The sequence below is a fragment of the Podarcis vaucheri genome (assembly GCF_965113315.1).
Source record: "Podarcis vaucheri genome assembly, chromosome: 6".
Taxonomy (NCBI): Eukaryota; Metazoa; Chordata; class Lepidosauria; order Squamata; family Lacertidae; genus Podarcis; species Podarcis vaucheri.
In genome coordinates this window covers 98,217,676-98,505,395 of record NC_138764.1, presented here as the reverse complement: position 1 = coordinate 98,505,395, position 287,720 = coordinate 98,217,676, and the positions used below count along the sequence as shown (strand labels likewise).

At 43.8% G+C, this 287,720-nt stretch overlaps 7 protein-coding genes and 2 long non-coding RNA genes across 17 annotated transcripts; 3 read left to right on the top strand and 6 right to left on the bottom strand.

Annotated features, from left to right (window-relative positions):
• Positions 1-38,172: 38,172 nt before the first annotated feature.
• Positions 38,173-77,635, bottom strand: SLC17A9 (solute carrier family 17 member 9). Its single transcript, XM_082226244.1, has 13 exons — positions 77,500-77,635; positions 63,505-63,702; positions 62,449-62,588; positions 60,640-60,739; positions 59,457-59,587; positions 58,728-58,824; positions 55,853-55,949; positions 52,292-52,379; positions 51,286-51,320; positions 48,549-48,664; positions 45,896-45,951; positions 42,668-42,697; positions 38,173-41,022 (listed from the first exon to the last, which is right to left on the bottom strand). The coding sequence occupies exons 1-13, from the start codon at positions 77,631-77,633 to the stop codon at positions 40,859-40,861; spliced, it is 1,386 nt and encodes a 461-aa protein (XP_082082370.1). The 5' UTR covers positions 77,634-77,635; the 3' UTR covers positions 38,173-40,858.
• A 420-nt stretch (positions 77,636-78,055) lies between these two features.
• Positions 78,056-81,701, top strand: LOC309534382. Of its 2 annotated transcripts, XR_014220662.1 has the most exons (4): positions 78,061-78,194; positions 78,383-79,121; positions 79,232-79,304; positions 81,552-81,701. It is a non-coding gene; the product is annotated as an uncharacterized lncRNA (long non-coding RNA). The 2 variants fall into 2 exon arrangements; XR_014220661.1 differs by lacking the exon at positions 78,383-79,121 and having other exon boundaries at positions 78,056-78,194.
• A 1,638-nt stretch (positions 81,702-83,339) lies between these two features.
• On the bottom strand, positions 83,340-92,076 carry GID8 (GID complex subunit 8 homolog). The gene is made up of 5 exons (XM_082226515.1): positions 91,957-92,076; positions 88,641-88,770; positions 87,996-88,192; positions 87,173-87,370; positions 83,340-86,215 (listed from the first exon to the last, which is right to left on the bottom strand). The coding sequence occupies exons 2-5, from the start codon at positions 88,756-88,758 to the stop codon at positions 86,042-86,044; spliced, it is 687 nt and encodes a 228-aa protein (XP_082082641.1). The 5' UTR covers positions 88,759-88,770; positions 91,957-92,076; the 3' UTR covers positions 83,340-86,041.
• A 2,640-nt stretch (positions 92,077-94,716) lies between these two features.
• DIDO1 (death inducer-obliterator 1) lies at positions 94,717-163,944 on the top strand. 6 transcript variants are annotated; one of them, XM_082225746.1, is made up of 18 exons: positions 94,751-94,856; positions 109,369-109,550; positions 110,740-110,938; positions 112,988-113,086; positions 115,633-116,506; positions 118,137-118,455; positions 121,168-121,374; positions 122,867-123,065; positions 141,129-141,609; positions 142,189-142,348; positions 142,881-142,997; positions 143,144-143,251; positions 144,212-144,347; positions 144,637-145,183; positions 146,381-146,534; positions 149,013-149,102; positions 150,215-150,410; positions 158,816-163,944. In XM_082225746.1, exons 2-18 carry the CDS (start codon positions 109,383-109,385, stop codon positions 162,109-162,111), a joined length of 7,350 nt encoding a protein of 2,449 aa, XP_082081872.1. In that variant the 5' UTR covers positions 94,751-94,856; positions 109,369-109,382; the 3' UTR covers positions 162,112-163,944. The 6 variants fall into 6 exon arrangements, with proteins under 6 accessions (XP_082081874.1, XP_082081875.1, XP_082081872.1 ...); XM_082225745.1 differs by having other exon boundaries at positions 122,840-123,065; XM_082225750.1 differs by lacking the exon at positions 158,816-163,944 and adding an exon at positions 151,919-152,306 and having other exon boundaries at positions 122,840-123,065.
• Positions 113,800-167,186, bottom strand: LOC309534359. The gene is made up of 15 exons (XR_014220615.1): positions 166,397-167,186; positions 158,792-158,896; positions 152,730-152,847; positions 150,962-151,034; positions 147,051-147,280; positions 144,630-144,765; positions 142,857-142,968; positions 137,321-141,083; positions 128,469-128,712; positions 128,023-128,334; positions 125,206-126,859; positions 122,771-122,879; positions 120,712-120,840; positions 117,414-117,566; positions 113,800-114,603 (listed from the first exon to the last, which is right to left on the bottom strand). It is a non-coding gene; the product is annotated as an uncharacterized lncRNA (long non-coding RNA).
• Positions 167,187-168,786: 1,600 nt separating this feature from the next.
• TCFL5 (transcription factor like 5) lies at positions 168,787-180,785 on the top strand. The gene is made up of 6 exons (XM_082226156.1): positions 168,787-170,674; positions 173,171-173,363; positions 174,964-175,120; positions 177,289-177,526; positions 178,958-179,099; positions 179,705-180,785. The coding sequence occupies exons 1-6, from the start codon at positions 169,944-169,946 to the stop codon at positions 179,825-179,827; spliced, it is 1,584 nt and encodes a 527-aa protein (XP_082082282.1). The 5' UTR covers positions 168,787-169,943; the 3' UTR covers positions 179,828-180,785.
• COL9A3 (collagen type IX alpha 3 chain) lies at positions 179,970-248,463 on the bottom strand. 2 transcript variants are annotated; one of them, XM_082226033.1, is made up of 33 exons: positions 248,064-248,463; positions 247,119-247,365; positions 244,762-244,830; positions 235,797-235,832; positions 233,051-233,122; positions 232,690-232,743; positions 228,125-228,160; positions 225,662-225,685; positions 224,680-224,733; positions 221,454-221,507; positions 218,711-218,752; positions 216,017-216,073; positions 212,340-212,393; positions 209,919-209,972; positions 209,292-209,345; positions 206,347-206,400; positions 203,021-203,074; positions 202,161-202,214; positions 199,453-199,506; positions 197,816-197,869; positions 197,555-197,599; positions 197,226-197,279; positions 196,153-196,206; positions 192,814-192,867; positions 190,977-191,048; positions 190,427-190,462; positions 187,952-187,996; positions 186,827-186,859; positions 186,388-186,534; positions 185,680-185,734; positions 183,531-183,713; positions 182,598-182,675; positions 179,970-182,077 (listed from the first exon to the last, which is right to left on the bottom strand). In XM_082226033.1, exons 2-33 carry the CDS (start codon positions 247,182-247,184, stop codon positions 181,902-181,904), a joined length of 2,028 nt encoding a protein of 675 aa, XP_082082159.1. In that variant the 5' UTR covers positions 247,185-247,365; positions 248,064-248,463; the 3' UTR covers positions 179,970-181,901. The 2 variants fall into 2 exon arrangements, with proteins under 2 accessions (XP_082082159.1, XP_082082160.1); XM_082226034.1 differs by having other exon boundaries at positions 248,240-248,463.
• A 2,299-nt stretch (positions 248,464-250,762) lies between these two features.
• On the bottom strand, positions 250,763-269,597 carry OGFR (opioid growth factor receptor). 2 transcript variants are annotated; one of them, XM_082225976.1, is made up of 8 exons: positions 269,158-269,590; positions 263,502-263,549; positions 260,985-261,047; positions 260,487-260,568; positions 258,855-258,933; positions 255,493-255,559; positions 254,299-254,447; positions 250,763-252,826 (listed from the first exon to the last, which is right to left on the bottom strand). In XM_082225976.1, the coding sequence occupies exons 1-8, from the start codon at positions 269,455-269,457 to the stop codon at positions 251,212-251,214; spliced, it is 2,403 nt and encodes an 800-aa protein (XP_082082102.1). In that variant the 5' UTR covers positions 269,458-269,590; the 3' UTR covers positions 250,763-251,211. The 2 variants fall into 2 exon arrangements, with proteins under 2 accessions (XP_082082102.1, XP_082082101.1); XM_082225975.1 differs by lacking the exon at positions 263,502-263,549 and having other exon boundaries at positions 269,158-269,597.
• Positions 269,598-274,442: 4,845 nt separating this feature from the next.
• MRGBP (MRG domain binding protein) lies at positions 274,443-283,025 on the bottom strand. The gene is made up of 5 exons (XM_082226596.1): positions 282,539-283,025; positions 281,445-281,566; positions 279,331-279,412; positions 277,404-277,478; positions 274,443-276,075 (listed from the first exon to the last, which is right to left on the bottom strand). The coding sequence occupies exons 1-5, from the start codon at positions 282,831-282,833 to the stop codon at positions 275,885-275,887; spliced, it is 765 nt and encodes a 254-aa protein (XP_082082722.1). The 5' UTR covers positions 282,834-283,025; the 3' UTR covers positions 274,443-275,884.
• Between the last annotated feature and the right edge of the window lie 4,695 nt (positions 283,026-287,720).

The following is a 287,720-nucleotide window of genomic DNA, read 5'->3' as shown; positions in this document are numbered from 1 at the left end:
GACCAGCAACCCTCTGATTGCATTTCATGGGCCTGAGCTATGAACTTAACATATTAAATCTGCATTCCAGATGGATGTAAACATCTGTTCTCATTATGGTTATTGGTGTTAATCTCAAATGCTGACCTGCTTCTCCTAACATTATGCATATTAAATTTGATACAAAGCGGGAAGAAATCAAGAGTCGTGTCAATACATCAGGACATGAGGTAGTTAACATACCTTTGCAGCAGCGTCTCCTGACATGGAACACAGAAGTGGAGAAGTCTTAGGAAGCAGACTCGGACTTCCATGGAACAATGTGCTTACTGCTCATCTGCTGCAACCGCCTTGGCTTTGCAGGATAACGGAGAGCTTGAAAAATTGCACGGGAGCCAATTCTTTTTCGATTGGCTAATAAAGATCGAGGGTCATATTACAATTTGGAGCAGCGCTGTGGAACTTATCTGTGTGCTGTGATTAGCTGTAATTATTAATCCCAAGGAAAGCAAGATGAATCGATTCTGTGCCTTTTGAGAGGGAGGGTAATCAGTGTTCAAGCTTTGCAACATCCCAGGCTCAACTTCAAGGCAACCCATTTTATTTCAGCACTGGCTGAGTGTCTAAACTGGGGCATGGCCCCGCTTGCCCCCCTCCCATCGGCCAATACAATTACTTGCACCCATTTTACAGATCCACGGTTATGAAGCATCCATTTTGTCCCAAATAACTTGGTTACGCCCAGTGCGTGAACCCAGTTTACCAGATCCAATGCTTCTTAAGCCGAATATCGACAGTGTTTCAGGAGGAGGCGCAGTCATTAGTAAACCCGTCATTAGTAATTAAGACAACTTCATTGAGAGGAGAGCCACCACCCATAATATGCAGCGCTGCTAATGATCACGGATTGTTTTTGCTTTTGGAAAAAGTTCTCATCCAGATTGGCTCAACATGCCACCGCGCAGCCAGATTTGGCAGCGCATCAGATGGAGCAGTGTGACTGAGCTGCTTGTTGCCTCGAAAACGGGTGCTGAAGACAGTCGCTGCTATCAACGCTTCCGCTTCAAAGGAGATGAGAGAATGGGGAAAGGAGGAGGGAAGGGAGGTGCAGCGAAGTCTGCCCATGAGGGCAATGCCGGATCATTCGTCTTACAAACTGGTCTGGCCGCTTGACTTGTTAAAGAGATTTTTTGCACCGCAGTCTTAGTCTGCTCAGAAGTTAAGCCCCATTGAGTTCAACGGGGTTACTCCCAGGTAAGTGGGGACAGAATTGCAGCTTTAATCAGGCAGGCATTGGCTTGTTTGCTACGTTTATCTGTCACCTCGCCTTAAAACGCTCAAGGTGTAATCTTGTCATTTGCTATATCGTGCGGCGCTTTTCTTATCGCTTGCTTCTACGTGGCTTTCCATAAAGGCCCCCAAGGAAGCTCGTAAAGGTTAAAATGCATAATTTTGAACTATGCAATCAAATGTGACTTGCCGCAAATTAATTTGAAACGGTGACGTGGATCTGATACCTGTTGGTTTTTTTCCCTAAGGGAGAGATGCCGCATGAAAGTCCTCTACAATCCACTTAGCTATCGTAAGAAGCTCAGTGAAAAAGAATGATCTGTACCATGTCAGAAGCAGGAAGAAGCCTCATGTGCCTTCTGGGAGAGGGGGAGAGGAGTTGCAAAACCAAGGTGCCACCGCAGAAAAGTCCCAGTCTTGTATTCCCACCAGCCTATCCTAAAACAATGGCAGGAACTACAAAATGATGCCCCTGGCAAATATCTCAATTGGCTGACAGTCTCATATGGGGCAAGCTTATACTGAGTCACGCCATTGGCCATCTTTTTCCTACAAAGCATGTGGTCTCCTGCTGAGCCACAGTCCTTCAGTTCACAGCCCAGGCTTTTGGTGAAGTGAGATAAGGTGGTGTTTTTCTTTAGTTCCATCCCTTGCCACTGGACCATATTCTTATACTACTGCTTATATATAATTTGTACTGTGGGTTTATATTTTTAATATCTTTGCACTGACCCTAAGACTGGAGTGAAGGGCAGAAAATGCATTTTCAAAAACGACTGAATTCAGATACGTGGAGGCTCCCAGCAATGTAGGGCTTGAACAAGACAAACCAGAAACCAATGTCTCTCCAGTAGCAGAGGAGTGATCCGTTTTAAAAACTTAATCTTATCAAGCTGGAAGTACTTTCTAAAAGTTTTTACTGTCTGGTAAAGGTAGAAGCTGATGGGTCTTTATGGATGAGGATTCCTAGTTTTTTGGACTTGTAGTTCAAATATCTCTACACATTAATACGCAGAGCAGTGCATCATCCCAGATCTTAAAGCCCAGGAAGGAATGTTGCAGGTTTCATACAGTGGTCCTTGGCTCATAACATTTCAGACTGCAGAAAAGGGGTTACATGATTGAGTGCAAAAACTCCCTTCCTTAGGAAACTCAGCACATCAGGGACACAATCTGTATAGCCTAGACTTCTCCCTGACATTCTGTTGCTATATTTCTTTGGGCAGGAACATTTTTATATATGTATGTGTGAATGCACAAACACACACACACACACACACTCATGGGCTGCATCCAACCTTTATACTCTTAAAAAAAAATAGACCCCTATCCCATCTCCCACATATCACACGGTTGGGGTGTTATGCTGCATTTATACAGATGCTGCTGTTGATCCAGTTTGGCTCTGAATCTTGGGGTGGATCGGGGGGGCGGAGAACACCGTAAGTAAGTCAGAAATTAAACTGTTATAACAAAAGAAAAAAACGTTATGTAAAAATGGCATAGAAGTTTTGTTTTCTCTATGGCACCATCTGGTGATGCATGTCTATAAAGAATTCAGAACGTCGTCTTTTGACTAATGTAGCTGAGTCCTTGGTTTCTCTAGACCAAGTGCAAAACAGCATCCCCTACACTACTCTGGCACTCGTTAATCAACTAAAGCAGTGGTCGATTAACCCACCCGTTGAAGTTTGCAGCCTTCCTGCTTCTTCTCTCACGTCTGCCTTCCACAAGCCCCGTCTTGCTCTATATACCTTCGTCTCATCTGTTTTATGTAGATCGCTTCCTCACCAAACGAGAGCACATCACTTCTCTATTCTGTTCCGTGCTAAGTAAATGTTAAAGACCCAGTTGCAGCGGTGATGAAGTACACTCTGTCTGTGCGCTGTCACCTGGCATCCACCACATGCACACACCAATGGTGTTGTGCGTTCAGCAATATATGCAAATGAGATGCGGATGTCGAGGTCATTGCCGGCTTCCAAGGTGGCTGCAGGCCAGAACAAATTGCCCAGCCCTCCTTGACAGCATATGGGGAAGGAAAACCAGTTGAGAGACGACGACGGAATAAACCAACAAACAAGCCTTGGAAAGAGTCGCTGGCCACTTCCCAGAACCGGTTGCCTGGGAGATCCCAGCTGACAGAGCCTTTCTGTGTGTGGGAAAAGGTTCTTGCTGCACCTTCAAGGGCAGCTAGTGAAACTGTCTTCCTCCGTTAGATGACAAAGAGGAGGTTGCAATTAAGTGTTAGTCCAAAGGAGCCTTTGTAGCTGCCGGCAAAATGGATTGGAAAAGACTTTAATTGGTTGTTAACGACTATTGTGGCTCCGGAGCTAGGAAAGCCGAAGCTGTCAGGCGTAAATCAAATGTATCAGCCCAATAAATCTCCCCTCTAAGTGACAGTTCGGGAGCCAGCACTAAATTAGGACGGCCACTGCGTGCAACTTCGCTCGGCGGCTGTTGGTGGCAAAGCAGAGAGGGCGGCCGTTGCTCCAACCAAAACACTTGCCATTCTGCTAATGCCTATCATTATTGTGATGGATAGAGCCTTCCGTATCATGTTTTGCAGTTGCCGACACTCGCCGAGCTTCACTAAATTACCTTGCCTTCCAAATGTCATCTGCAATCAGAGGAATGAAATTATCAAGAGTCACCGGCAGGGGCAACACAAACTTTTGACATTGATAAAAATGCTCAGTAGCCGTACAATGTGGGCTACGGAGGCCAGTGGCCCAGAGGTGGCTGCTGGTGCTGGTTTCTGGGCGATGGAGATGGTTTGAGAGAGCCCATGCTGCCTGTCATGGCTTGTCAGGTGTGATTTCCTGTGGCCACCAGCTCTGCTATTTGAAGCAGGGGGGTCCCATGTTATTCAAACTGAGATGCAAAGACCCCAAACCAAGAATCCTCTGGACCTGGGAGCGAGATGCCCCCAAAGACCCTGTGAGCCTGTCCACTCTGTAACTTCTGCATCAGAGGACTAGATCCAGGTGCCACTGCCTTCTGAGTTAAGACAGATAGGGTCTTTTTGGTGGTGGCACCCCAGTTGCAAAATAGAACTCTCACAAAGACATTTGGGCCAGCTCCTGTTTTTCTAGCATCTTTGGCTCCAGGCAAAGAAAATTTTGTGTTCCAGCAGGCATCTTAACAATTCTGATTTTATAGAATCATAGAAACATAGAATCACAAGAGTTGGAAGGGACCCTAAGAATCATCTCCACTCCAATGCCCTGCAATGCAGGAATATGCAGCTGTCCCGTTCAAGGATCGAACCTGCAACCTTGGCATTATGAGCACCACACTCTAACCATCTGAGCTATCCGGGCTTACATTATAGTTTTAACTACAGCTGTGTGCTTAAGCTATAGTTTTAAATATATCGTTGTTGTTGTTGTTGTTGTTGTTGTTGAGTTACTGTACACAGCTTAGAGGCAAATGTAGTTAAGTGGGGTATAAATAAAATAAATAATAAATACCCAAGCTTTGAATGGTTAGTTTTCTTCCTGCTTTTTCTCTGTTTTTATTGCTGCTGTACTCACTGTTTTTTTGCTATCGTTGTTTTTAAAAATTGCTGAAGCCCACATGGGATGGGCATGCCCAGTTGGTGAACACATTGTGGACTAAAGTTTTCCATGAAACTGATCCTCACACCACCACTTCCTGCTTTGACCAGCACAAGCCTGATAGGGCTTAGGAAGTGTTGGTAGGGCTGCCATCTGTTCTCTTTCCCTTGCATCCATCTCTGAACGTTAACACTTGTTAATCTAAGAACATACGAAGAACGTCCAGGATCAGCCCAATGACCCATCTAGTCCAGCCTTCTTTTCTCACAGTGGCCAACAAGTTGCCTGTGGGAAACCAACAAACAGGACCCAAGCAGAAGAGAACTCTCCCTTTCTCTGGCTTCCAGTAATTGGCATAGTCCCCATTGCTTGTAGTCACTGATAGCACTTTTGTTGTTGTCATTTAGTCATTTAGTCATGTCCGACTCTTCATGACCCCATGGACCAGAGCATGCCAGGCACTCCTGTCTTCCACTGCCTCCCGCACTTTGGTCAAACTCATGTTGGTAGCTTCAAGAACACTGTCCAACCATCTCGTCCTCTGTCGTCCCCTTCTCCTTGTGCCCTCCATCTTTCCCAACATCAGGGTCTTTTCCAGGGAGTCTTCTCTTCTCATGAGGTGGCCAAAGTCTTGGAGCTTCAGCTTCAAGATCTGTCCTTCCAGTGAGCACTCAGGGCTGATTTCCTTCAGAATGGATAGGTTTGATCTTCTTGCAGTCTCAAGAGTCTCCTCCAGCACCATAATTCAAAAGCATCAATTCTTCGGCGGTCAGCCTTCTTTATGGTCCAGCTCTCACTCCATACATCACTACTGGGGAAACCATAGCTTTAACAATACGGACCTTTGTCGGCAAGGTGATGTCTTTGCTTTTTAAGATGCTGTCTAGGTTTGTCATCGCTTTTCTCCCAAGAAGCAGGCATCTTTTAATTTCGTGACTGCTGTCACCAATTGATAGCACTACCCTCCATCAATTTGTCCAATCGTTTTGTAAAGTCATCCAGTGACTGTTGACGGATCTGTTTCTCTGGAACAGCATGTCCACACTACAAATGTGAACATGCATTGTATGTTCAGAGTTCCTTTGCTTCGTTAGGCCCCAGACAATGCCTCTGGTTCATAAACACATTTTTTAGGCTCTCGGGGATAGCTGGGGGGGACTTGCATTTTGCAATTCCCCTTGACCTGCCTTTAGCGCTGGCTATGGTAAGAGGCCCTTTTACACATTGCTCCTCTGTACACCTGTCTTTGCAGTGGCAGCAGGAGTGTGAATACATATACAGATATATTGATTCTATAAATCCCCTGTTATTATCTTTTATCGGCAGTAATAAATGTCCATATTAATTAACTTAATGGTTTTAACTGCAGTAATGACTTTGTATTAAACTAGTGCTCATTTCATGTTCCCTATAAAAGCTGTAATAATAAAAAAATTGTCTGCAGTATCTTTTTTTTTTTTAAGTTTCCATTGTGCTGAAACAAAGCAAATCACCTGTTCAGATATTCCAAACTCTTAGATCAGGAGATTAATTGGGCTGGAATGAGATCTCCTTTCATTCTGAAATAAAAAGCGGGGTTTGGTTTCAGAAAGTTTTCGAGCACCTTGCTAAAGGGCAGTTCTGCCATCATCACCACCAATAATTTTCTTTAAAAAAAACAAAACCCAGAGGCTGATCCTGTCTCATTAAAATCGAGGGGAATGGGCTGTTTTATGTTCAAATGAGTTAGTTTGAAATCCAAGGAGAGGAAACACAAGATCTTTAGGCAGATAAGTTTTTTTTGTTGTGGTTGGTTGCTGACATCACAGGTTTTAATGTAGATTTACAGCAGGGATTGAGGAATCTGTGGCCCCACAGCTGTTGTTGGACTACAATTCCCATCATCCCTCACCTCGGACCATGCTGGCTAGGGCTGATGGGAGCTGTAATCCAACAAGATCTAGAGGTCCCCTGGCTCTCCATCACTTATTGAAATAAGATTAAATCACCCCATGTTTTATTTACAGTTTGGTGTGGTGCAGTGAAGATCCCCTGCTGGGTGACTTGCAGCCTGTGCAGTAAACTCTTTGCAGGGAACAGCAGATTTTTGTGCAAATAGCAGCTGAGAGAGGGGTTATTTCCAGTATGAAAGCAGGGTAGGGTTCCCAATCCAGGCTGGAGGCATATTCCATTTTCACGCCCTGTGCCTGATTTTGCATCGACGTAAAAGTGGATAATTTAATCCCACTTGTTTAAAAATAAAAACCATGTTTAGCACAAGATGTGATTTGGCCCTTTGATACCTTTAAAAAAATAGTTTTATTTGGATCGCCGCAAGCCAGGTACTTACTCTGGCAGTTTTATGTAAATATTTTTTTTAAGTGCTGCATCTGCCAGAATGAGAGCTATGCACTCCTGGGTTGCTAATTGTAGGTTTTAATTTGGCTGTAATGATCGGTTTGTGCAAATTAAGTAGTTGCTGTTACGCAAGCCCTAAAGAGTTGGATGGAAACTAGCACCGTTTGGGGGCTGATGTGGGCGGGGATGGGACGGAGACGCTGTTGAATTCAAAACTGGAGAGTGCCATGACCAGATGATTATTTTCACTTGAAAATTGATTTATTTAATCCACCTAGAGGGTTTTTTGGTGAGTAGGGTAGGGGGCACTGGGGAGGAGTTGTTTATTATTATTACAGTGGTACCTCAGGTTAAGAACTTAATTCATTCTGGAGGTTCGTTCTTAACCTGAAATTGATCTTAACCTGAGGTACCACTTTAGCTAATGGGGCCTCCTGCTGCCGCTGCGCTGCTGGAGCACGATTTCTGTTCTCATCCTGAAGCAAAGTTCTTAACCCAAGGTACTATTTCTGGGTTAGCGGAGTCTGTAACCTGAAACATAGAATCATAGAATCATAGAGTTGGAAGAGACCACAAGGGCCATCGAGTCCAACCCCCTGCCAAGCAGGAAACATCTGTAACCCAAGGTACCACTGCATTATTATTATTATTATTATTATTATTATTATTATTATTATTATTTGAATTTATATACCACCCTATACCAGGAGGTCTCAGGGCGGTTCACAGAAAAGATCACAATATATAAAATCAAAATAAGAACAATAACCCAATACCACCATTCCCAAAAGACCCACATTTAAAAGGGTATAGGATGTCCATCAGGTCAACCAAAGACCTGATTAAAAAGAAATGTTTTTGCCTGGCACCTAAAGGTGTATAGTGGTACCTCGGGTTAAGTACTTAATTCGTTCTGGAGGTCCGTTCTTAACCTGAAACTGTTCTTAACCTGAAGCACCACTTTAGCTAATGGGGTCTCCTGCTGCTGCTGCCACACGATTTCTGTTCTCATCCTGAAGCAAAGTTCTTAACCTGAGGTACTATATCTGGGTTAGCGGAGTCTGTAACATGAAGCGTCTATAACCTGAAGGGTATGTAACCCGAGCTACCACTGTATAATGAAGGAGCCAGGCAAACTTCCCTCAGGAGAGCATTCTGTAGATGGGGAGCCACTACAGAGAAGGCCCCATTCTTGTGTTGCTACCCTCTGGACCTCTCAAGGAGGAGGCATACAAAAGAGGGCCTCAGCCCAAGAAGGCACTGGTCCGACAAGGTTTGGGAACCCCTGCAATAAACAGACCCTCCAAGTCTGTAATATAAATACTGAATGCTCCTTCCGAGAGGATTCTCTTTTAAGGCACAAAGCACAGATTTCCCAGCTGAAGCTATTATATTCCACTGCCGGTGCCCACCGCAAAAGAAGCGACCACGGTTCAAAATATTTATCGACACTTTGTAGAATCGGGAGAATGCTCAGTGACAGATGGACATCCTCTTTAAAAACCTCGGCGTATGCAAATCTCCATACAAAAGAGCCCAGGACGTTTTTATTTTATTTTTTATGAATATTTTTTATTACATTTTCTATGAAAACTTCCATCTTTCCATTTTCCACATCACATATTTTAGTTTGTTGAACCTCCCTCCACTCCTCTGACAGTCATCCAAGATAATTCTCCTATTTACACATTTCTTAATAATAATATCACCTTTAAATAAAAAATTTTATATCCTTATTTGCATTTTTGCGATATTCCTCAATTTTCACAAAGCCTCTTTGAAACACACTAGCGTTGTAGAGCCCAGGACGTTTTTAATTTCCCTATTTTCCAGGGACAGTCCCAGATTACAGAAGCTGTCCGGGTTTCTGATTTGATCCCAGAATGTCTCACTTTTCCTTAGGTAAAGGTAAAGGGACCGCTGATCATTAGGTCCAGTCGTGACCGACTCTGGGGTTGCGGCACTCATCTCACTATATTGGCCGAGGGAGCCGGCGTACAGCTTCCGGGTCATGTGCCCAGCATGACTAAGCCGCTTCTGGCGAACCAGAGCAACGCACAGAAATGCCATTTACCTTCCCGCCAGAGCAGTACCTATTTATCTACTTGCACTTTGATGTGCTTTCGAACTGCTAGGTTGGCAGGAGCAGGGACCAAGCAACGGGAGCTCACCCCGTCTTGGGGATTCAAACCACCGACCTTCTGATCAGCAAGTCCTAGGCTCTGTGGTTTAACCCACAGCGCCACCCGCGTCCCTATTTTCATCAGAGAAATATTGGACTGCATGGTAGGACTGAATTTTCATTGGAGAAATGTTGGAGGTTATGGGAGGATGTCAATGAGATAAAAAAGAATGTCAGCTTATATTATGGTTGTATTGCTGGTCACAGCCTTTGGCTAGAACAATAAACCTATGAATTCGGACTAATAATAATTCATGTACTAGTTGTTATCTTAGATGGCCTAGTCCTTCTCTTCCCGACCCCCTCCCCAAAAAGCATGAGTATTCACTTTTCACTGACAGGCCCTTCCTAACCAATCTTCCCAAGAACCAGGTTGTGGGTCCCCTAATTGTAACGCTCCTGTCACCCTCATAAATACTGAATGCTCCTTCCGAGAGGCTTCTCTTTTAAGGCACAAAGCACAGATTTCCCAGCTGAAGCTATTATATTCCACTGCCGGTGCCCACCGCAAAAGAAGCGACCACGGTTCAAAATATTTATCGACACTTTGTAGAATCGGGAGAATGCTCAGTGACAGATGGACATCCTCTTTAAAAACCTCGGCGTATGCAAATCTCCATACAAAAGAGCCCAGGACGTTTTTAATTTCACACTCTTTGCCTCGGGACATGTTTTGAAAATCCCCACTTACCCAGGTCCTTTGCCTTTTTATCAGTCAAACGCCTTAAGCGCTGTGTCAGTGTGGACATCTGGCCGCGTGCTGGGGGAGGGGGGTTTTGGAAACAGTGGTGGCGGAAGGAGAAAATCTTTATTTGCTAAAATATTTAGAAATGTGACAGGGGTTTTCTCTGGGGACGGCGGGTGCCCAAGGCATATGCTCCAGCCCAAACAATGGCGAGATCAATATCTGAGCGTGGTCTGGAGTTTACGAACAGAAGTATCACAAGATCCCTAATCTGTCAAGGATAACACTGGGCAACAATTTTTTACTTTTTGAATGTTGTCTAGATTTCTGCGATTGATTTAGGGTATTTTTGCACTGCTGAATCAGGAAATGGCATCCATTTCTCTCCATCAGGTCAGGTTTTTGTGCTATGTTGATTTGAAAAAAATCAGATCTTGTGACAAAATCGATTACATTTTTGTGGCATTATCAGCTGATTTTTGTCAACACATATCATCCTAAATATGTTTTTAAGAGGAAAAAATGTTTTTTCAACAACATATATTGATTACCTGATAGAAACATTGATTACTGTAAGCTGAATGGTGGGCATTGATAAAGGTAAGTACATGTAAATTGCATGTTGCTTCACCATTTTTCAAACTTCAGGGCTTGAACTTCCGTTTCTTGGAACTCCTGGAATGCTCAGAGGCAGGGAGGTCTCTCTTCAGAGTCCAACAGTAGTCAGCCATCATGACTTCGTTCACTGAGTTTCCGAACTCTGGATCTCTGGTGAGCTGACGGATCTGAGGACCGTCAAAGATACCAGCTTTCAACTTCTCCATAGTCAATCCTGGAAAAGCCTGGCACAAGTAAGTGAAGCAGTCACCATCCTTGTCCAGAGCCTTGGTGAACGCTTGATTAAGCCGAGCTTGATGTGCAGCGGTGGGAAGAGTATTCTGTCTCTGTCCACCAGAGGGTCGTTGATGACGTTCCTTTCTTTGCAAGGCACCAATTCCTCCCACACAGGCCAGTCCTTCTTCATGTAATGCTGAGCACGGTCCCTACTATCCCACATGCACAGAAAACATGGGTACTTGGTGAAGCCAGACTGCTGTCCCAACAAAAAGTTCACCATCTTCAGGTCAACACAAATAAACCACTTATGCTGATATAACCAATTTTCTACAGCACATACTTCACCTCTTCATAGTTCCCCTTCAGTGTAGTCGAGTGAGCCAGGGGTATAGAGGCAAACTGGTTGCCGTTGTGTAGCAGAACACATTTCAGTGATCGCTTGCTGCTGTCAATGAACAGTCTCCAAACTTCGGGTTCGGACTGTGGCACTCCAAGCTTGAGCAGATGCTGCGCAATATCTGCACAGTACACCAAGTCCTTCTCTTCCGAGAAAAAACGGAGGTACTCTTGATGCCTGTTGCGGAAGAAGCTGATGAGAGCACTGTCAGAGAGGGGTTTTTTCCCCTTCAATCTGGATGCCAAATCATTCAACTCCTTTTGGGAAAATGGATGTGGAGCATCATCTTCAAGAACCACTTCTTCTTCTTCGTGTCCTTCAACACTGGAGGCATCTTCGTCACTAATGTCAGGAAGTTCTCCGAGGATAGGCACTGGAATTTCATAGAATCATAGAGTTGGAAGAGACCACAAGTGCCATCGAGTCCAACCCCCTGCCAAGCAGGAAACACCATCAGAGGTGTTTAAGAACAGTCTCACAATAGCCTTTCAAAAGTTTCAACGTAAGATGTCTCAAAGCCTCAAAAGGACGGTGCCTCCGGAATGATATTACTGTTTCGCAATAGTCTTCATCAGCTGGAAATAAGATACAAGGCATACAACCGATGAATGATAACAAAACTAAGCCACCTGCATACACATTGTAAAATAAAGCAGAATATACAAAACAGAATATATATAAAAAATGTACATGCCCGATATTTTTCAACAGAATATATAAGTAAGATTTCAGGCCAAAGATAGAAGCTTCTCTTTTTAAAAAAAAAAAGATATTTGTTGAAGTTTTACAAATTATATCAAACAAAACAATACACACAAACAAGAAAAAAAACAAGTATAATTTCAGAGCCTTATTTTCTTAAAACTTAGTTCACCGACCTCCTCATACCTCCCCTTTCTGCATTCCCATTTTAAATATTTAATTCAGCAAATCCTCACCCTTAATTTTATCTAATTGTCAACCTTTCTTTTCTTTTAACTTAATCTTTACAGCTGTACTCAATTTAATTTCTAAAGCCGCATCATTCTAGCACACATTAGATAGATAGAAGCTTCTCTCAGGGAAACAACAACAACAGCAAACAGAGGGAGAGGTGGGTTTATATATTAGCATGCACATGGGTTAAATTTCCACTTTTTTTGGGGGGGGGGGAATCGCTTGGATCTCTTTTCTGTGGCCATCCGTAATGTCACAAAACAGTGATCAAGCTTTTGAGTCCTCCAGAACTCTTCATCAGGCAGGGAGGGGGGAGGGAGAGACAGAAGAAATACAGCTTTGTACTGAAGCTATAATGGCCACAAGAAGAATGGCAAGCCAAGTTGATGGACTATGCTGAAACGGCAAAATTAACTGGGAAGCTTAGAAATCAAGAAGACAAAAACTTTAATAAGGAATGGAAAAAGTTTATCATTTATTTATGAGCCCACAGTAAGCAGGTGGAAACATTGGCAGGATTTTAACCATAGTTGTAAAGTAATGGAAAGTATGCATAATTTAGAAGGATTTTAAAAAATGGATAAGTATTGATATGCAGTTGTAAATAATACCGTTAGGACCCATGGAAGGGATAAGGGGAAGTCAGGAGATTCAGAGTAATCTTGATATTTGGATTCGGAACTGTTTTTTGTTGCATGTTTACGCTTTTAAAAATCAAATAAAAGAAGGAGAAGAAGCTATAACAGTCACATACGCACCTGTCAGGGGTTCAGGAGCAGAGGCGAGGGAAAGGGAGGAAACAGAGAGCGAGGGGGAGGAGGCAGAAGAAAGGATGAGTGATGACGACGACCCGAGATCTCCGAGTCTGTCCAGTGAATCAGAAGATTCACAAAAAGGAGCACCAGTGGCCAGGGCAAGGGGGGAGACTAAGGGGACACCCCAGGAAGATAGAGCCAGAGGGGACTCAGAGGGGAGCAGTTGGAAATCGGGACCAGCGTCACCACCAGAGAGCAGGGAAGAGGAAGGGCGCCAGGGATCAAGCGCTGGCAGCTCACAACAGGAGGGAGGGCACGAGTCAGGAGTGGCCACACCTCCATCGGGGAGCGAAGAGACGGTTAGACGGAAGGTGGAAGGTTGGGCGCGCGCGCCAAGTTCAAATGCACAGGAAGGTGGCGCAGTAGGCAGCCCGGAAAGGGAGCCAGGTCCTAAAGCCCGGCGCAAGGAGACAGGAGGGTCCGGGGGGTCAGCGTCAGAAGAATCCCGGAAGGAAGAGACCCCGGGGGGCAGAGGGACCCAGAGGAGAACTGTCAGGCGGAAAAGGTGGAGCAGGGCTAGGATATTAAGTTGGTGCGCAAGGGGCGGAGACTCAGACGGAGTTTCGCCGATCTAAGCATAAGACGTAGAGTTGCGCGCAGCAGCTTGAGAATGGAGACTGTAACTCAATAAAGACTTTTAGTTAATGATAGCTGGCTAGCGTGATCCTCTGTGAGCTAGGATCTGGAAGCAACCCTGACAGCACCATACATTCAAAGCATGTTTAAAACACACGGCACCTCCGTGAATTCTGGGAACTGTAGTTTGTTATGGGTGCTGCGAATTGCAGCTCAGTTGTGGTTAAACTACAGTTCCCGGGATTGGGTTCCCACGTGCTTCAAATGCAATGTGTCAATATGGCCATGTCTGCATTGGTCAAAAGTTTATTTTGTTGTATGGTCTTAGAAATGCTTCACGAATGGTCATTTCAACCTGTGAACTGTGGACTGGTGGGCTTTAGAAACCCACGAAAAACTTACCTGCTCTGCGGTTAGATCAGAGCTTGTGCATTTTGAACGTGTATCTTTTAACCCAGCCATACTTTAGGAGGGAAAACCAACTAAAACACAAGGTTGGGTCGTTGGAGCAGCTGGAGGGAAACCCCCCCCCCAAAAAAAACCCCAACCCATTGGAGATGATAAAGTTACGTTAGTGAAGCATCAAATCTTCTCCCAAGCAGCAGCATGAAGAATTGGGATTGAAGGTTCCCAATGGAATACTCAATTTTCAGTTCTTGCTTCCTCAGTGCCTTTATGCAAAATGAGTTAAGTCACACAAACCAGTGTTTCCAGGGTTATAGCATTGGGAGGGGGAGGTTCTGGGGTTCTGCTCCCCCTTAAAGAATATTCAGACTGTAGCCCTGAAATATACTCGGAGTCGTACATAACAAGCCCTTTTAACTTACAAAGGGGGGGGGAGATAAAGTTTGCAGAAAGTTTCTGCTCAGTTGGGGAACATTTCTGAGAAGTCCCCACCACCACCACCCAAAAATGTTTTTCTTATAATTTGCAAACTTCTATACTTCTGCCTGTGGAATCTCCAGTGTGGTTTCCTGTTTTGCTTCCAAACAGATTAATCACTAAACCGCTGGCTTGCTATTAGAGGGAATGATACGCAACAGAGCTTTCCAAACTTTTCATGTTGGTGACACGCTTTTGAGACATGCATCATCTTGTGACACAGTAATTCAGTTTTCAATAGCAAACCAGAGGTTAAGCTAACCCCTTTCCAGCCCCGGAAGGAGCACGGGGAGCGTTTGTAACCACACCTACACACTGCAGTTGACACACTAATGTGTTGTGACGCACAGTTTGGAAAGATATACAGATAATAGCTACAGTGGCAATGGAAGTTTAGTAAAATGGGCACAGCAGGTCACTGAAGCTGCAATTTGAAGATTCTGATTTTGTAATAGGAATGCGTTAAGTGAACAGGTCCCTGATCGAGTTTCGATATCTTTTTTCAAAATCAACTTCGGTATGAAAACCATCCACACAGAGAGCTGCACCTCAGTTTATTTATTATTTCCACTTACGGTACTTCATTTATTTCCCACCTTTTTCTCCAAAGAGCTCAAGGTGGTTATTGTTAAGTTGTGGGTGAACATATCAGACGACACAGCGATTCTTCAAACAGCTCTTCTTTATTCAGATGCCAGAACAGAACTGAACTGAAGGGCTCAGTCAGCCTGCTTATATAGAGCTCCAGTACAACGTAACTGTTGCAACTTTCTAAAACTATCCAATCACTGAACGTCACTTTCGATCCTTCATTTGCATACAAACTATCCAATCACTGAACATCACTTTCGATCCTCACTTTCGGTCCTTCATTTGCATAACTATCTACAGTATCCCCCTGCTGGCCCAGGGTGAGAACTTCAGTACATAACAGTTATCCTCTTCCTCAATTAATCCCCACAGTGGCCCCAAACAGGTAGGTTCGGCTGAGGGGCAGTGACTGGCCCAAAATCTTCCAGTAAGCTGCATGACCAAGTGGGGATTTGAACCCGAGTCTCCCAGGTCCTAGCCTGACATGCTAATGACTACAAAGGGTGAGGCCATTGTGAGTATTGTGCCACCCATGGGGTTCTGCTTGCATAGTTCCTGCAACAATGAGGGCTAGAAACACTAAAAGTCAAGTTTCCCAAAAGTTGTCATGTGCAAACTGGAAGATTCCACGCCAGTTCCCAAATTCTGTGTGTGCAGAAGCATGGAAAGCCACTAAGTGTTGAGAGGTATCCCAAACAGCCAAACTTACTTACTTTTCCTTTAATCAAAATGTGTTTCTTTTTGTCGTTCACCCGCTACTTTTTATGTCGTATTTATCTCTGCTTTGTTTCTCCAGGACAGCTGGTCACTCTATTTTTATAAAGTATTAATATGCTACCAGTGATATTTGTGTACCCAGATCTTCTTCTTTTTTCGGTTTTACCTTTAGATGTTCAACAGCATGAATACTCTTATTTTTTATTTAAAACTAATTTGGAGTTCTTACTCTCCAAGGGGCTTCTAATCACCAAAAAGAGCCGGAGGCTAAAAATGATTGACAGGAAAACGTAGCAGCTTCTGAAAAGTAAATTGGCTATTTGACAGAGCGGTATACAAAGGAAAATGCTAAATGATTATTATTTATGAGCTATTATGGGAAATGCTATTAGCATCTGTTTCCCACATGGGCAAAAACACCTGTCAGACATCAGGAAACTATAAAATGACGCACAGTTAAATAGTTACTTTGTTTTAAAAAGCCATTAAAATTGAATGTCAGCGAAAACTTAGGCAAACATTTGTCTTCAAACAACTTTTAATCTTGAGCTTCAAAACAAAGCAACCTACCACATTTTAATTTCAGGAGGCGCAGAGGAGAAAAGATGTTTGATGGCACACTCCAATACACAACAAATACCCGATGAAAGGGAAACAGTGGCATCCCGCCCCAGAATTTCATAAACAGAAGGAAAGAGCAAGGTCAGACCTTGGCAGGATGTTTCTGTATAGACCAGCCAGGAAGTGAACATGTCAAACGATAAATGACCCTTCAGATAACTCACCTAATCTCAGCAGCCAGAAACATCATGGATAAACATTGGAGAGACCTGTCAGGAGTAAGCATGGACCAATGGTACCAAACAGTATGGGAAACAGCCTTATTAGAAAAATTAACCAATAAACTGAGACTGACACGGGGACAAATGGAAGAAGACGCCTTTACCCCGGTATGGTTCCCCTTTATCACATACACAGCCCAACAAGACAACGACAAGAATCCACCAACAGCATACAAATCAATCTGGCTAACCTGATTCAAAAATGCCCACCCACCCTACTCACACATGAAAACAAAGTCCACCACAGTCAATCACAAATGAACAACCACACCCTAGGCCAACCCCAACCTCTCTCACCACCAAAGGAACACAAGCGAATAGCAACGAGAACCTATACAAGCGACACAAAACTCCACACATACATTAAGCAAAATAGAAACATTGCCACCCGACCCCACCCCTACTCAAGATGGCCCCCTAACCTCTTTCCCCAAAGTGGTGTAATGGTTAAGAGCGGTGGACTCGTAATCTGGTGAACTGGGTTTGCTTCCCCGCTCCTCCATATGCAGCTGCTGGGTGACCTTGGGCCAGTCACACTTCTTTTGAAGTCTCTCAGCCTCACTCACCTCACAGAGTGTTTGATGTGGGGGAGGAAGGGAAAGGAGAATGTTAGCCGCTTTGAGACTCCTTTGGGTAGTGATAAAGCGGGATATCAAATCCAAAAAACCCCTCTTTTCTTCCTAATGTAACACTAATGTCTCAACAGGTAAAACTGATTTGTAGAAAATGTAACTTGGAAAAGAGACATTGCACATACTTTTGTAAATCAATAAATCTTTATTTTTAAAAAACAGTTTTTAAAAATGACCCTTCAGATCTCTGTGGTTCCCCTTCGACTTTCTGGCGCACCTCAGTCAACTGAACACAGGAAGATACTTTCTCCTGAGCCAGACCATGGGTCCATCTAGCTCAGGAGGTCTACACTGACTGGCCTTGGTGCCTCCAAGGTTTTCAAGGAGGGGACAGTCCCAGTCGTACCTGGAGATGCCAGGGATTAAACCCAAGACCTTCTCCATGAAAGGAGAGGTGCTCTACTGCTGAGCGAAGACCCTTCCCAAATACAGAAGGAGGGTGTTGACTTCTGCATTGTTGAGGCATCAGGCATAAGCCTGCATTTTATTAATGTTTGATCAGGACTTGTATATTAAAGAGAGAGCTTAGATTTTCAAAAGTTTCAAGCCAGCAGTTTACAACCTTGGTAATGTTTATTCTCCTAGACAAGGGCCCCTTTGATTGATAGCAGAAAACAATTCTCAAAGTCGTAAAAGCTGGAATTACAGACTGAGTGAGGACACTGACCCTATATGTTACAGAAGATAAAAAAGGCAGAAATAAATAATTAGGAATGAGTAAATAGTAAAATAATGCCAATGTGCCTCCCAGTAAAATGAGCCAGATCTTCTTTCCAAGGTTAAAGACCAAATGGAGAAGCATCTGGCTGGCAGAAAGAAAGCATTTTTTGGGAAGTCTTTTAAAGCTGTTTCTTTCTTAAACTGAAGAGAGTTAAAGGGCAATAAATGTTGGGAAGAGCTAATGGGAAAAGCAGCTGGCTGGAGAAGGGGGGGGTAATGTAAACTGGAGAGGCTTCTTTTAAAGCGGTTTTTTACTGTGTTCCTTTTTACTAAGTTCCTTTTCTACTTTACAAAGGCCTTATTCCTTTTAAAAGGCTACCTATGTTATGTATTAAATATATTGTCTTAAATGTAATTATGCAAAGGATTTAAGAAATGCTAGATTTCATATAGTTGTAAGAGTTAAATTAAGTCAGCCACCAGCCTAGCCCTGCCAGACAAGAAGACGCCATCCGAGCAGTCCTGATATATTAGTTGTCAGACATTTGTTTATGTGAAACTCAAGATCCTTGACATATGTTTAAGATAAAAATTTAAGATTAACCATTTGTTTTAGAAGGCAATAGGGCAAGGAGGGCAAGAGGTGAGCTGGTAATTAAGATGCCTTGTTGAGACACATGTAAGATATATTACTACTTATTTGTCATTTATAGATGTAACAATATATAGCTCTTTGTGTTCCATATAAGGACAGGAGGATATGGGTGTATCTTCTAGGATTGGTTCTAGCAATCAGCCAATAGGAAATTCAACCAGGCTGATTGGACAGAGGTAGCCACAGGAGGAGCAAAGGGGGCTGGATTAAGGGAATATAAGTGCTGGCCATAATGGCAGGAGGCCAGGCCAGAGCTTGGTAACCATATACCACTGTGCCTCTCATTTATTTGTCTGACAAATAAATAATTATTTTAATTTCTCTATTGCTGCGTTGAATATTTCATTCCAGCTAAGCGTTAACCACAAGCAGGGTGCTACATTGTCTCCTCCAACTGCAGGATTGAAGATGGTGATAATACCTGGGAGCTTCCATGTGCAAATCAGGGGATGTTCTACTTAAGAGCTGAGTCGAAATTTCCTGAAAGATATTTTCATACACTCCAATGCCTCATGGCAATATCTGGGACACGACCTTCCTGGATTCCATCTTCTTGTGTGTGTTTTTTTTCTCTTGAGAGAACCGCAGTCGTTTTGGGCACACTGATCTTGCACAATTGCACACTGTGATTCCACCCTGAAAAAGCATGGGGGGGGGAATCACAGCATGAAATTGTGAAGATCACGGCATCCAAAATGGCCACCGTTCTCACATGAGGAAAAAACAGGATGCCCCAGGTTTTCTGGGATACTTGCATAATATGTGCTTTGGGGGAAGGGGCCCCTCAGATTTCTCTTTTTCTCATCCTCTAGAAAAAGAAGAGCAAGTTGCAAAGGTTGTGTGATACTAGATCTGGTGGTTTGTGTTTAGAATCACTGTTCTGTAGAGTTGGAAGGGATCCCAAGGATCATTTAGTCCAACCCCTGGCGATGTAGGATCCACAGCTAGGGGGCAAAATCCACATCTAGGGTGCAGCAGCAACGAAACAAACTTTGGAGTAGGGGGAATAAAGAAGCTTTTCTATTGCCGCTGGTAAAATATAGCCTCACCCCAATAAACTATCTGAGAATTTCTTCTCCCTCTAGAAAGATTCTGGTGACAGGCTCCCCTCATTTTCTTGGGCTCCAAATAAAGTGATGGATTTTGAGAGGCCATCTGCCCCTGCTGCAGAATCCCTCAGCTATGGCACTCTCCCAAACAGCTTGTGGTACTATCCATGCACAGAGCCCACCAGCAGGAAATGTCTGGTGGGTTAAGAGACACCATGCAAGACAGACACTGCCAACGTGGTGCCCTACAGGTGTGGTGAACCACAACTCACAGGTCCACGGCACCTCAGCTTTCACCGCCATATCCAGAGCAATGTCCATTGGAATCCCGAGGACTTAAATACTATTATCTTGTGCTCTATCCGATTCTTCGCTCCCAACCACCCGACATTATCCTTCGTGTTAAATGCCGCCGGCAGCATCGGAAATGGCCTTTTTTACACAAGGAGAAACCCATTGCAACACCAGTAAAAATGCCAAGGAATTACAACATAAAATATTGCCTGTCGACTAAAATTATTTAGTGTTATTAACATTGATTGCCATTGATGGATACTGTGAGTGATTCATGCCTGTGTGTGTGTGCTCCTCCCCCCACAACTTCTGCAGCAAAGTTTAAGCTTTAAATGAAGTGCTCTTTCCTTTTTTCCCCTTACCTTGTTGTCTTAAAGGGACAGTAACAGACAACATTGACTGGTAGCTGTTGTCACCAGCAAGTAAGCCCATGGGATGGGGAGGAACCTTGACGGGTGTGTGTGTGTGTGTGTTTTAACCCACAGCTGGCCCTGCACACTTGCTTTGCAAATTTAAGAGACATTGATCGTTCTGCCCAGACACTGAGGTCCAGCGCCGAGGGCCTTCTGGCAGTTCCCTCACTGTGAGAAGCGAAGTTACAGGGAACCAGGCAGAGGGCCTTCTCGGTAGTGGCACCCGCCCTGTGGAACGCCCTCCCACCAGATGTCAAAGAGAAAAACAATTACCAGACTTTTAGAAGACATCTGAAGACAGCCCTGTTTAGGGAAGCTTTTAATGTTTAATAGATTATTGCATTTTAATATTCTGTTGAAAGCAGCCCAGAGTGGCTGAGGAAACCCAGCCAGATGGGCGGGATATAAATAATAAATTATTATTATTATTATTATTATTATTATTATTATTATTATTATTATTATTATCATCATTATTATTGATGGACCACAGCATTGCTTGTGGGGAGGGGAGTTTTAAAATGTGGCAGTAAATGACTGAAGCCAACCCACTTCTGGGTTGTACACACTGAGCTAACATCTGCACGTTGCCAGGCATCTTCAGCTCTATTAAGTTGTGGGTGAACATATCAGACGACACAGCGATTCTTCAACAGCTCTTGTTTATTCACAGGCCAGAACTGAACTGAACTGAAGGGTTCAGCCAGCCTGCTTATATAGAGCTCCACTAGAACGCAACAGTAACAATTTTCTGTAACTATCCAATCACTGAACGTCACTTCCGATCCCTTATTTGCATATGTGGACCTGAGTGAAAACTATCTACAGTATCCCCTTGCTGGCCCAGGGTGAGAACTTCGGTACAAGCTCTCTACGTCGTTTTACAAAAACAAAGAGCACAAGCAAGAATGCAACCAATATTCTGCTCTGCCTGTGCGTCACTGGTGAAGATTGGAGGTGCTGGGCAAACTATCTTCTGTGAAATGTCTATTGTACAGTGGTACCTCGGGTTAAGAAGAAGAAGAAGAGTTTGGATTTGATATCCCACCTTTCACTCCCTTTAAGGAGTCTCAAAGCGGCTAACATTCTCCTTTCCCTTCCTCCCCCACAACAAACACTCTGTGAGGTGAGTGAGGCTGAGAGACTTCAGAGAAGTGTGACCGGCCCAAGGTCACCCAGCAGCTGCATGTGGAGGAACGAAGGCGCGAACCCAGTTCACCAGATTACAAGACTACCACTCTTAACCACTATACCACACTGGCTCTCCAGTGAACTTAATTCGCTCCGGAGGTCCGTTCTTAACCTGAAACTGTTCTTAACCTGAAGCACCACTTTAGCTAATGGGGCTTCCCGCTGCGCCACTGAAGCACAATTTCTGTTCTCATCCTGAAGCAAAGTTCTTAACCCGAGGTAATATTTCTGGGTTAGCGGAGTCTGTAACCTGAAGCGTATGTGTCAGGGGTTCAGGAGCAGAGACGAGGGCAAGGGAGGAAACAGAGAGCGAGGGGGAGGAGGCAGAAGAAAAGATGAGTGATGACGACGACCCGAGATCTCCTAGTCTTTCCAGTGAATCAGAAGATTCACAGGAAGGAGCGCCAGTGGCAAGGGCAAGGGGGGAGCTTAGGGGGGCACCCCAGGAAGAAGGGTCCAGAGGGGGCTCAGAGAGCAGCAGTTGGAAATCGGGGCCAGCATCACCAGCAGAACGCAGTGGGGAGGAAGGGCGCCAGGTACCGAGTTCTGGCAGCTCGCAGCAGGAGGGAGGACATGAGTCAGGAGTGGCCACACCTCCATCGGGGAGCGAAGAAACGGTCAGGAGGAAAGTGGAAGGTTGGGCGCGCGCGCCAAGTTCAAATACACAGGAAGGTGGCGCAGTAAGCAGCCCGGAAAGGGAGCCAGGTCCTAAAGCCCGGCGCAAGGAGACAGAAGGGTCCGGGGGGGTCAGCGTCAGAAGCATCCCGAAAGGAAGAGACCACAGGGGGCAGAGGGACCCAGAGAAGAACGGTCAGGCGGAAAAGGTGGAGTAAGGCTAGGGTACTTAGCTGGTGTACAGGGGGCGGAGACTCAGACGGAGCTTCGCCGGTCTAACCCTTAAGACGTAGAGCTGCACGCAGCCACTTGAGAATGGAAACTGTAACTCAATAAAGACTTTTACAAAGTGACCGCTGGCTAGCGTGATCCTCTGTGAGCTAGGATCTTGAAGCAGCCCTGACAGTATGTAACCCAAGGTACCACTGTATCTGCTTTGCATGCAAAAAGTCCCTATTTCAATCCCTGACATTTCCAGTTAAAAGGGTTAGGTAGCAGGTGAGATGAAGGATTCTTGACATGAGATGCTGCATACCCGCTGCCAGTCAGAGTGGACGATACAAGGCCAGATGGACAAATAGTCCGGTCTGGTATAAGGCAGTTCTCTGATTTGCATCCCCTGCCACAGATAGCAGCAGCTGCTGCCTCCACCTTGTCCAGCTCCCGCTGCTCCAAAGTCAGAAGTCCCCTGGGCAAAGGGCTTGGTTTGCCGCACTTGTCTCTCACTTGATCTGCTGTTTTCCCTTTCAGATGAAGCACTTCATTCATTTAGTCCAACTCCCATTTGGAACGCGGCTTCCTTTTCATGCCCTCCCATCAAGGACGCCAGGGGAGTAAGGCTTAAAATCAAAACAGAAAGAGGGCATGGTGAGACTGAAGCAGCTCGTTTGTTTTAACAAACAAATAAGATCCTTTAAAGAGGGAGGGAGAGAGAAATAGAGTGCAATTTAAATACAATTAGATGGTTTTTCGATCGCTTGCATTATTATTTTTTGCTCCCATTTAGGGTTTTGCACATCAGCCTGAAGAAAGATCTTTGTCTCTATACTCTTTTGAGCTTCTGTTTTGTTTTAAATATATATGTGGTCAATATGCATGTGAGATATAACACAGGGAATTGTTTGAATATCGCTACCTAGAAATTTGGCACTAACTCCCTCTAATAGCAAACTCAGGTGGTGATGTTACAGATAGGTAGCCATGTTGGTCTGCCATAGTCAAAATAATTTTTTTCCCCTTCCAGTAGCACCTTAAAGACCAACTAAGTTAGTTCTTGGTATGAGCTTTCGTGTGCATGCACACTTCTTCAGATACACGGGTGGTGATGTGCTGATGCTTTTTGGGGAGGGACATAAAATTGCACACCTCTCTCTCCCCTTCCCAGTCTCTAAATAGAAATAACATGGAGAAAGTGGGGGGGGGAATTATCCCTCTCGCATAACACTAGAACGCAGGGGCACCTAATGAATGTTGGGAGATTCTTTTTTTAAATATATATATATATATATATAAAGAATTTAAACAAAACCTATTATCTTAATACATATCATCCTTAATCCCCCCATTTCCCCCCTCCCTCCCCATAAAGTAACCCACTCTCCCCTCCCCCCCGACTTCCCTCAGCTCCAATATCTGGTTTCTCTACAAATGCTATTCTCTGCATGTTACAAAACTGTATAAATCCTTAATTTATCTGACTGGTTATTGTCAATAAAAAGTTTGTGAGTGTTTATTCAAAACCTGCCAAGGAGTCCAGTTCACTTTGTTGTTTCTTTAAGTACTTTGTAAAAGGTTCCCATTCATCTTTAAAGTCACAGTTATCCTTGTCCCGTAGTTTGTGTGTCAATTTTGCCAATTCTGCATAATCTATCAGTTTCTCTTGCCATAGTTCTTTAGTCGGGGTTTCCTCGTTCTTCCATTCTTGTGCTATTAAGACTCTTGCCGCCGTTGTCGCATACATGAAGATATTTTTTCAGCTTCCTTGGCAGGTCTTTTCCTACAATCCCTAACAATAATGCTTCAGGTTTCTTAACAAATGCTAGATGGAACATTTTCTTCAATTCATTGTATGTCATTTCCCAAAACTTTTTAATTTCATTACAATTCCACCACATATGATAAAATGTCCCCTCCTTTTCCTTACACTTCCAACACATATTTGAACTGGTTTTATACATTTTTCCTAACTGCACTGGAGTCATATACCATCTATACATCATCTTCATATAATTTTCTTTCAGCAAAGAACAATCTATAAATTTTAATTCAATTTTCCATAACCTTTCCCAATCTTCCAGCATAATGTTATGACCTATATCTTGTGCCCAGAATGTTGGAAGATTCAAGACGGCTGAAAGAAAGTACTTCTTTGTACCACCAATACTGAAACTATGGCTTTCACTCCTACAACAGTCAGTGAATGCTACCAGATAAGATAAGTTCATGAAGGGTAAAACTGTCATAGAATCATAGAGTTGGAAGGGACCTCGAGGGTCATCTAGTCCAACACCTTGCAATGCAGGGATCTCAACTAAAGCATCCATGGCAGATGGCCATCCAACATCTGCTTAAAAACCACCTAGGAATGAGAGTCCACAACCTTCCGAGAAAGACCATTCCACTGTTGAACAGCTCTTACTGTCAGAAAGTTCTTCCTGATGTTCAGCCGGAATCTTCTTTCTTGTAACTCGAAACCACTGGTTCGAGTCCTCTCCTCCAGAGCAGGAGAAAACAAGCTTGTTCCCTCTTCCATCTGACAACCCTTGAGATGTTTGAAGATGGCTATCATGTCTCCTCTCAGTCTCTTCTTTTCCAGGCTAAAGATACCCAGCTCCTTCAACCGTTCCTCATAAGGCTTAGTTTGCAGACCCTTGATCATCTTGGTCACCCTCCTCTGCACACGTTCCAGCTTGTCAACATCCTTCCTAAATTGTGGTGCCCACAATCGGACACAGTATTCCAGGTGGGGTCTGACCGAGGCAGAATGTTGTTGTTGTTGTTCAGTCATTTGGTCGTGTCCGATTCCTCGTGACTCCATGGATCAGAGCACGCCAGGCACTCCTGTCTTCCACTGCCTCCCGCAGTTTGGTCAAACTCATGCTGGTAGCCTCGAGAACACCGTCCAACCATCTCGTCCTCTGTTGTCCCCTTCTTCTTGTGCCCTCCATCTTTCCCAGCATCAGGGTCTTTTCCAGGGAGTCTTCTCTTCTCATGAGGTGGCCAAAGTATTGGAGCCTCAGCTTCACAATCTTTCCTTCCAGTGAGCACTCAGGGCTGATTTCCTTCAGAATGGAGAGGTTTGATCTTCTTGCAGTCCATGGGACTCTCAAGAGTCTCCTCCAGCACCAGAATTCAAAAGCATCCGTTCAAGGCAGAATAGAGCAGGACTATTAATTCCCTTGATCTGGACACTGTCAATGGCTTAGGCTTGTTGGCTTAGGCAACAGTATCGCAGAGGCAGATTTAGAGCAGCACAACCAGTTTTCTTGCACTAGGCTCTTTACATTTTTATCAGTTGCAGCTTCTGGACCAATCCCAAGGGCAGCCCCACATAAAGCGCATTGCAGTAGTCTAGCCATGAGGTTACCAATGCATGGACAACTGTGGCCAAGCTATCTCTCTCCAGGAACGGCTGTAGTAGCTGTCTTACCAACCGAAGAGTTGAGATTGTTTTTTGGCTTTGCACGGGATGAGAAGCGGAATGATGGGTTGTGACGAACGCTTTCCAAATCGCTGCCTCCTCACCGAGCGGCGGTAGATCATCCCAGCGATCAGGGCTGACGGAGTCTCACTTTGAAACCTCCCTCCCTCCCTGGCTCTCTCTCTCTTTATAGACCCTAACCTTTCCTCCTCCTCGTCTTCCTTTTGCTTCTCGAAAGTTGGAAACATCTTTTGTATTCCGAAAGGCCAAAGGGCCGAAGTTTGCCTTTTAATTAAAATGCATATTCCGTAATTAAAGGCCCCATAACACATGAAGGGCATTCATTGAAATACGATGGGTGACATAGTCATTACCCCGCTGTTAATTACTAATTAATGAAGCTATTTCAATTAATAGCTTCCCCACTGTCACTCTCGCTTTGACAGGGCTCCGTGCTGCGAAGCAGTGGCAGAATCACAGACAATCATAACTCCTGGAACATCACCAAAAGGCCTCTGTTGAATATTCATGTCAGAGGACTTTAACAGTTTTCAATTAAACATAATAAAGTAAAATCTCCGTCAAAAGTGTATATCAAACATGTGTCAGCTCCCCGCCCCTCCTGCAACACCACTCTGACTTCTCTTTCGACGGCTTTCCCCCGGCTTTTCAAAAATAACTAGCAGGAAAGAAGGGGGGGGGGACTGTTTCTTCACCTCCTTTGGCACCTCAGGCAGAGTGGTAAACACACTGAGCTGCCACACAGCGATTCAGTTTGGTTTGTATGGAGATGCATTTTAAAAAAGCAAAACAAAAAACACCCGAGTTGCCTTGTTTTTCTTTTGCCTTATGCCAGGCTTCATCAGAAAAGCTTGTTGAGCCAAGCCCATGTAGACCAGCACTCTGTACTCAACAGTGGCCAACCAGATGCCCGTGGGAAACTCACAAGCACGATTTGAGCACAATCCTGCCCTCTCCCCTCAGCGGCTTCCAGAAACTGTTTTTCAGAAGTACTACTGCCTTCCAGCTGTGCAGGCAGAGCATAGTCACCATGGCTAGTAGCCTTGTATAGACTTGTCCTCCGTGATTTTTTCTCAAGCTTGGGTCTTCAGCTGTTGTTGGACTACAACTCCCATCGTCCCTAGCTAGCAGGACCAGTGGTTAGGGATGATGGTAGTTGTAGTCCAGCAACAGCTGGAGACCCAAGTTTGAGAAACACTGGTTTATTCTGTTGTGGTTTTACCTTTCTGTATGATTTAAGTTACGGTTGTAAATATTTTAGCGATAAATTTAGCTTCTTCTTTTTTTTGTAAACCACTCTAAGGTTCTGTTTTATTATTGCAATTAAGCAGTATACAGTCGTACCTTGGTTTTCGAACAGAATGCATTCCGGAAGTCCGTTTGACTTCCAAAATGTTCAGAAACCAATTGGCTTCTGATTGCACAGGTGCACTGGAAACACTAGTGGAAGCCACATCGTGCGTTTGGCTTCTAAAAAAACTGTTCGAAAACCAGAACACTCACTTCTGGATTTCGATCGATTGGGAGCCGAAATGTACAAGTACCAAGGCGTTCGACAACGAAGGTACGACTGTATATTTTTATGAAATAAATAAATATGTGTCTTTGACTGCTCAGCTGAATGTCCCATGGCCAACTCACATGCAAAGTTACCATACCAGTGGCTCAGACACACACACTCAGGAGCAATGGGGTCTTCTAGTTTCCTCTCTGTCCCTGGCCTAGGAGACTTAAAGTAGCATCTGTGTTTCTGCCGTGGCTTATCCAGTCTCAGAGAAACCCTTCTCAAATGTGGCCAAGTCTAAGTGAAGATTAAGCTAATTCTTTTCCTCTTCCCCTGCCCTGTTGGTCTCCGAGGTCTCAATTAGGTGGGACTTTGGCTTAATCTCTCCTGGGATATATTTTGCCTGTTCCGATCAATTATAGGGGGCAATTTTATCATGCGGAAGGGGAAAGCTCAGGGGAAGCAGATTTAGTTACACCTTGCCGTTAACCTCAGATGCTTCTTTCAGAGCCACAAAGGGGCTCAAAGGTTTCCCACATTGCTCTTGTGATGCAATGAGCCCTTGTAGCGCCGTGATCGATCAGGAGGCCGTGGGCCAGGCAATTTATCTTTCCAGTTCCTGGTTTTTATTTTAAGCCAGACCCCCTCCCCAATCCTTGGGTTTATTACAATCCAGGAAAAAAATGCGGGGCACATTTTCTCCTCTCCAAAATGAACCCATTCCACGATGCAAACTCCCCAGGTTTCCCTTGTTGATGTGGATGAATTCCCTCCTTAACTCTATACCAGCTGCACGTCACTGAACATCCTAACTCCAGTGGAGAAGCTCATATAAGGAATTCTGAGCCTGAGTTGAGCAGTTCTTATAGTTCCCAGTTCTCCAGAAGATAGAACACTATCTGAGGCTGTTTCATTGTTGTTGTTGTTGTTGTTTAGTCGTTTAGTTGTGTCCGATTCCACGTGACTCCATGGACCAGAGCACGCCAGGCACTCCTGTCTTCCACAGCTGGTCAAACTCCTGTTGGTAGCTTCGAGAACACTGTCCAACCATCTCGTCCTCTGTCCTCCCCTTCTCCTTGTGTCCTCCATCTTTCCCAACATCAGGGTCTTTTCCAGGGAGTCTTCTCTTCTCATGAGGTGGCCTCAGCTTCATGATCTTTCCTTCCAGTGAGCACTCAGGGCTGCTTTCCTTCAGAATGGAGAGGTTTGATCTTCTTGCAGTCCATGGGACTCTCAAGAGTCTCCTCCAGCACCAGAATTCAAAAGCATCAATTCTTTGGCAATCAGCCTTCTTTAGAATCATAGAATCATAGAGTTGGAAGAGACCACAAGGGCCATTGAGTCCAACCCCCTGCCAAGCAGGAAACACCATCAGAGCACTCCTGATAAATGGTTGTCAAGCCTCTGCTTAAAGACTTCCAAAGGAGGAGACTCCACCACACTCCTTGGCAGCAAATTCCACTGTCGAACAGCTCTTACTGTCAGGAAGTTCTTCCTAATGTTTAGGTGGAATCTTCTTTCTTGTAGTTTGGATCCATTGCTCCGTGTCTGCTTCTCTGGAGCAGCAGAAAACAACCTTTCTCCCTCTTCTATGTGACATCCTTTTATATATTTGAACATGGCTATCATATCACCCCTTAACCTCCTCTTCTCCAGGCTAAACATGCCCAGCTCCCTTAGCCGTTCCTCATAAGGTATCGTTTCCAGGCCTTTGACCATTTTGGTTGCCCTCCTCTGGACACATTGCAGTTTGTCAGTGTCCTTCTTGAACTGTGGTGCCCAGAACTGGACACAGTACTCCAGGTGAGGTCTCACCAGAGCAGAATACAGTGGCACTATTACTTCCCTTGATCTAGATGCTATACTCCTATTGATGCAGCCCAGAATTGCATTGGCTTTTTTAGCTGCCACGTTACACTGTTGGCTCATGTCAAGTTTGTGGTCAACCAAGACTCCTAGATCCTTTTCACATGTACTGCTCTCAAGCCAGGTGTCACCCATCTTGTATTTGTGCCTCTCATTTTTTTTGCCCAAGTGCAATACTTTACATTTCTCCCTGTTAAAATTCATCTTGTTTGTTTTGGCCCAGTTCTCTAATCTGTCAAGGTCGTTTTGAAGTGTGATCCTGTCCTCTGGGGTGTTAGCCACCCCTCCCAGTTTGGTGTCATCTGCAAATTTGATCAGGATTTGATCAGGATGGTCCAGCTCTCACTTCCATACATCACTACTGGGAAAACCATAGCTTTAACTATACAGACCTTGGTTGGCAAGGTGATGTTTCATTATGGTCACTTAATTTGGGTATGACACCACTCAAGGAAGGGTGACTATATCCATTTCCATTTCTCTCAGTGTCTCATAAGTTCAGTTCTCCAAATTTCCAAGTCAACTTGTGGGTGTGGGTGCATGTTTTTAAAGTTCTCCTGAAAATTCATCAGGATTTAAGTACAACTTTCTCCTAATACTGTATGCCATTTTGCCTAATACACATATCCCCCCCACACACACACACCTAGTGAATTTTTGTATGTTATCTTCCACTAATATATGCATTTTTAGGCACATTTTATTGTAGTACATGCAATTTTGTACTCATTACCTGACTGGAGAACAGCACTGCAGCATTTTGGCTATTGTTTGGTTCATGTGTTGTTTTTGGAAGTGCAGATTAGATCTGTTATCTTGAAGGGAAGATGGGATACAAAGGTCAAAATATTTTTTTTACAAAAAGTGGGGGGAGACAGAAAGAATAGTCAATTCCCCTTATTATTATTATATTATTATTAGTATTAGTATTAGTATTAGTATTATTAGTATTAGTATTATTATATTTCTATACCACCTTTCATCCAAGGAACAGAGGGTGGTTCGCAATACAGTGGCACCTTGGTTTAAGAACAGCTTAGTTTATGAACAACTTGGATTAAGAACGCTGAAAACCCAGAAGTAGGTGTTTTGGTTTGCGAACTTTGCCTTGGAATAAGAACATGTTTCGCTTTCTGTTGAGTGTGTTCCATTTGTAATTTGAGTCCCCCGCTGCTATGGGAAAGCACGCCTTCGTTTAAGAATGCTTTGGTTTAAGAATGGATTAAGTCCGTAAACCAAGGTAAAGGTACCCCTGAGTGTTAGGTCCAGTCGCGGACGACTCTGGGGTTGCAGCACTCATCTCGCTCTATAGGCTGAGGGAGCCAGCATTTGTCCACAGACAGCTTCCGGGTCATGTGGCCAGCATGACTAAGCCACTTCTGGCAAACCAGAGCAGTGCATGGAAACGTCGTTTACCTTCCCTCCGGAGTGGTACCTAGTTATCTACTTGCACTTTGACGTGCTTTCGAACTGCTAGGTGGGCAGGAGCAGGGACCGAGCAACGGGAGCTCACCCCATTGTGGGGATTTGAACCGCCGACCTTCCAGTCAGCAAGCCCCAGGCTCAGTGGTTTAGACCACAGCGCCACCCGCATTCCAAACCAAGGTACCACTGTATACAAACACAAAAATATACAACATAGTAACAAACAAAAATAATAACACACACACACAGTTTAAAAGGCCATGGATTGTTGAATTAGCCTGGGAGAAGAGGATTGTATTTGCTTGGAACCAAAAGATATGTCACGAAGGCGCCAGGCGAGACTTCCTGGGTTGCTTATACAAACGTTTGATCCGAAGACATCAGTAAGCCTGATAAACAAAAGATAAATCTGCAAGACAGTCATCCCTTTTAAAACCAAACTTGCACCTTAATCAAAAAATACAAAAATGCATATCGAGAGTGCAGAAAAGCAATCAATCCACTGCCTGCAAGACTTACAGTGTAAGTAGCTAATGTCCGTCTTGGTTTCCCATAGCCTTATCATCTCTTCTGATCCTTAAATGTATTTTCACTGCCTTGAGTTGTCTGTGCCTGGGTATTATTGAGAGGGGGCAGGAGAGGGCTGGCTTGGTAAATCTGGTATTAAAGGTAGCTTTCAATTGGAACATTTCACTGTTATTAAATGGGCTATGAAGAGAAGCAATTGTGCCATGCAAAATGATTTGCAGTTAATCTAATGTGTCTGACTGGTTGGTTGTTGTTGTTTTTATAAAAAAAAAAACCTTAATCTTATGCGTGGAAACAATCTAATTTCTTTGTTGGTGTGGGTCATTGTTTGGTGCAATATTTATAACGGATTCTGCTGCAAATGCCCTTCTGTGCCACAGGATACAGCGTGCACAGTAATCTAAAGGCCAAACCAGACATTTGAAACCGGACTTCGATCTACGAGAGAGTAGAAGTGACAGGCGAGGCGGTCCTCATCCCTGCTCATGTTAGTGTCTGCTCCAGGTGCACCTCCAGGTAATACTGTTTGAAATACTGCCTTCTGTTTGAAACCTGGAAAGCTACTGCCAGCCAGTGTCAACAAGCCTGGGCTAGATGGACCAATGGGCCATCTCCGTGAAAGGCAGCTTTCCATGGCAAGAGGTAGAGAACATCCACTCTGGAGAGCCACTGCCACTCAGTGTAAAAAACTTTTTTTAAAAAAAATATTTATGCTTTTCAAATTTATACATTTCACTAATTTTGCAGTCATTTTAACCTTTCAAAACTTGGCTTCCTTTCCCCCCTTTTTGCGGTTCCTTAAATTTTTTAATATCTTCTGCATATCCAAATTCATTTAATTTGCTCATTTATTTATCTTCTTTAAATATATGCTCTTATGAAACTGCAGGTAATTACAATAATCCTGCCAATGTCCTTATCTGTTTGAAATTTATCTGTAATTATTCAATAAACCATTTCCATTCTTTTATAAAAAGACTGTTATCTTGATTTCTTTTTCTTCCGGTAAGTTTTGCCATTTCTGCATATTCCGTAAGTTTTTGTATCCATTCTTACTTTGCTGGGACTTCTGCTTCTTTCCATTTTGGGGGCGAGTAGCATTCTTGCTGCTGTAGTAGCATACATGAATAAATTTTTATACAGTTTTGGTAGTTCTGTCCCTATAATTCCCAAAAGAAAAGTTTCTGTGGGTTTTTTAACAAACACTGTTTTAACCACCCTTTTCAATTGCTCAGTATAAATGATGTTGAGTGAGATGAGTCTGACTCTGTGAAAAACGATTTCCAACATCCCGCACTTTCTTCAGAAAATTTGCTCGGGCAGCAGCTTACAAGAGCTTCAACCTCAATCCAGTTAACAATGGATCCATTTAGCAATAGAAGACACAGCGGGTCACTGACATTGCAGGCTTCAGGCGTCTACAGTAATAATAATAATAATAATAATAATAATAATAATAATAATAATAATAATAATAATAATTTATTTATACACCGCCCATCTGATTGGGTTTCCCCAGCCACTCTGGGCGGCTTCCAACCGAATATTAAAAACAATACAGCATCAGACATTAAAAACTTCCCTAAACAGGGCCGCCTTCAGTTGTTTTTTAAAAGTAAAATAGTTGTTTATTGCCTTGACATCTGCTGGGAGAGCGTTCCACAGGGCAGGCGCCACTACCGAGAAGGCCCTCTGCCTGGTTCCCTGTAACTTGGCTTCTCGCAGTGAGGGAACTGCCGGAAGGCCCTTGGTGCTGGACCTCAGTGTCCGGGCAGAACGATGGGGGTGGAGACGCTCCTCTAGGTATACTGGACCGAGGGCTTTGAAGGTCAGCACCAACACTATAGACTACATAACCCATCATCCCTGGCTCTTGGCCATGCTGGCTAGGGAGGATGGCAGGTGGAGCCCAACATCCTTTCAAGGGCACTGTGTTGGCCACCCCTGCCATAGCATCTGTTGTATGCCAGCCATTCATGGGCAGAGCCAAGTTTCCGGTGCCTGAAGTGTCTGCGCTGGGAAGTTCTCGAGAAAAACCGTGCCACTCCTTTGTTTGCTTGGAAGGCCGCCCCAAGAGGAGGGTCACAACTGAGACTTCAAAAAGACCTGAAGATCCTTTCATTGACGGCGCTTCCCCCTCCCTCTGATCACAGCCATGGACTGGAAAGGTGATAAATTAACGTTTTTATAGAAGTGATGGGGAGGTTGGGGGGGGGGGTGCAGGGAAACAACATGAAAGGAAGTGAACAGCTGCAATGAGCCTGAAAGGCAACAATGGAAAGTCCCCTGTCAATGGCTGCCTCTTTTCCATTAATGAGGATTCAGGACAGGTTCCTGGTAGCTTTATAATTCTTTGTATGGAAAGTCATAACACAGATAATTGCTACACATGTACCTTGCCGACGTCTCCTGTGATTTTAATTCTCTCCTCTCCCCCCCCCCGCCCCTTTTCCATCAGACCCGGAATTAACAGCAATTTGTTGGAGAACAGTTTAATGACAACGCGGTAATGTGCTACTCAAGATCTTGAGTTGACTGTGCAAGTCCTGGTAAATTTCTGCTGTGATCACCGTTCCTAAGCTCCGCATGACTTCTGAGTGTGCAAAATGCTTTAGAGCTCCTTGGTTTTATTGACTCAGGAGATGCGTCCTTGCGGCAAAATGCCCTTGACAGTCTTGAAGGTGCCATAAGACTTGTGTCTTCTCTACAATCAAACCCACGGTCAGAGGCAGAGATGCTTCTGAATACCAGTTGCTGGAAGCCACAGGAGGGGAGAGGGCTCGTGTTCGAATCCTGCTGGGGGTGGGGGCATGTTGCCACAGGCACCTGGTTGGCCACTGTGAGAACAGGATGTTGGGACTAGATGGGCCACTAGCCGGATGCAACAGGCATATGTCCTTATGACACTAGAAGGCATAGGAAGCCACTGCAGATGTGCTCAACCCTACTACAATATGTACGCAGTAAGTTGCAAAGCTTTAGCATTTAGCTTGAATTATAATGCGCTGTTTGTCCAATTATTGGACCATTAGGAGATCGGCACACCACCCCCGATCTCCTAATGGTGCAAGACTAAACGACAACTCTAAGCCCATAGAAAATGAGGCTGTTATTACTCCACAGGGGGGTGTTAGGAGAAGAAAAAAAACTGCTCCTTTTCCCTTATGGGGTACCCAAGAGCCCATATAGAGTCCTTTTGCAGGTTCTCTATCGGTAGGAGAAAATAACCGAGACCAACCAGAGAATATTGAGAAGCAAAGCAGCAAGTAAGCCTGATCTTTATTAAAGCTGTTGCAACAGGGTGCTCCCCCCCAAAAAAAAACACACAGGAGGGGGGAAGGGACCCAGAACAAAGGTGTGCCCTCCCTTAGACAGACTTTGAATTTGCCCACCCTCAAACTCCAGACCACCCCCAGAAACATCATACATACATCATAGAAGGGGTGTAGCCCAGGACCACTTCCCCCAATACAGTGGTACCTCGGGTTAAGAACTTAATTCGTTCTGAAGGTCCGTTCTTAAACTGAAACTGCTGTTCTCATCCTGAAGCAAAGTTCTTAACCCGAGGTACTATTTCTGGGTTAGCGGAGTCTGTAACCTGAAGTGTCTGTAACCTGAGGAACCACTGTACAGCATGCATACATCATAGGGGGCGGTCTAAAACAGAATCCTGAGTGTGTTGTTTATCTCCTGTCTGCCATTTACCTGATTGCATTCTCTGGGTTTTGGCCACTCTTTTGTTATTATAACTACTTGATTCCTGAATCCAGATCACGGGTTCACCCTATTCATACCTTAAATGTGCTCCTTAAGGCACAGAGACAACGGGGAGATTTCCCATTTCCTTCGACCTTGCAGAGAAATATTTGAGGTCATTTTGGGAGAGAGAAACTGGTTTCAGGACTTTTCCGTGGGTTTCAGATATGTGGTTTACATATTTAATAATAATAATAACAACAACAACAAATTTTATTTATACCCCGCTCTCCCCGGGCTCAGGGCGGCTAACACCAATAAAATCACAGTAAAAAATAAAAGGGGGGACAAATCAATTTAAAATACAGATTAAAATGTAATTTAAAATGCAGCCTCTTTTTAAAAGTAGCCGATAGATCAAGACCATAAGGGGAAGGAAACATAAGGGTCAGATTGAGTCCACACCAAAGGCTAGGCGGAACAGCTCTGTCTTGCAGTCCCTGCGGAAAGATGTCAAGTCCCGCAGGGCCCTAGTCTCTTGTGACAGCACGTTCCACCAAGTCAGGGCCAGCACTGAAAAGGCCCTGGCCCTAGTTGAGACCAAACTAACCACCTTGCGACCTGGGACCTCCAAAATGTTGTACTTTGTTGACCTTAAGGTCCTCTGCGGGGCATACCAGGAGAGGCGGTCCTGTAGGTACTGTAGGTAAAGCATAGGGCTTTAAAGGTCAAAACCAGCACCTTAAACTTGACCCTGTACTCCATCGGGAGCCAGTGCAGTTGGTAAAGCACTGGATGAATGTGATCCTGTGGCAAGGACCCTGTAAGGAGCCTCACTGTGGCATTATGAACATCTATTTTATATATAAGGTAAAGGTACCCCTGACAATCAGGTCCAGTCATGGACAACTCTGGGGTTGCAGTGCTCATCTCACTTTACTTGCCGAGGGAGCCAGCGTACAGCTTCCGGGTCATGTGGCCAGCATGACTAAGCCGCTTCTGGCAAACCAGAGCAGCACACGGAAATACCATTTACCTTCCCGCCGGAGCAGTACCTATTTATCTACTTGCACTTTGACGTGCTTTCGAACTGCTAGGTTGGCAGGACCTTATAAGACCTTAAAATTCTTACAACAGGGGTAAACAGGAGCAAAGAAGGAACTATGAGGTGTTTGGTCACAGTGTCCTATGCCAATCTGGTCCCCTCCAGAAGTTTTCAACTACAACTCCCATCAGCCCCAGGCAGGTTGGGCTTGCTGGGAATTATAGTTGCAAACATATGGAAGTAATCCAGCTAGCAAAGGCTGCTCTAAGCAATTATCAGCTCAAGTCATGTAAATTTAATGGAGATCATCTGCAATGCAGACTTGGCCTTAAGCAGCCAGTTTGACTCTGAACTCTGTGATGTTACAGCCTTTCAGAAGGGAATTCAACAGGAGTCTTGAAATCTACACTTGGGTTGACCCAGATCCCAGTTCTTGCAGCTCCCTCTGTTGGACTCTGCATGTAGCTGTTTCTCTGAAATGCATGGAAAAGTAACCCCCCTGCAAAGTAATGTGTGCATCATATAGATGTCTGTGTTGTTACAGTAGAGATGAAGAAAAGAATGGCATTCAAAGCCCCAAAAATTAGAAGAGGAAAAACAGGCTTCATATCCCACACAGAGAGATTGAAGCCAAAATACAGTAGCAGACACAGAGCCAACTAGGAAATGCTAGCCTGCGTCTAAAGAGGCAGAACTCCCATTTAATTGCAGTGAGATTTGTACAAAAGATTTTCATTGTGAGGCACATTTGCATATCCACACACTTAAAACTGCTTTAATAATTCCATTTCCACAGGGAACCCTGGGCATTGCAACTTTCTCGGGAGAGAGGTCTCTAAACGAAAACGATCAGCACCACGAAGCTTTGGGAGGGAAGCAATGGCTGTTTAAAACCAATGAAGGTTTGCATTGCAGCTATTCCGGCAGTTTCCCAATCCTTCAATCCCAGTCCTTCTGCTGCTGTTTGCACGCAGGTAAATTTACTCACGAGGAGGCACCGCGGCACACCGCTTGAGAAAGGTGTGTTTCTGTGTCTACTTTTATTCAAAAGTACAGATGAGGGTTGGGGAACCTTAAAGCCTCCAGATACCGATCTCATCAGACGCAGGCAGCATGACCAATGTCGAAAGATGGGATTTGTAGTCCATTGTCCTCAGAACAGCCACCTCATCCCCGGGATAGATGCGGTGCCATGCCAGTTCAACTTACAACACAGTTGTCCTTGTTCTTAAGAACATTCCCCCAAAGTACGCGTAGCGGCAATCAGTCCTGAAGGGTATAATTTGTCTGGTCTCTCACCCCTTGGCATTCCGGTTTACCGTGTGATGGGCAGAGCTCTGACAGTGACTCTTCCTTCCTGAATAAAAAAATTCCTTCCAGTAGCACCTTAAAGACCAACTAAGTTAGTTCTTGGTATGAGCCTTCGTGTGCATGCACACTTCTTCAGATACACTGAAACAGAAGTTGCCAGATCCTTCTATATAGTGAGAAGGTGGGGAGGGGTATTACTCAGAAGGGTGGTGGGAATGGGAGATTGGCAGATAGCTGAGATGAGCCTGTTGACAACTCTTAATGACTGTAATAGGTCTTACAGGAAAAGGCAAGGGGTGAGAAGGTGAGAAATGGCTTAGTCATGTATAATGAGATAAGAATCCAATGTCTTTGTTCAGACCAGGTCTCTCCATGGTTTTAAGTTTGGTAATGAGTTGCAATTCAGCAGCTTCTCTTTCCAGTCTATTTCTGAAATTCCTTTGTAGTAAAACAGCTACTTTGAGATCTTGTATAGTCCTTCTGAGTAATACCCCTCCCCACCTTCTCACTATATAGAAGGATCTGGCAACTTCTGTTTCAGTGTATCTGAAGAAGTGTGCATGCACACGAAAGCTCATACCAAGAACTAACTTAGTTGGTCTTTAAGGTGCTACTGGAAGGAATTTTTTTTATTTTGACTATGGCAGACCAACACGGCTACCTATCTGTAACTCTTCCTTCCTGAGTGGAGGACAGAGGTGTGCAAGTCTGGAAAGAATCCAGCCAAGGTGAAATGTGCATTCACTGCTACTCCTACTTTTGCTTCTGGTCCCGCCCATCACTGCCAAGTGGCCCCTGGGAGGCTGCTTAGCAGGGTTATGCGGCCCTGAAAAAGATCCTGCACTCCTGAGGCACAGTTATAATGAAGTATCAAAGAAACAAAAGCGGCTCATGACGGGCGTCCAGATTTCGCACGCGATTCAAATTCCGCTTAATTGAATTCCTGCTTTATTATTGGCAGAGCGGCACAGACCTTGCTCATTTAAAGAAGACGACGGATGGCCTGGTTTTGTCTCCTTTATTTTGGGCTGATGAGATTCAGCCCAAAGAAACAACAACAACCCAAGCCTGACGGTGGTTCTCTTTCAAAAACCACCAATGGACCAGGGGCCAAAGGATCGCTGTCTCGAAAGGTGCAGACCGTATGAAACACCTGCATAGATCGCATCCATGTAAATAAATGCTACATTTACAAAAGGAAAACAAATGAGGTCATTTGAACACAACTGGGAGCTGCCATTGAGTGTAACTGGAAGGGGACCCTTCCAAGTATAGCAACGTGAAAATACACAGGACATTGCAAGGAACAAACAGCTGCTTCTCACCCTCTCTGTCTATAGTACAACCTAGCCGCAAGTCCTGGTGCACGGACATGTTGAATTTGCCCACATCGTCGTCTGCTAGTGGTGGGGAATAGGAGAAGACATGGGACATCAGGGTTTCAGGACACAGTAACATGTACTAGATGTTGCTGAACTACAACTCCCGACACCTCTGGGGATGATGGGACTTGTAGTTAATCAACATCTCAGAGACCAAAGGCTCCTCACAGCTGCACCAGATGTTACTAAGAAGTGGGCGGCACTAAGACACACAGCTGTGCATTAACCATAACATTAACTTAGGCGTTTAACAGAACCACAGAGGTCTCTGAGAAATTCAAACTTTGCTTGTCTGCTAGTTCCTGGAACATTCAAAGAGTCGTCTTGGGATCAGACTTACAAGGTAGTATTCCACCAAGTTTTACTCAAAGAAGGCCTAATAAAATTAATGGGCCTAGCTTAGTCATGTTTAGTTATTTCAGTGGGTTCACTCTGAGCAAATGCCACCCATGCTGCAGAAGGGCACCGCCATATTAAGTTTTTCAGACGGAGCGCTGTCTGCAGAATTCTTCCCACTGCTGGTGTCAGAAACATGGGCCAAAACCATCCCTGAGCCTGACTTCCAAGACGCCCAGATTTTTGCTCCTTCCAACAACTGCAGACTTAAGGCACAAGAGGGTGAGTTAAGGACTAACATTCAGTTCTTTCAACATTCTCAGTTCACGTAAACACCGATAAAATATATAAACAGGCAATCTTGTAGAGAGAAAAGGTAGAGAACTCAGGATTTTACAGAAGGTGCTTTTTCCTTGACTTACACCAACACATTTCCCATCTGATCCTTGATCTGGGCTGGGGAAGAAGTGTCAAACGGCTCTCTCCCAGGAAGCCCAGGACACTATTTTATGCTGAAGGCTCAGAGCTTTCCTGCTCCTCTGCTTCTTAAAGGGACTCTCATAAGACACACTATGGATCCACATTCCTCTTTAAAATTCCTGAGGCTACTGCCTCACAGACCTTGGAAGAAAGTGAGAGCTAGCAGGAAATCTATATGGCCTCACTGCATTATCTATAAAACAATCTTGCGACTACATTTTCTCTTTTGCACGAACCTCTAGCAAGCTCTCCACTAGGGGCTATGTCCTCATTTCTTTGCTTATGTAACACAGCACACAACCTACAATGAACCAAAATCCCTACATCCTATTAAAATACAAATGCACACACACACAAAACAAACAATAAACAAAACTGGAATAAAAGGGGAAAATTGTTGCCTATCTCTAGTGACGTTACAGGTACTAGCCAATTCCACCAGAGCACTTCAACCTAGACCAGGGTTTCCCAAACTTGGGTCTCTAGCAGTTTCTGGACTACAGTTCCCATCATCCTTGACCACGGGTCCTGCTAGCTAGGGTTGATGGGAACTGTAGTCCAAAGACCCAAGTTTGGGAAACCCTGACCTAGACAAAAATACATTAACAGGACCAATGGGAGGAGCCAGAACCCACATGGAATCTGGCAGGTTTATGGGCAGAGTCTGGCAGAATCCAGAGTTTACTGACTTTTCAGAGCCTAGTCCTGGTTTTCTGAGAGGACATGGTTTTACCAGTCAAACCAGTTAAAATGCCGACTTGAGTGGCAAGCCTAAGTTCACATTTTCCTTAGAGATTAAAAAATAAATACTGGTGTGTGCAGGAAATATATCCTTGCCTCCCAACAACAGGAACTCTTCCCTGGAGAAAACTGTCAGGATTTAAGAACTGAGAAGAAAGAAAAACAACTAACCCATTATTGCTCACATACACGCTCTCACACAAAGCCATTATCTGGAAGTCTCGTAGTTAATGGCTGAGAAAACTCAAATTGTGTTGGGTCATTTTTGATAGGAGACCCGCCAACGAGGGTCTCTGGAACACAGAATCAAAATAGTACAGAAAAACTGCAGGTTTCACACACACTTCAGCTGTGACCTGGAGGACCAATGTTAAGGCTGCAGAAAACAATTTCTCTTTTTAACGGGCAGATCAGGCCTTGACTCTGCTCTTCTTGGGACTACATTAAGTAGCCACAACTCTGTTGCAGTGGGTGGTTGTTTGCAATTTGAACTACGTTTCCAGTAGAAAGAGAACCCGTTTGCAATAGCAACAGAAGCTTGTCAGTATCGCCATCATTCCGGACAGCTTCAAAAGGGGCAAATGCACATCGATGGAACTGAAAATATCGGTAAGCCACTGGATATCCATTTGTCAATTTCTTCATTCATTCTTCACCCATTTCTTCATTCATAAAAACTATCTCGATGCCCAGTTTAAATTCTGTGTTCTCCCATTCCAGACTTTGTGTCCTGTCTAAATCTTGGCCCCTACAGTTCAACAAAAGCAGAGTCTGTGTCCACTCTGTGGGCTTTCCCAAAGATGAGGAAAGTGCAAAGTCCAAAGGCGTTTACTGCTGCCACGAGATTGAAAACAGATACCCATGAACCAGTGATTTCGATCAGATGTCCAGCTAGGTACACACAAACAACACCTACATGCAGAAAGAAAGGGAACAGATTGGCAATTAAAAAAAAAAAATCCATACAATTAGCCTAAAGGTAGAGGGACCCCTGACCATTAGGTCCAGTCGTGGCCGACTCTGGGGTTGCGCCACTCATCTGGCTTTATTGGCCAAGGGAGCCGGCGTATAGCTTCCAGGTCATGTGGCCAGCATGACTAAGCCACTTCTGGCGAACCAGAGCAGCGCACGGAAACGGCGTTTACCTTCCCACCGGAGCAGTACCTATTAATCTACTTGCACTTTGACGTGCTTTCGAACTGCTAGGTTGGCAGGAGCTGGGACCGAGCAACGGGAGCTCACCCCATCGCAGGGATTCGAACCGCTGACCTTCTGATCGGCAAGTTCTAGGCTCTGTGGTTTAACCCACAGCGCCACCCGCGTGCCACAATTAGCCTATTGGGGTTTTTTTTTGCTCACTGGGTAAAAAACCAAACCAAAACCAAAACACCTATTGATTGGATTACACCAGCTTACCTGAAAGATCTCCTGAACCCACTCTACTGCTTTGACCTACAGAACAGTCACTTCTACAAACCTTGCCATTTTTTACGTGTAACGTTATTACGTAGATTTGTTTGAAAACCGCTGATGTGATTTATATTTACATTTTAATCTGTTTTTAATGTTGATTTTTATCGGCGTTTTTAAAATTAATATACCATTTCATGCAAACTGCTTAGAAGGTTTTTGTAAATCGAGTGGTATGTAAATCTCGATAAATAAAAATACAGTAATATAATGCACTGCAAACACATTGACTATCTTTACACTTAGGTTGGCGGTCCCTCCCATCCCACACAAAGGTTTTAAGAATTGTTCAGTCCTTGACTTATTTATTTTTTACAAGGGGAGCACAGGTAGACAGGGCCCTTAATAAATTCCACAAGCTCCAAATCCAGCTCCACTGATATTTTGGCTAGGTAATGACCAAAACCCCTTACTCCACTCCTCCAGTAGCTAAGGAGCTAACTAAGAAGTCTGGGGCTCCCTTTAATTCAATTACAGTTCTACCTTGGTTCTCAAATGCCTTGGTACTCAAACAACTTGGAACTCAAACACTGAAAACCCAGAAGTGTGTGTTCCGGTTTGTGAACTTTTTCCGGAAGCCAAACGTGCACCATTTTGAGTGCCACACTTCCGTTTTGAGTGTTACACTGAGGTCTGTCTGTTTTTGCTACTAATTTTGCATTTTTTGTAACTGCATGGAACCCAGTTCAGTTGCTGATTGATTGATTGTGTGTGTGACTGCAGTACATTGTTTATTGCTTTCATTTTATGGATCAATGGTCTCGTTAGACAGTAAAATTCATGTTAAATTGCTGTTTTAGGGGTTGTTTTTAAAAGTCTGAACGGATTAATCCATTTTGCATTACTTTCTACGGGAAACCGTGCCTTGGTTTTGGAATGCTTTGGTTTTGGAACGGACTTCCGGAACGGATTAAGTTTGAGAACCAAGGTATCACTGTACATAAATTATTTGCCAGGGCTCCCTGGCCATCAGAGGGCCAAACGCCCCAGGGTTCTTTGTGCGAAGGGATAGCTTAACAAACCAGTCCTTGGTGTGGATAGACTCAATGGAAGACTTAATGGAGCAAATTCCTGAACAATCACTTACCTAATAAGGCCCCACCGGTATTTGCCACACCTGTGGAGAAAAAGGAAACCGAGGGATGGCTTTGGAAAAAAAATGCACAATGCATTTAATCCAGGGTTGGAGAACCCTGCAACTTTCTAAATGTTGTGTAGACTCTCAAACTCCAACCATCCCCAGCCAGCATGGCCAATGATCAGGGATGATGGGAGTTGTAGTCCAATTACCAGGAAAGCACCAGGTTGGGAAAGGATGTGCTGTTCCTTTCTCTAACCCCTTTGTCTGGTTTGCCATTTCACTTAAAAACAAGGGATGTCCTTTTACTTGCAAGCGTATCAGTCTGTACTGCTGGGCGTGGGAAAACGTCACAAATCCCATTAATTTTTGAATGGTTTTTTTTACACAAAATCTGAATTGAGAAATATTATTAGGGGGAACCATGGAGGGAGGGGAAGTTGCAGATGGAGCGATTGACTGCTAAACTTGAAATGTTGCTGAATTGCTTATTTGTTATAATAATAATAATATTAAAAGCTTCCCTGAACAGGGCTGCCTTCAGATGTCTTCTCCAAGTCAGATAGTTGTTTATTTCTTTGACATCTGATGGGAGGGTGTTCCACAGGGAGGGTGCCACTACCGAGAAGGCCCTGTGCCTGGTTCCCTGTAACTTCGCTTCTCGCAGGGAGGGAACTGCCAGAAGGCCCTCGGAGCTGGACCTCAGTGTCCAGGCTGAACGATAGGGGTGGAGACGCTCCTTCAGGTATACTGGGCCGAGGCTGTTTAGGGCTTTAAAGGTCAGCTCCAACACTTTGAATTGTGCTCGGAAACGTACTGGGAGCCAATGTAGGTCTTTCAGGACCGCTGTAATGTGCCCACTCCCAGTCACCAGTCTAGCTGCTGCATTCTGGATCAGTTGTAGTTTCTGCAGCCCTGGGACACCCCAGTTCTCAGGAAGTCACTTAAGAAATGAAGACCTGAGGTTTATTAATGGATGGTCCTTTCTTATAAATTACTGGAATACTAACAGTAGGTAAGGCTGAACCTTTTAACTTTTCTTAACTGGGGGGGGGGGCACAGGTGTCCCCTCCCCCCAACTGTGGTTGAATCCTGTGCCCCACTGACCCATTTCCACTGGTTCATGCAGCTCATATGCTGACACTGAACTGGCTTTCCCTCTTGATCTCTCAGGCTACATCTCATAGAATCATAGAATCATAGAATCATAGAGTTGGAAGAGACCACAAGGGCCATCGAGTCCAACCCCCTGCCAAGCAGGAAACACCATCAGAGCACTCCTGACATATGGTTGTCAAGCCTCTGCTTAAAGACCTCCAAAGTAGGAGACTCCACCACACTCCTTGGCAGCAAATTCCACTGTCGAACAGCTCTTACTGTCAGGAAGTTCTTCCTAATGTTTAGGTGGAATCTTCTTTCTTGTAGTTTGGATCTATTGCTCCGTGTCCGCTTCTCCGGAGCAGCAGAAAACAACCTTTCTCCCTCCTCTATGTGACATCCTTTTATATATTTGAACATGGCTATCATATCACCCCTTAACCTCCTCTTCTCCAGGCTAAACATGCCCAGCTCCCTTAGCCGTTCCTCATAAGGCATCGTTTCCAGGCCTTTGACCATTTTGGTTGCCCTCCTCTGGACACGTTCCAGTTTGTCAGTGTCCTTCTTGAATTGTGGTGCCCAGAACTGGACACAGTACTCCAGGTGAGGTCTGACCAGAGCAGAATACAGTGGCACTATTACTTCCCTTGATCTAGATGCTATACTCCTATTGATGCAGCCCAGAATTGCATTGGCTTTTTTAGCTGCCGCGTCACACTGTTGGCTCATGTCAAGTTTGTGGTCAACCAAGACTCCTAGATCCTTTTCACATGTACTGCTCTCAAGCCAGGTGTCACCCATCTTGTATTTGTGCCTCTCATTTTTTTTGCCCAAGTGCAATACTTTACATTTCTCCCTGTTAAAATTCATCTTGTTTATTTTTGCCCAGTTCTCTAATCTGTCAAGGTCGTTTTGAAGTGTGATCCTGTCCTCTGGGGTGTTAGCCACCCCTCCCAGTTTGGTGTCATCTGCAAATTTGATCAGGATGCCCTTGAGTCCATCATCCAAGTCGTTGATAAAGATGTTGAATAAGACCGGGCCCAAGACAGAACCCTGTGGCACCCCACTAGTCACTCTTCTCCAGGATGAAGAGGAGAAGTCACTTTTCACACAGCTCTTCTGTTATGTACTGGGTTGAATAGGATCCAAAATGCAGCATTCTGATTGGTCCTAAAACAATAGGATTCAGAATGCAGCAGTCTGATTGGTCCTAGAACAATAGGATTCAGAATGCAGCAGTCTGATTGGTCCTAGAACAATAGGATTCAGAATGCAGCAGTCTGATGGGTCCTAGAACAATAGGATTCAGAAGGCAGCAGTCTGATTGGTCCTAGAACAATAGGATTCAGAATGCAGCAGTCTGATGGGTCCACAGGAGCCACCCAATCCAGCTCCAGGTGGAAGTGAATCCGCAACCTGATTGGCCTACAGGAGAATCCCAGAATTAGCCAATCACGTGGGGCCCATTGTGTAAATAATGTATATAAAGCAGGCCTTCTGGGGGAACTTCCATTCCTCCTCACCACTGTGAGCTGAATAAAGACTCCAAGTATATTTCATCTTCTCTAACAAAGCTTTCCCTAACTTACTTTGGCTCCCCTCTGCTAGAACCTCCACGGCAGCTCCATGATCCACAAAGCTGGTGATGCTTACAATTTGGCATCTAAATGCATGAGTGCAAAAAAATAGGGCTGCCATATGTCCTCTTTTTCCAGGACGTCCTCTCTTTCGGACCAGGTTGCCATATGTCCTCTTTTCCCCGGACATGTCCTCTTTCTCAGGATTAAAATTTCTGTTGGGGCGGTTTTTAAAAATTTGGCCAAACGTCTGGGTTGTTTTTTGTTTTGTTTCGTTTATGGCAACCCAAGAAAATCTTAAAATAAAAACAATTTTAAAAGCCCCGCGTGTCACGCCCCTTGCCGTTTTTCATGAATGGAACAGGAGCACTCTGCAGCTGACCAATTTTCTGTCTGGTGCAGAAATGTGAAGACACCAAAATTCCTATTCATCCCTATCTAATACAGGAATGCTAGTAAATACCACAGAAACTGGTTCACTTTTCCCGGCCTCTGATATTGAAATGTGATATTTTGTTTTCCTTGTCGAATATAAAATTTATAATATATAATTTATCCTCACCAAACAGCAAGCCAGCACACGAAGGAGCCAGGTCTTGTATATTGACTGAGATGCCACTGTTCAGGGGAAGGAAAGAAGAGGAAAGAATATGAACTGAGACCAAGGCTGGGTGAAGGAAGCTGTGAATGAGACGTCTGCAATATTTGAGAAGAAGCTACCACATTTATAGCACTTTTGGTTGCAAACCTTCACTTCCTGTTTCAGAGAGTGGCATGACTGAGAAAGCAAGCGACTATTTATTACAGCGGTGGGGAACCTTTTTGGGATGGACAGGCCAGATCTTTATTTTACCCATCCCTGCAGGCCAGCACCGGCAGGGGGGCAAAACTACTTACTGTATTTTTCACTCCATAAGATGCACTTTTTTCTTCCTAAAAAGTAAGGGGAAATGTCTGTGCCTCTTATGGAGGAAATACGTGGTCCCTGGAGCTGAATTGCCCAGGGGCAAAAAGCAGATCATGCTTTTTCTTTTTGAAAGAGGGAAGTGGGTGTTGAAACAAAGCCGCTGATTGGCAAGTGATCGAGAGGGAGATAAGGCTGCTGGTAAAGGAGACTGCCTGGGAGGGGGGAGGTAAAGACAGCAAACTTGCAAGGAGAGGAGACAGGAATACTAAAGCAATGAGGAGAGAAATTAGAAGAAAAGGAGGAGCAAAAAACTGCTCTAGCTAAGGAAAAGACACTAAGGCAAACAAGAGGGAAGGGGGTGTTGAAAGGAAACAGCTGATCGGCAAGCGATTGGGAGGGAGATAAGGGAGGCTAGTGATAAAGGAGGCTGCCTGGGAGGGGGGAGGTAAAAGCCCATGGATCCTCAGGATTTTTGCACTGGGTCTCCCACATTCACCACCAGATCACATAGCATGTCCATGGCTGCAGCCTGCACCAAAAAACCACATGCATCCACTGTTTCGTGGGGCCGCAATGGCGCAAAAACGTGGTTACAAAGCACGGATCCACATGAATTCTCAGGATTTTTGCATTGGGCTACCCCAAACTCACTGTCAAATCACATGTCTGTGGCCACAGCATGAACCACAAAAATCATACATCTACTGTTTCGTTCAGAATATGTTTTTTTTCTTGTTTTCCTCCTCTAAAAACTAGGTGCGTCTTATGGAGCGAAAAATACAGCACTTTCTTTCGCATCATAATGGTGCCAGGTGATTGACAAGCAGACTGAACAACCCACTTGTCAAAGTTGGCCCATGTGGGGTGGGGAGATGTTGGAATATTCTGGAAGAAACTTGAAAAATGGTCTTGAAGAAGTTGCTAGGCAACGGAAAATTTCCCCATCAACAGGTGTCCTTATTAGGACATGTGATCAACTAAGTTTGGGTCAGTGTAAGTGAGCAGGTGAATGAGTCAGCATTAGGTCTCTGGCTGGATGGCTAAAAGAGAGAAAAGATTATGTTTCTTTCTTTATTTTTCTTTATTCATGACAAGTGTAAAGCTTTTGTAAATAATAAAGACTCTGAGAAACAGAATCTAATATTGTTTATTCCGGTTACGGGAATTTTACTAAGAGCATGGGTAGGCAAACTAAGGCCAGGGGGCTGGATCCAGCTCAATCTCCTTCTAAATCCAGCCCGCGGACGGTCCAGGAATCAGCGTGTTTTTACATCAGTAGAATGTGTGCTTTTATTTAAAATGCATCTCTGGGTTATTTGCGGGGCATAGGAATTTGTTCCTTTTTTATTTTATTTTTTCAAAATATAGTGCGGCCCCCCACAAGGTCTGAGGGACAGTGGACCGGCCCCCTGCTGAAAAAGTTTGCTGACCCCTGATTAAGAGAGAGCTGGAATGCTGCTGCTGCTGCTGCTGCAAAAAAGTAAAAGATGCAGGAAACATTTTCTGGAAAAGGAACCCTGAAGAAAGAAATGAAAACCCAGGAGTAGACGCTCACGTACCAGCAGGAGATACTGTCCAAGCAGGACTGAACTCCCCACACAGTTCAATCCTGCTTTCTGCAAGCTTTGGGCAGGCGAGACCGTTCCCAGCAAGGATTGACTAGGGCAGTTGAAGCAAGCATGACCGAACTCTCCTGCTCTGGAGGGTAGGACTCGAACCCATGGCTTCAAGTGGCAGGAAAGGAAATTCCGACTAAACGTCAGGAATAACTTTCTGGCAGTAAGAGCTGGACTTCCATGAGAGGTTGTGGACTCTCCTTCCTTGGGAAGTTTTTAAGCAGAGGTTGGATGGCCGTCTGCCATGGATGTTTGGCAGAGATTCCTGCATTTCAGGGGGTTGGACTAGATGACCCTTGGGGTCCCAACTCTACGATTCTATGATCAGCTGATGCCTGGGGAGCTCAGTCCTGCCTTCTGCAGCATTGCCTCTACCTGCCCCATACCTGACGTCGCAGGTGAGGACTTGGGGACAACAGCCTCGCAGAACTAATTGGGGAGGCCTGGTGGGCTGAAATTGGCTCGCAAAACGAAGGTTCCCCACTCCGACTCATCACATCTTTCTTCCAAGAAATGAGCGCAGCAGAACCTCACAACTGCCTTGCGAGGCAGACCAGGCTGAGGTCCAGCCAGCACGTTCCATGGCTGGCCGGGGATCTGAACTCAGGTCTCTGCAACCCAATCCCACCACAATGGCTAGCATCTGGGGTCCCCAAGAGCGGTTCTGGACTGAGAAGGTGTTCCTCTATTACCTGTGGTTGAAGGCCTGTAGTCCCACGCAGGCCGACGCAAACACAACTGCACGGCAGAAACTGTTGGTGTGACCTATGCACAGGGCAAACATGCTGGAAACCCCTGAGCCGACGACCTTAAAGGAGAAGAAAGTCAAAATACCAAATTTAGCTGGCACGGAATTTAGCACATGGGGTGACAGCAGCTTCAGCTATCGTTACCTGACCACTGTTTCCCAGCCACCATTGGGACCAACAAGCCACTATCTGTATCAAATTCTGAACAATGGGGGAAGCCAGCTAGCTACTCCTGCGAAGGTTAATCAGAACAATGTGCCACGGGGTTCAATGGGACATAGCAAGTTTGTCAACCTAGGCCAATATTGCCTACTCGGACTGGCAGCAGCTCTTCCCCACATTTAACTTAAAGGTAAAGTTAAAGGTACCCCTAAGGACGCGGGTGGCACTGTGGGTTAAACCACAGAGCCTAGGACTTGCCGATCAGAAGGTTAGCGGTTCGAATCCCGCGAAGTGGAAGCTGTACGCCGGCTCCCTCAGCCAATAAAGCGAGATGAGTGCCGCAACCCCAGAGTCGGTCACGACTGGACCTAATGGTCAGGGGTCCCCTTTACCTTTTTAAGGTACCCCTGATCGTTAGGTCCAGTCGTGGATGACTCTGGGGTTGCACGCCCATCTGGCTCTATAGGCTGAGGGAGCCAGCGTTTGTCCACAGATAGCTTCTGGGTCATGTGGCCAGCATGACTAAGCTGCTTCTGGCAAACCAGAGCAGCGCACGGAAACGCCGTTTACCCTCCCGCCAGAGCGGTACCTATCTATCTACTTGTACTTTGACGTGCTTTCAAACTGCTAGGTGAGCAGGAGGAGGGACTGAACAACGGGAGCTCACGGGAATTCGAACCGCCGACCTTCTGATCGGCAAGCCCTAGGCTTTGTGGTTTAACCCACAGCACCACCCGCGTCCCCCACGTTTAACTTACTACCCAGTAAAGGCCCAATTGCATATGAAGCTCACTGTATTGCTTCCAACCATGCTGTGTGTTTTGTAATTTAATTACAACGGGAATTGTGATTTTAACTACGAAAGCAGTATATGGGGCAGGGATGTATAATCTCCCCCCAACCCATTGCAGCAAAATCCCCCTTCCCATCCTGCAGTTATGGGTTGGTGGGAGCAACTATCACGAGTGCCAAAATCAACTCCCCTCTGCATGCCTGTAATTACTTCTTTAAAAATCACAATTGGAAGGGGCGTCCTTAGACCTCATGTGTCCTGAGAAAGGCAAGCAAGAAGGTCAGAGCACCATAAGTTATTCTCTCCTACCTCCTTGCTTTTAACAGCACAAGAAATACCCTCTAAGGAAGGCCAGACAAAGACATAAATGATTAGCCCCAGGTAATACAGTAAGTTACATGGCTGGGCAGGGATTTCTACCCAATGAAGTCACTGAGCAAGCCTATCTTCCACTTGGCCATCGGAACCTTATCTCTTCCTTCTCTGCACATCCACACCAAGGGATAGCTCAGTTGGTAGAGCACAAGACTCTTAATCTGAGGGTTGTGGGTTCAAGCCCCATACTGGGCAAACGATTCCTGCTTTGTAGGGGGTTGGACTAGATGGCCGCTGGGGTTCCCCTTCCAACTCTACAATTTCTACACCCAAAAAAATCTGCTCTGGGGGGTTCCGCCAAGCATTTGCGGAGGGTGCGAGGAGCACTCGGCAGAGGCAGGAAAGGAAGGGGAAGTTTCATTCCACAAGCAGAAGTTGTGAGGCTACCTTTGAAGGTGACCCAGAAACTACAACTAATTCAGAATGCAGCAGCTGGACTGGTGACTGGGAGCAGCCGCCGAGACCACATAACACCGGATTTGAAAGACCTAGATTGGCTCCCAGTACGTTTCAGAGCACAATTCAAAGTGTTGGTGCTGAGCTTTAAAGCCCTAAATGGCCTCGGTCCAGTATTTCTGACGGAGCGTCTCCATCCCCATTTTTCCGCCTGGACACTGAGATCCAGTGCTTAGGTCCTTCTGGCGGTTCCCTCACTGCCAAGTTACAGGGAACCAGGCAGAGGGCCTTCTCGGTGGTGGCACCTGCCCTGTGGAACGTCCTCCCATCAGATGTCAAAGAAATAAACAACTATCTGACTTGGAGAAGACATCTGAAGGCAGCCTTGTTTAGGGAAGCTTTTAATGTTTGATGCATTACTGTATTTTAATATTTTGTTGAAAGCCGCCCAGAGTGGCTGGGGAAGCCCAGCCAGATGGGCGGGGTATTAATAAATTATTATTATTATTATTATTATTATTATTATTATTATTATTATTATTATTATTATTATTATTAACAGTTTTGTGGGCTTCAATCCTGTGTCTCCCTGGTCCTCACTTGGCATCCTAAGCCAGAGTCAACTAACTAGTTCCTGCTAGCAGAAGCCCACACAATGACTTCCACCAGGACAAGGGCCTTCTGTTTCCTCCTGTGCCCCCTCAATTGGCTCTTGGGGAGGCAGGGGTCAGGAGAGAACCCCCCAGAAGAGCCAGCCTACAGGGGGAGGAGAGAGGAGATCATCTCGCCCGGCAAGCAGGAACATTTGTACTAGTGCAGTGCTGAATTCCTCCCTCCGTCTTCTGTACCACCTTGACTGTAACGCAAAGAACAGACCTTGCAGATCTCCTTGCACAAGGAAACGTGTTCCTGTCATGCCAACCTGTTTGCACATTCATGGTCTTTTTCTCTCACCTGCATGAACTTACGGACAGTGATTGCTTTATATCCTGGAAGGGGAAAGAAAGAGTGTCAGAAAGTCTGGAGCAGTTTAAAGAGCCGAGCGCAGCAGCTGTCCTTAAATATCCAAAGGGCTGTTACACAGAGGTTTCTGCAGTACAAGGGCCACATTGCACAGTTCAGCCTGGACGCTGAGGTCCAGGCAAAGGGCCTTCTCAGTAGTGGTGCCCACCCTGTGGAATGCCCTCCCATCAGATGTCAAGGAAATAAACAACTACCGGACTTTTAGAAGACATCTGAAGGCAGCCCTGTTTAGGGAAACTTTTAATGTTTGAAGTTTTATTCTGTTTTTAGTGTTCTGTTGGCAGACACCCAGAGTGGGCAGGGTATAAACAATAAAATACTACTTCTTCTTCTTCTTATCAACTTTTTGGGGGGCAGGACCGGAGGCAAAAGTGGGTGGAGATTGGATTAGAAGTTTCAAGGCGTGCCTTCGCTTATTATAAAACTAAAACACCCTAAAAGAGCAATACAGTGGACGCTCGAGTTGCGAACATGATCCGTGAGGGATGCACATTCGCAACCCGCAGCTGCGCACGTGCGGGTTGCAATTTGGAGCTTCTGCGCATGTGCAAAGCGCGATTTAGCGCTTCTGCGCAACCACCGAAACCTGGAAGTAACCTGTTCCGGTACTTCCAGGTTTCGGCATCCCGTAACCTGAAAAAGCACAACCTGAAGCGCCTGTAACCTGAGGTATGACTGTACAATTGTGGCAGACGATGAAAAATTGATGATAGGTTTCTACCTGCCTCTCCTACGAGACCCCATCTCTGGCGATGGGTTATACTCTTCCTGGCAAGAGTCCTGTGCTTTTTAAGAGGCACGCAAGCCCACAACAAGCAGAAGTTCTGCAGGTGACGCTTTGGAATAAAAGCTACACCTGTTGGATTTCCATCCATGCCCCTGCCCAACCACCAGCATGGAGAGATGAAAGAGGGAAAACATCCCAAGGGATTGTTACCTTGCTTGATAAACTGGTCGGAAAGGAATCCGCTGAACAAGCTTGTCGGGATCGCCACCAGCCAAGGCACAACATTAAATACCCATCCCTGAAAGGAGAGAAAAGGAAAACATGAACACACACACAAAGTGCCAGTCCACTGACAGAGGCCTTGAGAGTGCAAGAGAATATGGATCAAGATCTGGCCCTGAATCAGGCATCTTCGAATGTTTACAAGAACATGGCCTGATCCTGCCTGGCCCCTGTGTCAGAAGCCTCTTGGGGTCGTGTGGTGCTGGCATAACAAGCAAACAGCCTCAGACCAAGTCAATTTCTTTGGCTATTTGGTTCAGCGCTGTCTCATGGCCTTAGGTTCCCATATGATGGTGGACTACAACTCCCATCATTCCCTAGCCAGCTTAGCCATTGCTCAGGGGTGGTGGGAGTTGAAGTCCAACAATATCAGGGGACCCTCGGTTGAAGAATGTCCCATCTTTTAAAAATTTAATAAATTCTATACCGCTTAATATATTTTTAAAAATATGTTTGTACAGAAAAGCAGAAGCAACAACAAATAGCATAAACGAAAGTATTATAGGAATATGCAGTTACATATAAATATGTTGTATTACTACGAAGTGAGCAATATATAAAAATCAGGGTCAGTTCACTTTCCTTTCTGACACACCCTCCCTCTCAGCCTCTGGGTTCTCAGCCAGGGTCCAAACAAACTCTCAGCTCCACCGCCAAAGAGTTCCTGGATCTTTACCTCAGTTCAGCAAAATGTCTTCAGCTAACCCTGTTTTTAAAAATCATTGCTGATTGAACACCTGTTTATCAGAAGAATTCATTTGCTGTGTGCACATTTGAACAGAAGGTGGTGCAGTTTTACCACACTGAGTCTTCCGACAGAGGATTAAAATTCACAGCCCCTGTATTAATACAATAGGGTTGCTATATTTCAAAAAGTGAAAATGAGGACAAAAAGAAAAATCGCCAAAATCTTGACATATGTCCCGGTTTTCATGGACGTTTAAGCAATGCTGTTTCTGACTGCCATATTCCGGCTGTGTCCGGGTAATTCCGGACACATGGCAGCCCTAATTATACAATTATTAAGTAACAGCAGAGTGCAGACAACAGGACATTTGCAACAAATGCTTACCAGAGTGTTTTGTGAGCATGAGCCTAGTGTGATGTACACTTGTCCAATTCTGGGTGCTTCTTTGAAAGCACCATGTGTGCACTAGCGCAACTGTAAAAACTAGGGCAACCAAAATGGTCAAAGGCCTGGAAACGATGCCTTATGAGGAACGGTGAAGGGAGCTGGGCATGTTTAGCCTGGAGAAGAGGAGGTTAAGGGGTGATATGATAGCCATGTTCAAATATATAAAAGGATGTCACATAGAGGAGGGAGAAAGGTTGTTTTCTGCTGCTCCAGAGAAGCGGACATGGAGCAATGGATCCAAACTACAAGAAAGAAGATTCCACCTAAACATTAGGAAGAACTTTCTGACAGTAAGAGCTGTTCGACAGTGGAATTTGCTGCCAAGGAGTGTGGTGGAGTCTCCTACTTTGGAGGTCTTTAAGCAGAGGCTTGACAACCATATGTCAGGAGTGCTCTGATGGTGTTTCCTGCTTGGCAGGGGGTTGGACTCGATGGCCCTTGTGGTCTCTTCCAACTCTATGATTCTATGATTCTATGTGGTTTGCATTTATTTTAAAAGATGCAAACCTCCTCTTCTTGCAGCGCAGCTTTAGAGACCACCTGAACCCTTAAATCCCAGCTTGATCACAGAGAGATCATCTGCCAGAGCATCACTGGTTGTACCCCCGAGTTGGTAAGGCTCATACAACAGAGCTTTCCGTGTCCAACCCTCTGGAATGCTCTTCCATGAGATTCAGCAGGGAATGTCTCTACACGAACCTTGAGGCAGTCGCTGAAAACTTTTCTATGCCACCAAAGTATACGCAGACAATTCTGGATAAACACATCCTGTAATATTTGATCTGTTTTACTTTTTTGGCATCATTTTTTAATCAAAGCTTTTTAAAAAATGAAACAACAAGATAGCAAACCTAATCTATATAAAAACAAAAGCATAAAAAGAGAGCAAGAAAGGGGGGGAAGCAGTTTCTACTGTTATAAATGGCTCTGATTTTTTTTCCATGAAACTGTGGGTATACAGGTGTTTTTTAAATATAAATGGATAAATAAGTAAGACGCATAAGCAAAAAGAACACCACCTTAGAGATGTTGCAGAAAATAGGAATTATTATTAATTTAGAGTATCGGTTGCTTCCCATGTAAAGTGTCTCGAAGCGACTTACTGTTAGCGTAGGGGAAACTCTTTCAATTGCTACTAAGGACAAATCTCTTGGCCCCAAAGGTCATGCGTGTCCCTCGAAATTTGCTTTTATGTTTGGACCACCTGTTCCACTACCTGGGGCCCAGGGTCTTGGCAGCGACTGGGACAAGCGAGGGCAAAGATCTACCTCTGCGAGTCCCACCCCTGCCCAGCACACTCTGGATGGTATCATGTGACATGTCACATGGCCAGGCCCCCTCAGTGTGGGAGGGGGGGCAAGTCGCCACCCCTGCCAATCATCAACATTTCTCTGATGTAATTACTAAATGAAAAATCAAGGCCTTGAGACAAAGTGTGATGGCCTGGGATTCGGACTCGGATGCTGAACTTGAGGGATCCCAGCCTGCTGCACAGGAGTCCCCGCCTCCAGAACCAGCTGAGCCGGGGCTGGGGCATGAGCCTGAAGGGTCCTCACCTGTGCTGGGTCCTCAGGTGCAGGCACCAGCTGAGTCTGCTCTGGCTCCCGAGGTGATGGAGGATCTATTGCCTGCAGGTGCTCCACTCTCAGCCCCGTCAGGGGAAGCTGGGGTTGCCTCTGGGTCCGGTAACCCTCCAGCCTCTCCTGAGCTGCAGAGGCTCAGGGCAGAGAGGCGGAGGGAACTAAGTTCCTGCAGGAGGAGTGCTCACCTCCAGGCCAGGAGAGGCAAGTCACCTGTGGACCGGGGCCGCCCTATGCCTCGGGGCAGATAAAAGCCAGCCAGCCCCAGTCCCAAGTTGCGGGAGCAACATTGTTGGTTGCTGTCCTGCTTTCCCGCCTGAGCTCCTGACCCACCCTGGCTCCCTGCTTGCAAGTCTGTTCCTGACTTCACCCGACTCCCTGCCCTGCACCCAGCTTCAGCTACTACAGACTGCCTGCCCGTTGCACCTTTGACCACGGACCGGACTTGGACCCCGCCTCTCGGGTAACCCACGGGGCCAGCACAGAAAGGTTGCCTTAATGCAACAGTGATGGGGAACCTATGCTCTTCCAGATGTTTCTGGACTACAACTCCCATCATCCCCGACCTCTGGGCATCAGCTGGGGCTGGTGGGAGTTGCGTTCAACCATATCTGGAGGGCCACAGGTTCTTCCAATCCTGCTTTTAAAGGGGCAGGCAGGAGTTGCCACTTGGGAATCCTACTGACAGCTGGAAGCTCTGTTTATGCTTCTGGGAGCCATTCACAACCCCTCGACTGCCCTTCTCTTTCCTTCTTATCCACAATGCCAGCTTACTTTGGAATCAGGAAAAGTCTCCTTGAAGAAAGTCGGAAGCCAGGAGAGGAGGGTGAAAAAGGAGCCAGCCGCACACAGCTGAGCTGTGATCACTGCCCTGGGGGGGAGATATACAGGAGAAGCCACAGTGAGATGTGGTGGATCATTAGGGTATGCACAAAACTAATAATAACAATAACAATAGTTTTTTATTTATACCCCGCCCTCCCCGGCCAGAGCCGGGCTCAGGGCAGCTAACACCAGTAAAATTACAATAAAAACATAATAGGGGAGGGGAAAAACAACAATTTAAAATACAGGTTAAAAATACAATTTAAAATGCAGCCTCGTTTTAATAATAGCCCATAGATCAAAACCGTAAGGGGAGGGAAACATAAGGGTCAGACTGAGTCCAAACCAAAGGCCAGGCGGAACAGCTCTGTCTTGCAGGCCCTGCGGAAAAATGTCAAGTCCCGCAGGGCCTTAGTCTCTTGTGACAGAACGTTCCACCAAGTCGGGGCCAGTATTGAAAAGGCCCTGGCCCTAGTTGAGACCAATCTAACCACCTTGCGACCTCCAAAGTGTTGTCATTTGTGGACCTTAAGGTCCTCTGCGGGGCATACCGGGAGAGGTGGTCCCATAGGTACATGGGTCCTAGGCCGCATAGGGTTTTAAAGGTCAAAACCAGCACCTTAAACCTGACCCTGTACTCCACCGGGAGCCAGTGCAGTTGATAAAGAACTGGATGAATGTGATCCCGCAGCAAGGACCCTGTAAGGAGCCTCGCTGCGGCATTCTGCACCAGCTGGAGTTTCTGGATCAGCTTCAAGGGCACACACATACACGTTGTCAAGGAAACTGAGCAAGTACTATAACTGGCAGCTCAGGCACAGAGCATGTGCAGAACAGGGATGGGGAAACTTTGGCCCTCTGGCTGTTGCTGGACAACTACTCCCATCACCCCTGACCACTGGCCACATGGGGCTGAGGCTCCTGGGAGATGGAGTCCAACAATACCTGGAAGGTCCAAGGCTCTCCAGCCCTGATTTAGAAGGTCTCAGGTTTGGTCCCTAGTATCTCCACTTGAAGAAGACTCAGGTACAGAGGAAGAACCTCTCCCTGAGACCCTGGAGATTTACTGCCAGACAAAATAGATGACATGGGACTTGCTAGAAGGACAAATAGCGAGATGGGATATAAACAGGGATGTTGGAGGATTCTGATGGAATAAGATGTCCGCTTGCTTGTTCTATGTCCAGAAAGGAAATCAATCTGGCAAACATGATTGATATTCACTGTTGTTGGTGCCTTCGGTCCACAAACAATATGCAATTGATTATTCCAACCCCCACCCCCCCAACCGTTTGAATTATGTTTCATTTGCACTGGAATGAATGGGGTGGAGTAACATAACGACAATGTAATGTGAGTACAGTGGTACCTTGGGTTACATAAGCTTCAGGTTACAGACTCCGCTAACCCAGAAATAGTACCTCGGGTTAAGAACTTTGCTTCAAGTTGAGAACAGAAATCGCGCGGCGGCGCGGCAAGCCCCATTAGCTAAAGTGGTGCTTCAGGTTAAGAACAGTTTCAGGTTAAGAACGGACCTCCAGAACAAATTAAGTATGTAACCAGAGGTACCACTGTACAGGGGAATGTTGGTTCTTAAACTTAATCCGTTCTGGAAGTCCGTTTTGACTCCCAAAATGTTTGAAAACCAAGGCGCGGCTTCTGATTGGCACCGGCGCCCCAGAAATAATAGCTGATAGCCGCATTGGATGTTTGGCTTCCGAAAAACGTTCGAAAACTGGAACACTCACTTCCGGGTTTTCAGTGTTTGGGAGCCAATTTGATTGTCAACTAAGCCGTTCAAGAACCAAGGTTCCACTGCAATTAATTATGTAATTTTTATTTATTTTTTTAAATTTTATTGAAGTTTCACAAATTATATAATAACAAGACAAAACATTAATACAGACAAACAAAACAAGGAAAAAAAACAAGTATAATTTCAATCCCCTATTTTCTTGTAACTTACTTCCCTGACTTCCTCGTACCTCCCCTTTCTGTATTCCAATTCCCAAATTTTAATTCAGCAAATCCTCTCCTTATTATCCATTTAAATTTTTAAGCCTTTCTTTTCTTTTTACATAATCATTACAGCTAGAAACCACATAATTTCTAAACCAACATCATTCTAACATTCATAATTATGTAATTTCATCATAGTGGAAAGTGAGACAAATAATGGTCTTTGACAGAAGATGAACTGAAGTGGAAGGGAAACAGTGCTGCATGCGACAAATGGAGGATGGAAAGGGTAACAGCATCTTTTTACCCCCTCGGTATAAGGCAGCTGCTGATGTATTGTGAACTGTGGGGTGGATGTGGGGTTTACTGGGGAAAGTAGAGAATCGGACAAACAGCAAGCTACCATGAGGGCTAGAAACTTACCTTTAAAGAAATTGAAAGCAGACGCAGCTGAGCACCAGTCACGGCCAGAATGGAAAAAGAAGTAAAAATGATCTGTAGGTGGAAGCAGTGCAAACGTAGCCCTGTTCACATATCTGAAAGCATAGAGGCACCAGTTGACTCTACTCCAGGCATCCCCAACCTGCGTCCCTCCAGATGTTTTGGGCCACAACTCCCATGATCCCTAGCTAACAGTACCAGTGGTCAGAGATGATGGGAACTGTGGTCCAAAACATCTGGAGGGCCGAAGGTTGGGGATCCCTGCTCTACTCTGCTTGACTTCTGCTTCTTTGCTAGCCTATCTGGAGAACTCTTCGCGTGGTCAGGAACCCCACTTGCATGAAGGGCCCCTGCACATATAGCCGTATTAGCAAAGGTTGGCCTTTATGAGAACTGGACGGATGAATACATGCCAATGACTTACCATACAGGGGCCTTTTTGAATATCTGTTTCCAAGGCACTTTGGTCTGTTTGGATAAGGAGAGGCCCTTTGCTAAGTCTTCCAAAGGGATGATGAGTTCTGCGTAAAGCAAAGAAGACATATCTAAACCCAGGGCTTAATAATATCCAGAATCAATGCATACAGGGGCTGAAACGGACGTATATTAACATCTAAACATTCTCCCTATCTATTTGCATTAACAGAGAGCTATCTTTTAACAAGAACCTAATTCATACCTGCCTTGTCATAGTGCTGGCTTCTTTCGATTCATTTTCTAGCAATTGCAAAGCTTATTTTGCTCATCCTTCCCACAATCCCTTATTCACACCCTGTGCCAAATGCCACTTTAGTCCACAAATGCCACTTTTCTGCTGCTCCAGAGAAGCGGACACGGAGCAATGGATCCAAACTACAAGAAAGAAGATTCCACCTAAACATTAGGAAGAACTTCCTGACAGTAAGAGCTGTTCGACAGTGGAATTTGCTGCCAAGGAGTGTGGTGGAGTCTCCTTCTTTGGAGGTCTTTAAGCAGAGGCTTGACAACCATATGTCAGGAGTGCTCTGATGGTGTTTCCTGCTTGGCAGGGGGTTGGACTCGATGGCCCTTGTGGTCTCTTCCAACTCTATGATTCTATGAGGTCCACAAAAGCACACTTCAGGTTTCTGATGATCAGCTGGGAGGGAGACCTTGCACTGAAAGTGTCATTTACCCTTTCCATTCACGAGGTATTTGCGCATGCAGTAAACCCACAGCAACGTCAGTGCCCCAGAGAAGTAGAAGACGCTCTTCCAGCCATACCAGTCGAGCAGCAGGGACCCGGCAGCCCCCATCACCAGCGTCCTGGAAGGGGGAGGGAGAATTAGGACAACAGGAGGGAAAATGGGATTTTCTGCTAACCAGGCAAGGACTTTTCCCACCTGCCTGACCCCACCCTCCGTCCTTCAAAAGGGGGCTGTTTGCTCTGCGAGAGTCATGGGGGTGGGTAGAGTGAATTTTGCGAATTCAGCAGTGCTGTTTGTTTTGGGCTGTTTGTTCGTTAACGCTGTTAATACTGTTTTGTGGATCATGAGTGCTGTAATGCTTTGCCAGTTTTATTGTGTTTTTAATATTCTGTTGGGAGCCACCCAGAGTGGTTGGGGAAACCCAGGCAGATGAGCGGGGTATAAATAACAAATAATAATAATAATAATAATAATAATAATAATAACAATTTTTGATGGATTTTTCGGAGCTAGCCGACCTGACCGGAAGAGTCCGTGATCAGAAGGAGGAGGAGCACCAGGAAGAATGGAAGAATTTCAAAGACTATTTACTTAAATATGCTAAGATAAATTGAATAGAAATACTTGCAAAAAAGTAGATAGGCTAAGGATTTAAATATGTGAAGTTACAGAATAATATGTTTAAAGTAAAGATGAAAAGAAACAAAGATGTTAAGAGGATTAAGTAAATTTTATGAGATTTTGTTTTGGAAAACTGTTACAATGATATATAATGAAATTCAGTCAAGGGAATTTGAGGAAGTCACTTAACAATGTCATTAAGATTGGAATAAGTACAGTTATGATGCATGTTTGTTTGTTAGTTTAAATTTTTGGAAGATTAATAAAAAAATTGGGAAAAATATTTTTTTATTATAATATGACTTTTATTGCGGTTGCGCTGTTTAGCCTCTTTTTTTATTTTCCCGTCAGGCTGCAAAAAAACAGATTTGGAGAGGCGGGAAAAGGAGCATGAGTAGCTCAGTCAGTAGAGTACGAGACTCTCAGTCTCAGGTTTGAGACCCAAATTGGGCAAAAGATTCCTGCACTGCAGGGGGTTGGACTAGATGACCCTAAGGGGCCCCCTTCCCATTCTACGACTCTACTAGTAGAATTTATCTTGTAACTTACCCAAACTGAGATCCTGTCCCAACCGTGCTGTATGTGAATGCCCTTTCGTTCTCCCGCACTTTCCGGGAAAACAGGCTTGCCAAGGCAGGAAAGTAAACCCCTAATAAAACGTCGAGAGGGAGGAAATTCCATTATAATCAGCAACAGGTTTGATGCAGGTCCTGTGAACGCTACACAGCTCCTCTTTGCCACTGATTGCCTAAGAAATTTGTCTCTCTTTTTTAATTCCACACCCAACAGAGTACAGTGGACGCTCGGGTTGCGAATGTGATCTGTGCAGGATGCATGCGCGGGTTGCGATTCGGGACTTCTGCGCATGTGCAAAGCGCGATTTAGCACTTCTGCGCATGCGCGACTGTCGAAACCCGGAAGTAACCCATTTCGGTACTTCCGGGTTTCAGCAGTCCGCAACCTGAAAAAACGCAACCTGAAGCGGACACAACCTGAGGTATGACTGTAATGGCGCTGTTTGTCAACATTCTGTTGCTGGCACCTTTCCCTCCCAAACCCTGAATATTGTGAGCACTGCCTATCCAAACGTTTGCCAGGAGGGGCAAGCAGGGCTTTTTTCTCCACATGCATCTTTGGATAAAGGTTGACACATGCTGTGTGGGATGTGATACATAAGTAGCAGTCAAGTACAACATTCCTTGTTTTCCTAGAGTGGACATGCAGGGGAATGTTCAGTCCAGCCAGCTGAAAACTTCCTGTTTCCTCCTGGCTGGGACGTACTTCCTTTGCATGTGACTAGAGGTGGGCGTGACCTTACCAGTCCAGATAACAAAAGGACAAGGCACGCAGCACTCTCTTTCTTTTTGACTTCCCCCATCGTTGGAGCAGCTTTTAGCTAGATATGCTCTGTTGACTTTCAGCCAACAGAGGACCCTGGGATTATCCCCATATTGGAGAGCTCCACATGTAACTAAGTCTGCCTTCTGGGATCCAACTGTGAACAGAATGTGAATAAACTACTTTTATATGTTTTACACAAGATTGTGGCGTGTTTATTCTTTTAAGACGGATATAAGGGAACTTACCAGGAACCTAATAGTGAGAGGCGTACACAAGCCTGCAACCAGCTACCCACTGCATGTTTATAAGGGGAATGGGAAACTTAAAAAAAAAAAAAATCAGTTAATATATTTGCCCTCCTCCAAGAAAATAGCTGTTTACTTGGCCGTCTTCCAATAATAATAATAATAATAATAATAATAATAATAATAATAATAATAATTCATTATTTATACCCCACCCATCTGGCTGGGTTTCCCCAGCCACTCTGGGCAGCTTCCATCAGAATATTAAAATACAATATGTCCCATGTCATGAAGGCTGAAATTTCAATTCAATGGAGCAGGGTCAAGATATTAACTGATATGCATGAAATTTCAGATATAGCTATATAATTCCTAGTGTAGTAAAATAAGTCCTTTGGAGCAGGCATTTCTTTTTTAAAAAAAGGTTTTTATGAACTGCCCTACTGCTAAGTAAAGGAACTTGCTAGCACAAGTTAGAAAGCATATTAATAAACAATATATCCTCTCCTGTCTCCCTGAACATCCCCACATGCTGCAATGTGCATGCTGCCTGCAAGCCCTTTTTGGCAAACGGTCATGGCGTGATACGAGCGGTCCAGGTGAATGAAAGAACTGGTGAAACATTTTAGTTAGGCTGCACTTTTTTTTGTGGGTGCACCTAAGTAAATTCATTCATTCATTCCCTTCCTTCCTTTTGGATCATTGATTGGCTGAGCTCCCACAGTCCGTTTCTTGGGAATTTTGGGACAGTCTTGGAAGCAGATTGTCTCACCTTGCAGCAAGCCCATAAGGAACCGGGAGAAAGCGATGAGAACCAGGTGAGCAGAGCCGACATAGGTGAGCAGAGGGGTGATGGCCGTGATGGAGCCCCAGACGGATGCAGAGAGAAGGATAACTTTCACTCCTCCTATCCTAGAAGGCAGAGAAGAGTCAGGGTACCGGCCCCAAGGGTGCTTTCTGCACTCCAGGTCCCAAGTTCCCAACCTTACGCCTATGCAAAGTCTGCAAGTAGGACCTAAGTGCCACAACTGATATTCAGAAGCATGCTGCCTCTAAATGAAGGATATAGCCTTCAGGCAGGGTGGATAAAAATCAATGATTTTTTTAAAAATTAAAAATCGGATTTTTAAAATTTAAATCAGTTTTTTAAAAATTTAAATCGGATTTATAAATAAAATGCTTTTGGAGGAAAAAGTTTTCTAAAGATAGTTTTCTATTTAAGTTACATTATAGTCCAAAGGAAATAAGGATTTGATTTAAGTTTTTCATGTGTGCTAAAACTCAGTCTCAGTTTGTTTGTTTTTAAAAAGTTGTTCAACCACATCAGTTAACAAACATGGATATATATGAAATAATGCTATTGTTTTAGTTAAATAAGTTGTTTAAATTGTTATTAAGGAAATGATTATTTTTCTCCTTCCAATAAAGTGCAGCAAAAAGTTGTCCAGATATAAACAGTTATTTAACCTCACAATAATTTCATAATTATCTGTCTATGTATTTCTAATAGTATAACCAAATCAGTAATTTTTGATATAACTGTAAAAACTATTATTCCAAAAATGAAACCTGATTGTATATATTAAGATGATACCAGCAAGAATGAGTTTTTCTGTGAAAAAAATGATTTAAATCAAGTCTTACGGACTAGTGATTTAAACTGATTTGATTTAAATCAAATCCACCCCGCCTTCAGGGTTAGTAGCCACAGACAGCTGCCACTCAGAATCCAAGTGGCGAAATAAAAAGTTCTAAATCTAGCGGATTTCAAATAAGCGTGGCTCTTCCCTTTGGCTCTAGAAGGGGCACAGTGCGAGACAAGTCATACCGATCGCTCAGGTGGCCTCCGACGATTTGGGTCAGACAGTAGCCCCAGAAGAAGCTGCTCAGCACGATGCCCGACTGCCTCTTGTCCCAGTCGAAGTGAGCGCTCATGGCGGCAACAGAGATGGGGAGGGCGACCCTCGTGCAGTAGAGTAAGCAGGTCCCAAGTAGCAACGCTACGGTCCATATTCGAGATTCAGGCCTGCAAACATCAAGAGAAAGGAACACTCCTTTTAAAAAATGTCTGTTGTTGTTATTTATTATTATTTTATTTTATTAAAGTAATATTTATTGAAGTTTTACAAACATTAGAAAGTTTCAAAGTTTAAACTTAAAAATTAAGGACAAAGAATAACCCTAATATAATTAAACAAAAAGAATTACAAAAATAGAAAAACAAAACACATGAAAAATACAAAATAGAAAACAGTTAACACAAAAAAGGAAAAGAAAAAGGATCAATAATTTCATATCATATACTTCATTTACTAGTTTCCTGACCTCCTCACACCTCCCTTTTTGTATTCCAGTTCAGATATTTAATTCAGCAAGTCCTTACCCTCTATCATTTATCCTTATTATTATTATTTTTTATACCCTGCCCATCGGGCTGGGTTTCCCCAGCCCCTCTGGGTGGCTTCCAACAGGATATTAAAAACACGATAAAACATCAAACATTCAAAACTTCCCTAAACAGGGCTGCCTTCAGATGTCTTCTAAAAGTCAGATAGATAGTTGTTTATTTCCTTGATATCTGATGGAAGGGCATTCCACAGGGTGGGCGCCACTACCGAGAAGGCCCTGTGCCTGGTTCCCTGTAACTTTGCTTCTCACAGTGAGGGAACTGGCAGAAGGCCCTCAGAGCTGGACCTGTGTCCGGGCAAAACGATGAGGGTGGAGACGCACCCTTAAGGTATACTGGAGGTATACAATTCAACACTTTGAACTGTGCCTGGAAACGCACTGGGAGCCAATGTAGGTGTCTTCCCAAAAACTCATCCCAAACCTAAACTCCCCAAAAGTGTCATGGCGATCAGCAAATGGTAACGGGGGAAGGACTGTGAAAACTGGAAGCCCGTAGTCATGAACCGGCACATGGGTGGTGGATACAGATTCAGTTGTTCCAACTTAAGGAATGAGGCAGTTGAGCGGCTCGGCAGCTGTATCCATGGCTGAGCAGCACAATCTTACTCAGCTACCAGTGATCGCCAAAAAGAAGACGACTTGGCAATGCTTTTTGTAGCAGGAACCCCCCCCACCCCAATCATTCTGTTTGTACAAACTTCACACACACTCACACTCACACACTACATACGCCACATTTCTGTTATAAATTCATAGAAAATCAACCATACATCGGATTTGCACTGTTCCATTTTTATTTTACTCCATATGACAAGGACTATCAAAGGGGGGGTGGCTTGGTTATGGTCAGCCATAATCTCTTCACCATCCCAGCACATCCACAGGAGCCCTGCCCAGTTGCTATGTCAACCCTGATGATCCCAGACAGAAGACAATCAGGAACACAAAGAACTTGCATATGGTAGTGGATTCAGCATGGACTGAAACAAAGGACAATGATCAGATCTTCCCTCTGGGGGCAGGAAACTGCAAACTCCCCTTTGTCTCCTGGAAGTGACTCATGGGCAGGGGGAAAGCCAGGTGACAGGACACTCAGGTTACCACCACAACTCCTCCCTCAATCCCTCCTTTCTGTAATGTATGCATGATGTCAACCCCTTCTGTAATGTATGCATGATGTTTCTGGGGGTGGGCTTGACCTGGAGGAGGGGAATTTCAAAAGGTTTTATAAGGTCTTGCACACCATCTTTCTGGGTCTTTCCTCTCTCTCGCAAGTGAGGGGAACACCCTGTTGCAACAGTTCAATAAAGGCCAAGCCTACAGGCTGCTGTTTTGCTCCAAGTTATCCTGGTTGGTGTCTTTGTTTTGTCCAAGGGAGCCCTCGGATTTTTCCGGTAACATTTTAAACGCCTCTGCTGTTACTTCTGTGCTGTTTGCAACTGTCTTTACTGCATTTCGAGCCTTGCCATGAGACATGTGCGTGAAAGGCGACTTAATAATTTCCCTGCACTGGGAAGAGGGACGGACTCAGTAACCTCTGAGGTCCTTCCTGACTCTTACGACTTTGCAGAGGAACAGCCGAGGACGAGAGAGGTTGGCTTTCCAGAGGCAAGATTTGAAGCAGGGGCTTCCTGACTTGCAGGCCGGCTGTCACTTCCCCATCACCCTTCGTGCCTGTTACACTCAATCTGATTCAGATCACATAGCGCAGGCAAGGCAGGTTCCCTTCAGGGCCTCGGCAAGTCCAACTGGTCTCCCTTCCCGCAGCAGCTCCTCACATTGTCACAGGCCTTCAAAAGGCCTGCCACTCACCTGTCATCCTGAACTGAGCTGGCACGGTGGCCCCAGCAGTGGATTAGCAATCCTGACGGTAACTTGGCATGCCGCCCAAATCCTTTCCGGGAGGGCAAAATGAGAAAGCGCTCGCTCCTGCCTCCCGCGAACACAGTTCTTGGCAAGGGATGCCTTCTCCGACTCCACAGCCGTTTTGAGCGAACAAAATTTATTTATAATACATTAGCAAACCTGCTAGCCAGTTAGTTGCAAATGGAATACAGGTCCGTATCTGTTTATTCTTAAGCACTGTAGATTTCCCTTAATAGCCTGTGTTTCCCACTGAGGTAGAAAGGCAGAATTTAAGAGCTGGACACCTGCCTTTTTGCTTTGCTCTGCTGAATAAGACCCATCTAAATGGGGACTGCAACTAACCCAGGTCATTTGTCCCAGTTCTCATGAAAATATTTAACTCTCATCATCATCATCATCAAGAATTGCTGAATGCCTATAGCATACATTGCGGGCAAAATACCATGTGCAATTGACAATGATGATCACCATTAAGCCATGTAAAAATGGTGCGTATTTTTAAAAAATTTCTATGTAATGTACATTTTTAAATGCTGGTTTTATTTATATTTTGATTTTTTACCCCAAGGACTTCCTGCTTTTAGGCTCCTGGCTTTGCATTGATCGTTTTAACGTATGTTAACTGCTTAGAGCTTGGAATGTTTTTCAGTTAAGCAGTATCCACACATTCTGTTAAATAAAAATGAAAGCAAGCAGCGAAGCCGATTTATAATGTTTAACAACCAACAGGACAAATATTTTTCCAGCAAGAAAAGAAGGGTCAATTCCACTCTCAGCATAAACAACTCTCCCCCCCCCTTATTTTTTAGGGTCCATACAAGCACGTGGGGAGTTTGCTATCGGATTACCACGTCCATTATGGTGGCTTGACCCAAAATGTCTCAGAATGGGAGTCCGGGTTTTGACAAAAGAACTTTAACTTTCCTGTTCTGGCTCTAGATGTTCCCTGAATAAGCGCGTCCACCTGCAAGGAGGCGGTCCAAAGGGGTTGCTTGGCAGACTGTGCAAGAGAAGCAACACAGTTCTGAATTTTGAGAAAGAGGGACAGAGGAAGACCTGTGCGCTGGCTGAAACACGGAGAGATCACAGTGAAAGCGGGCAATTACGACATAATTCTCCGTTCGAATTGCAAACACCAGGTTGACCCCTTGCACACATTTTACAGGAGGGAAAGGGGGAAATGCAAAAGGCATTATAGATTACTATCTCGTTTTCCAAATACAGTGGTGCCTCGCAAGACGAAAAGAATCCGTTCTGTGATTCTCTTTGTCTAGCGGTTTTTTCGTCTTGCGAAGCAAGCCCATTGACGGATTAGCGGATTAGCGCTATTAGCGGCTTATTGGATCAGCTGATAAGTGGCTTAGAAAAGGGGGGGGGGAAACCCCGCAGGAACTCGCAAGACATTCTCGTCTTGCGAAGCAAGCCCATAGGAGATTCGTTTTGTGAAGCACCTCCAAAACGGAAAACTCTTTCGTCTAGAAAGTTTTCCGTCTTACGAGACATTCGTCTTGCGCGGCACCACTGTACTCTGCTTGGGTAATAGGATCTTGGCCTTCCTTAGGAAACCAAGGCATCTTGGGTCTGTTGACAGTCTGTGGACATTGTGGCTTTAATATCATCCCTACTCCTTAGCCTTATACCCCTCTCTCCCTGCCCTTTTGCTTAACATCCAGTGCGATGAAGGGCTCTGCAGAACTCGTATGTTTGCTCACAAAAGAACTCCGGCGTTTTGGTTGGTCCTCCTGTCATACATTTGCACCCTGCCTTTCCTCTGAGCATCTCAGAACTTTCGAACATGGCCTTTCGCCAATCCGCCATTTTATCCTCCTAACAACCAGCCCTCCAAGGTAGGCAGAGAGGTAGCGCCTGGCTAAAAGATCACTCAGCACACTTCATGGTTCCAGTTACAGATAGGTAGCCGTGTTGGTCTGCCATAGTCAAAATAAAAAAGTTCCTTCCAGTAGCACCTTAAAGACCAACTAAGTTAGTTCTAGGTATGAGCTTTCGTGTGCATGCACACTTCTTCAGATACACTGAAACAGAAGTTGCCAGATCCTTCTATATAGTGAGAAGGTGGGGAGGGGTATTACTCAGAAGGGTGGTGGGAATGGGAGATAGGCAGATAGCTGAGATGAGCCTCTTGACGACTCTTAACGACTGCAATAGGTCCTACAGGAAAAGGCAAGGGGTTTACCAAACTTAAAACCATGGAGAGACCTGGTCTGAACAAAGACATTGGATTCCTATCTCATTATACATGACTAAGCCATTTTTCACCTTCTCACCCCTTGCCTTTTCCTGTAAGACCTATTGCAGTCGTTAAGAGTCGTCAACAGGCTCATCTCAGCTATCTGCCAATCTCCCATTCCATTCCCACCACCCTTCTGAGTAATACCCCTCCCCACCTTCTCACTATATAGAAGGGTCTGGCAACTTCTGTTTCAGTGTATCTGAAGAAGTGTGCATGCACACGAAAGCTCATACCAAGAACTAACTTAGTTGGTCTTTAAGGTGCTACTGGAAGGAACTTTTTTATTTTCACACTTCATGGGTAAAAGTACGGCTCTACCGTCCATTTTAGATTCCGCCTCCCCATGGACCAATACAGTTGTGTATTAAGAAAGAAAGTCATTTTGCGAGAAACCAAGTTACAGGGAACCAGGCAGAGGGTCTTCTCGGTAGTGGCACCCGCCGCGTGGAATGCCCTCCCAACGTTTTTCTCTCCCAAAGAGAAAAACAACGACCAAACTTTTAGAAGACATCTGAAGGCAGCCCTGTTTAGAGCAGCTTTTAATGTTTAATAGACTATTGTATTTTAATATTCTGTTGGATGGCTGGGGAAACCCAGCCAGATGGGCAGGGTATTTGTTTATGTATGTATGTATGTATGTATGTATGTACCGTATTTTTCGCACCATAGGACGCACTTTTTCCCCTCCAAAAATGAAGGGGAAATGTGTGTGCGTCCTATGGTGCGAAGCTCTCCAGGCTTCAGGAAGCTATCCCAAGTCTTGCAAGCCCGGCGGGATGTCCCGCAGGCTCGCAAGGCTTGCGGGCAGCAGCCTGCACCCAAAAGCTGGGGACAGCGGGGAGGCGCAGAGCCGCCATCCCGCTATTCCCCGACCTGATCTGGAGGCTGGGGGAGGGAGAAGCAAGCCTGCTTCCCCCCCCCAGCCCCACAACCTCCAGATCAGGTCGGGGAATAGCGGGATGGCGGCGCTCCGCCATCCCGCTATTCCCCGACCTGATCTGGAGGCTGGGGGAGGGAGAAGCAAGCCTGCTTCTCCCCCCCACCATCCCCACAACCTCCAGATCAAGTCGGGGAATAGCGGGATGGCGGCGCTCCGCCATCCCGCTATTCCCCGACCTGATCTGGAGGCTGGGGGAGGGAGAAGCAAGCCTGCTTTCCCCCCCCCAGCCCCACAACCTCCAGATCAGGTCGGGGAATAGCGGGATGGCGGCGCTCCGCCATCCCGCTATTCCCCGACCTGATCTGGAGGCTGGGGGAGGGAGAAGCAAGCCTGCTTCCCCCCCCCCCAGCCCCACAACCTCCAGATCAGGTCGGGGAATAGCGGGATGGCGGCGCTCCGCCATCCCGCTATTCCCCGACCTGATCTGGAGGCTGGGGGAGGGAGAAGCAAGCCTGCTTCTCCCCCCCCCACCATCCCCACAACCTCCAGATCAGGTCGGGGAATAGCGGGATGGTGGCGCTCCACCATCCCGCTATTCCCCGACCTGATCTGGAGGCTGGGGGAGGGAGAAGCAAGCCTGCTTCTCCCCCCCACCAGCCCCACAACCTCCAGGCTTCAGGAGAGCCCCACCGCCAGCCCCACAAGCTCGGGGGACAGCGGGAGAGGCGCAGCGCGCCCTTGCCGCTGTCCCCCGACTTGTCTAGAAGGCTGGCGGGGGGAGAAGCCTGCTCCTCCCCGTCGCCAGCCCCGCAAGCTCGGGGGACAGCGGGAGAGGCGCAGCGCGCCTTTGCCGCTGTCCCCCGACTTGTCTAGAAGGCTGGCGGGGGGAGAAGCCTGCTCCTCCCCGTCGCCAGCCCCGCAAACTCGGGAGACAGCGGCAGGGGGCAGCGCGCCATTCCCGCTGTTCCCCGACTTGGTTAGAAGGCTGGCCCAGCCCTGCAAACTCGGGGGACAGCGGGAGAGGCGCAGCGCGCCATCCCGCTGTCTCCCAACATGGTTTGGAGGCTGGCGGAAGGCTTCCTCCTCCCCCAGCCCCGCAAGTTCCCAGAGCGATGCCAAAGCTGCGCGCAGCTTCGGCATGGCTCTGGGTCCCGTTCTGGGGGAGGGGGAAGCTTGGGCTTCCCCGCCCCAGCCCCGCGCCTGGCGGGGGGGGGGGATAAATTTTTTTTGCCTTTATTTCCCCCCCCAAATCTAGGTGCGTCCTATGGACCAGTCCGTCCAATAGTCCGAAAAATACGGTATGTATAAATAATAAAAGCTCATTGCTCCCAAATTCCAGGCTACAAGACACTTGGGTTCAGCGTTCAAAATTCGCCAGGTGCATTTTCCACCTTGCTACTGGCCACTTGTGACCAAGTGAAGATACCCAGGAGCCAGGATGATGCATCCAGAGGTGCCTTCCTAGGCATAGCTGTCAACTTTTCCCTTTTCTTGCGAGGAATCCTATTCGGAATAAGGGAATTTCCCTTAAAAAAGGAGAAACGTTGACAGCTATGTTCCTAGGGACACTTGGATCTTGACTGTTTTCACACGCTAACAACCCATCCTGTAGAATTCTATCCGTTATATTTTTATCTGCACAATCGGAATGAATTTCGGGAACCAAAATGTCACATTGAAGAATACGACTTCCAAGCCGCCTGGCCCCCAATTGGCAACCAGACATTCCGTTCTGGTGACTGTAACCCTGGTTTAAGGAGCCATTTGGTGATATAGATATTGAGTTTCTAACACTGCTGGGGTTGAATGAAGGATTCCGCTGGTGCAAGAGGACTTCCTTTTACTCTTCTACCCCCCACGACCCCTTTCCAAATCTGCTCTGGGGGGTCTCCCAAACGCCCAGAAAATATTTTGAGAGGCAGGGACTGGGAGGGACAGGAGAGGAAATTCAAGTCAGCTGCGTGCAGAGAACTCTGGAGCTGTAAGCCTTTGACAAACAGCCTCCTTCCCTGTTTGTCATAACTTCTTCCCACCTTTACGCAACAATTAACTAACCAGCCTACGTATATTTATCATGTTGTGGAGAATGATTAACCAAGCCTTGACCATGCATTCAAAAACAGCTTAGAACCGCATTAGCCTTACTGGTTTCAGTCAGGCTCAGTCCACGTCTACAACAGAGGCAAAGGAGCCAACTAAATCGCTGTATGAGTGGGAATGAGTTTTGCAAGGTCAATGGCGCCTATGCCTACACTGCTCCCAAATTTGGGGCAACCAACTATCAGAGCACATTTGTGGGGAGCCTGGGGAAGGACTGGGAGTGGGACGTTGTTCTGCTTACTCAATTATTTAGTGTTATAAGCAGTGCTTTTTTTCTAAAAATGTTTGGGGGTACTGTACTCTCATTTTGACTCAAGAAAATCACCATTTTGTAGTTCAAATCAGGAAAAATAAATAGAGTAAACGGGAAAAAAGTACAAAGATTCACAAAATGTTTTGGGGTATGTGTACCCCTGCGTCCCCCGAGGAAAAAAGCACTGGTTATAAGAATTTCAAGGTCTCTGTATAGAATATTAATATATGCACACATATCTAAATATATGAACCATGTGTCTGACTAAGTTTGTTATTGGTATGAGCTTTCGTGTGCATGCACACTTCTTCAGAAGTGTGTTGGTCTCTAAGGTGCTACTGGAAGGAATTTTTTTATTTTGTTTCGACTACGGCAGACCAACACAACTACCTACCTGTATCTAATAGTATGGGAAAGCTATCCTGAAGCCATTTTGACTCTCAAATATTCCTCTGCAGTAAGGGAGGCAAATGGGGAAAGCCTTCCCATTGGGCCTTTTGCTTGCAAATCGTGTCCTAGGGGCATATTTGTGTATGAATAGGGTGAGCCTGTGTCATGGATTCAGGAACTAACCATCACAAAAGAATGGCCAGACTGCCCAGGTAACGCAATCAATGACCACTATCAGGTATCCTAGAAGACAGGATTTCTGCTGTAGATTGTCTCCTTCTGTGATGTCTGTATGATGTTTCGTGGGGGAGTGGTCTTGGGTTACAGGGTGGGCAATTTCAAAAGTCTATATAAGGGCCTGCACACCATTGTTCAGGGTTCTCCTCCCTCCAGCGTGGTGTGCGGGGACCCTGTTGCAACCGTTCCTTGAATAAAGATCAGTCTTACTGGCTGATTTGCTTCTCAATATACTCTGGTTTGCCTCTGTTATTTTCTCCTACTGAAAGGACACCCACTTAAGGTAAGGACTCTATACGGGCTCCGGAATACCCCTTAAGGGAAAGGGAGCAGTTTTTCTTATAACATTAGTTAGCATCAACCAAAGAATCTGAGTTCTAGACCAAAGCTTGGGGTGGGTGGATAAGTGTGGAAATTATGAATTATGTGGAAATTATGAATTACCCCTTTCCACCGACTGGCTACATTTTGGAAATCTGATGCAAGCCTTGGTCGTGTTTAGTGTTACAAGAGAGAAAGCAGGCAAGGAGGTCTTGACAAAAATTTCAACCTGTTCGAGGGAAAGGTACCCAATTTGGAAGTGGGTAGGAGTTATAGAAGGGACGCAGGTGGCTCTGTGGGTGAAACCACAGAGCCTAGGACTTGCTGATCAGAAGGTCGGCGGTTCGAATCCCCACGACGGGGTGAGTTCCCGTTGCTCGGTCCCTGCTCCTGCCAACCTAGCAGTTCGAAAGCACGTCAAAGTGCAAGTAGATAAATAGGTACCGCTCCGGCGGGAAGGTAAACGGCGTTTCCGTGCGCTGCTCTGGTTCGCCAGAAGCGGCTTAGTCATGCTGGCAACATGACCCGGAAGCTGTACGCTGGCTCCCTTAGCCAGTAAACGAGATGAGCGCCGAAACCCCAGAGTCGGTCACGACTGGACCTAATGGTCAGGGGTCCCTTTACCTATAGTAGTTGTAGCCAGACACAAAGCATTGCTTAAGACAACTGGTTTGTTGCTTTTGAAAAGGGGAGCTTTGCTAAGTCTGTCGCAGGAAAAGCAACGCAGTAGTCTTGTGACATCTCAAAGACTTAAGCCACATTCCCACCAAATGTTTAAAGCACTATTGATACCACTTTAAACAGCCCGGGCTTCTCTCACCAAAGAACTCTGGGAGCTGTAGTTCATTATGGGTGCTGAGAGTTGCTAGGAGACCCCCCCTTCAGAACTACAATTCCCAGAGTGGTTTAACAAATGAATCTCTCTCCTTTTTGGGAACTGTAGGCTTGTGAACGGAATGTGTTAACGTATAAGGTTTTATGCATGCAGAGGAAAAGGGAAAGAAAGGACTAATTTCGGTGTGCTGTCCATTAAATATTGGGGCAGGAAGCAATAATGACAGCATCTTACTTGCAGAACAGACTTTAACTTTGTGATCCAAGATACACCATTTCATTTGTTCTACGGGGTTAAATCCAGTGCTTTCCCCCCTAAAAACTCAAGAAAATCACCAGTTTATAGTTCAAATCAGGAAAAATATATACAGTACAGTGATGTAAACAAAATCTACTCCTTTTCCCTTATGGGGTATCCAAGAGCCCCTATAGAGTCCTTAAGTGGGTTTTCTATTGGTAGGAGATTGGTTTACCTGGGCAGCCTGGCCATTCTTTTGTGATGGTAAATACTTTAATTCCTGAATCCAGGTCACAGGCTCACCCTATTCATACACAAATACCCTAAAGACAGGTAAACAAAAGACAATGGAGAGGCTTTCCCCTTTCCTTCCTCCTTGCAGAGAAACATTTGAGGTCAATATGGGAGAGTCAAAATGGTTTCAGGATTGTTCTCCTGTACTATTTCAGACACATGGTTTACATACTTACGTATGTGTTTGCCTTGTAAATTTAGGGACATTTAATCTATGTATTTGAGACCTAAAATTCTTACAACAACCGTAAATGGACAAAACTACAAAGATTCACAAAATGTTTAGGGGTATGCGTACCCCTAAGTCCGCCTCCCAAAGAAGGCTGATCGCCGTAGAATTGATGCTTTTGAATAATGGTGCTGGAGGAGACTCTTGAGAGTTCCACGGACTGCAAGAACAAACCTATCCATTCTGAAGGAAATCAGCCCTGAGTGCTCACTGGAAGGACAGATCCTGAAACTGAGGCTCCAATACTTTGGCCACCTCATGAGAAGAGAAGACTCCCTGGAAAAGACCCTGATATTGGGAAAGATGGAGGGCACAAGGAGAAGGGGATGACAGAGGATGAGATGGTTGGACAGTGTTCTCGAAGCTACCAGCATGAGTTTGACCAAACTGCGGGAGGCAGTGGAAGACAGGAGTGCCTGGCGTGCTCTGATCCATGGGGTCACGAAGAGTCGGACACGACTAAACGACTAAACAACAATAACAAGTCCCCCCAGAAAAAAAGCACTGGGTAAGCCTAAAGGGACGCGGGTGGCGCGGTGGGTAAAAGCCTCAGCGCCTAGGACTTGCCGATTGAAAGGTCGGCGGTTCGAATCCCCGCGGCGGGGTGCACTCCCGTTGTTCGGTCCCAGCGCCTGCCAACCTAGCAGTTCGAAAGCACCCTCGGGTGCAAGTAGATAAATAGGGACCGCTTACTAGCGGGAAGGAAAACGGCGTTTCCGTGTGCGGCTCTGGCTCGCCAGAGCAGCGATGTCGCGCTGGCCATGCGACCCGGAAGTGTCTCCGGACAGCGCTGGCCCCCGGCCTCTTGAGTGAGATGGGCGCACAACCCCAGAGTCTGTCAAGACTGGCCCGTACGGGCAGGGGTACCTTTACCTTTACCTTTAAGCCTAAAGTGTAGCTTCCTAGAACTGTTTAAGTGTTTCTCTGTTCCTTGGGCACACTTCGTTGGCATGAGGATGGGCACTCTGCACATGCCCCAACAGAATAGGGATCTCCGAATAACCACTGGCACCCTTAACGATCTAGAGCTCTCAGGATTGTATTAAAGATAGCTTAAAAAACAAAATTAAAAGGTCTCACGTTGGCTAACCAGGAGACCTTTTTAATTGATCTGTGAAGTGCCGTAAGCCCTGCAGCTCCAATTTCCATTGTCTAATTTTCCATTGTCTTGGAAGCTGTTTCCTAAGCTCACTAGAAGGCATTCCGATGACTTGAAGGAGTGGCTCATAGCCTACTTAATGAACCCTTTCTCTCTATACACAGGTCACAAACCAGAACAACAACACTTTAGCTTGTTATGCTTGAGTCGGAGGCCTACATTTGCCAGACTAGTAAAGCCTTGCCAAAACAAACCCAGGGTTTGTGGAAATGCCCCAAACAAATTAGATGTGAATAAAATGGTTTGAAAGCGCTGTACTTTTCACAGGTACAAGCTAAGCTTTTTACAGCCCAAGTTAGAGAGGCAAGTAGCTCTTAGCACATTCAAGAGGGCCAAATCATAATTCTTTTTAATTCTAGCCTTAAAAAATAAAAATAAAGACTAACATTTGCATTTCTCTGAAGCAAATGCAACTTTGATGCGTAAGAAACAGAAAATAATGAACTAAAAGTGAATAATGCATGTTTACAAAATAAATGCATGGAAGCAATGCGATTCATTGGGGGAGGGATAGCCTAATAATAATAATAATGATTTATTTATACCCCACCCATCTGGCTGGGTTTCCCAGCCACTCTGGACGGCTTCCAACAAAGTATTAAAAATACAATAAAATAGGTTTAGAATCATAGAACTGTAGATTTGGAAAGGATCCCAAAGGTCATGTCGCCCAACCCTTTGCAATGCAGGGATAACAGCTGAAGAATTCCTGACCGCCAGCCACCCAGCTCCAATGAAGAGGCTGCATTGTGCTTATCTACATAACGTCTTCAAGAGCCCCAATATTTTTTGGGAATCGAACCCGCTGTTTTGCACGGCACTTGCAAATAATATACAATGACTCCACATGACAATTGCAAAGAAAGGGAATTGAGGGTGGAATAATAAGCTGTGGGCAAATCCGAACGAAATAGCTTTGAATCACATCCGGCAATAAAGAAAAGGGAATATGCGGCCAGCTTCAGAATCAAAGCATTGCATAATTTATGTGCAAGTTATTTATGTACTTCTGCACAGTACAAATTAGCACCAGAGCTTAATGTTCTGTCATGGGACAGGGAATAACTAACCACACACCACAGGGAGCAAAATAGGAGTTTGGGGAATACAGTGCTCATAAATCCACAAACAGGAACTGTAACAGAAAGGAGAGAAGAGGACTGCCACACAACTGTTTATTATGGGGACTCAGTGTTGGCTCAGGAATGCAAGTTTTTTGCTGCACCCACAGGTTCCCACCATCGTCAAAAGCACCCTGGTTTTTCCCCCCTCCAATCAGCCTCGGCCCAGTATACCTGAAGGAGCGTCTCCACCCCCATCATTCAGCCGGGACACTGAGGTCCAGCTCCAAGGGCCTTCTGGCGGTTCCCTCCCTGCGAGAAGTGAGGTTAACAGGGAAGCAGGCAGAGGGCCTTCTCGGTAGTGGCACCCGCGCTGTGGAACGTCCTTCTATCAAATGTCAAAGAAATAAACAACTATCTGACTTTCAGAAGACATCTGAAGGCAGCCCTGTATGGGGAAGCTTTTTAATGTTTGATGTTTTATTGCATTAATAATAATACAGTGGTACCTCAGGTTACATACGCTTCAGGTTACAGACTCTGCTAACCCAGAAATAGTGCTTCAAGTTAAGAACTTTGCTTCAGGATGAGAACAGAAATCGTGCTCTGGTGGAGCGGCGGCAGCAGGAGGCCCCATTAGCTAAAGTGGTGCTTCAGGTTAAGAACAGTTTCAGGTTAAGAATGGACCTCCGGAACGAATTAAGTACTTAACCCGAGGTACAGTACCACTGTAATAATATTCAGATGGGAGCCGCCCAGAGTGGCTGGGGAAACTCAGCCAGATGGGCGGGGTATAAATAAATTATTATTATTCAGATTTAGCCTTTTCATGGGGTCCCCCCCCCACATCACATCCCATTTATCGTATTTTCTGCAGAAATGGTTAAATCCAGATTAAGTAGGAAATGGGATGGCATTTTGGGGCAGATAGTCCTTGCACGAACCATGCGTGTATTAACAGTGCTACCGGTATATAGCTGTGTACTCACCTTACGTTTATTTAAAGCACATTCCCGCCCCGCCCCCGAATCCTGGGAAATGCAGTTTGTTAAGGGTGCTGGAAGTTGTAGCATAAATTACAGTTCCCAATATTCTTTTTTTTTTTTTGGGGGGGGTGCTTTAAATGTATAGTATGTGCACAAGCCTAAATGCACAGTAAACAGCCATGTGGAAGTATCCCAAGAGAGAGAGAAAGAGATGCAGCTGGAAACCACCATTTTTGAAAGTTTTCCTTCTGCAGTTTGCTTCCTCCAGGTCTGGCACAGGGTGGCATCCCCAAAGTTAATGATGCCGAAACTTACCTGGACCAATAAGAATCAGCGCCATCCTTTTTCATGCCCTCCTCCGTGGTCTTCAGCTGCTGCTTGAGATGATGGAGAGAGTGCAGATCAGCCCCGCACACCTGCGCTCCATTTTCACTGACACTCAAAGCCATTCAACTTTTTATTTTTTAAAAATAATAATCAGTACAAGGCAAAAGTCCTCTTGTACAACGGCTTGCCGCCGCTGCCGAAATCTACGAAGCAACTGGATGCCAGCGAACAGATGGTGACACCCGCCCCCGGGGAATAGGGGGGGGGGTCCAAAAAAAAGGGCGATGTTTTTGCTATTATTTTTTATGATTCAATGACTCGTTTATTGGGCATGCTGATTGAATTTAAAAGCGGGAGGGGAAACCCAACCACCGGCCCCTCGGCCAAGTGAATCCATTCGCCCTGACAGTTTGCTGGCAGAGGAAGCGAAAAGCGTTTGGGCTGGCGAGAGGAGTTTTAATTTCGCCCTTCTGCAATAAGCACCACAAGTCCACGTGTCACTTTTTTCAGCGTCTCCTCTTCCTGTGTGGGGATTTCTGCAGGAAGTCTCGCCGCAGAAGGTCGAGGCTGCTCGGGGGCGATGCTTGCAAAAGGAGGAGCCCGGGAGAGACGCGTTTGCAGACAGATGCAGAAGTCGGAAAAGGCCAAGGTCTCGCCGGAGGCGGAGATATTTCAAGAAGCAGGTCAGGATGATGCTATGCAAGATCCGAAACAAGATGCGTTGTTGTGCTGGGCGATTTGGAGATCGCGCGCGCGCGGTTTTGCTCTTTCGTTCTTTTGCAAAATCTATTGCCGAGCGCGCGAAGCAGCGTCTCCTTTCCCGTCCCTAGAACTTTGCGCTCTGAGATTGACGTCTCCCTTCTCTCTCCAGCAGCGCCTTTTGATCCTGTTCGTCATGTTTGCAAACAGGATCCGGTGGAGGGATCGACGGATGGTGGAAATTGCCAAGGGCTTCGGCACCCGCAAACAGAAAACTGAAAGCAGATGCGTAAGAGAGGTTGTGCCCGCGCGCGTCTCTGCTGTTGCTGGTTCTCTGTGAAGCCAGACTGTGCAAACTTAGTGCATCGAGTCAGTGCTGCCCTCTTTGAAGAAATGAAATGAAAGGAAATACAGTACGCACTTCCCAGAATGGGTGCAAGACACACAGCCAATCAAAAAAAAAAAAAAAAAAAAAAAAAGGCAGCATGTTTCAACTTGTTTACCAAATCTGCCACTTTAGAAAAAGGAACTGCTGGGTAGGGTAAAAAGGTAAAGGGGACCCCTGACCATTAGGTCCAGTCGTGGCCGACTCTGGGGTTGCAGCGCTCATCTTGCTTTATTGGCTGAGGGAGCCGGCGTACAGCTTCTAGGTCATGTGGCCAGCATGACTAAGCCGCTTCTGGTGGACCAGAGCAGTGCACGGAAACGCCGTTTACCTTACTGCCAGAGCGGTACCTATTTATCTACTTGCACTTTTTTGGTGTGCTTTCGAACTGCTAGGTTGGCAGGAGCAGGGACCGAGCTATGGGAGCTCACCCCGTCGTGGGGATTCGAACCACCGACCTTCTGATCGGCAAGTCCTAGGCTCTGTGGTTTCACCCACAGCACCAACCACATCCCTGCTTGGCAGGGTAGGGTAGTGAACTACAATTGTCTTGCATATATATTTATTCCTCAAATCAGTAAAGGTGCTTCAAAGTGGTTTACAACACTATCGTGTTTTTTTCTTTTTCTTTTGTAGGAAATCTCTGGAGCATTTGCTGTGGTGCATCGTAACAAGTTCAAGAAGAAAATAAAATCGTGTAATAATTTAGGTAAGAGGTTGTTTTTCCGGCTTTCCAATCCGATACAGAGGTCTCCCCACTTATGCACGCTCGATTCACTCCAAACCCAGGTGAGGGTGGCCAGGAAATAATTAAAGAAATCAGTCTAAACTGCAGAAAGGTGTGACGAGGGCAAAAATGACCCAAAAAGTTGGAAAACTGCAGAAGTGTTGTGAAAGGGGCAGGAAAACAGCAATCCCAGGAGATTTTGCATCCGTCTTTGAGGCCTGTGGAGAGTTGGAGCTTGAGAAAGGTTTGGAGGGAGCGATTGTGGCGGAGTTTGGCTTTTTAGATGGGTCTTCCACGCTGTACGCAATTTTACATATTCATGCGGTAACCAGGAACGTAAACCCTGAGCAAGTGGAGAGACACCTGTATTTATTGTAAGCAGGTGAAAACATGGTTACTGGACACTGCCCTAATTCCCTCCATTTTCTACTCGTTTTGCCCGTTGAATTGAATTGGATTGGCTATAAATTTGCCACATTTAACCCATGACAGCTCTTGGGCCAGTTGAGTGAACATCAGTTGGAGGCTTATAGGCCAAGTCCACCATCCAGAAAATGTGCATTGGCCGAGTCTGCCCACATATCTAAATATAAGAACCAGGTGTCTAAAATAGTATGGGAGAGCAATCCAGTCAGACTTTCTCTAGTGTAAATGTACACTGTTGCAAGGATCCCAAATCCTCAGTGTTTAGGAAATGAAGGCTTAGGCAGTAATAGTCATTTTGGACACATGAACTTAAGCAGCTCTTATGGCGGAGCCTGAACCATGCGCAAGTGGTTTACTCAGAAGTATAGCTTTGCTTTCTTTGCATTATATGTGGCCCGTACGTTCTTAATATATGTAGAAAAAAACAAATAAGGCACTCTCACCAATTAGGTTATCTTCATATTTAAGACTGCTAATTTGATCCATGTGACAAAATTATAATTGACAACCACTTTTGAGCACGTAGCTCTTAAGATTTTAGGAATGTCATTGTGGGATAGAATAAATCAAATGTACATACTGCTTACAAAAATGTAGGTTTTACCTTTTTTACATTCTCTTACACATTTGGAAATGTGTATTAGTCCCAGCGCAGGGATGTTGCTTAAATTGACTCAATTAGTTATCCTAAAGGACAAAGTTCTTTTGCATACTGAAGAATGCAGTCACATTAAATTCTTTGCTTAGTCTACAAGCTAAGGATCATGTTGCACCCTTGTTGAAAAAGTGTTTTACATAATACAGTGTTCTGTATGCACACTCTTCCATTGTCATAATAACCTCTCATCCTCTTTGAAGAGAGTTCTAATCTGCTTGAGAAATAATGAGGGGAGAACCAGGATATTGTAGCTCTCGCAGGTTTAATGAATGCAGCATGCATAGCTGTCATGTTCTATAAAATCTGTACCTTCTTTAAAACAAGCACTTATTCCCAGAGAATCCCACCCACCCAATCACATTTTGAAACAGAGATCCTGTTTAGTCTCAGCTGATCTCAGAAATACAGCTTCTGGACTGTGGCACTTGTGACTTCTGGGCTCCAGTTCAGCATGCTTTGGGTGTTAATTCTTCCTCTTTCTCACAATAGCTTGGCTTTTAGGAAGCTCTAGCATTCCGTACAGATTGCCTTCATATCTTTTCTACTGCTCTAGTCCATACTTTTATTATATATTATTTTAAATGGCTCTATCACACGTTGAAGGGCCCCTTAAGGGAATTTTTAAACTTTAAATCAAAGAGCGCAATAACTAGAGAGAAGGAAAATAGGAACTGTGTGCCTTTGGAAATGCTGATTTTTTAAAAAAATAATGTGACTTTCATTAAAAGGAAAGAACATTGGTGACTTACCTGTAGCCTCAGCTCAAAGCTAGGTATGGGTTTATTCTTTTTCTGTCTTCTAAAATATTCCATGAATGTGGTCTTCACTGAGCCAAGAAATCTATGCTAGGAATGTTGGTTTATATGGAAATTTAAGGGGATTGTCAGTTTAGCGCAATATATGGGGTAGTATGGCCCCCTCTAGTCCCCACCCTGCACTCAACTCTCACTTGTGGCTCCTAGAAGCTGTCAGCATGTGACAGCAGCCACCGGGAGCAGCTTTGACTGGCCAGCTAAACCAGGTGAGGGTAGCCAATGGGTCTCAAATCCTAGGTGAGTTTGGGACTCTCCTGCATGTGAAGATTGAGCGGATGAGACCAATAGTGGGTCCAGTGGTCAAGAAGACTGTTTCTGCCCCTGCTGTAGAGGGAAGTGAGGGGCAGATGGGGCTCATCAACCTGGGAAGGAAGAAGGAAAACTGATCCTAAACCTCTGCTTCCTTTGGGAGAAGAAAGGGCTAAGGAGTAACCTCTACACAAATCCGGAGTGGAGTCCCTAAGATGGTTGGATTGCGTCTTGTACTGCAGCCAGGCTGGTGCAAACGTATTACTCTGCTTTCCTTTGGAACACATCTGTCAGGGCTGCTTCCAGATCCCAGCTCACAGAGGATCACGCTAGCCAGCGTTCACTTTATAAAAGTCTTTATTGAGTTACAGTTTCCAATTCCAAGCTGCAGCGTGCAGCCCTACGTCTTATAAGCTAGACCGGCGAAGCTCCGTCTGAGTCCCCGCCTCCTGTACACCAACTTAATACCCTAGCCTTACTCCACCTTTTCCGCCTGACCGTTCTTCTCTGGGTCCCTCTGCCCCCCGTGGTCTCTTCCTTCCGGGACTCTTCTGACGCTGACCCCCCGGACCCTTCTGTCTCCTTGCGGTGGGCTTTAGGACCTGGCTCCCTTTCCGGGCTGCTTACTGTGCCGCCTTCCTGTGCATTTGAACTTGGCGCGCGCGCCCAACCTTCCACTTTCCGCTTGACCGTTGCTTCGCTCTCCGATGGAGGTGTGGCCACTCCTGACTCATGCCCTCCCCCCTGCGGCGAGCCGCCGGATCCCGATGCCTGGCGCCCTTCCTCCCCACTGCGCTCTGTTGGGGACGTTGGCCCCGATTTCCAATTGCTGCTCTCTGAACCCCCTTTTGTCCCTTCTTCCTGGGGTGTCCCCCTAAGCTCCCCCCTTGCTCTGGTCACTGGCGCTCCTTTCTGTGAATCTTCCGATTCACTGGAAAGACTCTGAGATCTCGGGTCGTCGTCATCGCTCATCTTTCCTTCGGACTCCTCCCCCTCGCTCTCTGTTTCCTCCCTTGCCCTCGCCTCTGCTCCTGAACCCCTGACAACATCAGAGAGGCTGAGAAGGCTGCCTTGTTGTCTGGGCAGCCCAGAACCCCCATATATACTGTTCAGGCTTAAACACCATGGAAGGTCATTTTGGTGTTGCTAACGCAGGGGTTTGACTTCACTCCCAGAAGTGCACTCTGTGGTCTCTCGAAACAGATGGAAGCCAGCAACACTACTTCCTTAACTATGGAACATATTCCTCATAAACGCCACAGGTTGCACCCAACGCTGCGTTGCAAGCTGAATGTATTTTTGTTTGTGCAGCAGAACGCCACCTCTTCCTCCTTCCCCCTGCAGCATGCTGCACTGCCTTCAAGTTCTGTTCCAGAGCAATGGGAAAAAGTGGGTCTATAATCCAATTAAATTTGTCTTAAGACTATAAAACTCATACAATTAAATCAATTAAATTTTCATATAAGAAAAAAAAAGTTGTCATCGCCAGCCATGCACACGTGTTTGCCTTTTAAGATAGTGCTCATCATACATTTTAGTATTTGCTTTTTAAAAAAATTAAATTTACTCTAATTATCACTTTTTAGGTCATAAAAATATCACTTGATTAAACTAAACATTGCCACACACAAAATCATTATGCAAATCACCACAATTTGATATATAAAGGTCTTAGAAACGAAAATTTTCTTGATATGAAATTCGAACCTTGTTGAGGAATATTAATATTATTTCAAGGGTACACACAACCCTGCCTCCTCTACAGTGACTGTTAGCAGTTACTAAGTGTGAAGGAGTGGGAGGCATTTAAACTTATTTTCCACACATACTTTTTATGACAGCATTTCAAAAACACAAATGTAAAACGTATTGTTGAAAGTGGTATTTAATGCTAAGCAGTTAAGAGTGGCGATCTAACATTATGGAGCTAACAAAATTGCAACCATTCATCCATAGCCACCAGGATAAGACATTTCTCATGCATATGACAAATCCATTTACGTAGTGAGGGCTGATTCCTGTGTACAATATTTCATAAGTTATGGTTCACAGCCTCCCCCATTTGAGAATAATTCAAACTGATTATATTATATTTTGTATATGCAAACTATTTTATATACACATGAATATAAAGATCCCTAAAAGTACCATTGGGATGACACCCTTGAACTTTCTGTAAAATGCATAGCTTTTTTTCATACCATTTTAAATATTTTCTCTCAAGTTACCCAAAAAACTTTACAGATTAAAGCTGCTTCAGTGTGTGATATTTTAAAAAAACCCAAAGGAAATAAATCTCAACTGTCATATTTAAACCTCTTGGGGAAATCTCACATATTTGGCTCTGAAATTAAATGAATTAAGTAAGCTAATGGAAGTTCCAGTTATCTTTGCACTCTTGGAAGAAACCTTGTGCTCTAAACACACAGGAATCTTCTTGAGCAGGGTTGCAGTGCAGTATTTCTGGTGCAGTGACCTGTTCAACTTTGTGCTGAAAGCTGAAACTCCAAACATTTTCCAAACCTGCACTTTTGCATCCAACAGCCAAGAACAGGAAGAAAAGCTAGTTATAGTTGAGGAAAGGTTTAGAGCCATTTCACTTTCACTGTTTCACATTGTCCTTAAAACAAAAGATCTTTATCCACACAAATTGCAACTCTCTGTTCTTGGTTAAATGCGGCTACAGGTCATTTAACGGGAAACATCTGTCAGGAGCAAAAAGCTAGCCCATGACACTAAAAGTCAGGTGGTCTGTTTCGCAACAGCTTAAAACTGTGTGGCATCAGAGCTTCAGCTGGTGAAGACAGACTATATTCAACTAGACTTGTGAAACTAGTATATCTCAAAAGCTTGCACAAGAGCGCCTTCTCTAGAGCCAAGCTTCATACAAATGCCAACAAGTTTTCACAGTAATCATCAGCAACTATGGGTGCACATTTCCCCAGGAACCTCTCCCAAACAATTTCCATATATTTCTATGAGGTTTGCATGGAAGAGATTCCAAGTATGAAATTTATTGTACTAGCGAGTCCCAGTGACTAGCTAAGCATGCTAGAAGCCAAATCGTTTTAGGTTTATCATCTACCCACTAAGCTTAGGTTCTGAATGAATCATCTAAAACGTTACTGAATTGATTGTGCAAACCGGGAGGAAGCTGCTTTCATGTAAGATTTGCATGGGAGGCTTGTGCATGTGTCGGAATTAAAACTACAGTGGCCAGATAGCCACAGGACTATAAGCAGCATTATTAACAGCTTTTCTACTGAATTCTGCCGTTTCCTCAACAGCCCTGCTGGCAACTTAACTGAATGGGTGTTTTGTATCGCCATCTTTGAAATAGCAAGGGTTAGTGCTTAATACTAAACAGCGGAACAAGTGAACATTCCTTTAAGACAGTCATACATGCGATGCAGCACCCCACACCTTAGCAAAAACTACAAGGCAGCAACAAAATAAGAGGGACTTCGTGGAATTACAGGGCCTTTAGCTGGTGTAGAAATAAGCTCTATCGCCGTGATTCAAAATACCAGATGGGAATTCCAAGATGGAAAATTTGTAAAATCACAGTTCTCTTTACCCAAGGCAGGAAACTTGATAAAACCTCCACCATCATTATTATAAATTACAGCCCAAGAACTTCCATGCTATTTCAGTGTATCGGCATTACATCAGACGTTTCTTCTAACTGGAAATGGCCCCAGCCATAACAACAAAGCTGAGTATTTTATACCCACCCCCCAAGACACACTGTTGGCATTAAGGATGTAGCTACCACCCACACCAATACTACAGCTGGTATTATTATTATTTTTTTAAAAAAATAAACAAAACCCCAATGAAAGAAAATATAATTACCAAGTGATTTCATGTCTTGTTTCAGAGGCATATTTTTGTCATTCTTGAAAACTATAAAATAAAAAGCCTTTATTGTCAGCAATACTTCGAAGAGAACTAGGCCCATCATGAATATAACATTCAGCCCCATATAAATAAGTCACCAAGGTGTGAAAAGCAAGGGAATTATTTCCAATTACAGCGTACAAGCTTCCTATGCTATACTCTATGCAGAAAAACAACATTGCCATGAGGTTTACAAAATGATCACTTCAACCAGTTGCTAGTTTATAAATAGGGAATGCATATTTGGCTATAAATTAACACAGAAAATAGTCAATATTCAAGTGAGAGACAGGTTAACTGGAGAGTTGCCAGGAGCTTCAACATTAATTCACTGGCCACCGAAATGTGTTTCAGTAGCCAGACATTACAAACCTTCAGCACAGTGTATATATATATATATATAAGAAAGACTTGGTTTTTTGCTTAAAATGTATGACAGTGCATAGCCTAAGTCAGATGGTCAAAGTGATAACAATGCTTCTCAATGCTGATCTGCTGCATTTTAAAAAGGGACCCATCTCCCTTTAAGTATGCTTGCCAAGAAAAACAAAAAAACCCACACACAACCAAATTGCAAAGTCCTGAACTGTAGTAAAAATATTTCAGTCACAGACTGATTAAAAATGTATATAACTGTGCAGTTCCGAGTGTTAAATGTCCACCTGCACATTTTACTTGGGTTCCTCAATTGTCCCCTTGCTGAGGTCTGTCATTTTGGGATATTTTACTTTCTTCTGGTCCAGCTCGTTCTGAGCCCACAGTAGTAATTTCAGTAATTTAGCCAGCTTGGGTGTCGACTCACGATTTTCATAGTCTAGAACAGCTTGGTTAACTTCGCTCCAAACCTAGAGAGAGATGAGCAACTCAGTTTAGCACAATATATGCATATGTCACAGAGAGTCAACGTGATCCACCAACAGTTTTTGACCTGAAGGACTAAACTCCTCCGCAGGTATCATGACCTTGTGCAAGCGACTAAATATCAGTCTCAAGCCCCCCCCCCGTAAAATACGAACTATAGAGCTGCAGGATATTGCAGAGCACTTTGCAAAATAGAAATATTATAGAACGTAATCGTCTTTTTCAATTTCCAAAGAAAGAGGTCATGCCAAGAGGCTCTCGGTGGCTATTTCCCAGCTCTGTAACTTCCTTTCAACAAAGCTCAGACGTTAGTATCAAATTCCACAAAAACATCAGCATTTAATTGAAGTGTTCCTCTGATAAAAATAAAGCTCCTTATCAAAACCTCAGTATGGGTCTTTTTGAGATAAAGGGAGTGGTAACTTAGAAAGCCTACTGGAGTGGTAAAGGTCATCTATATTTTCCTTTTTCATCCTCTTAGAATAAAACAGAACAAAATTAGCTTGTTGTTCTAATGTTCACCAAGTAAAAGTTGCTCCCAGCAACTGACCAGCTAAAGCTGCAATTCTAACCCCCCTTACCTGGGACCCATTTAATTTAATAGGACTTCCTTCTGCATAGACACATTGTGCTGTAAAATGTCAGTTGATCAATCCAAAGATTAAACTGGTTCAAGCTTGCTTTTTCACAGAACATTTTAAAAATGCTACTCATCCTCAAACTTTGGGGCATAAGATGAACTAAAAATCTAAATAAGCTAACTGAAAGCCACCCGCAAACTTTCAGAAAAAAGCCACGTGATTTATTACAAAAGATGATGAAAAGTGAAAAACTGTACAGTCAGCTTTTCTTTATAATGTAATAAAGAGCAAATCTTAAAATTGCCCTTTTAAGAGGCATGCAACATCTAATTTTAGTTACAAAGGATTAAGCGCAATTACTTTCTGTCTCTGCATCATGTTGAGCAAGTCTCCAAAAGGTGATTCTTCTGGGTTATCGAAAGCAAGCAGGGCAAGAGTGCGCTCCATCTCAGTCAGGCATTCCCGGCTCTCCTCGCCTTGTTCCGCTAGCTGCGTCTGAGCAAACTCCAGCGCAGCTTCTGTTTCACGCTGCCGAATCAACTCAATTAAATGCTGTTGCTGCACCAGCCAACCAAATAAAGGAAAGAAAAAAGAAATAGGGAGACCGCACAGAAAAATTAAATGCAGTTCATTCAGTTTCTTTCACTTGATCAATGTTCTTCTAAAAATATGTCAGCTGAGCATTCAAGTGAAGCCTTTAAATTAGAAGTTGGGAACTAGCTACTGAAAGGAGTGTTAAAAGCAGCAATGTCAGAGAAAGCAGGTTACATTTGCTAGCATGACTTTTCCCTTGCTTCCCTATTTTAACTATGGTTTAATAGTATGCCTGAACCAGCACTAACAGTGGTTAATGGTAACTAGTTTCCCTCTTAAAACAGGCGCTACAATTTTCTTCAGTTCCTGAAGTATCAAATTCAGGATACTTCAAGTTGACTAAGACAACAGTTAATAACATTGCAGATACAATGCTAAACAATGGTTAAAGCCCCCAGGAGAAGGAAGTGGGCATACAATTCTGCTGCCTACTCCTATCTACACCAGGCCAAAGTGTGTTAAGAATGCACACCATACATACAGGATACCGAAACAGAAGAAGAAAAGGCTTTCTGAATATAGCAACCTTCCTTCACCACTGTCAATTAGTTTTAAATGTAATCAATGCCAGTTTCAATGTGAATCTTACCTGTAAGTGGAAGTAAAGGTACCGGTTCGTATCTAACAATTCTGGGTGAAGGCTGTTGATCAGTGCAATGGCTTCCTGAATCTGGCCTTTGAGGATCATCTCTCGAATTTTTATTCTTTCATCCAGGGTCTCTAAATCAACACTGGGCTCAATTCCAGATTCCATCCGAAACTTTTCTGCTGCCTCTTTGAAGCCTTCTGAAATGCAAAAAGAAACTGCTTGCAGAAAATGGAAATCAATTCAATCAATCATATTTGTATGTCACCTTTCCAAAATTAAGGCAGCTTACAACATTAAAAATCACATAAAGAAACATAGCAAAAGTAGTCATAAACAATAAACAAAACATCAAAAAGTGCAAAACCAATCGAACAATATCTGCATAAATGGCTTAACTGGAACAGTACTACACTCGATATTTCTATAAATCCAGTTTCTTAAAACAGGATTCATCTAATGAATTGACAAAGGCTTCTGCTTGGTCCCAACTGGTCAGGTGTGCTGTCAGGAGAACCGCTAGAACAGTGTGCAGGGGGAAAGGTTAGTAAATTCTTGCAATACACAAATACTCCCAGGATGTCTCAAATGAATACCCGTACATGGTTATTGTGGTAACTTTATTTTCTAAACCAGCTGAGTGATTACCTGTAACAAGGTAGTTCATGATCAAGCGGTTCATGTCAGCTCTCTGGATGTGCAAATTATTAAGTTTTTCCATCCACTCGTCTTTTGTGATTTCATCGGGTTTTTCGGCATAACTCATTCTTGTCCCTCACTAGGAAGGGTGAGGAAAAAAACAGAGGCAAGATAAATTACTGTGAGTGAGCAGATACAAGAGAACAAGCAAATACCTCATTACTTTTCCGAGATGGCTTTTACTGTTCACTGCAAAAACAGCAACCAGAGACAGTAAACTTATGCACGTCCTGATTTCACAGCTTGTACTCCATCAGGACAGCAGCTCAGTTTAGAGCACAAATGTTCTGTATGCAGAACATGCCAGGTTCTGTCCCCCTGCCAGTTAAAACATTCTCAGATAAACAAGGGTTCCGGCTGGGACACAGAACAGCCACTATCAATCAGAAGAGACAATTCTGGTCAAGATGGTCCAGTAATCAGTCTTGGCATAAGCAAACTTTCTATGCATAGATCAGCTGGCAGGGGTGTGCGTTTGAAGACTAGAAAGAACTAGGAAGCACAAATCATGAAGTCAGGATATAGGTGAGTTGTCCCAGATATTAAAGAGGGAGTAGGGGAAAATCAAACCCACTTGTTATATGCAGGGGTCACATATTTAATGAGCAGTTCTACCCTAAAACGTGGCGTAACTATAGAATGGTTAGTAAAGGTAAAGGTACCCCTGCCCGAACGGGCCAGTCTTGACAGACTCGGGGGTTTGTGCGCCCATCTCACATTTATTGGCCGGGGGCCAGCGCTGTCCGGAGACACTTCCGGGTCACGTGGCCAGCGTGACAACGCTGCTCTGGCGAGCCAGAGCCGCACACGGAACGCCGTTTACCTTCCCGCTGGTAAGCGGTACCTATTTATCTACTTGCCCCCGGGGGTGCTTTCGAACTGCTAGGTTGGCAGGCGCTGGGACCGAGCAGCGGGAGCGCACCCCGCCGCGGGGATTCGAACTGCCGACCTTTCGATCGGCAAGCCCTAGGCGCTGAGGCTTTAGCCCACAGCGCCACCCGCGTCCCTAGAATGGTTAGTACATCTTATCAAATGCTCATCACAGTACCTGCACTGTTAATTACAATAAAAACAGCACTACATCTTATTATTTGTATGTTGTAAACATTTTTATACGTACACAGTTGTAATTCTATCAGTGTTTATTGTTTGTTTATATACTTTGAGATTGTTTTTATCTGTAAGCTGCCTTGAGTCCCATACGGGAAAAAGGCAGGGTATAAATAAATAAATATATAATAATAATAGTGCTATCGTGACCTGTAGTGGCAAGCACCTAATCATTATTGGCATTTATACATGTAGTGCTTTTTGAGTGCACAAAGGAGTTTTATATATATCCTCACAGTAATTCTCACAACAATCCTACAAAGTAGACAAGTGTCTTTACACCCCCGTGTCACAGAACAAAGGCTGAGGAAATGTTGGCTTGAATATTGACACACATTGACGGAGCTGAGATTTGATTTTCTGGTTCACAGCTCATCTTCTGATGACACATTACTAATTAGAACAAATGGCCATGGCACATATATGAAGGCATCTCAGATCTGCTTTCGCACCTAGCTGTTCTCTCTTAACTTTGCCATGATCCGAAAGCACTTTTCAAACTATCAACACTGCAGAGGTGGGGAGAACTGGGATCAGGCACAATAAGTTTCAGTGAGGCTTTGCAGCAACTAAAGATACATATGCTATTAGTCTCACTGTTAATAATGGGTCCTGAGCAATCACTCCCTCTAAGCTTCCTGTTTGTAAAATAAAAGAACTAAGTCCCATGTTTATTTGTTGGAAGGACAGGTAAATAATATTGGAATTGCTATTAAGCTGTATGGTTTAATCCCACCCTTTTTGGGTGCATGAAGGCTGAACACCAGACTGAAAACTGGTGTCTTGCTGCCATGAAATGTATCTTACTCAGTCTAGATGATTCCTTGACAAAATTTTAGGTTTAGTCTCTTTAATTATCACTCACTAGCAACACTACCACCTCTGTACAGTCTCATTAGGTCTTCAAGGATAGCATAGGCTGAACTGAAAAAACTGCTGAGGACTGTGTTGCAAAATATACACCTCGTAGGAGTCTCCAGTGATGAGCTAACCGGAAGCCCTTTAAAGATAAAGCTCAAGCAATGTGTCACAATAAACACCTAAACGGAATCTATTAGGATAGATGCATCCCTTTGATACAGCTCCATCCAGAACTGAAACCGCTTTCCTCTTTCCAAAGCTCTGTTAAAAACCAACACGTCCCTAATTAAGACACGTAACATCCGAGGATGGTTACGAAGTTCACGGGTAGAGAAAAGATCGGTCTTTCTTTTTTCTTTCATTATATATACCGTATTTTTCGCTCTATAACACGCACGTAGTTTTTAGAGGAGGAAAATCCGTAGGCATGCCACCCGTAGGCATTTCCTCCATAACACGCACAGGCATTTCCCCTTACTTTCTAGGAGGAAAAAAGTGAGTGTTATGGTGCAAAAAAATACGGTAAGTTTCCATGTGTACCGAGTGCTGAACGCTCCCGTTTCCATAAACAAAAGTCACGCCTAAGATGAACCACGTGTGTTGTTTCTGGGTAAAACCGAAACATGAACGTAAAAAGGGAGAAAAGCCTTTCCCCTCCTCCCCCCACCCAAAAAAAAAAAAAAGAAAGGCTCAGAACGAGAAGCGCCTTTTTAAAGCTTGAGAAGGAGAGGCGCTCCAATCCGTTTCGCACCACGCAGGAATCGGATCCAGTTTCTCCCTTATATATATATATATATTTTATTTTATTTCCCCCTTTTTTATTAAAAAAAGTGCTCCATGAAAGCTTGCATTTCCTTGAAATAAAAAGGAGCGTGTCGGGGGAGCAGCGTATAAATAATAAAGAGAAGCGAAATCCCGAAGCTTGGCCCGTGCGGCGGGGAGGCCGCGTCGTGTCAAATGGGGGGGGGGGAGGAGAAAAAGAAGGGGAAAACCCCCAGTAAGGAAGAAGAGGCGGCGGCAGAGTCTCCCGCGACATGAGCTGCCCGCCCACCGCTCCTCCCGGCCGCGTCTCGGGGCTTCCTTCCTCTCGCCCGCCGAGAGCAGGCCCAGGCGGGGGCGGACCCCTCGGCGCCACCAGGCAGGCCTCACGCCGCCCCAAAATGGCTGCTTCCCCCTCAGCCGCCGCATCCCGCCACGGAGAAGGCGGCCTCCATGCCCCTCACGGGGTGCCGCCGCCTTTCCTTCCCCCACCCACAGGTGACCCTCTCCCCACCGGCGCCGCCATTTTACTCACCGACCGAGCTCGCCGCCTCCTCCTCCTCCTCCGCCGGGCCTTCAACGCCAGGCCCCGTCACCTGCTCCGCCCCCCTCCTCCCTGCGCCGCTCTCGCTCTCGCTCCCGCTCCCCCCCCCACACCCCCGCCGCCGGCCTCTCGCAGGCCGCGCCTCTCGCGAGAGCTCCGCCAAAGCCGCCCTCAGCCAATCGCCTCCGAAAGGTCGCGTGAATCATAGAGACGAGGGAGAGGGGGGATCGGCACTGAGGGGGAAAGAGGGAGAGACGGTCGATAAAGAATGGGCGTCCTAGAACGGCCTAAAAATCGTAGCGTTTGAAGGCGCTGCAAGGGAATCTTTGGCCCGGCGTGGGATTCGAACCCACGACCCCGTGATTGAGAGCCTCATGAGCTACCGGCTGAAGCTGTTAAGTTCTAATTAAAAATAATAATAATAATTCTCAAGCGACATACAAAAAGGAAACGATAAAGCTGTTTAGTAAAAACAGTAAAGCAGCATTATAGAACCTGATGACTACAGGTCCAGGTAATTCATTCTGATGGAAGTGGTAAAGCCTGGGTGAAAAGACGTCCTTCTTGTGGGAAGAACATAGCTCAGCGTTAGAACTAGTGACTTGCATGCAGAAGGTTGGAGATTCATTTCCAGGTGTGTCTAGTTCGGGCTGGCAAGGTTCCCTGCAAACTGAGTAGATGTTATTGGGATGCACATTGAGGAAGTGCAGGTCCCTAAGAAGAATCCCAAAATGCTTAGAAGAGCTATCCAGCAGAAGCCTATTTGCAATTCTGGCAACAAAAATGTTTCTATCTGTGGTTGTGTCTCCACCCTGTGCACCAAACCAGTTTCACAGGTTCTTCCACGACTGATTGGCTAAGGTGATTTATTTACGGTAAGTCATACAAATAATTACACTGATATTCATCAGTATCAAACTTTATTTCAGTCACAGACCAGCATAAGATAAAACACATGGATAAACGGAACACATAAGACTTTAAGCAGGTAAAGAATAAAAAGTAGTAATTAAGAGGTAAAGGTAAAGGGACCCCCTGACCGTTTAGTCCAGTCATGGACGACTCTGGGGTTGCGGCGCTCATCTTGCTTTATTGGCCGAGGGAGCCAGTGTACAGCTTCCAGGTCATGTGGCCAGCATGACTAAGCCGCTTCTGGCGAACCAGAGCAGCACACAGAAACAGCGTTTCCCTTCCCACCAGAGCAGTACCTATTTATCTGCTTGCACTGCGTGCTTTCAAACTGCTAGGTTGGCAAGAGCAGGGACTGAGCAACGGGAGGATTTGAACCCATCACGGGGATTTGAACTGCTGACCTTCTAATCGGCAAGCCCTAGGCTCTGTGGTTTAACCCACAGCGCCACCCAGGCCCCAATCAAGAGGTGATTATATCAGTAAAATATCAGAGCCATTTACTACTATTACACAAAAAACATTTTTTTAAAGTTACAATCAGAAATCAGTTATTATGGAGAGAGGTATTCTTCTTTGCCTTATTTTTTATTTATAAAAATAGTTATACGTGTACCATTGAGCAAATGATCTGCTACTCAGATAGCCCGCTCATCAGCATCCATTGTTAATGGTCAAGCTACACTAAAAGCTTATGGGAGGATTTAGCTAATCATGTGTTCCATTTTTGTCCCTATAATAATTTTGCTATTTTAAACTGGTGCAACACTTTAAAGATAAAATAGTAAATATGTAGTTTGCTTCCTTTTGTCAAGTTACTTTTTGTGCAAGCATATGAAAGGTAACTTTTCAGTTGCGTTATCTACATACACTTTAGTTTCCAGGTATAGGTCTGGTAGAAGTAAAAGGTTAAGAAGGTTAATTGTAAAAGGATTTCAACTGTTTCCCATGTAGCTGCTTTTGACATATATAAAAACAACACATCTACAAACCTCCCTATACAGGGCTGCCTTCAGATGTCTTCTAAAGGTTGTAGAGTTTATCACAGGCATAGGCAAACTCGGCCCTCTGCATGTTTTTTTGGGACTACAACTCCCATCATCCCTAGCTAACAGGACTAGTGGTCAGGGATGATGGGAGTTGTAGTCCCAAAACATCTGGAGGGCCAAGTTTGCCTATGCCTGTCCTAAGCGAAAGTGGGACATTCTGGCATGCAAATCAGAAACCTGGAGGGCATCTGTAAATCCAGCACTGTCCCTGGAAAATAAAGGACACTTGTAAGGGCTGAACCTATAACCATAGCTGTCAACTTTTCCCTTTTCTTGCAAGGAATCCTTTTCGGAATAAGGGAATTTCACTTAAAAAAAGGGAAAACGTTGACAGCTATGCCTATAACCCACCCGTAATGGAAATCCAGAACGCTTCTCAATACTGTAGAGTGGTACCTTGGTTTAAGAACAGCTTAGTTCATGAACAACTTGGATTAAGAACGTTGCGCCACTTCCTCCTCCTGCCCAGAGGAGGCGCTCGATCCCTTGCCGCTCTGCACTGCTCTCCCAACCAGAGAGAAAGACCCTCTAAGTTTCCGCTCTCTCTGTGGTTCTTTCCCCGCCCGGATTACCTCTGGGCGCCTTCCCAACTGCCACTGCGTGCGACGGAGCAGAGCGTCCTCCGCTCCCCCCCCCCCGCAGCCCAACGCGCACCGCCTCGCGCGCAGCCACCTCGGGCGGCCATTTTGGCGACGGGTTCCTCTCAGCCTCGGCGCGGGCGGAGCAACAAGTCTGAAGGGAGCCGTGAGGGAAGGAGAGGAGGCGGCGGAGGGAATGGAAATGGCGGACGCCACCGCCGCTCGTCTCGGCTGAGGCCCAGGGAGGGAGAGAGGCGCCGGCACCGAGTCGGGAACGCGCTCGCTTTCTCCCCCACCCCGAGTCTCTTTGCCCCCCCCCTATTTTTCTTCGAGCCCCCTTTTTCCCTCCTCTACGGTGAGTGAGGGGCAGCCGCTTCGGGCCTGGCTGGAAAATGGAGGAGGAGGAAGGCGGCGGGCAGCGCGGGCGGTGGGTGGGGGGGGCGGCGGGAGGAGCGACCTCGCCCCTATCTCGCCCTTTCCCCCCCCCCGGGGGGGTTAGGTCGGGATCAGGGCCTTCAAAACCGTCGCTCGTGCAAACCCCGCGGTGTGAGACCACAATCGGGTGACGTCGGAGGGCTTCGTGACGCCCCCGGTAAAAGGCACCCCCCCCGACACTTGAACGTGGGAGGCTGTGGGGGCTGTTGTCGTTTTGGGGGGGTGGAGGCGAGGGAGGGGCGCCCGAGAAATAGCTCCTCGCCTGATGTGTGATAACGTGGTCACCAGAGAGAGGGAGAGAAAAACGGAGGAAGGGCCAGTTTGCGGTGTCCCCCCCCCTTTAATTACAGGCCTTCCGGGTAATTGTTTCAGGATCCGCTTGGCGTGTTAGCAGTGCTGTAGTAAGTAGACTCCGGCCCCCGCCGCTCTAATCCCTGCAATTCGTGGTTTGTGGGAGGGGGCATCATCTCTCCCTCCTCTTTATTGTCTAACAGGAAGAGTGACAATTAAAAAAATTCCTTCCAGTAGCACCTTAAAGACCAACTAAGTTAGTTCTTGGTATGAGCTTTCGTGTGCATGCACACTTCTTCAGATACACTGAAAGATATTCAGAAGATATCTGAAGAAGTGTGCATGCACACGAAAGCTCATACCAAGAACTAACTTAGTTGGTCTTTAAGGTGCTACTGGAAGGAATTTTTTTAATTTTGACTATGGCAGACCAACACGGCTACCTATCTACAACAGGAAGAGTGACCTTATTTGAGCTTGCCGGCCTGTTTTCCGGTGGCGAGCCTGACCACACCTTCCTTTGGTTTTGGATTAAGAATCTGATTCTCCCTCTGGCTGCTTTTGCAGCGATCTTTACCTTCACTTTATTTCGCCAGCGGTAGCCGCCTTTCCCTTCGCTCGCATGTGTGAAGCTTCAGTTTGTGGTTTTAGTTAAGGTGATCACGTTCCAGGGTTGTGTGTGTGTGTATTATTTATTTTCACACACACATATGGTGATCACGTTGCAGGTATATATACATACACCTGGAATGTGATCACCATATGTATGTGTGTGTGTGTATGTCAACGTAAACGTAAGCCCTGTTGACTTAAGCAGAACTTAATACATAGGTAAGCATATAGAGGATTGTAGCCTAGGGCTAGAATCCTGTACACACTTACTTGGGAGTTAGTCTCATTGAATTCAATGGGGTTTACTACTGAATAGGCATAGAATTGCACAGTGAATAGTTCAAAGTGGAGGTTACGACCTCTTGCCTGTTCGGTAAGTTCAATTTTATTTTTGTCTGGAAGGCAGTTCCTGCCCACCAATGAAGCTGCCTCCTTTAAGTGTAGTCAGTCTCCCCTGCCCATTATAAATGGTTTCAATGCCTTACTGTTTTGTGTGCTTAGAATTTGGCAAAGGGTAAAATTCTAAATTTTGCTCCAAATACACTGAATAATATAAAAAATGAGGTGTTTCAATAATAGCATGGTTAGGGCAAGTTGTATGCATAACATTTTTGAAAGGGAGAACTGGACATTATTTTTGTTACATTAAGATACTTTTTAATACACGTGTGTAGCTAGATTCCAGTTAAGTCTGTTGTGGCAGGCCTTCATAAGCTTCTTCACAAAAATAACAACTGTATGGTTAATAGTACCTAACAATAGGATTGAAGCAGTACTTTTTTCTGGGGGTATGCATACCCTTAAACATTTTGTGAATCTAAGTTTGGCCTCATTGAGGGGCAATATTTCAATATGAGTAGGAAAATGAGAGTATCGCTAAACATTTTTTTAGGAAAAAAGCACTGGATTGAAGAGTCTAATCTTCTGTTCCATGCAATCTTATAAGTTCCATTGAACTATTGTATCATAGTCATGTATAGGATTGTGCTATAAAAGGGCAACTGTTTGCATGCAGTGTTTGAAATTAGCCAGGCGCGTTTTGCGACTAGTGTGGGTCCAATTGTGACCACGCAGAGATCTCTGGATGCCAGGTTATTCCTGGGGGAAAGCAAAATGTCACTGTGAGAAGGATCAGAAATATTTTCCTTGAAACCTGATTTGTTTTATTCTGGATTGTTTTATTTGATGTTTTAATGGGTTGTAAACCACTTTGAGATTTGTTTTTTTTAAATAGAAAGTGTTATAGAAATGAGATGAATAATAACAACCACCACCCCCATTGGGTGCAGGGGGTGGCGCCTAAACAATCCATTGTGGTGACTACAACCTTGGTTTAAGGTGCAATTTGACAATTAGCTTATATATCTGAGTTTCTAACATTGTGTGCTTACTCAGGAGTAAGCCTCATTGTGTTCAGTGTCTTCCTTTCCCCAATAATATGTATTTTGGATTGCAGTCTAGTGCTTACAATAAAGTGTGTGAGAACTGGAAGAACTGGCAGTTTTCCAGCAGTAGATAGGTAGATAACTTAGTTGTAGGATACAGTTTTTACTACTGCATGCTTACTCAAGTGACTTTAGAATCTTTATATGTTACCTTTTTAACTTCTGAAGCTGATTTTACTATACTTCGTAATACTAAACTGTGTGTAGTCTGCTGTGGTAATGAAATGGAAAAGTTTTAATTTAATTTTTCTTTCCCTATTTTGGTGCTCACTGGTTTTTAAGGACAGTAAAAGTCTAAATTTTACTTTCTTTAAACTTCCCAATAAGATGACCCACCTTGAATTTGGAAATGTGTGGAATTCAGTTTAGGTCATTAATTCATATTGACAGAACTCCTATTCTGAGAAGTTCAATTTTGCTTGTGTGTAATTTCCTTTGTACTTTACTGTTCCTTCTGGAGCAGAAGGTACATTTCCATCTTGCTGTCCTTGGCATCATATGATAACCCTACCATGGTGACATAATAGGTCATTATGAATTTCATAACAATGGAGGTTTCACTCCTTTTAGTATTGTTTCTGTGGTAAAGTAAATGGTAAATGCCTTTGAAGGGGTTTATTTTGCTCAGTGCCCAGCAGTAGGGCATTGATAACATAAGATACCAACTTTTGTTCATGTATAGTTTGACAGTTTACCATTCTGTCTGCTAGTGCTTCATTGTTGTTTCTCCTTAGATATATCCTATACTGTACTGTAGTAATTTCTCTCCCTTCTTGCAATTTATGGGTAGCAAATACAATCATTTTATCTTCTGTACTACTATTAGTACACTTCTGATGTTGCATAAATGTATAATAGTATTACTTAACTTTGTATATTGATATGATTACTCAAGATGGCTTTGGGTCCTGGTCTCAGATTGTGCTCAGGGTTGTAATTCAGCAGAAGTGAAGAGAAAAACGTTCTATGTAGAGGTTGTTAGGCTACATCTGTTTTCTCAGACGTTCTCAGGCGGTTAATTCTTAGTACAACCTCTGGATATCTTTTTGTATATTTTAGCTGTATTGTTTTATTGTACAGTGGTACCTCGGGTTACAGATGCTTCAGGTTACAGACTCTGCTAACCCAGAAATAGTACCTCGGGTTAAGAACTTTCCTTCAGGATAAGAACAGAAATCATGCAGTGGTGGCGCAGCAGGCCCCATTAGCTAAAGTAGTGCTTCAGGTTAAGAACAGTTTCAAGTTAAGAATGGATCTCCGAACTGAATTAAGTTCTTAACCCAAGGTACCACTGTATTGCCCTTATTTTTGTAAACTGCCTCATAATCATTCTGGTGAAAGGCAGTATATAAGTTACTTTATATAAAAGTATTCATATTTTTTGAACTAGCTTACTAGTATATGTTTTCAGGTGGAATTAATCCTGGGTGTATTACATATATTTCTAGGGGCATAGGAATAAACATACTCCTTTGACTGCTTTGGTTAGAAGAGTTCTGTAGTGATGTATAGGGATTTAAAATATTTTCCAGCCTAGGCCAATAGTTGTGGCATGAAAAATTTAAGCATTGGGCGTGCTAATCTGTAAGTTGTTGGTTGTTGGTTCAGCTCTCAGAACTGAACCACCACACAAAAAGCATTGGCAGCTGAAGCTTCTAAATCAGGGCTAGGGAACATGTGGTCTACCAGATTGCTGAATTACATGTCCCATCATTCCAGACTATTGGCCATTCTGCCTGAAGTCCAATAACACATGAAGGGCCTGCATTAAAGAAATTAACAGGACCTCTGGTTAACTCTTCTTGCCCTGCAGTTGGCTGTATGCCCCCCAAAATCTGCTTTGCAGGGTTTATTAACCCTCCTCAGCAGATTTGTGAGACTGTAGGAAGAAAGATATGAAGGAGTGTGAGAGAGCAGGAAAAAGTAGCTCTGAGAGCTAGAAGGTGAGATGGAATTGATTTTTGCAGCTGGTTTGAAAATAGGATCTCTGACAGAGTCATCAATCTCACATGCATTGGATAACCAAATAATCCAGCCAGCAGATGCCATGGAGCCACACCCTAAAATTTTTAAATGATAGAACCTGGGGAATTTAAATAAAAACAATCCGAACTATCCAATTCCAGTGTACCATTCTTTCGTTTATTGTCTTCTCTCCCCTCCAGTCTCCAAATTGCCAGCTCTCCCATGGTTGTCTTGAATTATCCCTGCAGTGCCAAACTTGACTACCGTATTTTTCGGCCCATAGGACGCACCTAGTTTTTTTTGGGGGGGGGAATAAAGGGGGAAAATTATTTTTCCCCCAGGTGCGCTGCGCTAAGCCCGAAGCTTGGGGCGTGCGGAGCTCAGCGCTCCCCAAGCTTCTGGGTGCCGGCAAGGTCTCCGCTAGCCCTGGGAGAGCTGAGTCTCCCACGGCTAGTGGATAGCTTCCTGAAGCCTGGAGAGCGAGAGGGGTCGGTGCGCACCAACCCCCCTCGCTCTCCAGGCTTCAGCGAAAGGGACGCACACACATTTCCCCTTTATTTGTGGAGGGGAAAAAGTGCGTCCTATAGGGCGAAAAATACGGTACATTAGTCAACTTCTCATTGCTTGCTCTCCAGAAAACTTTCCTCGGCCAAAAGAATTGTCCTCTGCCCCGATTTTGGTAGAGCAGACATCACTATCATTTAGTTGACCTTCTCACAGTTCACCACATATCATTCTGCGCCATCCCTCTTTGTTGTAAATACAGGAAAATTATAAATTATGTGTTCTTTTCTCTCCTGTTCACAGTATTATACTCCACATTTCTTGGCACATGGCGCTACTAATTAAAGGGACTAGTGGTGGAAGAAGCAGATGCTATAACAAGAAAGATCGCAATTGCTGGGTTAACTCCATTGCTCTTCTAAGAAACTTAGATTTTTTGATCTGAAAATGGTTTAGTAATTTGTTTAGCTTGTGGTAGCGTTGTTGCAGGCCACACTCAGACCCCAAGGGGTTCACTCTGGAAAGGCCCATGTTGGACAGATTTATGGCACTCAAAATTCATGTCTTGTTTGAATTTATGCTGTTTTGCCTATTGTTATCTCTGGATGTCTGCATGGTTCTCCATGATCAGTGTGTTTGCTTGTAAATACAGAGGTATTACAAAGATACCATATGTCTCCAGTGTTCACTCTTATTGTTAGGAAGCAAACCTTGAACTTTCTACCACTTGAGAATAGTACTAGTTCAAGGAATTTTGCTTCCTGAAGCAGAGGCCAAGTAGCGCCCTCCTGCAACCTGTTTGGGCCAGCACTTTGAAAAAAAAAACCACCACTCAGGAATTGGTACTGTGTGAAGCAGGCTGCTTCATTCTGTTGTGTCTTGCTTGACAAAGTGGAGCAAGCAAGCTCCCCTTGTTATAATGGTACGATTGACTAGAGAATGACCTGGGATAAACTGAAATATAGTGAAAATATTTTGTAACTTAGAAGCAGAAAATAATTTGAGGTATTTTATATGAGATATCTAGTGTATTGTTCTTTTGGTGAGGCTGCACAGCATGCATGATAGAGGCATATACAGTAAGTCATATCTCAAATAAGTCTGGTGCAGAATGGTGCCTTGGCAGTAGTCTTTTTTTCTGGGAAGTCAAAGTTCAGTGACATTTTAGGAAGGAAATAAGTATTATTCAGTTTTGTAACAGAATGTAAAGGGCTTATCAGGTGATTACAGAAAGAAACACCATCACCTTAATCATTGAAACCAGAGAGACTTTATGGGCTTTGTGCTTTTCTCAGCACAACTAAACTAGAACCCCAGACATGAGAGAGTTTACTTTAAGTAAATTTGATTCAGTAACCCTTGCCTACAAGTAGTCAGCTTAGTTTTAGTGTTTAAGCACTCACTAAGAAATTTAAGTTGGGGCTGGAGCAATTGGAGGTGGAATTATGTTGGAGGAAAGTAATAAAATCACAGGAGAGTTGAAGGTTTGAATTAATAGTACAACCATACTATCAAGTCTAAAACAGCTTGGGAGACAGAGGATAAGATGAGGGAGGTATCACTGAAAACCTCCTTCCTCCCTGTTCTGCTGAGAGATTTTTTTGGTCAGTGGATGGTTTCCGTTGAATACAACCCAAAGTGCTAGATTTGTTTAGGCTTCTGTTAACTTATTGGGCCCCGTGCTGGTAGAACCCATCCTGCAACCTTAGGGTGAAGGGTGGGTAATTAATAACAACACTTGTGGGATGAAGCAAATAATTATTTCTCAAAATCCACATCACATTTCTGCATACACCACAAAAGCAATAGAGATGGAAGAACAAAAGGAGGAATAAGATACGTGTAAAGAATGCACACTGTTCTCATCAATAGGCTAAGCATTTCCACAAATTATAGTTAGATGGGAAAGCCTGGAAAAAAACGGGGAAAATTGGAAAAAACAGGTCCCCCCCCCCCAAAGTGTCCCCCCCCCCAGAAAAAAGGGTCTGGAATATTCAGACTATATCAAACTCTCCCCCCCCAAAAAAAAAATCCCCTGATTTTCCCCAGGCCTTTCCATCTGTATTCCTTCCCCATCAAATAAATTTCAGAGATTAAAGAATCTTAAAACACTATTTTTTAATTTAGTGTTTAAACTTGCTATACTGTTTATATGAGTGAAGTCTGAATATAACTCTTTATTATTGGAAATCAAGGAAGTGTCACAATTCACTGGCAAAGGCCTACTCTACTTCGCCAAACCTGTGCTAAGGCATTACAAATATAGGCCATCATAAAACATCCATATATAAAATTTTAAAATATATACAAATAAACAGCCATGTAAAAATATGTAATAATGGGGATTTTCGTTGGCGTTTCTTCCTTCTAAATAGTGCCATTCATCGCTGTAAGAAATAATTTTTATAAAAACTCAGTCACCCTTGCTGGTTACTTCCAGGTTAATGTCAGACAGATAGAATTTGATATTTTCATTGTGCTGAAACGGGGATAGCACTCATTTGCGTAGCTGGTTGTACATACATGAGTATGTTCACGTCAGAGTGCTTGGTGAAAGGGACCTTCCAGGTGGATTGTGCTAAGTGTGGACAATGTTTTCTCTGATCTTGGAACATTCACAAAAATGTCTTCATTTTGGAAGAAAAGCTCATTTTGCCTATTAAGCTGATTATTTCTTTAGCTTATTGAAAGGATATTTGTGTTGACTTTGAAGAATTACATGTATGCAAAACAACCAACCAAAACACTTCAAATGAAATGGACTAGAATAAAATAGCAACTGCAATATGATATGTAAGGTGTGTTCCTTTGCATTTCCACTAGCATGTTAGCTGGTGTAAAAATGGTACATGAGGATATAGGGGAAAATCCGTTCATTTAAATCAATAGGGTGCTATAAGTTTATCTCAAAATGCTTGCTAGCATGCTTGTTGTGATTAAAAGTACTTAACATAGTTTAGCAGCAATGTCCCAGGGAGGTGACACCTTGAACAAAATATGCACTGAAAGCTTTGCAAACAACAACAACCCAATAAAAGCAGTATACTAGGTGCACACTTCATATATTGAACTAAAGTGTATGGAAGTGTATAAAAAAAATTGAACTGGCTTTTTAACAGAGGATATTGGAGGATCAGCTGTAAAATTTGTAGAAATTGCATAAGCTGCAGGATTCATGCACAAATGAACTGTAGTAAGGGACAGTAACTACTTGCTTTGTGCTATTTTTTTCAACCTGTTTCCCTTTGTAATGTGTACACATTCTGTGTACAGGTCTCTGGTCTTTATATACTGTATTGCTGTGATGTAGATGGCATTAGTGTGAGAATGGTACTGCATCATAGTGCGAAATTGTATACATGAGCAGTTGTTTTTTTTTTTTTTTGTATCTTCCACTTATTTGATTGTACAAATCCTAGATATAATCCCTGCCAGCCTTCAGTTAAAGAATGTTCATGTTAGAGTTAGTCCCTGTCTAAAATGCTGGAGACAAAAGTTTATTGTGGTTTTCTGCCAGTTAGATGTAGCAGAACTGAGTTGGCTTACTGATGTCACTGTATGAGTTGGATATTGATAGTTCCATGTTTCACAAGGGTTATTGGGAAATTAAAATCTAGGCCAAATTTTCTTTCTGGAATTGTTGAATGTCACTGTGAACTAAGGAAGTTTTCAGCAGTTGACTCTATCCACAGCCTGCAGCTTTGGTCAAAAAACTTCTGCCGCAGCTTTGCACAGTTTTGGCTCTTAGCCGCCTTTGGCAGCAGTCTACAGCATTCCATCATACCCGGTTGTAAATATCTCTATTGTTTTGGCAACATCTGTTTTCTCTGGAGTACTCCACTAGAGTAACAAGGAGTTAAGGAAGCGTGTGAGGGAGCGAGGGTGATGTTGGAGGCCAGGACTATAGATTGTGGTGCTGGAACCCTCTTGGCTGGGAGCTTTGAGCATTACAAATGACATAGCAAGTGTCAGAGTTTGTAGTTGCTTTATTTTGCTCACTGCCTCCCTTCTTCTGAAGAGTTAGTATAGACAGAAAAAGGGTTCTGTAATATATCCATTAACAGGCTAATGTGTGAACCTACCGTTGTACCGGGACGCGGGTGGCGCTGTGGGTTAAAGCCTCAGCGCCTAGGGCTTGCCGATCGAAAGGTCGGCAGTTCGAATCCCCGCGGCGGGATGCGCTCCCGCTGCTCAGTCCCAGCGCCTGCCAACCTAGCAGTTCGAAAGCACCCCCGGGTGCAAGTAGATAAATAGGTACCGCTCACCAGCGGGAAGGTAAACGGCGTTCCGTGTGCTGCGCTGGCTCGCCAGATGCAGCTTTGTCACGCTGGCCACGTGACCCGGAAGTGTCTCCGGACAGCGCTGGCCCCCGGCCTATAGATGTGAGATGGGCGCACAAACCCCAGAGTCTGTCAAGACTGGCCCGCTCGGGCAGGGGTACCTTTACCTTTACCTTTACCGTTGTACCAAGCACTATTTGTGGAAAGTTTTGGTTTTTGCTTTTAGCTCCGCTTTCCCCCGTTAGATTTTTGAGTACATTGTACTGTAATCATGAGAGTTCTTCTTGCAAGGGTTTCACTAGCGTTATTCTACTAGCATGTTACAGGAAGCAGAATGTCATTGTAAACGCCACTAAAGTCTGTATAGGTTGTTGATAGGAGGGATAAAAAGAAATAACCTTATATGTTGAATTTGTGGACTGACTACTCACCATTCATGCACATTTCAGTGTGCAAAAAATAACAATCCTTCTTCAGAGCAGCATCTGACCAGTGCAGAGCCAAGCTGAGAGATATACCCCAGCTGTGCATGGCCAAATTGGCAAGCCCTCAACATACTTTCTTACAGAAGCGCATATTCTCTTTCCCCCTTCAGCTTCTAAGATGGAAGCATGGCAGGTTGGCTGAGTAGTATCCCCCTGCCTCCCACATCCATCTTTGATGTGGACAGAGTGGAGGGAGTGGTGGTATGTAGACTTGCTTCTCCCCCTCATCTAGCTTTGAGCTGGAGTGGGAAGGAAGAGGCATGTTGACTTGGCTCTGTGCAAGCTGCATGCTCCGCTGTGTGTATAGATCCTGCTGAGCACCGATACATATTTTTATATGGCTTGTGTGTGTATAGTTGTATTAATTGTATTAATAGAGTTTTATGCACTAGGGAAATTCATTATTCAGGAGACAAAAACATTACAGGCATTTTTGATGCATTTTTGTGACATCCTTAGAGAAAGAAACTCCTCAAAGTGTGGTGGATCTTTGGTGACGTCTGTCCTATTGCAATGTCTAGGATAGGATGTTAGAATAGCTTACATAATGCAATATTTGATTAAAATGCTTTCATTGCTCATTTCTGCCCCCTCTTAAATTAGGCTTTTTTTGTTGAATAGCATAGCTCTTGATGATCAGTGGTTTTTCCTATGTACTCTATGAAAAGATTTTAAGCAGTGATGAACAACCTCTTTGCAGTTATACCTACCATTGTATTTTCTCTTCCACCAGTCTTGCTAGAATGCATTTTTACTTTGTTTACATAGGGTCTACCTTTTACTTTCCATCTCCATGCATTATATTTACTTAAATTCTCCTAAGCATTTCTAGCTATTTCCTAACAACGAAAATTTTGAAATGTTTGCTGATCTTTGGGTTACACTGTTGGTGAAATGGGGAGAGAGATATAATGCAAAAGATCAGATCGGCTGTGGACACATTCAGCTAACTGTGAAAAGGTTGACAACTTAAGAGTCTATCTTCAGAGATCCACTGCTCAGTTTTGCTGGTGAAAATAATATACAGCAACAAAGGGATGAAGACTTTGCGTAGCTCGGCTGCTTATTTTCATGTTTTTTCTTTTAACTGCTGTTCCAAGATCTTGGCTAGAATGAAAAGATTGATGTATTTCAAAAAAGCTGATAACTGGGTTGGCAAAGTCTGGTTGTGTTATGATAATAGCGAAAATGAAGAAATAATACTTTTGCGTGGCTACGGAAAAAAGAAGTCAAATACTTAAAACTAATGCTCTTTTGACTAATGCTGGATGAGTTTCAATAGAAATATAACTAGAAAAAAACTAGACACTTGTCACTTAAATCATTCCAGTACTTGGTATACCATGTGTTTTTGGTTGCAAAATAGACATCTATGCACAAATGCTGTGTTGGTAATTCCCACAAGTCATACTAAGAGAAAACTAACATCTTATTGCTTAATATAGTTTTATAGTTGTGATTGCTCTTGTAGCATGTTAAAATACTTGGCTTGCTTCTGTGAGTGTTTTTTTGTTGCAAACCCAGAAAAGCAATAAGGTTGTGAAGATGTTAAGGGTGTTTGTTGCTTTATGTTGTGAAGCAGGGCTAGAGCAGAATCCTATCTGGTAGGTTTCTAATTATGTACTGTAAAAGAGTCATTTTATTTTGTTATAAATACTGTGCATGATTATAATTATACAGTACTGTAACATGAGATGTTTTGATGGTGGCAGCATCTGCTTTGTAGACACTATTAGATTGATAGTGTTTGATAGGATTCTCCTTTCTTCCTTTCTACATAGATTGATTTAATGGTCATGATGCACAGTTTAGTGTTTCTGTCACATTGCTTTCAAGTTAACAATCTGATGATAACAGGTCATATTCCTAATAATTGCAGCACTGTTGAAACTGAGGGATGCTTCAGAGGCAGATTGGGCGATAGGAGATGGGTTCTTCTAACTGATAAAATTCTGTTAGGCATGTGCAGTCTTTTAAGTATATACCAGTAACTCTTTGAGATCCCAGCCATGAATTTTAGCTATTTCTTAAAAATACACATTTCTTAAATAAGCTTAAAACAAAATCAACATATAATACAAATATTCTAAACCATACAGTGTATTTTCAATTCTATTCCATTGCCATTTGTAAAAGGGGGGTGGGGGTTGCCTGTTTTTTGATCCAAAAAAGAGCTTTGGCAGAGTAAGCAGATGTTACAACTGATATTTATTATAATTCCTACTGGCATGGATTGTGAGTCGTCATATGTGCTAGAATCCAGGGAGTTTCGTCCTGTACTCAGATGGGTGACTGCTAAGCCATACTGTGTGATCTTGTACTCTATATTATCTCACTAACTGAGCTCACAGCAGTGTCATGTTTCCCAAATTTATGTTAAGAAAACACGTTTGGTCCAACTAACTTCAACTCTAGCTTTTGAAAAGTTCTGAACAATTAAGTTTTCCAGTAAGTGATCCTAAAGTAGTTGCATATGTATTCACATATTTTGCCATCCCTAGTCTCTATGCATATATTTCAGTTATTGAATTTATATCCCATCCTTCCTCTCACATAAAAAAAAAAACTATTCCAGTACAAATGTAGATATATTTCTGTAGTCAAAAGATTGTGATCAAAGGTTCTGAAATATATTGCAACCCGACACAGTGTTATAAGAACCTTTGAATCTATCAGAATACTGATAGCATAGAAAGGAAGGAAATTGTATTTATGTTTTAGGAAAAGTGGCTGTTTTAAATGGAAAGCCACGAGAATCAGTAATGTCACATTGGTATTCCTTGGAATGATTTAGATCAGTCATTTTATATCACCCTTGCTTGTCAGCTGCTGTGGAGGGGCTGAGCTGGGAAGGGCACAATGGAAATGTGGGTTGGCCAAGGCTGCTACTCCATTTCTGGTGTTTCTGCTGCAACGTGCTCTTAGTGACCCCTTCACATTATGGACCTACTGATTAATAACACTTGTCTGTGTTTTGCATCTAGTATTGCAGACACTGCAATCTCCAGTGCTGCTTTTAAAACTTAATCACATCCCCATATGATGTAATTGGTTAATAGTTATTTGAAGCTTGCAAATCCTAACACCATAGACAATGTATATGCAGGTCGGTATCCAACATGCCAGATGGGGAAATTACTCATTTGTTTGAGCAAGAGTTCAGGGTCTCTATAGACTGTAGCTCCCTTTTGACTGTGGCTCCACCAGAACTTGAGGGATTTTCAGAAGCTGCATTCAGAAAAGGCAAATGGCCGTATGAGCACGGATTGCACACAAATATGCACAAAACTTAGGTTGCTAACTTGATAATGTTAGAAGAAAGAAATAGAAAATATTTTCAAGTTAGTGAACGCTTTCTACCAGTTGTTAGAAGCAGACTGGAGATGTGACTAAAACATTAACAATTGATTATATGTAGGTTTCCTTGAGCTTGCAGTGTAGCTTTAGGAGCCTGGAATAGGATCTTCCTGATTTGGCATTTATGTAAAAGGGAACATCTGTAGGCAAGCCTAGCAGTGCTGGAATTGAAGTCTGTCTTTTGTTAAGAGTTCTGCTGTGCATAAATACTGTAACACCGATCCCAATTTCCAAGTGGTGAGAGGCTTCAAGGGTTATTCTTCAAGTGATTATCCTGGGTTTGATTTCCTTAGAATAAAAGTCACTGGAGTCTGCAGTGTCTCCATGTTGTGTGATTTTATTTACACACATATACAAACAGCAATAAGTTTGAAGGGCTTAGAGTCCCAACATATCTTGTTCTTCTATTGGATTTCTAGGGAGGGTCCTGAAAGCCATAGCTTTGGTTTAATCGCAAAGAGCAGGTCAGGCCTCTGTGTCTTCCTGGTTCCAGAGGACACGAGGCAAAAGCTAGACCCTGACTTCTTATTCTTCTGCTGCTAGGGTGCCTTGGTCTCTAGCCTGGTGAGGGATGGAAGACCTACCCCCTCCTTCTGGAAACAACACTAGCTAGTTGTTTCTATGACACGCATCTGTACATTATCAGTTCTTTAGACATAAAAATGGATGACTTGGTCCAGGCTTCCTCAGTCTCGGCCCTCCAGATGTTTTTGGCCTGCAACTCCCATGATCCGTAGCTAGCAGGACCAGTGGTCAGGGATGCTGGGAACTGTGGTCTCAAAACATCTGGAGGGCCGAGGTTGAAGAAGCCTGACTTGGTCAGTCCCATTCACTTGACTATCCAATGCAATCACCATTCATGTGACAGCACTTATATTCACTTTAATGACACCTTTGTGCCTGCGTCCACCCAATTCAAACCCAAGATCCCCCTCCCCTCATTGTGTATATATATGCTTGCAAAATCGGTAAACCTTTTGAAAGCTGTTTACCTTACCTTTTGAAAGCTGCTTATAAATAGGCCTGTTCCCTGCAGAATTTTTTGCATGCTGCCCTTGCTCTTGGTTTGGGGGAGTTTGAGTCATCCACATGTGGTAGCTGACCCTGCTCAGCCAGCTTATTGTGTTTAACACACAATATTATCCCCTTGCTCCAGGGTAGAGTAAAATTGCAATGTATTCTCCAATGCAGTGGAGGATTTCCAGCAGAAGGAAGTGAGAAAATTGTATGCCAACTGCTCTTTATGCTAAAGTAATGTCTAATTACTTTCCCCCCAAATTAAACACATTAGGGGTTTAGTGTATAATATGCGTTCTTTGCATAATGGCCAATTATTCTGTCATCTAACTGATGGGATATGACTTTTAGTATTATTAAAGTATAAGCTGATGATTAGGCTTTTAGTTTTGCTTTAGAATTAAAGAGATACTTTTATATAAAAAAAATTTGAACAAGAAATGATTAGCCAACTTTTCCCCTCTTCCTTCTGGCAGATCTTTAAAATTGCATGATGTGTGATGAGTTGGAGCTTCTTAACAGGGAGATTGGGAGGTTATTACAAAGCAGCAACGTGGAAGGAAGCTCCTTAAACTCAGAATCTCTTCATCCGTCAAGCTCTGATTCCTGGAATGTAGCCACTGCTTCAAGCAGTAAAACACAAGGCAGTTTAGTAAAGGTATCAAATACCTTATTGTTGTTACACGGCTCCCATGATAACTTGTCCTATCATAGTAGACTTTATTTGCATAGTATTTAGAAAGCCATCTAGGATATATGTTGGCACACATTATCTGTAAGTGGTGTTGAATTATAATGTTGCTTAAAGGTTGATACAATTCAAGGAGGAATACTTATGCCCTGTTTATTTGAGAAAGAAACATTTCAAAAGTCTATGGTAACATAGACTTGGCGTGCCTGGCGTGCTCTGGTCCATGGGGTCACGAAGAGTCGGAAACAACTAAACAAAACAAAAAAATGCTAACATAATTTCCCCTGAGGTAACCAAATAATAAGCCCTATCTTAAAATGCAGTTTTAGGGAAGAATTATCCTTTTGCGTATGGCATAATATCTGAGAACATAAATAAATTGAAAGAATAAAATTGCATTTGATTTTTCTGTAGCATTTTTTGTGGTTGTTAGAGCCTAGCTTTGTCTGAAGATGGCACTTAAACAGTTTTGGCCATATTTAATTTAACCCCCCCCCCCAATCTCTTTTTTTTGGTTTTCTGCACTGAACAAATGTTATTGACACAGTATTTAAAGTGCTGTCCCTTTAAATGAGATGGGGTAGAATCTTCAAGCTTTTGATTTCTGGTGGTTGGGATTTGTCAGTTGGGCAAATCCCTGTGTGGGTTAGAGATGGAGAGAGCGAGATCTGGCAGCAAAAGCTCTAGAAAGAAAAACTCAAAAGTAAGCAATTGAAACAAGGGGGTGTTTTAATACTGAAGATTGTTCAAAAACCTTAACAGGTAACTTGTTCTTCAAATCATCCCTTAAACAGGAATACCCATATTTTATAGTAGGATGAAGAATATTCTTTTGCAAGTATTCATTCTATGACTTCACAATAATTTGAAGCTATAAATTACCTTAGTACTCTTTGATTTATAAAAATACCTGTGCCCAATTCCATTCCTGTAAAACACTGATAGAGGCAAAACTTTGAAAGTTGTGGTCGAGTGTAGCATTCACAAATGGTTAATGCTTAATAGGTTTCATCCTGTATGTAATGTAATGAAATTATCCCCTTTAAAAATACGTTGGTGCTACTAATTTAGTTAGTGTGAGCAGGATCTCTTATTTCAAATGGGTAAGAAGTGGTAACGCAAGTGAACAACGATCTAAATACATTTTTTGTAACAGGCAGCCAAACCAAGTGCAGCATTCCTGGTTTCGGAGTCAACAGGATGGCATCAAGATGAACTTTGTGCTTCTGACTTCCCCAGAACAGCCTGCACTGTAGGGCTTATGCTGAGTGACTTGCTTCTGCCCTCCAGTTATTCTTCCTTTGGTTTAAGTCAAGAGGGAGAAAAAATACTGGCATCCTCTAATGCTATGTCAGGTAAAAGCATTTAGAGGATATTGGAGCCTATTCTATTTAATTTGCTTTTTCTGGAAATTGGGATCCACCTTCTTATTTCATAACCTTTCTTTACTATCCAAAGTAAACATATATTAAGATCTAAATTATATACTGTGTTCTGTTGTATTGCAGTCTCTTCAGAATTCTATTGTACTTTATTTTTCTGTGTATAAGACAATGTTGTTTGCTAAAAAAAAAAGTCAAAAATTAAGGGGGGTCTTATACATGGATGGTGAATGCACAGGAATTAAATTGTCCCTCCCAGGTGCCTGGCTTGGGCAATCTCCCAAAAAAGCTCAACTTTGGGCAATCTTGGGTGTTGGTGGGGCACGCCTCGCTGCTGCCCACACGCCCCCCCCGGTGCCCCAGGCACCAGTGGGGGTTGCTACGCTGCTGCCAGTGCTTTGAATGTTTAATAAAATGTCGAAGTTGTTCCGTTTGATGTTTAAAATGTTGATTTCTTAATTTTGGGTTCAAAAAAATAGGAGTCATCTTATACACGGGGGCATCTTATACACGAGAAAATACAATAATTATGAAAGCAAGTCCTAGCTGTGTCCACATTGCTGTGTGACATTGTGTCATATAACATGTTTGTGGAGCTTTGCGGCTCAAAGCTGGGGACTTTGTTGATAATTAGGCAGGGGACAGTTGTCTGAAGAAATTCAGTTCTGAAAAGATGGAAGTCCAACTTGAGTAGGCTTGCTGTAAGCAGAATAAATTATGGAAATAGTGTTATGGCACACCCAGTACGAAGATTGTGTAGGGCTGTTACTTATTTCCCTGCTATTCCATAGGACAAAAGGCATGGACCCCAATCCAGAAGATTTTTCCAATATATTGTGAACGAGTCTTGCCTGGATTCAGTATCTCAGGAAGTCCTTTAATGGAATGTGCTGTCTCTCTAATACTGTATGGGGTGACTGGTGAAAATTGTCAGGGTCCCAGTGGGCATGGAAAATGTAGGAAGGCAGACTTACAGACCAGTTTGTGATGTACAGAACATGCTTCCTATTCAGGCACCATTCTTGGATTATGAGCAGTCACTGGAGTGGGAGCCCATAGTGCCGCTGATTGTGTATGGTAACAGTTTCTCTATTCAGAGTAGCATAACTGAGGTTATAGGTAAAAGGGAGACCGGAAAGCTATATGGTTGGTGTCTGTGTCCAGGAAATGTGCACTAAGTCAGAATCTCTGGCGTGGGCAGGGGAGCAACTGGAAGTACCTTGTATTATGCTGCAGCACACCCAGAGTACTGCTCGGTTTGTTTCTGGCAGACAGCGATTGTGGAGTTGGGAAGAAGGCAAGTGTGGGAACATGTTTGAGCAAGTGCATGCTTTAATTGTCTAACCTGTTCCCTTCAAGCTATATTTAATGTAACAGACAACATAACTTTGGATTCCACACATGCTAAAATAAACACAATGGTGCATTCATAGGGTAGGAAGCTGCCTTATACAGTCTCAGGCTGTTGGCCCATCTAGCTTGGCATTGTCGATAGTGACTGGTAGGAGCTGTCCACGGTTTCAGACAGAAGCATTTCCCAGCTCTACCTTGAAGATTGACCCTTTAGACAATATGTGTGCTGTGCTCAAAATACGCTGTATCTGTAGGACCATTACAAAGTTCTGCTTTTTTAAGAGTCATCAGCTGTCTAAATCCCTTCAGGACTCTTTCCAGGCCTCACCCCTCATTGGCCCTGCTTCACACCCAGGGTGTTTCTGTCTAGTTACGATGTGTCCTTGAATGCTGATGAAGTCTCTAGCTGCTTGCCTGGATGGATAATAGAGGATGTGTGTATGTGTCTATAGAAAGTAGTCTACTCCAAAAACAAACCTACATTAGTTGCTGTACCCATTTTTGTCTCTGTCCCCACCTGTGATCCTCAGAAGGGAATGTCGCTTCAGGCTGAAAAAGGTGCCCCATCCCATTCTAAATATTTTAATGAAATAGCTAATTTGCTTTTCCATGTTTATCAGGCTGAAAGTAAATCAGTGTTAAAAACCTTTTGTGTTTGTTCTTTTTCAGGGGTGACATATGGGAATAGCGTTATCACTGGTGTGAAAGAAGAGAATCTGGAATCTCTGGCACTGGATTCTGAATCTAATATGGAAACCCGTTCTCTTGGTAAATTATTTTGTTTAGGAAAGTGTCTAACCTGAATAAAGCTTCTAATTGTAATTACTTCCATTTCTGATAATTAGGCTGTGAGTACTATTGCTTATATAGCCAAAACTGTACCACCCATTCACAAGAGATATATATTGGAAGGTTTGGTGGTGACCTCAAGGTTTGCAGAAGTACAAAAGTATTTTTTAAAACAAAATAAGTAGCAGGAAACAGCCCAGTGAGGCTTGAGCATGTGCACTGGTCACAGAATGCTGATTGGTGGGGAAAGGCAAATGAAGTAGCTGGAACCTCAAACACCTGACACTGAAACCTTTTGTTAAAGGTTCCAGTTGCCTATACAGTGGTACCTTGGTCCTAAAGTTTAATCCGTTCTGGGAGTCGGTTTGACTCCCAAAACCGTTCAAAAACCAAAGTGCAGCTTCTGATTGGTCACAGGAGCTTCCTGCACTCAAGCGGAAGCCGTGTTGGATGTTAGGCTTCCGAAAAATGGGTTTGCAGTGTTTGAAAGCCAATTTGTTTGGGAGGCAAGCCATTCGAGTACCAAGGTACCACTGTAATAATACTGATCATAGTCTGCATTGATTTGCAATGGAAGTTAATAGTTTTAATAATTATTGGTCTCTGACTCAACTCTTAAGAATAAGAATAATTTATTTATACCCCGCCCATCCGGCTTCCAACAGAGTATTAAAATACAATAGTCTATTAAACATTAAAAGCTTCCCTAAACAGGGCTGCCTTCAGATGTCTTCTAAAAGTCTGGTAGTTGTTTTTCTCTTTGACATCTGGTGAGAGGGCGTTCCACAGAGTGGGTGCCACTACTGAGAAGGCCCTCTGCCTGGTTCCCTGTAACTTGGCTTCTCACAGCGAGGGAACCACCAGAAGGCCCTTGGTGCTGGTCCTCAGGGTCCAAGCAGAATGATGGGGGTGGAGATGCTCCTTCAGGTATACTGGACCGAGGCCGTTTAGGGCTTTAAAGGTCAGTACCAACATTTTGAATTGTGCTCGGAAATGTACTGGGAGCCAGTGTAGGTCTTTCAAGACCGGTGTTATGTGGTCTCAGCGGCCGCTCCCAGTCACCAGTGTAGCTGCTGCATTCTGGATTAGTTGTAGTTTTCGGGTCGCCTTCAAAGGTAGCCCCACATAGAGCGCATTGCAGTAGTTCAAGCGAGAGATAACTAGAGCATGCACCACTTTGGCGAGACAGTCCGCGGGCAGGTAGGGTCTCAGCTTGAGTACCAGATGGAGCTGATAAACATCTGCCCTGAACACAGAATTGACCTGTTCCTCCATGGACAGTTGTGAGTCCAGAATGACTCCCAGGCTGCGCACCTGGTCTTTCCCCATTCAGTTACCCCATTAAGGACCAGGGAGTCCTCCACACCTGCCCACCTCCTGTCCCCCCAAAAACAGTACTTCTCTCTTGTCAGGATTCAACCTCAATCTGTTAGCCACCATCCATCTTCCAGCCGCCTCCAGACACTCACACAGGACCTTCACCGTCTTCACTGGTTCTGATTTGAAAGAGAGGTAGAGCTGGGTATCATCTGCATAATGATGAACACCCAACCCAAACCCCCTGATGATCTCTCCCAGTGGCTGCATGTAGATGTTGAAAAGCAAGGGGGAGAGGACAGAACCCTGAGGCACCCCACATGAGAGCCCAGGGGTCTGAACCTCATCCCCCCGACTTTCTGAACATGGCCTGGGAGGAAGGAGCGGAACCACTGTATAACAGTGCCCCCAGCTCCCAGCCCACTAGACGGTCCAGAAGGATGTTATGGTCGATGGTGTCAAGAGCTGCTGAGAGATCCAGCAGAACTAGGAAACATATATATAAATAGATGTAAACTGCTTTGATATTTTTATGATAATAGCGGTATATAGATATTTTTAAAAATAAATAAGTAAAACTTTTCAGTTACTTGACTCTCATATACTGCTACAGAACATAAATAATTGTATCTCTTGTATTCGGGGAATGTCCTATTCGTTATAGGTCAGCATTCCCCAACCTGATGTATTCCAATGTGTTGGGCTACAATTTTCATCATACTATCCAGGGTTGATGGGAGTTATAACCTAAAGCATTTGTAGATTACCAGGTTGGGGAAGATGGATCCAAGCCAATAGACAAATGGCTAGTTGTACTTGTGAATTCATAACCCTGAGCAGACTTTTATATAATAGGCTGAGTAATATGTTGTCCGTTCATCTTGATCATAGTCTCCACCTACCCATTGCCAGGATAGGTAGCTGCCATATTGGTGAGCTGACAGTCATTTGTTGATTAAGCCTAAAAGGGAAGAGGCGCGGAAAAACAAGGTGTAATGGACAGAGAAACTTTCACTATGCCCTGTTTCTACTATAACCTTGCACTCTGTTTAGTTGGAATTTCACGAGGAAGTATGTTTTTGCTCAAAAGTTCAAAAATGAAACATACACAAGAAGAAGTCTAAAACATGTTACTGTTTATGGGAAGGCAATTTTAAAATCCATGTTTAAAATATGCAATTCTTTGTATCATTTCTCTTCAACATCAGCTTTGGATGACAAAAGTGAGCAAAGCAATGACGATGAACAAAAAACAATTAAACCCACAAGTAAGGAGTTCAAGAAAACTTGGGGGTTTCGGAGAACTACAATTGCAAAGCGTGAAGGTTTAGGGGATGCTGAAATGGACATCACCGAACAGTCATCTCCACAGCAGCAAAGTCTGGCTCTTAGGCGTAGTGGGCGACAGCCCAAACGCACTGAACGGGTAGAAGAATTTCTTACAACTGTAAGGCGCAGAGGAAGAAAGAATCTTCCCACAGCTCTTGAGGACTTGAGCGAGCCAGCATCCTGCCATGTTACTGACATTGAAACTGCTTCTGAAGGCAGTGTAGAAAGCATATCAGATGTAAAAGCCATGTCTCAGAAGTGTCACTCCAAGGACATTAAGGGCCAGCCAGCTGGGAAAGGGAGAGCCACTAAAGAACATGACTATGAGGAAAGGGAGGATGATTCATCTGACAGTGATAGTGATGGGTTAACACTGAAAGAGCTACAGAACCGTCTAAGAAAGAAATGTGTCGAGCAGAAACCTACAGAACTAACTCTGAAAGAGTTACAGAACCGCCTCAGGAAAAAACATCAAGAACAAAATCCTACAGAGACAGTTGATGTTCAAGCAGGCAACCAAATTAAGACCGAAATAGCTGTAAAGCAAGAACCAGAAAGTATAGGCAATACCGAGGCTGGAGATCAAGGAACAGTTCCCAAAGAAATGAGTGAAGCAGTTCAGGTTAAGAAAGAAGGAAGATCTCCTGCGCATACTGGGGATGAACCTGAAGAATCCAAAAAGAGGAAATCAGAGTCTGAAGTTTATGATCCTAGTACTCTGTACTGTATCTGTCAGCAGCCTCACAACAACAGGTATTACCTACTTATTTATTTCATAAAATTTATACACCGCTTGATTGTAAAAAAACAACCCCTCAAAGTGGTTTAAAAAAGATAAATGAGGAAAATCAAGAAAAATTCACGCCCATACTTTATGGGCGTTAAAATAGTTTTTCACAAACTCCCCTGCACCCCGCCACCAAATAGTTTCTAAAATAGCTACAGTGGTACCTCTAGTTATGAACTTATTCATTCTGTAGGTCCATTCTTAACCGGAAACCGTTCTTAACCTGAGGTACCACTTTAGCTAATGGGGCCTGCCGTGCCGCCGGCACGTGATTTCTGTTCTCATCCTGAGGTAAAGTTCTTAACCTGAGGTACCACTTCTGGGTTAGCAGAGTTTGTAACCTGAAGTGTTTGTAACCCGAGGTACCACTGTATAGTAGTTGGATAAAATCTTTAAACATGAAATAGACAGTTTTGAAATTTCTGCTCTTAAGAGACAGTCTATTATGTACAATAACTTTTTATAGAGGTTTGAAAGTTTTGAGTGATAGAGGGATAGTTGTTGAATGCAGTTGAGAGAGCATGTATATGGAACTTTCAGACAACAATTTAATTTTGTGTTGCTATGAATGCACAATTTAAAATACATCTGCTGTGCTACCACATGGCCCTTCACATACATCTACCACTATTGTTCAGTCCCAGTAGTCTGAGGTACAGAAGTTCTAATTTAGGGTGGAAGCGTTCATATGGTCTAATCAGTCAAGACGGAAGTAGTACTCTGAATTTTCAGGAAGGGGAAATGCAGTTTTGGGAAGGCTTGTTATAGGATCATGGAATCGTAGAGTTGGAAGGGACCCGGAGAGTCATGTGCTCCAACCCCCTTCAATGCAGGAATCTCAGATAAAGCATCCATGACAGGTGGCCATCCAACTTCTGCTTAAAAACCTCCAAGGAAGGAGAGTCCACAACCTCCCGAGGGAGTCTGTTCCATCGTTGAACAGCTCTTAACATCAGAAAGCTTTTCCATAAGTTTAGTCAGAATCTCCTTTCTTGTAACTTGAAGCCACTGTTGTTCCTGAGTAGTCTGTAGGAATGCAAAGGTGACAAAGAAAGACAATTGTATATGGGTTTAGCAAAGCAGTGGGAGTCATGTAGGGGTGAAGGCAGTGTTAAATTGCAGCATTTACTGAGACATTTGGGCGTTTAATTATGTAAAGAAAAGAGTTAAATGGGATAACGAATAAGTTTTTGTCTGATTTCATATAGATGTGGGATCTTTTTTATTTACTGTTGTGGTGGTGATATAACAGATTTTATTGGCAGTATTTGATTGTATAGAATCATAGAATCATAGAGTTAGAAGAGACCACAAGGGCCATTGAGTCCAACCCCCTGCCAAGCAGGAAACACAAAAGAGGATTAGAATCAAAGAGTTGTGGAGTTGGAAGGGATCTTGAGGATCATCTAGTCCAACCCCCTTCATTGCAGGAATATGCAGCTGTCCCTTATGGGGATCGAACCTGCAACCTTGGCATTATTGGCACCATGCTCTAACCAACTGAGCTATCCAGGCTCTCTTGTAATCAGACAGATTTTGTAAAACTGAAGTATTTCACATTAATGATATATTTTTGCCAACCCTTTCCTTTTTTAGGTTTATGATTTGTTGTGATAGATGTGAGGAATGGTTTCATGGAAACTGCGTAGGGATTTCAGAGGCTCGTGGGCGACTCTTGGAAAGGAATGGGGAGGACTATATCTGCCCCAATTGCACCATTCTGCAGGTGCATGATGAGACAGTTATGGATGCAGACCAACAACAAACCATGTTGGGACAGGTAACAGGGGATGGCACAGAGCTTACAAGCATAGGAACTGTTGAGCAAAAGTCCATTGAAGACCAAGGAATCAAGGGACGGATTGAAAAGGCTGCAAATCCCAGTGGAAAGAAAAAGCTCAAAATATTTCAACCAGTGAGTATTTAATTTGTAGTGACATGAGGCTAAGTGTGTTTCTAGTGCAACTGTTCTGGTTCAGAACTGAAGTGAAAGAAAAAGTCACCCTAGGTATAATTAAATTTTGTATTTTTTGTATGTTATAGTATTAAGCAAATACACTACTTAAGGTAAAGGTAAAGGTACCCCTGCCCGAACGGGCCAGTCTTGACAGACTCTGGGGTTTGTGCGCCCATCTCACATCTATAGGCCAGGGGCCAGCGCTGTCCGGAGACACTTCCGGGTCACGTGGCCAGCGCGACAACGCTGCATCTGGCGAGCCAGCGCAGCACACGGAACGCCGTTTACCTTCCCGCTGGTAAGCGGTACCTATTTATCTACTTGCACCCGGGGGTGCTTTCGAACTGCTAGGTTGGCAGGCGCTGGGACCGAGCAGCGGGAGCGCACCCCGCCGCGGGGATTCAAACCGCCAACCTTTCGATCGGCAAGCCCTAGGCGCTGAGGCTTTTACCCACAGCGCCACCCGCGTCCCTTACTTAAGGTAAAGGTAAAGGTACCCCTGCCCGAACGGGCCAGTCTTGACAGACTCTGGGGTTTGTGCGCCCATCTCACACATTAGATATAGGTATAATTACCTATATAGGTATATAGATTAGATACAGGTAATTCATAATACTTAGTGAATCAGAATACTAATATATTTTAGAAGAGGAAATGGGGAAGTATTGCTCATTCTTAGCTACTTTGGTTGCATCTGCATGCTTTTCTGTCTTTCTGTCTTAGTTCTCCCTTGCTATAGGGCTATAATTGGATGTTTGTTTGTTTAAATGTTACAAAGTTTCTTAGACATTACATTAACAAAATGCTTTCTCTTTTCTCTCTATTTCCTACCCCCTAAGTATCTCCTTCTACAATTGTCCTATTTATCCTGTATACAAAGAAGGAAAAGGTGGGGTGAGGGAACAACATATTCGTATGGAATAGTTATAGCACACACACCCTGCTGCATGAATATCAATTTAAGATATGGAAGAGCTATCCATAACCATAATTTCTTTTTGTCTTGTGCTTCAGTTATTTTAAAAATAGGGAACAGATTATTATGAAAGCCTCTGCTCATTTCTGAATCTCAGAAGTTGCTAATTGCTTCCTAGGTTTCTGTATATCAGGAATAGGAAGTCTTTGACCCTGCAAATGTTAGTCTGCAATTCCCATCATCCCTAACTATTGGCTATTTTGGCTAGGTTTGATGGAAGTTGGAGTCCAAGAATATTTGGAGGATCAAGCTCCATTCCTATCAAGGCTATACAGTGGACCCTCCGGATATGAACTTAATTCATCCAGGGGCTCCGTACTCACCCCGAAAAGTCCATATCCGGTGGCGCCGCTTATGCGCATGCACACTTATGCGCATGCACACCGCTTCTGTGCGGCGAAACCTGGAAGTATACACTTCCGGGTTTGCCACGTTTGTAACTCGAAATTACATCACCCGACGGTAATATAACCTAAGGTACCACTGTACATGATTTCAATTTCTGTTGTTAATTTTGTTGTAGAGTTGATTAGATGTTACTAGAGAGTTCTGGCATTTTTATTGCAATGTGCCATAATCTAAATCCTTTTTCTATTAGTCTTGCCTGAAAAGGCCCAAATCTACTTTCACTTTATAAAATAAGTAAGATTTATAAAAATAATCCGCATAACTGTTGGGAGATGAATTATTAAAGCAGATCCTTCCTCCACACATTTGATGATAAACCAGATGACAGCACCAGGTTCTGGAGGCAAATTATTATAGTAGACAAATTATGCAAATTTCACTTAATCTTATACTATACGTGATCTAACTCCATGAGTATAACTTACCATGAACTAATATGGAATTTGCTAATCCCTAGTTTCTAGTAAAAACATAATTCAAGGCATACCTATTCTGGAATAGATTATCAAAATGTGGAACATACCAGAAATTGGGGTGGAGGAAACAGAACAGAGTTGAGAGATGGGAGACCAACCAAAGAGTATTTAGAAAGTGAGGAATGGAGTACACGGGGATGCAAAGGGAAGGAGAAATGTCCCAAATCAAATGAGATGTCTGCATTTCAGATTATCTCTTTACTTTCCCTACACTCATTCCGATGAGGTTCAGGCGAGGGCCCCAGTCTTCCAGGGAGCCTTGGTGGGGGGAGAGAAAGGGTGGAAAGCATTCTTTCTGTGAACTCCTTTCATTCACTTATGAATTCACACTGATTAGTCTAGATAACAGCTCACCTTTACTTGGGAGGAATCCTCCCAGAAGGCAAAAAGTAGATTCCACATCCCCACTGGCCTTGCTTGTAGAGGTTGTCACTGTATCAGAACTTAACATTACCCTACTTAGTCAAGTAGACTTGACTACTTCTAAAAAAACAAAAACCCAAGTTCTATAAATCTTTTTAGAATGTACATCCAAACATACATGCAGAAACTTTGAGTAAGAAAAACACCTATAGATTGCAAAATGCAGACAGTCTTTAGCACATGAACACATATCAAAAAGATAGAAACAGATGAAAAATAGAAGAGCAAACCACCATTAAGAAAAGCAATTCTTTAAAATATATCTGAACCTTGTCAAAGTGCATGTAAGACAGCTCTGTTTTTAGCATTGTTGTGCCAAAATCTTGCCAGTGATAAAGAGGTTAAACATTTTTCTTTTCTTTTTAAATTTCTTGTGCTGTTCCTCAGGTAGTTGAAGAGCCTGAAGCAGCCAGTTGCATTGGCCCAGGGTGTTCTAATGTTGCTCAGTCAGGTTCTGTGTACTGTGGTCATGAATGCATTCTCAAACATGCTGCAGCCACCATGAAGTTTCTAAGTGAAGGCAAAGAGCAAAAGCCAAAAGAGAAGACCAAACCAAAAGTTGAACGAGCTGTTGCCGTAAAACCTCAGCCTATGGTAAGTCTGAATTGTTTTTGAAGTAAATAGCCCTTCCCACACCACACACAGAGGGAGATCTTGGAGGAACAGACATTTTGTAAAATAGAAAAAAAATCATTTGCATGGTAAAAGATCCAGATTTTTCATCAAGTTATTTTGAGTGCTCCCTTCATGAGATCTCATCATGCTATCTAACTAAGAACATAATATCTTTGCTGGATCAGAACAAATGCCTATCTAGTCCACCATCCTGTTCCCTCTGTGGCTTATGAGAAATGCGCAAGCAGGGCATTTCCACTGTTGTTTACCTTAGTATGGTAATTAATTTTCTTCCTGTAGTATATAACCATTGATAGCCTTATACTCAAGAAATTTAACTAATTCCCATTTAAAGCAGTCCATGTTGGTTATTATCATACTTCGATGATTTTATACTGTGTGAAGAAGTATTTCCTTTTGTTTGTCCTGAATCTTCTATCCATTTAGCTAATTTGAATGATCACAATTTCTGGTGTTGTAAGGGGGGGGGGATCACATTTTCCATCCTAAATCCCACCACCACCGTTCCTGTGAGAGCAGCATTATCATATATATGTCTGCTTTCCTTTACAGAATCATTAAAAGAACTGCTGTCTCCCCTAAGAATATGCTGTTTTATAGCACTAGTTACAAAGCAATCTACAACTTAGATTGTTAGCCACATTAAGACCAGAGGGTATCTAAAAAAGCAAAACTCTAACACTCCTTGAAAAAGACATTTGATATGTCGCTGGCACACACAGGTTCAGAATTGCAGATTAGTGCCCCATTTGATCTCATTAAGCTGATGCAGTTCTCATAATGGCCTCATACAGAGGTTCTTGCTTATAAAAGCATACATGAGAACAGGGATCAACACACTAAGCTGTGCCTCACTGTTGCTCACCAACTCATGGAGAGCAAAGATCTACGTTTTTATTGGTCCTAGCAATAGCATAACAATTTATTGCAGAATAGAGAATGATTTTGAAAACATTTGCCCTGTGCAGTCACTTGATCATGAGTGCACTAAACTCAATCTCTTCCCTGTCCCCTGCTGTCACCCACCAGTTCAGGGAAGGGAAACCGCTGAAGTGGGGAACTTCTTGTACTCATGGAGGCTCCCCAAACAAATTAGAACCACGGTTAGGCGCAGGTTGTTCTTTGCTTCAGATCCTTTGCACCCATGTTAATCCATGGGTTGGTGGAACATCAGCTACAAACAGGTGCTCAACCACCCATTGTGATCTGCATTCACTTTGCTATAGTTGTGTATTGTGCATACTATTGATTCCAAGCCAGGGTTATAGTTTCTGGAGGTGACATGCAGAGAAATATAATATGGAATTTTGTTGTATGAGATGTTTGCAAGTTCTCTAATACATAACGAACTGACCTCTACTCCTGTGTTATGATGACTGTATTATTGCAATACTTAGTGATTAAGGTTCTGCTGGTTACACAGGCCGGTATCAAACCTCTCTCCGCACAGAAGAGACCAGCTCCTGAAAAAAGAGAGATTATCATGAAGAAAACCGTGGCAGCACCCGTAAAGACCGAAGCAAATACTCAGACAGTTGCTAAAGAGCCAGCTTCAGAAAGCAGCACACCATCCTGGGCAAGCGATCATAATTATAATGCAGTAAAGCCAGAAAAGACTCCTGCCATTTCATCATCACTGTTGTTCAAATGTATGTATTTCATAGGGATATACCTCTGCAATCATTACACTTTCCTTGAGTACCTTTCAACTTTTGACCCTGTTAAATTAGAAAGGGGTTTTAATTACGGTCTCTTCCCATCTTCAAAGATTTGCACACATACCTCTTAGGGAGAGTTTCAAGGCTCATATATAGAAACGACAACTTGGGGTTTTCTCTCAGGTTGTCTAAAATGGCACTTAAGCGTATACTTGCAGGTTAACAAACCCATTATTTTTCATAGATGATAGGTATGTTCTAATAGAAGGTAGGTAATGATAAACATTTATTTGTTTCCTAAGTTTATATAATGTACAGAGTAACTGTTTCGTTCACTTTCATTTAAGTCCCTATCTGCCTTTGCATTATGACTTAGGAATGTTAGGTCTACAAGGTTTCTGAATGATTCAAATGGATAATTTACATGCACACACAACCACACAACTTTTAGGTATTAATTTTGGGGAGTTTTGGGAGAGGCTGATCCTCCTTCGAAGAATGTGACTTACACGAAATCATGTCAAGGCCCATCTTAAACCATAGGGATTTTTATCTATGAAAGGTATGTGTCAGAGGCATTCATCAAGGTAGAACAATAGGAAGAGAGTTCTCACCTTGAATGTCACAACTTTAAAGTATTTGAAGAACATTTTTGGCAACGTTTAGCTTATAAAGGTAAGTAAGTTAGCGCTTTGCAATGTAAAAATGATTGTTCTCTTAGGCCTGTTTTACTTCCTTCATTTAAACAGTGTTGCAGGGGTTTTTTATTGCATGGCAAAAGGTAAAGGACTTAATGCTCAAATGTGTCAGACATATTTGTAATCCCCGATATAAGGCTCTGCATCAGTAACAGTAGAAAAAGACAAAACTCTTAGGTCTGCTACTAAAATAACAGTCTCTAAATGTTTGCTTGATTTCCACTGGAAGATGGCTTTGGTGAAACCCTGAAAGAATGGAGTTCCAGGGCTTGAGGAGAAGCCACCTTTCATTTCGGCCTGCTTTCATTTTGGGGGGTTTGACCAACAAAGTAATGCCTTTTGCTTGTCAGTGGCAGCCAAGAGCAGGAGGACTTGGTATCTAAGGCATGTAGGATTCAGACACCTTTATTTAAAACCTCCCGTGGGTTTGTTTCTCCTTGTCACTTTCATTAACCCAGCCCAGCCTTTCAGTGAAATCTACGAAGCTTGCTAGTCCACCTGCCTGCACATAGCCCTATGGGTCACTTCTGGCACAACAGTCTGAAAGAGCCAGTTATCTTCCAGCTTACTAAAGCTTCCTTACCTAGTCACTTCAAGGCTACTTTGCCAGGCAAGTGGCTATTGAGAAGCCTAATCTCAGCAATGTCTATATCAATTGTACATTAACTGGTACATTATCAAAATGTGAGCATTTTTGTGAAATCCCATAACTAGCGGGGAAATTTAGAGTTGGAACTATCTTTTTGTCGTTGCTGTTATGCTTGAAAATGGACATATTCATTTAGTTTGCATTTAGTGAAGAGCTTTCATCATCTCTAGAAGCTGCTCCCACTTCAAGGTAAGTTCTATGAATGTCTTCAAGTTATTTGTATCACTGCTAAACTACCAAATATAAATTCATTCATTGAAACGACTCCTTTCTCCTTCAGTGGTGGAGGTTATCCAGGAGTGGTTACTCCTCCCCCTTTCTTGGGAGGCAGTGTTATACAAGATTTGTATCTGTAGTCTGATTAGTCCTGGCACTATGTGGGGTTGGGCATGTACAGAAGTCTTATTGATCATCACCTGATGGAGTAGATCTGGATCTCACATACATTACATGAAACTTCATTCATTTCCTTTCTGATCTCTGAAAAACACACTATTATGGTAGACAGCAATAAGCTCTACAGCATTAGAGACATGGCACCCTACTATGCTCCATCTACTCTTGCATGTCTTTGCACTCCTCAGAAATATCTAAAGTACTTATGACCGACCCCATGCTGATTGGATGCTCACTGCACTGTAGTGCCTGGTCGTGAGTGTTCATTTTCCCGAAAAATGACCTTAAAAACATCACCACACTCTTAAATTAGATGTTAGTAAAGGGAACTTCTTAGATAACTGCACTAGTTTCCTTTCATAATAGCTATAAGTTACTATAGAGTTACTTTAGAGCAGAGGTTCCCAAACTGGTCTGCAGGCTTCATTGAAGTGGTCCATGACATGTCTCCAACAATACAGTCTAGCACAGTGCATCACAGTCACTACAACAGAGAAATCATTAAGTAGTCCTCCAAGACCCTCAGTAATTTTCAGGTGGTTTGTGTCTGTGTGTGTGGGATTTGGGGAAATGCTGCTCTAGAGTAATTTTGTACAGTAAGGTCCTTTTCAGAGTTCTGCTCAATACTTCACCCAGCACCTAGTGGGATCCTACTACACATTAAGCGAACACATGATACTGCTGTTCTGAGGAACTTCAGATGCAAAGAATAAAGGAGACACCATGCATATTGCTCTGGGCAAAACAATAACACTGTAGGGAGGAAAAGGATTCCCTGTTGCTCTAGTATACCTTGTAGGCTGATAGTGTACTATGGGGAGGGGAAGAAGTAGCTTCAGCATTATATATCCTATTACTGTGACAGGTATCTTACTATAACATCAAATGTCCCTTATCCATGATTACATTAAAAAAAAATTAAAAAATATGCTCGTAGGGAGAGGGTTGGGAATTAGCAGATCAAGTTCTCAATTTGGACTTCTAGTCCTTGGCTATTGAGTCACTATCAGTGATTCAATGAAACTGTTCAAGTACCGAGGAAGGGAAGCCGTGTTCTGTACCCGAACATTCCTGTCACACCTTTGTCACTGTTTACAGGTACTCAGCCACTGGAGGCAAAATTTCTGTTACTCAGAAAAAGAGTGGGGTTTTCTTTCAGTCTTATTAGAGCGATTTATTGTGGGTTATCCCATTTTACCCTGACAACAGCTTTGTAAGGCAAGTCAGGCTGAGAGATAGTGACTTCCCGGTGAATGTTCTAATTGAACAAGGTTTTGAACCTGAGTTCCCCACATTAAAGTCAAAAAGTTCAGCTATTTGACTATGCTTGAATTTATTTGTTTCTTAACAGCAAACAATATACAATCATACCCTGCTTTATGAGAGTAGGATGGCAAGGAGAATTTCAGATTACTTAAACATGCTGTTCAGTACACAACTTCAACATTAAAAACACAGCTATAAAACCAAACCTGTATTGCCACAATTATGTATATGTGTCTATTGCGATAGCATTTTTGATGCAGCATTTTAATGCAGATCAGTAGGGAATTCACTTACTCTGTCATTCTGAAAGTATGATGGTGTCATACATTGTCATGCAGTCTTGAGTTGGCTGCAGGACAAATGTAGTCACAAACAAAGAATGTGGAATTAAAATCCAAATAATGGGACAGAGTATTTCAAGTGCTGGTAAGAAACTTATTACAAAACCAATCCAGAAATCCGATGGATGAACCTTCTGCCACCTACTGGGCAGGAAAAAGATAAAGTTTCTTAATTTTTGTTGTTCTTAGTTGATTCTGACTGTCTAGAATCAGAACACTGATGATAGGATTTAAAACTAACATCTCATTTCAACACACCATCTGCTTTTCCTTTGCAGTTGACTAAAACAAAATTGATAGATTTACTGGCCACAATGAAAGCTTTAATGTACTTCTGACTTCAAAACACAATTTCATTGTAGCTTTTATTTCTCTCTGTAAAAACTAGAATATTAATGAGTCACTGGGAGTTGAAAATGTTTTGACAGTGGAAAGCTGTGAAAGAAAAAGCAATAATGAAATTAGGGGAAGTATATATGACAAGCCCTTATAAAAATAACATCTTACTAACACACCACCTATCTGATTGGGTTGCACCTGCCACTCTGGGTGGCTGGGTCCATAAGCAAAAAGAAATTCTAGCAATGAAATGGTTAAATCAGTATATAATTGGTCCTGCTTTAAGCTGCTTTTTCTAATAAGTCAGGACTAGTCTTAAATACTCCCCTCAGCCCTTCCTTTTCATTAAAGTTGGTTTTAAAGTGCTAGAATGCTTTAACATCACATTGATCTGCACTGAGGTCAAGCGTAGTGTCAGAGTGCTGTTGTAAACTCCATTTCTCAGGTAGTAGTAATCCATTAAAACCACTTAAATTGAAGGAAGTAATTAGTCTGGTGAGAAGAGAAAGGGGCTGGCAACATCTCAAGGTGCAGCCAGGATATTCTAAACAGTAGAGGAAGCATATCACTAATTTTTCTTCAAAATCAGAACACCTTGAAGTTGAATGTTTTCTCATTGTAGAGCTTTTTCAGATGAGAATTGCTGAAAACCAGAGAGAAGTATTTATGGGACTAGGAAGAGTATGAGTACTCTATTAATCCAGCCTTGTTAGTTAGTGACTGAACTGCAAAAAAAATTTACTCATGTGAGGGTTTCCTTTTATGAGTAAAAAGGCTAGTAAAAATGTAGGAGGCTGACAGAGGAGATGTTTGTTGACAGCCTTCCAACACTGACAGCCCAGTTGATTTATATGCTAGGTTTCCAGAAAGGACTGTGCCTCCTGTGCAACCAATATAAAAGTCTACTCTCTAGGCATTCTGCTGCACTTCTGTGCTGGCAAAGGAGGAAGGGGCTTTCCTTTTCCCACAGCCAGGGTAGAAGCTAGTAAAATTGCAACAAATTGGTCTGGAGGGAATTTTGTGCCCTTGCCTACGTGGTATTCCTTATCACCAGGGGCAGCCAGACAAGTGCTTAAATATAAGAGTGTTCTAATCACTTGAGCATTTGTTCTGATCAGAGCAAGTCATATTTTGTGCCCTAGAGCATTTGCAAGATGTTCCATGCTGGGTAGGTGTAGGAAACTAAATACTAGCCTGGAATTAAAAAGATGATTATACAGAAGTAAGGGTAGTGTGCAGAATCAGGGGCAAGTTCTTACCTGAAGAAAATCTCTTGTGTGAGAGCAGTGACCCAGCTCAGGAAGCAGGTGTAATTCAGTCATTTGGGGCTGTCATGTTGTCTACCTTGTCAACTCTTTCCTCGCTAATCAAATATAAAGGGAATGTAAGGTTCCTTCCTACTATATATGTTTTGAGTTTTTTATCATCATTACCTTAAACTGGCTGAGTGACTAATTGGAACTCTTCCTCCTCCCCTCCAAATAAAAGGGGTTCTCCGTGCTGATGTCTTATACTTCCAGTATTACAGACAAAGGAGCAGATCTGGACTGCTGTGTGGCTTCTGACTGTGCCTGAAAGCAGTGAATGGGAGCTGAAGATGCCCTCCGTGGAGCTACATCTTCAAGATCTGTGCAAGAAGACTTAAGCGGTGGGCTGCACCACATATTGCAGGGGAGGTGTATAAGCTGCAGAAACATCCACTTACCTGGGTTGGGTTTGGGAGAGTGTGAAGATTTTTCTTGTCCCACAGGCCAACTGATGAGATTCTAGATGTCCAAGGAAGGCATGCTAGACCTTGCCAGGATAAGTTTCCATAGAGCTTGAGCACCAGGGCTTGCCAATTCAATGTCCCATTTGCAATTGGTGCCATCTTGGATGATTCAGAGGAAGAAAACCGTCCTGAAAAGCGGCTATCCTTCCCTGCCTATAGTAGACCACTCCTGATAAGGCTGGTTAAAGTTCATCACACAGCATGTCACAATTACCCAGCCAAGTTGAAAACAGGTTCATCACTAATCATTTCTAAAAGGCTATATCAAACACACATGAAGCAATGCCTTATATTTATTTTCTGTACAGCACTGCGTATAGACAGCATTAATTTTCCTTCAGTTCCCCTTTTGTAAGGCTGGAGAAAACTAATTCACCCATATCTAGAATATGATAATGGTTAAAATGCAGAGAAGCTGCCTTAATCAAGTTATACGAGTTCGAAACCTGATTGTAGGCAGCAGCAAACAGTTGCAGTTTACATTTGTTCCAAGTGGGAAGTAGTACAACTGAAAATAGTTTGAACCAACAAGCAGTCCTGGGTGACTTGAATTGGGCAAATGCTCATAGACTTGCCTCACTATTACGAAGAAATCCTGACACAGATGAACAGCCTGTCCTAACACTTGCGAGTCCAGAATCTGGGTTTAAAGCAAGCCTTGCTTTCAAGCCTGATTTGATGACTCTCGAGAGGGGTGGGCAATGCAGCGTGTTTTGAGATGGGGGGGGGGGTTAGATGCACTTTAGAAGATGCTTAGTGGGTCCAGAAGGGGAACCAGGAACAAAAAATAATTGATACATAATACAGATTTAAAAGTATAACAGGAACTATCTTCCTCCAACTGCAGACAGGAGGATTTGAGGCAGATTTTGGTGACACATCTAGGAACCAAAGATTCAGGGCTACATTAGGGTGCTTGAGTGTCTTTCAAGCATGGCTCTACATGCTGCTGATGCTCTGAAGTGTTGCATTCATCTCCCAGCAGTGAACATGCGGAGGCAACACTTGAGTTACAGTTTGTGGTAAGTAATAATGTGGAATGGCTGCAGCACCTGCTGATCTTTGCCATTTATACTATTCAACATTATGGAAGTGCTTGGAATGGGTTTTGCTTTTTGAGGGTTTAAAATACCCCTCCTACAAGCCTCCACACCCATCTTTTGCACTGTGAATGGGGGCTTGGGTACTTTTTTATTTACCTGGAGATTGTTCATTCCTACAAGAACATTCCACTTCCATTTTCTTAAATGGACTGGATGTTCTCTGTTAAAGAGAACATTACACACTCCATAGCACAATTCTGTAATAGTGCTGCATATAAATATTGTCAGTGCATAATAAAAAGTTAGGAAAATCCAATGAATACTAGAACTGATTAGGCATATGTGATTAGCAGCATATGAAAATTACCTCAAGTTTGGCCCGCTGATAAGACAGTTTGTCTATGCAGTTACTAAGATCTTCCACACACTACTGGTGAATTACTAGCTTAGCCTTCTATTTCAGTTTCCCTGTTCAGCAAAGGGAAAACATAGTAAATTCAGTAAAAAGCCACCTTGGCTTTTAGGGGAGTTGGAATGAGGGCAAACTTCTCCCCATTCTGACCATCTGGTTTCTTGAGACCAATAAGGCCTGCAGAGGTTCCCATCTACTTTTAGCCTTGCACAAATCGGCAACCTGAGAACAGCACACACGATTCTCTTAAGCCACTCGCTGGGAAACGTTAGATTATTGCAAATTGTGCCACACGGAGACTTGGCAGAAACTGCTTTCTCAGAAATCTGCAATGAAATGCATTTGGGATTTTTGTACATTTTAGCTACAGCAAACAAAACTAGCACAATCCATGTACTAAATTTTCAGATCAACCTAAGCAGAGCTCGCATTGACAATCCTCACGATGCTTACCAACTATCTTACTCATGATACAAAATCTTGCTTCTTGCCAGAAGATGCCACCTGGGCCCTGTTACTGCAGTTTACATTTCATGTGATACTAAGAGAATACAACTGGATCATGGGGTTGATTTGCCCTATTTCAACCAGTTACCGAGGCAGCAGTGTAATAACAGGCTACCGGTGCAGTGGTTACCAAAGCATTTTGGCCCTAGCTTTATTACTGAAATTTTGCATTGTTGCATGGTATCCAAATAATATGGGCAGCAATGTCTGAAAAGCAGTCATGTGCAGGTGTTGTGATGCATAATCATCTCAACAGATCTACTAACCGCCTGTGTTTTGCTGAAATGGTTTCAAATTGGTATTTCAGGTAGGGCATTCTTAGCGCACATAAGCTCCCACAATTTGGCAAGAACAGTGGTGCCCCGCAAGACGAATGCCTCGCAAGACGAAAAACCCGCTAGACGAAAGGGTTTTCTGTTTTTCATGCGCTTTGCAAGACAAATTTCCCTATGGGCTTGCTTCGCAAAACGAAAAAGTCTTGCGAGTCTTGAGATTTTTTCCCCTTTCCACCCCCCTTTCTCTAAGCCGCTAATAGCCGCTAAGCCTTTAATAGCCACTAAACCGCTAATAGCGCTAATCCGCTAAGGTGCTAATAGGGTTGCTTCGCAAGACGAAAAAACCGCTAGACGAAGAGACTCGCGGAACGGATTAATTTCGTCTTGCGAGGCACCACTGAACATGATTGCCATTTCATAAGGAGAAAATTAGATTCATGCCTTTGTTTTAGATGAGGTTTTTTGTTTTGTTTTTTAATAAAGTGCTCCTGGTTTCATCTGATGCAGATTATTAAGTTAGCCATTTCAAAGATTTGGTTTTTTTTTTTTTTTGTAAGCAAAGTCAAATTTCTAAGTCAAATGTAGGCGCTCTTTGAACTGAATCTGCAACAGTGGTAGTTCACTCAAAACTACTTCAGAAAGGTTAGCTTTTCTGAAATCATTAGAGAATCGTGCAGTAGAAGACAAGATGGGGAGTCATGTGTGGACTGGTAGGTGAGCTCTGAGGTGATCTATGCGAAGCAGCTCCATATACATACCACAACAGACAGACACTTCTTTTCATGAGGACTAGAAACTTGATTAAGCTGAAATTTCTAGAAATCTGAAAAATACGCTGGGTGTGATTTTGTGATTTTCATCCTTGCCATGAATTAGTGTCACTGGGTAAACCTGGAAACCACATTTAATCTGATTGTTACTGTCATATCTAAAGTGAATACTTTTTGAAGAAGCCATATATGATGAATAGGTATGCAAAGTTCTAGACATGAGGAAGATTTAAATTATATAACCTTTCTGCACCCGCCCGCCCCGGTCAGCCTTCCATATAATGTTTTAAAATCTCTGTTTACTGGCTCATATTTTTGTGGTATTCACTTACGAAAGATACATATGCTTTGTGATGATGGTATACGGAACCTGACTATATATGGGCTTGCAAACAAAGGCTTAAACATGTGTACCACATTATGTGCCTACACAGATGATGTGCTTGGCCACCCTCAACATAGTCATGTGTGCTATTCAGCAATTAAGGAAAGGTGGTGTGTTCTTTTTCCCTTATGGAAGTTGCCAGTCTACCAATGAAACTGCTAGGGATGTTTTGATATTTTAGGTAATTGGAGGGTAATTGCTGACCAGCCAACTGGCATTTCCAATATTGGAGCATGCAATGTTGCATTCATTAATGGAACACACTGTTCAGTTGCTAACCATAGGACTTTAGATTCATTTGTGACTAGTTCCATCACTCCTTCTAAAGTGAAAGAAGATCCCCTCTGGGGACTATTGAATCACTTCCCAATGTCTCGGTATCGTCAACATGAGCTTAGTGTAGAATTGTTAGCTTGTGGGAGAAAAGGACTTGATTACAACTACTTTCTCCTCTGCCACCTAAATCCAAATTACATGAATATCCTAATATGGGCCCTGAACAAACAAGATTCCAAGGAAGGATGGCAGAGAGCCTACTGGCAGCTTACTCCTTTCAACAGAATGACCAACGTAGAATAATTTTATGGCTGGACTTTCCTACATCTTACGGTGTCATCAAATGAGAACTGCAAACAACTAATAGGGGTACCAGAACTGCAGTACCAATTATGGCAAGGTGGGGAGTTTGCTAAACCTGTATGCATATGCCCCCATCTAGGGTCTGCCTGCACACTGTAAGGAATTGGCAGTCATTTTCTATTGAACTCCTCTTGCAATTGATGGAAGCAAGTTGGAACCTATATTGCACACATCAAATTCTAATGCTAACCCAAATTTCATTGGGAAGGAGCCGATTTCCCTACCCAAATGCAACTTGATGAGCAAGTCTAAACTTCATATCCCATCAGTAAATCTACAATGAATGGGCTGAACAGGTTTCTCTTAGCCTTCTTTGCCTGCCTTCTTGTTGCCTTACCTAATTTACAGGACATCTAAACGTAACTCGGGTGTCCCATTTTTCCAGTGAGCATGTGCCTATCAACAAATTGCAGTGTGGGCAAATCTGGTCATGCTGCTTTAGTATATATGCAGCTGTTTTTCTTTTGAAAAGTACTGGCAGGCAGACAAACCCCATGCCTGGGGGGGGGGGTGTAAAATAAACCAGTGTTGTGTAATTGGCACTTAAAGGAGTGTGGTCTAAACTGACTTAAATAAGATAATGGTACTGGAAAGAAGGTTAGTAGGATGTAACTGACACACATACAGAACCGGGGGGGGGGGGGACCTGTTGCCTTCTAAACGCTGCATTACAGCTCCCATCCCTGACCATTTGTGATCCTGGCTGGGGCTGATGGGAGTTTGGAAATGCCATATTTGAATGATCACAAGTTCCGCAGCACAGTATAGAAAGGGACCAAACTTAGTACTAAGGAGTCAACAACATACAGGGATTTTTTCAAAAAGCAAAACAAGAATGACAAAGCTGATTTAAAAATATTAAATGGCATATTTAAATTGGTGTTTTTTTAAAATCTAATGTGCTATTGATTTCTGCATTTTAATGTTTGTTGAATTGAAATAGTGATAATTAATCCTGTGCATAGGCATTCCTGTAAGCTTCAACCCTATAAATACCCTATGCTCTAGCAAGTAGGCAGACCTCTCTTACCTATGTCTTTTATGTATATAACAGGTGCTACTACTTTTAAGAGATTGTTTTTACTGCATAATCAAGCCATATATTTAGATAAGCTGTATAAAACTTATGCGACTTTTAAGATTCCCATCCAGCTGCAATCTTCAGTATTAAGCCAAAAGCTAGCTACTGCCTACAGAACTGATGGTGGTGAGTGCATGCCTTGTGCAATAGCTATGAGTAGAATGCAATCACTTCCCTTTCCTATCTGACTCTAGAAATTCTATGCATTTCCTACCACCACCACATTCCTGAACAACGTACATGCATGAGCTGTTTATGGTTTTCTGGCTGTAATACTATACATTTCCTTTCTTTGGGAAAAGTTGAACAAAACAGAAAAACCAAAACAGGAAAGTACTTCCTGCCTTTCTAGGCGGGGGGGGGGGGAGTTTCAGCTCAGATGTTCTAGACTAGGTGTGAGGAATGTTTGACCCTCCAGATGTTGCTGAACTACACATCTGATAAATTGCAGCAAGCACAGCCAATGGCCAAAGATGATGGGAGTTGTAGTTCAGCAACATCTGGAGAGTCAAAGGTTCTGACACCTGGTCTAGACAGCTGTTTTTATGAGGGATTCTGCTATGTCGGAATGCCATCACACAGATCTGAACAAATGCAGGCCACTAAATAGCACTGCAAATGAATGCTGTGTCCAAGACGGCTTAAACTATCCCCTTTGATTTTATGCAGGTTGTCTTTGCTTGAGAACCCCATTTACAGCCACAATTGGATGGCTTTCAATTTTAGGTGAAATAGAATTATGTCTTTTATATGAGCTAATTAAAGTTTCTGGTCACTTCCCCCTAAGCTATACCTTCAGCTGCATCAGTGCTTTTTTCAACAAATGACATGTATAAAGATAAGTCTACTCAATATGAGCCTAGTTTTTGACTATATTCATGCAATCATGGCCATGTGTAGGTTGCTGAGGCTAGACCCATGAAAAGTTGGCAAGAATTCCCTGACTCCCAAGTCGTACCGTTTGTCCATTAACTCCACTTCCCCTCAGATGGATGTTTAACAGATGCACAAACAGTTTTGATTTCCTATATGAGGGTGGTCCAACATGCAGCCCGGGGGTTGCATGCAGCCCTCAAGGCCATTTTCGACAGCCTTTGGCAGTGTTCAGGACTTCTTAAAGTGACTCAAGTAGCTGGCTTTTTTTTTCTTATTGCTGTGAGGCACACAAGAAAACAAACGGCAAAGGCGCTTGTCTCTCTCATCCCCTTCAAGGCCAAAGGGGCCAGCCCTCCCCTGCTGTATCCTCTAACCTTGCCCAGGATTGCTCTGGACAACAAAATAATGTATTAATGTGAGAGAGGTATTTTCCACACACAGATAATGAACAACTGGATACCTCCACATATATAAGGCTCAGTGAACTTAACAGCATTTGCTTAAGTCTTGCACTGCATTTTGACCACACATGGAGTTATAATCCTATTTTGCGGATCACAGCCTAGCACACTGATTCAGCGCATACTAACTCAGGAGCATAGCTGTCGACCATCCCTTATTTGGCGGGAAAGTCCCTTATCCCAGCACCGTGTCCCGCTGCTGTCCCTTATTGATGATGTCCCTTAAATTTCCCGGATTTCAAAGGAAGCAGCTCCTCTCCCTGCCAGCCAAGGAGGCTCCAACTGTGTTGCTTGGCTGCGTTGCTCACCCAATAAGGAGTCTAAGAATGACTGGGGGGTGGAGCTTGCATGCCTTGTGCTGCTCAATTCGGCCATGTTGCCTGGAGACTCACCTTTGCTCAGCGCTTCCCAGCAGAAAGGGGATGGTGGTTTTCCTTGTTGCATCCCTTTGCCAGGTTCCTGCGCTGTGGGAACCACTGCTTGAGGCTTCGTTTGGCTGCTGGCTGGGCTTTCTGCCTTTGGCTCGGAGGGAGAAGGTGAACATACCTGTGCTGGGAAAATCCCTTATTTTGGCTGCTGATCCCTTATTTTCAAGGCTGCTGGCCCCTTATTTTCAAATCTGTAAGTTGACAGCTATGCTCAGGAGTAGGTCCCATTATGCTTATACTTAAATATACTAATGGTGTATATTAAATAATATTAGCTATACTGCAAATACTTAAGTAACAATATAAAAATTTGGTTCACTCTCGAGCCTCTGGTTTCTGTGTCAAAGTACTCTTGCCGCACACTTTGAGAGGTTGGACCACTCTGTCCCATATTATGGACTAGAGTAATCCGTGCAGACTTGTGGAGTGGAATGTGAATTGTACAGTTAATATAAGTAATTGTCTAGATTTGTGTTAGTCTGGTGTAATATCCTTCTGTATTAAGATTTGCTACAATTTCAATCTAAGAAAATTTTATTTGGGTTGGTGGCTATGGAAAAGGTCAGTCCTGCATTTCTTCCTACTGCTCAGTTCCGTAAACTCCACAGCAGACCCCTGCTTGGTATAATGTGCACCTGAATGATATTTTTTCATACTTTGGACTTAATTTGTGGCATACTTGCCCAAAAGAATGGTCACCACTTAGTATTCAACTTACGAAGACCACTAAAACCATGTGTCAGTAGAAGTGATTTTATAAAAGCAGCTGCAAGTAACAGTTATTGGAATTTGTGAATATAATTCCCTTAATTCTGCATACGGTGATCACCAGCCTTTGAGCATTTGCAGGCAAACACTGTAAAGTACTTTGCCCCAAAATGTCTGGATGGAGCTGTTTAGTTGGTATGAAGATGTTGACACTGGCTAGGATAGGATGGAGTCCCCCTTACAGTAGCAGCTAGCCGTGTCTCCAGGTAGCTGCTTAGTCGGGCACTTGGGGAGCTACCAATACGATTGTCATGCAGCTACTGTGCTATCGCTGTTGATCTTCCCTCTTCACCTTCAAGGCCTCAAAGCTTCCTGCCCACAAACAACAGATTAGGGCTGACATCTGTTGCAGCCGTTCTCTCTGCGCACTTGCCCTGGACTGCAGCTCTGCAATTATACTTGTTTTCAAAGCCCCCAGCCCTCATTTCACGAATGGGAACACAACGAGCCTGCAGGCAATTTGAGACCCCATCTGTTCTGGAGTGTTTTTCTCTTGTGTCGTGCCTGAGGATACAGCTTGTTTGTTTTTCCTCTGTCCCGCTCTTATCCTCCAAGACACAAAATATGTACGTTGCTGTGGCAATGCACAAGTATGGGCAGTAACAGGAGAAAAGAAGGCAGAAAAATCAGGCCAAGTACACATGTTGGGATTTTATGTTTGGCTATCTATAGTCTGCTCTCGAATCAGGTATCCTTTCTCAGTATTTGCTCATCTGTTGCTCTTGGGTTCTTAGGCGATTTTATCTCCCTAAAGCTGGATCCCTGCCTCCGGTAGTGTTTTTCTTGCCCTTTCCTTATATGGGCCTTTCAGTGGTCTCCTAGTCAAGAGACTAAAAAGGTCTGCATCATCTTTACTTAATGAATTCTGCACCAGGCGATTCCAGACCACACACTTCAGCCCTCATTCTTAAAATGTAGCATTTGAGTTACTTTCATGGGAAGGGTTTGATACTACATAAAAACACAGTAAAACTAGTACGGGCCCTTGTATTCATAGATTGCAGGAATTTCTCAACACATCTTGACAGGCTGGGTGGGTGGTTTTTTATGATGAAATACATGTGCTTCAGAATTGTTAATGCCAAATAACCCCCGGGACCTTATGAAGAAGGGCAGGCAAGAAATTGAATTAATACCTTACTTTGTATGCATAAGCAGGGAAGCCCATAGTGTGTTGTCACTCCGTGGCTGCTGTAAATTGCTCACAACTCTTCCACCCATCACAGCTGGCATGGTCAGGTACCTGGAGGTTAAAATGAAAGAGTGAGAAGCCCATGATGAAAAACTAGGTTCTTAGTTACTTCAACTCCCAATTGCTTTGGTAGATTTGTTTATGCTACAGCTGAAGAAAACAGAAAGCTTGCTACTGTGTGGCAAATGCCTCCTGTTGTGTCTAATCATTTGCATAGCGGCTTTTGCAGATATGCCAGTATTTTTCAGGCTGTCAGTGTTCAACTGCTAAAATGTAAAAAATAAGAAGAGGTTAGATCCTGTTAACTTTTCAAATGTAAAACCAACAATTTAGACTAAATGCAAGTTTCAGTAGGAAAAAATTAAAGTCTTAATCCTGCATTTCCTGAGAGAACTTACTGCAGCCCTTGGGAGACTCTGTGTCTCTTCTATAGAAAACATTCGTTACACAAAAAGAGCATCTCAGGATATTTGTTTATAAGAAGGCAAGCTCAAAAGCAATTCCTGAAGGTGATCTATTTTTCCTATACTGTATATGGTATATCTAACATTTTCTGTATATGTTTTATAACTTGGAATCACAGAGCTGCAGAGTTGGAAGGGACCTCAAGGGTCATCTAGTCCAACCCCCTGTAGTGCAGGAATCCTGATCATAGCTGTACCTTGGTTGGCTCAAACCACCAACCTTCTGGTTAACAGTCAGACACACTGAGCCATTGTGCCATTCTTCAAACCAGTTTGTGCGTAAGAGCAGAGATATGTTTCAATGAGACCCTATGCCAAACACCCACTTCTCCCACACTAGACATCAGAGGTGTCTAGTTTATATGCCACTTTCCCACGGTAAACTGTACAAAGTGGCTGCCAGTATTACTCAATTATAAAAAGGCAAAACATTTTTTGCCAAGGGTGCGTTGTCTACATGATTTAAGGTATATCAACAATAAGGTACAAAAACTTGATTTAAAAATAAGAGCTGGGCTTTTCAGAATGCTGCAGTTTATATTCTGAGCTTATCCAGAATTTGCAAGTATATAAAGTCCTGTGCTTGCTCTATGCTATTACCAGATTCTAATTTATTGCAAAAACGAGTGATGATAAAAAGCAGAGTGATCGGATTCCTCAAAGGAATCCTCGTGGAGGAGCATCCCTGGGGATAAGGTGAACACTTAGTGATTTGTGTAGATTAGGAAAAGAGACTACTAGGAGTTCCAACGGGGCAGCTACAATTGGCTTTGAAGCATGGAGGGGACAGGGATTTGGGAAGAGCAAATTATGTACAAGTACCAAAAGGAAAACTTGAGTAAGAGTAACTGGGATGAACACATCAGATGCTGCATCTCCAATCTTAAGAAGCCTAATTGCAGTGAGTGAACAAGTTATCTGTTTCTGAATCTATTGGTGTGCTAAATCAAAAATATTGGGCGAAACTAAAGTTTAATAGGTGTAAAAAGTCACCATTATAGTCTAATGAAGTACATATTTTTATTGTCTCCATATGAAACGTAACTTGCAAGTTTTGAAACTCTAAATTAAAATTATTTAAATGCCAAAGATTTGACTTTTAACTTGGAACCATAGGCATTAGAATTTGTCTTTCTAGCAACCTGGTTTTATTGGACCACTGTTCTGCCATGTGGTTATTTAGTATGGGATGCCATGGTCAGAGTGCTAACTCAGTGTCAAAGGTTTGTTGCTGTGCTGCTGCCACAAGCCGACCTTGGAACAAACATAGTTGTGTGTGTAACTCTATGGGTTGTGTCCAATTGGTGTCCTTACAAAAAAGCTTTTACTGCTAAAGAAAGGCAAGGTAACAATCTTAGATTACAAAACATTTCTGTGGTTAAATATTCCTTTCTGAAAAGCGAGTTCTGTATAATTTTTCAGAAGTATAAACATTATAGTATAAACATCAAGATTATTGTGTTTATCTCCTATTGTTCTTGAACCTCTGTAAAGAACTATTTATAGTAAAGGCATAGTATTCGCTTCAACAGGAGTATTTATTCACTTATTTCAACTAAACCACATGAAATAGCCTAATCACAAATGCAAACATTAGTGGCTCTTCATTTCAGGTCTTTTTTCAATCTGGCAATAAGTGCCATGCCATTCACAATGCTATCATACATATAGATACGCCAACTCGATCGAGTGGACAGAACACTAGCTCACCATGAGTATTTTAAATTATCTGATGTGGTTGGACTCTGATCCCATCCACTATGCTAAACATTAATGAATGCAAAGTTTTACTCCTACTGTAGTAGTTTACATGAACTCATTTGCTCAAGATAGCAGCACTTTGCAGAGGCAGCAGCAACAAAAGTCACAAAGATTGTTTATCTTGGAATAACTAAAGTACATTGCTATATGCTGCATGACAGAAAGAACACACTAAACGTGAGTACATGATACCTAATAAATTTCTAGAAGAGCAGATCTCTCATTCAAGGTTACTTCAGAGATATTTTACTTCAGAGGTATTTAAATATAATTCCTCTAATGAGAATAGGTTTCAGATGTCTTGTTTAGAGATTTTTAGCAAGTATGGTTTTCAGCTACCAAAATTACGGCCTGTATTTTAAGATGCTGCTTTAAAAATGATGACTGAAAATTGCATAATAACAAACAGTTCACACTACATTCCTTCTGTTAACGAGTGTTATACTGTTCCTCATTCCAGCCATTGTCCAGATCTATTCCATTGTTAATAGAGGTTATTTTTCTTTTGAATGTGAGTTATTTCACATGTGCATCTATATATCTAGATACCTTAGTTTCTATAGTTTAAATAGAACCTTGCAATTTCATTTTAAGGCAAATGTTTGTTTTCGAGGGAGGCACTTATTTACAGAAAACACTTGTGAATATCATAATATGTTACAATCCTACAAGTTTCTTACTGAGCATGTGTTGAAATGCTAGGAAAGTTGTGGTCGATTGCGGCCACACATAAACAGGTAGGAATGAAAGCTGATGTTACGATGCAAGAATGATGTTACAAGCAGAATTCTAAAGTGTTTCAGGTGAAATGATGCCAGGGGAGAGATGTAATAAAATCAGATGCTATTAGTCAGATGCTATTCTAACAAGTGCTCTTCTGAAACGTTCAGCTTAAGTATTTGTTTTAATGTGTTGTGGCCATTACTTCACACTGATAATTCAACATATCTGATACAAGTATAATAAATGTTAGAATTGCTTGCATGATTTAGAAAGTGCATATTCTTTCTTTTCCTTAAAAAAAAAAAACAGCTTGTATGCCTGAGCCTTATACTTGCTGTTTTGTATATGTGTTAGCTCATGTGTGCAATCTTTGAAGATGGATCTACTTTTGTTTTAAAAGTGTGAAAAACATGTATTCGAAATAGCTTTCCTTTTGATATGTTTTCTCTCCTTAAGAGATTGTACCCTTTCCCTTTGGGCATGATTCATTGGGCATGATTCATTTGCATCATGGGCACAGCCCATCTCTCCCTGTGTCTTGCAAGTTTATTGTGTCAAATCAATTTGTACAAAAATAAGGCACCTTCTTCATAAAACCAATATAAGTTTCTATCACTTCTATAAGATAGTTTTAAACAACAAATATTGTTTGTCCATAATCTAGCCTAAATTGATCTTCTTTAATCTCTTTATTTTCATTTAAAAAAATACGCACGTTTGGCTTACTGGATCATGTCTCTTGTTGAATCTTTGCAGCATAGCACCTGTTGCAAAAAATATAATTTTTTGTGTTTTGTTCCTGTTAACAGCACAGAAAGAGGAACGTAAGAATGAGGATAAGCCAGCTGAATCTTCAGTAGCATCAAAGAAAATGGTTGTGTCAACTACTGCAGCGTCTCAACCCACTTCTGCAATGTCTACCCAAAGCAGAAATCTGCCCTTAAAGAAACCCTCTATATTTACTAGTTCTAAGCATCCAATTAAATACTCTGCTGCAGGTTTCAAAGGGGTGATACCTAAGAAATCTTCACTTTCAACTGGTCCACCTACATCAAGCAATGTGTCATCATCAAAGCCTTCACCTTTGTCCTATGGTACATCCTCAGTTTATAAAAAAACAATTTCCTCTTCAAGCATCGGTGGAGGACTCAGGAAGCCCATGGTGTCCTCTGCTTCTTCAACAACTTCCTCAGCTACACAAGCAAAATCTGCAAGTGCTAGTCAATCACAGCCTAACTCTCAAATTCGCCAAAATATACGAAGATCCCTTAAGGAGATATTGTGGAAAAGGTAGGCACTAAGTGCACTTGCTATGTGAAAATAATCTCTATAGTTTAGGATAATCATTAGATTTAATGCTGCGTGAACAGTGATATTCATCTCTTTTCACCTTTCATAGCACTTTAGATAATGTATCTGAAATAAGTTTAGTGCTAAAATAGTTGTGAATATTTTTGACTGAGAAGGAAATACCTTAGTAAATGTCAACATTTCTTGAAGGTTTTAAACAAGAATAGAAGGCCCCAAAGGCAATCTTACTTTCTTGAAAACTAGATTTTTTTTAAAAAAAACCCATGGTATTCGCAAAACAGATAAGCAGTGTCCAATATAAATGCATGTGCTCATCACCAGTTTTCCCAAACTATCATTAGTACTTTAAGCAGCAGAACAATCCTCCTGAGTACATGATATTCAGAGGATGTTGCAGCAGTGGATAGTGGGAATCAAAGAAGGAAAATTCATCCTTGAATTAAGTAGGCCATTTTTGAGACTTGAAGATTCTTCCTGCATGTAGGTAGATCAAGTTACTTAGCAGTACTGTCATTTTTGACTCCCTTTTCTTTCTTTCCTAACTCTTTCTTTTGGCAGAGTAAATGATAGTGATGATCTGGCTATGACAGAGAGTGAGGTGGGAAAGATTGCACTGAACATTGAAAAGGAGATGTTTAATTTATTCCAGGCTACAGACAATCGGTATAAGAGTAAATATCGCAGCATTATGTTCAATCTGAAGGACCCTAAAAATCAGGTTTGTATGAAAGCGAATGAATGACTTCTCTACAGCCTTTTTTTTTTAAGTGGACAGCCTTTGATTTGACTGCATCATTTATTTTATAGCTCTTTTTGTAAACTGCTTTGAGTTTTCTTTACAATCAAGAGGATTGTAAATTTTATTGGGGTAGGGGGCTTTGGAAGCATGAATGGCTAAAACTAACAAGCTTGGGGCTTTTTGGTTTAGAAAAGAGGCAAGGGAATATGATAGAGATATATAAAATTCTGCATGTGAAGAAAATGCCTGTGGAAAGCTCAGTCCCATCTATTGTTTGTGCCCATTCCTGATACAGACATGCTTCAAATTATGTTGTAGACTCTTAATATTTTGCTAACCTGGCAATATTTTTAAAAAAATGTATTTTAAATATTTCATTCTATTTACACTTAAGACCTTTTAGAAGGAATTCATGAACTGGACGAAAGCATTTACTTGCGTATTGGAAGATTCTCATTTGCTAGTTGTGTAAGTAGTTACTGCTCACCTCAAATCACTCCTCTCTCTTTAGGGACTTTTCCATCGTGTTCTTAGGGAAGATCTTCCTTTGTCAAGGCTTGTAAGAATGAAGCCAGAAGAACTCGTATCCAAAGAGCTATCTACATGGAAAGAAAAGCCAGCCAAAGCAGTAAGCAATAATTTTTTGAGGTGTTTATTATGTAAGGATGGTTGATGAGCAATTCCAGATGATGTGGTAATTGACTACAGATTAATGATTAAAGTCTAGATCACTGACTTTGTGTGTGTATACAAATTGCATTATTGTTTTCATAGGTAATGGCAGCTAGACGTAAATCTTTTGAAAACAAGAAGTCTGCTGTAAAACAAGAACCCATCCCAGATGCTAATATGGAAGATTCCCCACCAGTGTCTGATTCAGATGTAAGTATAAGCCACTTAAGGCACTGGTTTACAATTAATTATATAGACCATTTACCAAAATTTAGTTATTTACAAGAAGATATTGTATAATTTAAAATGTCATTTTTTAAGATCTCAATTATAGTTTATCTGCTTGCTTGCCTTTTTTTATTTTAGAGGGCACAATCCAGTAATGCTCTATAGCAGCTTACCACACACGCTGCACAATTCCTGCAGTACTCTATACTTATTCTGAGGTACATGTACACAGTATTGTTTATTATTATTATTATTATTATTATTATTATTATTATTATTATTATTATTAATTTGTATACTGCCCTTCATCCAAAGACCTCAGGGTGGTTCACATCATAAAATACAGAATAAAACCACAACGAACATGATGAAAACAAGAACAAACCAAACCAATAGCCCACCCACCACTGTACACTGTAGTACACTGCCTATTACCTGGAATGTTGCTTTGGCATGGCTCCTATTGCAAAGAGACCAATGATAAACAGGCAACCCCTTATTTGTGCATGGCTGTGTTTTGGGTCATTGTGCATGAGAGCGGAGCACACATAAGCTTGTTCCCACCCCGTTTTCCTGCCACTTCTGGGTCACCACAATGCACACGTGTGTGAATGTCAATTGGTTGTTGCCCGTACATTAATTAATTTGCCCAAAACAGGGGACCAGCACACTTTCTGTTTCCCCACTTGGGTGCTGACGAAACCTGTGGTGCCAGTAATGAATTTACGCAAACCTTATAAGGATCTCTTTCTGCATATGAGCTTGCACTTGTTGAAAGGTCAAGTTATGTTAGATTTTAGTAGTATCAATTGCTTTATTTTTTGGAGCTGTGGATGTTTGGTTTAAAATCTGTGCATATCTACAGGAATTTGCATGTGTATAGTTGAAATGAGCCTGAGCCTGATACCAGCAAATCATACCATTGCCTCAATTCCTTTTTAGGAGCAGCAAGAGGCAGATCGAGCAGCTCCTGAGAAAAGCAGCGCTCCAATTCTTGATGTTTTCAGCAGTATGTTACAGGACACAACAAGTCAACACCGAGCCCATCTTTTTGACCTGAACTGCAAAATCTGTACAGGTATGCACAGGGATTACCAAGGCTGTGTGAACACCCACGTGGTAGAAATGCAAAGCAGAAATTTAAATTACCATATCAATTTTGTTCTGAGTAAACCTAAATCTGGCTGGAGCCTCAGTTGTACAAATGGCCAGACTTTCTTCTTACAGTAAAATAAACCTTTTGCTTCTATAAATTAAAACAGCAACAAGCAAGAAGTGATTTTCTGTCTCCAAGGGAAATATAGCACCATGTCCATGAAATGACACAGATTCACAATGTTACATGTTATGTTTTTTTTACCATTTAGGTCAGATGTCAGCATCTGATGAAGAACCAGCTTCAAAGAAACTAAAATCGTCCTCTGTTAAGAAGGTGGAACCAAAGCCAGAAATGAAGTCAAAATTTGAAAGCTCGACCCCAACAGATGAAGTGGAGGCTGCAAAAGAAGAGGAAATGGAGACTGCTGCAGAACCTGTTGTTGAATCTGTAGCTGAAGTAGTTCCTCAGCCAAGCATAGAAAAAGCTTACATTCCTTTAACACAAGGACAAAGCAATCCATTATCTTCTCTACCCAATGAGAGCTCTCTCTACCCCACATCTTATGCTGGCGGTGTTATCACTACTGTGACAGTCTCTGGGAAGGATCCCAGAACAGCCATGAGCACTTTGTCAACCTCTGCTTCTACTGTGACTACTGCATTGCATCCCACCCTGGCATCTGACAAAGGTTCTGTAGGGGAAAGTAAACCGGAAATATCCAGAAATACTGTAGCAGCTCCAAAATCAATATTAACGAAGCCATCATCATCATCGGACCCAAGATACTTGGCAGCTCAACCATCCCTAAATGTTAGGTATGTGTGTGTCAGTCTGCAAGAGGGTCACTAGGCCTGCGGTATTGTGCAAAGGGGACCATGCAACCCAGTGGTGTGTGTGTATCTAGGTGCAGGGGGAGCCTTCAAATTCCTTCTAAGGAAGGAAGCTTCCCAGAGTGAGTAAAATGGGGGGCAAGGTGGGTGGGGCCAGTGTGGTGTAGTGGTTAAGAGCGGTAGTCACGTAATCTGGGTAACCAGGTTCGTGTCTCCGCTCCTCCACATGCAGCTGCTGGGTGACCTTGGGCCAGTCACACTTCTGTGAAGTCTCTCAGCCCCACTCACCTCACAGAGTGTTTGTTGTGGGGGAGGTGGGGAAGGAAGGGAAAGGAGATTGTTAGCCGCTTTGAGACTCCTGAAGGGGCGTGAAAGGCGGGGTATCAAATCCAAACTCTTCTTCTTCTTCTTCTTCTTCTGGGCAAGTTAATGGGCATAGCTAGGTTCCCCCCCTAGTGGGTGGCTCCTTGCTGTCCCCCAAGTGTGCAAGGAGGAGAAAAGCTCAGATCAAACACCCTTGCTGCCATTGCTATGCAAGTACTCTGATGCTAAGTGACAGTGAGGGATCATTCTTTGCCTCTCCTCAAGATGTGAAGGAGGGATAACTTGTGCTAATCTCGCAGAAGCCACTAGGAGGAAAGGACAGCAAAGCCATGAACAGGAGGATTTTTTACTACTTCTGCATACTTTGAAGATTTGCCAAGTCGTATTTTCTCATGTAGCACACTTCTCAACCTCTAGTAGCATTGATGCACAGGAGGAGCCAGTGTTTGTAAGAACCGGGGAACGTGGGGTCACACACTGCCTTCACTCAAGGCAGGTTTATGAACTTCAGTGTCTCTCCATGCTTGACCCACTCTTTAATGCAAAAGAGAATTGGTCACAAGTCTTAAAATATCAACTCAATCCCTAATAATAACAGGAATTCTATTCATGGGTTAGCAAATTAATGGTCCGTCTTTTGTGATCACTAGCCTTCCACCGAATGTGCTGGAAGTCTTAAAAATTGATTTCTAGCCCATTAATTTAATTTACTAAAAGTATATTTCATAAGATTTAGGATCAATTGATGTGGAATTTGAAAAATGTTGGGGTTGCCTGGGATGGAGGGGCATTTGTAGAGATACAATTTGTAGAGCCACTCTTGACACAATTCTCCCTCCTGGGTTTTCTGTTTTGCAGTATGTCGGAGATACGGTCCCCTCAAGAAGGAGATACGTCCGTCTTTCTCTCTCGCCTTAACACCATATGGAAAGGCTTTATCAACATGCAAAGTGTGGCCAAGTTTGTCACCAAAGCTTACCCTGTCTCTGGATCCTTTGACTACCTCAGTGAGGTGCGACTTTGAAGTGCTTGTGCTTTCTGTGTAAACTATATCTAAAATCATATTTCTAACTAAATTTGCTTTGCGGTAAGAGGTTAGCTATGTAATATGTTACTATGTTTACTCAACATGATAGCTTGAAAGCTAAGCAAATTGACCTATTGACCTATTAACATTTTCAAATTTCATTTAGGTAAGAGTTTTAATAACTCACTGTTCAGACAGTGGCCTGACTGAAATAGTGTAGCAGTGTAGCATAAGAAATCGGACATAGATAATGTGTACATTGACTTGGCAACCATTTCATGCGGGGCTTCTGTTCCCAGCCCCTGCGTATGCGGAACACAGATAAGCAGCCCCTGCTCCATTATGTCCCCATTCTGTCTTCTTCTGGGTCCAAAAGACCATGTGTCGGTGATCATACGTCAATTGGATGCACCTAAAATGGTCACCACCTCTATTGTACTGGACAGCAATTTATTTAAAAAATAACAAAATAGTTTTGGTGATCTGTAAGTACAATGGTACCTCGTGTTACGTACTGTCTCCCTTACGAATGCTTCGGGTAACGCACTCTGCTAACCCGGAAATAGATGCCCCTTGTTGTGAACTTTGCCCTGGGATGTGAGCGGAAGTCACACTCTGGTGGCGCGGCAGCAGCGGGAGGCGCCATTAGCGAAAGCACGCCTCATGTTACAAGCGGTTTCTGGTTACGAATGGACCTCTGGAATGAATTAAGTTCGTAACTGGAGGTACCACTGTAAGGGGAAAATAGGAGCACTGAAATGGCATGCTGGATATTCCATTTTTAGTATTAATACTTCATATCAGTAACTGATAAAGCACTGTTTATCATTCTCTGTTAATTACACTCTTGATTTTCATTTTGGTCTGGTGGTGAGAAGCAGTGATCTGTAATAACTGAACACACAGTGAACAGTAACCAGGAAGTGTGACACTGTTAACTAAGTGATGATTGCCACTGTCATGGGATGCCTGCAATATTCAGTGAGCTCCCAGTTTCCTGTATTAAACCCAAAAAAGAAACATAGGAAGGAAGTTCAGTATAGTTTATTATCAAGTGTCAAACCAACAACCGCAGACTGTTCATAAATTCCATTATTTGAGGAAAAGCCACCTTGGTTCTTGCATACATTCAAATAGATTTCACGTATTGCTCTGCATTGTTTGTGTAAGAACTGGTGGGAAGGTGGTGAGTAGAACAGTAGCTGAAACAGCTGTATATCTTTCCTGCCTTAGAGGAGGAAGATACTTCAGTGTATTCAACCTTTTTTTAAAAAAACCTACGTGTGCTCCTTTTATGGTCAATACGAACAGGGTGCTTGGAATTTTGATTCCTGTGCACCAACAAATTCTGTCAGTGGAATTAGTGTATCTTTCTTCCTGTGTTTTGAAGCAGGGATAGGAAGACGCCTAAACTTACGGGTGTAAGAATAACCCTTTTCCCTCCTAGTTTGGAAAACAAGTATGTTACGATCTTAGGCTCAGTGGGCTATGAATATGATATAGTAGCAATGTTTATATGCTGAATTCTGAGACAAACTGTGGTTAATGCAAACAAATAGAAATATGTTTGCCCCTTCAACTATAGATAAGACAGCTTTATAAATATAAACACATTGTGCCTCAACAGCATGTTTTAGTGACAATTAAATTTTTACTCTATGAAAATAGGCTAGGAATGTTTTGTCACAATTTTAAAAGCTACTTTTTGTAGCTTTAATGTGCAAAAGAATTACTTCTTTATGTAAAAGCTGTCTCTCACAGTGCTCAGATGTTACTGTCTGAGCCTAATATGAGAGGGAGTGAGCCTCAGGTTCTTAGCACACCAGTAGCCAGCCTTTCCAGCTCATTTTCCTTGTACAAAAAGTCATGTTTGACCCATACAAATACTGCGTTCATCAGTTCCCAAGATCTTGTGACACCTATCCCCCTTGATGTAGACAGAACATGTAAATAAAAGCAACATCCTACTACAGTGTCAGACATTTTACTTCATTCCCAGATAAGAAACTATAGTAGGGGTACCCAAGGGTGAGATGTACTCCCTCTCATACCAGATTCAGAAAGGAACATATGAATGAGCTGTGGTTTGTGGAATTAAAAGGGGACTGTTTTCTGCTAGCAGTTTGAAAATCGAAGTGGAAGGATAAACAGAATTGTGAACATAATGGCCATAGCTACAGTAAAATCACAGTATACCGTATTTTTCCATGTATAAGACTAGGCTTTTTTAAAAAAAAAAGTCAAAAATTAGGGGGCGTATTATACACGGATAGTGCCAAGGGTGGACTGGTGATTGGTTGTTGCTGCAAAATTAGGGGGCTTCTTATATATGGGGGCGTCTTATAGATGGAAAAATATGGTAGCTTCTATTTATATTCTGTTTCTATTTACTGGAAGGTGTGGGGCAATATACTTTGCCCTCAAACTGCCCTCTTCTCACATTATGTAATGCTTCTTATCTAGGATTTACCTGATACAATTCATATTGGAGGGAGGATCTCACCGAAGACGGTATGGGATTATATTGGCAAACTGAAATCATCTGTGTCAAAGGTACTTTTTAAAAACCCTGTTTGGTAATGGTGAAAGAACTTTATTTGAAATAATAATTGTGGATGGGATCCAGTGAACTATATAACTAAGTTATTCTACCTAAGGGAGGAGGACACTGCTGGTTTGAATTTATGGTACAGCAGCAACTCCTAATGTTTTTCACACGTCTCTTTTGAAATGTGAAGGAGACTTCTTTTTTAAACATGGCATACAGGCCTATTCATCAAAATAAAAAGATAAAATTGCTCCTACCCATACCCACCTGCACCCCAGCAGCAGTTTGGATTCTTGTCAGTAATTTGCACCAGAAATTCTTTAAGATAAGCAAAATACAATAATGGCTTTTCCTGCTGGCTGTTACTTCCCTTCCACATACTCTCACCACTTCTTCCCTGCCCCAACCGGTTCTGTGTTAGTAACATTTCAATTTCCAGCACAGCATAAATTATCACTGACTTCCTATGAGCCACCAGAGTAAGAATCCTTACTAGATCTAACCCTAAAAGTGTTTTAATAAAAAAAATTCAGCAACCTTAAATAATGTAGAGTAAAATTATATTGATAATTTTACATAATCTTTGCTTATTTGATGGCAGTGAAATAAGGCATTTTTTAAAGCTGCACCATCTTTTGGATCACCAATATAACTCCATATTTACTGCTGCAGACCCTGTAATGAGTGTCTGAGGCCCTTCTTCATGTGCTCCTCCAAGAGAGGTCCAGATAAGTGGCCACACAAGAGTAGGCCCTTTCTGCAGTGGCTCCCTGTTTGTGGAATGCTATCCCCAGGAAGGCTAACCTGGTGCCTTCATTACATATCTTTAAGTGCCAGGCAAAAACATCCCTCTTTTCCCAGGCCTTTGGCTAATTATACAATTTATGGCTTTTAAAACTGTATGTGGGAGGGGGGTGTTATTGCTTCCGTTTGTTATTATGGTATGTATTTTTGTAAACTACCTTGTGATCCTTAGATGAAGAACGGTATAGAAATTGAATAAGAATCATTCAGAAATTATTACTTCAAAAGTGAAGTGCATTGATGCCATGTTGCCCTCACTTGCTATTTATTTAGCAATAGGTTGGTGTTTTTCCTTTATATTTTTGTATTATAGGAACTATGTTTGATCCGCTTCCATCCTGCGACAGAAGAAGAGGTGCCTTCCTACATTTCTCTGTACTCCTATTTTAGCAGTCGTGGCCGATTTGGTGTTGTTGCTAATAACAACAGACATGTCAAGGACCTCTATTTGATTCCTCTCAGTGCAAAGGATCCTATTCCATCCAAACTTTTACCCTTTGAGGGACCAGGTAAGCAATGAATTGTAGGAAACCCAAATACTTCTGCCCTACTATGTTACAACTATAAATACCATACCAGACATCATTCATAACACACACTTCAGCTGGATAAATGTAGGAAGGAAAAGTACCATATACCGGTTGATTGCAGTATGTCCCTGGTTGATCGCGGGATCATGCCCCCCTCCCCCCCCAAAGCTCAACAACTTTGATGCTTTCCCAACAAAAGCTCAGCAACTCTGGTCAATCCAATGGGTAGCTCACTGCCATTTTTTAATAGATCGCAGCCTATTGGAAGTTGGACGTGCCTGCTATATACAAATCATAGTTTGGGAAATTGGGGGACATAACTACAAGAACTTTGGTCTTTTAAAAAGGCACAGGGAGGTTAGTTAAGTTGGTACGCAACATGACATGCTCCAAATGAGCAGAAGTGGTCAGCATCTTTGAACAGAAGCAAACACAGAAAGCCCACGGAACATCACTGACGTTGAAAGGTAAGATGGTCATTTGCAGACTATATTATAGGTGTGCTTGAACTCCTACAATCAAAAACTCACAAGATCTCAAGATTTCAGAACTGAGTTCGCCCAGTGGTGTGAGGAATGTCCCAAGGAACTCAAGCTTTCATAGCTGAAAGAGACACACACATAAATAAGCTGTAGTTACACACTAGTCCATCTGCTGTCTTGACACTGATAGATTCATTGCCCCAGGGAAGAGAACCACAGTCTCTGTCTTATTTCTAGAGGGAATGCTGTTTTTCTATCTAAAACAGATTTTAATCAAACAGATACTGCATACTAATTAGTCAGAACTGATTAGAAATAAGGTATGGTTTATTTCAATACTATATTCCTGAGCTTCTGTACTCTTAAGAGGTCACCCTGCTATTTATGTATGTTGTCCTTCTGAATAAATAACCACACAATACTGCACATATGCTTGTAAGGAAATTCTCTTCGGCTCCAGGATAAATCACAAGAAATTTCCATTCTGACTGGAAGAAAAGACTTTCACCCAGTTTCTTTAGTTTGTGGCAAACAAACTGGGTAGGGGAGAGAAAACTGAGGTTTTCTCCTTTTAGTATCTAAAGTAGTATTTCTTGTAACTTTGAATCTTGAACTTCAGCCCCTTTCCATTTGTGTATATTGCTGAGGATTCTCAGGAAAAGTCTATGGCACATACTCATTTTACAGGCCTGTTAGGCATAGCTGTTAGCCTGTTGGAACTGAGATTACAACTTAGAAGTTGTAACAAATCTGACACTTCCCCACAACTGTGCATTTCATGGTTTGGTTATAGCAAACTAACTTCCTTGAAACCATACCAGTCATTTAAGGAACTCCGCATAAGCTTTTGATAAACCCAAGCATCCCTAGAGCACCGTCTGAAAACCATACTAACATAGGGCACACTCTAAAATCCTATAAACAAAGAACCTTATTTCAAACCACTTGAATCTGAAAAAAGAACCACAATTTCAAAATATGGACTGCCTGAACCAATTTTTTCAGATTCCACGTTGCTCTTGATTCTGAAGGCCTAGTTAAATGTTCAGGGGAAGAGAAGTCTTCTAATAGGGTTGTGACAACTCAGAAAGCATGTGAAATTTGTTTGAAAGCACCCCCATCATAATCCTCCTTGATGACAGCATACACATACTTCTACCAGCAGGTTTAAAAAAAAAAAAAAATAGAGGACACAGTCCAAATCATAATTTCCTGTGTGTTTTTTGAGGTGAGTCATATACATGAAGCCTATTAGAACCTTTTCGGATAAGTTGTCTCAGTTCTCAGTATACGCGGACATGTACGGGGAGAGGTATAAAATCTGCTATCCATATATTTTAATGAAATTTACTGCTCTTATTACATGATCTTAATAAAATGTATTTTGTGCAAAGTGGTCATTGTCTCTTTCAATTCAGATGTTTTAGTGGCTGTAACCATGTATTGGACTCGGTCTAGTTAGTAGAATAAGTCTTATTTTATAGTGACACCTGCTAGGCAGCTAAAAATGTTATTCACACACATAGTTGAGACATATATTCTGTATCACAGGATCAATTCTGGGTTTCAGACTGTTGCTTTACCAGGCTGGGACAAAATATTTTAACAAAACAAATATCCTAAAGTATTTCGGTATTAGTTGGTATCAGTTATTCAGTAGCGCTTGCTCTGATATGTTTAAGATAGAGACTACAATATGCTTGACAGTATAATCCTCTACATATCTACTTAGAAGTTAATTCTCTTCAATTTCATAGGATTTACCTAGGACTAAGTTTGGTTTACAGAGGTTCTAGGTGAAATGGTTGTGACGTACCTAGTGGTGATCATAAATAGTAGAGCTGGAGTACATCATGTGAATACCTCTTCTGTGCCTGGACCATTAGATGACTGTGCTGCATGGCAGACTTCTGTTCTACAAGGAGTCACTTCAGCTGAAGTCACAACCAAGAAAGAAAAAGAAAACATAATTTGTACTGGAACTGAAACATGTTAATGTCACTAAACTTTAGGAGTTAAAAGTTGTAATTAGTTAAATCATTCTGTGTTTAGTGAAATAAGCTTCATTGCTACCTGCTTTTTCTTCTCAGTTAGTAATGGGGAATGGAAATATGGGAAATGGATCAGAATGGCTGTCCCAGCCCCCACTCCCCGCAAGGAAATCTGCAGTGATATTGTTCCAACCTACATGAATTATCACAGCTCCTCCATCATCAGTCCCATGTGTGTGATTCACATACATGACACTGCTAAGCAGTAGAATGTCCAAGAAGCACTCGGTCTCTTATCTGACTGTTTCTTTTCCTACACTGACTAATGCAGGGCAGGGGAGGTGGGATAACCTAGGTGGATCCTTCAAGTATATGGCCCCATGCAATTGCCACAATTGCAACAAGCATGCCTTCTTGGAATCAGGTTCTATTCACTAAAAACCTTTTCAGCACTTGCAGACATTTATGCTGAAACTTGATGAAGATTTTCTATTTTGTTCCACAGACCACTTTGACTTACATATTTTCAAACACTGCCAGTGTCTCTTTCCCCCCAAAGAAGTTAGCATGTTCTCAAATCTACAAATGAAATCATTGAGTGGTGGAATCGGGAGTGGATATCTGCAGAACTCATCTCCATACACTATTGAAGCTTGGTGTTTCTTTCAGCAAAAGCTTAATATTTTAGTCAATAGGTATTCCCTAGCCCAAAGCTAGAAGAATATTAAAAGAAGAATATTGAGTATCTTGGTAATTGGAAGGAAGATCTTCGCAGTGAAAAAGCACCACTTGTACCTTTGATGCATTATTTATAATACAGTACTATGTGCAGTCCGGATCATCAACATGAGACTCTCAGGTGCACATGTGCCTACAAGAGCCTTTCCTGCTTCTCGAATTAAGACTTGAAGAAAGCATTCAATTCTAGTCAACAAAATAGGGTCCTGTGCATGTTTGGCTGTTCATTCTCTCTCTCTCTCTCGTGTGTTTATTCCCCACAACTTTTCCAATATGCACATTGCTCACTGGTCCAAAATGATTGGTGACTCCAAAGAGAAGCAATATTTACAGGGCACCACACCCTTCCCACAGCCTTTTTTTTTTTTTAACTGAAATTCATTTTCTGCTTTACTCAAAAGGAACCATAATAATCATACTGCTTACTAGATAGCCGGCGCTTGTTGGTCAGGCTGAGCACAACTAACAATGAGGGATTGTGTAAACCAGTCTTAGTACTGCTGCCAATTCCAATTATGGATAAGGGACATTACGGTGGATGCTCGAGTTGTGAACGTGATTCGTGTGGGAGGCACATTCGCAACCTGCAGCGCACGCGCGGGTCGCAATTCAGCGCTTCTGCACATGCGCAAAGCGCGATTTAGTGCTTCACATGCACAAGCACCGAAACCCGGAAGTAACCCGTTCTGGTACTTCTCGGTTCGGCGCGGTGCGCAACCTGAAAACACACAGCCTGAAGCGTCTGTAACCCAAGGTATGACTGTATTGAGGTTCAGGTAAAGAAGGCTGTAAAAAAGATCACTGAAGTAGCCCTACAGCTGCTTAATGAGCAGCACTGGTTTGCACCTACAGTGGTGACAAATCTGTTATGAAAACTTGCTTTATAAAAATTATTGGTTTTCTGTCAAGAAATAAGCGTTCAGGGCTTTTTAAAAGTTTATGGGAGTGATGACATGAATGTCTTAATTTCTTAATTTCTTAGAAACAGTAAGCCTCCATATACAGTGGTGCCCCGCAAGACGAATGCCTCGCAAGATGGAAAACTCGCTAGACGAAAGAGTTTTCCGTTTTGGAGGTGCTTCGCAAAACGAATTTCCTATGGGCTTGCTTCGCAAGACGACAATGACTTGCGAGTTCCTGCTGGTTTTTTTTCCTCTCCCCTTTTTTTCTAAGCCGCTTATCAGCCGCTAATCCGCTAATCCGTCAATGGGCTTGCTTCGCAAGACGAAAAAACCGCTAGACGAAGAGAATCACAGAACGGAGTCTTTTCGTCTTGTGAGGCACCACTGTACTTACCTAAATTCATAATACGGGCAGCAGCAACTAGACAGGAATTGATAAGTTTCCCTTAGGGGTCATATTTTTAATATAGTTTACATGCTTTCCTCTGATTCATATTCAGATCAAACTAGGAATATAGTTTACAGTAAAAAATACTAGTGGTTTTTTTAAAGGACTAGCTTTTTTTAAAAAAAAAAATCAATATTTTTAACCTTCATCCAGAAACAAATGTTGGGACACACTTTCATTTTTTTAACTAGGCTCTTATAAGAACCTAAGATGAACCTGCTGAATCAGGCCATGGGCCCATCTAGACCAGCATCATGTTCTCAATGGGGCCAACCAAATGCCTATGGGATGCCTGCAAACTAGACCATGAGCACAACAGCACTGTGCCCACCTTAGATCCCCAGGAACTGGTATTTAGAGCCATAATGCCTCTGACTGGAGGTTGAATAGAGCCACTGAGGCATGTAGCAGCCATTGATAAACTTTAATAAATAAATAGGCTTACATGGTTGCTCATTATGCCTCCACAAAGAGTATAGTCTCTTTGTCACATTATCCCCAATAGTCATTGCTTGTAACCTGGCTTGCTTCATGTTTCCATTATCCACAGAGGCTAAACAGCCACACAGAAGCTGCTTTCTTAAGTAGTGGTTTTAAATTTTATAGGGTTTGTATTTATAAGCTGGTTTATAAAACATTTCTGCCCACCCTTTCTAAATTAACTAGGTTAGTTGCTTATAACCAGTTATTTAATACTTCTTAGCTATGCACAAGAGATTGTAGTTAACTAATGCAAAATCATTTTTATTTCCATGTAACTTCTCACCTACATCCCCATTGGTTTTAAAACTGGGTTGGCCACCTTGAGGGCAATATAAGTATATATAGTTTGAACCCAGTAAGCCTAGCTCAACACTACACAACACTTTTGAATGCCAGCATTACAGTAGAACTGCTCAGAGTGTCAAAAAAGTGATGGAAGGAGAAAACACAGCTTGACAGAAGTGTAGGTGGATTGTTCTGAGAACACCAAAGTTTATGTGGAGTACCACAGATCTTTGTAAGATTAATAGGCAAAAGATGATCAAATTGTCCATGAAAGATTAGGCACAATTCTCTGCATGGTCACTCAGAAGTGTGCCCAGTGAGTTCAATGGGAATTTCTCCCAGGTAATGGTGTAAAGGACTGGAAGATAAATTAATCAGAACAGTTAAAGGGATGCAATTGACAGCTTCCTTTGGAATTACAAACTAATTTTTTTAAAGGTCAGAATAAACATTTTTCACAACCATGTTTTTTTTAATGTGGAGTTATTAGTAATGATCATTCTACATTTATTCTTTGCTGCTCTAAAACATTTTGTCTTCTAAAAGTACTTTACTATTTCATGCAATACATTTGTTAAGTCATTGGTTTTTATCCTTATTCAGCAGACTTTCTGAACACATGCTACGTTTTAAGCAGCCAAACAATTTATACTTTTCAACTGAAATGCCAACTTCCTTCATTTTAAGAGAAACAAAGTGAAGTTTTTTCCTATTAAATATATTTAGGGCACCTTAAGTTAATAAACATGATCAGTGTTAAGATCAAAATCTTAAAAAGTAATAGTAATGGAAATGATTAGTACTTCAGCTTTACTTAAAGATCACACACAAAAGAGAATTGAACACAACCAACTAAAATGAGAAAATTAAAATATAATGTATTGACTGTCAGAATGCAGAGTAGTAGCCACTCCAGTAATTATTACTTTAGTGATTGTGGGAGGCATCTGATGGGCTAAATCACTGGGATTGCTAGATGAAAGTATTGGATATAATGCAGAGCTAAGGTATAAAAAGACTACAAATTTGGAAATAATGCATCAGTTGAATATTGTACTTGCCCTTATCTTCCTCCAAATGATAATACATTTAATGCAAATTGGAAATAAAATTATTCTCAGAAGATGAGATCCTTCATCCTCATTACTTAGCACTCTTCTAATAAATTGAAATGGACTACTTAATATTTGATCTGTTTTACTGTAACCTATTAGGGTGTGAGCTATCATGACATTTAACTATTCTTAAGACTATATTATTCATATACTCTTTAACTATATTCCTGAACGTTTGCAAAAGTGGGCAGAATGGACAGTAAAATTGGAGCTGAGGAAAGAAAAAGCAATGCATTATCAGACTCATCTACATGACTGTCCAGTTCTTAGGGCTGGAAACTCTGTTGTATGTATAGTGATGTAAAACTTAAGCGCAACCTTATGAAACAGAACAACAGTGGTTTCCAGGGGCTTTATTGTTACTCGTTTTCCATATATAATAGTATGAATGGTAAAAGCCTAGGTGTGTGTATATTCTATTTGTTGACCTAGTGATACTAACCTTGTAAGGTTAAATCGCTATTGAAACATTTAACTAAGCTGGAAATTGCTGGATCTCTCTCTCAGGAGTCTATTCCATAATTACCTCTGTTCCATTTCTTCTTTGAGTAATTCTATATTTCCCCCAGTCATTATGCAGTGCTTTGTTAACCATCAATATGACTTACAGAAAGATCAGATGTTTGTATGTCTGCTGAAAGTAGGACTGGCAAAACTGGTGGTAGTGGTGGTGGTAATGAAACAACATTTGGCTGTTGATTTGTTAATTATTTGGAAATCATAAAAATGCACAGTTTTCTATTACCCTCTGATAATTTATATATTGTGGAATCCTAAATTTGAGGATTCCACAAGTAACTAATAATAATAAGAGCCACTCTTTATTAAGAATCTAATCAGTCTCTGAAAGGTTAATTGGTTAAAAAATACAGCAGCCAAATTACTGGGATTCCATTTAGAACTCATCATACCCTAATTCAGGGTGCTCATGCTAGTGTTTAAAGCCCTAAACTACGTCCCAGTGTCTAAAACACCTTATTTCCTACAGATCCTCTTGGGTGTTAAGATCAGCAGAGAGGGCCCTCTTGATAGTTCTGCCACCCTGGGTGGTGATGGCCTGGGAGAGGGCACTATGCGGCAGCTGCTAAGTTATATAATTCCTTCTCCACAGAGATGCATTCAGCACCTTTTAAAAATGCAGTTTCTGGTGCATGATGAAGACACACCTCTTTACCCTGGCCTTTGACACCTGAGATATATATTTTTGGTTCCCACCCTGTTATTTTGATTGCATTTGTTTTAAATTGATATTAATATTGTGCATTACATTGCTGTAACCTGACATGTGACCTTGTGGGATGGATGAGAAATTAATAATGCTCACCTGGGAGTAAGTACCATTGGACTTAATGGGACTTGGTTGTGGGTAGGCATAGGACTGTACTGCAAGGGTTGTGCTTTGTAGATAAGTGACATGCTCCATGGAGGAACATCATAGGCATCATGTACATAGGCAGAGAAGTTCAATTGGCTACCTCCTTGCTGTCCTTCGGACAGCAGGTGAAGTCATTCTTATTCTAACAGGCTTTTTGGTACTGACTGTTTTTAAGGAAAGGGCTGGTGCCGTGAATTAAATAGTTTCCCCCTCCCCTAAGTTTTTAGCTGTTTCTTTTGTATCTGTAAGCAGCCTTGAGTATCTGTCTGGGGTAAAGTTAGGGTGATGATAACAACATCATCATCATCAAGTTTTACTACATAAAAGCATATATTGTTTTTTCAGTAATATTGAGAAGAAAATACAGTTTTTGACTTAGTTATAGTCTGATAGTTACTTTAATGTGCTGTTTTCCACTAATTATTATTACGTTCATTAAGTAGAGTATGCATAGTGTTCTGTAACATTTTTCACATTGTTTGTTACAAATCTTAGCAATGACTGATTTCAAGCTTAATTTTTTTTAAAAAAAAAATCTTACATGAAATCTTGTTTTGTCTTACAGGTCTTGAATCAGCACGTCCAAACTTAATTCTTGGATTAGTAATTTGTCAGAAAACTAAGCGACCTGCAGCTGTACTGGAAACTGAAAAGATGGAAGAAAAGAAAAGCAGGATTCAGTTGCAGGAAGAAACTGAAGTATCTGCATACCCTAAAGGCAATATGGCTTCTCAGCAAGAGAAAAAACCTTCAAAATTCTCTCTCTATACTGGAGAAACAACTGTCAGTACAACACCACCTGGATCTCCTCCACCTCCACCCCCAGAGCCAACTTCTGTGTTAAAAATATTGTCATCAATTAAATCTGGAAGCTCAGCCACTGTTGCACAATCAAGTGCTTCTGTGTTGGGAATTAACACAGCTACTGCATCTTCTACTGCTTCCTCATCTTCAAAATCAGCCACACCACTTGATCACATCCTGCAAACTCTTTTCGGGAAAAAGAAATCTTTTGATCCTGTTTCCAAGGATTCTGAAGGTGCTCAGACTGAAATGCAAACTGTTGGTGAGGAAGGATTACCAGCAGCTCCCATACTTGATCCCATTGTGCAGCAATTTGGACAAATGTCAAAAGACAAAGCTATAGAAGAGGAGGAAGATGACAGGCCTTATGATCCTGAGGAAGAGTATGCTCCACAGAAAGCTTTTGAAATGCAAAGTTCTGAAAGTGGTCTTGAAAAAAGATGTGAAACTTCAGAGCAAGAAGATGAAGCCTATGATCCAGAAGATGAAACTATCTTAGAAGAGGCAAAGGTTACTGTTGATGATTTGCCTAATAAAATGTTTTCAGAATCGAAAAGCCACTCCTTGACAGCATCATCTTCATTTGTGCCCGATGTATCTGCTCCACCATCTTTGGTAGAGCAACAGAAAATGTTAGAAGAATTAAACAAACAAATAGAAGAACAGAAAAGACAGCTGGAAGAACAAGAAGAAGCCCTCAGGCAACAACGAGCAGCTGTTGGTGTATCAATGGCTCATTTTTCAGTTTCTGATGCTTTGATGTCACCACCTCCAAAATCATCTCTAGCAAAAAATGAGCTATTCCAACATGAAAAACAAACTACTGAAAAATCTGAATTGCCTGCATCCACAAGTCAAACTCAATTGTTAAATCAGGGAAGTGATCCTAGACAAAGTAGAGATCCCAGACAAGCTAGAAGGATTCTAACAGAGTGTAATGAAAGTGCTGACTCTAATGTAAAGCAGCATGTTATAGAATCGCCTACAGTACAAATTCCTCCACCCAGCTATGCAGGTCCATTGCAAACTGCACTTGACAAAGCAGATAAAACACTGATTTCTGCCCCTCATCCTAGTCATAAAGATACATGGGTTACTAGTGAAAAAGCTTCTGTTGTGTCTGAACAAGATGTGCCCACTATCAACCCTGAAAATGCCCCACAGGTTCACCAGGAAACTGTAAATAAACCAGCTTCTATTGAAACATCTACAACTGCACCTGTTCGTAAAGTACTGCTACCCACCCCTGTCAATCCATGTTTCCTCCCTACTTTCTCTTCACCTAACAGTGTTCAGTCTATAGCTTGGTCAAATGAATCTCAAGAGAAAAATGTTCCAGGGGTAGCAAGGGATTCTTTCTCAAGCCCAGTGTTCCCATCTCAGGAGAAAGCTCCTGGTCATTTTGAAACAGAAAGAGGTCCATCACATTATGAAGACCAAAGAAATCCACAGCCTTGCCACTTTTATGAACAAATGGAGTCACCCACAATTAAAAATGATGAAGAAAGAGGTGGGCCCCCATTTTCTTCTCTTGGACACAAAAGCGGTCCTCCATTAATGAGTGGTGCTCCAGATTTCCATGGACAGAGGGGTCTACCACAACAGTTTATTGAAGGGCATAATCCTCTACCAAATAATGATGGACAAAGAGGGCCTCCACCCAACAGGTTTGGAGCCCCAAGAGCACCTATCCCTTCCTTATTTTCTGCACAACATGGACCACCACCACCACATTTTGGTGATAATAGGGGCCCTTCACAATCATTTCCTGATGGGCCAAGAGAAATTGCACCTTCTCAATTTGAAGAGCATAGGGAACCTCACATGGAACACAGGGATTCCCAATATGCAGATCCCCAATATCATGAGATGAGTGGTGGTCCTGGACAATATGAAGGACCTGAGCCTCCGCAGTTTATGGGAAATAGAGGACCTTCACCCTTTCCTTACGGGAACCCAAGAAGGCCTCCACCAAATCAATTTAAAGGTCAAAGAGGAGGCCCGTCACCTCAGTTTGGAGGGCCAAGAGGTCCATCACCTAACCATTTTGGTGGTTCAAGAGGTCCTCCTCCAAATCAGTTTGAAGGACAAAGAGGACCTGCTCCAAGTCATATGCCAGGACCAAGAGGACTTCTACCACCACCGTTTGAAGAACGGAGAGGGAGCCCACCACCCAGGTTTCCAAATCAGAGAGGTCCAGCACCACATCAGTTTGGAGGACCAAGGAAACCTGCACCTGGTCTATTTCCAGAAAAAAATGAACCTCCCCCAAATAGACATAACTTTCCAGGACAATCTCAGCAAGGTATGAAGCCAAGCCCCAGACCACTCTTGGATCTTCCAAGTCATCCACCTCAGCACAGGAAAGAGATGTGGGATGAAACTGGACCACCTGCCTCTCATTCTAATACTTCAGGGCAGGGTTCTGAGACAGAAGCACAGTGGTCAGCATCTGATTTTCGAGATGGCCGAAGTAATGACTATAGAGCTCAGACTTTTGAAGGGAGACAAAGAGAGAGATTTGAGGGAGGTAATAAGGAAAAAATACTAGAGCAGTCTGATCAGTCAGATAATCGATCAAATAGAGTAACGGATGATAGACGACGAGATCGTGACCACAACTGGGCTTGGGAAAGGGACCGTGGCAGAAACTGGAATAGGGGGAGAGAAAGGGAATGGGAGAGACATAAAGAAAAAGACTGGGATAAAAACAGAGAGAGAAACTATAACAAAGACAGGGATAGAGATTCAGAACGGGGGAAAGACTGGGAAAGAACCAGAGAGAGAGCCAGAACCAGAGATGGAGATACTTACCGAAGACGAGACAGATCAAGAAGCAGAGACCGTGATTATGACAGATTCAGGGACAGAGAACGAGCTCGAAGTAGAGACAGAGAAAGGGATAGAGAAAGAGATAGAGACCGTGACAAAGACAGAGCAAGAGATCGCAAGGACCGGAGTAAAAGTAAGGAGTTCGATAAGGACTCTAAGCAAGAAACACAAACTGGTGGCCAAAGGGCATCACATGCTGAAGCTTCTTCCGCTAAGCAGACATAGAAACATAATAATTCTTCAATAATGAGCCACATGAGGAAGAAAAACATGACTCTTTATTACTTGTACATATTGTATATTCTGATCGTTAGGCATAGTTTGGTAAAACCTGTTTCACAAATGAGATTTTGGATTGTAAATGCATATATTCATATATTAAGCAGGTACATGCTGGACTTGCTACATTTTGTTCGCCTCCTCCCTCTATAAGATATGTAAGGCACAATCCTTTCCCGCATGGGCACAGTGCCTGAGTACTGTTTTCCCCTAGCCTTGGACCATTGCACTGCCTGCTAGACCAGGGGTCTGGGACCAGGGGATCCAATATTCCATCCACACAGAAAAACTAATGCCTATAGCATTACAGTTCTAAAATGTTGCTTTTTTCCTACTTACTTTGTCTTTAAATTTCCATTTACAGAAGTAAAAATGGGAACTCTCTTCAATGAGCACATTGCTTTTTATGGATGTAAAGTTATGTTTTCCACTAACTTGAAATGTAATTTTATGAAAATTTAAACAATATCTTAGAAGCCATACCATTACATCTTAAATATATAGTATTTTGGTGTTTCAGTACAGTAGTTCCTACATTCAGGAGAGCCCAACATTTCTGTCCTGAGCTAATTAGGGCAGGATTTTGTGTATTTAAAGAAAGATTGCTGGGGAGCAGTATTTCTAGCAGCTGGCAGAGTATTTGAATAATAAACATTAAGCTTCTAGGTTCATTATCTTCCTTTTTACATGAGGGCATTTTGAGTTAGATTTCAACTAAGACAAAAAAATGCCTAAGTAACCATATTTCCTGTTTAGTTTAAGGTTTTTAATGTTGAATTTGTACAAAAAGTGTAATTGACTAAAAATTAATGACACCTCTATACAAAGCAACTAAACTTTTAAAACATACTTATTGGAAAACATTTTATAAATGGTTCAGATGACTGACTGAAAAAAGAGTAGTTTGCAGATCTAATCCTTTGTGCAGAATAAATATGGATAATTTAAGCAGTTTGACTTTTCCAGTGCTTAAAGGAAAATATTTGGACAAGTTGTGTTAAGTACCTTTGAGTCTTACTAATAACAACGGGAGACATTTAAGTATGTAATAATTGCCCCATTGAAATATGTGGAGCTTAAAAGTGCTTAAATTAGGCTAGAATACATCCTCAGTCCTGTTCTTGCCACATTCATGGCTATCTTGATAACATTGGAAATAAATATTTGTGTAAAAAATGGAGTAGTAAAACTGATACTAACAAATCTGCTTTAAAGAGGAGAGCTTTTCACTGTGAAATAATGCAGTATACTATTACTTTTCCTGTATCTTTCAAGTTCATAATTCAAAAGAATGCATGGGGGGAAATCCTACCAGTTTAACTGAATTTATTCACTTATAGTTGAGCAGTTACTTTGATATTTTTATAAACATTTTGCAAATGTAAAAATAGATTCGTAACATTGGCATTTTCAGATCTGCATTTCAAGTAGCACTACTATAGAGAAATCACTACAGATTTACACTTTATATTGGTACATCTTACACTTTAAACATCAAGGACAAACTGATTTAAACAATGACCTGTATGCAAAACTCTTTTGCAAAAATACTAAAAAGAGGAAGTGTAGAACATAAATATCTACTATGATGTAATTTTTCTATTCAAAATGTTTCTAACTTAGATATATATGAAAGTATGCAAAATCAAGTGTTTGTTTAGGTTTATTTGAAAGGGGTTTCTGTAAATTGTATTTTATATTTCAGAATATATCACTGTACATTAAATGTGGAACTTCATAGGTTTTTGTTACTGTAAGTCAAATAAACATCTAAAGAAAGCCATTGTATCAAAATTTTCATAGGAACTGATAGCAGAATCTGCCACATTAATCCAAATGCACTACTCTAATGCTTCAGTTTCTTTGGATGGTTGATTGCAGAACAGGGTATCTCTATTTTGAGAAGATGCAAGAGGAATGGGTAGTTGACTTTGCAACCACTAGATGAGCTCTTCAGCCAGAGATCACTTAGTAAAACGAGGAATACATCACTCAAATAGTTTAACAACAACAAAAAAGTATGGTCATTTGGTTGGCTGTTGGCCAAACAGTCCTGTGACATGATGCTCAGTGCTCTGTCTGCATGTCAGTACAGCAGTCATGCCTCTCAGTACTACACTGAACCCAGGTTTTCCCTTGCACTCATGCAGCAATTGATGCAACCCCCAGTGCTCTTTATTGGAAAGATGTCGTTTCTCTACAAAACTGTAGCCATAAAGTATATTTGAGAATGATCAAGGTACTTCAAACACTCACAAAACAAAATAATAATAAATTCCTTCCAGTAGCACCTTAGAGACCAATTAAGTTTGCTATTGGTATGAACTTTTGTGTGCATGCACACTTCAGATACGCACACAAAAGCTCATACCAATAACAAACTTAGTTGGTCTCTAAGGTGCTACTGGAAGGAATTTGTTTGTTTGTTTGTTTGTTTGTTTGTTTGTTTCGACTACGGCAGACCAACACGGCTACCTACCTGTAACTCACAAAACAGATACTGTGCTAGGAAAGCCTCACCTGGGGGATGGCTGGCATTTGTAAACCTATTATTGAAAGAGGATGTGTGAAATGTACCCCCCCATGACCATTGTACTTTTACATTAACAATAACTGAAATTTGGTACACACATGAGCTGTATGCAGAGCTCCAAGTTTAGGCTGAATTTATGTTGAAGGGAATGGGATTACACCACTCATCCTGTCCTTTGAAAGTACATGTTCAGTGCAGAAGCTAAAGGGGTGTCCTTCCTGTATTACTGGGGGGGGGGTGTGTGTGAAAATGGAGAGTTTACTTTGGTGAGTCAAATCTTGGCACACAAAAATCTAGATTCCAGTATTCCAGCACAGTGTAAGCCAAACCCTATGGAATATTGCTCTGAATATCTCAGCACATGGTTAAATTGGGCTGGGAAGTGGAGGAGGTGCACCACTGCCTGCCAACAATAATGACAGTTTTTAGAGCAAAGGTGGGACACATTGGCATATGATATGGATCTTTGATTACAGAATGCGAGCTAAAAGAATTCAATGGTTTCAAGAGTCCCTAAAGTCTGCTCAGAACTGCTGCAGTGATAAAGGAGGCTAAATACTTCAAAAAATTCGTCCTGTACTTTTACTCCAGATCTGAGCACCCTCATTTATGTAGCCAGAACAACAGCTGTGCAAAGAGGCAGAGTATGTAGAATGCTGATAGGCTGTTGAGAGGGGGAAATTGAAAATAAGTGGGAGGGGAAAGGAGATGGGAGTGGCTGGAAAAAAATGGCATGGTTGAATACCATAGGTCAGGGGTCAGCAAACTTTTCCAGCAGGGGGCCGGTCCACTGTCCCTCAGACCTTGTGGCGGGCCGGACTATATTTTGAAAAAGAAAAAAGAACAAATTCCTATTCCCCACAAATAACCCAGAGATGCATTTTAAATAAAAGGTCACATTCTGCTCATGTAAAAACATGCTGATTCCCAGACCATCTGCGGGCTGGATTTAGAAGCTGATCCCCCATGCCATAGGTGCCAACTCCCTGGGTGCCTGAGCACCCACAAATTTTGGTGCCAGGGCCATGCACGCCACATGGCACCCATGGTCTCGGGGCCAAGCTGCCACTCCTGTAAGATACGTATGTTCTTCTGTGATAGATTTCAAACATTTTGTTTTCTTGCACAAAAGAGCGATGAAAAACAGCTGACTTACAGGAATTGGCTACCTCTTATTTAGTAGAAGGGGAATGTAGGATTAAAACAGGCAGCAGGGCTGTTGCACATACAGTGGTACCTCAGATTACATACGCTTCAGGTTACAAACTCCACTAACCCAGAAATAGTACCTCGGGTTAAGAACTTAATTCGTTCCGGAGGTCCGTTCTTAACCTGAAACTGTTCTTAACCTGAAGCACCACTTTAGCTAATGGGGCCTCCTGCTGCTGCTGCGCCGCCAGAGCACGATTTCTGTTCTCATCCTGAAGCAAAGTTCTTAACCTGAAGCACTATTTCTGGGTTAGCGGAGTCTGTAACCTGAAACGTATGTAACCCGAGGTACCACTGTACATTTATCATTCAGTAAAGCATTGGGTGGCAAATTTCCTGCCCTGCCCAGTAGCCATCACAGCCTGAATGCATCAGGACACTGTAGCAGCTGAAATTACCACAAATACATTTTGATAGTGGCAATTCACATATTCACCTGCAAATTGTCAAGTATTAGGTCTTGCGATACTGCAGCAAGCTAGAACTTACCTTTCCACCCAGCCATCGCTATAGCAAACTTTGGTGGGGAAGTATGGATAGGACTGTCGTCCAAATGGAGTCACCAAGAAACAACGGAGCTATCCATGTTCTTGCAGAAGCCGCAAAAATCCACAAAATAAATCTTCAAAACAGCCCAGTGAGCTAGCCAGCAAAAGAATTAGATGCAGCCGACAGCATTATGTCAGTAATATATTCTATAATACATGGAAGTCCTGAGAGGAAATTGTTCTTTTATTTTTGCAACAACTGTAACATTAGGCTAGGAAAACCCAAGGGGAAAGGTGATTTCTTTTGGAGATAGGTACTTAAGAGAAAAGAATTTAGCTTAAGTAACATTTCCTCATTGTGGAACAGCTGCCTCTTCCAGAAGTTTAACATTTAAAAGTAACAATTATGTAAATATAAATGGTAATGCATATATTTATTTAGAAGCATTTATGCTGTATGCCGCTTAATATTTCAAAACTCTCTTAATGAGTTTGAACTGTTCTTGGCTTTTATCCTAGAGATTCAGGACCAGCCCAAACTAGCAAAACGGAACGAATTTTTTTTTTAATACTCAAAGCAATTAAGCAAAACAAAAGTCATATTTAAATGTGTTATGGTTCAAAGGAGGGTGCAATATGTGATTTTTTTTTAAAAAAGTGTATGTGTAGCCGGACTTTTGCAAATTAGGGTTTACAATCCCAGGAGTTTAATCCCATTTTATGAACAGATGTGCAAGAAGCGAAACCTGCCTTTGCAATTGGAGGCAACGGCATTCATGGGGGTTTTTTTTGTTTTTTTTTTTTTTTGTTTTAGTTTTTCAGTGTACTGTATATCCTTGTGGGAAACGCAGAGGATAATTTATGATTTGATGTGATTTCTATACGGCTTTATGCGGTTTTTATTTTATTTTTTTAAAAAAATCTTTTGTGTTGCCCAATAGGGAGCGGGATGCTCTGGATCAACGATCCAAGGGGATCTTGTCCTTGGAGAGATGCTGCTGCTGCTGCGCCCAGTATCTCTCCAAGGAACCCCTTTACCTAGGAGCAAGCCCCGCAGGATTCAGCGGCGCTTACTTCCGAGTAGACATGGATTGGATCGAGCCCCTCATGCTTAAGGGACAGGCCCGCCGAAGCCGACGGGGCAAGAAGCTTCGGCTCCCGAACGCCTCACATCCCTTGGCTTCCAACGGGCCTACTCGAGAGGAGCAGCAGGATTCGAGTCTGGCCTCCAAGCCCCCCAAATAGAATCATAGAATCATAGAGTTGGAAGAGACCACAAGGGCCATCGAGTCCAACCCCCTGCCAAGCAGGAAACACCATCAGAGCACTCCTGACATATGGATGTCAAGCCTCTGCTTAAAGACCTCCAAAGAAGGAGACTCCACCACACTCCTTGGCAGCAAATTCCACTGTCGAACAGCTCTTACTGTCAGGAAGTTCTTCCTAAGGTTTAGGTGGAATCTTCTTTCTTGTAGTTTGGATCCATTGCTCCGTGTCCGCTTCTCTGGAGCAGCAGAAAACAACCTTTCTCCCTCCTCTATGTGACATCCTTTTATGTATTTGAACATGGCTATCATATCACCCCTTAACCTCCTCTTCTCCAGGCTAAACATGCCCAGCTCCCTTAGCCGTTCCTCATAAGGCATCGTTTCCAGGCCTTTGACCATTTTGGTTGCCCTCCTCTGGACACGTTCCAGTTTGTCAGTGTCCTTCTTGAACTGTGGTGCCCAGAACTGGACACAGTACTCCAGGTGTGGTCTGACCAGAGCAGAATACAGTGGCACTATTACTTCCCTTGATCTAGATGCTATACTCCTATTGATGCAGCCCAGAATTGCATTGGCTTTTTTAGCTGCCGCGTCACACTGTTGGCTCATGTCAAGTTTGTGGTCAACCAAGACTCCTAGATCCTTTTCACATGTACTGCTCTCAAGCCAGGTGTCACCCATCTTGTATTTGTGCCTCTCATTTTTTTTGCCCAAGTGCAATACTTTACATTTCTCCCTGTTAAAATTCATCTTGTTTGTTTTTGCCCAGTTCTCTAATCTGTCAAGGTCGTTTTGAAGTGTGATCCTGTCCTCTGGGGTGTTAGCCACCCCTCCCAGTTTGGTGTCACCTGCAAATTTGATCAGGATGCCCTTGAGTCCATCATCCAAATAACGAAAGTAATGACCGCGACTGGCAGCCCTCCACACGCAGGGAGTAAGTACCTCGCACTGTGGGGAGCGGCCTCTTAAGGGAACGAAACACCTGAGGGAATGAGGCGAATGTTTCATTCCCTCAGTATGTATTCATTCTTCGCAGGTGAGGAACCTGCGGCCCATGAGGCGCCATATTGTGTGTGGAGGAAGCTTTGTAACGGCGGCGGCGGGGGTGACTTAATGCACCCCCCCCCCAAAAAAAAACCCGTCCATTACATGCAAGCTTATGACGGGGGAATTCGCTTCCTATGGCAGGGAATAACGTGGAGGGATTTTTGTGTTTTGTTGTTTGGGGGGGTGGAGAGCAGAGACCGTGAGGCAGAAGACATGGCTGACGACAGTTGAACCCCCTATCCCTAAAGGCGCTCACTGAGGGAGCTGGCGCGGCCGTTGCTCCCTCGGCCTCCAAGGAGGCGCGGGCGGGGCTTCCCAACGCCCCTCCCCTCCGCGGTTTTGGCCGTTGGAGGGGTAGTTTGGGGAGGCGGGGCTTCGGGGCCCCTCGGGGAGCCCAGGGGCCGTTTGGAGGCGGCGCGAGGGCTGAGAGGCGGGTGGTGGGCGGGGCCGCCCTCCCGTCGGTTGCTAAGGGGGTGCTCGGTTACCTGGTTTGGGCCTGCCCTCGGAGGTGGGCAGGTGGGGAGGCTGACGCCATTGGTTACCTGCCTGGAGCTGGCCAGGTTTCCTCCTCAATTCGCATCCCACTCCCAGAAAGGAGCTTTGATTGCATGCTTCACCTGCCACAGGAGAAGAGGGGGGGGGGTCTCATTCAGAAGGGGCTCAGTCCCTCTTTCCCTTTGAAAAGTTTGATTGCCAGGGGCTGAAGACACCCTCTAATTGTTTTTAAAAATATTATACTATGCATTTTTAAAGGGTGGTGTGCAATTATCTTGTGCTTTCACTTTTTGGCTCTGGGTTTTGAAGTACCCTGTGCTCCTTTAAAAAAAAGACTAGGACCCCCTTTCCCTCCCCCAAACCCATCCACACACACACACATCCCAAGGGAGGATTGGATATTTCATTTGGTAGCTTTTAACTTCAGGCACTTTTTGGAGAATGTAATGTTTCATTTTTTAAAAAACATTGAGCCACTCATATGCTTTGGATGCCATCAGTGTTTTTTAGCTGGTGATAGCGCTGTCAAGAATTGGGAAAGTTAATGTCCCGAGGAAGTAATGGAAGCATAAGGCAATGCAACAACTGTTTTGTGCAGGCTAATCAGCGCATCATTAAAAGCACTAGCTCCTGATTGCACCTATTATTTGCAAAGTTTTGCTGCACCAAGCTGGTGGTGTTTACTCCCTGTTCATTCAGCTTTCTGAAGACTTTGAGGCATTGGTATTTGCCAGTATCATGTCAGACTCAACCTCCAAGGTGTCCGAAACTTCCAACCCTCGGGCTGTGGTTACAGATCCAGCTTCTACTGCTTCTGCTGCTGAAGGCCCAGCAGATTCCTCTTTTGGTGAGCAAAACCTGAGCTTCACCACCACGGATCTCAGCCTGGTGGAAATGACAGAAATAGAATACACACAACTTCAGCACATACTCTATTCCCATATGGAGGCGCAAGCAAATGAAAACGAAGCAGAAAATAGGCTGAATTCAAGCTCCATCTCCACTAACAATCCTGCAAATCAATCACAATACCTGTCATCATCTAGTAACAGTCTAAGTGGCCTTTCATCAAACAGTTCTGGAAACCAGTCACTTTATCCCATTATCTGTCAGTCTGGTTTAGCCTCTGACAGCAATTTCATGGGTCCTAATCAGTGTCTAGGGCACATTGACTTCCAGGAGCTAAGAATGATGTTGCTCAGTGAGTCTAGCATCCCTCCAAACCAAGCTGAAAAAACTCCTAATAGCAGCTCTGTGGAGATGACTGGGCAGAGTTCAGTTAAAGCCAAACATAGTGAAAACTTGGGTGGGCTAAATAAAGAAAATTTGCCTGTGGAAAATTCAGCACCAATTCTTGAATCCAGAGCCAAATCTGCAGTCCGTGTTCGATTGGAAGACAGATTCAACAGTATCCAGGCTGAACTTCCCAGATGTCAAGAAACCCAGGAAACTGGAGTAGCCATTAACAAGTGTGTTACATTTTTATTTCCTTTAATCTCAGCTTAATCATGTATATTAACTGTGGCCTCTGTCAATCGAACATACTAGGGTGCATACCCAAGATGCTTTGCATTTATTAATAAGGAATAATTCCAGTCTGTAAGTTCTGATTTCTATCAATTAAAATTGTGTGGATTCACCGTTTGATACATATATACAAAGGGGCGGATAGGCAAGAGTAATTGGTAGTAAGTGATTTTAGACGTGTCTCCAATATTCCTTGACTATATCATGTGTGCGTCCTAGATCTTACCTGATGTTAGAAAAACTAGCATTTAAACTGAGCCACACTATAGCGTATATGTAAGCTTTCAGGATGTTCCTCAAGTTCTTTGGATCTACATGATTTTTTTATCTCCTGCACTTTCAGTTTTGCTGCTATACGAAGACCACTAGAGTGCAAGCTGTGGCAAAATGCCAATTACTTTTACTTTTGAGGAAGCTCTAGCTCTGGATCTCCTGTATCAAGTGGGGGATTATACCAGAGTAGGAGGATCATGTGTACTGAGTGAAGTCTTCTGTTTGAAGGGCTTCTGGTTCAAATGTGTTTAATTATAAATAAGCATTAGAAAGGAAAGCAAAGGTCTTGAAGTTCTGCATCAGTAGCAACTGGAAACAGACTAAGCAGGCACACAAGACACCTAGTCACTGTTTTGTGAGATTTTCATATAAAAATTGCATTTGTATTGAAATTGTGGTAATTATTTCTAAATTTGCATTTTTGCATATAAATTAAAACATGCAGCTTATGGGCAAATCTGTTCTCCTCTATTGTGGTGGTGTATTTCATCCTTTTGGCAATTCATAAGTTGCCACTCTAGACCAGGTGGTCTACAAGGCCCCCTCCAATTCTTTGATTCTGTATCAATTCTATATCAAACTGTAGATTTTAAGATTTCAGTGTCATTACATTATCCACCTGTGGATGGATCCATCAGCATACTCACACTCTAAAAACTGCAGTGTGCAACTTTTCCAGCAACTTGCTTCTTTTATTTATTTGTGACTGGCATCATTTGATGAACATGGTTAAAGCCAAGCCTTGGCTGGTGGATTTATACTGCACTTTTCTTTTTACAATAACCCTAAATTCTGAGTGCCCATGAAGTAAGCCCATAATGCTGAACTTATAGTTGCAATCCCACCAGCGATTGCTACCATATATCACAGCATTGCAAGTCAGTACCAACCAACCAACCCAGACTTCCTGTCCATGTACCCAAGGGCCACTCCACACCATGTGCCAGCAAAGCTGGGTTTGCTACACAACAGGGAGCTGCAGGCAGCCCAGGTGTATGATGTGTCCTTTATTTACATATAATAAAAATGCAAATGTTTCATCACACTGCAGTTCATCTGGCCACAGACAGGTGGTGCTGTGAACTATAGTGCGAAAAAGGTGGTGGATGGGTGGCCCAGGCAAGCTTCAGTGGGACAGTCAGAACAGGCTGTAGCAGTTCCCCAGGAGCTTCCCTGCTCTGCTGGCTCCTCCACTTGGCAGCTGTGGGGTTCTTGCTCCCATGATCCAGAGCCCCAGGCTAGTTGGTGCCACTCCAACTTGGGGATCTTCTGCTTCTGCCATGGCTGATTAGAAGCATGGTAAGGTCTTCTAGTCTGCTGCTGTTGCCACCAATTAAAATGAAGTTGGCCTGGATAAAGCAGCAGCAGATCTTCAGCCTGACCTGCTGCTACTTCTGGCCTCCTTCCTTTGCCTGCCAGGCCAACTCATCATCCCACCTGGCTGTGCCAGCAACATGAGGTGGAAAGGGGAAGATCTTAGGAGAGCTGAGCTCTTTGCTTGAGGACGGGCACATGGTTTCCATCCCGTGGAAACCGCTTCTCCCAGCGTTGCTCCTGGAAGCTGCCCCACACAGATGCTTTCTACCTTTGACATAGGAGATGGAAGGCAGCTGTGCTTGGAGGCTATGAAAGCCTTTTGCAATCCTACCCCCTTTCCCTGTTGCACCTCTAGCATCATGGGTGCAGAGGAGAAGGGGAGAGGATTGCAAAGGGCTTTGCACATCAGAGGTGCAAAGAAATGTGTGGGAGGCTCATAAAGTCTTTTCCCATCCTCCCCTTTTCATCCTCCAAGGTTGCAGCTTGAAAGGAGGAATGCAGAGAATGAAGAATGCTGCCACTGCTGCTGTAAAAAGCAAGAGAGAATCCTGCTGTTTAGAATACAGGCTACTTTCTGTCTTCGCTCAGCTCCAATTCCCATTGGCCCCAGCCAGCATGACCAGTGCTCAGGGATGATGGGATTTGTAGTCCATGTACATCAGAAAGGCTGTAGGTTCCCCATGCCTGAATCATTAGTTTATATGTTAAAATATATGTTTGAGATGGGTTATATTAGAATTCTGAACCTATACTGGGTTGTCTACTGATGTGGAAGATTATGCAGCAAAATGGCTATTCTAATCCAATCATTTCAAATAAGTGCCTTTGTTTATTCACTCCTTTTATAGTTTAGTAACTCTAATTCGCCATCCTTCAGAAGTGATGGGTGTTCCTCTCCACCAGCAACAGAACAAATGTACCACATTAGTGAAAAATAAGACTGCTGCTACTACGACTACTGCATTGCAGTTTACATGCCCACTGTTTAATCCGAATGTTGCTTCTCCTGTAACTGGAAATGCAAACCCTTCACAAACACAGGTTGGTATTTTTGAATTATTATTATTATTTAAATTGCAGCTGTTTGGTTTCAAAGCTTTATATTAGTCATAGTAAAACTTCTGAAGAGAATGCAGTAAACAAGAGAATTGTCAATCTGAGTTTTGAACTGTAAAGTTATCTGACACTTGTTTCATGTTATTTGGTGAAATAAATTAATTAGCATTGGCCAGGATATGAAGAACCATTAGTCCAAGTAGACTTTAGACTTGTTTTTCTTGAGCAGAAAAAAATGGCTGCTTATCTGTTCTTGAATTCATGTCAACGTCTCTGTCTTCATTCTTTAGCTTCTACTGTAAAGTTCTTTCAATACCTTCTTATAATCGTGACACTTATCTTGAGTTGTAATCTTATTTTTTTATAACTCCCATTGCTCTTTTTCACTTTGATTTGTCAGTATTTGGAACAACCCTCTCTTCCCAAAATTGGAAATTTGCATCTTACATAAACCTTTCTAGACTGAAAGCTATTCAGATGAACTATTTCTTTGCCGGTCTTTTAAAACCCATACCTTACTATAATACTTTGTGAAGTTGGCAGTGGTAATAGCCTAAGAATCATAAATGGTATTTATATTAGGATGAGAGACAGAGCTGAAGTCTACATGTCAGGTTGTATTAGCAATGAGATACAAATTGTAAAGCACTTTATTCATTGAACAGGGCTTTATAAATTTCAAAAAGTATTGCAATGTCTAGCCTAGAGCTAATATAACAAAAAATATGAGCATCATCCAATATCTAGACGCTAGATTATAACTATAAGGAATGTGATCCAGGGTCTGATCAGCACAAGGTTTACTTCTAGTGCAATGGAACTTCTCCCCTCACCCTATGAACCCCTAAATCTGTTTTAGGGGTTCCCACAACCTTCCAGAGCAGTTTTAGAGAAGGCATGGGGTGTGCTTGGGAGAGGAGAGGGAAGATTGTCACCTTGCACAGAGAGGACAAAGTAGTCGAATTCTGCCCCCAGTAAATGAGAGGGCCAATTGTAGTTAAAATTAACAACTTCATGACTAAAAGGGCAATCCTAACCATGCCTACTCAGAAGTAAGATCTGTTTAATTCAGTGGTGCTTACTCCCAGGTAAGTGGGTTAGAATTTCATTGAAATTAACCATTTCATTACAATTAACCATTCCATGACTAGCAGCAAATCCAAACTCAAGATTGGAATAGGCAGTTCTTTTCTGAGTACAGTGGTACCTCGGGTTACAGACGCTTCAGGTTACAGACTCCGCTAACCCAGAAATAGTACCTCGGGTTAAGAACTTTGCTTCAGGATGAGAACAGATATTGTGCAGCGGCGGTGCGGCAGCAGCAGCAGGAGGCTCCATTAGCTAAAGTGGTGCTTCAGGTTAAGAACAGTTTCAGGTTAAGAATGGACCTCCAGAACGAATTAAGTTCTTAACTCAAGGTACCACTGTATGTGGAGTCATTGGATGGTGGAAGGAGAAGCTTAGCAGGAACAGCACCAATTCAACTTTAGGACTACAATGCCTGTATTGTTCAATAAAAGGGGAGGATGGCCAACATGATTTACAGTTGGCTTCATTTCATACTGATACATACATTTTCTTTTAGAGCTCTGGAGCCTCTGTTCTGGAAACAGCCAAACATCAAGATCTTGGGTTACCTCGAGCTTTTTCTATTTGTTACCAGCAGGAAATTGAGGCTACAAAACAGACTGTTGGGCCTAGAAATAAGGCACTGCCTGAACATGTTTGGATTAAATTAGGAGGTAAATTGCTGAATTTTGACTGTTTGTTGTCAAGTAATTCATTCTGATTTGTTGTTCAAGTAATTCCTTCTGATTTCTTAAGTTAGCTTTTTTTCAGAGAAGAGTAATCAAAGTATCATGCTTCTGTTTGATAATATGCTTAATAAAAATGCATTCGCCAAGCATTTAAGGCTGCTTAGCTGTCTTGGAAGCTAGGAGGAAGCCCATGTAACAATTATCTTTTGCATGGGGTGGTTGGGTGAAATGGGGTTTTTAGTGCTATGCGTGCCCTTGGATGAAGTAACAGAACTGGAGGAAGTAACACAGAGCTCCAGAGAGAAACTGGCAAACAAATCCTTGACCAGCCTTTTGCTGCCTTTTCTGAGATCTAGCTGTGATGGGTGCTCCAGGTTCTAGACCTTTGAGGCTCTGAAGCAGAGAGCCTGGGGCCAACCTATGTATGTACCTTCTCATGGCACTTGCTGTGCTGCATTACATAGAAACGTTTCCACTACCATGTTAAGCAAGTATAGCCATTAACTAAGGTCTTAGTTTACTAATCATAGGGATTGATTTAAACAGTGGGGTAAATTTTAATTAGCAGGAGTGCTAAGAGATAAAATGCCCACTTGTTTATCTTTAAGGTTACTTTGGTTTTGGTTTGGTAGTAAAAAAGGGAACAACAGTGTTTGCTTATTTATTTAATTGCAAGGTCTCTCAAATTTCCTTCAATAGCTGTACTGATGTCTTTGCTAAGCTGCAATATTATTTAAGGGTTATTTACATGTAAATGATAGCCATGTTCAAATATATAAAAGGATGTCACATAGAGGAGGGAGAAAGGTTGTTTTCTGCTGCTCCAGAGAAGCGGACACGGAGCAATGGATCCAAACTACAAGAAAGAAGATTCCACCTAAACATTAGGAAGAACTTCCTGACAGTTAGAGCTGTTCGACAGTGGAATTTGCTGCCAAGGAGTGTGGTGGAGTCTCCTTCTTTGGAGGTCTTTACAACCATACAGTGGTGTAGTGTGGGTTGTCAGCACCCGGGGCAAGGCAAGTAATTTGCACCCCCTAACCTGTGGATTTGCACCCCCTAACCCTACCCCCCAGATGTTGCGCTTGGTGCGGCCGGGCCCCCCTGCACCCCCCCACGCTACGCCACTGCAACCATATGTCAGGAGTGCTCTGATGGTGTTTCCTGCTTGGCAGGGGGTTGGACTCGATGGCCCTTGTGGTCTCTTCCAACTCTATGATTCTATGATTCTATGAAAAAGCAACTAATTATTGATCCACCACAATTATTTTAGTGGTGGACAGCCTTAGAAGCAGTAAACCAAAGCTGAGCTTGATACAAGGTGAAATTTCAGTTCAACCATACGATTTACTTATGGCAAAAAGAATTATTATTATTATTATTATTATTATTATTATTATTATTATTATATCCCGCCCTCCCCAGCCGAAGCCGGGCTCAGAGCGGAACAACAATAAAAGTAACACAGTTTACATAAAATCACAATCAATTGAAATGTGTTCTGAAATCAATTCAATTCAAAATCAAATTAATGGCAACCATTGGGCTAGAGTTCTGTGAGGATTACTGAAAGAGGGGGTCAGACTGTGCCTTGGCGAAAGGCCTGGTGGAACAGCTCTGTCTTGCAGGCCCTGCAGAAAGATGTCAAGTCCTGCAGGGCCCTAGTCTCTTGTGACACAGCATTCCACCAGATTGGGGCCACGGCTGAAAAAGCCCTGGCTCTGGTTGAGGCCAACCTAACCTCCCTGTGGCCCCGGATCACCAAGATGTTTTTATTTGAAGACCGTAAGGTCCTCTGTGGGACATACCAGAAGAGGTGATCCCATAGGTACGAGGGTCCTAGGCCATATAGGGCTTTAAAGGTTAAAACCAGCACCTTGACCCTGATCCTGTACTCCACTGGGAGCCAGTGCAGCTGGTATAGCACCGGGTGAATGTGATCCCATGGTGAGGACCCTGTAAGGAGTCTCGCCACGGCATTCTGCACCCGCTGGAGTTTCTGGGTCAGTCTCAAGGGCAGCCCCACGTAGAGTGAGTTACAATAATCAAGTCTGGAGGTGACCGTCACGTGGATCACAGTGGCTAGGTCAGAGCGAGAGAGGTAAAGAGAAGAAAAATGGCAACACATTTCTTTTTCCTCTTGTTTTGCAAAGGAGATGCTATATGTAAGCAAACAATAAACAAAAGAAGTCGTAGTCGAATACAACCTTTGGACACCAATGTGCAGCGCAAACCTCTTGGTGATATTCAGAATGTGTGTGATACCCAAAACGCTGGCCCAGCTCATAGCACTTGGCAAGCAACACAACCAGCCCAGAGCACACAAAGTGGAACTCAAGGTGGTACCTCTCAGCGTCGGGAGAGACATAACCGGATGGAAAGAGACAGAAGGTAATTGCTAGTGGTGGCCTCTGAAAAGAACACCCTTTTGTGTTTGGTTCTTAAGTTATCAGGTCTATACAAATGAATTTGTTTTAATGTTAATTTGGTGTTGATTTACATGCCTCAATGTCATATATCTGGGTATTTATGACATTGATATACTGCCTTTCTGCCAGTGTACAATAGAACATATATTAAATAGTGGCTCATACTCCAGATACTGTACAAAAGGAGTGGGTGGAGTATGGAAAGGGAGGAGGAAAGTAACTAAATTTGAAGGAATGGGTTTCCCAAACCCAATACTGACTGTGAAGGCAGTTTGAAAACTGCACCAAAATCCTTATTTTTCCTTAGCTAAAATCCATTAACGAGCTCTGAGTCAATGTATAAACAAAAACCCGGCCGTGCTCAGAGCCCTCTCCTTTATCAGTTTGTGACGGCAGGGATGACCCTGACTGCACCAGTAGAACAGAGAAGACACAAAGCACCTTATTTATGTGCTGACCACAAAGACGCGCAGAACCAAAGTCTGGGAACAATGCCAGAAGCGTGTTCTCAGAGATGATGACCTCTTCCTCCAAGATAAGAGTAGGAAGTGGAAGATCCTATTATGGTCAGGAGTGCAGGAAGGAAATCCCTTTTATGGTTAAGAGTGCCGGAGCAGGAACATCTGTGATGTCAACCTGCGTGTACAAGCTGACGTGGCTGGGGAAGGGGGAGAGGGTGTCTGGAGGATATATATACTGCATGAAATTGTCATTTCTTTGGACTTGCTGTGGACTTGATCACGCAAGTGCCTTCTGCTATCCGGAGAGCAGAATAAACTCTTTCTTTGAACCAACCTCGGTGTCATTTGACTTCCTTCCTCCTGTCCCAGAGCAACGCAGACCCAATCGGTGAACTCCAATAAGGCTACAAATTAAGATATTAGCTGTTATTTCCACTGTCCGAGGCAGTATGCCTCTGAATACCAGTTGCTGGAAGCTGCAGGAAAGGTGTTGCTGTTGCACTCAGTTCCTGCATACGGGTTTCTCTCAGGCATCTGGTTGGCCACAGAGAGAACAGATGCTGGACTCGATGGGCCTGATCTAGGAGGCTTTATGTTATTTATGTTCTTATGTGGCTTCAATCACAGTCAACTTTATAAATATTTGCAAAATTTTAATACAAACCTTACAGGCTCACGTCCTATAACCAGAAAACCTAGGATTGATTTTAAGGATCCTTATGTCAGTACGCTTGTGGTCTTTGATTCAGCATTACAGGGAGGAATAATGAGCGTTTTGCAAGCCCGGGAAACCTATTATAACATGTGCGACTGATGCTTTGCCACTATTTTCATCAAATAATTGGCTTCTAAGTTGCTGCACCTAATTAATAAATGTTTTATGTTACCGTTTCAAGCACTACTAGAACTCTCCATGTTGTATGCAATTCTAGGCGCAGAATCAGGATTTGTTGCGATGAACTTAATCTTCTGGTTCCATTTTGCACTTCGGATACTGACAAGGCAACAACTTTACAATGGACAACAGCATTTCTAAAATATATTCAGGAACGACATGGGGATTCTCTGAAAAAGGTCAGTAAGTTTCACATAAATGTGCAGAACAAAATGCATTAAAGCAATAACCAAATGCCTCATGGAATTATGATAGGTAGCTTGACCATTTACTCCAGTGGATACAGGAACACACATCTTCAGTGGCCCATGATCTTAAGCAGGCTACAATCTCAGCCTCAGCCTTTAACTACCCCGTTCATTTGAAAAATGAGGATGAAAATAATCCTGTCATACATCAGAAGATTGTTGTATGGAAATCTAAACCTTATATATCTATTATTAAATATTATTTGGACATGCTCTCAACATTTTGGAAGTACTATATTGCAAGCTATACCCACCTAGTATTTTCACTTCAGTTGGCTCCCCCCAGGTTAAATAGCTCCATTTGGACACCAGCTATTGTGCTGACAATAATGGAAGGGCAGCTCTTTATTTCTGGAGCTGCTCCACTCTGAAATAAATGTGTGTTTTGTTTTTTAAATACCTTCAAAAGTTTGCTAGGATAAGCTAAAAGTTGCTTAGTAACCTCTCCTTTAGGGATAGCTGTGTGCCCACACTTTCCCCAAGGTTTGCTCTTTCACAAGTCCATATCGTAATTATTCTCTGTGTCTGCTTTTTAGGAATTTGAGACCGTGTTCTGTGGTAAAACAGGCAGACGACTAAAGTTAACAAGATCCGATTCACTAGCAACGTGCTCGACACAGGAGATTACTCAGAATGGCACACCTATGGAGATAAAATAGTTGGCTCTCTCTAGTCAAAAACTGGTGTAAAGGGTGAACATGCAAGGATTTGTATGAACTTTTAATTCAAATTCACCTGCTGGACTTCTCTTATGACTTACTGTACTTTGAAAAATACATAAGTGTTAAAGAAATGACACACTTTATTCCAAACAAAGAAGAAAAGCAAGATACCAACAACATTTATTTATTAGTGCTGCCCTAAGAAAAGCGTTGCACCAGAGGGAAGTAGAAAACAGCAGTACAAGCTAGTAACCCATTTTCTATATTTTTGTTTGTTTGTTTGCCAAGTATAATATAATTCAGATGTGTCAAACAGCAGCTTGTTCTTTTCAACCTTGTACACACTTGTACTGATATAGATAATTGTTAGAATGTCGTAACAACCAGTTTGGAAAAAGAAGAAATGTAACTAGTTTATAAATTATATAAAATATAGTAACTTGTATATAGTAACTGAGATTTGCCTCCCATTTCAAAATGTTCATACCTGTGAAACTAAAATATATAGAAAAAGCTTTTTGACAGTGTGTTATAAATACACTACTATTTAAAATATGTTTTGCATTCTCCAACGATTTTTAGTGCAGGATACAGTCAAGGAATTATCTGCTGCACAAGTACCCACTGAAATGAACAGGAGAAATACAGCTGTGTGCTCTGGTGCAAATCTGATTTATTTCAATTGGGCTTCCATACGGAAAAAAAATCCAGATAATTGCATGATTTCAGTGCAAAAGTGGTATTTTGTAAACAGTACATGATTTTTAAGTGCACATAATATTTTCTTTTTTAAAAAAGACTAGTATTAGCAGTATGTGTTAGGAAAGCTGAAGCATTTGAGAAATAGTATATTTATTGAATTGAAAGTGGCTTCATTTATCTATCAAACAGATGATGCCAGTAAGTATTTCTTATACAGAACTCATCCCAAAATAAATACTGTTTAAATCACGGATATTCACATTTGTGTAGCACCTTTATTTCCAATCAGCAAGGGGAAAAATAAAAGTATTAACAAAACAAGCCTATTATAAAACAGGCAAACACAATGTTACAAAAAAAGTGATTTTTTTTCCTTTAAAAAAAATTACAATAATGCATATACTAATTTTGGGCAGTGTTCATCTGTAATGTAAAATGTCATTACTAAATATAATATGGAAATGTCTGAAATTAACCCAATGTAAGAGAGAGATACATTCTACCTCATATAGAATTTATTGGGGGGGGGGGAATTACTTGTGGTACATATCTAAGAGATAAGGCCATTTGGCAAGCTCTGTGTACCGCAATGCATTTGTGGTTCCCGTTGTGCAGAGACTGTTCCCTATGCTGCTGGGACAAACCACCCTTGAAAACTGGGAGGATCTTCAGAAGAGACTTCTGACACAGTATAGAGATCCGCCTTAGGAAAACTCTGGTGTGCACATATAGAGGGGCTCTTTGGATTGTGTCCATCGTATGAACAATCAGGGTTGTCAATAGTTCTATCTGAATAATGTTTATTTAGCCCACTACTTCTACATTTACTTGACACAGTCCAACGAAGCATGCCAACTTAGCTGGATGGAGTTGTTCCTGGTCAAGTGATGAGGCTGTGTGTGCATAGCCCTGGCTAGATAATTGTGCCTCTTGCTTATCTGACCAGGATTATCCCTCTGCAGCTCTGGCCTCAGCGCTCACGCATAATAAGGTTGGAGCAGAGTTTACCATTAACAGAAACTGGCGCAGGTTCGAGCCATCCTAAAAACTGCATAAAACACAGTCCAGTTGATTTGTGGTGGTGCTGGGGAAAACACCTCTTATATCAGAATAAGTGGGGAAGTCTCTCTTCAGTGGGGCAAGGAGCAAACAACAATGTAGTGAAAATTGGGGAACAATTGTAGGGGATATAGTACAAATTTCCATCTGACGATTTCCTGTTTCATTGAACTAAAACAAAATCTCCATTTCATTCATTCTTACAGGAGAACTGCCCCTCCAAATTTTTCAAAGGGTGGTTTCCTCTTCACGTATGAACAATTTGCTTAAATACTCCGTACCCTTTTTCTGACTTCCATTAAATGCAGTTTTATGACTTTTTGGATTTTCCTCCAGCGACAGCTCCCATGCAGGCAGATGTATCACAGATTCCTGGAGTTCCCTGGACTCCAATTGCACCTGGTCTTCCAGGATCCCCTGGCAACCCAGGTTCACCAGGAGAGCCATCCCGGCCATCTTTACTAGTCCCTGGGACACCCGGCGGACCTTTTCAGGGGGAAAGAGATAAAGGTTCGGCATGATATTCTGCACTTTCTCCTGGATAAAATTATTGGTTGCAAAACATAGTGCTTGCTTAGATGGGCAACTTCCCGAAAACCACATGTACGCCACCCTGAGTTCCATGACAGAAGATAGATTTATTATAAAATAAATAGAAACCTTCCTACATTGCAGTCCATGTGAAAACACCCCCCCCCCAAAGCTGCTGTTTGCATCAGGAGGGAAGCTCTCATTGGCATCAATGGGCAGTCCCCGCCTCCCATTGCAAATAGCAGCAGAAGGTGGGAAACAGTTTTTAAAAAGAACCATCCCTATATACAACAATGTTGAGCAGAGTCATCGGCCCCTGGCAGCTGTTTTTAGTGTTTTAAAAAGATATATTCAGAGGCAAATCAGTATTCTCTCCTCCAAGGTAAATCAAACCTAAGACGTGCTTCCCTTGCTTACTTCTCACGGCTCAGGGAAGTGGGGAGCACACAGTTATATCAGCACCCGGTCAACTTACCTTGAGGTCCCTGATCTCCATCTGGTCCGTCAACACCTTTCCCCATGGCACCTTTGTCTCCCCTCTCGCCATGGTCACCTACAGCATAAACGACTTCAGTTGAGTAGTGGTCCAACAACATATGGAGATCCAAGTTTGGGAAACACTGGGCTAGAAGTTTCTCACTACTGATGCACTCGTCTGCTATATTATTTATCGGGCAAGTTTTATACGCTGCTTAATTAACAAAAACCTTTAAGCACTTTTATTAAGTTAAGCTATGTTGAATGCTGCATTGGAGGCACTGGGCAGAAAAGCAGACTATAAACAAGCCATTTTTCACCTTCTCACCCATTGCCTTTTCCTGTAAGACCTATTGCAGTCGTTAAGAGTCGTCAACAGGCTCATCTCGGCTATCTGCCAATCTCCCATTCCCACCACCCTTCTGAGTAATACCCCTCCCCACCTTCTCTCTATATAGAAGGATCTGGCAACTTCTGTTTCAGTGTATCTGAAGAAGTGTGCATGCACACGAAAGCTCATACCAAGAACTAACTTAGTTGGTCTTTAAGGTGCTACTGGAAGGAATTTTTTTATTTTGACTATGGCAGACCAACACGGCTACCTATCTGTAACTATAAACAAGAAATGAGGCATTTGTAGTATTGCCTTACTCCCAGAGCTCTACTCTTGCAAACATATGCAAGCCTGAACACTGCATTTCCACCCGTGACCGTCCTTCAGTTTATCCACTGGGAGCACATATGGTTGTCTTCATAAATTGGTAGATTCCCACATCATTTGGGAAGCACCCAACTTGATACAAGCTGCAAACCTGGGAAGCAAGCCCCACTCAACTCAGAGGTGTTTATTTCCAAACAGGCAGGCACAGGACCGAGTTTGCGGTCTTTCGCTGGCACTCGCTGGTCTGCTTCCGGTGTCAATCTGACTCACCTCTAGGACCAGGGTCTCCTAGGTCTCCTGGTGGTCCTCGATATCCGGGTGGGCCACGAGCTCCAGGGTGCCCAATAATTCCCGTTGCCCCGGGAGGGCCTGGGGGGCCAGCAGGCCCAGGCCGCCCCGTCATTCCAGGAGCGAGGGGCTTCCTCAAGTTAGCAGCTAACTGTGCAATTTGCTCTGGAATTGAAAGCAATAATGGACTGGTTTCAATATCATCAATTATACAAGACATTCAAAATAGACAAACAAAAAGGTTTCGCCAGAGAGACTTCCAGATTCGAAGCCGAAATAGTAAATTCTAAATCTAAAACACTCTCCAAAGCATACCGACTCCTCCTTGACTGGGAAGGAGGAGGAGGTCACTGCAGCCATGGTTAAATGGGCGCAAGACTTTGGGTACAAGATAACCATGAGACAGTGGGAACATCTGTCGAAAACAGATTGGAAATTTACAGCTTGTTACTCACTCTTTAAGAGAGAACTTCCTTAAAATGCAACATCGGTGGTATCTAACCCCTTGGAAGCTCTCCAAAATGTATAAAAGTGTACCAAGCAAATCTGCATTGGCTCCCAGTACGTTTCCGAGCACGATTCAAAGTGTTGGTGCTGACCTTTAAAGCCCTAAACGGCCTCGGTCCTGTATACCTGAAGGAGCGTCTCCACCCCCATCATTCAGCCCGGACACTGAGATCCAGCGCCGAGGGCCTTCTGGCGGTTCCCTCATTGCGAGAAGTGAGGCTACAGGGAACCAGACAGAGGGCCTTCTCAGTAGTGGCGCCCGCCCTGTGGAACGCCCTCCCATCAGATGTCAAAGAGATAAATAATTACTTGACATTCAGAAGACATCTTAAGGCAGCCCTGTTCAGGGAAGTTTTTAATATGTAACGCTGTACTGTTTTTAACACTGATTGGGAGCCGCCCAGAGTGGCTGGGGAAACTCAGCCAGATGGGCGGGGTATAAATAATAAATTATTATTATTATTATTATTGGAGGTGTAAAGAAAAACCAGGTAATCTATATCACATGTGGTGGCAATGTAAATAAATCGAGGTGTTCTGGGAGGATATCCATTCTGAATTGGAAAAAAATGTTTAAAAAAATATATTTCAGAAAACAAAACAAAAAAAATGAACTGTATGCTGCCTGGGGCAGATGAGAAGTGGAGGAAGCAGTTTGGGGGGGACCAGTATTTATGAATCTATGTACACTTTTAGGACAAGTCCATGCATTTTTCACCGTTCCCTGGGAAGAGGGACTGATTGTTAAACCACTCAGGGAATGGCAGCTCTGTGAGGCAAATAGGGGTTGCCTAACAACTCGCAGCACCTGTAACACAATACTATTCCCAGAAGTCTTGAGGTGGGGAGACATTGCTGCTTAAAGTGGTTTCAAATAGCTTTTAATGTATGGTGTGAATGTGACACATCCCTTGGGAAGACAGGTGAACTGATGCCAGTGTCCTGGAAGAAGCAAAGATCACCAGTATCGAAGTAATGATTCTTCAGCATCAACTTCATTGGACTGGTCATGTTGTGCCAATGCCTGATTATCATCTTCCAAAGCATCTACTCTATTCTGAACTTAAAAATGGAAAGCGTAATGCTGGTGGTCAACAAAAGAGGTTTAAAGACTCTCTCAAGGCAAATCTAAAAAAATGTAGCATAAACACTGACTACACGAAAAAACACTGGCCTGCGAGTGGTCCAATTGGAGAACAGCATTTTCCAAAGGTGTCACAAACTCAGGATTGAAAGGGAGAAACGTGCTAAGAGAAAGGCATGCTTGGCAAACCCTCACCATGATCAACTCCTACCCAGAAACCTCTGTCCCCACTGTGGAAGGACATGTGGATCCAGAATTGGCCTCCACAATCACTTACAGACTCACTGTTAAGACCGTCTTACTTGGCTACGAGTGGTCAACAAAGGAGGAGGAGGAGATCTGAGATTCAATCCCAAATATTTGACTTGAAGGGTGTTAGGTGACAGGATCAGAGAAAAACTCCCAGCTGGGATCCCGGAAAGCTAGTCGGAAGTCAACAACTCTGGGTTAGACGGACTCATTTTTTATCTTCTCACCACTGGCAATTCCATTCAGAGAAATCACATTATCCGGTTGCCCAGACCCCGAGTTAATACTCACCTCGGATCATTCCACCACAGAGTTCTCTTATGTGTTGCTCACTGGCTTCCTTGCCCTGGAATGACACAAAGATATTATGAAGCGTACTTTAAAAGCAACAGTTCTTAAAACAACTACGCTTCCTTCTCTCACACATAGGAATGGTACATCTATGTCCTACTGCAACACACAAATATGCATCTCCTAAGCTAGAGGGTGTTTTGTTTTCTTCCATTAAGAACTATTTTACATATGTGCAGATCAATTTCATTCACTGCTTTAGACTCATACACGGGTGCTTCCAGACTGCTGCCGTTTTCAGATGGGAATTAATCACACCCTGGCCATTCAGGAGGTGCCATTATAGATGATGGGGAGCTCTTGTGCAACAAACCCACTTCTCCAAAAGATCAGAATATTTGCAAGAATGGAAATGGCACTGAAAGTGTGGGATGGTGCTTGCTTCAGTGCAACATCTAACCTCCCCACGAACAAATCGGAAAGAAAGCTCAATAAATAGCCGCCATTTTTCAATCTCCTCCACTTTGCAAACAAATCAGGGTGAATCCTCAATAATCAGGTCATCTGCAAGTGCCCCAAGATGGTCTTTCAATCAGCTGACAATCATTGCTATGAGGAATAGTGAATAGAGAAAGCAGAATGGGAAAAACTGGAGAAGGCTAATGAAGGGAAGGGTAAGACGGCAAAAGAGTTGGACAGGCTACTTACTGGAGGACCTGGCTTCCCGGTGATCCCTGGGATCCCTTGTTCGCCTTGCAAACCCAGCTTGCCCGGGTGTCCTGGAATTCCTGGAACTCCCACTGTTCCATTGGGACCTTGAACTCCTTTGGGGCCCAGCTCGCCCCTGCTTCCTGCCTTCCGAAGGAAGAAAACAGAAAGACAACCATCAGTCCTAATATATTGGTCCCAGGCTCTGAAGGCACATGACGCTGCAACTGGGGCTGGTCAAAAGACTACCCATCCCATTTTGATTTGAAAGGAAGGAAGATGGGGTGCAAATGGGACCAATAGTGGCTTCACTCCCTGGGCAAATCTTTTTTTTCTCTTTCTATCCCGTGTCCTTGTCCAAAGAGACTCACGGGGTCTACCAAGCAGAAAATAGGAACACACAGAATTATTTTACAATGAAACAATATATGAAACTTACCTCTCCTTTTTGCCCAGGAGGCCCGAAAGGACCCTAAAGAAAGAGCCAAGAGAAATAGACAATGAATATTCTGAACAAGTGGGATCTGTAACATGGTGTTACAGCTAGCCAGCCAATCCCTTTTCCAGATTCCTGCATCCTGATCTCCATCTTGGTTCCATAGTTCCTCATCTACCTATAACAGTCAGCATTGCATGCCCCGTGATCTTAGGTCCTTACTGGGTTGGGTTTTTGTGTGAGTCTTGTTTGTTCTTCTTCTGCAAACCTTTGGGCTTCCTCAAGTCCACTTAAAATGCAGTTTTGGGTATATTCAAAGAATGGATTTGCTATTAGCAGTGCTTTTTTCTGGGGGGATGGAGGGAGACATGTACCCCTAAACATTTTGTGAATCTAACAGGAGAGGAAACTAAAAAAATTAGTTTCTTCTTTAGCACAGTGAATCATCAGTTCTCACCCCCAATGGCAGTCTCACTTCCTGTCACGGTGTTTCCTGAGTCTCAGACAGAAGTGAGCGTTTAATGTGTGAAGTAGGCATTGGAATCTAGCACAGTGATTGGTCAGTTTCCTGGTTACTGAAAGGACGACATTTGGCGATGGACACCAACAGCAAGCAGAGGAATCGGGAATATGTTAGTGCACACAACCTCATGCCAATGTGAGCTGTCAGCTGTGTAATATGAGGTAATGCATGTTCTTTGTACTTTTGTCCATTTACCCTATTTATTTTTCCCAATTTGAACTACAAAATGGTGATTTTCCTGAGTCAAAATGAAAGTACCCCTAAACACGTTTTTAAGAAAAAAAAACATTGGCTATGAGTATGTAGTCCTGATGATATAAATCCCAATATTGGTGCTATACTGTTGCATCCTTCCATTTCCAGTTACTTGGCGGAAAAGCCACACTTTTGTCCTCTCCTGTATCTTCTCTGCACCAGTTGACCACTGGAGGAGAGTTCTTTCCCCTTTGTCGTGGGATAGTTCATAGTAGGTTACAAAGCTTAAGAAATGGGGGGGGGTTATTTTTGAGGGTAATCCCTACTTGAGATGCTATTATCCATTTTCTGGAACCGCTAGACTCATCCTTTTCATGCATTAGGAGGTTCTACAAATTAACGCCACCTACCAACTCTCCTTTGTCTCCCGGAAGCCCATCTGCTCCAGCGATGCCCTTGAAGAAAAAACAAGAACAGCAATAGGTACTGCCATTACATATTTTATTTATTTTTAAAAAATCTCAAACTGTGCTGCTTTCTCCTCCCGTAAAAAAGGAGATTCCATCTAAACATTTGGGAAAGCTTTCTACAGTAAGAGCTGTTCAACAGTGGAATGGTCTACCTTGGGAGGTTGTGGACTCTCCTTCCCTGAAGATTTTAAAGCAGAGGTTGGATGGCTATCTGTCATGGATGCTTTAACTGAGATTCCTGCATTGCATGGGGCTGGACTAGATGACCCTTGGGTCCCTTCCAGCTCTATGATTCTGTGCTCCCAGGCTCCCTTATTGGGAGCTTTATTATTTATTTGTACACCTTTATAGGGGACGCGGGTGGCACTGTGAGTTAAATCACAGAGCCTAGGACTTGCTGATCAGAAGGTTGGCGGTTCGAATCGCCACGACGGGGTGAGCTCCCGTTGCTCGGTCCCTGCTCCTGCCAACCTAGCAGTTTGAAAGCACATCAAAGTGCAAGTAGATAAATAAGTACTGCTCCGGCGGGAAGGTAAACTGCGTTTCTGTGCGCTGCTCTGGTTTGCCAGAAGCGGCTTAGTCATGCTGGCCACATGACCCGGAAGCTGTATGCCGGCTCCCTTGGCCAATAAAGCGAGATGAGCGCCGCAACCCCAGAGTTGGTCATGACTGGACCTAATGGTCAGGGGTCCCTTTACCTTTACACCTTTATAGATTGCTGGACTATTTACTGAACTCGAAAGTGGGGTGCAAAACTGATAAAACACACAACGTGAAAACTGTTCAAAACTACCCAAAATCTGTATGGAGGTCCTTGCATCAGTACCAGGGAGAGCTGGATTGGCAGACATTCGGATTCACTCTGGCTCTTACCAGCTGAATTGGGAAATTTATTATTATGAACACATTCCTGTTATCAAAGAAACTACCCAGAAAATGAACCTGGGTGTTGCTAATAGTTCTCCGAGGGTACTAATGATGAACGAAGATGCAATTTTGCATCAAAGTTAGGGCTTACCGACAGCTTCCTCCTGCCCCACTGCTTTCCCCCCTGGGGGGTGGGAATCGCTCTTTAGCAAGTCAAAATTCAGAGTTTTTCTGGATTGCTGTTTGTTCCTATCTATTGCTAAAAGAGCAGGTTTTCCTTTGGAAAGGAGCAGGGCAAGACAAAAACTGCTCAGACCCATGCTTTCTACGCATGGCGCAACCAGATGTGTGAACGAGCTCTTAAGCCTTGCATGAAGCGACCTGTTTCTTCAGGGCAGCTGGTCTTGCGCAAGGGTAGGCAATCTAAGGCCTGTGGGCCAGATGCGGCCCAATCACCTTCTCAATCTGGCCCACGGACGGTCCGGCAATCAGCGTGTTTTTACATGAGTAGAATGTGTCCTTTTACTTAAAACGCATCTCTGGGTTATTTGTGGGGCATAGGAATTTGTTCATATATTTTTAAAAAATATAGTCTGGCACCCCACAAGGTCTGAGGGACGGTGGATCGGCCCACGGCTGAAAAAGGTTGCTGACACCTGGGTCTTGCGTGATACACAGCATTCTGGGGATCTTGAATGTGCCTGTACTCTGTTCAAGCAAAAGGTGGCGCCAGTTGCCCAGGTATGAGAGAAAGCCTAGCAGCTATACAGAGAATGACCAATGCCAGGAAGAAGCAAAGATCACCAGTGTTGAAGCAATGATTCTTCAGCATCAACTTCGTAGGACTGGTCATGTTATGCGGATGCCTGATTATCGTCTTTCAAAGCAGCTACTCTATTCCAAACTTTAAAATGGAAAGCATAATGCTGGTGGGTCAACAAAAGAGGTTCAAAATCAAAAATTAAAAAAGGAACGGAAATGTTTCAAAGATTATATGTTAAAGTATCGTTCTAAGAAAGATATGCTAATATGCCTAGAATAAAAATGTAAAGTATATGCATGAATTGGAAAAGAAAAGAGATAAAAGAATCCAAATAACGATAAATTTGGAGAATGCAAGGATAAATGTGGAGATAGAGATTTAAAGAAGTCGAATTGTGGAGGAGGGAAGCTGTGGGTGAGTGAGGGGGAGTACTATACAATCAGTATGTTTGTTTTCAATGATTGTGAACTGTGTTTTTTCCCCCAATTTCATTTTTCCTTTTCTGTTGGTGTTCTGTTTTTCCTGTTATTATTTAAATAAATAAAAAGAGGTTCAAAAACTCTCTCAAGGCAAATATTTAAAAATGTATCATAAACACCGACAATTGGGAAACACTGGCCTGCGAGTACTCCAATAGGAGAACAGTCTTTACCAAAGGTATCATGGGCTTTGAAGACACTCGAACTCAGGATGCAAGGGAGAAACATGCTAGCAGGAAGGCACGCTTGGCAAACCCTCACCGTGATCAACAGATACGGGCACAGATGATTGACATTATAGCTTACCTGGTTACCTTTTGGTCCAGAAACTCCACCAGGGCCCTGGGAACAAGAAGAAAGTTAGCACAACAATGAAGCAATTTTATGGATAAAGACATCAGAAGAGCCCTGCAGGCCAAAGTTCTGCTTCACAGCAGCTAACCAGGTGCCCCAACGGGAATCCTGCACAGGTTGCTTCATAGGTTATAGAAAGAGATCAGGCTTGCACCTAACCTGTACCATGCACCATGGCAGCAGGTCTTTTTCATTTTATTTTCCTACCCCTTGTGGACGCTTGCAGAAGCATAGTCAGGAGGAAGGGCAAAACGTGGCACCTTCCAGCAGGGAACGTGTGCCATGTGCTCAAATGGATTTTTTAAAAAACCCAAGTGATTAATCAGGGCTGCCTTCAGATGTCTTCTAAATGTCAGGTGGTTGTTTATCTCTTTGACATCTGATGGGGGGGGCGTTCCACAGGGCGGGCGCCACCACCAAGAAGGCCCTCTGCCTGGTTCCCTGTAGCTTTGCTTCTCGCAATGAGGGAATGATGGGGGTGGAGACGCTCCTTCTTTCTTACCCTTTCCCCAGACCCGCCACGGATTCCGGTGGGACCAGGAAGGCCCGGCTCCCCACTGGCCCCTTTACGACCCTAAAAAAATAAGAAGAAGCAACAAAGGCATTTTACCACAAAGCAACAGAAGCAGGTCACCGGGTGGAGTTGCTATGCTGATTTCCCAGCAAGAGGTTTTTACTCAGAGGGTGAGGAGGTCAGCGTGGTGCAAACGCACTGACGGAGCCAAGCCAGTGCTGGATTATTAAGGGTGCTGGGAACGATAGATCTGTAAGGGGGCAAACTACAGTTCCCAGAATTCTCTGGGGGAAGCCACGTGCTTTAAAAGTATGAGGTGGGATTTAACATAGATGTTCCACAAGTGGAAAGAGGCAGTGGCGTAGCGTGGGTTGTCAGCACCCGGGGCAAGGCAAGTAATTTGCGCCCCCTAACCCGTGGATTTGCGCCCCCTAACCCGTGGATTTGTGCCCCCTAACCCTAACCCCCAGATGTTGCGCCCGGTGCGGCCGGCCCCCCCTGCACCCCCCACGCTACGCCACTGGAAAGAGGTCCACTCATGCAATGGGACTTTCCTTTCCTCCCTCTCCCACATGCCTCCTAAATCTGCTTTGGAGGATTTTGGGGAACCTAAAGCAGGTTTGGGGGCCATGGAGGGAATGGGGAGGAGTCTCATTGTGAAAGTGGACCTCATTCCACTCATGAATTCCCCACATTGAATTCCACCCATGGTGCATATGCAGCCTAAGTTTGTGGTGGCCCTTAATGGATCACAGCTCTGACAGCTGCCCCACCCTACTGACCCCTAACTCCAGCCACACTTGGAAGGGACCCAAGATTAAAAGGCATTTGCCAGGGGTGAGGAGGAAGAGAGGAAATGTTCTGTTGTGTTGCATGTGGCCTTGAGTGAAGTCAAAGGGTTGTATCCAACCAACTCCTACTCAGAGTAGACCCACTGAAAGCAATGAACCTAAGTTAGTCATACTTATGAATGCTGAATGGTTTCTTTAATTTTTAGGTTTCATTATTGTTCCACAAGATGTGTATGTCTTTAAGGGCCAGAACAAATAACCTGACCTAGTTTTACAGCTGTGAAGCAGTATAGCAGGTGTTGTTAAGTTATGTTAATTAAGCTGTTGGGTATAGTATATAAGGGTGGTGCTGTGGGTTAAACCACAGAGCCTAGGACTTGCCGATCAGAAGGTTTGAGTCCCCGCAATGGGGTGAGCTCCCGTTGCTCGGTCCCTGCTCCTGCCAACATAGCCATTCGAAAGCACGTCAAAGTGCAAGTAGATAAATAGGTAAAGGTGGGAAGGTAAACGGCGTTTCCGTGCGCTGCTCTGGTTCGCCAGAAGCAGCTTAGTCATGCTGGCCACATGACCCGGAAGCTGTACATCGGCTCCCTTGGCCAGTAAAGCGAGATGAGCGCTGCAACCCCAGAGTCGGCCACGACTGGCCCTAATGGTCAGGGGTCCCTTTACCTTTTATAGTATATAAAGAGCAGCACCTAGCTCTCTCTCAGTACCCTGGTGGATGGGTCATGCTTACGGATATATTGTAAAAGAAGTTTTTGTTTTTGTTATTAAAACCTAGCAAAAGTTACTTTTGCGTTCCTTGTAATATGTGGTCTCCCCAGCACGCCTTCTGCAGCGCAACTAATCTGCAAATAGCCAACAATTACTCTGCATAATAAGTCTACTCTGAGCAGGACTACCATAGAATATCCCCTCTACCCAACTGTTCTCATAAGATAGCTTCCCCAATTGTGCCCCACTTATCTCTTGAAGTCCACGATGCAGAGAAGCTTCCTCAGCTGTGTGCTGTTGCTGTTGCTTAATGGACTCACCTGAAAGCCTCTCACACCTGGTGCTCCCATGGGGCCTTGCAAACCAATTGGTCCCTGAAAAGGAAAGAAATGGTATTTGCATAGCTGTCAACCGTCCCTTATTTGGCGGGAAACTCCCTTATCCCAGCGCCATGTCCCGCTGCTGTCCCTTATTGATGATGTCCCTTAAATTTCCCTGGTTTCATGCTCGCCCGGCTCAAGAGGGAAGTAGCGGCTCGGGGTCCTCCACCGTGCGCGAGAGAGCGCACATGAGCTGCCGCGTCTCTGTCTCTCCTTTTTCCCTCTCAGGGGCGCATCATGAGGAGACAGGTGGCGGCGGGTGGGCAGGCAGCCCCTCTCTTGTGAGACTTCCGCCATGCTGCTAGGGGAAGCCGGAGGTGGCAGCGGCGGCTGAGGAGGCAGCCTGAGGAAGGAGGAAGAGGAGGGGATGGGGAGGGACGCAGAAGGGTGGCGCTTCAGCGACTGCCGCGGCTCCGCAACCACCTCATGCCGGGCTTGCAGGTGGCATGGGTGAGAGTCTCTCTCCCTCCTTCAGTCTCTTTCGGGTGGTGAAGGTCCGATGGAACTCCTCGCACCAGGACGACGGCAGCCCCGACGTGCTGCTTAGCATACCCTCCAACCAGTGCAGCATCTTAATGTAGTGATTTCCCCCTCTGCATCCCTTTTATAACTCTTTCATAACTGCAAAAGCAGCATGGCTCCATCAGTGCCGGATTTATGTATAAGCTAAGCAAAATCCCTTATTTTGGCTGCTGATCCCTTATTTTCAAGGCTGCTGGTCCCTTATTTTCAAATCTGTAAGTTGACAGCTATGGGTATTTGTGGCAGCATGGCCACTTTGCGATGCTTGGGGCGAGCAGAAATCTCCAAAGAGGGCTCTCCCACTCAGCTTGAAGATAAAATACCCTAGGAAGGTAGAAAATGACAGGCCTTGAAGTTGCTCTTCTCGGCAGAAGGAGCAGGCCCAGTCATCACATGGTCATGGTCTTCCCTACAACAGTGTTCTCCCTTGGGAATCCTCCAGACAACTTGTTTATCGAACAATCATTCTGATTTGCTCACAGAGAGCTTACATGGAGGTCAGATTATTATGGAGCATTTATGTCGTGAACAGAAGAAGAAGAAGAGGAGTTTGGATTTGATATCCCGCTTTATCACTACCCGAAGGCGTCTCAAAGCTGCTAACAATCTCCTTTCCCTTCCTCCCCCACAACAAACACTCTGTGAGGTGAGTGGGGCTGAGAGACTTCAGAGAAGTGTGACTGGCCCAAGGTCACCCAGCAGCTGCTTGTGGAGGAGCGGGGAAGCGAACCCGGTTCACCAGATTACAAGTCTACCGCTCTTAACCACCACACCACACTGGCTCTAAGATCTGCAGATCAAGGGCAGTTTACAAATTTATTTATGGCAACAATGGAAAAAGAGTACACCCAAAGGGTTTTTTAAATAGACTAAAGCTTTGGAAGAAGAAAATCAATGAAATTTGTACCAACAATGATCAGAACTTTGTGCTAGTAAGGTGAAAGGAAAGGAAAGTTTTTAATATGGATTATTTCTATGGTTTGGCAAAGTGAAGAGTAATTTGGTTTTCTATGGGAAATATAGTCAATAAAAGGAAGGGCAGGGATTGAAATATGCACATCCGATGGAAAATGATCTTAAGTAATAAATTGGCAAGTAGATAAAAATATGTTTTATAATGCAGCGAGAGAGGGAGAAGGACACAAGTGTAAGAAAAGGTGGGAGATCAACTTTTAAATATGTATTAAATTTAAATTAATTTGATGTAAATTCGTTAATTTTTTTGAAAAGCAATAAAACATAATCAGCAAATTTAATATTTAAAAAAGAAATGTTCTGATTTGTTTCTGCAGAGTTTACACAACGACAAAGGCATCATCCTGAATTTATCTTGACTTACTTGCTTGGTGGTTACAAACTTTCCTATCAGCCATTCACACCATTCACACCCTCTTACACCTTTTCAGTGTACAGTGGTACCTCGGGTTAACTACTTAATTCGTTCCGGAAGTACGTTCTTAACCTGAAACTGTTCTTAGCCTGAAGCACCACTTTAGCTAATGGGGCCTCCTGCTGCCGCCGTGCCGCCGGAGCATGATTTCCTTTCTTATCCTGAAGCAAAGTTCTTAACCTGAAGCACTATTTCTGGGTTAGCAGAGTCTGTAACCTGAAGCGTATGTAACCTGAAGCGTATGTAACCCGAGGTACCACTGTATTTCCTATCTACAAAAAGTTTGCCATCTTTCTTTTTTAAAAAAAGTGGATTTGTTGCACCAGGGTGAAAGAATGCTTCAATCCATTGTGCAAACCTAAACCGCTGTGTCTGAATTCCCTGCTGCAGAATGCTGTCAGGCCAGAGGCAACTTTGGAAGATTTTGAGGAGCACCATGGAAGAACAATACATGGAATTTGAGCATCCTCTCTGCCCTGGGTAGGAAACAATCTGAGCGCACTTTGAGACTTTCACTATTTTCAGATGGGATTCCATCACAAACCAACAATGCAGGTTGTAAAACTGTAGTCAGTTGGGAGTTTTTGCAGAAGAAAGTCGTTTCCCCAAAAGATCAAAATTCTTGCAATAAGGAAAGTGATGAAAAAAATGCCTTGTGGATGACAATGTGGCAGCATCTACAAGTTGGAATAAATGCTCAGTAAAGAGCCAACATTGTTCAATTTGCCTTGCAAGCAAATCAGGGTGTGTCCTCAATAAACAGGTTGTCTGCAAGAGCCCTTAGGGTAGAACGTGCTTCTCAAGCAACCATCACCACATACAGTTTTCCTGTTATTTTCTCGCAGTTCTCCAATTACCCTTTTATTCCTTCGCTTTATAATTATGAGTAAGGAGTATGGTTTTCCAGCTTATTTCCTTCCCCATGGAAATGCCTTATTCTGCTGCTTGATGACTGGCCCAAGGCACTTGCAAGAAATCAGCTAAGATACCCTGTGTGTGCGTTTTTGATCAAATAAAAGAGAAGAGAGAGATTTAAAACACACAAACATACTGCCTGCTGCGAGTCAATTGCTAGAGCTCATTAGATGCAAAATGAAAACAAATATTTACCATGAGCTGAAGACTCCACATTAAAGTGGCTTCTTAATGCCGTGATATTTTAAGAGGAAGGCAATTGACAGGCAGATGTTGAAAAATTCACCATCCATTATCCTTTCGACTCTTAACTTAATTTTGGTAAGCACTGGGTAGGAATCGCAGGACAGGTGTATTCTGGGGCGAAAGGAGATGGACTCCACCTCGATGGAAGTTTAGCATGCGACTAAGATGAGCAATAATGCTTTTAAACAGGATTACTGGTTACTTACAAAAGATCCCCTTGAACCAGGGTCGCCTCTCTCCCCAGGGATCCCACGATCTCCCTGAGAAAAATAACAGAAGGTCATATGTGGTGCATTTGCAAACAATCCAGTCCCGCTATTCAAAGCCATTGTTCTGTATCAGGGTGGGCGGGACCCACATGGAGATCTATCTGCTGGTGGATCTCAGGGAGGTTTGCAATAGATCTACAAGGGTTCTGAGCTCAAATGGCTGCAAAATTTTGCAGTGTGTCCTGCTCAGGGTTCCAAGGAAACTGGAATTCTCTATTCCACTCCTAATTCTCCTCTCCAAACACCCCAGAATGTCCCTCACCCCAGAAACTGTTGGTATTTTTATGTCACCAGCTGCTCAGAGAGCAGCTCAATGGTTATTTACATCATGTGAGTATCTGAGAGCGTGAGACAGGAAGTCTCAGCACAGTCTCAGTACTGTGAAAAGTTACTTTCGCTTCTGTGTGAAGCGTGCTCTTCTGTACTGCTGCTCAGAGACAGCAGACACGCTCATGGAGTTCTCTGTATACAGACAATGAATAAAGTAGTTAATAGCTACTGATTGTCTCTTTCTTCTGCAATGGGATGCCAGAAGACGAGTGTGCTCCTCTCAGGAGGGAGGGGTCGCTTATTACCTCTCTCTCTACCTCTCTCTTATTACAGTCTCTCTGGACTGAGGAAGATTTACAGCCAGAGGGTGACCACCGGAGAGACGCCTTGGTGTCTTGGGAAGGTGGCGTTTTTCCGACAGAAACCGTGAGTCAACCTTTCATTGAACATAGCCATTGATGAGTTTGCTTGTTCCTTCCCCCCTTTTGGTCTTTCCCCAAGAGATTTTGTTGCACTCAGCAAGCCTCAGTAGAACTGATAGCTCTCTCTTGCTCTCTCTCTCTCTCTCTCTCTCTCTCTCATATATGGGCAGAGCCATTTTGGACCGGCAGCTGCAGTCTGTACATTAGAAGCAGAGGGAATGAAGATAGCTCTGAGCTCGTCATCAACAGTGACACAGAGCAACCTGGAAGGATGAGTGTTATCGACAAGCGTGGAGCATGCATGGATGAGATACGTACAGGTATACCTGGCTCTCCTGAAGGACCGGTTCCTCCCATCTCTCCCGGAACGCCCTACCGGAGGACAGAGAATGAAAAGTGACCAGGGCGTTCCATTAAGTCTGCGTTTCCATTTGCAAAAGTTCGCCACCCAGTCAGATGGGGGACAGACCCCCAGGCTAGCTGTCAAATACAGGTGAGCAAAGCTGAGGAGATGCTGTGGTGGTCTTGCCGACAGGTGGCGACCCAGGACAACCTTTGGTGGCAAAGAGTATCCATCACAGAGTAAACACCCCGGCTTAAAGCAACACACATACTTCCAAGGACGTTAAATAAAAGGCCTTACTTACTGGTTGACCCTTTTCGCCTTTAGTTCCAGGTCTTCCAGGTAGTCCCTGAAGGGGAGAGTCATCAGTGTAAGAAAACATGGAAGCAACAGAGAATTAAATTCACCACTGAGTGTTCTAGAAAGCAGGAAATGGTCGGCAGCCCTACCCAAGCTGTTGATGTGGTTGGACATACATATACAACACCTCAAACTCCTTGGATGAATGTAATAAATATATAAATTGTTCCCCCCACGCAGATGTTTTATGTGGAAGAATACTCACAGGAAGTCCATTTGGACCCTTTTCTCCAGGAACACCAAAGCGAGCAGCATCACCCTGTAAAATGCAAAATAATGTGGGTGTGCGGGTTGTTCAGCCTACTGGAGCAGAAATTTAAAAGAGGGTCCAGCAGTTCAGCCCGTTGTACACTTCTGTAGAATATTGCCCTTTCTTTTTCTTTTGGGGTTCGGGGTTCATTTCAAGCCAAGAGAATCAATGCATTTACTTAATGACAGTAAAGTGGCACCACGCAGTAGAACCACTGAATGCAATCTTTGAAAATAAGTGGGTTTTTAAAGGCTGGTGGCAGCTGTGCTATGTGAACCTATGTTAGAGATAGGCGAATCTATTAATTTCTGTTTTTCTCAGTTTTTCATTTTCTAAGCTTCAAAAATATCCCACCCCTTCCTTCCTTCCTTCCTTCCTTCCTTCCTTCCTTCCTTCCTTCCTTCCTTCAGATTTTAAATAATTTCCCCCCACAATATAGTAAAATAGTGACTACAAAAAATACGAATCAAGTAAAATACTGAGTTTTTCATTTATCCAACTTGATGTGCAGTTCTCCCTATTTCCGTATCAGCTTGCTTTTTTTTAAAAAAAGAGTCCTCACGAAAATTCATCAGCATGTTACTGCCAATACAGTGGTACCTCGGGTTAAGAACTTAATTCGTTCTGGAGGTCTGTTCTTAACCTGAAACTTTTCTTAACCTGAGGTTCCACTTCAGCTAATGGGGCCTCCCGCTTCCACTGTGCGATTTCTGTTCTCATCCTAAAGCAAAGTTCTTAACTCAAGGTACTATTTCTGGGTTAGTGGAGTCTGAAACCTGAAGCGCCTGTAACCTGAAGCTCCCATAACCTGAAGCGTATATAACCCGAGGTACCACTGTATACACATCTTTAAACGTAACCCTTCCCAAATATACATATTTTGGCAAAGCAATTGCATAATGCATTTTTGTACATGTTACTGAATCTTATTTCTACACCAGCAACAAGGCAATGTCCTGGCTGCACTAGGGGGCAGCAGTCTAGTTCAAGGAGTGTGTGATGGCTCCATGTGACGCACAGAGCCCTGATCTCTGGGGCAGTGGGGTGGGAAGTGGCCAGGAAGCATAAAAGAATGGCCAGGGGGTTTTCCACAGATGTCTGACTGGCCACTGTAAGAAAAGGAGGCTGGACTCGCTAGCCTTTGGGCCTGATCCAGCAAAGCAGTTCTTTATGCCATGGATGCTGCTTTTCAACAGATTTCCTTTATGTCCTTTTTCTTGGGGGGGGGGGGAACGGACAGACATAGTTTTATTCATTTCCACCTTTGAACTGTTTAACATGATATACCTTTGTTTTCATTTGAGCATATGATGCGCAAGCATTACGCAAAAAATAAGAAGAAAACAACAACAAACGCTCAGATAAGCATTTCTGAATAAACTGACAAATATATACCAAAATCATTGCAATTGTTACAGATACGAAATTGCGCATGGCAATGTGTATTGCTTAGATTGGCAACAGTAAATCAAAGGTATTTTGCACCAATAACAATTAGAACGTACAGGAATTTTCAGGAAGAGGGGAGGGGAAAACGTTAAACTATGTGCTTTGTGCATACTTTGACAGGGTTCGTAAACAGGACTACAAACCTTCTCACCATCGAGTCCATGAGTCCCATCTCTTCCATCTTTTCCAGGCATGCCCTGAAATAGTGGAGGACACCATGTTTAAGGGGGGGGGGGGCGGCGGCATGGAATTAAATAAACATCACAGATACCCCTGTCCACCCAAGACCCTTAATTGTTTAGTTCTGCCTTTAAGTGCAGCGCCCTCGCCTCTCAGGATAAATTACCAGTGTTAAAAGAAAGAACTGCTCCTTTTCCCCTTATGGGGTATCAAGAGCCCATATAGAGTCCTTAAGTAGGTTCTCTATCGGTAGGAAAAAACAGCAGAGGCCAACCAGAGAATGTTGAGAAGCAAAACAGCTAGTAAGCCTGATCTTTATTAAACTGTTGCAACAGGATTCTCCCATTCCCCCCACGCAGGGAGGGAGGGAGAGGAACCCAGAACATTGGTGTGCAAGCTCTTATACAAACTTTTGAAATTGCCTACCCTGTAGCTCAAGACCACCCCCCAAAAAACATCATACATACATCACAGAAAGAGGTGGTCCCCAGCAGAAATTTGAGCGTGTTGCTTCTCTCCTGTCTGCCAGGATACCTGATAATGCCATACAGTGGTGCCTCACAAGATGAAATTAATTCGTTCCGCGAGTTTTTTCGTCTAGCGAATTTTTCGTCTTGCGAAGCACGGTGTCGGAAAAGTTTTGGAAAAGCTTCAAAAATCACCAAAAACCTCAAAAAAGGCTACCACACCGCGTTCTATGAGATGCTCCTCGAAGTCAAGTCGCAACTGTGTTAACGGTGTTAAGAAAAAGGAAACAAACTTGCAAAAAATGCAAGACGTTTTCGTCTTGCGAAGCAGCTCAAAAGCCCCAAAACCCTTTCGTCTAGCAAGTTTTTCGTCTTGTGAGGCATTCGTCTTGCGGGGCACCACTGTATCTGATTGCCTTTTCTGGGTAGCCTGGCCATTCCTTGGAGATGGTCAATACTTAGTTCCTGAATCTCTTGCGCATATTGATAGTGTGCTCAGCTTAACAGATACTTGCCAGGCTGTATTTACAGGGAGGTGTAAGTCCCTACAGTCCAAAGACAACTGGAAAGCTTTCCCCATTTCCTTTCTCCTTGCAGATAAATATTTGAGGTCAATTTGGGAGAGTCAAAATGGCTTCAGGATTGCTCTCCTGTACTGTTTCAGACACTATATTTATGCATCTGTGTTTGCCTTGTACATTTATGAACATTTATTCCATATATATACCGGTATATGCTGTATTTTTCGCCCTATAGGGTGCACCGGCCCATAGGGCGCACCTAGTTGTTGTTTTTTTGGGGGGGAATAAAGAAAAAAATTATTTCCCCCCCCAGCCCCCAGAACAGGCTGCTATCCGCAAGCCTTGGGAGCCCTTGGAGGGGAAAAAGTGCATCCTATAGGGCGAAAAATACGGTATATAAGACCTTAGCATTCTTATAACACCAGTAAGTTAGGCACCATCTGTACTATGTGTTTAAAGCTGTATCGTTCCTTTTTCAACAGGCATCCCCCAAAGAACCCTGGTAACTGAAGGGTGTTGAGAGTTATTCGGAGACCCCCTACTTACCCTCACAGAGCTACAGTTCTCAGAGTGGTTTAAGGGCCAGTCTGAACTCTGGGAATTGTAGTTCAGTGAAGGGAACAGAGGGTCCCCTTACAACTCTCAGCACCCTTAAGAAACTGGGATTGCTGGGATTATTGGGGGTGTGGAGGCATGGCTGTTTAAAGCGGCATGACACTGATTTAAATGCATAGTGCAAACAGGGACTAAGAGAAAACGAGAACGCTAGTCACCATACTGAGAGACACATTTCGCGTCTCCTGAAACTGTGACTCAGGATTTAGATGATTAAGTGGCATGCAAATTCTGTTCAATAAAAGTAATATCTTGAGCTTCAGGGTCACCATATCTCTACCAAACAGGGCACGCACGTTCCCTTGCTATGAACTTAGCACCAAAAATAGCTTCATGAGAAACCAGAGGCCTTTCTCCTAGGCATGGTCGGCCAATTGGTGCCAAAGAAGGATAGAACTTTCTTTATGTATGCAACAACAGCAGCAAGACTACTCATCACGAAGTATTGGAAGACCCAGGAGCTACCCACACTGGAAGAATGGCAGGTGAAAGTGATGGACTACATGGAATTGGCAGAAATGACTGGCAGAATTTGCGACCAGGGAGAAGAGTCGGTGGAGGAAGACTGGAAGAAATTTAAAGACTACTTGCAGAAGCACTGTAAAATTAAGGAATGTTAAAATGATGTTTGATTGAAAAGAAGTGGTATTGGTAAAAAGATTATTAAGAAAATGTAAATGGGGATTGATAAAGGATAAATGCTAGAGCGTAAGGATTTGCTGAATTTAATATCTGAACTGGAATACAAAATGGGAGGTGTGAGGAGGTCAAGAAACTAGTGAATGAAGTATAAGAGATGAAAATATTAACCTATTTTCTGTTCTGCTTTTTGGTTTTTCTTTTCTTTCTTTTCTTTTCTTCCTTCCTTTCTTTTGCTAATTGTTTTTTACTGTCTATTTTTTACTGTCTATTTTTTATCTATTTTGTTCTTGTATGTTTTTATTCTTGAAGCTTTTCTTATGTTTTAAATTTTGAAACTTGTTATTGTTTGTGAAACCTTAATAAACATTATTTAAAAACAAAACAAAACAAAAATAGCTTCATGTTAACGATGACAGCAAGACTTACAGGTTCTCCTAAGGGTCCAGCAGTTCCTGGCGTTCCTTTGGGTCCTGGGCTGCCCTAGGAGCAGAGAGCAAAAAAACTCTTAACAAGCATTACTTGTGGCCAATGAAGTATCATCAAAACATATGAACCTACCCGGGCCCTGAGATCATCTTCTGATGCCCTTCTTCATGTGCCTCCTCCTCGAGAGGTCCAGAGAGTGGCAACACAAGAACGGGGCCTTCCCTGCAGTGGCTCCCCGTCTGTGGAGTGCTCTCCCCAGGGAAGTTTGCCTGGTGTCTTCATTATACACCTTTAGGCACCAGGCAAAAACGTTCCTCTTTAACCAGGCTTTTGGCTGATCCGATTTACATCCTATGCCCTTTTAAAAAGTGGCTCTATTTTGTGGAGGGATGTTATTGGGTTATTGTTTTTATTTTGATTTTATATATTGTGATCTTTTCCGTGAACCGCCCTGAGACCTCTGGGTATAGGGCGGTATATAAATTCAATAAACGAAAGATAAAATGAATAAATAAAACAAAGAGAGGGGTGAATGCTGAAAGGAATCTTCCTTCAGAAGTCTTCCTTACAGCACTAGCAAAACTTAGAGAATGCAGTGGAGCCTTAAAGGTGGTGTCATTCTCCGTGAGACACAAATGGCTCCGTGAGCCATTTCTCTTAGTAATTGTTCTTTTGACGTTTTAACATTTCTTGTCGTCCTAGTTCTCTCTGCGCTCCAGCACCTTTCAAATATAGGCAGTGGAACAAAACTCTTAATGGAAAAAAGGTAACGTTAAGTAAAATAACACATACATAGAAATAATATAGATAATGAGGATGGTGGTATTAGTAAGTATAGTAAAAAATAGAAATGTACTTACAGTATCACCTTTGGGTCCCCGGAACCCCTGAGGACCCCGATCTCCCCGAGGCCCCTGAAATGAAAAAGCAGAAAAAGCCTTTTGTCATTCTATTTTGCAATGGCCCAGGCCATTTTCACACATTAATAATAATAATAATAATAATAATAATAATAATAATAATAATTTATTTATTTATACCCCGCCCATCTGGCTGGGCTTCCCCAGCCACTCTGGGCGGCTTCCAACCAAATATTAAAATACAGTAATACATCAAAGATTAAAAGCTTCCCTGAACAGGGCTGCCTTCAGATGTCTTCTGAAAGTTTGGTAGTTGTTGTTCTCTTTGACATCTGGTGGGAGGGCGTTCCACAGGGCGGGTGCCACCACCGAGAAGGCCCTCTGCCTGGTTCCCTGTAACTTGGCTTCTCGCAGTGAGGGAACCACCAGAAGGCCCTCGGCGCAGGACCTCAGTGTCCGGGCAGAACGATAGAGGTGGAGACGCTCCTTCAGATATACTGGACCGAGGCCGTTTAGGGCTTTAAAGGTCAGCACCAACACTTTGAATTGTGCTCGGAAGCCAATTGGGAGCCAATGTAGGTCTTTCAAGACCGGTGTTATGTGGATTTGGCAGCCGCCCCCAGTCACCAGTCTAGCTGCTGCATTCTTAGTTTCTGGGCCACCTTCAAAGGTAGAGCACATTGCAGTAGTCCAAGCGGGAGATAACCAGAGCATGCACTACTATTAAGTTGTGTGAAAGCCAACCAATATGCTCTGGAAACATGAAGTCTGGGGAGAAAGACGCATCTGCAAGCAAATATGTGTCTATTCAAGGAGAGACAGGATTATCTATGCTCCCTGGTCTTTCAAGATTTTGCATCCTTTTGTTTCATTCCTACTTGTCCGGTCTCGAATTGGTGACAAGCCCCTGTGACCCAAACTTATGTAAAAGTATCTTAAAAGAATTTATCATAGAAAAAGTCTTTTTAGGATCCCATTTTGAATCTTGTGCTAGTTTAAAACATATATACTCACATTTTTTTTATTTATTTTATGTGCCAAATGCAATTTATCTGCAGCATTCTTTGGCTACATGCATTTTTTAAAAAGGAATATTATGGAGTGGACCCCGATTTTCATGCTTAAGAGTAAACCCACTTAAATTTAAGTCCCATTGATGTTCTGCTATTCCAACCATGGAGAGATTTGGCTCCAGCTCCCATATGCTCTGGGAAGTGGGTGGCGCTGTGGGTTAAACCACAGAGCCTAGGACTTGCCGTTCAGAAGGTTGGTGGTTCGAATCCCCACGACGGGGTGAACTCCCATTGCTCGGTCCTTGCTCCTGTGCACCTAGCAGTTCAAAAGCATGTCAAAGTGCAAGTAGATAAATAGGTACCGCTCCGGCGGGAAAGTAAACAGCGTTTCCGTGCGCTGCTCTGGTTTGCCAGAAGTGGCTTAGTCATGCTGGCCACATGACCCGGAAGCTGTACACTGGCTCCCTCGGCCAATAAAGCGAGATGAGCACTGCAACCCCAGAGTCGGTCAGGTCTGGAACTAATGGTCAGGGGTCCCCTTTACCCCTTTACCTCCCCATATGCTCTATTAAATCATTTCCATAAAAAAGTGTCATATTTTCATTCATTCCTGTTCCACTAGTGGATGTGGTTTTCAAAACTTTTCTCCCCCGTTCATCTCATTTAGCAAAAATAAGGAACCTCTAAATCTTTTTTGTCTTTTTTTTATTAAGGATTTTCTTGTTTTACAGAAGTGTAATGCCTCGTGTATTTTTTCCCATGTAACATTTTTACAAATCCATTTCATGTGTTGAGGCATTAGGGGGAGAAGAAAAGAAAAAAAAAAAAGAAAGAAAGGAAAAAGAAAGGGGGAGTGGGGGAGGGAAGATGGGTGGGGGTGGGGTCGGGTGGCGATGTTTCTATTATGCTTAATGTATGTAGAGTTTGGTGTCAGTGTTACTTGTGTTCCTTTGGTGGTGAGAGAGGTTGGGGTTGGCCTAGGGTGTGATTGTTTGCTTGTGATTGGCTGTGGTGATCTTTGTTTTCGTGTGTGAGTGAAAGGAACCTCTAAATTTAAATTTATTCAAGTTGTATGATGAAGTTGAATTTATCTTTCTGTCTGAATAGTGTATGGTTTAGGTTCACCACCCATTCTTGCTCATGTTAAGGGGACCATATATTGGCTTAATCATATGCAGAGAAAGCAAGATCTCTCCAATTAAACATAGTTTCACATTTCAGCCAAACCAGGAAACTATGGCTACCAGCTTTGGAAGAAGCCATGTTCCCTAAACCACATTTTGAAGTATTTTTAGGATCTTGGCTTATTCTGAAGCTGGAAACCACATTTTCTGAGTTTGCAGGAACCTGGAAATGATGGCTAATTGGAGACTTCAGCACTATAGTCAGAGAAGAGCAAAGGGGCTTATGAGTGCGGGCAGAAATCATGTTCATATCTTGATTTATTAAGCCAAAATAGGGGTGTCCCAAATAGAGCAGCAATATTTGTTGCTTGCTCTGCTGAGTTTTTCTTTTGATTCTCCTTTTCTTGAAGTTTTCCCTTTTCTGGATGTTTGCTTGCTAGAATTGCAAAGTTCTCAATGCTGCCTAGAGAGGGCACTGTCCTGTAAAAAAACAACCGCCAAACACTCAAATCTACTCCGTATTTCAGAAAGTTGCTTGTCTGTTCTCTGTGCAGCTTTTAAGATATTGTACCCAAACTCTGCACGACGGTTCCTGAGATCAAGGAGCAGGTTTTCATCTACATTTGTGAAATATACTCAAAGTCGAGAGTAGCTTTCATGCTCTTTATTCAGCTCATAGTGATGAGAAGGAATGGAAGTTCCCCCAGAAGGTCTGCTTTATATACATTATTTACACAATGGGCCCCATGTGATTGGCTAATTCTGGGATTCTCCTGTAGGCCAATCAGGTTGCGAATTCTCTTCCACCTGGAGCTGGATCGGGTGCCTCCTGTGAACCAATCAGACTGCTGCATTCTGGATCCTATTGTTCTAGGACCAATCAGACTGCTGCATTCTGAATCCTATTGTTCTAGGACCAATCAGACTGCTGCATTTTGGATCCTATTCAACTCTGTACATAACAGTTTGGATGCAATGGGACACCATATTAAATCATGGTGGTGGGCTGAATTTTTCAAAACTGCACTTATTTTAACCACTGATTTCCAAGCTGCACAAGTTTCTTTGTTTAGAATTCCTGAGCAACCCTAGGTGCACAGCTGATAGTAAAAGAATGAAGAGAAATAGGCCTTGATACATCTGGAAATACCCACTGGAGAAACCTAGCAATATAAAAAGAGGCACATACCGCTTTTCCTGGGGGCCCCGGAAGACCAGGAGGTCCTCTGAAACCAATTGTTCCCTGAAAACAAGAAATGAACGTGGTCAGACCTTTGCCTAGAAGAGAGACTTGTCCTTAATAAACAAATTGCTGTGAAAAGGGGCAAGAAAGCACACAGAACTTTTCATGCATTCTCTGACCTTCAGCAGCAGCTTCCAACATCCACCCACATAAAAAAGAGGTGTTATTGCCAGTTGGCATTTCTTAGTGTAGAAAGTATTGATCTGATGTGTACAGATCTTTCCTTTTCTAATTGATTCAAGAGGGTTCTGGAAGCTTCTGGAAGCTTCTGGAAGCTTCTCTGTGTGAAAGAAATTTTTTGGGTTATTCCTTCAAAGAAGCTGAGTACAGATGGTTTAAACTGGTTCTGTTATCTCTTCTGCAAGGTAGAGATAATAGTAGAGGCCAGAAGGACCCTGGGTTTCACTCACTTTCTCTTTCCGTCTCTCTTTTGTTCTAGTGTGGTGTTCTGTACATAGTATGTTTAGTGTTAAGGTTTAGTCTTATAAGTTAAGTTCTAAGTTTATTATTAAGGGAAATGGGTGGCGCTGTGGTCTAAACCACAGAGCCTAGGGCTTGCCGATCAGAAGGACGGCAGTTCAAATCCCCACAACGGGGTGAGCTCCCGTTGCTCGGTCCCAGCTCCTGCCAACCTAGCAGTTCGAAAGCACGTCAAAGTGCAAGTAGATAAATAGATACCACTCTGGCGGGAATGTAAATGGCGTTTCCATGCTCTGCTCTGGTTCACCAGAAGTGGCTTAGTCATGCTGGCCACATGACCCGGAAGCTGTACACCGGCTCCCTTGGCCAATAAAGCGAGATGAGTGCCGCAACCCGAGTCGGCCACGACTGGACCTAATGGTCAGGGGTACCTTTAAGTTTATCAAGTCTGCAGCAACTGGATTTCTTATGGAGAGTGCCAATCCTGAATGTATTGGATTTGTGACCATGATGCTCATTTGCCTTCAGTAGCAGTAAAGTTCTGCTGGATGGAATATTAATTGCCTCTGGTCTATTTTTGGGGAACCCTGCAACCTGTTTATGTTTTCACTCTGCGAACTATACATTGGAATCTACTCTGGATAAATATTGAGTAGACTTTCAATGACAGTTATGCCCGATCAAGGATGAATCAATTCCAGGCAAGGGCAACCCTTGAGGTGGGCATGGCGAGAGGCACAGGCTGGTGAGACAGCCAAGGGCGAAACAGACCATCCTCGGGGGCTGCCTTTGCCTCATGATCTTGAGGTTCCCCACCCCTCCTGCAAGCTACCGTATTTTTCGCTCTATAACACGCACCCGACCATAACACACACGTAGTTTTTAGAGGAGGAACATCCGTAGGCATGCCACCCGTAGGCATTCTCTCCATAACACGCACAGACATTTCCCCTTACTTTTTAGGAGGAAAAAAGCGAGTGTTATGGTGCAAAAAATACGGTAAGCCAGTATTCTGCGAAGACTGACAGGCAACTGCTTGCAAAAGGTGGCCTAGTTGCATCAGAGGCCAAGGAAAGGTCTGAAGTAGGGGAACCTTTCTCATGGTCAATTTCCACTCTCTCTTTTTTTGCTTTTTTAAAAATTAACGTTCTTATGTCACATATGTATACATTATCATATTACAGAGCATATTATAATATATTTTCCAACATGTATACAAAGTTTATATACCAAATTTAGGTAGCTAAAGAAAGAAAAAAGTAAAAACAAAGACATAAAGCCATTTCAAAATAATATTTGTACCAACACTACAGACTTCCTGTCAATCTCCTTGTATATTCCTTCCTTTACAAATGAATGTACTCTTATTATTGTATATTTCTTTACATTTTATCTAATACATTCCTATTTCAATATGTACCATATTTTTCACCCTATGGGACGCACTTTTTGAAGGGGAAATGTGTGTGCGTCCTATGGGGCGAATGCAGGCTCCTTGGCTTCAGCGATAGCAACGGAGGCTTCGCGTTGCTTTCGCTGAAGCCAGGAGAGTCTGCTCTTTGAGGCTGGCAGTGGGGGAAACCAGCGCTTCCCCCCACCGCCAGCCCCACAAGCTCGGGGGGCAGCGGGAAGGCGTGTGACGCCTTAGCACTGCTCCCCGACCCGGCTTTGAGGCTGGCGGTGGGGGAAACCAGCGCTTCCCCCCACTGCCAGCCCCACAAGCTGCGTCGAAAAGCCCGTAGGAGCCACGCAGCCTTTAAGGAGTGTGCCACTTTTGGGGGCTTTTCCCCAAGGAGGGAGAAGGGACTGACTAGCCAAGTCAGTCCCTTCTTCCTCCTGTGGGCTTTTGTGGGAGATGGGGGAATTCACCCACCTCCCGCAAAAGCATTCAGAAGCCGCGCACTCTTTAAATGCTGCGCGGCTTCTGCTGGCTTTTCTAATGGGGGGAATTCCCCCACCTTGTAGAAAAGCCCGCAGGAGCCGCGCACCCTTTAAAGAGTGTGCCGCTCTTGGGGGCTTTTCCCCAAGGAGGGACAAGGGACTGACTGGCCGTTTCAGTCCCTTCTCCCTCCTGGTTGAAAAGCCTGCAGGAGTCGCGCGCGGCTCCTGTGGGCTTTTGCAGGAGGTGGAGGAATTCCGCCACCTCCCGCAAAAGCAGGGAGAAGGTCTTGGAGTAGCGCACAGGCTGCGTGCAGCCTGTCCGCTGCTCCCAGAGCTTTTTGGGGGGGTGAATCATATTTTTCCCTTGATTCCCCCCCCTGAAAACTAGGTGTGCCCTATGGGCCGGTGCGCTGTATAGGGCAAAAAATACGGTACCCTTAATCTTGTTTCTCAACTCAATTTCTCTTCAACGTCAATCAACATCAATTTCCACTCTTACTCACATGTTACACAGAAGCGCTGGATTCGAGAACAGCCTTCTTTGGTGCAAGGGTCTGAGAAGAGTCAAGAGGAAAGGAAGCTGGACTTACCCTGTCTCCAACAGGCCCCACGGGGCCAATCAGACCTCTTAACCCTCGTGGTCCCTAGGAAAGAAAAGTTTTGATTTATTGAGAAAACTCAGGATTAAATGAAATTCTGGAAGTGGCATGCAGACCAAGGCATTGTTTGGTGGGAAAAGACAGAGATCAGGGTCGTGGGGCTATTTTTTGTGAGCTGGGCAGTACTATGGGCAGAACTATGCCCAGAGCATTTGGAGTAAAAAAAGAGATGCTGGAGTGAAAGGAGGGACTACCCAGAGGACTGTGTCTTAAAAACAACTAATGGAAAACAACATGGAATAAATTTTTTGCCCCTTGCAGGATAACAGATATATGGACTTTGTTAAGTAAGATAGTGAGTCGCACACCAGTGGTTGATGGAGAAGATAAGGGTGGTTAAGATCGGAACTATGAAAGTGGAAAACAACAAGGAAGAAAAGCAGAAAACAAATGAAGGACATCTCTCGATATCCAGAACGTTGGAAGCCCCCTTTTGAATTTATTTATTTTAATTTGGAATGTTTAATTGGCTGTATTTTTTGTTTAACGATTTGGTATGATTGGAATTGATTTGTCATTAATTGGAAGGTTTTTAATTGAAAACGAATAATATTTTACCTGCAAGCCAACAGTTCCTGGGGGTCCTGCAGGACCCGGGGGCCCCGGTGAACCCTGGAAGAAGAGAACAAGAAATGAATGATGCAAGGTGTGTTGACAAGGTCTACAGAAACCCCTCCTGTGGCTTCCAGCAACAGGTATTTGAAAGCATCGCTCCCTTCAACTGTGGAGGAGGAGAACTGCCATCATGGCTGGTCAGCATTGAGAGCTCTCCTCCATAAAATTGTCTAATCCAGTCAAGTTGGTGGCCACCACAGCTTCCAATGAGAGCAAGCATCCAAACAGAGACCTTCAACACCTAAAACACAGTGGTTTAAATGGCAGCAGAAGGTAATGGAATATGCAGAAATAGTCAAATTAACAGGGAAAATTCAACAACAGGGCAAGGAAACATTTCAAAAAGAATGGGAAAAAAATTATGTTGTATATAGGAAAGATGAGATGAAATAGTGAAACCAGTAGAATTGGAAATAAACCTCATAACGGGAAAGATTAAGAAAAGTGATGGATAATGAAAATAATAAGCAAAATGTATAAGGAAACTAATATAACAAACAGTAGTTGTACATGAAAACAGACAGACAACAAGAATTGTATAAACATGAGGACTTATTTGTTTATGGATATACTATGGACAAATAAATGAAAATGAATAACAATATACAAAATGGAAGAAAATAATGCGATAAAATTATATGTGACATAAAAAACCAGAAGGAGGAAGGAGGGAAGTCAGCTCTGAAGAACAAGTACAAATGTAAAACGTAATACAATATGTGTATATGGAGTATCTAATTGAAAAACTAATAAAGATTATTTAAAACAAAACAAAATAGTGGTCTTTCCGCTGCCACACATTTCCCTTCCTTGCAATTCATCTCTTTCCCAAGTAACATACTCCGACTTTGCTCCTGTATCCCACCATTTCTATGGAACGGGAGACAACCAGGGGAGGTATTCTAAGGAAGTTTCCCCACCCCTGGATAGGGATACTGAAGTACTCTGCGCTCTCCCCCCAAAATACAATTGCCACCCCCCCAATTGTGCCTTAACCTTAACATGGTGGAATCATGTGTCCCAAATAACATTGCTGTATACACATTGGCTACCAATTCAAGCCACGGGCCGGATTTAGAAGGCGTTTGGGCTGGATCCGACCCGCTGGCTTTAGTTTGCCTACCCATGATTTAACCCTTGCCAACATCTGGATTGCTGTAGAAATTCTCTTGCAACCAAAACAGTGGCCTCATTACTGGACAGGAGTATCTTTTAGGAACAAAACCAGTCATCCAATGATCTGTAATATACTCACTCCCCATAAAGTTTACTAGAGACGGACAGATCTGTCCATTTAAGTTTCTTTTGGTTTTTCATTTTCCATTCTCCACATTTCCAAATCACTTTGCATTATTATTATTATTATTATTATTATTATTATTATTATTATTATTATTACTATTATTAAAAGTCCTCATGAAAATTCATCAGCATTTCAGTTTTCAGGTTTGTGAGCAATTTTGCCTAATAGACATGTTTCTGGAACATGTAATACACTTTCATGTGCTGCTTGCCTTGATATAGGCATTCACACGCACGCTTTGCAGAAATGCAAAATTCGCATGCATCATTTGGACACATTGATTGGCTGGAGAACCGCACTGCAAAATTTGGCGAAGTGCAAATGTCAAAAGGTGGTGATGTTTCGGCGTACATATTACTGTTTCAAGAAAGTGCAAATTAAGTAGGTTAACCTTCAAATGCAAACTGGATTTAATTTCTCTCGTATCCCTACTCAGCCCGCACAGTGTTACTCAGTACAGCTCATGCTTTGGGCTTCTAACACCTGAACGGGGGGATAATAGCACTGGCAGCCTTGTCCTCCAAAAATCTGCCTACACTGACTCATCGTTTTTATAATTTGGCATTAACTAGCCGAATGTTGTTGAAGTGTGTATTTCAGGGATGAATATTTCAACTGCCCTGGGATTCTTACATTCTCTACCCTCTCCTCTTCTTGGACTCAGCTACACTCATCAATTATAACATTATAAATGTGTTATAAAAATGTCACACCAGACGGCGCTATAGAGCAGAAATCTGAAGTCAACGATCATTTCCATTGTGAGCTTTTATAGCGTTTCTTTTCATAGTGGTTTTCTTTTTTATAGCTGTGTAGATCCAGCCCTTGACTGAACACTCTACACAGAAAAAATGCAACAATGCCTAACATCCAAGGCTGGGCATGGAACCTGATATGAAACAGCAATTTATTTTCTTAATTCATTCATCTCCCATCCCTTAAGCCTACTCCTCACAACACTGTTGATTCCAATCTATTCTGGCTGATCGACAGCTCGATTTCCTTGAAGCTTTCGCTGGGAACAAAATTGACCCTTAAGAAAAAAGGTGTGTTTGTGTTACCTTCTCGCCATCTTTGCCTACTTCTCCAGGCTCGCCTTTATAACCCGTATGCCCCTAAAAATAAAACCAGAGTAATCAGTATCCTATTACTGTAGACATGTAGTTTGTTTGGGTCAAAAAGGTGCACACACAGTTTTTAGAAAACCAAACTGTATTCAGTACAGTGGTATCTCTGGATGTGAACGGGATCCGTTCTGGAGCCCTGTTTGCATCCTGAAGCAAATGCAACCCGCGTCTGCTCATGCACCGGTCATGATTCGCCACTTCCGCGCATGCGTGTGATGCCATTTAGAGCATCTGCGCATGCGTGAGTGGCAAAACCTGGAAGTAACGCGCTCCATTACTTCCGGGTCACTGCAGAGCACAACCCGAAAATGCTTAACCCGAAACTACTTCAACCCAAGGTATGACTGCATATTCACTGAGAAACATTTCACAGAGTAATAGTGAGTATATGTTGTGTCAGGGAACAGCCAGCAATAAATCACACACATTAAGCAGTGGGGGAGGAAGCCACTCAGTCACCTGGGGCGGTGCACCCAGGGGTGGGGCTAGCTGCCCATAGGGGCAGAGTGAGGGCGGGACAAGCCACCCATAGGGGCAGGGCGTACCACGGGGCCTCCGGAGTCTGCCTGCCTCCTCCCACTCAGCCGCCCTACAACTGGGGGGAAGGCAGTGGGCGGACTGTTTGGGCAGCACAGAGCCTGCGGGCGCCCAAGCCAACGCATCTCTCCCAGGAGAGGTGCGTGGCTCGGGCGCGCTGCAGGCCCCACAGTGAGTGCTGCCCGGCATTTTGTCACCCCCCTCAGTGGTGACACCCAGGTCGGCCCACATTCGCCACAACCCACAATAAAGTTAACTCTTTATTAGAACGAACAAGGCCTGTTCAAGGGTGCCAGGCCTAATGAGCACAGCAACTCTTCTCAGTAAGTCTTGCCTCTATGAGGCAGTTGTGGGGGCTGAGGGCCCCTACCTTCCTATAGCTTAAGGTTACCAGATTTTTTTCAATGAATCCAGGGACACTTTTCAACTTCAATGGGTTTTGTCAGGGGACTGATTTGTAAATCCAGGGACTGTACCCGGGAAACGGGGACATCTGGTAACCTTACTATAGATGCCCAAGTCTCCTCCTCTTCTCGGTCCTTCCCAAGCAATCAGAGACTATGCTGGAATGGCTGTTTCTGCTCCTCCCTCTTCATACCTCTCCTGGTCCTGGGAGACCAGGGAGAAGGGGAGCTTGTTGCAGCAGGAGGGGGAGACTCCCTGGCCTCTTCACCAGCCTGACTCATCTTTGCCTGGTGGCCTCCCTCCTCTCCTGCTTCCGCCTTTGCTTCTGGACTTCTTTCTGCCACAGACTCTCCCAGCTCACTAAGCCCTGTTATCTCTTCAGCTTCCAACCCCTCCTCCTCCCAGTCTGCTCCCTCTTCTCCCTCTGACCATTCATCACTGTCCTACCACCAATCCCTGAGCTTTGAGCCTTCGTCCCTTGGGGGTTCCCCGGATGGTGCCACCCCCATCCCTCTGTGTCCAGCCTGTCTGCGACATCTCGGCACGCCATGAAAACATTTTTATTTTTCAGCAAGTATTTCTGGAGCATTAATTATATCCAGTTGCTTACAAGATACTCTGATGTTCATTTCCCCATTTCGTTCTGTTCTAAACCGCTTAGAAATTTATGGTTACATGTAATTCATGTATAATTTAAATTAGTAAATTAATCATTTCTGCACAGATACAGTCTGTACAAACCCAATCGGGGGGAAAGCCCAGTGCTTGGGAAACAAATAATTGGGTCCCTCTACCTGGGTGTTTCGAATCCCTGCGATGGGGTGAGCTCCCGTTGCTCGGTCCCTGCTCCTGCCAACCTAGCAGTTCGAAAGCACGTCAAAGTGCAAGTAGATATATAGGTACCGCTCCGGCGGGAAGGTAAACGGCGTTTCCGTGTGCTGTTCTGGTTTGCCAGAAGTGGCTTAAGCATGCTGGCCACATGACCCAGAAGCTGTCTGTGGACAAACGCTGGCTCCCTCGGTCTATAGAGTGAGATGAGCGCCGCAACCCCAGAGTCGGCCACGACTGGACCTAATGGTCAGGGGTCCCTTTAACTTTACCTGGGTGTTGTCTACACACTGACTAGCACAGACTCTCCAGGGCCTCAGACATTCCAAATTTGGAGATGCTAGGAATTCAATCTGGGATCTTCTGCATGTGAAACAGATGCTCTGCCACTGAGCTATGGCTCTTTCTCAACAAAAGCTTGCCCCGCCTTTTTCTCAAAACCTCCACACAAGGAGAATCCACAGCGGAATTCAATGTTACACTAAGGTGATCATTTCATCATTTTTGCTTGCTGGACAGAACAATCTCCCATCTCCTCCTACTGTGTGCTGATCTTAGGGCTCTCCTGACACTCCCAGAACAGATTTGGTGGAGAGGAGAGAGGGGCAGTGCTTTTTTCCTTTCCCCCCTAAAACAAATGTTTAGGGGTACTCTTATTTTGACTCAAGAAAATCACCATTTTATAGTTCATATCGGGGGGAGATAAAGACAGTGGTACCTCTGGTTGCGAACTTAATTCGTTTCGGAGGTCCGTTATTAACTGGAAACTGTTCTTAACCTGAGGTACCACTTTAGGTAATGGGGCCTCCCGCTGCCGCTGCGCCGCCGGCACATGATTTCTGTTCCCATCCTGAGGTAAAGTTCTTAACCCGAGGTACTACTTCTGGGTTAGCAGAATCTGTCACCCGAAGTGTTTGTAACCTGTGGTGTTTGTAACCCGAGGTACCACTGTACAGTAAATGGACAAAAGTACAAAGACTCACAAAATGTTTAGGGGTATGCGTACCCCTGCATAACCCCAGAAAAAAAGCACCGGAGGGGGTTAAAGGTCCATTGCACTAGTGGGACTCTGTCTATGGCTACACAAACAAAACATTGCATTGTACATTCAATGCACCTGAGATCTTGCGTTTCTCCTACCCAGGTCTGGTGGCCATCTGTCATGGATGCTTCAGCTGAGACCCCTGAGCAACTAGATCAGTGGTTCTCAACCTGTGGGTCCCCAGATGTTGTTGGACTACAACTCCCATCATCCCTGACCACTGGTCATGCTGCTTAGGAATGATGGGAGTTGTAGTCCAACAACATCTGGGGACCCACAGGTTGAGAACTAGATGATCGTTAGGGTCCTTTCCAACTCTACAATTCTGATTCAGTTTGGACCTGTTGAATATTCTATACCCCCCAAGAGCACTTTCCTACAAACTAATTTAATTCCAGAGATCAAAGCTCATTGCAGATTGATACTGCATCATCTCACCACCTGCCATGGATGCACTTGGTCCTAGAGATATCCCCACCTCCTTAATGATGTTGTGGGTGGGCATACGCTAAGATCACCACTGGCACTTGCTTCTACATTCACCTTCTGGGAGGGGAAAGTGTGGATAACCAAATTAAGGGGAGGGTTTTCAAATGTATGTTGTTACATCACCCACCCTTATAGACAACAGGATCTAGAATCCATCTAGATTGCAAGCAGCGTGTTGAAGATGAGCATGTGTGATTCTGTATCTAGGAAACCTACTTATCTGGGCTGCAGATGGGTTATGCAGCTTGTGTTTCTCTTTACATTACGTCAGGCAATGGCTACTCTAAGTTCACCAAAGAGCATTCCTCACCTTGAATCCTGGTATCCCTGGTGGTCCTGGAGGGCCAGGTGGACAGACAGCTGGACACTGTACTCAAAACAAATGGGAAATATAATATAAATATAACACACAACCAGATTCAACCAGAACAAAAATAATTAATCCACGAGAGGAGAAGGCAGTGATATTAACAAGCCTGGAAATTTCTGTTACTGTGTTTCATGGACAATATTCAACTCTTAGATTGCTGGTGGTTAAGGGAAATTCAGGATTTGGTGAAACTGGTTAAGCCGATTGCTTATTACAACATTTCAGCAATTTGTTTGTTTTTTAAATAAAACAACAAGAAGTCTGCATTTCTTTGTTACAAGAGTCACAATGCATCAAATAGCAGTTTTGCACAATGTGGGGATGTTACATCCAACTAAGGTTTACTCAGAGTAAACCCACTGAAATTAATGGGCCTAAGTTCTTTTCATCGATACCAATGGGATTACTTGAAGTAGGACTAGCACTGGTTACAGCCCACTGTCTCCATTTTTCTACTGAGCGAAATTAAATGTGTTTTTTTTAAAAAAAGAAATACAATGGACGAATAAAGTGTAAGGAACTGTACAAAAGCAGGAGAAAGGCTGTGCCATGCCTTTAGCTGTAAAATGGGTCAAGGCAGAGGTTTCCTGCGAGGAACCACTGTTGTGGCTGTTTCTGAGCAACAGGGATTTGCTCTTCCTGGGAAACACCAGGGAATGCAGTTCTGTAATACAGTCATACCTCATGTTATGTTTGCTTCATGTTACGTTCCTTCAGGATACGTCCTGTGGCGACCCGGAAGTACCATAAAGGGTTACTTCTGGGTTTCGCCACTTGCGCATGCGCAGACATGCAAAATGACGTCACGCACATGCGCAGAAGCGGCAAATCGCAACCCATGTGTGCGCAGATGCGCCGCTGCAGGTTGCGCTCTTTTCATGTTGCGAACGGGCCTCCGGAATGGATCCCGTTCGCAACCAGAGGTACCACTGTAATAATAATAGATTATTATTAAATCCTACCCTAACTCACTATGATGGGATGCGGGTGGCGCTGTGGGTTAAACCACAGAGCCTAGGACTTGCTGATCAGAAGGTCGGCGGTTCGAATCCTTGTGATGGGGTGAGCTCCCGTTGCTCGGTCCCTGCTCCTGCCAACCTAGCAGCTCGAAAGCACGTCAAAGTGCAAGTAGATAAATAGGTACTGTTCCGGCGGGAAGGTAAACGGCGTTTCCGTGCGCTGCTCTGGTTCGCCAGAAGCGGCTTTGTCATGGTGGCCACATGATCCGGAAGCTGTACGCCGGCTCCCTTGGCCAATAAAGTGAGATGAGTGCTGCAACCCCAGAGTCAGCCACGACTGAACCTAATGGTCAGGGGTCCCTTTACCTTTAACTCACTATGGCTTCTAAGAACAGTAGCTTGGGGCAGCTTTGGCCAGCCTGGTGTCCTTCAAATGTGGTTGGACTACAACTCCCATCAGCCCCTGCCAGCTGCAGTTCAACACATCTAGAGGGTACCAGGTTGGTGAAGCCTTGTGTCCTGGGATACCTCAAAAAGTAAAGTCCTTTCCCCTCCCCCTCTTGCCCCCAGCCATGGTCTTCTTCCGCCTCAACTTATCTTAGTTCAGAGTCAATGCAAATTGGGAGAGAGATGTTAATGGTAGTTTCTTTACAAATCCACGGGACTTAAAGCAAGATATTTTCCTTGGTATTTCACCCCTTCAGAAAAAATAATAATAATGTCATTTCACAGCAAGGTTGTAATTTTCTATTAGCTTCTATAGGATGCTCTTTTGAAAATGGAAAAGAAGGGAGGGGAACGCTGTCATTTCCCATCCAACCTCTAAAAAGGTTTTCCAATAAGGCGGTTCAAGGAAATTATTAGCTTCTCCTTGAGGACTCCAATTAGAAAATGAAGGGAACTGTCATAACAACAGATGCGGAGCGCTGAAATGTCGCTTCGCCGACTCGCGTTAATGTCATGTTTGTTTCAACGCAAAGAATCAAGACTTTCTTGTGCGTGCTCAAAGCCCACAGAACAAGCAGCTGCCCTGCCCATGGAAACAAGGTGCTGTTGTCAACCGCGGACCAAATTTGACCATTCCTATTTCAAAGGCATGAACAAAAGCAATGATTTAAACGAAGAGGAAGAAGATGCTTGTGATTTGATGAAGCTGTCGGCACCAGTTGTGCAGAACCAGTGCTCACCACCAGGGCATTCTTTGTGCATTTATTTATATGCCACTACATCACAAGTATTTGTCAAAGCTGTTTACAAAGGTTAATTAAAAAAAAGAACATGCAATAAAAGCGCAAGGACTTTTAATAGCTTGCATGGAGAAACAGAAAGGTTTTCTGCAGGCATTTAAAAATTGGCATCACTCAATTGTAATTCTTATTTTTTTTACAATTAGGGATTGTAAACAAACAAACAAACAAAACCACCCTGAAAGTCATTTCCAAAGAGAATAAAACAGAATTATCAGTAAAAAGCAGTAAAACATTCAAAGGATTGTCTACACAAAAATCTTTTTAGCAGGCGCCAAAAAGCATACAGTGAATGCGCCTGCCTGGTGTCAACAGGCAGGGAATTCCAGAGTGTAAGTTCTGTCACACTAAAAGATATAGAGCTTAAGCATTTGTGCAGTTGGAAAATAACTCAGACAGTTTGATAGGTGTGTAAAAGGAAACAGTACCTGAAGGTCTCCATTGCCGTCGGGCATAACTCCAGGAATACCCTGCAACAAAGAGTGTGGGTTTTAAAAATGTCGCCAATACATACCAAGGGTAACAAAGAATATATTTGAATTCAGACAGGCTGCAAGCCGCTTTTATTGTGTTCCGTTTGAGTGTCTAATCAGCTCTGAACAATTTTTATTTGGAAGATTCAAGAGCTGGAAATAATAAAAACTGCATCTTATTTATTTATATCCTGCCTTTCTCCCAGTCGGGACCCAAGATAGCTCTCAGCACAAATGAAAAATAACATTATTATTATTATTATTATTATTATTATTATTATTATTATTATTATTATAAAAACCAGCACTGAAACCCCTAAAAATGATGGAAAGGAAACAATATACAACACCCAATCTCAGAAGACTTTCACAACAGCCAGTTGATGGCCAAAACTGCCAGTGAAAAAAGGCAGGGGGGGGCAATCTAGCCTTCCATGGGAGGTATTTCCACAATCTTGGAGCAGCCACCAAGAAGGCCCTGCCTCAGGTCCTCACCAAACGTACCTGTGGAATAGGACCAAGCGATATATGGTTTTCAACATTGTGATGTATCACTAGCTAAACATCACAATGTCTGAAATAAGGACGGAGCTCGGTAGAGGCGATGTCTGGCTTCACGGTTTTCCCCACATTGTGATTTTTGCATAGCGCACACGCACACACGCATGATTCGTGATATATTGCCAGGTCAAAAATTATGAAACCAATATCACCATATGGACTGAGAGCCAGTGTGGTGTAGTGGTTAAGAGCGGTAGACTTGTAATCTGGTGAACCGGGTTTGCTTCCCCGCTCCTCCACAAGCAGCTGCTGGGTGACCTTGGACCAGTCACACTTCTCTGAAGTCTCTCAGCCCCACTCACCTCACAGAGTGTTTGTTGTGGGGCAGGAAGGGAAAGGAGAATGTTAGCCGCTTTGAGACACCTTCGGGTCGTGATAAAGCGGGGTATCAAATCCAAATTCTTCTTCAAACCGCTTTTGGACAATACAGGATATTGATACATCACTCAGCCCTACCATGGGGGTGGCAGGACTGAGAGAATGGTGTCCTCAGAAGATCTCAAAGCCTGGGCAGGCTCATAGAGGGAGATGCATTCCTTCAGAGAGCTTGGACCCAAGCTATAAGGGCTTTGTAGGTCATAACCATGTCTCCGAATTGTGACCAGACTCGCAGTCAGCGCAGCTGTAGCTAACCAAGCGTTTCTGTTCTTCCTGTAACCAGAGAACTGGCCACTGCAGCTTTGACCCACTGAAATTTCCAAACGTTTTTCGAAGGAAGTCCCAGTTAGAGTAATAGTAATCCAAATGGGGTATAAGTTGTCAGGAGCTTGTCCTACTCTCGAGTAGGACCCTGGCAGAGACACATGCCTGACTGGCATGTTCTCTCCCTCCTGGTCGATTGTTCGGGAGCTTCAAAAGCTTTCTTCTGCCCGAACATCACAGCGCCCAATGCTAATAATAATAATAATAATAATAATAATAATAATAATAATAATAATAATAATTTATTTATACCCCGACCATCTGGCTGGGTCCCCCCAGCCACTCTGGGCGGCTTCCAACAAAACACTAAAATTCAATAACCTATCAAACATTAAAAGCTTCCCTAAACAGGGCTGACAACAGACATCGGCACACTTAGGGATCCGCAGAGTTTCGCAACTTGCGTGACAGACCTCAGCAACTGAGCATTTTGGCTAATCTACTTTCTTTACATATATACACACATGGAGCACTGCAACATGGCTCCCTCTCTCTCTAGCATCAGACAGCAAAGAGAGAAAAAGAACAAAGGACAATAGTCCCACTTCACGGAACACAGTAACACAAACATCCTGTCTCCGTCACTTCCCACTTTGTGGAGTCAAAACATACACCGTCATGTGAAAGACCAAAATCCCATGACTGCAGCCATGGAGCAGGAATTCTAACACATAAGTAAGGCGGTGTATTATCGTGGCACGTCAGACATCTCCAGGAATGGGCCATTTTACTCACTGCCCTGCTCAGCAGGCTAATGCAATCCAGCCCATAGTCAACTCATCTGAAGTCAGTCTAAGCACACCAGATCTTACTACGCTGCAAGAAAAAATAATGGCTCCAAAAGACAAGTCACATGCTACGAGGAGTGCTTGACCTTTCAAATAAGTGCCACATTTTTCCGTGTATAACATCGTCTGTCCTCTCGCCGACAGAAGCCGCCAATCGCCCGCCCAATTGCCACAGCGACAGCCAATCAACTCCAGCACTTGCCGCAGCCACCAATAACACACCCAATAGCCGCTGACAATCGCCGGCTCACAGCAGGAACCAATCAAACATCTTGTCCCCCCTTTAGGACTATCCATGTATAAGACGACCCCCACTTTTTAGCATAACTTTTAAAGAAAAAAAACTAGTCTTATACACAGAAAGGTACAGTACTTTTTCACCTCGCCCGAAGCACTGGGCAATCTGTGTCTCCATTCCATTATTGCGTTAGTATTCACTGAACAGCACTAATGTGCATTGAAGTGCATTACAATTTTTCATCGGCTGTCAGCAGCAAAAGCTATCGCTTTCCTGAACATAACGCTATTGCTAAAGAACGGGAATCCCTTGTGGGTTCCCCTGAAAGGATACAGTGATGGGCAGCTGAGCCGGCAATTTTCCCCAAGTGCAATAGCAGGATCTGAAAAAAATAATAATCTAAACTTACTGGGGGTCCTGGGGGTCCCGGTGGTCCAGCAAAACCAGGAAGTCCAGCTGGTCCCTAAACAGAATGAGAAATAGCAAAGGTTTCAGTGCAGGTACAGCCTATTTATATTTGGGGAGAGATGATTTCCAGCTTGCAGATCTGGGAGAAGATTTTGAAGAATTGGAGGTTAGACATAAAGGCATCCCAAATTTATGAAATCCCATCAACATGCAAATTGTGGGTAGCTTCCATGGCACTCAATAAATCTTAAAAAGGTTTCTGTTTCTTGAAAATGAGGAGAGGATTTGTCCTGCAAAACCTGGGGGAATGGATTAGCAATGATTTTATGACACAGTGCAAAGAATGCGCACTGTGGTGGGTTTCAAACAAGCCAGCAGTTACCAAATAAGATCTATTTAAATTAATGCACCTAGGTTAGTCAGGCCCATAGATTGCAATGGGTCTACTCTGAGTAGGGCTAATATTGGAGACAACCCAATACATGGAACACAGGTAAAGGCTGCCTGTACAGATGTACAAGTCTTTGGGCTTTGCCTGATTTGCACATCTCAACCATTGGTTACACAGCCAATGTTGAATGCACAAACACTCCTTATATAGTCCATTTTCCTGGTGCAGAATTTATACGACCTGTTCACATCGTAACTGTCCCCCACCCTGCCCAGATTATATGCTTAGTTTATTTTGCGGTTCCCAAATACCGGAAAATAGGAGAAGGAGGGGGTCAATTTTCGTCACCTTCCCCTTTGTGGCAGGACACAGACTGGGTCTCCCAAGGATCCAAAATGTGCTGAACGCCTCCGCAGGTATAAAAATCACCCCACAAGTCTTCCACAATTTGGAAGGTGATGGAAAAAAGAGATAAAAAAGAGGGGGAAGAGCTAGCATGTTCACCTGCACTAGGCCCCCTGACATTTTTGCAGCCTCCAACTAATGCATCCCAGCAGCGCAAGGATTTCTATTTGCACGACGGGAATTTATTCCTTCTCCTCCCCCCACTGTGTTCACCCCACATGCTTCCCAAATCTGCTCCAGAGGGTTGGGGGGGGGGGAGACCCCATAACAGATTTAGTGGAGGGGGGTGGAGAGGGGGCAAAATCCTGTGGCACCATCAGAAATCCTTGCGCTGATATGTTTTACTTGGTGATATTTTGCACACATCCCCCTATTTGGATTATCTGAATGAAGATCTTGTTGCATTCTGTGTCTGTTTACTCAAGCACACTGATGCTCCAAAGCCACTCTTGCAGTGGAAATGTTGCCGGGGACTTAATATTTGCTCTCCCGGTCTCTCCGGGCTTTTCTGATGCAGCAGCTTCGCACAGCCAATCCCAACAACAATTTGGGCAGGCAAACAGTTTGATCTCCCTGCTGTGACTGTTATGTGAGGCCAAACGAGGTGGATGCCGTAAAGGTGAAAGCGCAGCCAGGCTGGGAAAGGATCACATGGGAGCCAGAAGAAAAACAGAAGAGAACAGGATACTAGCGGCAGGAAGTCTTGCACAGTCAAGCTCACTGAGTGGAAGAGGACTCCAGGAGCAGGGGAGTTAATGGCCAAGACGGGGGACAAAACAAAACATTTTTCAGAGGCCAAGTGCCATGCTCCATCCCTAAAGCAGGGATCGCCAGCTTTTGCAGCAGGGCATATTTGCAAACTGGAGAAACTGCTGTGTGCAAACAGATTATGAAAAACAAGATAAAACATCAAACATTTTTTAAAAACTTCCCTAAACAGGGCTGCCTTCAGATGTCTTCGAAAAGTCAGATAGTTGTTTATTTCCTTGACATCTGATGGGAGGGCGTTCCACAGGGCGGGTGCCACCACCGAGAAGGCCCTCTGCCTGGTTCCCTGCAACCTCACTTTTCGCAGGGAGGGAACCGCCAGATGGCCCTCGGAGCTGGACCTCAGTGTCTGGGTTGGACGATAGAGGTGGAGACGCTCCTTCAGGTATACTGGACCAAGGCCGTTAAGGGCTTTAAAGGTCAGCAGTAACACTTTGAATTGTGCTCGGAAACCTACTGGGAGCCAATGTAGGTCTTTCAGGACCAGTGTTATATGGTCTCAGTGACCACTCCCTGTCACCAGTCTAGCTGCTGCATTCTGGATTAATTGTAGTTTCCGGGTCACCTTCAAAGGTAGCTTCCTTCAAGCTTCTTTTCTGGGTGGGATGGTGGGGAACCTGGCAAGTACTGCGGAAGGTCTCTGTGGTCATGTGTGTGCCCATGGACACCTCCCTGGAGAACTCTGCTTTACGGCATTCTGAGTGCCGCTGAGTTATCGTTAAATAAGGTGGTTAGCTGTAAAGAAGGGGAATTATAGGAGGGCAGCTTATTCCTTGGGTACCCAAAGGCATCCCAGCTCCGCACTGGGCCATCGTCATGCAAAGGAAGCTTCAAGCAAGGTTGATGCTGCAACCCTGCAGTCTTCTCACCACAAACAAAAATTGCACAAACCACCTCTATGAATTGTTTTTTTGTGTGGCTGTTCCCTTCCAAGCAGTGCTGGGTTTAGGGCGGTTCCACAGTACAGGCCGCCGAGCCGAGGGAGCACAAAATAACAATAACAGAAAACCTACATTTATATGAGTACAGACTGAGAAGATCGATAAAAAGCCACTGTGCCAAAAGGAGTTATTGTGAAAATAAAAAAATATTTCCGGGGGAAGGGGACAAAGGTTGTGCTCACTCAGGATGCCAAATGACCAAAATCTGCCTCTGTTTCAAGAGCTGCTCCCTTCTCAGCCACGCTAAAAGGAGACGCAGCTGCCAAATTTTGAATCGATTCAGTACTTGGCTCTGAGAGGGTGCCATTACCGTATTTTTCGCTCTATAAGACGCACCAGACCACAAGATGCACCTAGTTTTTGGAGGAGGAAAACAAGAAAAAAATATTCTGAATCTCAGAAGCCAGAACAGCAAGAGGGATCGCTGCGCAGTGAAAGCAGCAATCCGTCTTGCTTTTCTGGCTTCTGGGATAGCTGTGCAGCCTCTATTCGCTCCATAAGACGCACACACATTTCCCCTTACTTTTTAGGAGGGAAAAAGTGAGTCTTATAGAGCAAAAAATACGGTATGCTGGCAGGCGTTGATTATAAAGGAAAGATTGCCACCTGGTTGTTTGGACATACAGTTGCAACACCTGAAAAACGCAGCGCTGAAAGGCAAGAGGTTTATCCCTTTGGGGCGCATCCTGGCATGGGAAACTTCAGAAGGAAGAGGAACTCACGGGTGGTCCTGGATATCCGTTTCCACCTGGGAGCCCACTGGGGCCTGGAGGTCCCTGCAAAAGAGAGAAAGCATGTTATATGAGCCAGAACCATAGGGCAGGAGCTCTGAACATCCAAGGTATTTGAATCATCTTGCGAAGCAGCTCTTCTTCCTTCCAATCCAATCGATCATTTATTGTGTTTGACTAAAAGCCATTACAAATTCAATTACGGATCCAGCGAGTCAATTAAAACCTGTTAAATATATATATATATCCAGAGATATACATCCATTTACAATAAGTAAAATTTATGAATCACCTGCACTGTCTACAGCGTTGTCTTTTATATAGCTAGCATGAATACTTTTAGCTGCTTTAGCAAATAGGGCTGTTCTGTATGGCACAACTGGATCACAATCAAATAGGGGTGCGGGTGGTGCTGTGGGTTAAACCACAGAGCCTAGGATTTGCCGATCAGAAGGTCGGCGGTTCGAATCCCCGTGACAGGGTGAGCTCCCGTTGCTCGGTCCCTGCTCCTGCCAGCCTAGCAGTTTGAAGGCACATCAAAGTGCAAGTAGATAAATAGGTACCGCTCTGGTGGGAAGGTAAACGGCGTTTCCGTGCACTGCTCTGGTTCACCAGAAGCAGCTTAGTCATGCTGGCCACATGACCCAGAAGCTATATACCGGCTCCCTCGGCCAGTAAAGCGAGATGAGCACCGCAACCCCAGAGTCGGCCACGACTGGACCTAATGGTCAGGGGTCCCCTTTACCTTTAGCTTTACCTTTACCCCACAAATACAGAGTCTTAAATGCCTTGGAACATTCTATGCCTTGCATCTAAAACTGCCTTGGAACATTAAATGCCTTGCATCTAAAAGTGATGCAGGCATTGTTTGAATATGGAGAGCTGTGAAGGCAGTTTTCAGGGAGGCAAAGGTAAGTATTGAGCTCTGGTGTGATTAGATTTCGGCAAATAGTACCAAGCCGGTCTTGCTTACCGGAGGCCCTGGAAGTCCTTTGCCCTGAAAGTGAGATCAAAATTACATTTTAAAAATAGAAGATTCATAAAAAAATAGACCTTGTTTGAAAACCCACTCTCTCCTCTCTTTTTCCTTCCCTTTATTCAAATATAAAATGTGCAGTTTTAAAACATTAGCAAACTATTTTGCCCCTTTCCTGCTAAGGGAATGGATGTTCTTACACGGATGTAAGAGGCTGTAAAATCAATGTGAGGAAATGTGAAAACTGATGCAGTGCACATGGTGGTTTTGTTAAGTATAATTGTTTAATGCACATTGAAATGGAAAATACAGTGGTGCCTCGCAAGACGAAAAGAATCCGTTCTGTGATTCTCTTCGTCTAGCGGTTTTTTCGTCTTGCGAAGCAAGCCCATTGACAGATTAGCAGATTAGCGCTATTAGCGGCTTTTAGAGGCTTATCTGCTGATCAGATCAGCATCTTAGCGGCTTAGAAAAGGGGGGGGAGGGAAAAAAACCAGCAGGAAGTTGCAAGACATTGTCGTCTTGCGAAGCAAGCCCATAGGAAATTCGTTTTGCGAAGCACCTCCAAAACGGAAAACTCTTTCGTCTAGCGAGTTTTCCGTCTTGCGAGGCATTCGTCTTGCGGGGCACCACTGTAACTCTATAATGTGCCTGCATGTATACTGTGAAGCATGGCATGGAAATTTCCACTGAAGCTGCAGAGAGCCTAACAGGATAATCATTAAGTGGGGCTGTATTTCTGCTGGCTCAGTCACAAGCCGAGAATCCCATAAGTCTATGCATATGCTTTGTTTTCCAGCTGCTGAAGAGAACGGACGTGCTAATCTCTCCAGTAAAACAGCCATAGGCTAAATGGAGGCTGTTTGAGGAGAGATATAGCTTTGATTTTTTAGCTCAGGATGCAAGATGCTAGAAATCTAAAAGGTTTATACCTATGCTGGGATCAGTATAAAGAAATAGGCAACTATCTGAATGTAACTTATTGTTGTTTGGAGTTAAAGTTCTGCAAGTAAAGTTTCTGAACCATATTTTTGGACTGGAGAATTTTTACTTCAAAGAAGAGTCCGTTTCTATCCAACAGCTCGCATAGGTGCAATATTAATAACCGCAATAGGTTTCTCACCCAATTGTGGTGAGTGCCCATAACTTCCCATCAGGAAGACCAAAGCAACTTATCCTTTGAGCCCAGTTAGACAAACACCCACCATCTATTAAATGAATATCTGAGGACCTTGCTGGCCTTGCTACATTTGAACATATGTCTTATAATTGTCAATATTATTCAGCTGTCTGCAGGACATTTGGGTGCCATATATCGACTTGTAGGTTTAAACTGAGATGGATATATTGATGGCTTTTGTATTATTATTGGGAGCCGGGGTTTTCTTTTTGCCTTTTCGCTTCTTTCTTTCGTTAAATTTGCTACAAAAATAAAGAAATGTCTGCAATTGCGCATGTTAGCTGTTTAATGGATAGGGCCAACTCTGACCAATGCAGGACGCACAGTTCCTTCTTCAGCTACAAAAACCAAAACCAAAACACATGTGGTCGTCCCCCCCGAAATGATCCAGGGTGACAGAACATCAGTTCACATCATGATGTCACATTAACAGTGGAGACAAAAGGCAATACTGTGAACTATTGGCACAATATCTTCACAGCTTTCCGCAGCGATGGCACAAGATTTATTAACAAAATGGGATTTTGCACCTTTATAACTTTTATGAGCTGGTCCAAATCCTTGCTGATTCCAATGGAAATAATATTCCTAATGACTTCGCCACCCCAGTAACTGTGGCCAAATGTACCCATCTGTTGGCGCCGGCTAATTTTCAGGCCCAGCAGACGTTGAGTTCGAAATTGAACACTGGACCAGATCTAGCATCTCCTCTCCCAGCTATTCTTGGACACACAAAGCTTCCTTGTGCTATGTAGTCTGGTACTATCTGCTATGACTTCCCATTTTTCAGCTCCTTTAAAAAGGAAGTGCTGGGACCACCTGGATCAGGGGACGACAAGGTTTACCTTGCCTGGGCCAGTTCACTCCAGCGGAGATCCCTCCTTAGGCCAGACTGCGCACGACCCCATGATTTCCGGCGTCTACACCTGCGCAGACGCAATTTCCATCGTCTGCGCAGACATGATTTCCAGTGCCACGAAAGCGAGTCCCCGTGCCGCGCTGATTTAGCACAGCTCGCAGGGACTCACCGAGTGGGTGGCTCGGTTCGGGGGCTGGTTAAACGACCCCCACTTGTGGCCCATGGGCCTTAGGTTGCCGACCCCTGACCTGGATGCAAAAAGTGTGTTCTGCCCCTTAGCTATGCCCTTGCCTTATTCCTGCGACTTCAGAAACAGCAGCACGAAGGATCCCCGTTGACATTGTACTACGCAGCAATGTGCGTGATGCACAACCTACTCCATACTTATATGCAAGAGATATAAAATTGTAGGTTAACTCACGGCTGGTCCAGCTGGCCCCGGAGGTCCTATGGCGCCCTGCCAGATTGAAACATTAAAATTAGCGCTGCACTGAATTTGGATTCCACTGTGAAAGTTGCCATTTAGGGACTGATGTCAAAATGATCACAGAAACACTGCATTCTGCTCTTTCATGAGCACCTCTTTGCAGCCATGGTTCCTCTAATTTTGTTTCATTTTTATTTGTTTGTTTTTGCATTTATATGCCACCTTTCTCTTCCAAGGAGGTCTCCTCCTCCCCATTTCATCTGCAAAACAACCCTGAAAGGCCAGTTAGGTTGAGAGGCGATGACTGGCCCAAGCTCACCCAGTGAGTTTCAGGGCTCAGTGGGGATCCTGACCCTGGTCTCTCCCAGGTCATAGTCCAACACTCTAACCATTACACAACACTGCTGCTCCTGCTTTGGGAGGTGGGGAAGTGGGAATTCATGCCCACTGCCCAACCATCTGAGAAGGTGCTCCCAGCCTTGTCAAATGGTGCTGAGCACTGGTGGTCACAAAACCAGTTCTACGTCGTGCATAATAACTCACAAGTGGTTGGTGCAGAAAGAGACTCATGTCGCCTTGCACAACTGAATGCACACCCCAGTTCAGTGTGAATGGGTGACCCTCTGGATGACAGCATTGCCCATTTGCACTAGATCGCTTTGAACTAGTAGTGCAAAAAACAACCCCCCCAACCTCTTCATGTTGATGCTTTTGGATGTATAGAGATGCAGGTATAGATCAACTGCAGGAAATAATAAATTACATATATGTTTGCCCTCCCCTCCCTTTCAACTCAGTAATAAGAAGTGATCAGGCTTGCTAAAAAACATTAAACAGAAAAATCAATTCCACCCATTGGCCTACTGAAAAACCTTTCTGACCAACGTCACAAATTCACACCAGGCAGAGTTGTAACTCTCCTCGTTTGCTTTATACCAAGGCAGAAGGTTCTCTCTGTTTTTTGAATATTTTTGAATTAGTTTTTCAACATAAACCCAATAAAGTGGTACCTCAGTTTCCGAACATAATCTGTTCTGAGTTCCAAAATGTTTGAAAATGGAAAGCTCAATACGAAAAATTAAACATGGAAGCCGCGTAGCATGTTCAACTTCTGAGATGCTTTCGAAAACCAAAGCATTTACTTCTGGGTTTACGGTGTTCGTAAACTGAAATGTTTGTCAATGGAAATGTTCGAAAACCAAGGTACCACTCTAATAGCCAAATTATAATAGTAACGATTAATTCCAAAATTATCAAAATTATCAAAATGTCAATCAACTTCCAATTAATGCATTTCAGTTAAATTGGCTCCCCGCATGGTGGACTGGGTGCAATTTCCGATCTTATATCACTGTGTTCCATAATCTTAATTAATATCAGTTACATTTCAGTTATAATAATAATCCCTTAGTCAACAGCTGCATAATTAATGGTTTCCATCCATGATGTTACAATATATAAATTTGTAAAGCTTCAAGTGAGGAACTCAAACTGTTATCTTTATTCTGCCCTGCATGTGAAAACTGTTATGTGCATGGAGGTCATGTGACTTGTGTGGCAGCACAACCCGGAACACGCATGTCCAAGTTTTGCGCTGGGGCATGTCAGAGGGTATGGTAGCACCATTCACATTGCAAGAAAGGAGATTCCAAATAAACATCAGGAAGAACTTTCTGACAGAAAGAGTTGTTCTGGTTGTGGACTCTCCTTCCTTGAGAGCCAGTGTGCTGTAGTGGTTAAGAGCAGTGGACTCGTAATCTGGTGAACCGGGTTTGCTTCCCCGCTCCTCCACATGCAGCTGCTGGGTGACCTTGGGCTAGTCACACTTCTCTGAAGTCTCTCAGCCTCACTCATCTCACAGAGGGTTTGTTGTGGGGGAGGAAGGGAAAGGAGAATGTTAGCTGCTTTGAGACTCCTTTGGGTAATGATAAAACGGGATATCAAATCCAAACTCTTCTTCTTCTTCTTCTCTTCTTCCTTGGAGGTTTTTAAGCAGAGGTGGGAGGGTCATCTGTCATGGATGCTTTAGCTGAGATTCCTGCATTGAAGGGAGTCGGACTACAATGACTCTTGCGTCATTGGGTCTTGGCAGATGAAAACTAACAGGCACAGGAGGAGTTCACCCCTCCTGCATGTCATTTGCAAAGCGCCTCCCCCTTTCCCACCATTGCTATAATATTGGCAAGCATGTCTCTGAACCCTGTTTGAGGATGTAAGTGCCTTTAAGCAGGGATTTGTCACAGCAACGTAAGGAGAGACAGCTAGATGGGCAAATGGCCCATCTAGTCCATCATCCTGTTCTCATAGTGGAAAATCGGGTGCTTGTGGGAGGCCGGCAAGCAGGATTCGAACACAAGAGCATTCCCCTTTCCTGCGGCTTCCAGTAACTGGTTTGTTGTTGTTTAGTCGTTTAGTCGTGTCCGACTCTTCGTGACCCCATGGACCAGAGCACGCCAGGCACTCCTGTCTTCCACTGCCTCCCGCAGTTTGGTCAAACTCATGCTGGTAGCTTCGAGAACACTGTCCAACCATCTCATAGAATCATAGAGTTGGAAGAGACCACAAGGGCCATCGAGTCCAACCCCCTGCCAAGCAGGAAACACCATCAGAGCACTCCTGACATATGGTTGTCAAGCCTCTGCTTAAAGACCTCCAAAGAAGGAGACTCCACCACTGTTGTCTCGTCCTCTGTCGTCCCCTTCTCCTTGTGCCCTCCATCTTTCCCAACATCAGGGTCTTTTCCAGGGAGTCTTCTCTTCTCATGAGGTGGCTGAAGTATTGGAACCTCAGCTTCATGATCTGTCCTTCCAGTGAGCACTCAGGGCTGATTTCCTTCAGAATGGATAGGTTTGATCTTCTTGCAGTCCACGGGACTCTCAAGAGTCTCCTCCAGCACCATACTTCAAGAGCATCCATTCTTTGGCAATCAGCCTTCTTTATGGTCCAGCTCTCACTTCCATACATCACTACTGGGAAAACCATAGCTTTAACTATACGGACCTATATTCCAGTAACTGGTACTGAGAAGCATTGCTGGCTATGACCGTGGAGGCAGAACAGAGATATCCTGTCGAAAGCTCTCTCCTCCATGAATTTGGCCTTTAAAAAAGGGACTTGGTTTACGAAAACATCTGAAAAGCTTGATTTGGAGTTCAAAAGGAAGGGCACCCTGGCATTCTGCATACCACACCAAAGCAGATTAGTAGGGTTTTTCCCCCCTTGTTAAATTTAAAGACAACCCTCTAATCAAATGGACAGCTTCTGAGAGCTCAAAAGCCTTAATTAATTCCATTTCCACCCCCTTAAGATCAGGCTGTAATCCCATCAAGATCAACTTTGTTTACAAATGCCAGCTTAGTTATAGATTTTTAAAAGCTCGGTTATTCACATTTTTTTGTTCCTGGACTACTTCCTGACAGATCCTAAACTAGTCTTTTACAGCGCTGGCTGCTTGGAAGGAAAGAGTGGATTGTTGTCCTTCTTAATGGCTGAAGAAATGGTGAGTTCTCAGGGAAAGCTTGGTAATTCTTACATCAAATCTGCTGCAGACCTCGCACAAATCCTGACCTGGAATCCCTTAAAATATGGAAAGTAATTCACACACTGGTTAGCTGTATGTGCAGTGGGTAATAGCAAAGTTGGGGGACCTGTGGACCTTTCCAGATATTGTTTAGCCTGGATAAAAGGAGACTGAGAGGAGAGACGATAGCCATCTTCAAATATCTAAAGGACTGTCACATGGAAGATGGCGCAACCTTGTCTTCTCTTGCTTTGGAGGGTAGGACTCAAACCAATGGCTTCAAGATGCAAGAAAGAAGATTCCGACTAAACATCAGGAAGAACTTTCTGACTGTAAGAGCTGTTCAACCATGGAACTGTCTCCCTTGGGAGATGGTGGACTTTCCTTCCTTAGAGGTTTTTAAGCAGAGGTTGGATGGCCATCTGTCATGGATGCTTTAGCTGAGATCCCTGCATTGCAGGGGGTTGGGCTAGATCAGGGTTTCTCAAACTTGGATCTCCAGCTGGTTTCGGACTACAGTTCCTATCATCCCTGACCACTGGTCTTGCTGGCTAGGGATGATGGGAGTTGTAGTCCAACAACAGCTGGAGACTTGAGGTTGGGAAACACTGGACTAGACGAATCTCAGGGTCCCTTCCAACTCTACGATTCTATTCTCCCATCAACCCCAGCCAGCACAACCAATGGTCAGGGATGTTGGGACTTGCAGAAGAACAACATCTAGAGGGTTGCACGTTCCTCACCCCCATTCTAGATAAACTATCCCAGGGGCAGGGGACCATTTTTATCCTGAGGGTCACATTCACTTCTGGGCAAACCATCTGAGAGCCACATGGCAGAGGTGGGTGGAGCCAGAGGCAGAATTGGGTGGAACAGTTAATTGCCAATTTCACCTTTTCTGAAGGAGAACCCAGCAACACCTAGAAGACCTCAGGTTTCCCATGCCTGGCAGGCAGATTAATATTGCCATTCCACTTTGGTCAATGAGCTTGCTTTTGCCCCAATGGTCCTTCAAGTTTTTAAAAGTTCTGGTACTTACTCTGTCCCCTGGTGGTCCTACTGGTCCAGGTGGGCCATCGGATCCCGTTAAACCCTGACGAAGAAACAGCAGAGAAAATATTAACGTTTTCATTTATGAGATTTCTTACCCATCCTTCACCACGAGGTCCAGAGGCAGGATACGACAACTGACAAAATTCAATATTAAAACCAGTCTTTAAAAGTTATAGCCAAGAGAACAGAGTGGGGTCCTTTTTTAAAAAAGAAAAGAGAATGACTATATTGAAGAACACACAGAGAGAGATTTTCCCCCATAATTTGAGCGCTGGGATGTGAGCAAAGCATGCTGGGAATTGCTCTCACTAATGAGGAGGGCGCAGGAAGGAATATTCAATACTTACATCCACTCCTGGAAGGCCAGGCAAGCCGGCATTCCCCGCTTTCCCAGGCTTCCCTGGTGCTCCTTTCGGCCCCTAAACCAGATTAAGAGGCAGGCACTGTTAATATAACAACCACAGAGATATAACAGGATAGCATGGCTTCAGCGTTGACACTTTCTCAAAGCGTGGACTCCGCAGCATATATAAGCGCGGAATTTCTTTCAAGTCTCGGAATTGGAATCCATGCTTGACTCACACCAGCAGGAAGGCTCCCCTCAGCGGAATTCTATCCCTGCAGCCTGCCTAATGAGTTGCTAAGTATTTCTCAAGGCTCTGAGCACTTCTCTGCTGTGGGATGTGGAAAAAGGGAAACGGCTTTGTGCTCCCCAGATATTTCTCTGCAGCCCCACAAGCTACAGCAGTGGTTCTCAAAGGGTGTGGTGTGCCACGTGGCTGGAGGTGGTGGCGAGCATGGCAGGAAGACCCAAGGGCAATCAATATGCCAAGGGCACTTCCCGGCCAAAGGAATGTGCACTGCAGATAGCTAAGTATTTGTTGCCAAAGATAACACAGTCGCTTCTACAGCTCTGGGTAGATACCGTATTTTTCGCTCCATAGGACACACTTTTCCCCCTCCAAAAATGAAGGGGAAATGTGTGTGCGTCCTATGGGGCGAATGCAGACTTTTGCTGAAGCCTGGAGAGCGAGAGGGGTCGGTGCGCACCGACCCCTCTCGCTCTCCAGGCTTCAGGAAGCTCTGCGCAACCCTCGGGAGACCTCGAAGTCCCGCCCGGCTCCCGATGGCTGCGCAGAGCCGCCTGCAGTCCCGGGCTCAGCGCAGCTCTGCGCGGCCATCGGGAGCGGGGCGCGAAGTCCCGCCCAGCTCCCAATGGCTGCGCAGAGCTGTCTCCAGTCCCGGGCTCAGCGTACTTCTCCCCATCGCCAGCCCCACAAGCTCGGGGGACAGCGGGGAGGAGGAGCGCACCTTCCCGCTGTTCCCTGACCTGGTTCTTCCAGCCCCGCACCTGGGGGGAAAATAATTTTTTTTTCTTTATTTCCCCCCCAAAAAACTAGGTGCGTCCTATGGGCTGGTGTGTCCTATGGGGCGCAAAATACGGTAATTTATTACGGTCAGAGACTAGCTTATAAAACACACTTGGGGGTACAATCCCAGAAGGAAAACAAACATTTAAAACAATGTACAACAATAAATTAAAAATTTGTAAATGCAATAAGTGTATAGACACTTAAAACTTTAAGATAAGCTACCGCAGAGAGATGACCCAGAGTCACCCATGGAACCGAGTTTGGGGATTTTCTTAACGAACTAGTTTGAGTCAGGGGATGGTCTGTGCGTACTGATTGGTCTTTTCCTGCAGGCCAATCAGTTGTTGCATTCTACGATCTTACCAGCCTAATAGGCTGATTAACTTCCTCCTGGAGCCTGATTGGTCTTTTCCTGCAAGCCAGTCAGTCGTTGCCTTCTAGGATCCTACTTGCCTATTGTTCTAGGATCCAAGCTTAGTACATAACACCCCCCCCTTCTGTCCCTATTAATCTACATCACTCCTACATCTAGTAATCTGAGTTTATACCCTCTGTGCTTTCTGTTCTGCCACTTTCTCAGCTCTTCTTGACCTTGGGCTGAGCGGAGGAATGCTGTCCAGAGACTGTAAATCTCTTAACCCTCTCCCCCCGCAGTGCTTCTTCTCCTAGCTGTTCCGCATCCAGTATTTCCCAGCTACTGCCTTCTGAACTGTGCCCCTCCGCAAACCACTGTTCCAAATCTATGCTGTCCTCCTGCTCCTGGGAAGATTTAGGATCAGGGGAGGGGGTGGCTCCCACCATTCCTCCTCACTGCAGCCCTCCTCAGCACGGTCCCTGATGTAGGAGTTGTTTCTTTTCGTTTCCCAACAAATTTCTTATCAGTAAAAAAAATTCGGTGTTGCACAAGCAATTTTTTATTCTCAAAGTGTGGCCCAGGGAAAAAAGCTTAATAACCACTGAGCTAGAGGCTCTCAGGTTTTTCATCCCTACCTGTCCTCCTTTCAGAAATAAAAGTTACCGGAAGCTGCTTTTATTTCCCAGACAAGTGTGTTCCTTGGTCCTTTGCTGTCTCTACTCCTCCTATACCCTTTGCCCCTGATTCTAGTCCCTTTCTTGTACCACAGATGCTTATGATCATTCCTTGGGTCCATCTATCTCTGTAATGTCTACACTGACTGGTAGCAACACTCCAGAGTTTCACGGTCTCTCTCAACCCTACCTGGAGATGCTGGGGACTTGAACCCGGAACCTTCTGCATCAACCTCATTACTATCATTAACTTTTTTATTATCCATTGTTTTTACTATTATTATTAAAAATTTGCATACCAGCCTTTGTCAAAAGACCACGGGGCAGTTTACAACAGAGAACACAAAGCACAATGCGTAATGTGATATCTATGCAATATACAGATCTAAACAGTTACAGAAATAAAATCACAATAAGGAAAAATGCACAACAGAAGACAGCTTCTCATAAAATGCAGATTCTCACTGCAGCAAATAAATAAACAAGGGAGGAGAAAATGGGCAGCGGGGTATCTAAAAATACAGTAACAGAGCACACTTGTAGAATCTTACCTCTATCCAAAGCAGCTCTTAATCCCAGCCACCCACATAGAGCATCTGAATGCAAAGTCTCTGATCTACCACTGAGCGATGGCGCTTGTTGGACTCCCCCAAGGACAACATTAAGTAATGTTAAATGAGCAAATACTTACTGGTGGACCAGGCAAACCAGGAGGACCAGGCTCTCCCTAAATATTTTAAAAGAAAGCAGAATTAAGAGTTAGATTCCTATCTGCACTGTCAGCTGCCATATTTACACCCAATCTTTCCCCAGCCCCATTAAAAGACCATGAAGATTTCCTGTAAGTCCGGATGCTGGAGTACTTGCTAGAACTTCACTGTCCACTAAGATTTAGGAACTCCTAAAGCATCATTTTGGGATGCGGGTGGCGCTGTGGGTTAAACCACAGAGCCTAGGAGTTGCCGATCAGAAGGTCGGCGGTTTGAATCCCCACGACGGGGTGAGCTCCCGTTGCTCGGTCCCTGCTCCTGCCAACCTATAAGTTCGAAAGCACGTCAAAGTGCAAGTAGATAAATAGGTACCTCTCTGGCGGGAAGGTAAACGGCATTTCCGTGCGCTGCTCTGGTTCGCCAGAAGCGGCTTAGTCCTGCTGGCCACATGATCCGGAAGCTGTACGCCGGCTCCCTCGGCCAATAAAGCGAGATGAGCGCCGCAACCCCAGAGTCGGTCACAACTGGACCTGGATCAAGCTAAGCTGGGTCTGGTCAGAGCACAATTCAAAGTGTTGGTGCTGACCTTTAAAGCCCTAAATGGCCTCAGTCCTGTATACCTGAAGGAGCGTCTCCACCCCCATCATTCAGCCCAGACACTGAGGTCCAGTGCCAAGGCCCTTCTGGTGGTTCCCTCACTGCAAGATGGGAGGTTACAGGAAACCAGGCACAGGGCCTTCTCGGTAGTGGTGCCCACCCTGTGGAATGCCCTCCCCTCAGAGGTCAAGGAAATAAACAACTATCTTACTTTTAGAAGACATCTGAAGGCAGTCCTGTTCAGGGAAGTTTTTAATGTTTGATGTTTTATCATGTTTTTAATATTCTGTTGGGAGCCACCCAGAGGGGCTGGGGAAACGCAGCCAGATGGGCAGGGTATATATAATTTATTAATTAATTATAATAATAATTATCATCATCATCATCATCTGGATGCGACACCTCCTGGGAACCCTATCGTTCCCCTTGCAGTCCACGAGAGAGCAGAATATAAATGTAAGAAAAATGAACCAGCCTGCCCACTGTGGGAGAAAGGACGAGGCAGACCAGGTGTGGGGAACCTCTGGCCCTCCAGACGCTACTGAACTACAACTCCCAGCAGCCCCAGCAAGCATGGTTAATGACCAGGGATTATGGGAGTGGTAGTTCAGCAACACCTGGAGGACCAAGGGGTACCCACACCTGATGCCTTTGGTCTGATCCTATGACTAGAATAGAAGGGTATGGACTCATCCAACTCCAGGGGACCTGCTGAATCCATCCAATCTAACTTCTTGCCTGATGGATGCCTAGATTACTAAAATACCGTATTTTTCGCTGTATAAGACGCACTTTTCCCTTCTAAAAAGTAAGGGAAAATGTGTGTGCATCTTCAAGAAGATGTGTGTGCAAGTTCAAGAAGGACACTGACAAACTGGAACGTGTCCAGAGGAGGGCAACCAAAATGGTCAAAGGCCTGGAAATGATGCCTTATGAGGAACGGCTAAGGGAGCTGGGCATGTTTAGCCTGGAGAAGAGGAGGTTAAGGGGTGATATGATAGCCATGTTCAAATATATAAAAGGATGTCACATAGAGGAGGGAGAAAGGTTGTTTTCTGCTGCTCCAGAGAAGCGGACATGGAGCAATGGATCCAAACTACAAGAAAGAAGATTCCACCTAAACATGAGGAAGAACTTCCTGACAGTAAGAGCTGTTCGACAGTGGAATTTGCTGCCAAGAAGTGTGGTGGAGTCTCCTACTTTGGAGGTCTTTAAGCAGAGGCTTGACAATCATATGTCAGGAGTGCTCTGTGTCAGCATAGCCCTAGAGCCAGTGCACCAACTGGACTCATGTACCTCAACCCCGACTGGGCTGGGCGAGCTGGGTAGCACTGCCAGAGACCTCCTTTCCCACAGGAACAGGTCACAGTGCTGTGGACTCACAGCTTAGAGCTGAGAGCACCGGATTCACTGTCTCAATAATTCAGTCGTTGCGCAGCAGAGTTTTGCAGAGTCTTGCAGAGTATAAACCACTCGGAGAGCAGCTCTGTAAAATATCTTCCTTTTATTCTATAACTACAACTATGGTACAAAACTATATACAGAGCTAAGTATTCTGAGCATAAAGCAATGCTACACTAAGAGTCTGCAGCTGCTCTTAGCAGCAATCTAATCTCTAGGTTCTCTAACACTCTCACTCTCTCCAATACACTGACTGACTGACTCTCTCTCACACACAGAGAGATGTTGCTGGGGAGAATAAGTAAATAGGCAGGACACGCCTCCTCTTCTCTGTGGAGTCAGCAGAGATCATCAGGAGATGGTCAGGAGATTCTTGGGTATGGGAGGGGTGAAATCTCCTCACTCTGATGGTGTTTCCTGCTTGGCAGGGGGTTGGACTCGATGGCCCTTGTGGTCTCTTCCAACTCTATGATTCTATGATCTTATGGAGCGAATGCAGGCTGCGCGGCTAAGCCAGAACAGGGAGAGGGAGCGCTGTGCAGCGCTCCGTCTCACTGTGCAGTGCTCTGTCTCATTGTTCTAGCTTCTGCCTTAGCTGCGCAAAGCCTCCGGAGGGCAGCGGGATGAAGGCACCCTGCTGCCCTGCGGAGGCTTCACGGGCTGCCCCAGAAGCCTCCGCAGGGCACGGGGATGAAGGCTCCCCGTGCCCTGTGGAGGCTTCGCACAAAGCTAGACCAGCTATCCCAGCGGCTATCCCAGAAGCCAGAACAGCAAGAGTCTATCCCAGAAGCCAGATCCCTCTTGCTGTTCTGGCTTCTGGGATTCAGAAATTTCCCCCTCTTATTTCCTCCCCTCTGAAGTAGGTGCGTCCTATAGAGCGAAAAATACGGTAGACTGCTGGAACTGCGGTTGGGGTAGGTGCTGGGTCACAGAATTGGAGAGTTGGGACCCCAAGTATCATCCAGTCCAACCCCCTGCAATTCAGGGATTAAAGCATCCATGACAGATGGCCTTCCAACCTCTGCTGAAAAATCTCCAGTGGAGGAGATTCTGCAACCTCCTTTTAGGAATTTTAAATGATGATATTCCAAAAGACAAAACTAATTTTTTCCTATTCGCGACATTTGCAGCAAGAATCCTGGTGGCTAAGTATTGGAAAGGAAATCAGTTACCCACTAGGGGAGAGTGGTTATGTAAGCTTTCAGAATATTTAGAATTAGCCAAATTGACAGATATAATAAGACAAAAAGTGAAAAAGGAATGGGAGTGTCTAAATGAATACCTTAAAAGCCAAGGTTCGAGGACAGAAATCTGGCTGAGTCTGGAATAACTTTGTGAAGTGAAAGGATAAGAAAGAGGGATTTATATCTGGATGCTAGGATAGAGATGATAAGGAAAACAGGAAGACACAATGAGAGGTAAGGGAGGTGCTGTGGGATTGGTGGAAGTCAATGTTTGTTTTTCTTTTTAGTGTTTATAATATTAACTTGTAAGATATGGATTTGGGTTTTTTTTTTGTTTTTTTGAATGTCGATTTTTGTGTTTTGTGTACAGTGGTACCTCAGGTTTAGTCCTTAATTTGTTCCGGAGGTCCGTACTTAACCTGAAACTGTTCTTAACCTGAAGCACCACTTTAGCTAAGGGGGCCTCCTGCTGCTGCCACGCCGCCGGAGCACGATTTCTGTTCTCATCCTGAAGCAAAGTTCTTAACCCGAGGTACTATTTCTGGGTTAGCAGAGTCTGTAACCTGAAGCGTATGTAACCCGAGGTACCACTGTATTGTTATTTTTTCAAAAAAAAATGTGTTGTTGTGGGGAAAATACTAATAAAATTTATAATAATTTTAAAAAAAATTAAAAAAAGATCCTCCTGGATCTCAGAGGTTGGCAAGATCATCAATGTGTGTGGACATCTGATTTCTCACCCTTAGGTGGCAGCATTTTTAAACCTGTTCTTCCTTGACTGCTCCCATATCATAAAGCAAAGAGAGCGCGGGGGGGGGGGGCGCAGGTTGGTTGCTCGGCTAGCATCCTTCTGTCTCGGGGGGGGGGCAATGGAGGAGTACACACCGAAATTAGGCTACTCTGCAAGGTGCTGTGCAGGTTGCACCTGGGACCGCCAGCAAGGATGATCAGCCCCCTCATTTTTGAAAATATAAAAATCCACCTAATAGCCCAAGTCTGTCTTGACCCTTTGGCCTAAAACAGGTTCCTTGGTAGGTGGAAAACAGGAAAGGGGGAAAACTAAGCTGTGTCCATATTAATAAACCTGGAGATTAATTTTAGGTTAAAATAAGATCCACACCAGGTAGCTTTACTCACTAATGGCTGGGAATGTTCGTTCAGAGAATATAAGTTGGGAAACTGTGTCCGTGCAGCTACTCACACAGAGTCAATTATGGTTTGGCAGACAGCCAGCCGGCAATCTGAAGGAGTAAGTCTGCCTGGTGATAACAGAGACATGGAGACTGCTCCCTGATTGGTCAAGCTCTCTCAAGGGAGTGACAATTAATGGCCTACTAACTGAAATGTGTTAGTTCAGGAGTTCAGTGTTCAGAGTTCTGTGTCAGTGTAGGAGTTGTGAGTTGTGTCAGAGAGAGCTAGCAAAAGATCCGTGTTCTGTTCCTGTAAATAGTCCACTGTATATAATAAACCAGTCACGAAATTAAAAGACGCCTGCTCCTTGGGAGAAAGGCGATGGCAAACCTAGACAACATCTTAAAAAGCAGAGACATCACCTTGCCAACAAAGGTCCATATAGTAAAAGCCATGGTTTTCCCAGTAGTGATGTATGGAAGTGAGAGCTGGACCATAAAGAAGGCTGATCGCCGAAGAATTGATGCTTTTGAATTATGGTGCTGGAGGAGACTCTTGAGAGTCCCATGGACTGCAAGAAGATCAAACCTCTCCATTCTGAAGGAAATCAGCCCTGAGCGCTCACTGGAAGGACAGATCGTGAAGCTGAGGCTCCAATACTTTGGCCACCTCATGAGAAGAGAAGACTCCCTGGAAAAGACCCTGATGTTGGGAAAGATGGAGGGCACAAGGAGAAGGGGACGGCAGAGAATGAGATGGTTGGATGGTGTTCTTGAAGCTACCAGCATGAGTTTGATCAAACTGCGGGAGGCAGTGGAGGACAGAAGTGCCTGGCATGCTCTGGTCCATGGGGTCACGAAGAGTCGGACACGACTAAACGACTAAACAACAACAACATATAATAAACACCTAACTACAAGTTCCTGGTTCCTGCTTCGTCTATCCTGTCTGCAGCCAAGTTGCCAATTGTTTCCGTGGATTCTGCGTTTACTCTGCTAGGTCTGGCCAAGGTCCTGCAACTAGTCAGAAAGTTGCGAAATACCAAATAGGTTTTGCCAATAATATATTCCTCTCATTGGCAAGTTTCACTCCATGAAGAATTCTGTTGAGCTGAAAAGCTTGCATGCTGTTTTGTGACACATCCGCCTAATAAATAGGTTTGGCCCTAATGTCAATTTTGGGCAAAGCAAGGTCTGCACATCATGTCAAACGCCCTCACCCTGAACTGGATTCAGCATTTTGCCTTCAGCAAATAATCACAGAGTCAGAAGGGATCTCTGAGGGTCATCTAGTCCAACCCCCTACAACACAGGAATCTTTTGCATGTGTCGTTGGTGGTCACCTGCTGACGTCTGATCGTGCAATTAAGCCTGGAGTTAGCTAGCCCCTTCCCATGGGAAAAGCCGCGGTAGCAGAGGAACACAGGAAGAAGCTGTCTTGCACTGCGTCGGGCGTTTGGGCAATCTGGCTTAGTACTGTCTATACAGACTGGTGGCAGCTCTGCAGGGTTTCAAGCCAGAGAAACTCCCAGCCCTGCTTGAGGATTGAACCCAGGACTGTCTGCAGGTGCTGAGCTCTGGCAGAGGGGTATGTTAGGTTCAGCGACTTGGCCTGAGGCTTAAGCACCAACCAACTCGCCACATGCTGACATTTAACATCTTTTAAAAGTGGCTACCCTGTGGTTCCCAGTCCTCTGAATCCCCCTTCCTGATCCTCCATAGAACAGACAAGAAGAAAAACATTTTTTTGAGGAGGGGGGGAGTCAGAATTAATCAATCAGCAGCTAATAATTATATTTAAGGGTGCTCAGCAAAAATCCCTTTTCACAAGCTTGTTTATTTCTATGAAATCTGTATCATATGATCACATAAAAGTCAAATACATTTAAAAAATGGATTAACCCCCCCCAAACACACACACACACACACACACACACACACTATAGTTTTTAATGTCAGTTAAATCAATTCCCATTTGACAGCTGTTCTATTCTTAGGAGCTAAGCTAAGCAATTACCTTGTTAGATCATGACAAGAATATCAGTGTGTGTTTTTTTGGAGGTGGGGATGGGAAGGGTTTATTGTACAAAACTTTCCTAGAATCATAGATTTGTAGAGTTGGAAGGGACCCCTGAGGGTGATGTAGTCCAGCCCCCTAGTTCACAGCTCACGTGAGCAGAAATATGCTCAGAGGGCACTTTTGTTGGCGGAAGTAGAAGGCAGTTTCCTCCTTCTGTCTGAAGCCCACTGCATCTGAAAATCTGCTCAGGAGGGCGAGAGACTCTATGGAACAGTGTTGGGCAAGAATTTCCTGCCTTTCAGGGCACTGAGCTAAATGGCCCCTTCTGACTCTACAGCATAGCTGTCAACTTTTCCCTTTTTTGCAAGGAATCCTATTAGGAATAAGGGAATTTCCCTTAAAAAAAGGGAACAGTTGACAGCTATGCTCTACAATTATATGATTCTATGAAACAGGGAGGGGCGCGGGTGGTGCTGTGGTCTAAACCACTGAGTCTAGGGCTTGCTGATTGGAAGGTTGGCGGTTCGAATCCCCCCGACGGGGTGAGCTCCCTTTGTTCTGACCCAGCTTCTGCCAACCTAGCAGCTTGAAAGCACGCCAGTGCAAGTAGATAAATAGGTACCACTCTGGCAGGAAGGTAAACAGCTTTTCCATGCGCTGCTCTGGTTTTGCCAGAAGCAGCTTAGTCATGCTGGCCACATGACCCTGAAAAACTGTCTGCGGACAAACGTTGGCTCCCTCGGCCAGTAAAGCGAGATGAGCACCACAACCCCAGAGTCGTCCACGACTGGACTTAACTATCAGGGGTCCTTTACCTTTATATGAAACAGGGGTTGCAGAGGCAATGGCTGCAAAATGCCCTTCTCCTTTTCCTGCAAAGGGAATACAGCTTTTTTGCCTTATGCCTTAGGTCTACCCAGTTCAGTATGGCCAACACTGGCTGGCATCAGCAGCTTCTCCAGGGTTTCTAGCAGAGTTCTCTCCCAGCCCTACTTGGAAATGGCAAGGACTGAAGCCAGGAGCTTCTGAGGGCAGGCAGATGATCTGCCGCTGAGCTGGAGACCCTTCCCCTTTCTTCCTCCGGTGGGAGCATTTACTAGATCCCGGTAATGCCGACCCAGCCCAAAGCATTTATGCTCCCAAGGCAACAGCGAAACGAGAAGCTGTTTGTGGTGGTGCATGCTGGGTTCTCCAAAAACTGTTTTTACTTATGCATCCGTTGGTAGAAATTAGCCCTGCCCTCGATCCTGATTGTTGTTTTCCTAACTTGTGACCCAGAAGGAAGACCTTTTGCATTGCTTCTAGCACCCCCAGCTGGCAGCTGGATGACCTGCACAGATGTGAAAGAATTTGGGGTCCTGCCCACCATCCTCAGATGAAGGGGAGTAGATAAATTCAATAATTTTAAACAATAAAATAATGAAATTTGGAATCATGTGCTGGAAGAAATGCAATGCCACGGGTGGCTCCCCCATGTTCCCAGTCCGGTGGGATCTGAGCTGTGGAATAAAGGTAAAGGGACCCCTGACCGTTAGGTCCAGTCATGGCCGACTCTGGGGTTGCAGCACTCATCTCGCTTTACTGGCCGAGGGTGCCAGCGTACAGCTTCCTGGTCATGTGGCCAGCATGACTAAGCCGCTTTTGGCGAACCAGAGCAGCGCACGGAAACGCTGTTTACCTTCCCACCGGAGCGGTACCTATTTATCTACTTGCACTTAGACATGCTTTCAAACTGCTAGGTTGGCAGGAGCAGGGACTGAACAACGGGAGCTCACCCCGTCGCGGGGATTTGAACCGCCGACCTTCTGATCGGCAAGCCCTAGGCTCTGTGGTTTAACCCACAGCACCACCCGTGTCCCTTCTGAGTTGTGGGATACACCTTCTCTATTTGTCTTCCTTCTGAAACAGCACACTTTGTTTAAAATGTATATGCATTTTCTGGCATGAATATGACCTGAAAAGCACAGTACCAAGAATAAGAACAAATACCAATAAATTCTAAAGCTTAAGAACAACAGTTTAAACTGGACGAAAGACAGGGAGATTTACTGAGTGCTCATGCTGGTACGGCCATCTGTGTTGATCCTGTGATTCTAAACTTGTGCAGAGGTTATATGACATTGCCTGTTTATTGAAACAAGGCACACACTCAAAAAAAATTCAACCTAGCAAGTAATATTCAGGTTTAATTCTATGAAGGATTCTTTATCTGGGTGTGGGTTCAAGCCCCATGTTGGGCAAAAGATTTATGCATTTGTAAGGGGTTGGACTGGATGACCCTCGTGGTCCCTTCCAATTCTATAAATCTGTGATCTCGGTGCTTCATTTTGCCCAGCAAGAAGCAGAGGCCTGTCCAAGAAGATGTGGTCATTTTTCGCCCATGTTCTTGACGAAGTAGATGTTCTGTGGTTGGAGGAAAGATTGCTTAAGACTCTCTCAGGGAGGAGAGATGAAAGAGGCACATTCTGCACTATAAATAGCAAGTCTTCAAGCCAGACAGGAGGTTAGAGGTTGACCCATCAGTAATCCTACTCAGCCTATTAGGTTGGCCCACCGATGCTCCGCCTATTTCTCCCTCAAGCTTGGTCCAATCCCGCGCTGCTCAGATACTTACATCTATGCCATCTTTGCCAGATGTTCCAGGAGGGCCTCGTGGTCCAGGAGGTCCTCGTGGTCCTGGCCTCTGGGAAGGGAAGCAGGAGAACAGTGAGGCTTTGCATCAGGTGAAACGTAAGGAAATAGATCAAGAAATTCATGGACAACCAGAGACTTCTAAATCCCCTTCTGTTTGGGACAGGCACCTAAGGAACTCTTTGAGTGGAAACCTAACCAGCTCAGATGCTAGGGAGACATAACCTCCAGCCTTCATTAAAACATGTTGCTCAAATTCCCCCTCGCCCTGTTTCTGGGGTTAGCTTTCATGGAACTTTCAAACAAGGACACATTCAATTCCAGACCCTTAATTTAGCGACACCCTTTCAGAAATGGGGGGGGGACCCCATTCCACAACTATAATTTATCACACTTGTATCCAGGGCTGGATTTAGGTTTGATGAGGGCCTCGGCTACTGAAGGTAATGGGGCCCTTTATATGTCCAGCTGTCCTTTGCCAACAACAAATTGTCGCTTTTTTGTGTTGAATATATGCTATATGGTAACTTATGGACCTCATAGGTATCCAAAGCCATTTGCACGTAACAAAATATGTATTTTTTCAAAGTAATTGTTTTTTATCTTATATTTTGGAAATGTACATCCAAGGTTTTTTTCCTTTAAAATTTTTTGGGGGGCCCCAAGAGAGTGGGGCCCTAAGCTATAGCTTGTTTAGCTTATACGTAAATCCAGCACTGCTTGTATCTTCTGTTCTCGGCTTCATTCCACTTGATTCTAATCACCACTATTATGGCAATCACTTATGCAGAACAACTCAATTGGCATCATAGCTGAGTGGGGGGGACTTGAACCTCGACATTTTATTTAATTGGTTTAAAAGATGCATCATCGTTAAGTGCCAACACCAGGATGGTGTATATTATAAAATACATTTTATCAGCCATCATTAAAAACAAAGGCAACTACAAACAGCTCGTATCCCTGTCCTAAACACTATCCCTTTGAAATACAGATTCCCCGACCCGCAATTGGTTTCCATCTCTCACCTGTATGTTCCTGTTGGCTGTCTATTTCTAAACTTTCAGACAAATTTGCGGCTCAGCAGATTCAAAAGGATTTCTCTCTCTCCCCCTCCCCTGGTGGCTAATGGGTCAAAGCCCTTCTTCCTTTGCAGCACAGAATTTATAGCGCAGAAAAGATTTAGCAAGCACGGTTCCCAATTACATTAATTGCACATCTTAACCCTACTGAGTTTTACAGAACCACTTTCCAATGCCGTGTTGGCGAATTACAGTTAACATTACAACAGTGTGCAAATTGCCATCTTTATAATATGTCTATAAGGTGGAGACATAGGGGTCTGCAGTCAATTTCCGTGAGCTGTGTCAAATTCTACTCAATGAATGCACGCACTGTTTGGTGCTAAGGTTGGGGGGGGGGGAGAGAAATGCTATAAATGCTTTTCTATGTGGAAAAAAAAGGCCCCAGAGAGTAACTTGCAACCAGGCATTGGTCAACAAAGCTTTCTTTGTACAGCAAGGTTTGCTCACGGATGGGACAGGACGACTCTAGATTCCTGAACCCAGCTGCAAACTTCACTGGCAACTTTAGAGAAAAGAATCCCTTTTAATTCCCCCATAATTCAGTAATTAATATTCCTTGCAGGGTGCTCTTTAGGAATGGGACCTCTGCTGGATGAAGGATTTGCCATAAGGCTATTATTTCCCCCTTAAAAGTTAGTTCAGAGGAGATCAACTGATGGGAAAAGGAGGGCGGAGCACACACCTCCAAAAAGGCTGAAAATACAGAACACTGGAGTTTTTGTTCTGTCTGAAACTTGATGCTTTCATGTTAAACAAAACGGTTACTCTCCAAGTCAATTCCCCGACATCTTAGTGTTAATATCTTATAGCGAGGAAAAAAGTGTCTTTGTTTTAGAAACACGTAAAGTTTAATGAAGTTGATTTATGACACGGACCGTACAATAGCATTGCAAAAATCATATAGATAAGGTAGATAATATAGATAACAGCTCAGTTTTCATAATCACTAAAGACTCTTCGAATCACAGCCCGATTCCTAAGACCAAGACCGCTCTCGTATTCTGCTATCTGGACTGCACAAACGAAAACGCGAGCATTGAAGATTAATTGCTACTCAGGGAAGTACCACACCAACCCAGACGTAAGTCCTGCTGCTTTCAGGCTGAAACCTCACAGACCTATCTATACATAACTGAAAAGTGATACGGTCTGTCCTTTTCTTTTTGGGAGATGTGGATGATTGTTCCAGAAGATGGAGCTAAACTGCAGCTGGGAAGCTCTGTCCTTTCGAAAAGGCAGAAGGAACAATCCTTACCTGAGCTGAGGAGGAGGCCAAAAGCTGAGAAAGAAGAAGTAATCCGAGGGCTGAGAACCCAGCCATAGCCGTCACAAATTAATTCCTCTTGGCTCCAGAAGCCTTCTCCCCCTGCTGCCTATTATTCCGTCCTGTGCTTTTCAGAAACTCCACTCCTGAACGAGTCCCTTCCACCGCCAGGGAAACCTGTGCCTCCTGTCTGGAAGCGAACCGACACGCCAGCCAAGGAGGCAGAGGGGGCTGGACTCTGATGGAGAACGAGACCGGGCCACTGAGAAAGGGGAGGAGGAAAGGAAGAGCTGGACACCTCCATTCATAACTCAATATATTTTTTCCAGCTTGCTGGAGGATAGCAGCAGAAGGGGCCCAGGCACAAGGAGGGTGTTGATTGGCTTGGGTTAGCTGATTTAGGCTACATCCACACCATATGGACGCGGGTGGCGCTGTGGTCTAAACCACAGAGCCTAGGTCTTGCCGATCAGAAGGTCGGCGGTCGAACCCCTATGACGGGGTGAGCTCCCATTGCTCGGTCCCTGCTCCTGCCAACAAAGCAGTTTGAAAGCACTTCAAAGTGCAAGTAGATAAATAGGCACCACTCCGGTGGGAAGGTAAATGGCGTTTCCGTGCGCTGCTCTGGTTGGCCAGAAGTGGCTTAATCGTGCTGGCCACATGACCCAGAAGCTGTACGCCGGCTCCCTCGGCCAATAAAGCGAGATGAGGGCCACAACCCCAAAGTCGGCCACGACTGGACCTAATGGTCAGGGGTCCCTTTACCTTTACCACACCATGTATTTAAAGCACTATGATACCACTATAAACAATCACTGCCTCCCCCAAATAATTCTGGGAGATGTAGTTTGTTAAGGGTGCCAAGAGTTGTTAGGCGAACTCTATTCCCCTGAGTTATAATTCCTAGAGTTCCCTGGGAAGAGTAGATTAAGTCACCCTGGTAATTGTGGCTCTGGGAGGGGAATAGGGGCCTCCTAACTCTCAGCACACTTCAACGGCAGTGCCCATAATTATTTGGGGGAAGCTGTGACTGTTCTAAGTGGGTTAAATATATGTTGTGGTCGATCCATTTGGCAATGCAAAAAGGCCTTGATCTCTCTGACACCACTTACATGGAAAAACATTAACAGGGTGTTAGCTGGGTGACCCAAGGATGTATCCATGTGAATCAGAGTCCCACCATGACTGGAATGGTTGCAGGGGTCATATCCAGAACAACTTAACTCTCACATTTTAAGTTTATCCATTAGAATTTGTACCCATGGATAAGCAGGACAGCGCTAGTGCACAAACCGGCAACAAGAGTTCAGACATACTTATTGATCCCTCGATTAGCGACGAGCTGCCAAGTGTGAATTACCCAGATTCGCCAGAGATCAACTACTGCTGCCTGGGCCAATGCCAGGCAATGTGGATACAGTGGTACCTCGCAAGACGAATGCCTCGCAAGACGAAAAGGTTTGTGATTTTTTGAGTTGCTTCGCAAGACGGATTTCCCAATGGGCTTGCTTCGCAAGACGAAAACATCTTGCAAGTTTGTTTCCTTTTTCTTAAAACCGCATTCCTATGGGAAACCATGCTTCGCAAGACGAAAAATTCGCAAGGCGAAAAAACTCGCAGAACGAATTAATTTCGTCTTGCGAGGCACCACTGTATTCTAATGTGATAATTCTTATAGGAAACACTTCCGCTCTGCTCCTCAAGAGATTGATTGTGAAACACTTTTTGAGGCAATCAAACTGTACACCATTCCAGACGCTTCTGCACATAATGCCATTATGATACAGTGGTACCTCGGGTTAAGTACTTAATTTGTTCCAGAGGTCAGTACTTAACCTGAAACTGTTCTTAACCTGAAGCACCACTTTAGCTAATGGGGCCTCCCGCTGCTGCCGCGCCGCCGGAGCACGGTTTCTGTTCTCACCCTGAAGCAAAGTTCTTAACCTGAAGCACTATTTCTGGGTTAGCAGTGTCTGTAACCTGAAGCGTATGTAACCTGAAGTGTATGTAACCTGAGGTACCACTGTACTAGCATTTTATTTTCAGTTGCTTTCCTAAAGATGATTATTAGCATGGCATTTGTATTTTTCACAGCTGCAGCTCACTGGAAAAATTGTGAGGTGTGCGATTTTGGGGTGGGGATGCTTAGGTCCAGCAGTGTACACTCAGAGTGCCTTATCAGATCAGAGAGAGACTTCTGAGTTATCCAGGCTCTGGTAACCTCCTGGTTGGAGAACTACCTGTTCTACGTAGTCTGGAAACTTCAGCTGGTCCAGACCTGGGCAGGCATCGCACCACCGCTTGGTCATCTGCACTAGCTTCCAGTCCCTTTTCATGCCCAATTCAAAGTGTTTGTCTTAAACTTTAAACCTGGATTGCTGGACTTTCCCATTGTCCCAAACCATTGGACATTCTGGGTGGGGCTGGTGGGAGTTGTCAGCCTACCAGCAGCTGGAGGGCCACTGGTTCCCCCAACACACTTTAAAACCTATGCAGATTGCAGTGAGGTTATCTGAAGGATTGTGGCCTCCTGAATATACCTGCCTGGCCCCCAAGACCTTCATACGAGGCCGCCTCTCACTTTCTCCTATTGCACGCAGACACCCTAGAGAGGTTCACCTGGTGCCACCGATCTTATGGTCCTTTTGACACATAAGACCATTGGGAGACAATCACTTCCCATTACTGGTTTTAGTAAAGGTAAAGGTAAAGGTACCCCTGCCCGAACGGGCCAGTCTTGACAGACTGTGGGGTTTGTGCGCCCATCTCACATCTATTGGCCGGGGGCCAGCGCTGTCCGGGGACACTTCCGGGTCACGTGGCCAGCGTGACATCGCTGCTCTGGCGAGCCAGAGCCGCACACGGAACGCCGTTTACCTTCCCGCTGGTAAGCGGTACCTATTTATCTACTTGCCCCCGGGGGTGCTTTCGAACTGCTAGGTGGGCAGGCGCTGGGACCGAGCAGCGGGAGCGCACCCCGCCGCGGGGATTCGAACCGCCGACCTTTCGATCGGCAAGCCCTAGGCGTTGAGGCTTTAGCCCACAGCGCCACCCGCGTCCCGCGGGTTACTGGTTTTACATTGCACTTAATGCTGCTGTGTGCTGGCTTGTATTCTATATTGTGTTGAGATTGCTATAAGGTTCTGATTGCATTTATTTGCATGTTTTGAATTATAAGTTTGCAAACCACCCAGAGGCTATGGTTGATGGTGCGCTATAGGAATGTCACCAAGACGCCTTCAGCTGCATTGAGGGGCAATGCCAGTCACTAGAGACCCCCCCAAGTCCCGTCTTGCTAACTTTTTAGACTCTCCTCATATAGACAAGTAGTTAAGCAGCAGGAAGCAGAGTGTGAGAATAAATTGACAGTTCTCCCAATGGAGATGTAGAAAGAGGAGTCTTCCAACGATCAGTTTTGAGATCTGTGTTTTTTAACTTGTTCATAAACCAAAGTCTATGGGGGGTATATGGAAGAAAACAACTGTTGTTCCTTACCTCTCTACATTTAAGAACATGAAATCAGACTCCTCAAAACATTCTTCTCCCAGGAGACCTTTGCAAGATTGTTTAGCTCAGGCTTCATTCTCAAACATGCCCAGTTTAATGATGAAGAAAAGAAACTAGAAGCTCTTAACTAGAAGTTAGGAACTTTTATTTTAACAAAGCAAGATTAATTTAACAAATAGATTCCTTTCGGACCGTCTAGTAAATACTGGAAAATTTGCCCACAAAGTGGCATTAACTTGCTCAAAAAATGATTTCCGTTTCGAAACCAGAGCTATTTGGAATCATTTATAAAGTAAAGGAGAAAACCCACACACATTATTTGAGAATTCAGAAGATCAAGTATGCAAGTCAACAACTGGGGGAGTTTCATCTTGAAGCCTTTGTTGTCTTGTCCCCAGTGAAAACAACCCATTTAGAGGTTTTGGGCTTCATAAACAAGTATACAAAAAAAGAGAAACCAAAACACACACACACACGGGCAGTGGACTGGTGCTGTTCTGATCAACTTGTAAAAAGGTATGTCCTTTTAACTGCCTCCAGAATCAGTGGAACCACCTCATTCTTATCCAGGATAAAGCTATTCTGCTTCTAGATCTGATACAGAATTCACACTCTCCGCAGATTCAGGTGTTTCATTCCTATCTGCCACTCCTTCTGCCTTTCCTTCAACGCTTCCCTCTTCCTGTCCTGGGCTTTCACCACCCACAGCCTTCTTTTCACTGAATGGCAGAGTTTCGCCGGCCTGCAATCTCTTGACTTCCAAGGCAGAGGTAGTTCCTTGCTTGCCAGACTGAGCTGGCGCACAGCTGTCCAGCGAAAGGCTCGACTCGGCATTAGTTTTGGAATTAACCAATAAATCCACACCCCCCGGCGTTTTACAGTCGCTGTCTGCAGGAGTGTTGCCAATTGTTTCTGTCGCATCGTGGCAGGCTCGATCCGTCCTCTCGGTGCTGGCAGAGTTTACCTGGCTCTCAGAGGATTCCACCTTGATGCCCGCCTCTTCAGGTGTCCCCAAGGCACTGCCTTCCGATGCCATCTCAACTTTCCGTCTTTTTCTCATTGCGTCAGTGGCTTCCGTCTCCTTCATGTACCCACCATCCATACCACCTCCTTGAGGCAGCAAGGGGCAGGCCTTCTCCTCTGTGAACTGAAGGCCGTCGATCCCCTTCTGACCAATCACAACCTCTCCAAGGTTGGCAGAGATCTTCTCAATGTCGGTGGGGCTTCTCACCACCCTGATGCTTTCCTCGCTCAACCTGCTCATCTCCAGCTTCCTCTTCTTGCATTCCTTCAGACTTTCACCGGACGCTCCGCTCTCACCCTCGTCCGCGGGATCCTGCCTTTCCAGCTGGGGAGGCGAAGAACTTGGCGCTCCATCTTTCCTCCTGCCCTTCTGTGCCCCACTCTCAGCCTCCTCCACAAGATCCTGCCTTCCCAAGTTGACAAATGAAGAAACCGGTGTGTCTTCTTTCCCACCGTCCTCCTCCGCCTCTGCTGTTAAGAGCCCACGTTGACTCGCCTTACCTGAAGCTTCGTGTTCACCTGCGGGACTCGTTTGGGGTTCCAGAGAATCTCCGGCCTGCAATGCATCGCCACGGATACCAGAGGAAGGCTCTCCCTCGATAACTTTGCTAAGGACAGAGTCACTGGATGAAAACCCCAGCTCATCATCACTTTTGGATACAGGCTCCTCAATCAGATTATTGGTTGTTTGGTCTACAGCAGGGCAAATGATGCCTGTCTTGTCCAGCAACTCATCTTGATCGTTTTCCATGCTCTCCCTCCTTGCAGGCTCTTCCTCAAGTCTCTGGCATGTTTTATGCTGCTGCTCGACTTCACTCTTTCCTGCAGTCTCCTCTCCATCCTCACACTGCTCCCCCTCAAGCCGCTCGCTGTTCAGGAATTCTGGGGACCGGGGTTTGAATCGCCGGAGCTTCCTGTGCGGCCCCCAGACGAAGTCCCGCTTGGGCGTGAAGTGCCGCCAGGCAAAATGGACCAGCTCCTTCCGCTGCTGCTTGTTCCGGACAGTGAACACAAAGTAGTCCAAGGCACTTCTCAGCACCCGCGGGAGCTCCTGGTGGACTAGGATCTCCGTCAGGAAGAACTTCACCAGGTGCGTCTGGTAGTTTTCGTAGCCCAACTCTCCCAAGCACTTCAGGATGCGAGTGATCCGTAAATTATTGTGGCTGAACCTGAAAGGGGGAGAAAGAAGGGGAAGTAAGTCTCACATTGTGAAGGCAAATGACTAGCTCGGAAGGGAGCTACTATCCAAATATCCTGCAAAGGACATTCCCACTTACTTTTTGGAATGGAACAAGCCAACAGTGAAGTTACAGGGAACTAAGAAGAGGGCCTTCTTGGTAGTGGCACCTTCCCTGTGGAATGCCCTCCCATCAGATGTCAAAGGAGATAAACTACAGTTGTACCTTGGAAGTCCAACAGCCTAGTTCTCGAACATTTTGGCTTCCCAACAATCGAAGCCCAGAAGTGACTGCTCCAGTTTTCAAATGTTCTTTTGGAAGCCAAACATCCAATGGGGCTTCTGATTGGCTGCAGGAGCTTTCTGCAGCCAATCAGAAGCTGCGCTTTGGTTTTTCAACATTCTGGAAGTCGAACGGACTCCGTTCAACTTCAGGTACAACTGTATCTGACTTTCAGAAGACATCTGAAGGTAGCCTTGTACAGTGGTGCCCCACAAGACGAATGCCTCGCAAGACGGAAAACTCGCTAGACGAAAGAGTTTTCCGTTTTGGAGGTGCTTCGCAAAACGAATCTCCTATGGGCTTGCTTCACAAGACGACAATGTCTTGCGAGTTCCTGCTGGTTTTTTCCCCCTCCCCCCCTTTTCTAAGCCGCTAAGCCGCTTATCAGCTGATCCGATCAGCAGATAAGCCCCTAAAAGCCTCTAATAGCGCTAATAGCGCTAATCCGCTAATCCTTCAATGGGCTTGCTTCGCAAGACGAAAAAACCGCTAGACGAAGAGAATCACAGAACGGATTCTTTTCGTCTTGCGAGGCACCACTGTATAGGGAAGTTTTTAGCGTTTGATGTTTTATTATGCTTTTATATCTGTTGGAAGCCGCCCAGAGCAGCTGGAGCAACCCAGTCAGATGGACGGTGCACAAATAATAAATTCCATTATGCTTTTATGCAGAAACTCTGGTTGGCAGGATGTTTTTGCCTGGATGGCGCTCAGCCTATCAAGCACAACTCAGCTTAAGTAGCTGGTCTTCCCATGCAGGATCCCAGACCAAGAACTGGAGGTGGAGAACAGCCCAAGTTCACTCACAAACCCACTGCCTGATCTGAGGTGGGAAGAGTGCGCCCAATTATTCTCTCCGCAGACTTTACAACCCTGGACAGCATTGTTTTTTCCCTGACCGTGCAGCTCCCAAACCACACACACAGACCATAAGTTAATACACTCTCAACAGTACAATGGTAAAATGCCATCAACAGGTCCTTTGAGAGATTATTTTTCCGGGGGATTTTCAGAAAATATAACCTCTGCTGTGCTCTCTTCATTAGGTCTTTGCTGTTTTCTCCCCAGGTTAGGTCATCTCTCAACTCCATTCCCAGAATGATGACTGCAGTAGCCAAGGGACTACAGTGCAGGCCGCTTAGTGACTTTTATGCACAAGTCTGTCTAGCAAAGCAACTCACTGGTTGAGGTTCTCGAATCTCTCTCTCCAATTCTTTGCTCGTCGCAATTCGCCCGTTTTCTCATTTAGCAGCTCGATTCCATAGAAGTCCAACATGAGCTTGTAAGCCCGGACGAACCTCGCCATGACTTCCTTCGATTTCTTGAAGGCCTGAAATACCCAACGGGCAGGACAGAAAACGGTTGTTCTTTATTGAGGACTTCATTGTTTCGTTCTACTTGAAAACTGCTTTGAGGTTTTAATTACAATCCAGAGGTAAAAATATATAGTGAAACTTTTTTTTTTTTAAATTAAGCACTGTTCATTTAAACTTTTTTGCTTATTTGGTATTATTTTACTGCTTGATTTTGTGGGTGTTGTTTTTGACCTATGCAACCTGCTGCAAAGGTAAAGGTAAAGGGACCCCTGACCATTAGGTCCAGTCATGGCCGACTCTAGGGTTGCGGCGCTCATCTTGCTTTATTGGCCGAGGGAGCCGGCGTACAGCTTCTGGATCATGTGGCTAGCATGACTAAGCTGCTTCTGGCGAACCAGAGCAGCGCATGGAAACACCGTTTACCTTCCTGCCGGAGCGGTACCTATTTATCTACTTGCACTTTGACGTGCTTTCGAACTGCTAGGTTGGCAGGACCAGGGACCGAGCAACGGGAGCTCACCCCGTCATGGGGATTCGAACCGCTGACCTTCTGATTGGCAAGTCCTAGGCTCTGTGGTTTAACCCACAACACCACCCGTGTCCCTAGTGCAAGATGCTGTATGAACAGCTATACATTTTAGAACTGAAACAACAGCAGCAACTTTAGAAGTTGGCCAAGGTGTTCCATCAAGGAGGAAATCAACACCCTTCATTCTGGTGCCCTCCATGTATTTTGAGCTATAACTCCCTTCAGTCCTGATAGCTAGCAATGCAGGTTGTGGGTCACCTCACTGGGTGAACCAGAGGCCTATCTCCATCCTCTGACCAAAAGCTAGAGGGAAGACACCTCTGGCAATTCCTGGGTGACTGGTGCTAGCGTGGAAGTGGGGAAATCGAGACAGGTCTTATGGGCCCCAGCATTCATACCGCCAAAGCCACTACGGTCAAGAGTTGCTATTATTTCATAAATGGGTGTAAAAAGAAAGCAGAAAACTCAGAATCCATTTCCCCCTACCTGTGGTTTTAAAGCCAATGTTTAAAGGGCAAGAGGACTCCTACCTGGATTTCTTGACAGGTGAGAAGCCGCGCGCGCCAGTTCCTTCCCGGCTCACGCAAAGGAAATAACCTGGAAGGAAGTCAAACAAAGAGGGGAATCAAGTCTGCAAAGAAAAGAAGAATTTAGCCCAGAAACTAGCAGGACATCCCAACTGCTGAGAGGCACAGAATTCAGCATGGTGCCCCTCAAGATATTGTTTTTTTATATATATAAAATATTTATTAGATTTTCACAAATTATATCAAACAAAACAATACAAACAAACACACACAAAAAGAACAAGTATAATTTCAGCCCTTATTTTCTTAAAACTTACTTCACCGACCTCCTCATACCTCCCCTTTCTGCATTCCAATTTCAAATATTTAGTTTAGCAAATCCTCACCCTTAATTTTATCTAATTGTTAACCTTTCTTTTCTTTTAACTTAATCGTTACAGCTGTAATCCACTTAATTTCAAAACCCACATCATTCTAGCACTCATTAATTTTACAATGTTTCTTAAGATAGTTCTTAAATTTATTCCAGTCTTCTTCCGCCCTCTCTTTTCCCTGTTCTCGGATTCTGCCAGTCATTTCTGCCAATCCCATATAGTTTATCACCTTCATCTGCCATTCTTCCAGGGTGGGTAGATCTTGTGTCTTCCAATACTTTGCGATGAGTATTCTTGCTGCTGTTGTGGCGTACATAAAGAGAGTTCTATCCTTCTTTGGCACCAATTGGCCGACAATGCCCAGGAGAAAGGCCTCTGGTTTCTTCAAGAAGGTATATTTAAATACCTTTTTCATTTCATTATATATCATTTCCCAGAAAGCCTTGATCTTTGGGCATGTCCACCAAAGGTGAAAAAAAGTACCTTCAGTTTCTTTACATTTCCAACATTTATTTTCAGGCAAGTGGTAAATTTTTGCAAGCTTGACTGGGGTCATGTACCACCTATAAATCATTTTCATAATATTTTCCTTTAAGGCATTACATGCCGTAAATTTCATACCGGTGGTCCACAACTGTTCCCAGTCAGCAAACATAATGTTATGACCAATATCTTGTGCCCACTTTATCATAGCTGATTTCACTGTTTCATCTTGTGTATTCCATTTCAACAGCAAGTTATACATTCTTGACATGTTCTTAGTATTAGGTTCTAACAGTTCTGTTTCTGATTTTGATTTTTCCACCTGGAAGCCAATTTTCCTGTCCAACTTATACACCTCCATTATTTGATAATAATGGAGCCAATCTCGCACTTTGTCTTTTAATTTCTCAAAACTCTGCAATTTCAGTTTATTTATTTTTTTTATAAAAATTTTTATTAGTTTTACAAAGTTTTTTAAACAAACACACACATAAAAAGACATACAAACACGTATAGTTTCATAACAATTTTTCGTAAACTTCTTTTCTCGGACTTCCCCATACCTCCCCTTTCTGCATCCCAATGTTCGTAGTTTTTTAACAACTTCCAAATATTTCTTTCCAACCTCTGTCATGTTAATCTTTTCTTTAGTCTAATCTTATATTACTGTAACCCTTTCTTTCTGAAAACCTCGACATTCTAGCATTCATCAAGTTTATAATAGTCCTTAAGATATATTTTAAATTTCTTCCATTCTTCTTCCGTCGTCTCTTTTCCCCGATCACGGATTCTCCGTTCTTAGTATTGGGTTCTAACAGTTCGGTCTCTAATTTTGATTTTTCCACCTGGAAGCCAATTTTCCTGTCTTGTTTATAGATCTCCATTATTTGATAATAATGGAGCCAATCTCGTACTATCGGTTTCAGTTTCTCATGACTCTATAATTTCAATTTATCTCCATCTTGTTCCAGAATTTCCCAATACTTTGGCCATCTGGCCTCCATATTGAGCTTTTTCACTGCCTTAGCCTCCAAGGGTGACAACCATCTAGGGGTTTTGTTTTCCAACAGATCTTTATATCTCCTCAAGATATTGTTGGACCCCAACTCCCACCGCCGCTGCCCAGCTTCCTGGAAGGTGGCTGCTGCAGCAGCAGCAGGAAGGTTGATGGGGTGCAAACACGCTGGCAGGAGACCAGATTGTTTCCACCAGTGCAGCTGCACTGTGCTGACTTCCTTGTCCTCTCATCCCTTCTTGCAAGCAACAGTGACCCCTCTTGGTTGGGGACGAGTATAAAGGTTCTGCCTCGCCTGATGAGCAACTTCTGGACGCAGCCATTGAGAAGAGACAATTATGCCCCTGGCTCACGTTTTCTTCCCAACTGCCCCGAGTGTGACAGAGCTGCGAGGATTCTTCCGCATTGCACAGACACCTTAACTTCTGCAGAAATACCCAAGAGACCCTGATTAAGCCTGAAAATGGGTCAGTTTATTTAGATTTGATCCAAGACTTCAGGAAGTTGCCTACACATTAAAACAGAGGTCTGCAACATGGTTCCCGCAGGTGCACAGGTGGCCTCAGAGGCCTTCCCTGGTACCCCCTGACCCCCAAAGTTAGGCTTGAGAGGAGGATACACTATTAATGGGATCTGCACCGGCTGGCAACTGGTTTAAGGTTTTTATTGCTGGAATATCAACCCCCAAACTGCCTAGGACCTGCTCACATCTTGCCAGAGCATCCTACCCAAACCCTTAGACCAACACGTGACGCACTTGTGTGAGTGCCACACACCCCAAGCATTTTGTTTAACAAGTAACTGGAGCAGAGCTTTGCATCAGCCATCGGTCCAGTGCTGAGGGCCTTCTGGCGGTTCCCTCGCTGCGAGAAGTGAGGTTACAGGGAACCAGGCAGAGGGCCTTCTCGGTAGCGGCACCCACCCTGTGGAACGCCCTCCCACCAGATGTCAAAGAGAACAACAACTACCAGACCTTTAGAAGACATCTGAAGGCAGCCCTGTTTAGGGAAGCTTTTAATGTTTAATAGAATATTGTATTTTAATATTCTGTTGAAAGCCGCCCAGAGTGGCTGGGGAAGCCCAGCCTGATGGGCGGGGTCTAAATAAATAAATTATTATTATTATTATCATCATCATCATCATCAAAACCTTGAATATGCATACAGCACAGGGAGTGATGCTTTTTAACGTTACGCTCATTGGTGGGTGAGGGCACGAACCGTGGTAGCCCAGAACATGTCTATGTTTCTAGAATGCAAGCTGCAATTCACTATTAACAATATTTGATGGAAATAACCTTGTTTTTCATTGCAGTCCCGCCCAAAGGAAGTCTGTTACAGCCCCTCTGGAAGGTGCTCTGGCTCAGATTTTGGAGAGCCTCCAAAGAAGAGGAGAAGGGGAAAGGAAAGAACAGGAATGTCCAAAAACAGAAAACAGCCTACAGCACTCCCCATCCCCAAGTGCCATTAGAATATCTAATGGGGGCCACTTACCACTGGATATATGAATGGTTTTCTTCCAGAGTGACATAGTCGTTATGCCACATCTCAAGGAGATCTTCAATAAGGAGGCCTAGAAGAGGATGGGAAACATAAGAAGGGTCTAAAATTAGGCACAGCATCTAAATGGAGAGATTCCCCCACTGTTATTAATTGAATTTATACGCTGCCCTTCCTCCCGAAGATGCCCAGGGTGGCAAACAGATACTCAATTCAAAACAAAACCCAAGCAGAACTTTCAAAAACAGCTAAAACATTCCAAAAACAATTAAAAACATCTAAAGTCAGTTGCAGTTATATAATAAACAGCAATCCTGGGGATGCCAGGAATAGTATTCGGCAGCCACCAAATGCCTGGGTAAAAAAAAAGGAAGGACTCCTGGACAGTTAAGTTCAGTAAAAGGGGACTTATGGGGTTGCAGTGCTCCTCTCACTTTCAGGCTGAGGGAGCTGGTCCACAGACAGCTTTCTGGGTCATGTGGCCAGCAGGACTAAAATGCTTCTGGCACAACGGAACACAGTGATGGAAAACAGAGCACACGGAAATGCCGTTTACCTTCCCACTGCAGTGGTACCTATTTATCTACTTGCACTGGCATGCTTTCGAACTGCTAGGCTGGCAGGAGCTGGGACAGAGCAATGGGAGCTCACTTTGTTGCGGGGATTCGAAGAACCACCAACCTTCTGATCGGCAAGCCCAAGAGGCTCCGTGGTTTAGACCACAGCGCCACCCACGTCCCTTTGACACTGGAGGGAGATTCAGAATGGGCAAAGCAGCTTCTTCACACAGTGCATGAACTGTAGGAGGCAGCGATGGCCACTGACTTGGGTGTCGTGAAAAGAGGATTAGACAAAATTATGGAGGACAGAGCTAGCAATTGGCTACCAGCCATGACGGCTGTGCTGTACTTCCACAGGGCATATGCCTCTGAATGCCAGTTGATGGAGGCTTCAGGAAAAGAGAATCAGAGTTGGAAGAGACCCTGAGGGTCATCTAGTCCAACCCCCTGCAATTCAGGAGTATGTCCCATGCGAGGGTTGAACTTGCAACCTTGGCCTTATCAGCACCATGCTCTAACCGACTGAGCTATCCAGGCTGAGAGTACTTGTGTCCGCCGCTTACAACCCTGGAGAGCTGCTGCCAGTCCGTGTAGGCAATACTAAGTTAGATGCGCCAATGGCCTGACTTGATACAATGCAACTTCCAGTGTTCCAAGCCATGTGGATTTCCCAGGCAATCTCCACCACTCAGGGACTGTAGGAATTACTGCATGGCTGACCTATCCTGGGGTATTGTGAGGAAGAATTCATAAACACCTGCGGGAGAAACAGGGGCCTTTTGCCCCGGAAAAAGAGAGAATGAAACCTGCTCCTTGCAACAGCAGAATGCAACGGGTTCCCTTTGACAGATTTAATTTTGCCTTCCAGGGGGAACAGCTGTAGGAAATATATACAGGCCTTCAATCATTTCTGCAGGGTGGGAACAGGCATAAATAAATAGCGTTCTAAAACCGAATACAGTTCATTCCCCTGTCAAGGGCCAGTGGTGGTGGTGGTGGGGGAAGCAACCTTATAAGACCTAACATTTGCCTTGGGGAAAAGAGAGAATAATATCAAAAGCCATACCATTAGGCTGAAAACTCATCTCGTTTTTGTAAAACCTCAAATTCCACATTTTCTCTTCTCTCATTTCTGTTTCTTCCAAACCCTGAGGAAGGAAGGAAGGAAGGAACATCAATTGTGGATGCGAATGATCTCTCACTGAGCTACCCCAGGAAAATCTTGACCATACACAACCTGTTGCGTGCCACACCCCTTTAGCAGACTTAATTGGGACATCAGAAATAGCCTTTTCTTTTTTTGGAACCAATGATTTCTTTGCTGGAGAGAAGCTCCCATCACTCCTGGCCATGGGCGTGATGCTGACTGGGGCTGATGGGACTTGCGAGTCCAACTTCTGGAGAGCACCTGGTCGGCGACCCGATTGGGAGGTTTCCTTAAGCGCCATTCAGATCTTAGTTACGTGGATCACTGGGGGCTTATATACAAGATGGGCGTACAATAAATGAATGGCACAGCCAGCTAGCAGTCTCTTGCTATGAACGATGATCAACACACTCTTACCGGATAATGTTGCCTGTATTTCTGCATATCTTTTGCTGCCATCCAGTTGCGACCAGCTGCGTTCTAAGAGAGAGGGGGGGGCGGCGAGAGTTAAGGGAGGGGCTGTGAAGCTGAATTATCCCTAAAAAAAACCCTCCAGGCCACCACAAAAGCCAATGTAGTCCTTCCATATTGACAATGCAAAGTGCAAAGTTATTTAGATCGAAAGGAGCAAAGTTCCAGAGAAGCCTGGATAGCTCAGCTGGTTACAGTGTGGTGCTGAAAACGGCAAGGTTGCAGGTTCGATCCCTGTATGGGACACCTGAATATTCCTGACTGTAGGGGGGTTGGGTTGGACTAGCTGATCCTCAGGGTCCCTTGAAACTCTAGAATGCTATGAAAATCTATTTTAGATGCAGTGCTCATGTTTAGTGGACGATAATGATAGTGATAATAATTTATTTTTTATACCCCACCCATCTGGCTGGGCTTCCCTAGCCACTCTGAGCGGCTTCCAACAAAATACAGTAATCCATCAAACATTAAAAGCTTCCCTAAACAGGGCTGCCTTCAGATGTCTTCTAAAAGTCTGGTGGTAATTGTTCTCTTTGACATCCGGTGGGAGGGTGTTCCACAGGGTGGGTACCACTACTGAGAAGGCCAAGGATTGCTCTGGGCCCTCCAACCCGACCCACAGCAAACCATGGCTGTCTGAACCCAACTCAGCCGACTCCCTCTGAATAGGCCTGATTCGGCTCAGGGTGGGGCTGAATCTGGTGCACAGCCCTAGTGATGTGGATGCCATGGGGAGAGAATGCCAGTGGCGTGCTTTGCCATGGGGGTTATAGCTAGATGGCACCAACCCGCCATAAGTTTACTGAACACAGGGCTGCTTTGCTAGAAGAGTCTTTGAGCCTCGGGCTTCCTGCTCAATTGCCAACCTTGCCTCCTCGTATCGACTCTCTGCGCAGTTTGCAAGCAGACTTCACCATGGCACAGACTTTATTTTTAGTATCCCACATCATGGAACAAGAAGTCAGGTTCCATGAATAGTGAAACCTCAATCGGGGTAGCTGAATCACTGCATGCCAAATGGCTTACTGGTTCACTCCCACCATGCTCTCAAGTGATATTTTTACGGGAAGCCATGCCCCGAGAGTGCTCCTTGGCCGGGGGCCACAGCTCAGTTGGATAGAGTGTGGTGCTGATAATGCCAAGGCTACAGGTTTGATCCCCATACGGGACAGCTGCCTATTTCTGCACTGTAGAAAGTTCGACTACAGCAGGGTTTGCCAAACTTGGGTCTCCAGCTGCTTTTGGACTACAACGCCCATCATCCCTAGCTAACAGGACCAGTGGTCAGGGATGCTGGGACTTGTAGTCCAAAAACACCTGGAGACCCAGGTTTGGGAAGCCCTGGACTAGATGAACCCAAGGGCTCCTTCCAAGTCCAAGTGAGTGGAACAGGAAGTGTAAATTTGACCCTTGGGCTGCAGGTTAGTTTCTATATGCACGTGTGCGTGCGCACACACACACAACCCTCTCTCTCCCCCATGCCTCCACCAAGAAGCATTAGTAGAGTTCAAGGAGGACAAGTTCCAGCCAGGCAAAAACTTATGGGGTGGAATGCAGGGCCAGTGACAGGTCTGGGCTGGGGACAGTTCCAAGGGCCAGACAGAGAGACATTTGCTGCTCATTGTTGAGGCTCCTCTACCCTCGCACTGGACTAGTGAAGAGAAGAGGCACCTCAATAATGGGAAGAGCAATAACATCCACACAAACACATGCTGCAGGAGAAAGTCCATGATGCCTCCTTATTAAAGGGACAAGTGCAACTTTTGCACCACTCTCCTCTACAGTACAGTGGTACCTCGGGTTACATACGCTTCAGGTTACAGACGCTTCAGTTTACAGATTCCGCTAACCCAGAAATAGTACTTCGGGTTAAGAACTTTGCTTCAGGATGAGAACAGAAATCGTGCAGCAGCAGCAGGAGGCCCCATTAGCTAAATTGGTCCTTCAGGTTAAGAACAGTTTCAGGCTAAGAACGGACCTCTGGAACGAATTAAGTACTTAACCCGAGGTACCACTGTACACAAGTTTGCAAAGCAACTATGCTATTTGATGTCTTGCCTCCTACCCTTCCTCGTACAGAGTTCATAGAGGGTGGCTAACAATGGTCCTGCAAAAATTAAACGGGTCTTAAGGCGATGCCTGAACAAAAATGGTATTGGAGAGGTGGGGCAACCAGAGGGGAGATTGGGGTCTTGAGCCTTGTAAGGCTTTATAGATCAAAACCAACCCTTCCAACCGAGCCTTGAAACTAATTGGTAGCTACTGGGCCTAACAAGCTACTTCAGCGTTTATAGTTTAGATTCTTTGCAGCTCAAAACTGGTCCTTCAGCTGAGGAAGGCATGGAAACAGCAAGACCACCAAACTTGCTCACTTGCATTGGATCAAAGAGCCAAAGGCCACAGGAGAAGAGCACACAGTCCAATTATTTAAAAGGCACAAAACTTAAAAAAGAAAACACCCACCGTGCGTTTTCTAAAGCTCATGGAGGCAAGGTTTGGCCGTTGCCACTCCTGCAGAGAGAAAATAGGACATTTAAAAGTTTTAGAAACATTTAGGATAGTGGTATCAACAGTTAGAACAAACGCATTTCACCAACACCTGACAAAAAACCTCTTCATTTGGTTCATCGTGGTTCTTCGTTATTTCTGGGAATTTTAAGCAGTCATAGAATTGCAAGGTCAAGAAAGGAGAGTCATATCGGTGGTGCAACTCCTATGACTACTACAGTGGTACCTCTGGATGCGAATGGGATCCGTTCCGGAGCCCCGTTCGCATCCAGAAGCAAACACAACCCGTGTCCGTGCGTCACCGCTTCTGCACATGCGTGTGATGTCATTTTGACCATCTGCGAATGCGTGAATGGCGAAACACGGAAGTAACATGCTCCGTTACTTCCGGGTCGCCGCAGCGCGCAACCCAAAAATACTTATCCCGAAGCTACTTCAACCCAAGGCATGACTGTATCAGAAAACTAAACAAGAATCAGTGAATAGTTTGTGGTAGTCTTTTCCAACCTAGACTCCCACCAGATTTGGGGACTACAACTCCCATCATCCCTGATTGCTGGCTGGCACTGATGGGAGTTGTAGTCCAAAACAACTGAAACGCACCAAGTTGAAGACGACTGGTGTGTGGAATAACTCAGAAATAATATTTCTTTATTACTTGATGACAGTTGCATCTGAACAAATGGCTTCACGGGCACCTTTTTTCAAGAACTGCATTCAATAGTTCTGGTAATGGGCCAAGAGTAGAAAATTTGCTTTTCTGGCCAAGGAGTGCCTCGGCCCAGTATACCTGAAGGAGAGTTTCCACCCCCGTCGTTCAGCCTGGACACTGAGGTCCAGTGCCGAGGGCCTTCTGGAGGTTCCCTCACTGCGAGAAGTGAGGTTACAGGGAACCAGGTAGAGGGCCTTCTCGGTGGTGGTGCCCGCCCTGCGGAACGCCCTCCCATCAGATGTCACGGAAATAAACAACTATCTGACTTTTAGAAGATATCTGAAGGCAGCCCTGTTTAGGGAAGTTTTTAATGTTTGATGTTCTGCCGTATTATTTATATTCTGTTGGGAGCCGCCCAGAGTGGCTGGGGGAACACAGCCAGATTGGTGGGGTATAAATAATAAACTATTATATTATTATTTACCCGGAACATCCCAGCCTGGACCAAAGTAAGTTTTAAACTTCATGAAAAAGCAGTCAATTAATTTCATACCTGGAATGGTTACCCCCCTTTTTAATTCATGTTCGCTTATTAATACTTTCTATTATGTGACTCTATTATGTAATGGGGATGTTTAACTCCCAGTATGAGACCCGGATGTGGCTTCCCAAGCAATTTTTGTGGGTGACCCACCCCACTAATTTTGACAGCAGCAGCATCAAAAAACAACAACAGATACAGAACTGGGAGGTGACTCTCCTACTCAGCTGATCTGGGTGAATCAGCCAAAAAGCAGACAAGCTCCAAAAAGCAGATTGGTATTAAATTTGGCATCTACACCAGCAATCCTGACCTTCTCAGGTTGCTTCCTAAGAATCGGTGCAAACTTAGAAACTGAAATATGATAGTGCCTTACACAGGCACCATTATATTTCAGTTTCGTTTCTTGCAAGATGCACAGCAAAACCAAATCCAAATATCAGTTTCCATTTCTGTTGTGGGAGATGCAAGATATACCTGAAGGAGCTTTCTTGTGTGTGTGTTTCTTTGTGGCTGATTAGCTGCTCTCCCTGTGCAAAGGTCAGAGGGGGCAGGGTTTCTGTTGAGGCAGGTGATTTAGCTGTGGGAGGAGCTTATCAGAGCTTGCAGCGCAGCGCAGTTTGATCCATCTTTTAGATTTAGGGGAGCTAGTCTCAAACGTTTGTTGGGGGAGACCTAGGTTTTTTTCTGGGGGGTTATATGTCCTGTCTTCACTCTTTTTAAGATGGAGGAACACTGTAGCCACCCCCAACGACAAGTTTTCAAGATGGAGGGTGAAGGAACAGCTGCAGTCGCCTACGGTTCCTGCGCAACGTTTGCCATCTTGCCAAAGGTTGCAGGCAGCTTTACCTGCAGCAATTGTATGTTGATTGCCCTCTTAGAAGACAAAGTCCAGCAACTGGAGGAACATGTAGCTACGCTCCAAAGAATTAGAGAGCTGGAGCTCTTCTTGGAAGCAACAGAGAACACTGCCTCCACCAAGGAGACAGGGGACACCCCTGAGAAGGAGGCTAGTTCACCAACACAGGTGCCAGATATATGGAGAAACGTGACTCAAAGAAGTAGGAGGCCCAGAGTTCGCTCTGATTGTTTAGAAATACACAATCGCTTTGAAGTCCTCTCCCCTAGCATGGAAGACGAAGAACAGACTCCATTTGAGGATCTCTCCCTCATTACAGTCGATCAGGTATATGAAGACGAGCAGCAAAGTCAGTCCTCAGGGAATGTGCAGGCGACCTTGGAACGGACAGCTCACGGAAGAACCCCGACCAAACCCAAGAGGAGGCGTGTAGTGGTGATAGGGGATTCCCTACTGAGGGGAACAGAAGCAGTGATATGTGGGCCTGACAAGATGTCTCGGGAAGTGTGCTGTCTCCCCGGGGCTAAGATCCAAGATGTAACTGAACGACTGCAAGGAATCATAAAACCCACTGACAAATACCCCTTCCTCTTGGTTCATGTGGGAACCAATGACACTGCAAGCAATAGCCTCCAGAAGATCAAAAGAGACTACGAGGCTCTCGGCAGGAAATTGAAGCAATTAAATGCACAAATTGTCATCTCATCCGTCCTCCCAGTTGAACGACGTGGCCCAGGGAGAGAGGGGAAAATAGTGGAAGTGAACAGCTGGCTTTGCAAATGGTGTAAACAGGAACGGTTTAGATTCTTAGATCACGGACTGCAGTTTCTAGAAGATGGACTTCTGGCAAGCGATGGGCTGCACCTCACAGCGGTTGGGAGGAATGTTTTTGCCAAAAATCTCAGAAACCTCATCAGGAGGGCTTTAAACTGACTAATGGGGGGGGGGGGAGAGACAGTGCTCCTGAAGGTAGGAGTCTATCAATTGATGAAGATGATCATCCAAATGTCATAGACCAAATGGAGCAAACAGCACGCGGACCTAGTGGTGGGAGGAAAAAAATCCTTAAATAAGAGACATGGGGGAATGATTAATGGACTTCAATGTCTGTACACTAATGCGCAAAGCATGGGAAATAAACAAGATGAGCTTGAGCTCTTGGTACAGCAAACTAAATATGACATAATAGGCATCACTGAAACCTGGTGGGATAGGTCCCACGATTGGAATGTAATAATGGAGGGATACAATCTATTTCAGAGAAACAGACCAGACAAGAAAGGAGGAGTGGCGTTATATGTCAGGGATGTGTATACCTGTGAAGAGATCCAAGATTTAGAACCTCAAAGCCAGTGAGTTTAATGTGAATGAGCAGAGTGCTTTCATTTGTTCCTCCCCTGCTCCTGTTGAGCTGGGGCGGGAACAAACCAGAAGCTGGCCTCACTTTACATATGTAACCCAGTGCTCATGGTTTGTTTCCCTCTACACAAATCATGAGAGCTGGTTCACACGTAATATGCTACCAGCCTGTGGTTTCCTCCCCCGCCAATACTGTGACAGCAGGAGCAGGGGAGGAGCAAAGTTTTGTGCAGCATGCAACAAAAAGCTGGCCATTTGCATTAAACCACAGCTTATTTTTAACTATGGTTAAGCTTTAAATTGACGTGTGAAAATGCATAAAATAAGAAGTAACAGACTTATTTTTAAAGTTTCATAAGTATGCAACTATCGCCTAGTAAATTTATTTTTATTTTTTTACCATGGTCTTAATTGTTTCATCTGCTGGGTTTAAGGTTTTTTGGGCTGTGTTTTCTGCTTTGTAATGTAACTTTGGTTTTAAGAGTTTTATTGTGAAATGCACATCATCGTTGTTTTTTTATCATACTGTACATCATCATTCTGTACCTTACTGTGAATGCCCCCAAGAATTCGGCTGGATGTGTGGTATATTAATGTAATAATAATAATTTATTATTTATACCCCGCCCATCTGGCTGGGTTTCCTCAACCGCTCTGGGCGGCTCCCAATCGAATATTAAAAACACAACACAGCATTAAACATTAATGTAACGAATGAGAACGGTGATTAATGTTTTGGGTTTCAAGTAAAACACAAAATGTTTCTATAAACTGCTGCATTAGCCAAGCAATTAAAAGACGCCTGGCCTAGAACCTTTCTTCCCGGGGGGCAAACTTTTCTATATACGAACATTTATATATTTTTTAAAAATGACAAGTGAGCTTTCAGAAGTGCGACCGCACACCTTCCGCATTCTGAAGCAGAAGGCCTGCCATTGAAAAATCTGGGTTCAAGATGCCAGTTAAGCCAAAAACTCCTTTGAGCGGCCTTAGGCAAACTCCATTGCCCAGCTTCCCACAACCCTAGCCCAGAACAGAAAAATATAAATAAATGGGAGCCAACCACTGAGAGTGTTCCTGCAATTAGGAGGAAGGAACAGGACAGTTAAAATCACCTTTGCATCCTCCCCAGCACCACTATCAGCGCTTAATAACAGTATTTAGCCATCGCCCAACTTCCTGTATCCCCGCAGGTTTGGGAAACGCTGGAAAAGAGACCCCTTTGCAAATGCACTGATCTGCAACAAGACGTGCGCCCGACCCTTTGAGGCCGAGGAAGACGGGAGCAGCGTCCCGTGGCCGGCTGGCACTTTCTCAAATATTTTTGATCGTCTAAGAGGGCTTTTCGTTTCTGTTTCCTCGTTTTCCCGGGAGGGAGAGGTCGAGTTACCTAAGGCGAACCGTAACAGTGATCTCCCTTCCGATCACGCCGCCCCTCCCCACCAATAATAGCCGCAAACGAGCCCCTTCTAAAAAAACAACAACACCACGTTGGGAAAGAAATCGTGCGCTGCAACCTCTCCAGTAAATGGATTTATTTATATGCCCTAAACAGGCAGCCCTGTTTAGGGGAGCTTTTAATGTTTAATAGGTTTTTGTATTTTAATATTCTGTTGGAAGCCGCCCAGAATGGCTGGGGAAACCCAGCCAGATGGGCGGGGTATAAATAATAAATATATTCTTTATAACTTTGATCTTATATGCTTTTGTTTTTACTTTTTTTAAGAAAGGGGGAACTCGTGGAAGGAAATGAGAACTGATCTTGGGGGAAAAATCTTGTTCTATTGTAAGATGAGGAATGTTGTTAAGATTGTGTAAATTTAAATTGGCTTATGAGTAAAATGTATTAGGTTTAAATTGGGAATGAGAGCTTGTGGAACCAACTTAGGGAAAGGGGAATACAGTCGGGAGGGGAAGGAGGGAGTCCCAGAAAGAAGGCTATGAAAAGAAGGGTTTAAATTTGTTTTTCTTTTTCTTTCTTTTCTTTATCTTTTCTATTTTTCTTATTCTGTTATTATTGGAAATTTTAATAAACATGATTTTAAAAAAATATTTATTATTATTATTATTATTATTATTATTATTATTATTATCACACACGACCCCCCCCCTTGCCTCCTTCTCTGCAGAGACCCGGAAGGGATCAAAGGCCTCTTTATATCCAAACCCCCCCCCCCAATCCATAGGCAAAGACCCTCACCTGGCTACCGGAGGGCGACCACCATCCTGGGCTGCTGCTGGCTTGGAGCTTCTCTTGAATTCCTGCGTCTTTGTCAGCGGCTGGAGCCGCCCCCGAGTCCTTCCTCCCCACATCTCCCTCCAGCTGCCTTCCACCTTCTTCTTCTCCTCCTCCCTCCTCCTCTTCTTCCTCCTCTTCCCAGGTGGAATCGTACTCCCAGAATCCTTCCTCCTCCTCTTCTTCTTCCTCCTCCTCTTCTTCCTCCTCGCCTGCTCGGTCCTCCTCCTCCTCCTCCTCCGTTCCCCACCGCCATTCCGCCATCCTCGCCGAAGAAGACGTGCGCAAGAAAGGAAACCGAAAGAAAAGCGGATGCAGCCGCTGCACCGGCGGCGAGGGAGAGGAGGAGGAGGCGGTGGCGGCGATGCAAAGCGAAAGGCACGTGGGAGGAGGAGGAGGAGGAGGCGGGGGCGGCCGAGGGTGGCCCCACCCCGAGCTGCTCTCTCATTGGCCGGCGAGCTCTCCTTCCGAACGTTGGGGAGCCGATGGAACGCGGGCGCAGACTCGAGACTATTTTATCAATGACGGCGCCCGTCTACCGGGAAACGGGGGGCGACCTTGCAAGGCTGGCGCCGCCTTAGCCGCGCGCTCCTCCTCGTATATACGCCTCGCGTATTTTCAATGCGTGCGGATGGCGCGGCTTTTTTTTTTTTTACAGCTAGTGTCGGAAGGGAGTTCCGCTCTGTTCCCTTCCCAATACTGTATACACACAGGATGTGTGCAGCCTCAGGTCACAATACTAGGAGATATAATCTACTGGGGCTAAACCGATGTTTTTGTTATTTATCCATAGCCATTCTGGGATTATTTCTTAAAAGAAGAGGGGGGTTCAAAATGTTAAATCATCTTTTTTCCTGTGATTATTATTACCACGACGCTATGAAAATTTTTGTTTTTGATGTTGTACACCCCCCCTGAGATCTTTGGATAAAGCTCAGCATGTGAATTAATATTTTATCTGGAGATTGGGATGTTCAAAGTGCCGCACAATGCAGTCAAAGGGGGTGGGTGATAATGGTTGAAAAGGCAAAACGCCCCACATTTTAGCAGTAAAGCAGCTCATCATCCCCAAACATTCCAGGAAAACCATCACAAACAGCCACTTTTCCCCCTAAGACAGTAGGAAGAATATGGATAAGTATGGTAAGGCTGAAAGCGTGGCATCCTAGGGAATGTTGAGGTAGGCCACTGTATTGTTATAGGATTAGTGGGTCAGTTTGGATGATGCCTGGGGCCCCCAACCAGGCCTGTGATTTTGCCTCTGTAAGATGGCAGTATGTAGTAGAAGGGACTGCTGAAATAGCAGTCAGTGGTTTGTTTGTTTGTAGTTTGCATGCCTAAGAGAGTTGGTCAAAAACAAATGTGTTAAGAGCTGCCATACGCCTGGGTTTCCCCAGGCATGTCCGGGAATTGGACTGTCAAAATGTCGTCCGGGTAAAATGTCTTGGAAAACCTGGGTGTATGGCAACTAGGGCGCAAAAAAACAAAACCACCCACCCACTTTTGGGAATCTGGCAACCCTAGATGTATTGCCATAGAAACTAGCTAGCTAGTGATGCTTTCAGGATAGCATTTGCCTTTTCCCCTCTCATTTCACTGGATGAGGAGTAAGAATAGGCCAGGAGCCAGCTTTTGTCTAGGCCTATTCTGGAGCTGGACCGACACGGCGGCTAGACTTGCCCTGTGTGCTAAAACTAAAGGTGTGACTTTATGGGGAAGCCTCTTCTCCCCAGAATCCTCATGGGGAAAGGAAGATCTTTTGAAGTGTAAATGTTGAGACCTGCCATCTCATGCTCAAGTTGCATATATATGGTTTTTATACCCTAAACACATCAGCGTCTCCAGCGACTTTCATTTCAAGGAGACCAACCCCTGCTGAAGCGCTGGAACCCTTGAACTCTCCTACCACTCAGAGACTGGGGTGTGTATAACAAGATTTCGGCTTTCCTTAATTTTGAAAAAAGTGTTATGCTTAGAGGTACCTCCTTTTGTGGCCCCTGAATCTTCCTTGTCAGTTAGTTTCACTGATGACTCATAGCTCCTAGTATCTCTCTGTATGGGAGGTAGGATTATATCCACTGCCTCACCATACTATGAAAACCAAAGTATTTCCCTATGAACAGACAATACAGGCCATGACTGCCAGGATCTGTCCAAGGTTTAGCAAGAACTTGGATTTCCCACTTGATTATGAAGCTCACTGGATTACCTTAAACCAGACACATGCTGTTGACCAATTTATCTTACAGAATCAGAAGATAAACCAGGGAAACAAAATAGTTGTGATTATATTACTTGTTCCATCCTAGATGATGATGATTTTATTAAATTCATCTGTAGCTCTTAGGGCAGTTCACAACATAAAATTACAGTATAAAACTCTCTCTCTCTCTCTCTGTATATATATATATATACGAACAAAAACAATCCAACAACACCTCCCCACAGATTCAAAAGGACACTGGATGTCAGTCAACCAAAGGCCTGGTTGAAGATGGCATTATTATTATTATTATTATTATTATTATTATTATTATTATTATTATTATTACTATCTCCCATCCAGCCACTGACCAGACATGAACCTCTTTAGCTTTAGCCTGAATCATGTTCTTTTAAAATAAGCTACGTGCAGACCCCACATCTTCTTTCTTCTTTCTTTGGTGATCGCTTGTAGCCAACTAAGATGGTCTTCCATGGACACGGTCTTAACTGTGAGTCCGTAAGTGACTGTGGAGGCCAATTCTGCATCCAACACGTCCTTCCACAGTGGGGACATTGGTTTCTAGGCGGGAGTTGATCATGGTGAGAGTTTGCCAAATGTGCCTTCCTCTTAGCTTGTTTCTCCTTTTCGCTGTGAGTTTCTACTTCTTCAAAGTCCATGACACCTTTGGTAAAGGCTGTTCTCCAATTGGACCGCTTGCAGGCCAGTGTTTCCCAGTTATCAGTGCTTATACCACATTTTTAAAGATTTGCCTTGAGAGAGTCTTTAAACCTCTTTTGTTGTCCACCGGTATTTCGTTTTCCAATCTTCAGTAAAGTTAGTAGTGCAACAGCTTTGTAAACAAGAATTTTGGTATTCCTGCGAATGTCCCAGTCCCCAAACACTTGAGATTCAATTGTGAGAAAGCTGCACTCGCAGAGCACAGGCAATTCTGAATTTCAGCATCAATGTCGGCCCTTGTAGAAAGATAACTGCCCAGGTAGGAAAAGTGATTGACAATTTTCCAACATTGCACCATTGAGTTGGATTTTTGGCGCTGCAGAGGGGTTGTTTTGTGCTTGTTGGGGCATCACTTTGGTTTTTTTGGATATTGAGCGATAAGCCAAGCTTTCCGTAAGCTTCTGCGAAGATATTTAGGATAGTTTAGCTAAACAGGGTATATTAATAAATAAGCAAAAATAATGCTGAAGCATACATTATATGCAGTAAACAAGCCACCCTCCAGTTGGCTGTGCTGTTATCTATGCTGCTAGAATTGTAACAAAATAAATAGGTAAATCAGAGGCGAAGCTGCATTTTTTAAGATGTTGCACTCACTGCTGCTACAGCATCATCAAAGACAGGTGCCCAAGCTTTCCTTTCACCAAAAAACTTGAAAAGGAACAGTCAGCTTTCTCTAGCATCGACAGATATGTCTGTGTCAGATCTTTGCTTCTAATAGGAATTTACACTACGTGCACACTGGAGAAGACGAAAAAGCTGAACCAATAAAATTTACCGGTACTTGACAATTTGAAAGGCTCATACAGGTTATAAAAATAAATTCACAGGCATCTTAAGGGACCGGCTTAAATTATTTTGTTCTATCTAGGCTTCCACAGTTAGTCAAACTATATTACAAGAACTTTGTCAACTTCAATATGTTCTAGCAGTGTATAAATCTTCAGCGTTGGCCTTTCCCCAGCTAAGGCTCCAGAAGAGTTTAAAATAATGTCATCACTGTTTTGGTAGAATCTAGGCACTTTGTGCTTAAAACCTTATATGATCTGAATATATATATTATAAAATAGTTAAAATGTGTTCATTTTTCAGAACTTTGCATACTTTGTGGACTCGTTCTAGAATGGAGAATGGGTACTTGAGCTCTTGCAGGACATGACATGTGGAGAGCCTGAGAAGTAGGAAGTTAGCAATTCAGGGTACTAAAATTCCATGCTGTTGAATACTTAAGCCCTTTTTAGGCAATGCTCCTGAAATAAGAGCCTCTATATATATATGCGCTGCTGTTCATACAACAGAGGACAGCTCACCATGTGCACCCCGTTTTAGCTGCTCCGTTCTCCCATTGAAGTGAATGGAGGAAGCCCTTGAATTGAAGCAAAGGTGAACTGTTCCAAAAACCCTTCCTGCAATCCCTATCCTGGAAGTCAAGATAACCCCACAATTAATTGGTAGTTGCTGTAACAATGAGCTCACAGATGTTTATATTCACTTGCTTGATATAAGCCAATTGGCATGCTTTGATGCTATCTTTATCTGTGGAGGGCTTGGGGTGCTGGGCTCTGAGCCCAGAAAGTGGAACTGTCTGTAAGATTAGGGCATTTGCACCTATGTCCTCATCTGGTGATGGGAAGTCCTGACCCATGACGTATGCTACCTTGTGTATAAAGAATGTATTAATGTCTGCTTGGAGAAGCCATCTGCTTGCTGCGGTGTCCGTCCCATATCTCTGAGAGGCCTGGCAGGCTGATTTGCTGCCAGTCTACAGCTTTCTTTAATAAAGTACTAAAACTGATCCCTTTGGTGTTTTTAACACCCTTCTTTGATATCCCTGCACCAAACCACTCCCACAAGTCCTCCTTTGGGCCTGCGGTTCACAGCAGCCCTTGTGTACAGGGTGCTTGGAGTAAGAACAGAATTGCTGATTGGGAGATTGCCCTCAAAACTATCAGGGCTGGGTGGGTGGTGGGTGGGAAGCAATTATTAGAAATCTTGATCCTCTGATCAAACATCACACTCCATGTGCAATTGAAAAGCACATGATAGCATCTCTGTGTACCATGGCCTTCATTATAATTACGTAACAAGCTGACGCTAAAGTTCATCCTAAGCCTAATTCTCACAGATGAGATGGAAAAACCTACAGAGTTTTATTTCTTCATCTGATGTTTGTGATGAATCTTAGTTATGAAGCTGGGATACAGGGAAGACTGATTCTTTTCTAGAACAAAGCTAACTTGGTATATGCAGTAGAATGAAAGTGTTTGCTATATCCCTGATAATTAGGATGAGAGACACTGCAATATGAAGCATGGGCTGGAACTCTTTATTGCATAGCAAAGGATAATACAAATGCATAACTCCGTAGCTTTTCAGCTACCTTTTCATTCCTTTGCTTGTTTTGTTTTTCTTTATAAAATACATGTTTCCCAACTTCACTAAAATAAGAGGAAATTTTACTATCTGATCATCAGGAAATGATGAATGACTGGATCTCTGGTTTTAGCAACTTTGCATACAAATCCAAAACATTAAGTGAAAACTACTTTTGGAAGTAGAGCAACAAGACAAAATTATCATTTTCAACACTTCCATTTAAGAACTCCTGGCAAAAATAACGTTTTGTTTTTTCAAAAAAGGGAATTAAATAATGCATATAAAATACATACATACATATATATATATTTGTCCCGATCTGGCAAATGCCTCTCATGCAAGTGATTTCACTTACTTGAATGGAAGTGCTCACATTGAAGACTTTGCAGCTAGGACATTAATATAGTACAAGTGGTTAAGACAAGAGTCACCATTTCTTCTACTCTTACCAGTTTGTGCTGAACCTTCCAATATACATATGACATTTTCTTTTAAGCCTCCTTAGAGAGAATATGTAGCCCAGATATGAGGAAATTGTTCATCCTGGTTTTAAGATGTTTAATGACCTTTGTTCTGCTTCGGCAATCTGAAAAAATAAATGTATACCTCCAGTTTGGAAGAGGCAAAGCTGATCATAATTTAAGCAAAGAATGCTCCTTCTTCATTTTGCAGGCGGTGTGTATTTTTTGCATGCTTATTCAGCCAGAACCAGTGGCATTTGGAACTAATTCTCACAGAACAGTAACCGACTTAAGACACTTATTACGTCACTAAAATTAGCAGCTGCAGCTCAAGATACAAACATCACCCAAGGTTGAAGCCAGCCATTCAAGAACCATGGTCCTGTGTTTCCATGAATGGTTGTTCCAAGAGGGATGTTTAATACGTAGACTGGAATTCAATGTTGTGTTCTTCCAATCATTCTGTCTCCACAAGCATTACAGCTTGCCAGATGGAATGATCCCCCCAACTCCCCGCAAACAAGAAATTGGGTTCTCATTTTGGAAGGCATGTGAAGGAAGGAGAGCGGGAAAAGTCCCACTGTGTAAGCAGCAGTCCTTGTGCTGGGCTTCCCCTAATGGGGCTGGTTAGGTGAATCCCATTCAAGAGTGTGCAACTGGTATGTAAAAAAAAAAGCCACATTCTGACTTTTTCAGTAAACACACGTTCTTAAGGCTGCCAACTTCCCATGCATCCCAAAGTTGTAAGGCTAAAGATACTGTTCAGCTCCTTTCCGCCGCTCTATGCTAACCAAGAGAGCCCAGGCATTTATCTCTCATTTCCACCCGCATTGTGCTAACTAGACTCTAAAATCTCCTTGCTGCCTAGGCTCCACTGTTCAAACATGCTTATGCCTTGCTCGGCCACTGCTTATGTTCTGCGCCGTTTTGCAGCACTTGGACTGGAAGGATTGCTATTTGCGTTCAAAACCTTCTCAGTGACTCTGTTCCGCTTTCTCTTATCTGCTCCTTCTTTGGATCCAGATTCAGACGAGCTTCTCTCTTTCTCCTTACTGCTTGGTTTCTCAGATGCTTTGGCCAGGCTTCCCATAGATGCATATACTGAAAGAGAATTAAATGAAAGATTATGCATCAAATGGCATCCATCGCATTATGGCCATGATCCATGGCAGAGTCAGGTGCATGCAAGCCCTGCCCAATGGGCAGGTGGGTCAACTTTTTTTAAAAAGGAAATACAAGCTCTTTGCAGAAGCACACTCAACTCACTTTAATTATATTGGCAGAAATTATAATAACAGAAAAATGCCCCACATTAAAGCTACAAAACAAAATATTAAAGGTCTGATCTGGAGTTTGTCTGCCCCATGAAAACACCTCTCAGCCCCTGATGCTTTCCCTTACAATTATGCTTTCCCTTACAACTTTGATGCTTTCCCTTACAATTATGTGGTATATAAATTTTATGAAATAAAAAATAAAGAATCATGAAAGCATAGATGGAGCAAAACTGAAGGAGCACTTCCAAAAACCAAATGCGGTGTTTCAATATATGTTCACTGGTTGTGGCGATGCATTTGCAGAAATCCTTAGCTCTGTGACTATTAGAAGTGCACCTGAACCTTTCCAAAAGGATGAAGGGAATTATCTTCAAGGCGCTTTCAAGAAGGTTCTCAGGTATCCGGCACATGGGCACCCCTGACCCCCACAAACCATAAAGACACTGCCAATCAAAACAGCAGGCCCAGGGCAAAAAAAGATCATGCCAAATTATTATTATTAATTAAGTTTACTTGGCACCTTTTCCTACAAATGTAACTCAAGGTGACTTAACAAAAATAAATAACTAACACATACATTACAGCCAGCATAAAACAAAAAAAGAAAAAAACATAAAAGCACAATTCGGAACTCATTCTTGTGAGAATCAGAATGTGGACCTCTTTTCTCCCCACTTCTGATTTAGAACTAACCCAACTGTAGAGGAACCGGCTATATTTCACAATCCAGTAGCGGCTATTTTCTTTGTACTATCCTACCTTGTTAGACTATGGTAGCTGGAACCAGGACCCACATGTGACGTGGCTGAAAATCAGATCCCAGAACACTGTGGCCCCATTAGTTTGTTTAAATTGCTTTAATTATGAATGACTCTCCACCCCAGATTTCAACTAGAAATAAGCCAAGAAATAAACCCTTGGCTTATTTCTACTTTGCCACTTGTGGTTTGTTTGAAACAAAACAAGCCACAATCTGAGTTTTAGTGACAAAAAGCAGTGTGCTGGAGATCAGTGCAGTTGCCCAGGGTGGTGGTAGAAAGGAACATTTATGATTAAACCAGAGATCAAAACAAACTATGGCTTAAGAGTGATGAGTGAACCAGGCCTATGGATGACACATCATTTTCATATGCTAAAATGAATAACTCATACCTTCTTCAGGACCTGCATGTGATTCCATCTCTTCCTTTATCTCTTCTTTCACGTCATCTTCAATCATCACTTTACCTGTGGGGATGATTATGAGTGGAGTGATGGTGAAGATGGCACTGATTCAAATTCAATTTCCTCTTTACTTCTCCAGGCATGCTCATGGCAGCAATATGCACTGAATTAAAGGGATCAGTCATTGCCAACAGCCCCCGGCTCCCGATAAGGCTATTTTAAATCACTTAGGAAGCAAAACTAGATTGTTTCAAGCAGTAAGCTGACAACAGCGACTGAAGTAGAAAAATGCAAAGAAATGATAAGGGAGCTATCATCCAAGCACAGATGGTGTTTTCTTTTGAAACTTGTGAATATAAATATGCTAAATTTTTCATACTGAGAGTACATCCACCTCAACCATTCCAAGCACTTAAAATTACCTCTGCAAATGAGGTGTAAAGGCTACTGATTTTTGGGTGCAATCCAAATCTCAACCCCTTGCTGGCAGGAATGTGTAGAGCAGCATAGCCTCAGCTACATCTGCAGCCCAGCTGCTCATAGCGACAGCTGTTGTTTTTTCTGGGGTGTGTGTGAGAGAGAGCAGGAAATCCCCATACCAGCTCCAGGTTCCAGATCAGGCCTGATGCCATTGGGTGACAGCAGTGAGACTGTCTCAGGATCTAGCAGATCCTGGGCTGTTTGGGCCAAATTCCCTCCCTGCTCTCAAAATATCCTATATCAGGGCTTTCTACTGGCCAACGCTGGTGAGGATTCTGCCAGTGACCTCCCACCTGCCTGTTCTGCAGCTGGCTGACTCAGCGGCCGGAGTGAAGGGCCCCTCTACTCAACTGAACCACCCCCTCAAACTGACATAAAGGGGGCTTGGACTGCTTTGTTAATATATATCTGCAAACGACTGCCTTTTGTTTTTCTTTAATTTTAAACAGAATGCTCTTCCCAACAGACAGTTCTGGAATTGCTCCACTACTGAAAAGACAATAATACAAAAGAAAAAGTGGGAGGAGCTTTAAAAATATTTTAAAACCTAGCCATACCCAACTGATATCAGTTGAATCATTTTCTAAAAAATGTGAACACCCACAACCCAAATTCAGTCCAGATTCCATCACTATTCGGTCTCATTATTCTTTTGCTGCTTACTAAAGCACCAATCAAAATTGTTCAAATGCTGTAATCAGGCTTTTGAATACATTTGTGTCTGCTTTCCATTTTTCTTAAATAGAAGCATTAAAAAGCAATCCAGATTTGAACATCTTCACAGACTTCATCCAGGCCTTTGGCTAATTAAACAATCTCTGGCCTTTTAAACTCTATGGGGGTGTTATTTTTGTTTGTTACTATGACATGTATTTTTGTGTTTTTATATTATAAACCACCCTGTAATCTTTGGATGAAGGGTGGTATATAAATTTCTTCTTCTTCATCATCATCATCCAGTGTAGTGGTTTAGGCTGCAATCCTATACACTACAGGCTAGCCAACTCCTGATGTTGCTTCGTTACAAGCCCCAGCATCTCCTGCCAGCATGGCCAATGATGATTCGATTTGTTATATTTCTCTGCTGCTTTTCATTCAAATGAATGCCAAAGCAGCTCACAAACAACAAATCATAATAATAACACAATAGGACATGATGGCAGTTGTATTCAAGCAACATCTGGAGGGTTTGTACACTTCCTCAGGGCTACATCCCTTTAAACTGAATGGGATATATTTCTTTTTAAAATCCTATGCATCCTAGTTGGGAAGGCAGCCCCACTGAACCCAACAGGACTTACCACTGAGTAAAAAGGCATCAGAGTATACTGAAAGAGACCGGGTCATGAAAGAGTAATTCCTAGAATAAAATCTTGCCTGTGGTATATAAATAGTAAGTAGTGTTGTTATTGTTAAGACTGCTTTTGGGTCTCACCTTCTTTTACCTCTTGAATAATTTCTTCAGGGAGGCTGAAGTTTTTTTCTGAGTTGGGGAAGGGAAGAATCTCAGATTCATGCTTAGAAATGTTTTAAAGAGAAAGAAATCTATAAATAATTTGGTTATACCAACAATTCAGATTTTCTAAACCAAGGGTGGCTAACATGGGGCCCTCCAAACATAGCTGGACTACAACATCCATCATCCCTGACATAGCCCACAATGGCCAGGGCTAAGGGGAGTTGTAGCTTAACAACATCTGGAGGGCCACAGGTTAGCCAACCATATGCTAAACAAATGCAAAGGTAATCGTCATCACATACAATTTATAATTATTACCCAACAACAACAAAAGAAAATATTGAAATGACCCTTGCATTTCAGGGACAACAAGGAATATATTTTATTTTGTAATGAAATTGCATAATAAAACTACAGTCATTTAAACCTATTCATCCAGAACTAAAGAAACAAAAGTCCCTGCTTAATTTTTTTTAACGAGTGTTTCAGATATGCAATTTGGCATGTTCCAGGCAAGGACAGAATTGGTGTCAATTAGAATGCACAGAGCTGCCATATCAGATTCTGCAGTTATTTAAAAATGCACATGTTTAAAAATTTCATTGGTCAACTACGCCCAAGCAAAGCAGAAGAACATAAACATTGGTGAAATCAATATGTTTCAGACAATCAACTGGAAGAATAGATAATACAAATTAAACACAGCTGCTGTCCATTTGGGTTCTTGTGTATTACAATGATAAATGAAAAAGAAATATAAAAGATGGTATTTCCTTTCAGCAATGGTTTTGTGGAAGGAAGTGCAACAAAATCATAGAATCATAGAGTTGGAAGAGATCACAAGGGCCATCGAGTCCAACCCCCTGCCAAGCAGGAAACACCATCAGAGCACTCCTGACATATGGTTGTCAAGCCTCTGCTTAAAGACCTCCAAAGAAGGAGACTCCACCACACTCCATGGCAGCAAATCCAAGACATTTTTTCACTTGTACCTTGTATGAGCACTTTGGTTCCCCTAGAGAACCGTGCAGATTCTTATGCAAGTTACTGATCAGTTAAGGCACCTTCCTGGGATCATACGAGGCCTTTATGACAAACTGTAACCCTTAGTGCTAATAAGGCCTAGTTGCTGTGAACAGCAACCATGCTAACAAGGATAGCAAAGATTTAGGACATATTGCACACTGTAACCCTATCTCAAGTTGGCAGGACCAGAGCATCAAGCCAAACATAACCATGGCTTTTTTAGATGTTGTACTGTGTGAGCAGCTTCTACATGCCAGATGGATGCTTCAGAATCCACCTGAAGGCAGGAAAAAGCCGTTCACAAGAGATCATCTCCCTTAGGCTTTATCTGCACCGTACAGAGGGAATGGGAGGATCAACAACACAGCAAATTGTTTCCCTTTAATCAGGAGATCATGCACTAATAGGGGACACAATTGTTGAATGGTCTCTTTAAATTTGAAGTTACAGATAGGTAGCAGTGTTGGTCTGCCATAGTCAAAATAAAAAAATTCCTTCCAGTAGCACCTTAAAGACCAACTAAGTTAGTTCTTGATATGAGCTTTCGTGTGCATTCTGAAGAAGTGTGCATGCACACGAAAGCTCATACCAAGAACTAACTTAGTTGGTCTTTAAGGTGCTACTGGAAGGAATTTTTTTATTTTTAAATTTGAAGGTTCATTATTGTTCCACAAGATGTGTCCCTTTAAGGGCCAGAGCAAATAACATGACCTAGTTTTACAGCTGTGAAGCAGTATAGCAGGTGCTGTTAAGTTATGTTAATTAAGCTGTTGGGTATAGTATATAAAGAGCAGCACCTAGCTCTCTCAGTACCCTGGTGGATCATGCTCATTGATATATTGTAAAAGGAGTTTTTGTTATTGTTATTAAAACCTAGCAAAAGTTACTTTTGCGTTCCTTGTAATGTGTGGTCTCCCCAGCACGCCTTCTGCAGCACAACTAATCTGCAAATAGCCAACTATGGTACCCGATTCTGCTTGTGGTACATCTGCACATAGGGTTAGGCCTCTGACCTGTGGAGCATCTCAGGCACCGGCCTCAGTTTCTTGGTTGATGACACTTACCAGCGCTTGCATGTCATACATGGTGCTTAAATGGTCCCAGATGACTTTGGAAGAAATCTGCCTCCCGATATTTTGGCTGAATTTATCTCGGATGCAGATCATGTGAAAATGGCGATTCACACCTGGAATGGCAGAAGAGAGTGAGAAGGAGAAAACATACAGAGAGAGGGGTTGGGGTTTTTTAAAAAAGACTTGATTAAAATCCTGTAAAGCACTATGCACCCTGACGGCACTATAAATAATGACCAAAATCTGGCCCCACCCTATGCCCTTCCTTGCACTAACACAGATTATTTCAGACTGTGAAGTCCTAGGGGCAGGGATCCATCTTAATGACCTTTATCTTTCACGCTGATCACAGAATTATAATATTGGAAGGGATCCCTAAAGGTCATTTCGCCCAAGCCTGTGAAATGCAGGAATCTCAACCAAAGCATCCATGACGGGGTTACATACATCTTCAACTAGGGAAACAAGTGTTTGCAAGCTTAACGCACACTTGGGGGGTAGGGAGGAATCCAGCCCTATTTAACACAGTAAGCATTAATTCTGGGTAAAAAAGGAGAAAAAAGCACTATTTTGTAAAACGAATGTTAAAAGAGCACTTTAACCATCTCAGGCTATAAAAGATCACAACTAAGCGATCGAACAATTTTAAGTCTATGTACTTTTAGTAGGAGGGTGCAGGAAATGGCTTCGAGGGGACTCCATAGATGATAATGATGATGATGATGATGATGATAATAATAATATAATAATAATAATATCTTTAAATTTGCACCCCGCCCCCCGTAGATGTCAGGGCGTTTCACAGCCTATATGGCGTAATAATAATAATAATAAAATAATAATAATAATAATAATAATAATAATAATATCTTTAAATTTGCACCCCGCCCCCCCGTAGATGTCAGGGCGTTTCACAGCCTATATGGCGTGCGTGTCCCGTCCCCCCACCCCTCTCTATATGCCCTTTCTCCTGACAGGCGCCACCCCGCCTTCAGCGCTCTCCTCCGCGGCCGGCGCCTCTACTCGAGCCCCAGGCTCGTTCCGCGGCCTACGCCCCATTCCCCCACCCGCCGCCTTCTCCTCACCGACGGGCTTGTGGCCCAGCATGGCGTGAAAGAGGCACACCTCCACCTCGGGGCTCCACACCACCGGCACCGGCAGCGGCGGCGGCGGAGGAGGGGGAGCCGCCGCAGCCGTCATGACGGTCATCGCCGAGGCCGCTGAGGAGACGCTCGACGCCGCCGAAGCCGCTTCCTCGGGCGCCGCTTGCGGGGCGGGCTCGGCCGACACGGGCGCCGCAGGCCCTGAGGCCGGGCAGGGCGCCTTCAACCCCGCGTCTGCCGCCGCCGCCACCGCCGCCGAGCTCTCCGCTTCGCCCATGGCCGCCGCCGCCGCCGCCTCCACGGAGAGCGGGCCGGGCGAGAGCGGAGCGTCCCCTGTCGGCCGCCCTCCCCGAGGGAAGCGACCGAGGGCGGGGAGCTGAGGGGAGATCCCTCTCCGCGGGGGGAGAGGAAGAAGGTGCCCCCGGGGCTCAAGGCCTCGCTCAGGACCCGGCCTCTTTCTCCCCCCGTGCGTCTTCTTCGAGCGGGAAAGGGGGGGGGGATTGCACTCTGCGCCGGCTCAGGAGCGCTTTTGCATGTTGTGTGCAGCACCACGAGGAAGCAAGCATGAAGGAAGGAAGGAAGGAAGGAAGGAAGGAAGGAAGGAAGGAAACAGGCAAATAGACACAGAAAGAAAAGAGAAAGAAAGAAAACAAGCAGACACTAAGAAAGAAAGCAGAAAACAAACAGATAGACAAAGAAAGAAAGAAAGAAAGAAAACAGGCAAATAGACACAGAAAGGAAAGAGAAAGAAAGAAAACAGCAAATAGACACAGAGAGAAAAGAGAAAGAAAGAAAGAAAGAAAGAAAGAAAGAAAGAAAACAGGCAAATAGACACAAAGAAAAGAGAAAGAAAGAAAGAAAGAAAGAAAGAAAGAAAGAAAACAGGCAAATAGACACAAAGAAAAGAGAAAGAAAGAAAGAAAGAAAGAAAGAAAGAAAACAGGCAAATAGACACAGAAAGAAAAGAGAAAGAAAGAAAGAAAACAGGCAAATAGACACAGAAAGAAAAGAGAAAGAAAGAAAGAAAGAAAGAAAACAGGCAAATAGACACAGAGAGAAAAGAGAAAGAAAGAAAGAAAGAAAGAGAAAGAAAGAAAGAAAACAGGCAAATAGACACAGAAAGAAAAGAGAAAGAAAGAAAACAAGCAGACACTAAGAAAGAAAGAAACACACAAAGAAAGAAAAGCAGATAGAAAGGAAGGAAGGGTTCAAACGGGGGGGGGGTGTACTCTTTTCCCTTTATTTTTGTTATTACATATACCTGGCATGGGAGATTGTGGACTCTCCTTCCTTGGAGGCTTTTTAGGCAGAGGTTGGGTGGCCGTCTGTCATGGATGCTTTAGCTGCACTGCAGGGGGTTGGGCTGGATGACCCTCAGGGGTCCCTTCCAACTCTACATTTCTATGCCAGTTGAGAAGCCTGCCATGGAAGGAATTTTATCCCCAGAATCAGTAAAAGCTCGGCATTAAAGTCAGGATGAAGCTGGCATAATCTCTCTCTCTTGCTGACTGACACACTCCTTCTCACGTGTGTGAGAGCGATAGATTATGTCAGATTTATCTTTGTTTTAATGCTGAGCTTTTACTGATTCTGGGGATAAAATTCCTTTCCTGGCAGGCTTCATGAGCGGCATGTGTATGCAATAACAAAAAGAAAGGAAAAACAAGGGAAACAATGCTTTCTTTCCCCTGTTCTTTATTTCTTCTCATTGTTGTGCATACAGTTGTGGTAAGAGTGCTCCTGAGCAGGTGCAGAGTGCATTTCCCTCACCATCAAACAGCTCTGAGGGCAGTCACACTGTGTGGGAGAGAGTGTGTGTCTTAGGGCTGCCCCTCTCAAATATTACTGTACTGAGTTTTAATCAGTGGCTTGATGGATTAAATAGGTGTAAATCTGCATTCAAATAAAACAATAGGCAGGGAGTGGCTTTCCATCTTTTTTGATGCAGACTAGGAGTCTAACTTCTCAGCCCTCTGTTTGAAGGGCTGTCTCCTAAGAAGGGAGAATGGGAAACGACCTTGAAATTTCTTATCCACAATAAGCATTTTGATAGCAACTGAGCAGGCATTCATGTCTCCTGGCCGTAGACTTGAGGTTTATAGTTTGTATTGAAATCATAGCACTTGTCTGCATCCTTATGTTACGTTATCATACGGAAGTTCCTTGCAAAACTGTTTCATCTTTGTGATGCATTCCCACTTTCGGTGGTTACCTAAATGCAGGCATGTGTGCCAGGCATACACAATCTCAGAAGACCATCTCCTTTCCATTGTTCTTGTTTAGTCATTTAGTCGTGTCTGACTCTTCGTGACCCTATGGACCAGATCACACCAGCCACTCCTGTCTTCCGCTGCCTCCCGCAGTTGGGTCAAACTCATGCTGGTAGCTTCGAGAACACTGTCCAACCATCTCGTCCTCTGCCGTCCCCTTCTCCTTGTGCCCTCCATCTTTCCCAACATCAGGGTCTTTTCCAGGGAGTCTTCTCATGAGGTGGCCAAAGTATTGGAGCCTCAGCTTCAGGATCTGTCCTTCCAGTGGGCACTCAGGGCTGATTTCCTTCAGAATGGATAGGTTTGATCTTCTTGCAGTCCAGCTGGTAAAATGCAGTCTTGACTATGCTACCACTCAGTGGATTTGTACCTGGCTGACTGACCGAACCCAAAGGGTGCTCATCAATGGTTCCTCTTCATCCTGGAGAAGAGTGACTAGTGGGGTGCCACAGGGTTCTGTCTTGGGCCCGGTCTTATTCAACATCTTTATCAACGACTTGGATGATGGACTCAAGGGCATCCTGATCAAATTTGCAGATGACACCAAACTGGGAGGGGTGGCTAACACCCCAGAGGACAGGATCACACTTCAAAACGACCTTGACAGATTAGAGAACTGGGCCAAAACAAACAAGATGAATTTTAACAGGGAGAAATGTAAAGTATTGCACTTGGGCAAAAAAAATGAGAGGCACAAATACAAGATGGGGGACACCTGGCTTGAGAGCAGTACATGTGAAAAGGATCTAGGAGTCTTGGTTGACCACAAACTTGACATGAGCCAACAGTGTGACGTGGCAGCTAAAAAAGCCAATGCAATTCTGGGCTGCATCAATAGGAGTATAGCATCTAGATCAAGGGAAGTAATAGTGCCACTGTATTCTGCTCTGGTCAGACCTCACCTGGAGTACTGTGTCCAGTTCTGGGCACCACAGTTTAAGAAGGACACTGACAAACTGGAATGTGTCCAGAGGAGGGCAACCAAAATGGTCAAAGGCCTGGAAACAATGCCTTATGAGGAACGGCTGAGGGAGCTGGGCATGTTTAGCCTGGAGAAGAGGAGGTTAAGGGGTGATATGATAGCCATGTTCAAATATATAAATGGATGTCACATAGAGGAGGGAGAAAGGTTGTTTTCTGCTGCTCCAGAGAAGCGGACACGAAGCAATGGATCCAAACTACAAGAAAGAAGATTCTACCTAAACCTTAGGAAGAACTTCCTGACAGTAAGAGCTGTTCGACAGTGGAATTTGCTGCCAAGGAGTGTGGTGGAGTCTCCTTCTTTGAGGTCTTTGAGCAGAGGCTTGACAACCATATGTCAGGAGTGCTCTGATGGTGTTTCCTGCTTGGCAGGGGGTTGGACTCGATGGCCCTTGTGGTCTCTTCCAACTCTATGATTCTATGATTCATTGGACTCTCAAGAGTCTCCTCCAGCACCATAATTCAAAAGCATCAATTCTTTGGCGATCAGCCTTCTTTATGGTCCAGCTCTCACTTTCATACATCACTACTGGGAAAATCATAGCTTTAACTATATGGACCTTTGTCGGCACCTTTGTCCTTTCCATTACAGAATGGAAATGCAAACTTTGAGACAGTCCACCCTGTTGATTTGATTCATCGGAGTTTGCATTGAGTCTCATTCAAGAGAATGCGATTTTAGCAGGCAGGCTATACAGGATCACAATTTTAGTTACTATTGCATTGGTGTTCCTAGCCTGCTCACTGTGGTGTTGTTGTTTTTTAAAAAATTTAAAGTGCTTACTGAAGTAAGTACTGTACTTACAGTAAAAAATAAGCAAGAATATACATAAAGATTGAGAGAAAAGAAAGCAAAGAAAAATATAGAACGGAGTTCTATTTTTAAATAAATTAAAGCTTCCCACCCACTTACAAAAGCTATGTATGGTCAATGGGCTGGTGAAAAAAAGAATGTTTTCATCTGATGTCTATAGATACATAACAATGGAACCTGGTGAACTTCCCTGGGAAAGTATTCCATAAGCAGGGAGCCAACACTGAAAAGGCCCCGCTCTCATGCTGCCACCCTCCAGACTTTCCACTGAGGGGACACATGAAGAAGGGCCTCAGAAGATGGTTGTAGGGTCTGGGTTGTTTCATATGGGGAGAGGTGGTGCTTGAGGTTTTGGGGTCCTGAGATGCATATAAAAAGGCTTTATGGGTCAAAACCAGCACTTTGGGTCCGAAAACTAATTGGTAGCTACTGCTAGTTGGGCCAGGATTGGTATTGTGTGCTCAGACTGTCTTGCCCAGGTGAGCAATCTGGCTTCCGAATTCTGCACAAGACTTGGCCTGGAATGCAAAGAACTGACAAGGATATGTTCTCTGTTAGTAATAGTAGTTGTTTAGTCCTTTAGTCCTGTCCGACTCTTCGTGACCCCCTGGACCAGAGCACGCCAGGCACTCCTGTCTTCCACTGCCTCCCGCAGTTTGGTCAAACTCATGCTAGTAGCTTCGAGAACACTGTCCCTCCATCTCATCCTCTGTCGTCCCCGTCTCCTTGTGCCCTCCATCTTTCCCAACATCAGGGTCTTTTCCAGGGAGTCTTCTCTTCTCATGAGGTGGCCAAAGTATAGGAGCCTCAGCTTCAGGATCTGTCCTTCCAGTGAGCACTCAGGGCTGATTTCCTTAAGAATGGATAGGTTTGATCTTCTTGCAGTCTATGGGACTCTCAAGAGTCTTCTCCAGCACCATAATTCAAAAGCATCAATTCTTCAGCGGTCAGCCTTCTTTATGGTCCAGCTCTCACTTCCATACATCACTACTGGGAAAACCATAGCTTTAACTATACGGGACTTGACATCTTTCCGCAGGGCCTGAAAGACAGAGCTGTTCCACCAGGCCTTTGGCCCAGGACACAGCCTGACCCCCTC

Excerpts from the sequence above, each read along its gene's own strand:
- TCFL5 (XM_082226156.1), top strand. The coding sequence starts at position 169,944 with ATGTCAGACTCAACCTCCAAGGTGTCCGAAACTTCCAACCCTCGGGCT. Across the intron at positions 173,364-174,963 it reads CAAACCCTTCACAAACACAG|AGCTCTGGAGCCTCTGTTCT; the intron begins GTTGGTATTTTT and ends ATTTTCTTTTAG. Across the intron at positions 179,100-179,704 it reads ATGGGGATTCTCTGAAAAAG|GAATTTGAGACCGTGTTCTG; the intron begins GTCAGTAAGTTT and ends TCTGCTTTTTAG.
- MRGBP (XM_082226596.1), bottom strand. The coding sequence starts at position 282,833 with ATGGGCGAAGCGGAGAGCTCGGCGGCGGTGGCGGCGGCGGCAGACGCG. Across the intron at positions 281,567-282,538 it reads GCTGGGCCACAAGCCCGTCG|GTGTGAATCGCCATTTTCAC; the intron begins GTGAGGAGAAGG and ends CTGCCATTCCAG. Across the intron at positions 276,076-277,403 it reads ACATGCAGGTCCTGAAGAAG|TATATGCATCTATGGGAAGC; the intron begins GTATGAGTTATT and ends ATTCTCTTTCAG.
- COL9A3 (XM_082226033.1), bottom strand. The coding sequence starts at position 247,184 with ATGGCTGGGTTCTCAGCCCTCGGATTACTTCTTCTTTCTCAGCTTTTG. Across the intron at positions 199,507-202,160 it reads CTGGACCCTTAGGAGAACCT|GGCATGCCTGGAAAAGATGG; the intron begins GTAAGTCTTGCT and ends CCACTATTTCAG. Across the intron at positions 186,535-186,826 it reads CTCCTGGGCAAAAAGGAGAG|GCAGGAAGCAGGGGCGAGCT; the intron begins GTAAGTTTCATA and ends TTCCTTCGGAAG.
- OGFR (XM_082225976.1), bottom strand. The coding sequence starts at position 269,457 with ATGGCGGAATGGCGGTGGGGAACGGAGGAGGAGGAGGAGGAGGACCGA. Across the intron at positions 263,550-269,157 it reads GGTCGCCCTCCGGTAGCCAG|GAGTGGCAACGGCCAAACCT; the intron begins GTGAGGGTCTTT and ends TTCTCTCTGCAG. Across the intron at positions 258,934-260,486 it reads GATGAGTTTTCAGCCTAATG|GCCTCCTTATTGAAGATCTC; the intron begins GTATGGCTTTTG and ends ATCCTCTTCTAG.
- DIDO1 (XM_082225745.1), top strand. The coding sequence starts at position 109,383 with ATGATGTGTGATGAGTTGGAGCTTCTTAACAGGGAGATTGGGAGGTTA. Across the intron at positions 116,507-118,136 it reads CAGCAGCCTCACAACAACAG|GTTTATGATTTGTTGTGATA; the intron begins GTATTACCTACT and ends TTCCTTTTTTAG. Across the intron at positions 150,411-158,815 it reads TTTACCCTTTGAGGGACCAG|GTCTTGAATCAGCACGTCCA; the intron begins GTAAGCAATGAA and ends TTTGTCTTACAG.
- GID8 (XM_082226515.1), bottom strand. The coding sequence starts at position 88,758 with ATGAGTTATGCCGAAAAACCCGATGAAATCACAAAAGACGAGTGGATG. Across the intron at positions 87,371-87,995 it reads ACCTTTACTTCCACTTACAG|CAACAGCATTTAATTGAGTT; the intron begins GTAAGATTCACA and ends TGGCTGGTGCAG. Across the intron at positions 86,216-87,172 it reads ACATGATGCAGAGACAGAAA|GTTTGGAGCGAAGTTAACCA; the intron begins GTAATTGCGCTT and ends ATCTCTCTCTAG.
- SLC17A9 (XM_082226244.1), bottom strand. The coding sequence starts at position 77,633 with ATGGCTTTGAGTGTCAGTGAAAATGGAGCGCAGGTGTGCGGGGCTGAT. Across the intron at positions 60,740-62,448 it reads CCTTATGGGCTTGCTGCAAG|GGGTTTACTTTCCTGCCTTG; the intron begins GTGAGACAATCT and ends ACGTTTTATTAG. Across the intron at positions 52,380-55,852 it reads AGACTTTTCCTGATTCCAAA|GGATGGGTATTTAATGTTGT; the intron begins GTAAGCTGGCAT and ends CTCTCCTTTCAG.